General features: G+C 33.0%; 10 protein-coding genes and 1 long non-coding RNA gene across 14 annotated transcripts; 9 read left to right on the plus strand and 2 right to left on the minus strand.

Moving 5' to 3' along the window:
* Positions 1 to 7,523: 7,523 nt before the first annotated feature.
* On the minus strand, positions 7,524 to 11,353 carry LOC132748701 (poly(A) polymerase gamma-like). The gene is made up of 6 exons (XM_060738315.1): positions 11,342 to 11,353; positions 10,898 to 11,082; positions 9,573 to 9,648; positions 8,917 to 9,037; positions 7,907 to 7,997; positions 7,524 to 7,581 (listed from the first exon to the last, which is right to left on the minus strand). The coding sequence occupies exons 1-6, from the start codon at positions 11,351 to 11,353 to the stop codon at positions 7,524 to 7,526; spliced, it is 543 nt and encodes a 180-aa protein (XP_060594298.1).
* A 1,875-nt stretch (positions 11,354 to 13,228) lies between these two features.
* On the plus strand, positions 13,229 to 18,768 carry LOC132748694 (multiple epidermal growth factor-like domains protein 10). 2 transcript variants are annotated; one of them, XM_060738308.1, is made up of 4 exons: positions 13,229 to 15,198; positions 15,319 to 15,421; positions 15,706 to 15,797; positions 18,298 to 18,473. In XM_060738308.1, the coding sequence occupies exons 1-4, from the start codon at positions 14,001 to 14,003 to the stop codon at positions 18,333 to 18,335; spliced, it is 1,431 nt and encodes a 476-aa protein (XP_060594291.1). In that variant the 5' UTR covers positions 13,229 to 14,000; the 3' UTR covers positions 18,336 to 18,473. The 2 variants fall into 2 exon arrangements, with proteins under 2 accessions (XP_060594291.1, XP_060594290.1); XM_060738307.1 differs by having other exon boundaries at positions 13,237 to 15,198; positions 18,330 to 18,768.
* Positions 18,769 to 20,303: 1,535 nt separating this feature from the next.
* LOC132748692 (uncharacterized) lies at positions 20,304 to 21,292 on the plus strand. The gene is made up of 2 exons (XM_060738304.1): positions 20,304 to 20,578; positions 20,773 to 21,292. The coding sequence occupies exons 1-2, from the start codon at positions 20,308 to 20,310 to the stop codon at positions 21,063 to 21,065; spliced, it is 564 nt and encodes a 187-aa protein (XP_060594287.1). The 5' UTR covers positions 20,304 to 20,307; the 3' UTR covers positions 21,066 to 21,292.
* An 8,861-nt stretch (positions 21,293 to 30,153) lies between these two features.
* LOC132748695 (cell death abnormality protein 1-like) lies at positions 30,154 to 38,762 on the minus strand. 2 transcript variants are annotated; one of them, XM_060738310.1, is made up of 5 exons: positions 38,659 to 38,762; positions 33,896 to 35,245; positions 33,527 to 33,632; positions 33,062 to 33,168; positions 30,154 to 31,863 (listed from the first exon to the last, which is right to left on the minus strand). In XM_060738310.1, the coding sequence occupies exons 2-5, from the start codon at positions 35,184 to 35,186 to the stop codon at positions 31,379 to 31,381; spliced, it is 1,989 nt and encodes a 662-aa protein (XP_060594293.1). In that variant the 5' UTR covers positions 35,187 to 35,245; positions 38,659 to 38,762; the 3' UTR covers positions 30,154 to 31,378. The 2 variants fall into 2 exon arrangements, with proteins under 2 accessions (XP_060594293.1, XP_060594292.1); XM_060738309.1 differs by lacking the exon at positions 38,659 to 38,762 and adding an exon at positions 35,582 to 38,635.
* A 3,843-nt stretch (positions 38,763 to 42,605) lies between these two features.
* On the plus strand, positions 42,606 to 47,597 carry LOC132748702 (multiple epidermal growth factor-like domains protein 11). Its single transcript, XM_060738316.1, has 5 exons — positions 42,606 to 42,663; positions 43,365 to 44,702; positions 45,316 to 45,418; positions 46,126 to 46,220; positions 46,386 to 47,597. The coding sequence occupies exons 1-5, from the start codon at positions 42,606 to 42,608 to the stop codon at positions 47,138 to 47,140; spliced, it is 2,349 nt and encodes a 782-aa protein (XP_060594299.1). The 3' UTR covers positions 47,141 to 47,597.
* Positions 47,598 to 55,551: 7,954 nt separating this feature from the next.
* On the plus strand, positions 55,552 to 73,623 carry LOC132748696 (eukaryotic translation initiation factor 2 subunit 1-like). Its single transcript, XM_060738311.1, has 8 exons — positions 55,552 to 55,701; positions 60,353 to 60,621; positions 61,221 to 61,300; positions 65,298 to 65,446; positions 66,014 to 66,120; positions 71,056 to 71,153; positions 71,631 to 71,774; positions 72,240 to 73,623. The coding sequence occupies exons 2-8, from the start codon at positions 60,384 to 60,386 to the stop codon at positions 72,393 to 72,395; spliced, it is 972 nt and encodes a 323-aa protein (XP_060594294.1). The 5' UTR covers positions 55,552 to 55,701; positions 60,353 to 60,383; the 3' UTR covers positions 72,396 to 73,623.
* A 5,707-nt stretch (positions 73,624 to 79,330) lies between these two features.
* LOC132748697 (uncharacterized) lies at positions 79,331 to 102,135 on the plus strand. 2 transcript variants are annotated; one of them, XM_060738312.1, is made up of 11 exons: positions 79,331 to 79,526; positions 88,232 to 88,368; positions 88,650 to 88,803; positions 92,589 to 92,706; positions 93,175 to 93,371; positions 94,645 to 94,799; positions 95,086 to 95,248; positions 95,547 to 95,640; positions 96,073 to 96,133; positions 96,580 to 96,625; positions 99,920 to 102,135. In XM_060738312.1, exons 1-11 carry the CDS (start codon positions 79,448 to 79,450, stop codon positions 101,242 to 101,244), a joined length of 2,529 nt encoding a protein of 842 aa, XP_060594295.1. In that variant the 5' UTR covers positions 79,331 to 79,447; the 3' UTR covers positions 101,245 to 102,135. The 2 variants fall into 2 exon arrangements, with proteins under 2 accessions (XP_060594295.1, XP_060594296.1); XM_060738313.1 differs by lacking the exon at positions 79,331 to 79,526 and adding an exon at positions 85,895 to 85,913.
* Positions 102,136 to 108,388: 6,253 nt separating this feature from the next.
* On the plus strand, positions 108,389 to 129,831 carry LOC132748703 (histone deacetylase 1-like). The gene is given in 16 exon segments (XM_060738318.1): positions 108,389 to 108,502; positions 109,117 to 109,400; positions 119,633 to 119,745; positions 120,093 to 120,210; positions 120,551 to 120,625; positions 121,077 to 121,215; positions 121,713 to 121,854; positions 123,745 to 123,837; positions 124,199 to 124,307; positions 126,978 to 127,052; positions 127,702 to 127,722; positions 127,985 to 128,093; positions 128,506 to 128,564; positions 129,132 to 129,152; positions 129,155 to 129,207; positions 129,712 to 129,831. Coding segments are annotated over 15 exon segments (1,296 nt in total). The 5' UTR covers positions 108,389 to 108,502; positions 109,117 to 109,351.
* Positions 129,832 to 131,089: 1,258 nt separating this feature from the next.
* Positions 131,090 to 134,462, plus strand: LOC132748698 (uncharacterized). The gene is made up of 2 exons (XR_009628307.1): positions 131,090 to 131,263; positions 133,711 to 134,462. It is a non-coding gene; the product is annotated as an uncharacterized LOC132748698 (long non-coding RNA).
* A 5,397-nt stretch (positions 134,463 to 139,859) lies between these two features.
* On the plus strand, positions 139,860 to 176,305 carry LOC132748700 (adenine DNA glycosylase-like). Its single transcript, XM_060738314.1, has 15 exons — positions 139,860 to 140,005; positions 158,667 to 158,825; positions 159,286 to 159,359; positions 159,595 to 159,636; positions 162,146 to 162,217; positions 163,014 to 163,127; positions 164,024 to 164,121; positions 164,904 to 165,048; positions 167,556 to 167,634; positions 168,471 to 168,522; positions 170,274 to 170,404; positions 172,633 to 172,775; positions 173,326 to 173,478; positions 173,971 to 174,012; positions 174,929 to 176,305. The coding sequence occupies exons 1-15, from the start codon at positions 139,969 to 139,971 to the stop codon at positions 175,010 to 175,012; spliced, it is 1,425 nt and encodes a 474-aa protein (XP_060594297.1). The 5' UTR covers positions 139,860 to 139,968; the 3' UTR covers positions 175,013 to 176,305.
* Positions 176,306 to 193,320: 17,015 nt separating this feature from the next.
* On the plus strand, positions 193,321 to 198,458 carry LOC132748693 (acetylcholine receptor subunit beta-type unc-29-like). Its single transcript, XM_060738305.1, has 2 exons — positions 193,321 to 193,953; positions 196,112 to 198,458. The coding sequence occupies exons 1-2, from the start codon at positions 193,606 to 193,608 to the stop codon at positions 197,000 to 197,002; spliced, it is 1,239 nt and encodes a 412-aa protein (XP_060594288.1). The 5' UTR covers positions 193,321 to 193,605; the 3' UTR covers positions 197,003 to 198,458.
* Positions 198,459 to 218,795: the final 20,337 nt, after the last annotated feature.

Below are 218,795 nucleotides of genomic sequence, written 5' to 3' on the forward strand. Positions count from 1 at the left end.
ATTTTCCAATAAATTTTGTGCTAGAGTTGTAAACCTTGTCACATATGATGTGGTTGATGACAAGCAACTTATATTTAAAGTTTGAAGAAAATACCTTAAGAAAATAAAGAACTTATAGTGAAAAAACTTAAAAACTAGAATCAGAAATCTTGAAATTCAGTATATTTGTTGCCATAGCAACCAGAATTTTCAACATAGGAAGATAAGAAAAGGATGTGCATAATTTCCATACTGCCATCTACCCATATGTTAAATTTCAAAAAAAATATTTTCAGTACTTTTTGTGTTATCACTGGATCCAGGTTATGTGTAAAATTTGCCATATTTTCAGTCTATTTGTTGCCATAGCAACCAGAATTTTCAACATAGGAAGAAAAAGAAAAAGACGTGCATAATCTCCATACTGCCATCTATCCATATATCAAGTTTCATAAAAATATTTTCAGTACTTTTTGCGTTATCGCGGGATCCAGGTTATGTGTAAAATTTGCCATATTTTCAGTCTATTTGTTGCCATAGCAACCAGAATTTTCAACATAGGAAGAAAAGAAAAAGACGTGCATAATCTCCATACTGCCATCTATCCATATACCAAGTGTCATTAAAATATTTTAAGTACTTTTTGCGTTATCGCGGGATCCAGTTCTGTGGACGGACGGACTGACAGACGGACAGACAGACGGACGGAGGGTAAACCTAAAGTCCCCTCCGGTAAACCGGTAGGGGACTAATAACCATTTTACCATCTACCTGTTGTCTTATTTGTCTTGCAAGTTCTGGGTCAGACACCATATCGAATTCCAAACATATGTTTTTGATTGTATAACTTGAAGTAGCATCTGTTGATTTAATTACTTTTTCATAATCATTAAAAGTAAGTTCATATTCGAGTCTGTCACCAAGACCAGCTTGGTAGAATGGCATATGAGTTTCTAATAGTTCAAAATCAAGTGGGATGCAGAACCTGTTTTTGTATGCTTTTGCTACAGCCTCATCTTCTTTGTCTGATGAAGCATCTGCAGCACCAATCCTGTGTTTCAACATATTATCTTTACCGATACCTTGATAAGCCATATTTACACGTTCAGGGGGAGACTTCCATAAATCGATATAACAATGGTAGATGTCACTGTCATCAATAGACATAACTTCATTTCCACTTATTCTAATTGTTGTTTTCTTAATTATTGCTCTTCCTATGCTTTGATATACTGTTGCATTTACATCTTTAGAGTTTAGTTCAATTTCAAATGCTAATCTGACTGATCCGGGAACAATAACATCATTACTACTTAGATTAGGAAATCTAACTAATAATTGTTGATTTTGGTCAATAGTTGAAGGATTATTGGTTATAACAACACTTTGACGAATTCCTCTTATACCACGTGGTTCTCTTAATTTTCTGTAGGGGTTTAATTTTTCTCCAAAAGCCGACATTTTTAAAGGGAAATTTTTAAGGATATTTTTTAAGTTATAAAAAATGGCTGAAGGCGGATTTGAATTTGATAATTCTGCGTTTGATAAAGATGACTATGATGAACTGCTTGTAGATGATGATTATGAATTTAATAGAACTATACAAAACCGAAGTGCTCATATTGAGGATATCGGTGATGATGTTGATACAAGAACACAATTAATAGTACAACAGAAACAATATGTAGTTAAAGAATATTACAAGTTGATAAAAGAAAAGTATGGTTTAGACCCAGTATATATTGATTATTCAAACTTTGAACTTGGTCCTGATAATAAAACACTATTTTTAAAGTTAAGTGATAAAGATACTCAAATTACTTCCAAAAAAGGTGATAGTTTTATAAACTTGGGTTCTTTGGCGAGTAAAATTGGTAGTGGTGGAACAAGTGCAATTAGAGACTTATTAAACTTACCTGATTATAGATCTACAACTAAAACATTATCAGCACAAGCGGCTAAAAGTTTGCAAAAGGTGAAAGATGATCTACCTAATGTTGATAATATAGAAATGACTGATTTACCTAATGCAGCTGAAACTGCAGTGAAAGTAATAGAAACATCATTTACTGACGAACAAGAAACACAAACAGATATGACAAAAAGAGAAATGGATGGTGTCCTCAAAGCGATGACTACTGTAAAAGAAGAGATTGCAAATGAATTAGTTAAGCTATCTGGAACAAATAAAGACATAGAAAAAGAAAAACATAAATTAGAACAAGCCAAATCATATAATGATGAATTCCAAATAGAGAGGATAAGTAGTCGAATAAGAGATTTGGAGTCTGAGAAAAGTGCAAGACTGGAAGTAATTAATGTTAATAGAGATAAATTATGTAGTCAGATAAATAGGATAAAGGAAACAATAAATAAAGTATTAAAAGAAGACACTACATTAGCTGAAAGAATAAAAACTTTATTTAGAGAACAAGGAATTACAATTGTTAGTGTTTTAACTGCTTTTGGTATGATTATTGGTGTTATTGTTTTTTATTGTGTTTGTTGACTTTTATTCCTACTACCGGTGGTGGAACTACAACACCTAAGCCTCCTCCAAAAGATGGAAGTGGTGTAAAAGACTGGATAAAAAAACAATTATCAAATCTTGGTAAACTGTTAGCTACTCTAGCTGGTAAAGCTGCGGAAGCATTGCCCGGTATTATCGGTGCTATTGTTTCTTGGTTGCTTTCCTCTGCCAGCAAGGTTGTATCCTGGTTTGGTGAACATTTATGGGGATTAGTTGTTCTTGTTGCCGGAATGTTGTATGCAGCTGCTAATAATTATATTAATAAAAAGTAAAAAAAACTATATAATTTCCAATACACAACTAATTGTTAATCCATTGTTGTTTATTTTCTGACCTTTCTCATCACAAACGCTTATACTTAATTCAGAAATATCACCATGTGTCAATTGTTTGTATTGTGGATTACTAAAATTAATATGAACAATATCACGGAATGGTTTATTTTCAACGGGAACAACACAAAGAATAATTACTAGGAGCACCATCAAAGAAAATTGTAAGAGCTATTTATTTGCTCAAGATGAACATATAGTTGTTTATAAGGTGCAAAATCTATTGTTCTTTCACCGTAGTGCGTTTTCATTAGCAGTAAATCTTTTTCTTATTTTTAAACCCTAATATTTGTTTTAAACCTTTACTTATCTTCAAATCATCGGAAGTAATTAAAGAGGCAATACCATTTGTTTCATTTACAGTTAATGTAATATTATAATTGTCAAATATATCTACTATTTGTTGAAAACTGTAAATAACCATTTGTAATCTTGTTAGGACTATCAAAATCCTTTTGTATATATTCATCAATTAAATTATAACCAACCTATAGTATAAGTAAAACTCTTTAATCCGATTCTCTTATTTCCACATTTGTTATCTATATATAATTGTAGCAAATTTATAGTGTTTTTCAATGTTTGAAATTGTTTGATACATTTTTAATAAATAAAAATGACAGTACATAATTTCAAATACAACGAAGAAGTAGTTTATAATACAGGAGGAATATATCTTAAAAACATATAGATATAATAAAACAATCCGTTATTATTTCATCAGATAAGAAAAGTTTTAATGCGGATTTCCCAAATATATTTGAAAATTACTATTACCAAAAATATCATCAAATGAAATAGTTAATAGATGGAATGCAGAGTGGTTTATCGTTTTGGCAAAATCAATTAAACTTCGCTATATGGTGTGCTACTACAGGTTGTGGTATAGATGTTAACAACCATTTAAAAGCAGGGTTGACCGGTTCACTATTCTTATTTCACGTTTACTACCAAACAAGAAGAATATTATTTTAATTATCTATTGCCCTACCACAAGATGAAAGTTGGAATGCATTTAACAATTTACAGTTATGACCGTGGTGCTTACGAAAGAATATGTAAAGAGTTTAATGTAGACCCTCATTCAGATTGGAGACAAAAAATGTATAAAAGTGGAAATGGTTTAGGATTAGTTCACACAACTAGTCACTCTGCATGGAAACGAACTGATTTTAGACATGATTATTCTTCAAAACATATTTCTAGCAGCATATCATCTGATTTAGATTTATCAAAAATGACATTCGGGGCTGAAGTTCCAGGTGGAAGAAAATGTGGTATTTCATCATGCGAATATCTTACGCCAAAGAAAATTCATATTGATTATATTCAACAAGAAGATGATGTTAAGGATGTTTGGACCACATTTATTCTCGATACTTCAGAAGGTTTTACGAGATCAGGTGTCAACGGATTAACGAATCCATAAGGACTTATTGTTGGGCTATTCTTGGTTCACAATCTCAAACTAGAACGGATATACTTGGAACAGGAACAGCTTTTGATGCGCAAAAACAATTTCTTGCAAACGTTGAGGATGCAATTAATAGTCCCGTAGATTTACCGAGTCAAATTAAAAGATATCAAAATACATTAAAATATGCCAGAAGTAAAGTTGATTATGTTTACGGAATTGGTTTGTACATGTCTCCTAGTAATATGGAATTAAAAATCGGAGAAATACAAAATTATAATAATAAAATTATAGTAGCAACTAATTATCAAAAACTTGGATTGAATAATGATGTTAATATTCAACCAATTCCAACAATTCTACATACAGAAATTAAAGGAACACCAACAAAGAAATCTTTACCAGAACCTAAAGAAATAGCTAAATCTTTAGTTAAATTGTCAGATGGAATAGAAAAAAAAAGAAAAAAATATATCAATAGAACACGAAGATAAAAAAACAGCATTAATCGTCGGTAGTATAGTAATAGGTATTATTACATTTTACTTTTTACGAATATAATTTTTTCGGATGCCTATATATCATTTTTTTCTTTTTTAGGGGTGTGGGTTCGAGTCCCGCCGGGGATAAAATTTTTTTTTTTTTTTTTTTGGGGCGGGTACTATAATTATCATGATTTAAGCATTTCTATACTTTTCAATTTGGGGTATAACGGGATGATATTTTTTTTTTAGGATGAGGGAGAGGAGTAATATAATATATTACTATCAGTTCTTAAGATATTTTTTACACTTTTCCCAAACAACCTTCATTTGTGGACAGATGTCTTTCATATTTAGGGAGAAGATATCTTGCATTGTCTTCCTTTTGATTGAGTTAGAGTTCAGTTGGTCAAGATCAGGAGTGCCATAGATATGGTTTTCAATGTATATTTCATAAAAACACAATAAAATATTGATGTTTTAAAAATATTGATATATGTCCACACATACACACACGCACGCACGCACGCACGACACACGCACGCACGCGCACACACTTACCAGTTAATGTTAATGTCTTACCCTTTTCCTTCCGTAAAAACTATAAAGATCGTTTCGTTAAACACTGCTATACAATTTTTTTTTGATTGTTTAAAGAAGCCTAAAATTATTTCTAACATTGCTTTAAAATAGTTTGTATGCACATGAACAAACTTATTAATGAATACCATCTTAATTAAACAATATGTTGACATAATTATGGTCGACGAAGTCTATTTATAAAATAGATTTTGATAATGCATTTGATGAACACTTTGTTGATAAGTTTAGTGCAGAATTACTCTATCTCAATTGAACATCAATTTCGCATCATACATATTGTACTTTATCTACTGATCTATACACGAAGAAAATGCAACGTGGACTCTAGATTGTATTATGTATAAACATTAAAATGGTAAAGTGGACTTTGTATTGTATTATGTATAAACATCAAACGAGAGTTTCAAGTATCTTATCTATATGTAGTAATATCTACATTTGCTCATTCCGTTGGACAATTGTTTGATGCTATAAAATGGTTTCTTTGTTTTGTAAATTAAAGTATTTAACATGCCTTACTCTTTCCTATACATTTTAATACTCAACTTGTTTTGGAATTTAATAACGAATATTTTCATGGAAGTTTATTTGACATATCGCATGTGCCGGGAAATGATACGATATTTCATTTTTACTAAACAAATAGCATTGCACGTGCTTTTTATTCACTGCTTTGTTTACCAAATATTAAATTTAGAATGTTTGTAGTCTGATAATGAATTCAAAGTGTTTTGTTATGTTTATCAACACCGTCAAATTTTGTAGATACTAGTTCTTTACTATGCGTTTCAAGTTGCGAGGGTCAATGTGTCTTAAATAAAGGTTGTTTATAAGACTGTAGTGTACAGCATGTATTTTTGTTGTGATTAATGCTTCCGATGGATCACTTTGTTTCCAGATTTATTTTTTTGTAACTGAATATAACTACAGTTTGTATTTGTATTGCTTGCAACAATCTTCTGATGAATTACTGATGCCAACATTTGTTATTTTCCGCATCTTTTTGTGTTGGACGGCTGCAGATATAACTATTTTAAACTGCTAAAATTGATAACTCCTGATCAGTACACCAACACTGGAGAACGATAGGATATCGATGTATAATTCATAATCAACAGTTTGCTGTTGACCTGATTGCTTATCTAACATATATTCCAGGAAAACATCCTTCGGAACAAACATTATTCGTTAGTTAAATAAATTTTATATAATAAATGATTAAGGTTGCTATATATGTACCATTGTGAATACCATTCCGTATTTCGAGGGAAATGAATAATACGTTATCAAATGACCAGTTAGTGTTATAGAAACAATATAAATATATAATCAGTTCAATGAAAACAAACGCTTTCTTTAGCTCTCGACGGTTGGTTAGTCATCTTCAGAAGAAATTTACGTTTATAAAATGACAATTGACGCAACGTCCTTTTACCTACACCGCTAAAAGGAACGAAATATAATCGAAAACTTTGTCTAATAAATACAGAATCTTTCATACATAATGCTGCAATATACAATAATTTATACGTAGAATATAAATTGGCACAAGTGAAAAACGAAATTCTAATAATAGAAAATAATAAAAAAATACTTGATAAGATTTTTTTTGTTTGTTTAGGCTTTACATCACATCGACACAGTATAGGTCATAAAAAAGAATGTAAACGTTAAATAGTAGAACAACAAGAGCTGTCGGTAGGACAGCAACGCTCGACTATTCTTAGTGCTTGATAGTAAAAAAAAATGCTTGATACAGTTACCTCCTCCTGTTTACAGGTTGGGGTAATGATGGTGAACAAGTGTGCAAAGTTTCAAAGCCATATGTCAATGAACTTTGAAAATATTTGAGGTATTACAAAAACTTTAACATAAATTATAAGTCGAAAAAGGGGCATAATTCTGTCAAAATGCTTGATAGAGTTACCTCCTCCTGTCTACAAGTTGGGGTCATGATGGTAAACAAGTGTGCAAAGTTTCAAAGCCATATGTCAATGGACTTTGAAAATGTTTGAACTATTACAAAAACTTTAACATAAGTGGTTACGCCGAAGCAGACGCCGACACTGACGCTCGGGTGACTGCAATAGCTCTACTTCTTCTTATCGAATAGTCGAGCTAAAAATGTCTATAAATAAATTAATAATGGACAAAAAGAAGAAGAAAAGAAATGAAATTAAATGTTACCATTCAAGGTAATTGTTTTCCTCTTCTGCAGAGCATGTTAATACTATGTAATGTCTGAAAAAAATATATAAAACATAGATATAAAGTATTACATGAACACATTAAGAACACACAATTCAATACAATGTATATAATTTCATTTAGACATAGAACTCAATTATTTTCACTTTTATATACATATACTTTTAAAATTACACTAATACCCTATTTCAAATCCATTACTTGATTCATTTGTAGAAAGAATGCAATATACTTTATTAATTCTTACAGTTAATTTGAAGGTTCAAAAAATTTGTATTTTTGAAAAGACTTTGATGCCTGTATCAAAAAAGCAAAATTAATGACATACAAATACACACTTTTGGTGAAAATCACTTACTTGTATTTTTGAAAGAAATTTGATGGTTCAAATAATTTACTCCAATCTCCATCTTCACCAGCTTTATATATTTCAGTGGTAATATCCAGCCCTGAAAATAGGAACAACTTTCATTAATACTTTAAACAAGCATTTTATCAACCGTTCAAGAAAAGAACTTCAACTTTGAAAAAAAAGAAAACAAAAAAAACCCCGGATTTCTTTACAACTGTTTCAAGGGAAAGAACTCCAACTTTGAAGAAAAAAAGACTGAAATTTCCTGGATTTCTTTAAAATGTATGTTATCAACTATTTAAAGGGAAAGAACTCAAACAATAAAAAGAACAGCCTTATATTGTCATAGAATACCTTAATACCATTAACATGCATGTTATCAAATATTTAAATAAACAAGTCTCAAATCTAACATTTCCTTATACAAGTCATGCATTTTATAAATTATTTTGAGGAACAAAAGCTTTATTGCTAATTTGATATGACTAAATTTGTCTAAATAAATAATAATACCCTAAAATAAACCTATCAATAAGTTAACATTTATCACCAACTTTTCAAGGTGTTATACTAATATTCCTCTAAATGTAAGATAGAAAACATCCTTTTTGCATTATTTCAGGTATATAATATTGGAATCTATTGAATAAAACACCATATCTTTGTCTTAAAGATCAAAATTTTATAGCAAGCAGGATATAGTCTTAACAATCATTTCAGTTTCTATGTAACAAACAACACTCCAAATCTCTTCACCAGATCTCTCTTCTTTCACAGAAAGTTGTATCTAAATCATTGGCTTTAAAAATGCTTGCAGCTTTAACAACTTGACGATGAAATCAGTATAAAGCCAGACTGCTCACCTAGACAGTATTACCTGTTTCTACACTTTAGGATTCATAATTTCATCATTCCCACAAATAAACTATTCCAAAGTAAAAAGTAAAAGCAGATTAGTTCATTACACAACTGCTACAGGTGAAAACAAAACTGTTTTACTGATTGATTTAACTCACCTTCTTTGAATTCGTCCATCATGATTTGTCTGGTAGATTTAGTGACATTAAATGTGGAGTTCTGACATGGATATGCTGGTGTAATGATTGGCATCAGATGAAACCGATCTGAAGGGTTTATCTACAATCAAACAAATTAAACAATAACAAAATTATTTCATCTCTTCGATTGTGATTTGTATGCCTTTAGCCAGAAAAAATTATAATAGCAAAAAAATGTGTGTATTCTATGCATAAGGAGGGTTCATCTGCACTGAGAATAAAGACCCCGTATTAAAGAAGAAATGTCTCCTAAAATCATTTATAATGGCAGCAAAAAGGTCAATTATCACACAATATTTGGTTGAGTTTTAAGATGAGACTTCCTCATTAGAGAAAGATCAAATTATTTCACAGTTATTTCTGACATACTTGGTACTTTAGCAGGATCTAAGATTTTAAACAAGCTCTGAGAATAGTTATCTCATAGCTACTTAACATGACAGAGGGTACCATTCATAGAGGAATTTGAGTTCATGTAAGTGATGGACAGAGAATGTGTTGACTTCCCAGCAGACCAACTGTCAAAAATTTTGCTACAAATTTCAGTCCCTTTATCTTTAAATCAAGACATATATACTTGATAAATATTTAATAAGGAAGAAAATTTTACATACCCTTGGATCCCAAACTGTTAGATTTAATTTGTTCTCAGCCTGAAACTCCTTTAACAGAACTGGCTGTGGCCAATGCCTGAAATTATATAAGAGTATAAAGCTTTCCTTCATCAATACTAAGCTTATTATCACATAAATATGAAGTGACAAACATTGAGAGCTTCTTCATTGGCTTGAATGTAAATTTCCCTTTTATTGCATACAAGTTTTAACAGTTTTGCATCAAGAACTTAATTTATTCAAAATATGATTGCATTCATATAAAACTGGAATTAAACTTAGCAAAAATGCATACATTTTTTACCTAAGCAGTAGACAGTAGCTTCTATACATAGAATTTAGTATTGCTTTATATACCATTGTACAATCTGAACAAGAAACATGGCAATGCCATGAAACCAGGTTTTCAATTATCACCATTGTAGATAAATATGTTGAAGTTGAAATACAAATACAAGCAACAAACAATGTAACTATGTGCAATGTAAATCATGAATAATGTAGGAGGAATCGCACACAGAAGAATTGTCCACTATATTTTCTGTAAGGGAAAAAAACAAGGGCCATAATTAGGTCAAAAATTATCCAATCACAAATCCCCGACACTATGCGCCAAGGCACTTGATGACAAAGCTTCTGTGAAAGTAAGAACAAAATCCATTGAGAAATGTAGGAGTTGAGCATAGAAGAAATTGTTCATTATATATTCTGTATAAGGAAAAAAAATAAAGGGCCATAATTAGGTCAAATATTATCCAATCACAAAATCCCGACAATATGCGCAAGGGCACTTGATAACAAAGCTTCTGTGAAAGTTTGGTCAAAATATGTTGAGAAATGTAGAAGTTGCGCACAGAAGAAATTGTTCACTATAAATTCTATATAAGGAAAAAAAACAAAGGGCCATAATTAGGTCAAATATTATCCAATCATAAAACCCTGACAATATGCCCCAGGGCACTTGATGACAAAGCTTCTGTGAAAGTTTGGTCAAAATACGTTGAGAATGTAGGAGGAGTTGCGCACAGAAGAAATTATTCACAATAAATTCTATATAAGGAAAAAAAACAAAGGGCCATAATTAGGTCAAATATTATCCAATCATAAAACCCCGACAATATGCGCCAGAGCACTTGATGACAAAGCTTCTGTGAAAGTTTGGTCAAAATCCATTGAGAAATGTAGGAGAAGTTGCGCACAGAAGAAATTGTTTACGCCCGCCCTGGTTAAAAAGTGTGTTTCTTCTTCAATTTTGGAAATTTGATAGGAATAGTCCTGAACTAAATGACTTAACATACCTTAATCATATAATTTGTCTAACTTACCATGTTGAATAAACCATAAAGAATTTTTGTACAAGAGTAGATGGATCAGCATTTGGATATAACTGACAAACACGTGCCACCAACATTGCCCATGATACACCACCAAGGAACCCCAATGAGTTGGAATATATCCCTCGTCCTGAAAATATCAAACTGAGATTTGAAATTGTGATCTTAGTATTCCTCTGTAAACAATATTCAGAAATAAAATTTAACAAGAATTTGTATAGTATGAATTTTTTTAAGAAATTGGTACCAATTTTGGAAAGTTTAACATTTATTTTTTTATTATCATAATTTCATATTGTTATGGATATTAAGTGTTCAATAATTGTATTTGTGGGCTAAAACGTCAAACTTTTGTTGAATTTCTTTTTACTTGCCTAAGAAAAACCTTGAACTCATTCCTGGACACTAGTGGCTAAAATAATATGCCTATCAAACCATTACTGACATAGTCTTACCTCTATATACAAGCAGTCAAACAAGAGCTGTCCGTAAGACAGCGCGCTCGACTTTTTTATTGCTTGCCAATAAAAAAAGTTTTTGCAGTAAAAGGCAATACAAGAATCTCTGTATTTTTAAAGTGAACAATGGCCATGAGCATTAAGATATTTAGTGACGAATTATTTTATTATGACATAATTTATGGTAAAGTGAACAAGTGGATAGGAATGAATTTTTTTAGATTTTTTAAGTTTTTTAGTGCTTGCCTATAATACAAAACATTGACAGTTAAGGGCCATAATTCAAATAAAATCTTTGACAGAATTACCTTCATCCTGGACATGTTTGGGAATCATGATTGTAAACAAGTATTCCAACTTTCAAATTAATATCTCAAACAGTTCAGTCAAAAGTGGACTGGTACTAAAAACTTAACCAAGATTCTAAGTCGATAAAAGGCCTTAATTTTTAAAAACAAATCCTTGACAGAGTTACCTTCTCTTGCGTACAGATGGGGGTAATGATGTGAAATAGCATTAAAAGTTTCAAAGCAATATCTCAAAGGGTTAAGGCAATAAGTGGATTTTACCCATATTCAATGTATTTTCTAAGTCAAAAAGGGGCATAATTCTGTCAAAAACCTTGACAGAGTTATGTCCTCTTGTCTGTTGATGAAGGTCGTGATGGTAAACAAGTATGGTCAGTTTCAAAGCAATACCTCCAATGGTTTTGAAATAAAGTGAGGTGGTACAAAAAACTTAACCAAGCTCAATACACTTTCTAAGTCAAAAAAGGGCCATAATTCTGTCAAAAACCTTGACAGAGTTATGTACTCTTGTCTGTAGATGGAGGTTATGATGGTGAACAAGTATGGTAAGTTTCAAAGCCATACTTGTAATACTTCTGAAATAAAGTGGGGTGGTACGAAAAACTTAACCAAGGTGTGACGCCAACGCCGACGCCGACGCCGGGGCGAGTAGGATAGCTCCCCTTTTCATAGAAAAGTCGAGCTAATAATAATTTATTTTCGTAGCAATAGTAAATACAATAGACCTGTTAAAATAGTCTGTAAAACAGTTATGACACGTTTACATTCTTTTTCCCGATTCTATACTTGAAATAATCATAAATGATGGGCAAAGTAAACTTAATAATGGTGCGTCACGGCAACTGAACAAAATGTATCACAACATTTAATATAGGTAGGTTCTTTTTATGAAGTAGTTTGCTTGTTATGACTTTTGTCAAACTATTACCAGAAAATCAAGTTTAAATATGTTTATAACATGATTACTGTTTTTCAAAACTGGTTAAGAGTATTTTTGAGACAAGTCTAATTTGATTAATCGTATTACTAGTCCTCAGACAGTTTTGAATACCTGCTACAAGGCTCTGGTGCCAAACTAGTCATGTGATAAACGTATGTAATAAATAATATTTTAGTTTTGTTCATTACTATAAGGAAACATTCTTCGCCTTCACGATGAGTCAGTAAATTATTATTACTACAATGATTTGTATGCATGTCAGTGAACGCACAATTGTTTAATTATTGAGTCAATTTTTACATTTCCTTCTTCACTTTCAGCCTTGTAAAGCAAATGATTCAATTATTGTAAGTGCATAAGTACGTGGTCATATGAACTGTTTTATTTCAAATTTCCTTGTTTTAGTCATGTAACGTATTGCAAATGATACATGCATGTGTTGACTATAAAAGGAAAGCTACACCGCATAATTTGCACCGAACGTATTGTAATGATTCAGGCAGAGGAAACAGGTCACTTTATCAATAATGCGCGTGCTATTATTAAAACTATGTTTGTCAATGACTGCCTCCGTGGTCGAGGGGTTAGAGTCGATGACTTCTAATCTAGTTACCTCTCTGGCATGGGTTCGATCCCCGGGAGATGCTTTGGTGGTTTAGCACTGAGGAAGGTAGTCTAGTATTGGTGTAACTCTCCAGGAACGATGGTTAGGAAACTACCCGCCTATATGACTGAAATACTGTTGGGGAAAAGGCGTAAAATCAAACAAACAAAAAACTATGTTTGTCAAAAGATTGAACAATTCTGTTTTAAACTGCAGAAACAGCTGTTTAGTGTTTTGCAATGCCTGTAAAGATAAGAGCGATCGCTATTACAATCTGCCTTGTTTTAGAGGTTACCATTCTATAAATTTTAAATCAAAAATAACATTTTGAAAGCATCCTTATAATGAATAACATCATCATTAAACAATTTGTATATATATGGACGACGGAGTCTATTCATAAAAATATTTTGTCACAATGTCTTTGATGACCACTTCGTTGATGAGCAAAGTGCAAAATCACTATATCTCAACTATACATTTATTTTGCGTCATACATATTATTCTTTATCCACTGATTTTAAGTTCATTTTATACACGAAGAAAAGGCAAAGTAGACTGTATATTGTATTACGTATAATCATTAAATGGGAAGGTTTTAAGTATCTTGTCTTCACATTTACTCGTTCCTTTGGACAATTGTTTGATGTGATAAAACGTTTTCTTTGTTTTGTAAACTCATTCAATTTTAAACATGCCTTTCACTTTAGGACTATTTTAAAACCCGACATGTGTTTTGGAATTTAATAACGAATATTTCATAGAACTTTATTTGATATATCGCATGTGCCGGAAAATGATACGATATTTCATTTTTACTAAACAAATTGCATTGCACGTGCTTTTTATTCACTGGTGTGTTTACCAAATATTAAATTTAGAATGTTTGCAGTGTGATAATGAATTCAAAGTGATTTGTAGACAACCTTGTCCATCTTATTGTAGACAATGTTCATCGGACGATTTATGTCTGACATGTTTATCAACACCGTCAAATTTTGTAGATACTAGTTCTTTTCTATGCGTTTCAAGTTGCGAGGGTCAATGTGTCTTAAATAAAGGTTGTTTAAAAGACTGTAGTGTACTGCGCGTGATCAACACATATCGTCCTGTTCTTTGTGTAACAAATGACACTTGCCTTAACTGCTTGAAATTAACTGGAAAGTGTTTGCAATGTGATGCCGGAAGATATGGCAATCTTTGTCAAAAAAGATGTGGATATTGTCAAAGAGATTTAAAAGGACTCGTTAAATGTAACACAAATACTGGCAACTGCAGGAGTGACTGCGAAAATGGATATTTTGGTGAACGTTGCGATAAACCATGCAAAAATTGTATTTCAGTTACAAAGTCAAAACAATGTGAAAAAATAACTGGAGAATGTATTTCTGGTTGTTTACCAGGCTGGTTTTATAAGACATGTAATGAAACGTGTAGCAGCATGTGTCTTCATAGGACATGTCATCAAATAAGTGGATACTGTGTTGAGGGTTGTATAACTGGTTGGTATGGTAACAAATGTGAAAAGCATTGTAATGATAATTGCAAAAGGAGCTGCGATCAAATAAGCGGAAACTGTTCTGAGGGTTGTATAACTGGTTGGTATGGAAACAAATGTGAAAAGGATTGTAATGATAATTGTAAAAATAGATATTGTGACAATTTAAACGGATATTGTACATATGGTTGTAGTCAAGGATGGTTTGGCGAAACATGTGAAAGCGTATGCTCTGACAAATGTTTGCACAATTCCTGTCACAGTTCAGCGGCATGCAAATACGGTTGTTTGCCAGGGTGGTTTGGCAATACATGCGAAACAAGTTGTAATATTGCTTGCTACAATAGATCATGTGATCAGACAACTGGAGTATGTGAATTCGGTTGTATAAATGGATTCAATGGTCCGAAATGCAGTGAAATTGACCATGTTTTTACTAACGACAGCATTTCACTAGATGGACACAAGAGAGAGGATAAAACAGGTAAGTATTACTTCATTACAATATTTCATCGCTTTGAAAACGTTATTCAGTTAGGATATGCTTTAGTTAATATGACTTTTGCAATATTTCAGAAAAAGGGTGTTTGTTTGTTTCTTACAGTTGATGACTATGACATTAAACCAATAGTATATGGCATTTTCGGGAGTATATCTGGGATGTTTGTCACAGGACTGGGTTGTATAATGATTCTGTTAATAAGAAAGTAAGTTAACTATTCTTAATAAGAAAGTTTATTTATAACATATCTATGAAATAAGGGATTTTTTAGTTAATGTTATTCATTTTATTAATCAATCTAATTTAGAATTCAATTTTACGTAACACTGTCGCCATTGTTAATTAAATATAGTTCATTCACCTATTCTCCAGAATTTCATTTCCATATATGCATGCAAATTATATTAATTTGAACATCATGGCTTTAATCTTACGAGATATACAGCAAATACTGCAACTGATAAAGTTATGATTTATTCTTATTGTCAGAGCCATTACAAGATTCCGATGGTATGACTATCTTAACAACTCTTTACAGGGAAATGTTTCACCAATATATGATGAGATTTTACAAACCAATGGTAAGATTTCGATATAACTGTCATAGAAATAAATAGATAATGATATGTTTACAATTTTTAAGATGTTTATAAATTTTGTGTACTAAGTGTACATGTATACTGTTTTATCCAAAGGGTACACGAATTTTAATAAGTGTGTGCTATAAATAGTATAAAATGAAAGCAATGCGTGATGGAAGCTATCGTGTTTTTGATACAGCTTAAGGTTATAATTTATGCAAAATTCATAAAGTTTCAATGTGTAAAAAGCCATAAGCTTAAAGACATACTATGGAATCAGTTCCTGGAGCATATCAGTTATGAGAAATGGGTGTAAAGTAACAACGGCTTGCTCAATGGACTAGATATTTAAGATTACCAGACCGGCTCATTAACCAATCGGCCATGACGCCTCGTTTATTCCTAGTGGTTGTTACTAGAGTTATGGAAATGACGTATATAATTTTATTCATAGTTGACTTCAGGAAAGTCTCAATACTATACTGATTTTTAAATCAATTTATTAAATAGATATAGCATTAGCGTTCCCTATAAGTAGATATATCGTTATTGCATGTCTTTGGCAATACATCTGCTGTTGCTAGTTTCCTAGTGACACAGAATTCTGTTTTTATTTAATTTCTTTGAAAAAGAGGGGGTATATATTGTTTTGCTAATGTCGACCGGTCCATCCGTCGGTAGACCACATGGTATCCGCTAATTATCTTAAAAACTATCTATCACAAAGTTTTCATATTTTAAACACGGATAAATCATAGCTAGTAGATAACCCCTATTGATTTTAGCTTAAAGGTCAATGTCACAGGGGTCTTAAATGTCAGAATGGTTTCCGCTCATTATCTTGAAAACTATTTATTACAAAGTCGTCATATTTCAAATATTGATATGTCATAACTAGTAGATGATTTTAAGGTCACTAGGTCAAAGACACGGGTACCTTAAATGTCAGAATGGTTTCCGCTTATTATATTAAAAACTTTTAATCAAAAATCTACATATTTCACATATTGGTTGGTCATATGTAGTAGATGACAAATATTGATTTTGGGGTCACTAGCTTAAGGTTTAAGGTCACAGGGGCCCTAAATATCAGAATAGTTTCCTCTGATTTTTTTAAAAACTATTTATAACCAAGTCTTTATATTTCACCCATTGATTGGCCATATGTAGTAGATGATCCCTATTGATTTTGGGATCATTATTTTAAAGGTTAACGTCACATGGGCCTTAAATGTCAGAATTGTCTCTGCTGATTATCTTTAAAAAATCATAAAAGTCTTCATATTTTACATATTGATTATTCATATGAAGTAGATCACCCCTATTAATTTTAGGGTCACTTGTTCAAAGGTCAAGGTCACAGGTGCCTTAAATGTCAGAATTGTTTCCGCTCATTATCTTGAAAACTATTCACGACAAACGCTTCATATTTTACATATTGATTGGTCATATAATGAAGATGATTCCTATTGATTTTAGGGTCACTAGTGCCAATGTCAAGGTCACAGGGGTCTTAAATATCAGAATGGTTTCTGCTCACTATCTTGAAAACTATTTATCAAAATGTCTTCATTTTTCACATATTGATTATAGTCATATGTAGAGGATATTTATAACCCTTATTTATTTTGGGGTCACTAGATTAAAATTCAAGGTCACAGGTGCCGTAAATGTCAGAATGGTTTCCGCTCATAATCTTGGACGCAATCACAAAGTCTTCATATTGCACATAATGATTGATCATAGCTAGTAGATGTCCCCTATAGATATTCAGATCACTTTGTTAAAGGTCAAAATGTCTTCATATTTCACATATTGATTGGTCAAATGTATAGAATGACAATTATATATTTTGGGGTCACTAGATTAAAGTTCAAGGTCACAGGTGCCATAAATGTCATTATGGTTTCCGCTCATTATCTTGGAAGAAATTTATCACAAAGTCTTCCTATTTTACATATTGATTGGTCATAAATAGAAGATATCCCCTATAGACATTCGGATCACTAGGTAAAAAGGTCAAGGTCAAAGGGGCCTTAAATGTCAGAATAGTTTCCGCTCATTTTCTTGAAGACTATTTATCACAAATTCTCCATATTCAAATATTGAATAGTCATTTGTAGTAAATGACCATGATAATGATTTTTGGGTCATTTCAAAGATCACAGCGGCATTAAATGTAAGAATGATTTTTGTTTTACTGTGAAAACTTTTTATCACACTGTTTTTATATTTCACATTTTGATAAGTCATAATGGCGTCACTAGTTCAAAGGTCAAGGTTTTTTTTCACATATTGATTGGTTATAACTAGTAGGTCATTATTTTTCTTTACACTTCCATGTACCCATTTATGGCAAGTTTTTATAACAAAATGTCCAATACTATGAGTCAGGGCGAGAAAGCAGGGGGGGGGGGCATATGACATATTGTGTCGTTTAACATTTCTTGTTAATCATTTCATACTGTTGAACCACTAGTAAAATTATGTTACTATTTAGAATGTAAGTATTTATTTCTACTGGCAATACAGAATTGAATACAAATGACGAGACAACACCAGGTGGGAATATAGAATTTACGGAGTCTCACGAGTTTCACTATACTGGCGGTGAAACATCTATCAATCTTCGAAATAAAGCTAGCGTCTGTGATCAAAGAGCTTTACAGATAAGCCAGGGCGAAGAACTAGAAAGAGAAAGAACGAACAGTTTTGTCGAAACAACGGGTATTTACAGAACACATCTTAGCGATAATTCTGACTATGAACAAATACAGCTGCAACCAGATTTTTGTGAAGAAAGAAATGAAAGCGTTTACTACTTACACCCTATTAATTGAAGGAATTCCTGTGAGGTACAAAAGGCAAAAACGTCAAATTTTCATTCCTTAAATAGATCAGCTTGATAGTCTATGTGCACTAAAACAGAAATATATGCAACAGATAGTTAAAAAATATACCCAGAAATAAATTGACAGATGTATTTTTGTTAGCGGTGTTACGTTTATCCGATTAAGCAGGTTCGATCGGTATTAAGCCTAAAACCGGTTAGAAATTTCAATAACCGGTAACCGAGTTTGCAGAAACCCTTTTTTAGATTGATTTAAACATTACTTTTGTTTTTGTCAAGATATGACATTTTGTTTTAATCTCTGTTTAATCTGTTTATCAATACAAAATAAGTATTTTTTTTAAATAAAGTAATTCTTTCAATACGATAAGTAAAACGTTCAACACGGTTATTAAAGTCACCGTTTAAAAGGTTACCATTTTTTACTAACGGTGACACCCCTAATTTTTGTGCCTTTCTTAGTCTCGGTTTAAAAGCGTTACATTTTAGGTCATTTTTCACAATTAGAATAATTATTCTGGGTAAACAAAATTAGCAAACAATCTGAAATCTCGCACCCCAAATTTTGGTCTTCACCGACATCAAAAGTAACATAAATATCGAAAACTTATTTTAAGCCCGTCATGTCAAAACACATCAGTGAAGTCCCATTAACATTTTCCTTAAAAAATGTCTCCTATTAAATAAACGACTTGAAATTAGTTTATCGGTTGTTTTATTTTTCATTGCGTTGCCGAATGTGATATTGCAGTCTTTATAATACTACAATTTTCTGTCACCTATATAGTACTTGACCGCGGCAAAGTATCTATATATAACTTGTTTAACATGAACCTGTAAGAAGAACTAGTTTGTGCCATACAGACTTTTGAATTTAAGTAAACTTGTATGAAATTTGCTGACCATCTCGGCGAAGAACGTTATAGGAATATAATAACTTATATATTTACAATTAACAATCTTATCATGAATAGATTGAATTATTACATGTTACATATACATGTAATAAAATACATAAGTGTATAGAAATATTTTACATTTAACATACATGTCAATAATGATACAGTGGTCTCCTTTCTTCTTATACAAGTCTTATTTTCCCTTTACCAGATTCATGAAACTACAGATAGTTTTTTTAGACTTTACACTATCAACAGTTTTACAGTTTATCAATTCGTGATGATGTGGAACAAACATCACTATCATTGCGTATTACATGTATATGAATTAATACTATTAGGATAAAAATCAGAACAATTTTCAAAGGAAAGTTAGTCATTATTTAATGCATACAAATATTTGTCGTCAGCTCACTGACAAAGAGCGAAATTCGCTATTTACTGATTGAAAGAAAAAATATAATTAGCTGATTAATAAGTAGAAATATAATATATTGAAATAATATTCTGATCCAATAACTGATTTTGCACATTTAATATTTTAGAATTGCATCAGTTTACGTGCTATCAATCCAAATTTGAATTTGTACTATTTCATTATGAAGATATATTGAATATAAGTTTTGTTTATATGACCTTTTTCTCTTAGGTCGAGCCGATTTCATTGGGAATAATGTGAACTAAACAGATGTCAGACATTTGTATCATTTCAATCCAGGACATCATTATTATTTCAAAACAACGCTTATAGGTATTAGAAATGATACTAAAATATTTGATTTGTATTTATGTATTTTATGGAATAAATGCTGACAATGATATGTTTAAGGATAGGGTAGATATATTAGAACGACAAATGGTCGAAATGAGAGAAAATTCTGAACGTACAGAAGCTGAATTTCGAGCAGAAATAAAGGAATTGCACAAGAAGATTAGGAAAGGACAAGAAAAAATCGATGAAATGGCGGTAACCCACCAGGAAGAACTAGCAACACTTCGACAATCACTCGGAAATTGCTTGGAAATATCAAGTTAGTCATGCTTTAACATATTTGGTAGAATCTAATTATATATCAAACGCGTAAGGACATAACTAACATTTTAGTCAAGTATGTGTAATACTGGATATAGCTATATTATTGAATTTTTCAGTGAGTCAAGGAATATTTTTTCAGTCATAGTAGTAGGGACTTGTTCTTACAGTAATTTTACAATTGCCTGTCAGAAACGTTCAAGAAAAGAAATGGAGAGATTGACCCTTCGGCGACCGAAGTTGCATTCTTTGCAAAATTAGGACAGGAAACCAACCACCTCGGAATCGAGCAAACAATCATCTTTGACGATGATGTTACCAATATTGATTCGACAAATTCACCTACGGCCTACAACAGACATACTGGTGTGTTCACCGCGCCTGTCATCGGTTTATATGTTTTTTCAACAACAGTCCTGTCATCGTACCAGTCCACGAGCCATTTTAGGTTTTATTTAAACCATACACCGTTAACAATTATGTAGGTACATGGCAACAATAGTAGTGGCTGGGATTCTGCCAGTCAGACCATTGTTTTAAATTTGAAACGCGGCGATGTCGTATCTGTGAAGAATACTGAGAACGACACAGGAGTGCTCGGTGGTGGTCATTCCATATTCTCCGGATTTTTGCTGCGTGAACATGATGAAGATGTTATTGTTGGCTGATTACTGTAAATCCAATCTTAAGTCATAAAAAGCTTTCCATTTGACACAGTTAATTTATTTATAAATAAAACTCTGGAAACAAAGTGATCCTCGGAAGCATTAATCACAACAAAATTTCAACAGAATTGCAGAATCGATTTGATTGAGTCTGTACATGAGGGATAATGAATACTTGCAACATCCCTCACGCCCCCTAGCACCGGCTTGAGCGATACTCAATTCTAAAATCTTTTATTTTCCTTAAATTCCTTAAATTCCATGCAATTTAAGTCGTTTGAAATCATTGCACTCATATTATATCGATAAAAACCAGTGCAAAAGTTACATTCTCCTTTAACACGAGTTATATGTATATCCTTTCAATGGCCATAGTAATAAATGTAATCTCTAAGGTGGCACCTTTTGGTTTTTGTAGATTCAATATTTATGTAAACGCCAACATTGAAACATAAACATTACACTATTATCAAAGTCAATGACGATTTTAGGGCACCGTAATGACCGGTTTTAACGTGTTTTCGCGCGAATGCGACAAAATTGAAAATTTACGATTTAACAGCAGGTGCGTGCCACATGTCTGTCCCTGCAACTTGGTCTTCGGAAAGATAAATTTTTGAGACAGGGAAGACAAAATTATGCATATAGGAGACTGCTAAACGAGGTCGCTACTTGCTTTTTTTAACACTTGCTTTTTTGAATGTGAGACGTAAAAGATCACTCCTTGCTTTTTCTTAAAATGCATATCAATATAATTCAATTTTAATGTATGAACATAAGTTAAACCACATGTTTTTTTCTAAATTTTAGAATTTATATGTTACAACTTTTTTGTTTCTATTGGCAATATAGTATAGAATGCCAATATCGGAGCAACGACGTGTCAGCACATAGAATAATCACTAACTTACAAAGTTACATACACGGACGACAATACATATATCAATTTAAGGCAAAAATTTGATATCGATGATTAAAATGGAAAAAAATAAGGCATTGCAGACGAAAAGAGCGAGTAGTAATTCAGACACTACAACTGAGAACAAAGGTGGTAAAAGAGACAATCATGATTTTTAAGAAACAATATAACAACTACATATTTACGTAGATGAAAACAATAAGAGTTTATTACTGACACAGGATCAATAAAGTTTCTGCATACAACCTATTTTTTTTTTCAAAAAGGATACGATGTTATACCAGTTTTGTCTTAGTTTTATTTTTGTTTCGAAACGTTAAAAAGGATTTTTACATTTTACGCATTAGATCCTATTGATAAAAGTGATTCTTGCAATATGAGAATGACTATTAGAAAACATGTAATTAGATAATGACTGTCACTATATATTTTTGGAAATATACAAATGGTCAAAATTCACATTTAGTTGTTTTTTAATTAGTTTGTACGAACAATACCTGATTCTGATAACAATAATAACAATACTTTCTGGACGCCGGTTCTTTGTTGTTGTATATGTTAAATAATATAGGTCGTTTTATGCTTTCCATTTGCATATTTGTTGTATTATTAATACATATTTAAAATATCTGTTCTACATGAATTACGAATTAAAGTTACGTAAACTAAACATTAATTTCCAGTTTGATTGTTGCAGTTCTTCGTATTTGAAGCTTTTACTAAGATATCACATTTCAACTTTTGAGTAAATACACTTTCGGAAATAGAAAGTTCCACAGTAAAACACATGATGATCAATCGATCCAAAATGGGAAGTATAAGAATACAAAACCATCCTGTAATATTTCCTGACAGAGAGGCCCGTTTGACAGAAGACGACTCTCAATTTGAAGTTTTTTTAAACTTTACACCAAGTAATGCGTTTTTGTCCATATCTTAAAGTAAAGATCAATAAGAAAGAGAAGCACAAGTCATTCTAAAGTTTTATTACTACAACCCATAGTTAATATTTATGAACGTATATGGCAATACCTGTAACGGCAAAGCAGACAAATAAGAATTAAGTATTCTTAAAATAATGCAGAGATAATTAACATTCTCCTCCGGTTTGCAGTGTGTATATGTAGGAGATATTACTATTGACATATAAAGTTTTAATAAATCATACAATGTGACACAGCGTTTGCAAAATAATCATTGGCCAACGGAATTACTTTTGTTTTATCCTGTTGTTTTTTCGTTAAGGGCCGCTTTGAATGGAATGACACGAACGTGACCTATTGAAAGTTCCATGATCACCAACGTATCAACACATCATCGGATGTTCAGTTTTCAAATTTTCATCATTTTCCGGTTTAAATGATGAATACTGCTTAAGCCAGTACTAGTGAGCATTTGTGGTAGCTTTCAATTTTCATTTAGAACTGCCCGTGAGCAAGCTCAATAAAGATATGTTGAATAAGTGCTCTCTCGGAAGCAATAGTCACAGTTAAATTGCATGAAATTGCAGACTCGGTTCGATTGAGTCTGTACATGAGGGATAATAAAAAAAACTGCTATATCCCTCATGCTCAATTTTCAACGCTTAAAAGTGCTGGAATCAATGATCGAACTGTGTCTGCGACTTTTTCTTCATTGAATTAAAGCTTCATTAAATAAGTTCATAAAAAAGAAATAGCTACATTTCGTTATATATCGACTCCCGTTCTTATTTTGGTGTCCAGACAACCAAAATGAGTTTTATAAGCCATTGGAAGTACAATTTCTGTTGGCATGAGAAACTCCGCCTTTGAGTCAACCGTATAACAAATATTTTTAAGTAGCACTTCGAATTTAACGGTATATTTCGCATTATCTAACGGATGTTTTCATACAAATTCAATCTTTTAATGAGATGATTACTTTTTTTGTAAACGACAGGGCTAATGCACCGTGAAACTAAAACGGTAAAAGTTTGTTTGCACAAGAATATCTCATATTTGCTGTGATCTACATGGTTACAATTGATTTTACCATTGTGACGTAGCGCATACACGAGCTAATTATACAAGTCTTCATTTGCATGTTAAAATTCGTATACGAACTTAAGTGTTACCGTGATGTTTTCCTTTCAAAATCATAACTAATGAGATTTACAACAATACTGTTAAAATGTTAACGAAACTATAGAATGCTAAGTTTTTAAGCCGACGGAAAAATATGTTTTATTTAATGTATTATTTTTTATTTAATGTAGCTTTAATTTTCTTGTTTTGTATGAATGATTTACAAACTTAACCCCTAATAGTTTTTGAGTAATTTGGAAAAAGCCAACTTTGTTGTGTAACTTTTCATCTTTTTTACAACATCAAGAATTCACAATTCAACAAGTTTAATGAGATAAAGGAATACAAGTTTGCTTCTTTAAAAAGAAGCATGCGAGAGGTATTTTTGCCGCTGTGGTAGATTTGTTTAATTCGAAAATATTTGGGGATATTATATGGCATAAAAGACACAGTGAATGGTTATAAATTACAATTATTAAACAAAATAGAATTTATTATATATATTGCAATAAAAGTTTGTTTTACACTTCATCTTTTTTAATGTTTTAAAAAAATTATATGCCGGAGAAATGGACTTTTTTCTTGGCGCATTAGGGATACTTTTTCTACAAAAAAATGTAAAATAACTTAATGTAAATTAAATGATATTCATCATTTACATTAGTATTTTAAATTCAGTTCCCTTTGTAGAAAAAGTATATATACATATTAAAAGTAGTATCAAAATAAAAGTTTCTTGTAAAGTTCAATAAGCAAATTTTCGGTCACTGTTTTGTTAAATATAAAGAAACATTTCCTCTACATTTTCCAGAACGGGTATAAAGTATGTTAATCAAACAATTTTAAGTCCAGGGTTTACATAAAAAAATGTTAATATCATTTGAGTGTTATATACTGTTATATACTGTTTATTGGATTAAACAGTATATAAAGCTGCATGCCTCCAACCACAATATTAGAAGAAAATAAAACTTGAGGTAAAACTTGTGTGCCATTTGCGCCAAAAAATTTCTCTTTGCGTTATTCAGACATACCGGTTCAATCCACGGTTCACTCGATCATATAATAGTGTTTGTTTGTTTCATTTCACGCCTTTTCCCAACAGTATTTCAGTCATATAGGCGGGTAGTTTCCTATTAAATCATCGTTCCTGGAGAGTTACACCAGTACTAGACAACCTTCCTCCGCGCAAAACTACCAAAGCATCTCCTGGGGATCGAACCCACGCCAGAGAGGTAACTGGATTAAAAGTCATCGACTCTAACCCCTCGACCTGGGAGGCGGTATATATAATGCATGTTGATATTGTAGCTATAATGTTCACTGTTACTATTTATCGGAACATGAAATAGTAAAACGTTATTCAGAAAACAATACGGTAATCGATTTATAAAATTTAAAAGATTAAACGGAATGAAACATCCATGTAGTGCTAAGTAACGTAAATATTTTCCGATTTTTCTATGTACCGATTTTTTCACTTCGATGTTAATTTTTCGTTTAAGTTAAGCCGTATTTTGAAACGGGGCATGCGCAAAACAATTTTTGTAGACTGCTCCTAATGATTTTACGCTTAAAATGAGATTCATTCACTACAATCAGATACGCAAAAGTGGATGCCGCCAGCAATCAGTCTGAACACTATGGAGAGGTCTGATGACCTCTCCAATGAAACAAACGAAAAACTTTCGGATCAATTATATGGATATTTTATCCTGTTGTAGACTACAGATGGCTGCTGCGTATATAGATTTCACTATCAAAACAACCATGAAAAATGTTTTATATCAATTATTTTTATATGTTTCTCTGTTTTATCAATTCGTAAGACACATAACAGAAACTAAATCCACAAATTTAAAGGCCATTCTATTAATTATATGTCACTAGTTTGCATCCATAGTATATAACTTTAGAGTAAACTGCAGTTAACTTCCGTTATCTCTAATTCGTCCCGATTTTCGTAAAGTTGAGATAACGAAATGTTAAGATTTGACAGATTTAGAATTCTTGTTATAATAAGGGTTCTCAATTATTTGATGTTATATCTTTTTCTTAACATATATCTTCTATTATTATTTGCTATAAATATAGTAGTAAAAATATTGTTTTGTTTTTACCTCTTGAGCGTTCAGTCAATTCAGTCGAGAAGTATTGTTTTATTGCAGAAATATGGATTTTATCTGGACAAATCATAAAAGAGGTAAGGTGACACAATCGCTTAACAGAATGATACATGAAATGATTTGGTTTCTTACCAATTAAGCTACGTAAAAGGTGAACTAAACCTAATTTGTTTAATAATCAAAAATAAACTTAAAAAGCAGTCATTGAACTCGTGTCCGTAACATGCAGTTTATTAATAATTCTCGATAGAAATATGCCAGTAACTTACTGCAGCTTACTGCTGGAGCGTTTATTCAATGTCGGAAAAGCTAGTTAATTGTTTGTACGTTCTTATTTAAAACGACAATGATTCAGTGGTTCATTTGTACATGACTTGTAATTAGTAATGATTTAAAAGATCTCTAGACATTATTGTTTCAAGATTGTTTTAAAAGGTTCAATGAAAACTTAGTAATGCTAATAAAGAATGCCCATTAAAAGCAAATTATCACATGATTAAGATTGTCAGTGTAACAGGCAAGTCTGTTTTTATCACATATTTACAAAATATTTGCATTTGGAATATAAAAATAACGCGGTTATATTTCGAATGACAACAAAATGGACGGAACTATACATGTGGAACATTAAATTTAAATTTATATTCTAAAACTACAATATATATGCAAGTTCGTATTTTAGAATAATAAGCGAGAGAAAATGAAAAGTTCATACAAAGACATAGGTATTTGTATTAATTATCTAAATGTGAAATTAATACAGTTATATAATTAACGCGTACTACTGATGTTCTTACACTTGTGAATACAAAATTCACAATTTTACTCTACAGTTAATAACAAAAATGACGAAACTGTTCAATTATATCAAACAATTGTTTCTACACAAGCTTTTTATATACTGTTGTGTTTACCAGATTACGTATTTACAATGTTTTCAATGTGATAAAGAATTTGAAGTAGTTTGTAGTCATGTGTGTCCTTATCATTGTAGAAAATGTTCGACTGACGATATGTGCTTAACATGTTTATCAGCACATTCAAATTTTACGGATTCTGTTTCGTTTATATGTTCATCAATTTGCAAGAATTTGTGCATTTTAAATAGAACTTGTTTGAAAGGATGTGATGTGATGCGCGATATAAATCCACATCGTCCTGTTCTTTGCGCGGTCAAGGAAACATGCTTACAGTGTTTAGAATTGTCAGGGAAGTGTTTGCAATGTAATCCCGGAAGATACGGCAGTCTTTGTGAAAAGAGTTGTGGACATTGTCAAAGAAATTCTGAAGGACCCGTTGAATGTGATAAAATCAGTGGCAAATGCATCAGTGAATGTGAAGATGAATATTTTGGTCGACGATGTAATAAAAAGTGCACGCACTGTGTGTCCGCTTCGCAGCAGCGAAACAGGTGTGAAAAACTAACAGGAAAATGTGTTAACGGCTGTTCGCAAGGCTGGTTTTATGAAACATGTAATGAAACATGTAGTAAGATGTGTCTCCACGGAACATGCAATCATAGAAACGGATATTGTGATGTTGGATGTGTAACTGGTTGGTACGGAAACAAATGCGAAAAAATTTGTAATAAAAACTGTATTCAAGGGTCTTGTGATCAATTTAACGGATATTGTACTAATGGTTGTCTCCCAGGCTGGTTTGGTAACAAATGCGAACTGAGTTGCAGCGATGTTTGCCTCAATAATTCATGTGACCAAAATTCTGGAATATGCAAAGAAGGAGAACTTAGTGATTAATGCTTCCGAGGGATCACTTTGTTTCCAGAATTTAGAACTTTCATGAAAAAAAAAGATTTTTTTTATATAACTTCTCTATTTCTTTATGTATCTACCTCAAACTTCATACATACCTCTATTCGAGTTTTCATGTAATTCAATAAAGTAATTTGGTTTTTAGAGGATATTATCAATTATCTGAGAAAATTGGATCTTTCATTATCTGTTGTATAAACGTAATTTTCTTACTAGGGGAGGCAAACTAAACACATTACTAAGATATAGACAAACTAAAAACTAAAAAGATTTAAGTTCAGTTATGTCATTCATTCATTCAATGGCATAATTCAATGACCAATGGCCCTTCAGAATGTTGATGGGGTTCTAACCGGTAGGGGACTTATGGATTGCTTGCAATGCTATGATATTTGTTTGTTGTACTTGATATTATTTGGACTTTAGTTAAACAGCATATAAGTATTCATATGTAACATTTTCTTTTGCTTCTAAAGATAATGTAGAAGCAAATACCAATAACGGAACAACGACATGTCAGCACATGGAACCAACACTAACTTACAATGTTACAAACACTGGCAATAAGACATCTATCAATTTAAGGCAAGAACTAATCTTGATCAAAGAGAAATACAAATTAGGCACTGCGGTCATATCAAAGAAACAGAGCGAGTGAATTGTACGTCAGACACTTCAACTGACAATCATTATTATGAAGAAATAAAAGAACGGTCATATATTTGTATAGATGATGACAATGAAATAGTATATTATTATTTACACCCTATCAATTAAGTTTTTGCATACAACCTACCTTTTATTAAAGCTCGATACCATGTAATGCAACGTTTGTTATATATTTTTATGTATCAAAATAAGATATTATATTATATAGATTTATATAGTTTTACGTTTGTTTATCTTCTACATATCAGGCTTTATTGATGAAAATGGACTTTTTCATGGTGTGAACGATTACGATTTGTTCGAATAAGGAAACAAGCAAAAGGATACCATCTGTATGGAATAGTCGGAAATACTTTCATCGTGCGTGCGATCAAAATTTACATTCAGCTTTAAAAAAAAAACAGTTTATCCGAAAAATATAAAAACCCTGATCCTGATAAAAATAACAATTGATTACTTTTGAATAATGTCTGGACGCCAGTTGCTGTATTGTACAATAGTAAAATAATAAAGTGTAAAATAGTATTACTGGTCGTTCTCGTATTTTCAATTTATTTTTTTCGAGATATTGTCAATAAATATTTAAAAAAAATATTTAGACTTGTTCTACACGATTGAGCCAACTCAAGTAATGTGAACTTAACATGAATTCAAATTTCCAGTTTGAGTTATGCATTTCTTCAAATCTGAAATGACAAACAATACTTTTACTTTATGATCACACTTCCACATCTGAAATAATACGTTTAGGGAAATGAAGAGTTCCATAAAAATACAAATGACAAGTCGATGTAAGATGGAAATCTGAACTGATGGAAATCTAAACTTTCGGACGCTGAACTTCAAATAGAAATCAAGCAAAATACAGAACAATAGTTTCATGTTTAAAATTTGTCTTACGAAAATGATACGATTCAATTCTGGAACCTTTGAAAACTATAAACCTCGGGGATCAAGTTAACAAACAAATTCGATATTGATTTGAAGTTACAAACATAAAAACACGTCATATATTGACTACAAACGCTTTGCAGGTGTTCATCGCATCTGTAAACGGTTTATATGCCTCTTCGACAACACGCCTGCCATCTTAACATTCCGCAAAATGTAAATATAAAGATTAACGAGGCAGAGCAACACAGACCATTTTATATTTCATTACGACAACACTAAGTACATATTTGGCAATGCTACAAGTCAGAAAAGTATCTCAAGTTTGAAACACTGCTATGCCGTATCTCTACAGAATTATTCAATATTTCCCAAATATTTGCTTTGTGAACAAGTTATTTTTGGCTTTTAAACGGAAATCCAATATTTAGTTTTAATAAAACGTACAATATGATACTGTGTTTTTATCAATAGTGCAGCATATATTCATTTCTTTGTTTGCCATGATAATTAACATATATACGTTATTTATGATTTTAAGATCTTAAAGAGAAAAGAGAAGAATAAACCTTATGGAATCAATAATAAACAAGATTATATAATAAGAAAATACTCGGATGATGAAAGACCAAAAGATAATAAGATATACTAAACAAACCACTGTGGCATAAAAGGCAAGCATTTATCGGGAAAAAAACTCATTCTTGGTTATTTTGGAGTATGTAAAAGTAAGTGACTTTATATGGAGAATTTCTGTAATGAAAGAACAATATGAAATATAATAAACCTGGAAAAGGTGATCCTTCGGGAACATTAATTTCAACAAAATTACATGAAAATTGCAGACTTGGTTTGATTGAGTCTGTACATGACAGATAATGAAAGAATGCAACATCCCTCTTGTCCCCAAGTACCGGCTTTAGCGGTTTTTAATTTTCAAAACTTAAAAGTGCTGGAACCAATAATCTCGTACGTCCAGATAAATATAACAAACTGAAGTGAAGTACGGGACAACCTTTTATAGTTGCCTAGCAATTGAATAAAGTTAGCTAAAATGTAACAATTTGATAAATATACAACTTATTTTTATTGCTCTAAACGTCATCATGTGCGTGTTGTAAAGATAGAACTTATTATTCATGGAGTAAAACATTGCAAAGCTGTTTGATAGTGATAAAAAAGGGAGACAATATATAGAAGTTTAAATCCGAAGCAATCAATGGCTTCCTCCAATGATACTGTTTGTGCTTCTTTTTTTTACATTTTCATTAACGATTGAGGCAAACAAATCATACAGTTAGTTTTCTAACAGCCATGTAAAATCATGAATTAATGCATTTATCCATTGTACACTTAATAATAATAATGATAATAATAATGATTCAATTTATTGACCTAATGGTCAAATTTGCGTTTATTACTTACAAGACAATTTACATATGACACGCAAATGGTGTTGTTTTATCTTCTAGTAACCACTAAATGTATCTCATCGAAAACTCTCCCAATAAGGTTCTTTTAAGGTATGAATTTTTAAAATAATGCATTACTAAAACAGTATATTATTGTCACCAGCACACTTAATATTTATTCATCGATGAAATCATATTACCATTATGCTTTTTGTTGTAAAGTGTTATCATATCATATCTACATGTGGATTGTCACACTTAATGATTAAGCAGGAAAGATAAGCACAATTTACAATTATTTAATTCACTGCGTGTAGATAAAGCACGTCGTCATGATGTTTATTTGTTACTAATTCTTCACTTTGATCGGTTGAAGCGTCTAAAGTAGATTCCATGTGATATTCGTTTTCGCTGTCCTTTGATGATGAATATTTAGATTGTTTTAATGAGTATTGACCTACATTTTCTACATCGTCATCGCTGTTTCCGGCCAATTTATTATCTTCCCCATCCTTTGATCCACATGAAGTGTCAGAGTTTAGGCGTGACGTTGAGACTCTGGTTTCATAAGTTCTCAGGCTAAGATAAGAATTTTCTCTCGCAAGTCCTTGCTTTGTGGTATTGTATTCCGCGTATGCATCACTATATACCGTGACATCAAATGGTAGCATGACTAAACTTTCTTCAGATCTGTCTTTCGCTTGTGTTTCTTCTTGAATTCCTCCTAATAAATGCGAGGAGGGGCCTCCAAATTTTGTAGCACACGTTGGTTGAGAGTCAGTATCTATCATAAAAAATAACACTATAAAATGTGTCAGCTGATCGAACACTGAATTTCCATTACATAATAAACATTATTCCTTAAAGCTACATTACATAAATATGTAAAAATATTTTTGCCATCGGCCTAAAAACCAAGCATTCTACAGTTTCATTAACCTTTTTAACAATATCGTTATAAATTTCATCAAATACTGTTCATAAATTAGGATTTTAAATGGAAAACCCCACGTTAACACTTAAAGTCGTATACGAATTTTAACATGCAAATGAAGACAATAATCAGCTCGTGTATGCGCTACGTCACGGTGTTATAGTTGCTATCCATCGATCCGGAACACAGAAAATATAAGATTTTCTTGTGCAAACACAATTTAACCGTTCAAGTTTCACGGTGCACTAGGCCTAGGGTTCAGTAAAAATAATCATCTTATAAAAAAGATGAAATTTTTATTTAAATATCCGTTACAATGCGGAAATATACCGTTAAATAAGGACTGCTAGTTATAGTCATGTTTGTTGATTTAACATTGATGTACGGATGATCTGAAGGCGGAGTTTCTCATGCAAACAAAATTTTGTACTTCCGAATTCGCCACAATGAGGTTGCACATTTGTATGCTCATAAAACTCATTTTGGTTGTCTGGAAACCAAAATAAGACCTGGAGTCGATATGAAATGTCGCTATTTCTGTTTTTATGAAATTTATTAAATGTAACTTTAAGTTATTAAATAAAAATGATAAAAGTAAAACTCTTGGTATTTTTCCTTCTGATCTGGCTATATTACTTTCATACGTGTAAGTGACTTCTATACACATTAGCACGAATGTATTCTTGTGTTTTACTTAATTTCAAAATCAAGACAGAGCTTCATTTGGCACAGGTAACTTTCAGTTCCATTTTTTGGAACACATAAATGGAGAAATGAGACTACAGATCACAATGTGAAGTAAGACTTAAATTCGGTGCACTTTGAAACAATCATAACGATTGCCGTTATTGTTAAGAATTTTAAAATATAATATTACATTTCGTTAAGCTCTTAACTCTTAGTATAAATCCATTTCTAAATTGCACGGGTGGTGTGTTTTTTCGATTTTCGTACCATTATATATTTCCTTGCTATATTTACACATATATGATAAAAATGAATAAATATTAAGCTTCATCATAAGATAATAAATGTAATAATTCAATACCATTTAAATCTTTAATTTCATCATAAATTGATTCTTCTCTAGTGTTTTTCTTCATTTCCGACAAGACAATCTCCCTACCGATGTTTTCGTTTCTGTACACAACAACCCTACAATTACAATTTATATTTATAAATATACTTCTGCTCTTACAAAAATATCAATTATTATAAAGATAGAAATAGCAGAAAAAAACAAAAATTGTATTGGGCTGTTTTTCAGTGTGTGTGGGGGGAGGGGGGGTTAGAAAAAGTGCCAAAAAAGAAAATCTCAATATTTTATACCTTGCTTTCAATGAAATATTTTATTTCTGGTAAAATAATAGAATATTTATTTGAACCGTAACAATTTTCGAAAATTTCAACAGACAATTTGCCAAAATAATAGCAAATTAACAAAATCAAGTAAAATGATTTCTGCGATTAATTATCGTGGAACAACTTACCTCCAGATTGTGTAATATCTTACCTATGACGGACGATTAGAATACAAAGGAAACATAACAGTATAGAAAACACGCTTAATAGACAAATCACCATAATATTGTCCATAGAAAATATGATCGTTGTGGAAACTAAAAAAAGATAAACAACAGCTTATGTAATGATATGTATATAGGTACAAGTTTCTGTCTTCATTATAATTTTTAATAGCATAAATTATGTCAAGTTTAATGGAAAAAGTATAATAATTCAATAAAGTAAAACCTCGTTCAAATCGTTTGTATTTGTATTTCAATAATTTCACCTTGTGCATTATAAAGTTTGGTCAATTTACTAAGCATGAATAATTAATGTACAATATTAATCAAGGATTGTATATACATGTAATTCTTACTTTCATAACTTTTCGTGACACCGTTTCCAAACCGCGAATCACATGAAAGACAGGCGGTTGTGTAGTTTTCACATGAAGCTTCTAAGCGTGTTTCACTACAGTTCCCCTCGCAGTTTTCACCATAGTACCCTTCAATGCAGCCTCTGTCACAAACTCCAGCCATCTGTTCACAAGATATATTAAAACAAGTTCTACTACATGATGTGTTGCATAACTGGCCAAACCAACCAGCAACGCAGCCGAACAGGCACTTACCACTACTTTGATCACATGTTTTCTTCTCGCATGTGTTACTACATGTTTTATTACAAAATATACCGTATTTACCTGGTACACATCCATTTACACAATGCTGTGTAGTTTGCTCGCACGTGCGATTTAAGCACGTGCTGTTACAAATATTATTACAACTGTTCCCGAACCAGCCATTTAAACATCCATTTTTACAGTGCCCTGATATTTGATGACATGTGTTGCCAATGCAAGTCGTGCTACATACCCTCTTACAATTGTTTCCATACCGACCAGGAATACAACCCTTTAAACAAAGTCCGGTTTTCTGGTCACATGCTTTGTTAGCACACGTTTCACTACATTTGCTTTCACATGTATCTCCATACCAGCCTGGCATGCAGTCATTGCAGGTTCCGGAGCTTTGGTTGCAATAATTATTTAAACATGTTTTGCTGCAGATGCTTTGGCATTTTTCATTATATCTACCAGCTACACATCCAAATATACACTTTCCAGAATGTCTTTCACATTTTCTACTATTTGAATGCGAATTAAAACAATATTGACTACACTTCTTATCGCAACGGTTGCCGTAAAATCCATCTAAACAATCACCTTGACAATGCCCGGTGACAATATTACACGTTACGATTTCATCTTCATTAGGACGGCAATTTCCGCACTTTTTGTCACAGTGAGTTAAGTTACCGTACAAATTATTTGTGCACTTCTCGCATTGGCCTCCCGAAATTTGAACACATTCCGCGCAAACACGAAATGGGGGACAGTAGATACAACAGTTATTGCCCTCTTTGCCTCTGTAACATCCTCTTAAATTTGTTCCATTAGAAATAAACAACATATCACAACCAACTTTACATATTGACCTACACGTGCTATTCGAGAGCTCGTTCTCACATTCTAAGCACGAATAAAGTAAAGAGCATTTTGCACACCGTTCTGGACACAGATGAAAGTCGACCGTTCCAAAATAAATGTCATTACAAATGTAGCATGATACCAATGGTAAACATAAAAGAAGTTTTACACCCGCCATAATCCGAAATAGATTGTAGTTCAAGAATCAACTGTCATACTTCTGATGAAAAAATACCTCTGCAAAATGACGTTTCATATTATTTTCAAAATCAAAAGATATACAAAACATTATACAATGTCGTCGTTGTAAAATCATCGATACTTCTTAGATTAAAATTCTTTTTATTCTTTTATACTGAAAATAAAAGCAGATTTGACTGAAATTTAGAGATCTATGTCCTAAACATAAGATTTTTCATGCAAATTCCTAGTAGAAAAGTACCTGCCAGATTACGTGGTTTGTTAAGATATAAATGTGTCTTACAGATCTCATAAATATAAAATTCAGCATATACATGTGTGATTTCATGGTAAGTGTATATAACGTATTTAATCAAAGAAAAGATTACTAACCTTTTCAAAATAGTTAAAATCTGGAAAAAAGTGTGATCCCTCAGGTACATTAATCACAACAAAATTACATGAAAACTGCTGACTCGGTTTTATTGGGTCTGTCTTTTCAAAACAATAACTCAATAGAATCACTTAAAACATGTTTTTTATGTACATAATAGTACAGTTTTATACTAACGAACAATAAAGGTAAGTATGATGTTGTAGCTTTTCTACAATCAAGATCAAAGTTCAGTATTAAAACTAAATGAATCGTGACATTTGCTATGCTTTACATAGTCTGATATCCCGCATCATACAAATACGGACTTTAAGATGGTGACATTGTTTAATATGAACTGAAAAGAAAACACTCTGAGAGTGACATTTTAAATCAATATATAGACTTACTCTAAAGGATTATATGTCATATCAAATAATGTGCTTTGTGAAGGCATATTTAAGTTTTAACCTTTCGACAGCATTGTTTGGTTGTATATCGTAGTTTCTAGATTCAAAAGATGTACATGTATTTTTTAAAATATTTTACTATGTACATCGTCAACTTTGACGGTTCAATTAACATGTTATGAGAGATATTTTCTGTTACATAATGGCATAAGTTGAATCATTTACAAATCTCAAAAATGTATGTTATCTTTTGTTTTGATTTTCAGTTCTTTATCATCTCAGTCCGAATAGACAGAGACCAGGAACGAGAAACGTGTAATGAAATAATGGACCTTTTCTGTTTAAGCACCCGCTTTAATAGCTAAATCAATTGCTCACAAATAGTGTTACAGTCAATAAGTGAACATTTATAACACAAGTGAGGCAAGTGAATCGCTAATCAGTCAATAAACATAACAATGCATATAAACACTGGAAATGTCCATTCTTTATCATACATGTATTTATATAAGGCGTTTCCATTATTTTATAATCTATTATGAAAGTATGTAATTAATATATATAGTTATACGACAATTCCTCCATCACAGCAAAGCTATTCAAAAAGTGTGTTTTACGTCTGTACGAAGGCAGTAAAAGGACACCTTTTGACATGCAAGATTTGTTTCTAAAAGTCTTGTGTTACCGTTCTTTTACTCACTCGTAAGGAACATTTGGCGCCATTCAACATTGATTTTGTCACATGCTTATCTGAATCCTTGTGAGAATCAGCATATAAAAAACGCGATGATTAAACCTTAAAACTCTGCATGTTTCTTGAAATATTGTTATTTATTTACAATACCTGTGACGAAAGCGACAATTCTTCGAAGGGGAATGTTAAATATCGCTACTTATCTTGCGTTCGACTATTTTCAGTGCTTGGTAGTAAAACTAGGTCCTGGATAATATAGCATTTTTATAACATCGAAAAGGTCCATAGTTTGTCAAAATCCACATTAAAGTGAGGGTCTTGGATAGTGACCTCGTATTATTTTCACAAATAAGAGTGTAAAGTTTCAACCTATTCCCATTACCAACAAAGTAAATACTTAACCCAAGTGTGACCCTTAAACCGCCACGTGGGTGAGTACAATAGTTCTACCATTTTTTCTAACAGTCGAGCTAAAGCTCAATCTTAACAGGCGACATTTTATATGACTCAAACAGGACACCTTAGAAGCGGACGGAAAGTTGTAGCGAACCAGATAGCGCAACTCAGGATTAAATTCAGTTAATCGGTAAAGAATTAAATAAATTGAATGGCCGTTTCCAGGAACGACGTAGCTTATTATTTTAGCATTGATTGGTTTTTGATTTGTTTATTGTTGATGTTGTTTTTGACGACACTAACAGTTGTCCGTTGAAAAATACAGAAACTCTATCTTTTCTTGTTTATTGTCGAACATTCTATCAGAAAAAAACAACAACAAAACAATAACATGACATTCACTGTCCCTTTACTACTACTACTACAACAGCAACAAAATAATAAAAAAATCAATGACCATTGCGTTAAAAATACGAATAAGGAAAATAACCTTATTTCCGTTCCAAAAGTTATCCATATTACATTGACACAATACATGTTAAGTGTCTGTTTCAATGTTGAACGACAAAATATGACTCTCTAGATACTGGAGGCAGCCATTATAACATTGATAATGAATGAAAGTGAATTCTGTCCGATTAAAATAAGTGCACTAGAATTCCATGCAAATACAATTTGTCTACACATTGCACTGCCTAAGCTTATAGGCCATGTAAATATTTTCAATAGTTTTATATTTTCAAATGGACATACTTTATTTTCCAGTAGATAACGTCAGATACACTTACTCCTATTTTCTTTTAAAGCGTCTTCTAACAGACAGTTCGCCAGGATAAACAACAAATTGTCCCAGGCGAAGTCGAGGATAAATTTTTGTTTGTCCTAATGAATTCCTACTGTACTGTACCATTACAAAATTTAACACTTCCAGTTATGGTATATATGCAGTTGAAGACGATAATGTTTACATTATTCAGTCATATCATGATATAATTGGTTGTGCAGGTTATTCAGTTATTATATTATGCATTTTTATTGCAATATAAAATAATCAAACTGTATATGAACATGTCATCCTGAAAAGCGCAATGGTTAATAAGTTCAGATTACGAAGCACTCAGGTGATGATCATGGTTTTTCGAGTTCAAATTTGCAATTGAAAAAAAAAGTTGTTTCTGGTGAGCGATTCAGGGCCATCATGGCCCTCTTGTTGACAATTTCGGCTCATTTGTATACATCTTTTTTCTTTTATTGCTATATATTCGCTAATTATCGACTGTGTTGTCTGCTGAATGCGAATTTGTGTGAAATTCACGAGGAAGTGAAATCCTGTTAATTGAAAAATATCTCAAAACAAACAATTAAAAGGAAATTAAAAAAAACCTTTTCATGATTCGAACCAGTATCTCTACACTTACGGAGCGAATTCTCTACCACTACGCTATTACGCTGAAAGGGTTTAGGTGACGATAAATAGTATGCTTTTATATAAGAATTATCGTCACCTCTTTTGTCAATATTGATGTAAACATATAATGAAAGGAATAGCGAATTCGAGCTGTACTCAAATAAAAAAGAAAAATTGTGAAATATTTACCATATAATTACTAGGTATTTAAAGTACGAGTATATCCTACGCTTATATCATTAAACCTTTTATCCGTTTATTTTGACTTCAGTATATTACGTGATATATTTAACATATAAGTTGTAGTTGCGTAACTTCAGTCACTATGAAGGAGGAAAAAAAAGCGTCTCATGTACAATAAGCCCTGAGACCGCATACATTATAGTACCATAGATAACCATAAAACAATGTTGTAGCAATATACAGTACCCAGCATACTTGAATAATTATTCTCTATCTATATGCGCACGTACATATAAACTGTTATCTACCAAAGAAGAACGGAAATTTTGCAATTTTGAAATCAATTTTATTCTAATTATGTTCTGTTTCAAAGAAAAAAAACTCCAGTAAAATTATGCTTTAGGTGCATTTTAAACAGGTAATTGTGTGGGTCTATTTTTAATATGTAAAAAATTACTAAAACCATGACTTATGTTTTTTCACAAATTAAAAAATACAAATGAGTATTTACCCACATAGTCATTCAAAAATGAGTATTAGTCATTAATGTATTGTGTGACTGAGATCTTAAGTATGAAAGTGGCTTATAACAGCATTGATTTTGGGCTGTTGGTACTGTAGTAATATCCATCGATCATTTCTTGTATTTTTCGTTTTCGTACAAGACTGGTGTTTTATGACAGACTTTAAACCAAAACATCACATATGCTAACAATATTAAAAAGTAAAAGATTATCAGGAAAGACTTTTTTAAGTCTATTTAACTGTAAAGAAAACTGGCATGTTTTGACAGGATCGGAAACAGATCATAATGCAGTTGGTATACCTTAATATCCGATATATGATACATTATTTACAGTTCTTAAATAGAAATGCTTTTGTTTTTGTTTAAGTGTTTTATCTTTACTTATAAAGCAATTACTCTTTACTTAAAGCACTGAAAACAGTTTATATTTTGTTACAAAAGTAGGCACATGTATCCTCGTGCGATGTGAATGTATGTATCTTAAGTAATTCAAAGAACCAGTGTTTTTTTTAGAAATTATTTAAAGAATGGCTTCATAAACTTAAAATAGATAACACAGGTCTCATTTACTTTGTGTGGCTTAAGAATCGAGTTAAAATAAAATCGACTTAAGCCGATCAAATCACATTTTGAATATAATATTTGATTGATTCTTATTTCAACCATGTAACGATATCGTTACCTGTTTTGAACTTCCATATCCGTATGATTGCAACAGTTAAACATGATCAGTGACAATATATAGTTCATGTTTCTACATTTTATTCCAGATATGAATTGTCCTACCAAGCTACATAGTAAACATGGTCTTCATTACTCAAGAGATCTCAACCAAACTTTCAGTGTAATATTTGCAACAGAATTGTGTCCCTTTGTTTTATTCTCACAACTTATACATAGATGCAACTTCTTCCATATTTTTCAAGGTATTTAAACCAAATCTATATAGAACTCCTCACCAAGTGTTCTGGTGCATTTTGTACGGATTTTTTATATTAATATTTTTGACAGAAAATGGACCTTTACCCCTTTGTTGTTGTTTTTCAATACGTACGTGTAATGCAATACTCCTCTGCGTATAAAGTCATCTAAATTTCTGAAGGGAACCAAACTTTTATTCTGTGCTTTGGCATGCTCTGACATTTACTGATGTTATTTTGTGATTTTATTATTTAGACAGAGTTGTGGCAATTTGTCTGTGGTTTTTGTTATCCTTTTTGTCTTAACATTCACTCGTGCATATTGTCATGTTTGTCCTAACATTTACTCGTGCATATTGTCATGACTTCATGATTGAATCAGTTTTACGAAATAATGGCACTTTGTTGACGATTCATTGTGAACGACTTTAATAGACATTTATGTTGGTCAAGAATTCTGTATTGTTGACAGATACGGAAGTGGGTCACTTATGCTGAGGGAAGACATGTGGTAAATAGAGGTACATTGACTGGTCATGCCGGGATATTGAGCGATCAATTCATTTAAATAGGCAATCATGGGCGCGACAACAAGGCTCGGCTGGTCTAGCACTACCTGCAGAGGAAGTGTGCAACCTATCTCATGGGGGCATGAGAAGGCGTATCAAAACATTTGTCTTTAGCAATGAGTCACACACCTGCTTCTGAGACTAACCCTGTGAACAAACCTACATGAAGTTGTCAAAGTAAGTTGTATGTCCAAACATAATGGAAATAGGCGATCTTCCTCTTTTCTCATACATTACTTATGCAAATTAATAAAAAAAGGTTAAATTTGTTATCTCAATCAAATTGATAAAACTTTAAACATTAAAAATTATTTGTCCGACGGTATCTTACTATTGCCGAAAATATTCACACTTAAACATTAGTAAAAATTGAGTAGCATATTAAAAAAGAAGAATCCAATAGCAGCTGTGTTTGCATTGACCACATTAAACCGTTATTAAAAAAATTAAGCTTGGTTAAATCTCATGGTACGATAAAAACATGACATTGATGCAAATAACGTAAATGTTACAAAACGATCATTGCTTTTCCATGCATTTCAAGTTTGCACATTTGAATTTCTTTCTAGTGAATACATTTTCTACGTTCTTTAAATTTAGAACCAATATCACATGAAATCGCTTGTTTGCCGTTTATTTATTACATTTTATCTATTTAACATACGTGTTCTTTAACATCGTCGTACAAAGACTTGCGTAAAACATCAAATCAAGTTATTTTTGATAAATCGCATGGCATTTAATCGTATGATTAAAAGAATCTCACATTTATTGGCATGTCATTTTAATTCATGAAAATGGTATAAAGCTCGTCACAGACTCGATTGTGGAGGCCGTAAAAAGTCGCCGCGTACATTCAATCAGGGATGTTATATTTCCGATCCCTTAAAGATCGTTCAGCACGACACAATTGTTGTGCTTGTGGTATTTTAGTTCTTTCTATTCGGCATCTTTTTTGTTGGGTGGTTCCAGTATTCCTTACTTGAATAATGTTGAATCACCCTTAGGATATGTGGCCTGCTTTTTAAATTTGTCTTTTGACGTCATATCTGTGATATGCAGGCTTCATAACCTTAGATCCCCTTTCAAAATTCCATTTTATTTAGTTCCGCCCATTGTTTTCTCGTTTAGGGCACATGCATGTTTTTACTTGGGGACCATATGCCGCTTTTCATGGAATGACACTAATGTGTCACATTGAAGGTTCCATGATAACCGCCATATGAACACATCTGCGGATGTTTCAAAATTCTAAATTTTATCAGTTCATGATAAATGTTGAATTCTGCTTGAAGCGGTGCTAGGGGCGTGGACGGTAGTTTGCACTTGACAGTACCGTCCATGAACAGGCTCAATCAAACCGAGCCTGCAACATAAATTTTGCCGTGTTGGGCTTTTTTTTTAGGGATTCTTATATCTCTCTATTTTATTCATCACTGACAGGACAATTCATGTTCATTTATATATGTTTAAAATTGTGCGAACATCTAGAAATTCAATATTGTACCAAAGGTTCATGCAAACCTTTGTCTGCATTCCAAGGCTGTATTTAAAGAACACGTGTTGAATCGTTGTCTCATGTTGAAAACTGCAATGCAAAAGATATTGTATTGACCCCAACCCAACCTAACCGCCTAATAAGGAATTGTAGAACTCTCGTTAGGGTTTAGTAATTGGAATATAGGTTAAATATTATATGGAAGTTTATGTAAAGATATAATTATCATAATAGAAAACATTGTGCCTGCCATCTTGCTATTGTTCTCGTGGTGCGGAAGTAAAAGCTTCTGTTAAAAATTGTTTGTTTTTCGCAAGTGTGTGACATTGTGCATGACGCATCACAGGAACTGACAAATATATTGTTTTGTTTAAAGTTCTTTTCCCAGACAGTGTTAATCTTTTATTCAAAGTCATTTAAGTTAAGTTGGATATTAGAATATGGATCTGAGATGGCTTATACTTATCACGTTACAATATGTGAAATTAGACGATGCAGGTAACACAAAATTGAATATCTTTTTCTACTTTGTCATTGACTAGTGCTATGATATAAAATCAGTGAAATATGAAAATGTTGAAGGTTGTCCAATGTGAGTGAAGTGCCTTCAATACATAGACACTAGCATTGTTATTTAACCAAATTTTGGGTTAATCTAATCTTTATAATTGCTGTGCAAATTACAATATATACGTGTATCAACCTCATGTAGTTTATTTTCCTAACACATGGATTTTCTGAGATACATCTACACAATCATCAATCAATACAACTATGTCGATGTAAAATAATAATATGGGTCATTTGTGCACGAATGTGTCTTCACAATAAGCATGTCTTAATGATATTATCATTTTATAATGTACATTTTTTTCTAAACTACTTGTATTGTAAAAAACTGCAAAAATGATTCTTTTCGCTTTGACTGAGCCTGTTCATGTACGGCAGTGTAAATTCAATCTTCCAAGCGTTCCTAGCACCGGTTTAATCAAAATTTAACATTTATTATATTGTGCAGTTACAAGAATTAAAACTAAAACATGTTTTATTCACGATGTAACTCTTTTCCTTTGAATTTTCATTATTACTAAACACTGTCGTTGTGTATTTAAACCAAAACCATTGTCGTTTATTTACAGCTTTTAAACATTTTATTCTAAATGTTAATCCTTAATGGTTGTTGACATTTTAATTAATAGGTGATTGTCCCATTGAGCACTGCAGACACTGTACAACTCCTAAAGAATGCTCTGTATGCACGTTGGGCTGGTTTGGAGAACAATGTGAGCACAAATGCAATTACAATGATTCTACGTGTTCAATATGCAGTGATTCATATCTCAGAAAAAGTTTCAAAAAGTTTGACAAAGATTTTTGCTTTGGATGTTCAAAAACTGAGTATATTTTAAACGGTACCTGTAAACAATGTCCACAAAACTGTGACTCATGTATTGATTTGATTAATTGTACTAAGTGTAAGACAGGATACTTTGGATCGTCATGTCAGAATGAATGCCCTGTTAATTGTGAAAGCTGTAAATCTCCTGATTTGTGTACCTCTTGCAAAAATGAATGGCAGGGTAGTTCTTGTCAATGCAGTCCAAACTGTTTAAAAGAGGGAAATTCGTCTGAATGGTGCAATGAGAATGGGACGTGTACGAAAGGTTGTATCAAAGGGAAAAGAGGAAGCATGTGTAACTTAGATTGTCTAGAGAGTGATTCATGTATTGAATGTGATCAGTATACTTATCGATGCCTAAAGTGTTCAAATGGGTGGTATGGGACAATTTATTGCAATAAAACATGTGGACATTGTTTTCCTGACAGTAAAGGAGATATTGTCTGCAATATTGATGGAGGAACATGCAACAATGGATGTGCTGACGGATATTTTGGTCAAACTTGTAATGATAAGTGCGAAAATTGTCTGGCTCATACGCAAGACGTCGTGGTGAAGTGTAACAGTACAAGTGAAAAATGTAACACATCTTGTTTTAATGGTTTCTTTGGTAAAGACTGTGAAAAAGAATGCAGCCCAAGCTGTTTTGATCCAATAGCAAACACAAGCAAGTGTGACAAAGAGAGTGGCCAATGTATATATGGTTGTATCCCTGGTGTGTATGGTGAGAGATGCGATATGAATTGTAGCGTATATTGGTCTAATACTACTTGCAATCAAAGTACGGGCCAGTGTATGAACGGGTGTATTAAAGGATGGTATGGCTTGAACTGCACACTTGCTTGTAGCGATACTTGTCTCAATCAGTCGTGTAATATATCGTCGGGGTATTGTGATGTCGGGTGTGAATCTGGTTGGTTTGGGGATAGTTGTCAAGACGCGTGCAGCATGAAGTGTGCTAACAGATCGTGCTCAAGAGAATCTGGATTGTGTGATAATGAATGTTTAGATAGTATTAATGGTACAAACTGTTTAAGAAGCTGTATTGGAAAATGCAAAGACAACTCGTGTGACAGACATACATCGTGGTGTATACTCGGTTGCGAGACTGGATACGAGGGGCTCTTTTGTAATGAAAGTAAGATGAAAAATATAAACATATAAATAATACCTCATAAAATATAAATGACAACGCACATTATTCGAAGCATACTTTTTATATTAAAATAGTAAACGTATCCACCCAAAAGGGGTGTCCGTTATTGTTGATAACTTTTAAACACTTGCACCTTACCGCTTTAGATTCCAATCACACTCGGGACTTTGGGTTTGTTCATGTGAGTAAACTGTCCAGATAGCTTATAGAACGTCGTTGGTTCTACTCTGGTGCGCACTCGTGCCGGAAACAATTCACAGAGGGGCACCTGATGTCTTCCTCCATCAGTAAAGCTGAAAATTCGTCATATTACCTACCTCTACAACCCAGCAACAGCAAGAAGTATCCATCCGATATTACCTGGTATCACATGATCAAAAATGTTTATGCCCACAACTTTTTGTTATACATTTTCAACAGTCATTTATATATTAAACAAACGTTATTACACTCATGAAGTTTTTCTTTCCAATTTATCGGCATTGTACCTTTTAAGATACATACACACATATTAAACATAATTATATGCACTCCTATCATTGTTTTTAATAATTTTGACTTTAATTATAAGTTACTACCTTTTTTATAATTTAAGCAATGCAGACCGATTTTGGTTCAATGGTTATAGTTACAAACGCTGGTATCGCTGGGGCTTTAATAGTGTTCTCGATTTTCTTTGTAGTGTCCGTCGCCATACGGTAAGAAAAAGCGCATGATTTATATTCAACCACAATCTAAAATATGTTATTTTCTATTAGATTTTCTGGAATCATTTTCTCTTCTATCGTTAAGGTGAGCTCTTGTTTTAAACTAAACGAGGAAGCGGCGTACAAGGGACTAAATATGTGATTTATGTTTGAAATTAGAACTTTTTGTTATACAGAGGATATTTATGTTTTTTTCTATAAATACAGTGTTTATTTTCATCGAGTGATATGAAAATAAATATTTAATGAGTGGCGGTAGCCACAAGTGAAATATGATAATTTTCATAGCACAAGATGAACATAAATCCTGTATTTATAGGAGAAAACTTGAATTTTCTATCTATTATATACAATTTTCACCTTTGTGACATCACAGTTTGAAAGACTTTCCCTTAAAGTTTGTATATTGGCCGAATTTAGCAGAAAGTAGTCTGACAAGACACCAGTGAAAATACGGAAAATATGTTTCATTACAGTGAAAATACAGAAAATATGCTTCACTGCAGTGAAAAAACGGAAAATGAAGAATACGCATTTTATTTTATCAATATTTCTCAATATTTCACTTATAAGTATATGATAAAAAAAGAATATTGTACATTCACAGAATCGGTAATATGTTCAATTCGTTCTTATAATTACCACCTGCATTTTAACCACCGTACTTTTATACACGTGGCTCTTACTTCTTATTTCAGATATGCGGTGTGTCCACGACGAAGGAGAAATATAAACAATTCCACAAAAGAAAATGTTGAATCAATTTATGACGAAATTTGTGAGAATACAGATGGTACGATAAAAGTTACTTAATGCATTGTATATGTTTGACTGGATGTATTTTGAATTTATAATTCCAATCAAAATTGTTCGAATATCTGTTTCCTCTTTAGACCCAGTTCTATGATTGCATTCTGCATTTCTTATTCTGTGTAATATTTATTTTGTGTCCTTTCAGAGATGGCCATACTTACAAATTGTATGAATGAAGATGTTGATTTGGATATAATGGTTGATTCTCGACTCGATAATGCAAGCTTTTCTAGATGCAATACAAGCAGAGGTGACCATTATGGTAAATTGATTGACACAGGAACTCAGAACAATGAGTATACGGACCTGACATATTTAACAGTCATGAATTCAAGAACTCCCATACCACAACTTCCTCCAAGAACTGCGGTATCAAACGCACCAAATGACGTTATGGATGAAGATGTTAATTTGGATATAATGGTTGATTCTCGACTCGATAATGCAAGCTTTTCTAGATGCAATACAAGCAGAGGTGACCATTATGGTAAATTGATTGACACAGGAACTCAGAACAATGAGTATACGGACCTGACATATTTAACAGTCATGAACTCAAGAACTCCCCTACCACAACTTCCTCCAAGAACTGCGGTATCAAACGCACCAAATGACGTTATGGAAGGTCTCTTAAAAAATTGTGGCAGTATCCGTCCAATGGATTTGAATGATATCCCTCGTGCACTATACGGCTTTAAAAATTCTATCAGTGAACAGATAGATACCCAGGAATGTAATTATATTGACATGAATATGTCTAAAACCGATGGAGATTTTTTGACAAGGTCAATGGAGATGTGTATTGGAAAACAGCAAGATTGGAAGCAAAATCGTCCTGATTTAAAACTTTCATCTAGCAACGAGAGTGACCAAAATGATTATTTACACCCAATCTGCTAGTAGTACTTGCTGTTTTGTATGATTCTGTTTGATATGTAAAATACTTTATATTGTATGATATTGATGAACAAATTGACCTAAAATGTTACATGACAGTTTTGATAGTTATTACGTGTTTTGAAGCACTTTTGTTAAACATATACTATCTCTTGAATTGTTTTGAAATTTCATTTTTTTTCTTCATGTATTATCTTACAGTTTGTATTATATAAATGAAAATAAAAAGCTGACAATTCTACCGGAAATAATGCTTCTCATGAGTGTATGCCACCTCTGGACCAGCAACATTGTTCATCACAAAACAATACAGACGTTGTTTAACAGGAAAATAAATAAGATAGAAAGTATATAATGATTAATTGAGTCATGTTTGACAATTAATTTCCACTGCTCTAATTAGTCAATCTCTTATCATGTACATATCCTATCTTAATGAAACATAAATAATATGTGCTTTTTTGTTTTGTTTTTGTCTTTTGCACCAGTTAGTATATTAATGAAAATTTAACAAATAATTTATTTACTAATTACTTTTAGCTAGATGCCCAAAAATAATTGATTCAAAAATCTCCTAATAGAATAATGAAAATTTCACAAATAAGTTATTTACTAATTTCTAAAGCGTTTTTAAAAGAGTACCAAGAACGATATATATATATACACAAAAGGTTTAAACCTATCACATCAGCAATACAAATCAAATATATATTACAATTTAAAAAAAAACTAACTTCATTAAAGAGACACCTACAGCCCTGCAAATTGGAATAAAGCCTAATCTAATTTCAATATGTATCTAACAGAGGCTCAAGAATTTGGTAGTATCTACGTTTGCTGGCACCAACAGAGATAAGTGTTACGAAATCGTTTACAACAACATGCCATCAATTAAGTATGTGATCTGTCCAATTTTATGAAACGCTTAAACCTGCACTGTTGCATCTGTAACTGTATCTTTATATCTTTTCCTTGTCATATAAAACAACATATGGCTTACCAACCAAACGATGTACAAACGGATTTTTTTTTCACAATACAAAACATTTACGCAAAAACATACAATATATAGAGATATACAAGGAACAAAATATTTCTTTTAAGATTCTACAAACAAGATTATAAAGAAAGTAATTCAATAGTATTATCTTACCAATATTGTAAAACGTTATTACTGTCATACCTATTTTTAATATTACATTAGAAAAAGATTTCTTTTTAGAAGTAATTACATTACAATATTATAAACAAGAGCTGTCCGTAAGACAGCGCGCTCGACTTTTTTAGTGCTTGCCTATAATACAAAACATTGACAGTTAAGGGCCATAATTCAAATAAAATCTTTGACAGAATTACCTTCTCCTGGACATGTTTGGGAATCATGATTGTAAACAAGTATTCCAACTTTCAAACTAATATCTCAAACAGTTCAGTCAAAAAGTGGACTGGTACTAAAAACTTAACCAAGATTCTAAGTCGATAAAAGGCCTTAATTTTTAAAACAAATCCTTGACAGAGTTACCTTCTCTTGCGTACAGATGGGGGTAATGATGTGAAATAGCATTAAAAGTTTCAAAGCAATATCTCAAAGGGTTAAGGCAATAAGTGGATTTTACCCATATTCAATGTATTTTCTAAGTCAAAAAGGGGCATAATTCTGTCAAAAACCTTGACAGAGTTATGTCCTCTTGTCTGTTGATGAAGGTCGTGATGGTAAACAAGTATGGTCAGTTTCAAAGCAATACCTCCAATGGTTTTGAAATAAAGTGAGGTGGTACAAAAAACTTAACCAAGCTCAATACACTTTCTAAGTCAAAAAAGGGCCATAATTCTGTCAAAAACCTTGACAGAGTTATGTACTCTTGTCTGTAGATGGAGGTTATGATGGTGAACAAGTATGGTAAGTTTCAAAGCCATACTTGTAATACTTCTGAAATAAAGTGGGGTGGTACGAAAAACTTAACCAAGGTGTGACGCCAACGCTAACGCCGACGCCGACGCCGACGCCGGGGCGAGTAGGATAGCTCCCCTTTTCATAGAAAAGTCGAGCTAAAAAGGAGAAAAAAAATTGTCATCAACACAAGGGAAACAACTCCTTTTATCTTAATATTAGTGTTCAACTCTGGTCATGAATACTTTATGCAATGATAACATAAGGACTAAATGTCATAAAATGTGTTCAAGAGAAAAAGAAACAAAAAAAGGGAAGTGGGTGAAGTTCCGAGTGGATCAAGTCTAAATAATTGATGTTAAAATATAAGTCTCGATTAGGCAGCAATTAATCATATTTGCCCCATAAAATTGTCAAACTGAAAAATCCTATTTTGTTGTTGTTTTTAAATTATATAATACTGTTCTCAAAAGATGAACGCCATAAAAAGTTGAATTAAATTCAATGTTGCATTATATAAGTGTTCATTGCCAAGACTATATTATCTGTTAAGGTTCACTGTGTGTTCACATTTGTACATTTTAAATTTATCGATGATTTAATATCTTCCCAGAAAGAAGAACTTAACTGGCAATGCCAAAATAAATGTTTTATAGTTTCAGGTTGTTGCAGAAAGAACATGTATTAACATCTTTTATTCTCATTTATTCTCATTTTATGTAAAAGATAATTGGTTATCGGTATCCTTTGGGTAACTGTATACTGAAACCATTATAAATTTGAATTCCTTTGTAATATTAAAAGGGAGTCTATAAATGCATTTCCATTAAAATTATCATTCAAATTCATCATCCCATTTTCTCTCGGCCATAGAGTATGTATTTGCTCTAGGAATATAATCATAAATTTGTCTGCATCACTTTTTTCTTGCTATCGATTTTATAATCATTAAAGGCTGGATAGGCATTTCCTCTTTCTGAGCTAGATGCCTAAAAAAATGTGATTCAAAAATCTCCTAAAAGAACAATGAACAAATGGACTTCGAACACAGCATTTACCTAATGGGCTAGAATGTAATGTCCTCAGATCTATATCCTTAATATCAATTTAATGACTTATTTGAACATTAACGTAAACTCATACAAATTCACTGACCCTTCTCATATCAGACCCATGAGCAATCACAGTTCAACTACAACATCGTACAACATCGCAACAACATCCGGTGCTCATTTTTTTATTCCGAGATTCACGGATGAGCAACACCGTAGAGAATGTAAGCATGGTTTTCTTTATCATTAGAAATGCTTTCTATGCATATATAGTTCCCTACTTGACCCCTCATGTTATTCTGATTATCATATTTATGGATTACAAAAAGAATCTCACCCACAATATATTTGTTTTCAAAAGAGCGCATGTCAATGTTTCTGGTAAAATATATTGTTTATTGGTTATTAAAAAAGTAACGAGTGAGGATTTATCAATTGGGTAGATGGCCTATACATCAGAAACAACGTGACCTGTTGTAATATGTATTGTTCAAATTTGTTGATATGGCCGAGGGGTCGTGTCGCATACTTAAAGTCATTTTACAAAAGCGTTCCTTACCCGGCTTATTTAGTAACACTTGTAGTATATGTTTAGGGGCGCAATAGACGCATTCTCATACAACCAAGTAAAATAGATTCAAACACGAGCTGTCAATAGGACAGCGCGCTCGACTAGTGTCAGTGCTTGATTGGAAACAAGAACCTGGATAATGTAAGAAATAACGAAGTCGAAACAAATGACATAGTTATGAGTCTTGAATATTGACATTTGAATTTTGTATACTTACAAAGAGTCTTATATCAGTAAAATACATACCAGATATGTTGGTATAAGAAAGTGACATTCAATTGCAATTACTTTAATATTGAATGTCTGGCTTCACAAACAACCATAACTGAATCAAAAAAATGTCAGAGTTAGGAACGTTGGTTAGGGATCATGACATGTCAATACCTCCAGAACACAACAGAACAGACATGTTATTACGACTTGTACAAAATACATCATTTACTCTGGTCTATTTACAGAGCGTGCACTTGTAATATATAACAAAGACACTTGTTGCTAGTTCTATCGTTTAATGACCACTGAATGTTACAAGTATACAAGTGGCGAGAAGATAATGGACATGCGCATTACAGTATTAGATATATAGTATTTAGATTAAACATATGTTTGTTTTTTTTTATTGTGTTTTACGTCACACCGACACAGTATAGGTCATTTCTTTACTGGTGGAGTAGAACCACCGACGTCCCGTAAGCTAGCTGGATAGCTTCCTCACGGAAAGAATCCAAAGTCCTTGTCGGGATTCGAACGCACAGCGTTGAGGGGTAAGTGGTTTGAAGTCAACGACCTTAACCACTCGGCCACGGACGCCCCTTAAGCATATGTATACAATATACAATATCTACATTATATTCACATACATTTGTATATAATAAAAAAATTAAACCTGGATATCGCATTATACCTATAAAACATTTTCATGACAATAAACAAACAAACATATAGTTATGAAAAATGTGCATTTACAGTATACTCTGGGACATACGATAAGTATACTTAAGGGTATAGTTTCTTAAGTCAAAGGAAACAGTGGTTAGTTGCGTTTTTAATATTTTAAACTGGATAAATTATATGGAAAACCACAAATTACTAGAGAAAACCACAAACTATAGCTTCAATACCACAAGCTCTATTTGTAATAGGGTCTATAACATGTATATGACCGAGTTGCTCCTTTAATTTCGGAACACCTCGCCGATTATTCGTATTTGGAGCTTATCCGGAGACTGGCGGGAATAGCTAGTAACAAAACTATTTCAGCTGAAAAAAATATTAATCTGAAAATCTTTGAAAAAATATAGACTATAACAATAGATCTACAACAATTTTTTTAAATATACATGTATATATTAATTATATTTATCTACATATGTTGTTGTTTTTAAATGATATAATACTGTTCTCAAAAGATGAACGACATAAAAAGTTGAATTAAATTCAATGTTGCATTATATAAGTGTTCATTGCCAATACTATATTATCTGTTAAGGTTACTGTGTGTTCACATTTGTACATTTTAAATTTATCGATGATTTTATATCTCCCCAGAAAGAAGAACTTAACTGGTAATACCAAAATAAATGTTTTATAGTTTCAGGTTGCTGCAGAAAGAACATGTATTAACATCTTTTATTCTCATTTATTCTCATTTTATGTAAAAGATAATTGGTTATCGGTATCCTTTGGGTAACTGTATACTGAAACCATTATAAATTTGAATTCCTTTGTAATATTAAAAGGGAGTCTATAAATGCATTTCCAGTTAAAAATTATCATTCAAATTCATCTTCCCATTTTCTCTCAGCAGTAGAGAATGTATTTGCGCTCTAAGAATGTAAACATCAATTTGTCTGCATCCCTTTTCTGACTATCGAATTTATAATCATTAAAGGCTGGATAGGCATTTCCTCTTTCTGAGCTAGATGCCTAAATAAATGTGATTCAAAAATCTCCTAATAGAATAATGAACAAATGGACTTCGAACACAGCTTTTTACCTAGTGGGCTAGAATGTAATGTCCTCAGATCTATGTCTATCACTTTAATGACTTATTTGAACATTAACGTAAACAAATTCACTGACCCTTCTCATATCAGACCCATGAGCAATCACAACTCAACTGCAACATCGTACAACATCCGGTGCTCATTTTTTTTATTCCGAGATTCACGGATGAGCAACACCGTAGAGAATGTAAGCATGGTTTTCTTTATCATTAGAAATGCTTTCTATGCATATATAGTTCCCTACTTGGCCCCTCATGTTATTCTGATTATCATATTTATGGATTACAAAAAGAATCTCACCCACAATATATTTGTTTTCAAAAGAGCGCATGTCAATGTTTGTGATTAAATATATTGTTTATTGGTTATTAAAAAAGTAACGAGTGAGGATTTATCAATTGGGTAGATGGCCTATACATCAGAAACAACGTGACCTGTTGTAATATGTATTGTTCAAATTTGTTGATATGGCCGAGGGGTCGTGTCGCATACTTAAAGTCATTTTACAAAAGCGTTCCTTACCCGGCTTATTTAGTAACACTTGTAGTATATGTTTAGGGGCGCAATAGACGCATTCTCATACAACCAAGTAAAATAGATTCAAACACGAGCTGTCAATAGGACAGCGCGCTCGGTTATTGCCAGTGTTTGATTGGAAACAAGAACCTGGATAATGTAAGAATTAACGAAGAGGAAAATTTCATTCGAAACAAATGACATTGTTATGAGTCTTGAATATTGACATTTCAATTTTGTATAAAAGAGACATATGTATCAGTAAAATTCATACCAGATATATTGGTATAAGAAAGTGTAATTACTAAAATATTGTATGTATGGCTTCATAAACAACCATAATTGAATCAAAAAAATGTCAGAGTTAGGAACGTTGGTTAGGGATCATGACATGTCAATACCTCCAGAACACAACAGAACAGACATGTTATTACGACTTGTACAAAATACATCATTTACTCTGGTCTATTTACAGAGCGTGCACTTGTAATATATAACAAAGACACTTGTTGCTAGTTCTATCGTTTAATGACCACTGAATGTTACAAGTATACAAGTGGCGAGAAGATAATGGACATGCGCATTACAGTATTAGATATATAGTATTTAGATTTAAACATATGTTTGTTTTTTTTATTGTGTTTTACGTCACACCGACACAGTATAGGTCATTTCTTTACTGGTGGAGTAGAACCACCGACGTCCCGTAAGCTAGCTGGATAGCTTCCTCACGGAAAGAATCCAAAGTCCTTGTCGGGATTCGAAACGCACAGCGTTGAGGGGTAAGTGGTTTGAAGTCAACGACCTTAACCACTCGGCCACGGACGCCCCTTAAGCATATGTATACAATATACAATATCTACATTATATTCACATACATTTGTATATAATAAAAAAATTAAACCTGGATATCGCATTATACCAATAAAATAGTTTCATGACAATAAACAAACAAACATATAGGCTCCAAGCTATGAAAAATGTGCATTTACAGTATACTCTGGGACATACGATAAGTATACTTAAGGGTATAGTTTCTTAAGTCAAAGGAAACAGTGGTTAGTTGCGTTTTTAATATTTTAAACTGGATAAATTATATGGAAAACCACAAATTACTAGAGAAAACCACAAACTATAGCTTCAATACCACAAGCTCTATTTGTAATAGGGTTCTATAACATACATGTATAATGACGGGAACCGAGTTGCTCCTTTAAAATTTCGGAAAAACCTCTCCCATTATTCGAAAATTTGGAAGTTTCCGGGAACGGCGGGAAATAAACTATTTAAAAAAACTTTTTTTCCCCTTTAAACGAAAAAAATAAAATTAATCTGAAAAACTTTTTAAAAAAATTAATAATAAAAAAGATCTACAACAAAAATTTTTTTAAATATACTGTAATATTATTAATTGGGAAAATTTAAATTAAATATTTAAATATTTTAAAATTTTTCACAAAAAAACGTTAAAACCCAAAATTTTAAATAAAACAAACCTTTTGGGGTTAAATATACATACGTTGCTATCAGAAAACGTTTTTTAGACGTGTTATCTAATTTTCTCCAGAAAGTGTATTGTTGTTTTTTTTTTTTTTCCCAACAAAAAAGTAAATTTATTTAAAGTTTTCTTAATATTCAGGAAAAAGGCCCGGCAAATTTGCCGTTAAAAGAAATTAAAGGGAAATTGGGGTTAAATTAAATAAAAGTTTTTAAATAAAATCTTGAGTTTTTTTGGGTTGTTTTTTTTTTCAAGTAAATAAAAACTAAAAGGGCTTCCCCGGTTTTATTTCTTTAGAATCATCGGGGGGCTTTTTAAAAAAACATTTTCCATTAAATGAAATGAACGGGAAAAATTTGTTTTTAAAAAATCTTTTTATATTTATTAAAGACCTGTTTGTATTTATAAGTAAATTTTGGGAACCCCGGTTTTTAAAAAGAAACTTTTATAAAAATGGGAAAGGAGGTTTGACCCCAAAAATTTTAAAAATTAAAAAGGAAAAAGCTACCATAACACCCGAAAAAAACCATTTCAATCTCAAATTATTACATTTTCTACGTCTCTAACAGGACACCAAAAATCAAAGGCCGCAACAAAAAAGCGCGGGGAAATATGGAAACGAACGACAACTTCGATCATTTCCAGTGTTGCATCAGATTTTTTAGAGACGTGTGCAAAACTGGACGTGTTCGATTTTATTACATTTGGTTCGAATGCACCAACAATTGAATAAACAAAATGCTTCTTACTGAAAATGAAAGTCAAATATTAAAATATTACTTTATTTTATAAACTGCATCCTCGTTTATACTTCTTTGTCAAACATATTAATCTAAAGTATTTGCTTTATCACTATTCATTTCATGAACAATACTTGTTCAATCGAATACTTCTAAATATTTTCTAAAAATACCTCGGAAAATCCCAAACAAGGAACTCCGCTTTTGCACACGGCCACGTAACACACGTGAAATACGGTTGAAATCGGTTTAATATCTTTTACTAATCCTAATTGTGGCCAGATTCTGAAGTAAGTATTACAATGCAACGTAAAAAATTTTTTCCCCAAAATTTTTAAATTTTTTTATATTTTATTCATAAAAGTTTAACTGAATTTTTTCCCGGAGGACAAACTTTTAAAACCGGGCAGCAAATTTTTAACCCTAAAAAATTTTTTCGACCCACCCGGGATTAGTAGTTAAAGAAAATTTGGTAAAAAATTTTTAAAAGGGGGCCCTATTTTTTTTTATTTCGAAAAAAACTCTAAAGGGCTTTTGGGGCAATTATCCCCGTTTATTCACAAAGGGTTGGTGTCAATTTAAATTGACATTTCAAATAATTTTTTTTTTAAAATTTCACTTTTGGGTAAAATTTGGGCCCTGTTTAAAAATTCTTGAAAAAAAATATCACTGCATCTGCAAGGGAGAAAAAAAAAGGGGCTAAACCCGGGTTTAAAATTTTAAAATAATAGCCAATATTTTTCAACTAAAAAAATTTATAGCCAAAAGTTCAGCGGACTATTAACGAATTAGCGATTAACAACATAAGCAGTTGATTAAATAAAACATTACATTTATATAAAACTTTCAGTTTTATAAGGATTCTCAAATAAACTGATACATTTGTGTATATTGATAACTACCTTTTTTAAAATAGAACCACAACTTAAATTGTTATTATAGAACAGAATAAAAATGTTATAATTAGTATAATTACTGTATAACAATAATATTAATTTATTAAAGATTCATTATAACTTTACACAATGCTGACAACTTTTTTTGTTTGTTCTAATCAAATTTTGTCAGGTTTAACCACTGTCAATTTCCACATTTCACACAGAACTGGAGTAGATCTAGGTCATATTAGCCTATAGAAATAACACAAGTTTGCAAACTCATTCACAGAATGCAGCCTTTTTTCTGAATAATTTACTGAAAAATATCATCATCACCAATGTAATACAAATCTTCTGCCATAGTAGTACAGATTTTTAAACAGAACATAACTTATTTCACCTTTAAATAAATATCAAAATTATCGATGTCGCGAAAATATGTGACAATCGGATTTTTCCTGTTTTCTGAAGAAATATTCACAATTTTGGTTGTTGTGCAAATAGTTGTTTGGAAGTCAATTCTTTTTAAATATTTTACCATTGTTTTCCACTGGCGATTTAGTCAAGTAGCTTAAAATAAAAAAAATCAAAATTTGCAATTACTGCAATTCACGGTAAATTATGGGTAAGTCAATATCCAGTTTATCCATTTTAAAAAGATTTTTGTGGCTAATTGACGGATATTTGATGGCTATTATAAATGCTAGACAATATCTTTAAAGTACTTATACAATTATACATCTCGCATGTATTTTATCACCTCGGGCAATATAGTTAGCAGCACGTGACCGGAAAAAAGATGACACTCAATTAAATGCACCCCGCTTGTGTTAATTGGGTCTACTGCATTCATTATCGATTTTTACACCTTATATAAACACTGTTGGAAGTAAAAAATAATCGCCAGATTTTGTAGCCAAAATGCAAAAATAATCGCCAATCTTATAAAATAATCGCAAATGGCGACTATGGCGACCGACAGCGTGAGCCCTGAAAATATGCAACCTGACCAGGATTCGAACCCTGAACCCTCGGAATACTGTTCTGCGGTCTTAACGACTGAGCGGCAATCTCCTGGTTTAGACCCCTTTGTATTTTTCAGGAGTAAAACTTGTATATATTACACTAAGGAAAACGGACTGAACCTTATATATATTCCTGGTTTAGACAACGGGGTCTAATCCAGGATATAGCCGACTGAGCTGTGTGGCCACTTACACATCTTCCCTATAAATAGTGAACTGTGACTAGTGATGTTCCGATTGTCGCAAGTCGCCGATAATCAGTTACTAATATGTAAAGTGACAATAATCGATTCACAAAAAATTGTTACGCGACGTCGTCGAAAATATTTAAAGTATCAAAGGGAATTAATTCTGACGGTAATTTTCTTTTAGGAACACCTCGCCGATCGCAAAAAAAATCATCTCAGAGACAATTTGGATTTGAACAGGATCAATAAGTGATGTAAACAATAGTAATATAATGTGATGTAAATGTTATTATTTGACATCCATTTCAAAATAAATCTACTTCGTAAAATTATGACTATATAAAGTTAAAACTGTGTTGAAAAGTGCTAAATGAAGTTCATGTAACTGAATATAATAAAGTGCATCGGGAAGAAATGTTACTTCCCTATTTCTTTTTAACGCGACTTTATTCGAAAAGTTATCGATTATGTCCCATCCGACTGAACCGATGATCGATTGGGACAAATTCCATCCGATTTCCATCACTAACTGTGACATACTCCCCTGCTATATTGATATTGTCCTCGAATTTCACAGAGTTACATAGTTCTGGCTTCAAAAACTTTATTTGCCACTTTTTAATATTTTTGTTTTTCATCTGATGCGGCATTAAAGTTTTGGATCAGACACAACCTAACCAGAATAACATAAGTTGATTTAACCTTATTTTTCTTCATATTTGTTAGCAAAAGACCACATGTCAATGTTGGCGGTTAAATCTACTGTTATTCAAATAAAAATCTGGGGAGATCTGTAAGTGTATGGCTGCACCGGGAAGACTTTCATCCTAAAAATGTCTCTACTGGTCGGGGACCATCAACCAGACACTTTTTGAACATTTTTCTGTACAGATTTGATAATTTTTAACCTAGAGACCTAAACATTTGACACAGTTCAGCTAGGTTCTTGTCCTAACTAACAAACAAGTTTGTTTATTTCTGATTGCATTGACACTTATATCCGAGACTCGACAAGGAAAGTATCAAAATTACCTAAATTGTCTACACTACAGTACCATGTGTCCGGACAGATATGTACACAACATGATTTAATTCAGATTAAAGCTTGGGTGTATTGATTTTGATTTTTAACATGATAAAACAATATTTCAGCAACAAATGCTGAAGGTTTAGATATTCCATTGTTTACTCTGCAAATGATTATATAGCTGGTATATGAGGTCAGACATTGCTTTCTTGACCCCCAAATTTCAACGTCAACATTTTTGAAATAGACATTAAAATATTACCATTTAACCCATTACTTCATGAGCATTTTGTGAAAAATGGCTGTTTTCATTGAAAAGTCTCCCGTTAAAAGTTCAGATTGCTATAATACTATAAAATCTGCTTCAACACTAATCAAACTTGGCACAAATGTTGACTGGACAATTGCCCTTGCAACAACATGCTCAGGCTTAAATTTTCTGTTACCATGGCAACTAGGGGACATCTCAAAATTGCCAAAAATCACTATTTTGCGTTGATTTTTTCCATGAAAATTGATTTCAAAGTGCTGCAACTTCTCAATGGATTGAGATAGAGTCAAATGTTTTTCAGCGTTGGTTACACGTTACCTTATGATCAATCTGGGGTCATTTACAGCCTCTCACAAGTCCAAAATTTTCTTGGCGATGAGGGGGACTCTGCCCCCCCTTCAAACCCCCCAAACAGAAGGGGTCACATCCCCCTTTTGGCAACCCCCTGATGTATCTTTTGGTTGGGGGGCCGCGCCGAAAAAGAGGTCACTTTTTTTAACTACATTTCTCAAACAAAAACAAGTGTTTGGGGCCTAAATAAGGCATTTTTTCATCATTTTGAGACAACAAAAAGGGGGGGGGGGGTGAAAAAGGCGTTAAAAGGCATGTATATGAAGTAATGGGTTAAGGAGGTTGAAATAAAAATATTAACTTAAATTTAGAATAAACATGCATTTATTGTTGATTAAAAAGTGACTGACAACCACTGAACAAAGAAAATAATAAATTAAGCATTTTAGGGGCCGTCCGTTTGGTGGTTGTCCGGTTTTGGTGGTCCTCAACCAGTAAATAGCAAGTATTATTTAAAAAAAAACCTTAGCTTTTTGGTTAAGAACAAGAAAGACAGAATGTTGAATTAAAGAAAAAAATATCTGAAAATATGACTGTGTATGAAGAAAGAAATGCAGTGTTTGATGTAAGTGGTAGTTTATAGTTTTTTTTTTACCAAGAAAAAGAAAAGAAAAAAAGTTGCCCCATACACTGGAATTCCCCCTGCTGAGTGTAGACACCCTTCTATACGAAATTGGATTGAGGGGCCCGAGAACTGTCACTATTTAGGGTAGATGTTGTAAGCGGCTAGATATGTAAGTCGATAGAGCCACTGAGAGTATTCCAAGGATCCCAGGTTCAAGTCCCAGTCAGGCTGCACATTTTCTCACCCATTGACAGTTTTATGAATTTGTAACTAATATTACATGTTTGTAACTTTATCTCAGATTCTGCTTGTGTGAAATGTCTGTAAAATGAAATGTTACTGATACAGGATTTACTTTGATATTTAAAACTTATATCCTATTTTCTTTTTGCTTTGCAAACATTTCTCAAGACATTGGGAGATAACAAACATTGTGTTGATTGAATTGTCAACAATGTTACTGTCATGTATATGATATTCAGAATCTACTTTATATTTACATTACTAAGAGTAAGATATATATTTAGGGTAGAATTTCTTATAAAAATCTTTATTGCATCAGATAGACGGGCCAAGTTTTTTTCCATTGCATCAGCTCTACTGTTGTTGAATTGTTGATAACAAATTTAATTACAGATATATATACAGTGAGTAAAAAGACGGAAAGATGGTGTTGTCCTGTAGGTTTTACTCGAATCGTTTCCCAGAGGTTGAAGATGTCGTCATGGTTAATGTACGATCTATTGCTGAAATGGGAGCATACGTTCATCTCCTGGAGTACAATAACATAGAGGGCATGATTTTGCTTAGTGAACTGTCAAGAAGACGTATTCGATCAATTAATAAATTGATTCGTGTTGGAAGGAATGAATGTGTAGTTGTTATAAGAGTAGATAAAGATAAAGGTTTGTCTAATTCTCTATATAAAATAATTTTGTTATTTTAGTTTAGTATAACATCATTTTCTGTGAAATTCTAAGTATTTATTTTATGAGTGTTTGACATTTCATAGCAAACCCTCCGACAATTAAAAGATTGAAAACAATATATAGTTTATACATATTTATTTAAGCTCAGTTGTGAAACAAGGTCTTGCAACTTAATATGAATCCCCAATCTGATTAAAATCAGCTCCTTAAAGTTATTAATGATCTGATAGGCACCAAAAGAAGGTCACTGTCTTGTGACCTTTCAAACGGCCAATCGTTGACAAGCTTTCACAATTTTCAGACCTATGCAGTTTCTAATTTTAACTGCTGGTAAACCAGTACTGAGTAGTTATGTCACTTAAAAAGCATGGTTGTGACCAGAGTAGGACTCCAGTCCATGATCCCTGGGTTGAGAGGCAGACACCTTAACCACTAGGCCAATGCTTTGGATGAATGATGTTAGATTTTGGACAAAGAATTCGAGATTGATGTCCTTGACTTATAATTATTTGATTGTCATGGATTATTGTGCCAGTCCTCCGGACTATTTCAACAGGTTTTCCTTTTTTCTACAGGCTACATAGATTTATCTAAGCGCAGAGTTTCACCCGAGGAAGTGGTCAAATGTGAAGAACGATTTGCTAAAGCCAAAGCTGTAAGTTTCAATACACCAGTACTTGTAGATATGTAAGGTATTGTCTATGTCTTGAAATTGAAACATATTAAGGGATATGATTGTGACCTGTTTAAACTTCTCCATAATAAAATCTAAAAAGAAATAAAGACTTGGAAAGGCACTTTACAAAACAAAAAACAGTTTCGAAATTCCTCTGTAAGGTTTTTATGCCCCCACAATGTGGGAGCATATAGCGTTGCACTTGTCCGTTCGTCCGTCAATACGTCTGTCCGTCAGTCCGTCCGTCCGTACGTCCCGAAATCTTGTGAACGCAACTCCTGTTAAACCGGATGGCAGATTTTGCTTAAACTTACAGGGATGAACAACCTTAATGTGTAGATGGTAGTAATGGAAGGAATTATCGCTGCGACCAAATTTAACAGAATTATGGCCCTTTGTTGATTTTTTCACTAGATACTATGTAGAAATTTTGTGAACGCAACTCCTCTTAAACCGGATGGCAGATTTTGCTTAAACTTACAGGGATGAACAACCTTAATTTGTAGATGGTAGTAAAGGAAGGAATTTTTGCTGCGACCAAATTTAACAGAATTATGGCCCTTTGTTAATTTTTTCACTATATACTATGTAGAAATTTTGTGAACGCAACTCCTCTTAAACCGGATGGCAGATTTTGCTTAAATTTACAGGGATGAACAACCTTAATGTGTAGATGGTAGTAAAGGAAGGAATTTTTGCTGCGACCAAATTTAACAGAATTATGGCCCTTTGTTGATTTTTTCACTATATACTATGTAGAAATTTTGTGAACGCAACTCCTCTTAAACAGGATGGCAGATTTTGCTTAAACTTACAGGGATGAACAACCTTAAGGTGTAGATAGTAGTAAAGGAAAGAATTTTTGCTGCAACCAAATTTTACAGAATTATGGCCCTTTGTTGATTTTTTCACTATATACTATGTAGAAATTTTGTGAATGCAACTCCTCTTAAACCGGATGGCAGATTTTGCTTAAACTTCCAGGGATGAACAACCTTAATGTGTAGATGGTAGTAAAGGAAGGAATTTTGGTGCGACCAAATTTAACAGAATTACGGCCCTTTGTTGATTTTTCGTTTTCAACTTGTGGCACATGTTGTCCAAAAAATATTTGACCTTGAGTCATAAGATGATAGAACAGTGGCGTGTGGGGGCATCCGTGTCCTATGGACACATTTCTAGTTTCTATTCCAGTAAAGTCTGCTTATCAAGTAATAATAAAAAGAACTATGATGAATTTTATAGTATAGAAAAAAATCTGATGACTTTTTAGCAGGTGAATATATAATGTGAGTACTGGAAAAAATATTTCAGTGCATATCACATCATATTTTCTAAAGAAAAATTATTTACTTCAAACTTGAAATATTTGTTGACTACAAGGGCATGTAAGTGTGCTTAGCACATTTGCAGAATTATACCCCCTTCTCTTTGTTGATTTTATTATTCCCCACCGAAAATTTTCGGCGGAGGATATAGAAATAGTCTCCGTCCGTCCTTCCGTCCGACATTTTTGTCCGGAGCATATCTCTAAAAGTATTTGAGTTATCAACTTGAAACTTCATAGGTGGATAGACCTCATTGAGGAGGAGTGCAGTGCACAAGAATGATAACTCTACCTTGCATGATTTTTGAGTTATTGCCCTTTGTTATTTTTCAAAATTGATTTTTTGTCCAGAGCATAACTCCAAAAGCCTATGAGATATTAACATGAAACTTCATAGATCATAGATCTCACTCAGGAGGTGTGCAGTGCACAAGAATGATAACTCTACCTTCATAATTTTTGAGTTATTGCCCTTTGTTATTTTCATACCTAATTTTTCACCTGAGTGGAGCATAACTCAAAAAGTGTTTGAGATATCAACATGAAATGTCATAGGTGGATAGATCTTATTGAGGAGGATGTTGTGCGCAAGAATGATAACTCTTCCCTATACAATTTTTGAGTTATTGCCCTTTGTTTTTTTTCATGCTATTTTGTCCAGAGCTTATCTCAAAAAGTATTTGAGGTATCAACTTGAAACTTCAAAGGTGGATGGATCTCATTGAGGAGGAGTGCAGTGCTTAAGAATGATAACCTTACCCTGCATTATTTTTGAGTTATTGCCCTTTGTTATTTTTCAAAATAAATTTTTGTCCAGAGCATAACTCAAAAAGCCTTTGAGATATCAAAATGAAACTTCATAGGTGCATAGATCTCACTCAGGAGGTGTGCACTGCACAAGAATGATAACTCTACCTTTTATAATTTTTGAGTTATTGCCCTTTGATATTTTTAGTCCCCTACCGGTTTACCGGAGGGGACTTTAGGTTTACCCTCCGTCCGTCTGTCCGTCCGTCAATCCGTCCGTCTGTCCGTCCGTCAGTCCGTCCGTCCACAAAACTGGATCCCGCGATAACGCAAAAAGTACTGAAAATATTTTAATGAAACTTGATATATGGATAGATGGCAGTATGGAGATTATGCACGTCTTTTTCTTTTCTTCCTATGTTGAAAAGTCTGGTTGCTATGGCAACAAATAGACTGAAAATATGGCAAATTTTACACATAACCTGGATCCCGCGATAACGCAAAAAGTACTGAAAATATTTTTATGAAACTTGATATATATGGATAGATGGCAGTATGGAGATTATGCACGTCTTTTTCTTTTCTTCCTATGTTGAAAATTCTGGTTGCTATGGCAACAAATAGATTGAAAATATGGCAAATTTTACACATAACCTGGATCCAGTGATAACACAAAAAGTACTGAAAATATGTTTATGAAACTCGACATATGGGTAGATGGCAGTATGGAAATTATGCACATCCTTTTCTTATCTTCCTATGTTGAAAATTCTGGTTGCTATGGCAACAAATAGACTGAATTTCAAGATTTCTGATTCTAGTTTTTAAGTTTTTTCACTATAAGTTCTTTATTTCTTAAGGTATTTTCTTCAAACTTTAAATATAAGTTGCTTGTCATCAACCACATCATATGTGACAAGGTTCACAACTCTAGCACAAAATTTATCAGAATTACCTCCCTTGAACTTAAAATTTTCATGAAAAAAACATTGTTTTTTTTTAATAACTTCTTTTTCTGAATGTATCTACTTCAAACTTCATATAAATGTTTCTTATTATCACTCAACATTTGTGAGTGTTCAATACTCTAGCAAGACTATTTCCAGAATTATGCCCCTTTTGAACTTAGACTTTTTTTTGAGAAATTGGTAATTTTTACTCCAACTTCTTCAATCATGATAGGATTTTAAAAATGTTATATTTTGATAACAGGGATGTTTAAAAAATAAACTTTAGAGTGTCCTTCAGTCTGTCTGTCTGTGCATAAAAACTGTTTCCTGTGATCACTTTTAAAGAACTTTTTCAACAAATTTACTTAAAATAGGAACCTAAGTGAATGGCCAATGGCCCTTCAGAATGTTGTTGGGCTCTTACCGGTAGGGGACTTATGGTATGGATTGCTTGCAATACTATGATAATTGCTTGTTCATACTTAATTTTTCAATTCAATTTTTTTCTCAAAAAGTATTTGAGGTATCAACTTGAAACTTCATAGGTGGATAGATTTTACTGAGGAGGGATGCAGCACACAAGAATGATAACCTACCCTGCATTATTTTTCAGTAATTGCCCTTTGTTATTTTCAGCCATCAGTATTCACATAGGTTTCAAATCTGTAATCACTATAGCCATCAGTTTTCATTACCAAAAGACCTCTTAAAATGGAATTATTCTGCTCTACTACATATACATTCTTCCAATGAGCAAACACATTCGGCGGGGGATGGCCATGTTGACATGGCTCTTGTTGAACTGGCCAGCATGTAGAAAAGAGGAACCTCCTGTCTACTGACAGGTCTTGTTATCAGAAAGTTATGCCATAATCAATCGGGGAAAGGCATTAATAAGCTTACTATAGATTGTTTGATAAAGTCTGTAAGTCATTATTTACTTTGTTTACAGGTGAACAGCATACTGCGTCATGTTGGAGAATTATTGGGATATAAAAATGATTCACAGTTGGATGATCTCTATAAGAAAACAGCTTGGCAATTTGATGAAAAATTCAAGAAACCTACAGCTTGTTATGATATATTTAAACATGCAGTAACGTAAGCTATCTCATATATATAAATTATTTCTGTTGATTGTTTTGCGACTTTTTACTAAATTTATGTTGAATAATATAGGGAAGGCTTTTGAAAATAACCAGTATATCAAAACTTTTTGGCACTGAAAGGAACAGTAGCATTACTCAAGATGGAGAGGCAAAATGCAAATAATTTATTTCATGTTTGTATTCTTGATTATATGCCTTTAAACAAACATACTTTATTCATGCTTACCAGTGAAATATTGGAGTTTTTTCTGTGAAATAAAAATTATATGCTGCATTACTGAACTTTTTGTTGGCAGCAAATAAATTGTATAATTCGGTAAATTTGTAACTTTACATAAAATTTATTGTTGTTTTTAATCTTTGTAGAATTTTTCTTTTTATTCTTGTCCAATAACTTCACTAAAATAGGTAGAAAAGATGAAAAAAGTCCATATACTACTTCAGAATCTGTACATGAAAATAATGACTGTATTCCCAGAGTGTAATCCTAGCTATATCACATAATGATTTGCTATTTGATGATAACAGTCTCTTATATTTTTCTTTGGTATTTTTTCAGGAATCCAGAACTTTTAGATGAATGTGACATTGATGAAAAAACAAAGGAAGTATTGTTAGAAAATATCAAACGTAGATTAACGCCTCAATCTGTGAAAATTAGAGCAGGTAAATTGTTGTTGTTACATTAGAATCTTATATTACAGGCTGTCCAGTATTATTTGTGTTAAAAGTATAATAGATAACCCTGCAAAGCCACTCTTGAAGAATTATGTAAAGGGTAAAGCTTAAAGCAGCACGCTTCCAGATTCATGCTAATTTTCATGAAAAAATTGAAAATGTATTAGAATGTTGAATATTGTGAAATAACCAAAAGGAAGCAATTTACACATAATCAATGTCACTTACAACCCACGTAAATTACCAAAAGGTGGTCAAAATATGCATAAATAGCCCTTACTGCGTTAGTAACGCAGTAGAAATATAGTTGTAAATACTGAAAAATCAGTCATTAATCGCATATAACATGTAAAATATTACTTGAATCCTGAATCATTTAACTTACCCTAAAATCTTAGAACATATTTCTCAAGTTTGATTTTAATGAAATATTTTTACTCATCTGGAGGCATGCAGCTTTAAAGGTAGACAACTCTGCAGGTCATATTACAGAAGTTAACTGTTTCAGCAGATTAAACTCCCTTTGGCTTATTAGTCCACCATTGGTTTCAATAGGTAGGGACTATAGGTTAACAATCTGTCTCTCTCCAGTCATAGTGCAAAAGGAAGTGTTGATGATACTTGGTACATGTATGTCGATAGATGACCATATCCATGGAGATTATAATAAACATTGTTAAATACTATTACCTATGATTTCACTAGGTAAATGTTCAAATTTAGTTGCCCTATACCCATGGTTATGTATGAAAAAAACATGTGAACAGAATTATACTCCCTTCAAAAACTAAAATATATATGCACATAAAAGCCAAAGTCCTACATCTTAACCAACACAAATCTTTTAAAATTATTTTTTATCATATACATGCTTGATGTGACAATTTGATGTCATATAATGTCAGTCATATGTTACATGAAATTAAAAGCCACTGTTCCTTTTACAAGTAAAGTCAAATGGTTATGTGTCGTGTAAACACATGCTAGTGTCTATTCATAAAGTTATATGTTTACTCGGTGAAATATGTCTCTATATAATGTAGAAACAAAGAAATATCCTAGGTAAATATATTATTTGGCTATCTTATCATTAAGTTTATTCAGTATTTTTGATGCTTGCCATGTTAGATCAAATGTTAAGGGGAGGTAACATGTATTATACTGGTTAACTATCAGTTACGGCTTACTTTTCTATGATAAATTTTACATCCTGTTCAACTGTTTTAACAAAAAAAATGGACAATATTTCACCTATAATCACATCATGATCAAGGCAAGTCAACCAGAGGTCACATGTTCAATACCCACTCGTTCACTAACACAGGGTTCCCACGCTGTCCGGGAAAACGGGAAATGTCCGTGAATTTGAAAACACTAGCTCCCGGCCTTGAAAAGTCCGGGAATTAGTGTTGATACAGAAAAAAGTCCGGGAAGGTACGGGAATTAGTCTGGAAAAGGGGAGGTAAATCAAACAACCAAAATGGCGGTCTTAGCACAGTATATTGATTTCCGCATCTTGAATGTTGATGATTTTTCGATATACAAGTGTTTTAAGAGGCAAATTTTGACATTTATGAGATTTAACATTTATTTTCTGGTTACTATGGCGGTTTTGTTTCAAAAATCTTATAAGACAGTCACAAATCGACCTCAAGTGTGCTCAAAGCACATGAAAAAGATGAAAGCTTACAGGTATGGTTGTTTCCTTGGGCAATGTTTTTTATCCTAATTGCTCACAACCATGCTAAAAGCCAAAGGTATATCAATATAAAATTAACAATAGTATTACATTATTATTAATTTACATACATGAACTATTGTAAAGGCAGAGCACAGCCAATTGGCCACACGGGTAGCACGAAATACCTAAGTATAGCCAATATATACTAAAAATAATGTGTTGTACTAATAAAATTGTGTTTTAATCATGAATACTATATACAATTTCACTAAGATGTAATCAAACATACCCAAATATACATTTTTGAACACCGCCCCCCCTCCCGTAGCACTGACTTAAGCAGAATACAACATTTAAACATGAAAGTTGTGAAATGATTAAACCCTTCAGTGTGACATGCTTTTGCCATTCTTTGAAGCCTTTGAATGGACTGAGGTCAAATGTGTGGTAACTTATTTCAGGCTTTCTACTGGTCCCTACTTTTCCTACTTTTCCTACTTTTCCCTACTTTTTTCTTTTGATCCCTACTTTGCCCTACTTTTTTCTGAAATAGCCCTATTATCCCTACTTTTTCATTTTGAAATAAAAAAAAGAAGATATTTAAAGTGGTATTTCAGTTGCATTTTCAGTTGCAATTGATGAGTAGTTCAGGTGTGTGTGTGTGTGTCTCCTTGTGATGTCCATCCTTGAAAGACTCATGGTCAGAGCTGCATTACTGGTACTGGTACTGCAGTATGTACTGCAGCGATTTTGCAAGTACTGGTACTGATACTGAATTTAATACCGTACTCTTACAAAATTTTGCTACTACACAGGTACTGGTACTGCATTGCTGTCTTAAAAAGGTGGTACTGCTACTGCATTACATTAGGCAGTATTTTTGGTTTTGATAAAAATTTCATTATTTTTACTCTTAAAGTAAAGCTGTAAATTCTATGTATTATTTTATTTTTGTGAAACTATAAATAAATTGCTGCAATATTCCTTCAAATGTTAACTTAGTATTTATCATAAAAAAGCACCAAAGACTTAAAGTAAAATTAAAATTGAGATAAACAGAGTCAATATCTCTTTACTGATAAAATATCCTTATTGCAATCTTATTACTTTGTATTTACTAGTAAAAAAAAGAGCAAAATAAACACTTATTAATTACTTCTATTCTAAATAATCCTATTTCAAGTGATATTGTTAGCACCATAAAAAGTTGTTATTTACTTTGGTATAAAATGAACAGAGGTGTGAAGGCAACAAAAAGACTGGTGGGTTTAAAATGTAAGATTATTGCATTATATTACAGTTGACTGGTTACTAAACAATAACATATGACATGAATATATGTTGTAATTATTGTTTGTAAAAAGTATGTTCGTTCATTTAAGTTGTAAAAATGTAATGTCAACTTTAAAGTAAATGATTTTTAATTTCTTTGTTGAATAATGTTTGCAATTATTTAGAATGACACTGTGTATTTATTCAAACTTTGATGAATATATAAAAGTATTAGTAGTCTACTGGTACTTAATTACTTCCCCCAAAAAAGTACTGGTACTGCAGTACCAAGCTAAAATCAAGTACTGGTACTGCAAATCTTGGCAAGTACTGGTACTGGTACTTAAGTACTACACCCTAAATACTGATGCAGCTCTGCTCATGGTGCCTTGGCAAAACATTAAGCAACATTTTGGCTATGAGTTGCCTGTCTTTCAAGCATGGACTGAACTGAAGATACACACAGCCTGATGTGGTCTTGGTGGTGGTATGTTTTGCTAATTCTTAAATAAAACAGTAAGAAATTCCTACTTTATCCCTACTTTTTAACATCAGAAATCCCTACTTTGCCCTACTTTTTGGTAAAAAAATGCCCTACTTTTTCCCTAGTTTTTTTGGTAGAGGCAGTAGAAAGCCTGTTATTTAATAAGTACTATGAATATCTGGTCAAAAAGTGATCCCTTGAAACATTAAAAACAGCAAAATTACATGAAAATGGCACACAACCTGCAAAAACAGTTGCTGTCACAAAGTACATTTCATTATTTATAGACACTGAATGTATTTCTTAGATAGAGTTAGATTTATGTCATGAACTATAAGTATTATATTGGTGTTGCTAAACATTACCATGAACATATTCAAAGGACAAAAAAATCAAATAGCTTGAAATTTTATCTTCTAAAAAGTCCTTAAAAAATCAAAAAGGTCCTTGATAAGTCCTGGAAAAGTCCTTAAATTTTCAAAATATCTAAGAGTGGGAACCCTGCTAACAGGACTCATGGTCTTTTGGATTAGAGACTAAAAACCAAAGTGTATCGACAGCCTGTAAATGATCCAGTCACGTCTTTTTAACAGTTCAACCACTGCATCATACACTACCTGAATATAACAATTAAATCTTCAGGGGTTCACAAAATGAACAATTGTACAGGAATGAAAATAAACTGGATTTTCTAAAACAAAGCAACACATATCAAGTATAGAAGTGATTTAAATTAAAAAAAATTTAATTATCACTTTTTATGTGAAAATAACTCAAAATTTTCAAACAAACTAGGGAATTGACTGGTCTTGTCTTGTCTTTTCTAGATAACGTGAGGTAATAATTTTAACAAGTAATGAATGGTTTCATGACAACAGTCATACAGTTATGTACATACACTCTTTAATAGATTGAATTACTGACACAATATCTTACAGTTAAGTAGGTTTCAACTTACACAAGATGATTTCTCTGAAGAAACAATCTGACCAGAATCCTGGTTTTGATTTTCATTTATTATTTATGACTGGTTTTGTTTCCTTTTCTATTTCTTCCTTATCTTTTATCACATTTTCTTCCCCCTTACACACACTTTTTAAGGCTAGACATAATTGATAGCTTTATAATACTGTATTTTTGTAACATTGATATTCATTGAATAATTGCAATGTTCATAATCATATTATTTATATACATGACTGCTGCAGATGAATTAATTACAGTTGAACTAATATGTCTCAAATGATGATAAATCAATTTTCATGATGTATCAAAGTAAAAACAAAGTCTTGATTTATTTATCTATGACTTTTTATTTATTTATGACTTTATAGGAGAAATAACTTTCTTTGTAAATTTGCAAACACCTAAATAAGTGTTTAATGTAGAAGGGAACCTATTTCTGTTGTAATAAACAAGTGGTGGTTCTATTGAATACAAGTACTAACTTTTAAGTGTTTTTAACCTTTTTGTCCTAATGTTTCAGATATAGAAGTTGCTTGTACAAATTATGAAGGAGTAGATGCAGTGAAAAGAGCCCTAAAGAAAGGTCTTGAACTATCGACAGAGGCAATGCCTATAAAAGTAAAGATATGATATTTCTGTACTATCAATTATTACACGAGACGAACATTCTACTTAACAGTTCTTTATCATTGAAGTTTTTCCATGATTTATAGCTTGTCTTTTCAAAGAATTTTGTCTGATTGTTTACCCTTCTTAAAAGTTGACCAGAAACATACCTAAATATAAATACTGTTATACATCAGTAAAGGAACAAAACTAAGCAGAATGGTGCCTCAACAAATGGAAAAACAAGATTAAAATAGTATCATTTTAAAAGGAGGCAGATAGAAATACTGACATGTTAACTTAACAAAATAAACCCATGGAACTTCAACCTGCCAAATTAGTGTAAGAAAGTTACCAAACCATATAGAAATACTACTAAGTGGTACCAGAGAAATTCTAAACTATTCACCTGTAAGTTAAAGCTGAAGAATTGCCATAAGACCTTTACAAAGTTTGTGTGATAAATAATACTTGAATTATTTATTTCAGATCAATCTCATAGCCCCGCCACAATATGTGGTAACAACACAAACTTTAGAACGTACAGATGGTTTAAACACATTAAATGCAGCATTACAGGCTATTAAAGCCAGTATAGAGGAAGCAGGGGGAATGTTCAATATACAACTACAGGTAAAATATCTGAAATATTACCTCAAAATAATTATTAAAAAGTATTGTGAAAAAGAAAAACAGAGTACATTATGTCATTTGTAGGTATTATTATTGATTACAGACAGTATAAAGTTAAATAATAAAGTATAAATAGTAAAAAAAAAGGAATTGTCATTTGAGTGACTTGACCCTCACTATATCCATGTCCCTGTTGGTGAATGACAGTTTCTGTAAGTTTATTGTCATGAGAGTTTTATGGTGGGAACAATTGCTTTCATTTGATGTAATTGTCTAAAAAATGATCCTCACACAGTGATTATCAGATGCCTGAGATAAAAGAGCAGTTTAAAGCCTTGATATCATGTCAGCATCTGTACTGTTAATCGGCAAACTTGATCTTTTAATTGGTAATAGTTCCAAAAGAGGAAGTTGGATATATTCAGCAGACTAGTGGTTAATCTATTATTTATATTTCTTATTTAGCCTAAAGTTGTTTCTGACATTGACGAGCAAGAGTTGGCCAGTAAACTCCAGCAACTGGAGGATGAGAATAGAGAAGTTAGTGGTGATGATGACGACGACGACGATGATGATGATAAAAGTGATAATAGTGAGCCCGAAGATGACCAAGGGGAATAACTGTGATATGATAAATGAAATATTTATTGTTGAAGACAAGATGGAACTTATTTCTAGATATTCTTTTTTAATTGTGTATACAGTATTTTGGCCCAGGTATTAAAGGAACTCCACTGAGGTGTAATAGCCAAAATAATAAAATTTGTAATTCTTTTTTCTATCAATTGCAGCACTTAAAATAGAAAAACTATGCAATAGGTAATAAGTGATTATACTCATTACTAAATTTATAATCGGCTTTTTTTATGCTGTTTTTGGCGGTTTGAGTGAAAAGCATTGCAACGCTTTCATTTTGGTGTCAATTTGCGCAATAAATTACCTATACCAGGTACACGAATAACAAATGATATGAAATTTTGCACACAAGTTATTGGTTTAGACCTACATATGGTAATACAAAAGTCTTAAAAAACTATTTACAGTCCCTTCATGTCAAAAAACCTCAGTGGAGTCCCTCTAACTTGTTAAACTGCATAGCAGCAAGAGATAAATATGGTTAAATGATAAATTACTGAAATATTCTCTGCAAGGTTAAATGATAAATTACTGAAATATTCTCTGCAAGGTTAAATGATAAATTACTGAAATATTCTCTGCAAGGTTAAATGATAAATTACTGAAATATTCTCTGCAAGGTTAAATGATAAATTACTGAAATATTCTCTGCAAGGTTAAATGATAAATTACTGAAATATTCTCTGCAATCATACTGTTAGAATGGTTTTACTAAACGCAGTGTTATGTGTATACTACAATTTAGTTTTTCTGATCTATGTAAAGAATGTCTAGAAATTAGTTTTTGCCTGTCTTTCATAATTCAGGAAACAATTTCTAGTTATTTAACAAGTGGTGTGGAAGGAATGAAAATAACAGGACTGGAATGATTAATGAAGGCTGCAGATGACAAGTAAAAGACTTATTGTAAAACTTCAATAAGCATATGGTAGTTACGATACTGGTATAATGGCGGTATTGAATAATTTAAATGTATTACTTATTCTGCATAGAAACATTTGGTGCTTCTTTTGAATAGAAAATCTGAGGAATTCCTCATAAAGGAAGGATAACAAATCTTGGTTTGTTTACTTGTTTAAATTTTGTGAGATCATCATTTTGTCTTATTGAGAAGTATGAACAAGATTTAAAAGAGCATTGATGTTGTAAAGAAAATGTAAACATTAAACATTTATTATTAAAATTATCAAACTAAATAAATGTTTACTTGAAATTTACAAATATCTGTCTTTAACAAATACAAAGTGCTCGGAGGTGAACTTTTGTAATGGCAGTATGTCCGTTGTTTGTCATTGTCAAAAGTTCTTAAAACAACATTTCCAAAAGTACAAGATTGATTTTGACCAAATTTACAACGCCCTGTTAGAAATTAAATCTCACCTGAACTACAATGTCCAGAGGTTAGGTTTTTGGTAAGTGCAATGTAGTATGACATTCTGGTTGACAAAAGTTAAGTAACTTATACTCCTGTGGTCAAAATTTACCCTGCCCTCAGAGTCACTAAGTTATATAGATTAGCAAAAAATGACCCGACCCTGAGGGTTACCTTTTAAGACTTGTAGAGTAAATATATCTAAAAAAAATTTTGCTCCAAAACATTAATGTCCACAGGTTAGATATTTGGCATGTAGTATCATAATCACCTTGTGATCCTCAAGTCGTAAAACATCATTCCTGGGTCAAAATTGGCTCCAGCCCGTTACTAGTTTACATAGACTTCAATAGGAGAATAATAAATGTCTACTTTATGAAACTTCTATGCCGAAAGGTTAGATTTTTGTTTCGGCATGTGGCAATGAGTAGTGAGCCTCTAGAAATGTTGTTATACCACTAGTGTCCTAAGTACAAAGGATTGTATTGTAATAACTTAAGAATCTTCTTTGAACTTCAATGCCAACTTGAGGTGAAAAACGACCCTGTCCTGAGGGTCAATTAGTGTAGACTTACAGTAAACATGTCTTACAAATTTTACTATATCAAACTACAATACCCTTTGGGTAAAAGTCTCCCCTTCCCTCCATTTTGGGATAATTAAGATACAGGTAATATGTCTTATAAATATTCACAAGTACAATACCTAGATATGTTGCATTACTATGTGGTCCACTTCAGTAGTTTCCGTGGCCGCTTGGTTAAGGTCGTTTACTTCAAACCACTTGCCCCTCATCGCTGTGGGTTCGAATCCCGACAGGGACTTTGGATTCTTTCATGTGAAGAAGCTATCCAGCTAGCTTACGGAACGTCGGTGGTTCTACTCAGGTGCCCCTTCGTGCCTGAAAAAAATGCACGGAGGGGCACCTGAGGTCTTCCTCCACCAGTAAAGCTGGAACGTCGCCAAATGACATATACTGTGTCGGTGTGACGTAAAATCCAAAGCAAACAAACAATTCAGTTTAAAAACATGCCAGATTAGTCAAAATTGATAGATCCTTACTCTTGTAACAAAAGATTCACAAACATTGACATGTGTTCTTTTGTTATGAAATTTCTATTGTAATCCACTAATCTAACATTTAAATCATGTGGAAAAAGACATTGCAGACCTGTACATATGTTTTATTAATCAGGCCGTTGTGAACAAAAATGATGAACCCAATACGGTCTGATTACTGTTCTAATAATGGATCTCGGGTGAGTGAGTGATCTTGAGCAATTACTGATCTCTTTTAAGTTATCATAGTATAAAGATGAGCTTTTGTGAAAGCATGATGCCCTTCGTGTACTGTTGTCATTATCAATTATTTCTTAACTCATTTTAGCTCACCTGAGCCTGCTCAGGGTGAGCTTTTAGTATTATTAAATGTCCGTCATCCGTCCACATTTGTTCATTAACACTCTAGCGGTCACATTTTTGCCTCAATCATCATCAAACTTTATCAGGATACTTGCCTAGGTAATAGCTCGGATGATTTTGAACACGGTCATCTCGGATGATAAACTAGATCACAGGAGCTAAAGATAGAAAAATCTTGTTAACACTCTTCTGGCTACTGTTTTCATTCAAATATCCTGGAAATTGGTATGAAAGTTTGTTTTGATGATTTCTAGGTCAAGTTCGATTATTGTTCACGTGGGGTCTAGAACTAGGTCACACTTCCAAAATATGGAAAAACCTTGTTAACACTCCAGGGGTCACATTTTTGACTTGATAATCATCAAAAACACTGTCAGGTTGCTTGTCTAGGTAATTGCTCGGATGAGTTCGAACATTAGTCATCTCGGATAAAAAAACTAGGTCACAGGAGCTTAAAAAAAGAAAAATCTTGTTAACACTGGTGGCTACTGTTTTCATCCAAATATCCTTGAAATTGGTATGAAAGTTTGTTTTGATGACTTCTAGGTCAAGTGCCAATATGGGTCACCTGGGGTCAAAAACTAAGGTCACACCGCCCAAATATGGAAAAACGTTGTAAACACTCTAGTGGTCACATTTTTGACTCGACTGTCCTGAAACTTGGTCAGGATGCTTGTCTAGGTAATTGCTCGGATGAGTTTAATGGGTCAGGTGAGCGATCTAGGGCCATCTTGACCCTCTTGTTTATTATACCTCCGGTAAATAAAGTTAAGGGGCTATAATGGAGTCAGCTGGTGGTCTGTGTCCGTTGCAGATTTCTTGTGGGAGACATAAATCAGAATGTACAAAAGATACCAACTTCAAATTTTGTTGGTAGATAGATCTCATTGAGTGAATTTGCAGTGCAAAAGAACCGTTACTCTGCCTTCCCTATTTTTGGAGATATTGCCCTTTATTTATTATACACTTTGAACTTTGTCCAGGACATAACTCTAAAACAACAAGAGGTATACACAAGAAACTTTGTAGGTTGATATATCTCATTGAGTAGGAGTGCAGTGCAAAAGAACCATAACTCTACCTTCCCTAATTTTGGAGTAATTGCCCTTTGTTCATTTTTACACTTAGAACTTTGTCCAGGACATAACAATAAAACTACAAGGGGTATTAACAAGAAACTTTGTGTAGGTAGATGAGATCTCATTGAGTAGAAGTGCAGTGCAACAGAACCATAACTCTACATTCCCTAATTTTGGAGTAATTGCCCTTTGTTCATTTTTACAGTTTGAAATTTGTCCAGGACATAACAATAAAACCACAAGGCTTATTAATAGGAAACTTTGTAAGTATATAGATCTCATTAAGTAGAAGTGCAGTGGAAAAGAACCGTAACTCTGCTTTGCCTAATTTTGGAGTTATTGTCCTTTGTTCATTTTTACACTTTGAACTTTGTCCAGGACATAATTCTTAAACGACAAAGGGGATTAACAAGAAACATTGTAGGTAGATAGGTCTCATTGAGTAGAAGTGCAATGCAAAAGAACCATAACTTTAACTTCCCTAATTTTGGAGTAATTGCCCTTTGTTCCTTTTTACAGTTTGATCTTTGTCCGGGACATAACAATAAAACCACAAGGGATATTAATAAGAAAGTTTGTAGGTAGATAGATCTTATTGAGTAGAAGTGCAGTGCAAAAGAACAGTAACGCTGCTTTGCCTTATTTTGGAATTATTGCACTTTGTTCATTTTTACACTTTGAACTTTGTCCGGGAAATAATTCTGAAACTACAAGAGATATCAACAAGAAACTGTGTAGGTAGATAGATCTCATTGAATAGAAATGAGGTGTAAAAGAACCATAACTCTGTCTTGCCTAATTTTGAAGTTATTGCCCTTTGTTCACTTTTACACTTTCAACTATGTCGGGACATAACTTGAGAACTATAAAAGGTATCAACTTAAATTAATATAAGATCAAGTTTATAGATCCAAACATGTCACAATAACAATCTCGATCAGATGTTTTTACCTGAAACTATTTTACCTTTTATAAAATGATGTGTTGTTTATATAAATAGGAAGGCCGATGAATGACTCTGTATGGTAACACAATATCATCATTAAAGGTAGTGCATGTTTATAATACCAGGAAGTTACTACAGTGTAACAAATGATTTAGGTGTTTTTCTTATTTATATCAATAAGCACTATACTCTACAACCCTCCAACCTCTCTAAAACAATGCAACTGCAGTATTTTTCATTTGGAATATGTTTGATACATGTTTCTAATTCAATTTCCTTCACTCCCCGCAAAAAAGATACATATATATTTAGTAAAGGTATGCAACTCGCCGCTCATTTTTCAGCACTCCATAAGTCCAACATGTTTTCACCACATTTCAAAATCTTGATTCGCCTTAAAGGAAATGCAGGTGTCATTACAATAATTTCAAGTTATTAGAAGATATGTAATCTCGAAGACACGCAAGTGTAAGTCGGCAGAGATTAGACTGATTATGTGATATTTAAAAGTAGTACTATAAGTTATATGTAAAAATATAACAGCATAACATATTTTGACCTCCCCTTCTGTTTTCTACCACGAGCTAATATATTCCGCAAGCTCATATTTAACTAGATTTTAGGTTTAGGTTTCCAGGTGATATATAGATCACGAACAATTTCAGTATTGCCGAAACGGAACCTGATCTGTTGTTGTACAAGGCCGTTTGCATTGCTTTATTGTGGCCTTTGTCTTTATAATAATAACATTGTGCTCATTTTTGTATAAGATATACTCGTATAAACTAATTGAATTGCATAATCTATACTTCTTTTAGAAATCTTAAGAGAGATATGTATTAACGAACAGTCCGTTGCTATGAAAAATTGACCACATTTATTTTCTCACGCGTGCTCAATAAAAAAAAATCATCACCCAATATTGTATGTACATGTTGATAGACAATTATGAGTTAGTTGACGGTAGAAAGTATTAAACAGCTTTTATCAAAAAAGCAAAAGATATCTTTTTAGCTTTGTGGCCAAAATTGCCATAAAAATGGAAAAGATTTTTTAAGAATTTCATTTGCACCACGTCGGACGTGGATGTCCGTAAAATATGGAATTGTATTTTGTTATAAAGAGAAAAACCTATTTCATTCTTCATATAAAGAAACTATAGAGATTGATAAAACATATGAAATCGAAGTTAATAATCGTTCTGAAAACAAAGAGGTCAGAACATGTGATAATTCATGTTAATGAACATATTTTAATTAAATGATATTGCATTTGTATTCGAGTTAAGTCTGACATATTTTCAACTCTTTCTGTTGAAAATGTGTCTACAAATACATGCACAGTGCGTTAACTTACTTACCCGCAATCGCATTTTTTCGGCCCTTTCCGTCAGTCTTCGGATAAGGACTGATATGAATAATAGCCGAGGATGTTCCGATTGTAGTAACCCGCACTCTAGAGCATACCCAATGGTTGGCTCATTTTTTTTCTTCTGGGGTTTACATATTGTGACTAGCGATAGAATATCATATTTAGATGCTCGTTTATTGGTTACCCTTTTCTTGGGTTTCATATTGTGACAGGGAACGTGATGTTATTTTTGCCAATGATACAAAAGAAAGAGAACATCGTTTGAAACATTTGGCAATCTGATATATTCTCGGGGGCTACGCCCATACGTAGAAATCAGATAGCCTCGTGTTTCGATGCTCTTAGCGTACACGATTTCTCAGAATTTAAGTACAACCAAAAGGTATTTTATTGCTATCGTCTTCAATTTAATGATGACTCATTTCTTGCAATTCATTTACATTTTGTACTGAATTTGAAACTACTGTTCGAAATTTAATTTAGAAGATACAGTCTTCTACACTTACTTCTACGGTAAAATTCTTTTAAATTTGATTTCTTTTCTGATTTATCATCATTCCCATTCCCCTTCCTACTCCAGTTTTACATATACAGTGTAATAAACTTATTTACACTGACATTTAATATACAACTAGGTTGTACAATATATTATAGATTCAATCCTATATTTAAGCTACTTTTGTTACATATTCTATAAGATACACGTATATGTCTTTTTTTAGTAGGAATAAGGTTAAACTCAATACAGAATCACACCGTTAAATTATATTTGGTAAACCGCGATCATGCGGATATTATTATATACTAGATCAAATACCAAAACCGAAACTCCACATCATTGTGAATCATGAAAATGTACGGGATGGGATTAAAATTCTGGATATTTGTTTTTTGTTATGGTTTTACTGTTGTTGCTGCAAGGCAGTGTAAGTTTATTATACAATGTATAACTCATTAAAGACTATAAATGAAGATATATTTTATCTTAAATCTTGATATGTTTCATCTTTATATTCTATTTAGTTAGTTTTGTCAATGTGATAGTGTGATTGAAAATGCCGAGCATTTCTTTTTCAAATGTAATCGTTACGTCGAACAACGAATAATACTCTTTCGAGAAACCCGATCTTATCATCCATTAAACATTGACACATTATTGTTTCGTCGTGAAAATTTAGAATACGAAGGTAACGTTGTCATTTTCCAATCAGTTCAAAAATTTATCAAGACGACCCATCGTTTTGATAATATTTGACTTTTAATTTTGTTTTTATTCTAAAATTTGTCATTTATATCGGCTTATTTGTTCTAATCTAACTTACTTAAATAACAAATATTCATTACCAATCTTTCCCCAAAAACCAAACTTCAACTATTTTAAAACTACAATGAGATCGGGATGGCAACCTGTGGATGGATCGCACTTCAAAATCAAAATTGTACATTAAATTTTAATGAATAAATGAACTGTTCAAAAATGAAATACATATTTTAAAGTTTATATGCATGTTAAAAATAATCATTGTTGCCTTAAAGTATTTTCTTTTGTAATATTAATTTCTGGGAAGGGCTTAATCTAATATTGTAAAAACTTATTGCCCAACCCATTTGCATTTTGATATATACTCATTATTTGTATAATATGTTTGTAAACATGTATATAATGCAATAAAATATGTTTAAACTATATAGTTAGATATCTAAGTGTCAGAATTAAATCGTTATGCGATACTTAACCCTATGGAGGCTATTCGTTGCCAAAAGTCCAGCCTTGTTGATCTGAGTTGAACAGTTTGTTAACGGACAAAATACAATAGAATTTCTTTGTATGTAAACTCCAATGTTGCATTCTTGGATTGAGTTTGCCGATTTAACATTGTAAACATGCATTTCAACAAAATACATTTTGTTAAATGACAAAACATTAACTGCTTTGCTGATAGTAGCAATACCAAGTGTTCGAATACTCATTGTTCGTGTAAAACAGAAGTTACATTCTTAGCTTTACATTGTCGAACCATCATGATTCGGATCAGCATAATACAGCTTTACACGTTTTTCAATAGGAGATAAAATAAGCTCCGCCCATTTTCCCGCCCACTATATCATCGTAAATAAACGCATTTATCCGCTCCGATTTCGGTATTTACCGTCGGTGACAAGTCCGTTTACCACATCTTTTAGGTGTTTAGTTACTCACCAAACATAATTCACTTGCATGATTGCCATTCTATGCCTTTATACAATCAACATCAGCGGACTTTAAAGGATTATAGGCATATAAGTTTTATAACTTTGTACTTACCACATTTCCTAGCAAAAGAAACTGAAAAAAAAACAATTAAAAATACTCACCAGGCTACTTACTGCCTGAGGATAAATATTTTTCAAGGAAGTAAAAACTATTAATAAGGCTATATTCAACGATAAATATATTTTACTGATGGTATTCCAATTTTCATAGGAATGAGTAACATTTACAGTTAAGCTGCTACCTTATCACTTTCAAATTTTCAAGTCGACATCTGATAGAGATTTTGATACGACTAATTACTAATACAGACCAAATTCTGGCTGTTGTCTTTCCTAGTAGTAGCATTTACTATTACATTAGTAACCTTAATTCTAGCGTATGACTTGACAAGAAAAAAGTTTTAACAATAGTAAAATTAAAACCAGTTGTATGTACCCTTTCGTACATAACTTTTTATTTGTACCATACTGTATAGATATATTTTCCCATATCTACCATTTTGTTTTTCAAGGATAATATTTAAATGAGTCCAAAGGTATGTATGTTAATTATCAATTTATGTATTTCTTGTTTATTTTATCTCTTAGAAAGCCATCACTTACAAATCTTAATAAATATTCTGTGTAGTATTTCATGTATATAAAAATAGTTCACTGCTTTTGATCAGATAGACAACAGCTATTGACAGCATGTATAAACAGATTTTAGAGTTGCTATTGATTCAGTACAATGCATAAAAAGACCTTAACCTACGTCAGCTTACATATATTTGATATCACATCTTATGACTCATTCTAGTACTAAACTGAACCAAAAAAGGAAACTTTCGCAAAGTATGGTACCACTTAGATGTACACACTTATATACATGTAGTAGCTTGTAAAACTTGTTTTGTTTGCAAAATCGGTCAGCTAATCCCCGTATAAAAGCCCGATATGTTTATTAAAAATCGAGTTTCAAAAGGATTGAAAAACTGTACTTACATACCTACATTCAAACTTGGAGAAAGTTTCTTTTTTGGTTCAGTATATTTGCTGAATGTAAAGGGTATGCATTGTATTACCGTGAATGATATGAACGATACGGTTTGTGAGCCTTCAAACCTTTTCAAAGAGGTGTGTTTCATTATATATGGGAAACATTCACTTATGTTAATTCACCAACTTTAGTTTTTGCATATTATTATGCTCATAATCAGTACAAACGTTGTTACATTGTTACATTATATCTTAACCAATTTTGCATTACTTGAATATCCTGTACTAGAATACGTTTTAACAAAATCAGAGGATGTTCAAAGTCAACTGTAATGCAGAAATTTATAACTTTTTCTATATAATTTGAAATATTTTTGTACCAGCAAGAGTTACCTCTCTTTATATTCTGCTTTCGTGAAAATTGGCTCCGCCTATTAATTTTCGTTCATTTCGTGATAATTCCATATATGGAAGTTGCAAAATCGCTTACAAATGTTAATCGCGTTAGAATGTAAAAGGAAAGTGTGGTGTTGTAAACCTGAGTGTGTCAAGTTGATGCAGTTACATATGCACAGCATTAAATGTATTGTGTACGTTCTATCGTTTACATTTCTACATGTCACAAATTTGAAGTTATACATTTATAGATACAGTTTGCAATTTATCTAAGTTGCATGTTTACAGCTAAACCATTTTATCAAATCGAGATGATCAAAATGCTTAATACCAGTGCAGTATGTAACTCTCGGAGCGACAATTAGATTTTTACTAATCTGTTTAGTAGAACCGAAGTATGCATTGCTGGATTTTTGGCAACGAATAGACTCTATATAACCCTATTTGAGTTTTAAGCGTGTAAAGGCTCGTTATGTCCAAGATATGGTTTTTTTATTTAAGGCATTTTTTTAGTGTACTGTTAAAGTATGGAGCCTCTAGGGTGATATTAAAATTACACAGTGTTTCGCCGAACTTAACTTGTTTTTACGAAAAATTAATTCGCAATTACGAAATATCAATTCGTTTTAACGAAATATTAATTCGTAATTACGAATTAATATATATTTTTTTTTCGAAATAAATTCTGTGATTAAACAGAATTACAATAGACACAATAACCTCTTTCTTGTCCATTCAATAGCTTGCTACCTTTACTGACTTTATATTTTATCTAAAGAGGGGAGAGTTCTGTTTTGTTCTATAAATTAACAAAAATGGGTCAAAGACAGAAAAGGCCTATGCATAACAAATATCATGATGCTGTGATGTTATGAAAAAAAATGTCCACTGACCATTAATGTCGGTAAACAGGAAGTGGATGAGCGACAGACCTAAAATCGAATCCCACAGTATGGGACAACGTGCCAATGCTGTATGTCAAATATCAAGAGGCTGTGATAAGTAGTTGCTGAGAAAACTGTTACGAAAAGTTTTTCCCAGACCGCCCGACCGCCGCCCGACATTCACCATACTATAACCCGGGTTTGCACCAGTGCAACCTGGCCAATAATCGCTTGTTAATTGAGTTTCCGCGACACCATGATGGTACAGGCGCTGGAAATTTTTTGTTAAAATTGGGTCCCAGGGGTTCAAATCGAGACACGGACAAAAAACTCGTTTTGTCGATTTTATTGAGTTTTGTAACAAAATATCATGTTTGCATGATCGCACGGTGCCCATATATAAATTTTATTGAAATATATTTTTCTGTGAAAATCTGGAGGCCAGCCCTGTTTTACTTATTTGTATGAGAAACAAAAAGTATAATTTAGCCTGTAACTTTTTTTGAAGAAACATATCAGAAAAGATTAATTGTCTCAGAAATTATATTAAAACATTTTTTTTTTTGCCAGTTGTTGGGAAAAAGGAGAACAAAGGGATGTTTTGGATTGAGAATGTCTTATCATTCAAAAACCCTTTAAACACAAATATAATAACTTGAGAGCATAAGGCTTATAATCGTTATATTTGGTGGCAAGGTTGATACAGACTTGTAAATTACGCCTGTTGGTTGTGAGGTTAGTAGGTTCTATGTCAAGCTCACAATGATCTTCAATTCAAACTCTATGTCAGGCCAATTACTTAAGTATATGATTTTGCTTGTTGTTCTCATTACTGCATACAATGTATATGTATCGTGATTGTCCATGGTTGTTAGAAGAAAAAAACCTTCCGATACTGAGATCAGTAGGTTGAAGGTTAAAGCCACATTGTACTTAGATCTGGTTAGCACGCTCTCTCTTCATGTTGTAAAGAGGTTGTCGATTGCTTACCCATATATGAAAGGCGGGGGATATGGTTTTTGTCTCTGTCCGTCCGTCCATCCCTCCGTCCGTCAGCCATTCCGTACAACATTTTCGTCCGAGGTTTTACTTGAAAACTACTTAACAGATTGACTTGAAATTTTAAATATGAATAGATGGCAACTAGGAGTCCAGTAATCATAACTCTACATAGTCCTTTTTGAATTATGTCCCTTTATTTAATTTTACAATAATTCTTTGGTCCAGAACATTACACGATAACTATTTAAGGCATTGACTTGAAATAGGAATAGATGGCAACTTAGATGGAAATTAATATTTCGTAATATCGAATTAATATTTCGTAAAAATGATTTACTTTTTCGTAATTACGAATCAATATTTCTGGAGTTCAAATCCCAGTTAATTAAGGCAACTTTTTTTCAAATTGTTTAAGTCAAATAAACATTGAATTGAATATCAGTGTTGCAATTAGACTTATATCCAATTTACTACAGTTAAAACACTGGAAAGCATTGATGGTACTATACAAAAACAAAATTGGTTTATAACCTCACAACCTTCACCTTTCTGACATTCTGAGACCCAAACAAATTCCGCGCCTTCTGTGCTCTGATTATTATTTGTCTATAGTGCAAAATCACGAGGAGTGTTAGAATGTAATATATACACCAAATTAAGTCTACTTTGTTGCCAAATAGCTTTCTTTGTTATAAAACAATAGTAGATCTGCAAAAGATTCGTTATCTATAGGGTAGTTATCTATAGCTACATTTTAAAGGTGTCTTTATAAACGTTTGTAATGTATTTTGCAATTTTATCTATGTAATATTTTTAAATAATTTTGCATATCAAATTACGCTAATAATTCTTTTGAACCAGCTTTAATCATATTCAAAGCCATTATATTTAAAATTTTAAACCTTCTCCTGAGTAGTCCTTGACCAAAACAGTATTTTTTTCTTAACATTTTCTTTCCATATAAAATCATAAAACATATTACTAAGATGATTTGTCATGTCCAGAGGTGGTGGCGGTATCATTTTAACGTTATAAAAAATGTAAAGAAAGAAAAAAATAGTGTATGAGGTATAATGTGCATTAACTGCTATTCATTTATTGGTCATTTTGCACAATAAAAATGATTTGAAATATTTTTCAATTTTTTTTTTGTCCTTTCAATCTTGATAGTGTATGTACAAGTGCTACAACAAGTACATTAAGTTTAAAGAATATACATGTGTGATACTTTTTGAGAAAATGTTATTAACCTTATTAAAAGCGTTAACTGCAAATTAAAGTCTAAGGAAAAATGGGGTAAAACTTTGCTGACCATAATTTTACAATTTTCTGACCTTAATTAACATTTTGATATGAACAAGTGTATGAAGTCTTTGCAGTTCCGTCTGGTTTATTACAGGTTTCAGTGATCTTGTCCTCTGAGCTCTTGACCTGAAAATTGTTGTCACAGATTCAAGTGATCTTGACCTTTGACCTCAATATAAGTATTTCAGATAGAACTCACTAAAGTGCATCTTCATACAAGGTTTGAAGTTCCTAGGTAAATAGGTAAATAAACTTTGATCTAATGGCAAGATTATCTTTTATTATTACAGAGCCCTGTGATCCTTACCTTTGACCTTTTTATCTGTAAAGTAGGTAGATTGTAGAACCTATCAATGTGCATCTATGTACAAATTTTGAAGTTCTTAGGCCAATGCACTTTGCTGCAATGACCAGTTGTATGTTTATATATTACAGGCCCAAGTGACCTTTGACCTTTCGACCTAAATAATGGTGTGATAGGTTGAACTCATCAAGGTGCGTCTGCATATGAAGTTTCAGTGAAAAAACCGTATAAGTATTAATGTTAATGACCATAAATTAAAACTGAAACCGAAATGGTTAACCAACACCGACGTCATCAATGGGTCCTGAGAAAAGCTCTTCGAAAGTTGGGTCTTTTTAACTAAAGGTTAAAGCAGATACTAGAATTAAGCTACTGATAGGACAAGTGTTAATTGTTTACAGAATACGTCCACAAAATTCATCTGCCGGTTTCGTCGGGTATGAGAAGTTTATGGAAAACGGGTATCATGTTATGAAGAGTATTGTGTTTCAGTTATTTGCATTCGTATAAACTGGAATCAATAATGTACTGTTCGTCGTGATTATGATTTTTTGTTATAATGTGCCTATAGTTACATATTTAGAAATCTTATATGTAATAAGTTTATTCATATTTAAACAAGAGATCTTTGTGAAACACTTTTTAGCTCACCTGTCACAAAGTGACAGGGTGAGCTTTTGTGATCGCTTTTCGTCCGTCGTCCGTCCGTCCGTAAACTTTTACTTTAAATGACATCTCCTCATAAACCACTAAGCCAATTTCATCCAAACTTCACAGGAATGTTCCTTTGGTGGTCACCTTTAAAAATTTAATTCCATGCAGAACTCTGGTTGCCATGGCGACCGAAAGAAAAAACTTTAAATATCTTCTTTTAAAAAACCCTAAGAGCTAGAGCTTAGATATTTGGCATGAAGCATCTTCTAGTAAGTGTCTACAAAGTTTGTTCAAATAAAAGCCCTGGGGTCAAAACTGGCCCCGCCCCAGGGGTGTCATTGTTTTTAACTATATGTGTATGTCTCCTATAATTGTAACTTAACAGAAACACTATCACCCATTAAGGCATACGTATCAATAATTAAGATATACTTTCACCCTAATTTGACTAACTTAATACGTTTTTCCAAATCTTGTTACCTATAGCCTATCACCTATAGCGTAATTAGGAACGACATTCACATAATTAGAAGATACTACAGAATATTAGGTAATCATACAGGATATATCTGAAGATAATTGAACATATGACGCACATATAACATAAGATAAGATGAGATATAAAAAAGATAAGATAAGAAAACAAAACAAAAGAAAAGAAAAGAAATTTATTTACTGTAGTGACATGTGTAAAATCAATTATGTGATACATGTGAATTCAGAGTAACTGTATTTACGTCCAGTCCAATAAGTCACCAAGTCACCTTATATTGGCAAATATTAAAGAGTCTTCATTAGTTTATGACAAATAGTTTGCATTATTACTGTGCAAATGGAATGATAGTTATTGTAAATGTAAATTATATTATTCTATACGAGTTAATATCGTGAGCAATAAATTCCGGTCAATATTGGTCTTCTTTTCTCGCGTCACTAGGCCATTTGATAAGTATAACTATGGTATAACATTGACATTATAATGCTTTTAATTTGCGTAATTACGCCTTTTGGTTCGCGTTATAACGCCCTTTGATTCGCGTTATTACGCATTTATTCGCGTTATTACGCCTTTTGATTCGCGTTATAACGCCTTTATTCGCGTTATTACGCCTTTTGATTCGCATTATAACGCCTTTATTCGCGTTATTACGCCATTTGATTCGCGTTATAACGCCTTTATTTGCGTTATTACGCCTTTTGATTCACGTTATAACGCTTTTTTGCGTTATTACGCCTTTTGATTCGCGTTATAACGCCTTTATTCGCGTTACTTCTCCTTTATTTAAGTTGCTACTCATTTTTTCGCGTTGTTACGCTTTTTGATTTGCGTAATTACGCCTTTTGATTCGCGTTATAACGCCTTTTTTCGCGTTATTACGCCTTTTGATTCGCGTAATAACGCCTTTATTCGCGTTATAACGCCTTTGCATTTTTATTTTTTTATTTCATTTGACACTATTAGGCTTTCGTAAGAATTGTACTTGTAATAGCATGTTTTTAAAATGACTTCATTTTTAATTTAACAAGATAAAGGCTAGTTACTGCTGTTGTTTAATATTGATCCTTATTCTAAAATATATCCTTATTTGAATCCAATTATTTTTTGTATTGTTTTATCACCCTTAAATATGCTTGATTCTGAGCATATCAGCATGTTTGTATATTTTGTTTATTGACCATTTAATTCTAGAGAAATACGATCAATTTTAATTTCATTAAACAATGAAAATAAAATCAGGGTCATTTGATCAGGATCCTGATCTTTTTAGTGAGCACGGGACCAGGTCAACAGGTTGACACTAACCTAAAACAAGCACGGAGTATTTAGAGTTACTGGTCTATTATTATTTTACAGGTTTTCAGATATTTCCTAAAGACAATGTAACCGTCGCGACCGGTGAAAGCCTACAAGTGAACTGCTCAGTTAACATGGCACACAACATCAGTGATTGTTTTGATAATGTTGCTATCAATGACGTGTCGGTTTATAAGGTAAGCTTCTTTAATGTACTACTGTTTCGTTGAATTAATCTTTTATATACATGTTTTATATACATGTTAATAAGCTAGCAATTTTTCGGATGTATTAGTTCATCTTGTTATACTGCCAGGATAATTTAAACAAATCTGAATGATAATAAAAGGAAAAGCAATAATATCAACATAAATTGATTAATGCAAGCTAACTATACCACTGTCAGGAACAGTCGAAATAAACAACTGATTGCTGAAATTTCTTTACTTGAACTTACATTTGTTTTTCTTTTGTTAAGGGAAGTAAGCAATTTGGAACGAAAAGTTTAACTCATTTTGAGGAAAATGAATCAGTTGCACTGACGATTCATCAAACAACCTTTGACGACAGCGGACTTTACAGCTGCGTTTATAACAGTACAATATACTCATCTGTGAACATAAGTGTTGGAGGTAAAAAGTTATACATTCTACTTTTGAGCTCACCAGAGCCGAAGGCTCAGGGTGAGCTATTAGTATCAAAGGGGGATGCTCCGGCGCCCGTCGTCATGCGTCAACAATTGTCTTCTTCTCTGAAACTACTGGGCAGATTTACTTCATATTTGGTGTGTAGCATCGTTATGACAGTCACACTTGAATTTGGTCATGTCATCCCAATTGGCCACTTTTAGAGGTCAGCAGAGCTAAAAATAGTAAAAAACCTTTAAACATCTTCTTCTACAGAACTAATTGATGGATGTCACTAAACTTTGTCTGTAGCATTCTTGGGTAGTCTTTTATCAAGTTTGCTCATATTAATTTGATTGGCCCCTTTTAAGGGTCTCTAGGGCTAAAAATAGAAAAACCTTTAAACATCTTCTTCTACAGAACTAATGGATGGATGATCACCAAACTTTGTCTGTAGCATTCTTGGGTAGTCTTTTATCAAGTTTGTTCATATGAATTTGATTGGCCCCTTTTAGGGGCCGCTATAGCTAAAAATAGAAAAACCTATAAATGTCTATTTCTACAGAACAAATTGATGGATGTTCAACAAACTTTGTCTGTAGCATTCTTAGATAGTCTTTTATCAAGTTTGCTTATATAATTTTGATTGGCCCCTTTTAGGGGTCTCTAGGGCTAAAATTAGAAAAACCTTTAAACATCTTCTCCTACATAACTAATTGATGGATGATCACCAAACTTTGTCTGTAGCATTCTTGGGTAGTGTTTTATCAAATTTGCTCATATAAATTTGATTGGCCCCTTTTAGGGGCCGCTAAAGCTAAAAATAGAAAAACCGTTAAATGTCTATTTCTAGAGAACATATTGATGGATGATCACCAAACTTTGTCTGTAGCATTTTTGGGTAGTCTTTATCAAGTTTGCTAATATTATTTTGATTGGTCCCTTTTAGGGGTCTCTAGGGCTAAGAATACAAAAACCTATAAACGTCTATTTCTACAGAACTAATAGATGGATGTTCACCAAACTTTGTCTGTAGCATTCTTAGGTAGTCTTTTATCAAGTTTGCTAATATTATTTTGATTGGCCCCTTTTATGGGTCTCTAATGCTAAAAATAGAAAAACCTTTAAACATCTTCTCCTATAGAACTAATTGATGGATGATCACCAAACTCTGTCTGTAGCATTCTTGGGTAGTGTTTTATCAAGTTTGCTCATATAAATTTGATTGGCCCCTTTTAGGGGTCTCTAGGGCTAAGAATATAAAAACCTATAAACGTCTATTTCTACAGAACTAATAGATGGATGATCACCAAACTTTGTCTGTAGCATTCTTAGGTAGTCTTTTATCAAGTTTGCTAATATTATTTTGATTGGCCCCTTTTATGGGTCTCTAATGCTAAAAATAGAAAAACCTTTAAACATCTTCTCCTATAGAACTAATTGATGGATGATCACCAAACTTTGTCTGTAGCATTCTTGGGTAGTGTTTTATCAAGTTTGCTCATATAAATTTGATTGGCCCCTTTTAGGGGCCGCTAAAGCTAAAAATAGAAAAACCGTTAAATGTCTATTTCAAGAGAACTAATTGATGGATGATCACCAAACTTTGTCTGTAGCATTCTTGGGAAGTCTTTTATCAAGTTTGCTAATATTATTTTGATTGGCCCCTTTTAGGGGTCTCAAGGGCTAAAAATAGAAAAACCTTTAAACAACTTCTCCTACAGAACTAATTGATGGATGACAACCAAACTTTGACTGTAGCATTCTTGGATAGTGTTTTATCAAGTTTGCTCATATTAATTAGATTGGCCCCTTTTAGGGGCCGCTAAAGCTAAAAATAGAAATACCATTAAATGTCTATTGCTACAGAACTAACGGATGGGTGATCACCAAACTTTGTCTGTAGCATTCTTGGGTAGTCTTTTATCAAGTTTGCTCATATTAATTTGATAAGCCCCTTTAAGGGGTCTCTTTAGCTAAAAATAGAAAAACTTTTAGATATCTTCTTCTACAGAACAAATTGATGGCTGATCACAAAACTTTGTCTGTAGCATTCTTTCGTAGTCTTTTATCAAGTTTGCTCATTTGAATTTGATTGGCCCCTTTTAGGGGCCACTTAAGCTAAAAATAGAAATACCTTTAAATGTGTATTTCTACAGAACTAAACCTTCGAACATCATTTCCTATTGAAATAATTGAGAGATGATCACCAAACTTTGTAGCATTCTTAGTGAGTCTTTTATCAAGTTTGCTCATATTGATTTGATTAGCCCCGTTTAAGCTAAAGCTTATATGCCCCAGGTCATGGCATTTCTTCAAATTATTATTTAAACATATTCTATGCTCAAATTTAATATTAGAATATATTGACATTCCAACACTGAAAAGCAGTTGTTTCTGGTGAGCGAGTCAGGGCCATCATGGCCCTCTTGTTTTATTTATTCTACATAAAATTATTGATAATAATAAAGAATCATCTAAATTGGTAGGGTAAAATCATAGTTAACTTTGTGCTTTAAAGTACAATAAGGTAGATTGCTTGCAATCAGATTAATAAAATCAGCTCCTAACTAACGTTACGCTACATGATAGAAAAAAAAACTTTAGTAGATCTGAACTTTAGGCAGATTTGGAGGATGATTTTTATATGGACTCAATGAGAATAATATGTATATTTGTAATTCTATCGTTATTTGTAATTCTATCTGGTAACGATGTGTATCTTCATGTATGTACAATAACACATATAAAACAAGGGTGTGAATTTATATGCTACCAATGTCCCATTAAATGAATATGAACCTAATTGATATTTATGCTTGTACTTTTAAATGTTTAGTCTTTTTTTATGATAAATATATGACGCTATTGTTGATGATAAAGTTTTATTATAAAATCAGCATAGAATAATTTCATGAAATACAAAGTAATGAGCAACTTTGAGGAGAATGTTTTGTTGAGCTTATTTTAAGGTGCAATATGTTATGCTCGTAAGTCTTATTCTGATGTTAATGTTTACGAGATAGCTGCGTCAGATTGTCCAATTTTATTTAAGGTATTGCTGATAGTAGTAGTCTTGTTAGTATAATTGTGATAAAAATTCTTATGTAAACAAGGGTTTCCTGGGTTTGCATATGCCAAATGGTCTGAACGTCATTAGTTCAGTACATGTCAAAACTGTAGTGTAATTCTCAGTATATTATGTTAAGGTATATATCAAATATTTGCTAAATGACATCACTAGACGTTGACAATAACATTATTGTCCCCACATAAACCGTTTTTTAAAAACAAACCGACATTAAAATATCGTATTTTGCTTGGTCGGACGTCGTTTCGCACCTCGACCCCACTCGATTTTTAAAACCATGCCAGTATAGTTACCTAAAAAATCGATAAAGCACATTCAAAGACACAACTAACCGCTGGAATTGATGTTTTAAAATATTCTATAACATCTGTAAACAACTAATTTCTGAATGTCAAAATGCAAGTTTTAATTAGCATCCATTGGCAATCCCTGAACCCGAAGCATAGTTGTCATGGGATGTTTTATGAGTAATCGATTTAGACTGAGTTCTCGAACAAAGCACGCGCCATTTCAGAGAAACATCATTTAGAGTGCAATCTTGTTCTTCAAGTTTTTTTATCATTTTAAATATATATATTTTCGATTATATGTCGATATGGAAGTTGAAGTATAAAACCGAGTTTGTCAAAGACATTGCATAAATGTTTGTAAAGATCCCCAGTTATTGCAAATGGAATGAGAAATAAATTATCCATTTCAGAAAGCCCTAGAGCGCCCACAGATCTATTTTGTATTACCTATAATTTTACTGCGTTGAAATGTTATTTCAAATTGTTTGAAACCAATATCCCTACAGACACGGAAATGAAATTCAAAAGGTAAGTGTATTGTCAGCACTTTTATTTTTAGCTTTCACATTCATTACTTTTGTCATTATAACGAATCTATCAAAAGTTACAAGACATTCTACTTTTACTGATTTTTAATTCAAATTTCTTTATTTATATTTACTTCGCAGACATAGAACACAAGTAAATGATATTGCATTATGGCTTTAATAGTCTCAACATTCCTGGTGTTTTCTACGTTACATATCTAACTGGTATGCCAGTCATATATCATGTCCCATAAGAAACTGTTTTCAAACATTATATTTTGCAGCAATTGATTCAATTAGTATGGCTCAAATAAATAATTTGAAATTTAATGTTTATAAGTCTAATGAGCTTGTGATAAAGAATAAAAGCAAGCTAGCTGTAATAATGCAGTTTTATTCCAGATATATTTATTGTATCATTATCGAATATGAAACTTATGCTAAAAACTGAACGATTTATTTGAAATAGGAACTGGCATAATTGGACGACTTTAAGAAGATCAAACTGTAACATTGCAGAGGGGACGTGCTGGTTAGATAGCGAAAATGATGAACCTTCTGAGTACACTTTTCTACCCAATGTTGAATATGAAATTTGCGTTGAGACACGAAATAAACTGGGCGAGAACTCAAGTTACATAAAGATTGAAAATACTTATAACATAGGTAAACAAGATTAATTTTGATGCAAACTTTAAAAGTCGCCACTCATGATTTTGTTAAGTTTTGAATGAAGGAATAAGATTTCATAATCATTTCTAATAGCATTATGGTCAAAATACTTAAGACAATGTGTAAATTAATGTAATGGTACGATTTCCTCAAGAAGTCACATTCATATATTACTTTCACATTGTCATTTATATGCCTTTGATGCTGTATGTTCAGAATCGTGAAAATTCAAATTATATAATTTATTCATAGTTTGGTTTGAAAATATTTGTTATTTTATTGATATAGTATAGTGCTTTTTATGACATTTATGAATAAATTTCTTCTAGTTGTCTATTCATTTTCTTAAAGTCTGTATTTATTAATATTTCAAGTGACAGAATCACAATCAATTACTTTCTTTTCAAATTGTTTTGGAGTGTTTGATAAGGTCCGTCAAATAGCATATAAAAAGACAAGAAGTGATTAATGTAAATCTTGAATGCTCTGTAACGTATTCTTAGCATTCTGAATCTGAATTTCATTTTAAGTAAATGTCAACAAAATTTACCAATATCTTTAGTTTGGAAGATGAAAATTTGTAATTTTTTAAAAAATAATACTTGCTGGTTCGTCCCCATGGCACAAATTTCTGGAGCGTTCTTATATGTGTTTCCACGCGGCGACAACAGATGGGCTTGAACAAAGTTTATGGCGGAAAATTCCGACCCTAATAGTGAGCATTTTACTTGACTGTTTCAGACTTTGTGCAAAGTCCCTCTGATCTTTTCATATCGCATATCAACCTGTGCACTTGGTTATATAAAAGTTTCAATGTCTGAATGAGATTGAAAATATCAGAGAGACTTTTAACAAAATTGTTTACAGCTGAGGGAAGTATTTTCTATTTGCTCAAAGCAAGATTACGTAAGATTGTTTTGTTAAATATATGGTTCATCGATGACCTATGTTAAGGAACAGGATCAAGTGTAGTCCTTATTTATCATCATCATCATCATTATTATCATCATCATCATCATCTCCATCAACATCATCATTATCATCATCATCAACAACAACAACAACAACAACATAAAATAAACGGCATCACCAATATAGATAAATATTTTATGTCATGCAACCAATCAGTGCAACGGCATTTCAAACAGCAGCCGGACTCGAACCACGGGCCCCAGTATGCTGATCACTAGTTAGCACGAAGAAAACGCAACGCCCGCTATGTTGTAGTTGTTAGCATACTAGAACTAGACTTTTTTCCTACCTTCAGTTAAACCAGCTCCCGTTGGAAGCGTACATTTTACAGAAGTGACTGGAACTAGTGTTGAACTTCACTGGGTGTGCCCAAAAGGACTCAGTTATAAAGATGATGTTCAAATAGACTATAGAATTACAGTAACATCGGACTTGCACCAAGAAGACTATGTAAGTAGATTTCTGTTATAAATAAATAAATAAATAAAAGTTTAAAGCGTATGGAGATATCTATTTGATGGAATGGGTATTCTTAGTATTGTTACAGCATTCTCCGAATATAATTGATCTCTGTTATAATAATAATAATGAAAGGTGTTACGCCAGGAAAGGTTGTGAGAGAGAAGTCTGTTTTGTTGTGCGGGTTTTTTTGTTCATTATTTGTTTTGTAACTAATGTTTCAAACCGTCAAATCAACATTGTATCCTACAAAATGTTGTAACTGAAATTTTTTCAGTATAAACTAAACAGCTCAAGCGTTGACGAGCACATGGTTATAACTGGTCTAAAACCTTCCACCAATTACACTGTTACTGTTCAAGCCAAACCTTCAGCCGCTACTAGAGATATATACTGGAGTAACATCAGTACCATAGTTTCATTTGTCACTAACAGTACAGGTACTTCTTATCTTTTTATGCCTAAATATAATGTGATTAGTTTTACAAGCTGTATCAACTACATTTTTTTTCCAGAAAGTACATGTGATTGATTGAGACATACTAACTTCGTTTAGTTTTAAGTCATGTCTAATTAAGATTGTATCAATATAATTCTAGAAATAAGTGTACTTTCTCACTTGTCATAAATAGTTTATATATTTCATGTTAGTATTGGAACTGAAATCTCAAAACTATTTCAAGTTCCGTCATGTCGAAAAACCTCAATGGAGTCCCCTTAATCTATGTTATATTTTAGGCATCCAAAAATTAGACGTGAAATTTGCAGCTGTTGCTGAGGTTACCGGAGCGACGGTCTCTGTAGTGGTAGTTTGTTGTCTAGTTGTTGTATTGTAAGTTTATTAATGAATTGATTTGCAAAAATTGGGACTGCACTTATTTCTCACCCTGTGACATTTGTCTAATATACCCATATACATATGTGTCTTATACAACAATATATATCAATATAATACAATGTAGTTTAATAACAGTTTTTTAAAAAGTTTTTCCACAAAAGTATAAGTTATCAGACTCTTTTGCAAAATAAAGAGGCTATTTAAAGCAGAGACGGTACCTAATAAGACAAATATATTTAGCATAATTTATAGTCTTATAGCTTTAGAAATATTCTTTTAAAAGCTTTTATTGTTAAGAGAAAAAAGTAAGGGAAACGTGGTTGTAAGTAAGGAAATTTGACTGCCTCGACGTCCTTATATGTCATCTTGTATTATCCAATAAATAACACAAGACAATACAAATATGTTTAATTCATATCATTTAAGAGCATTTTATGGGCGGAGAAAGTATACAGTGTTTAAAGACAGAAACAGGATTGCAACTCCGGTATGGATTTTTAACATATATGTGTAATATTATATATTTTGTAAAGCTACTCTGCTCTTCTGCTAGGCATTTGCCGTGTGTTTCAAACCTTTCCTATTGTTTGAAAACCAAAGTTATCAATGGTAAATATTCATGAATGATTATGTGTTCTAAATATCTAGGAACAAAGCCAGACCACATGGATAGGTATGCCGATATGATAACTTAATTACAGCATTCTATCAAATCAGCTCCAATGTTAACAAGTATTCTAATTATATCTGTTATACTTAAATATAATGTTACCTTATTTGGCCGAGGGATTGATTGAACTTTATGTGCGCGAAATGTTTGCACTGATTAGAAGTAAGGTCCTTTTCTAGAATTTTACATAATGTCTTTCTGCATACAGCATTGTTTTACTTGAATAAAGCTATGATATAGTGTATTGTATTTAACAATTCCAGGATGAACATAATGACGAGATAGGGACTGACATCATTGAACCTGAAGGTATCGGTCTATGTTTTATTCTTCCTCGGATCCTCCATGTGTATTCATCTTAATTCATTTATTGTATTGCGTCACACATTATTTAACACTTTCCGGTTTATCTTACCTCGTTCCTCTTAACGAGTTATAATATCACAGTATATAAACGATTTGTACCCCAACCGGATCTTGTGAGAAGATCTCAACATCAGTTCAGTACAAACAGACGGGGTGACCCATAAAACGTTTTAAGACGGCTTGCATTTAATCTGTGACGGTATGTAAACATCTGAATTATATTAAGAAATATTTTTCTTTGCTTATAGATATATCTATAACCAGCTTCTTTAAATTTATGCGCATAAAACGTTGTGCTCTTCGCTTCGTGTTTTGTTTATGTCAACACACTCCGATTACACAAGCAAATTTATGCCTGAAATTGTTTTATTTCACTATAACTCATATCTGAATCTTAACTTTATTGTCTTTCCTCATCTTACCGCACAGACACTTGTGTGGATATCTTTGAATATAAATAAAAACATAGTACATAATAGAGGCGAACCTTCTGATAACTGTACCCGTCTTGCTAAAACAATTTTAATGATCTGTACCCTACTTGTGTTTTCACTGAACTATAACTTGCGAGTCACTTTTGATGATTTTATTGTTTTTGTCCTATGTTCCAAATTATATCTTGCAGAATATGAAGTTATTGTTTCACAAGAGGATGACACATCTTGTAGTTCTAAATAAGTAACTTATACTTCACATGAATGGACCTTCATCATGTTTTCACTTTCCAAGGAAAGAGCTGGTGATACGAATTAGAAAGAAAATTATTTCTTGACAGGAATTATCAACCAACAAATCTTATCTTCATTTGCCATTCATTTTTCTTTGAAAAGATTTAAAGCTAAGATATAACATAAGTAATATAAACGTTTTTACTATTAAGTTCAACGACATTGTTGTTAGTTTTGACGTGACCGTTATATAACGTCCCATATCAATCCCCTCCTCGAAAGATCATCAAAGGATTTTTTGGCAGCTTACTTACTAGTATTTCAACATGTTGAAAGCTTTACACCTACCGTTGATTTCATTATGCTTTTTGAAACACTGTTTTATATTCTCATAAATGCCTTGAATTTCTATTTCTGACATGCACGACTAGGGTCACTCTTAATAAATCATTTTAAGGAGTTTCCTGCATATTGTTGTTAAATGTCTAAAAGGTAGTTTTCACTCTTGCAAGTTTATTTCTATAGTTTACAGTCTTGCCAGTGTCTCAGACAACCTGTAAGTTTTCTTTTCACACAACTTGAATAGTACTCTGGCTATCATGAGTGATCTTAAAATCCAGTTCCTTTCTATAAATTGCCATATACATGTATTGCATATGGATTTGGATGAATCATTTGTAGTTGAGGGTTGATAGTAGCTTTCGTGTAACAAACACTCCCCTGAAAACATAACTTAAATGTGGGATCTGTGGAATAAGTTGACACCAAGTTTAAACATAAACTCTTCGTCATCTGTACTAAAAACGTTACTTTTGTCGATTTGTGAACATCTTTAACAGGCGTTTTGATTTTTTGACATTTCTTGATTGGAGATTATTTTTAAAGTCCTTAATTCTTGTCTTGAAACTTTTACTATTTTTGTAATATCATTTGCTTTGAAAGTCCTTTTTTTATTTTTTTCAGTTCTTTTTGAACAATTCTAAAGTCTTTGGGGTATGATTTTAATGTTTCTGTTATTGTTGTCAAACTGAGAAATTGTTATTTTAAGCTTTTGTTCTTGTGTCAAAATTGTGAACAATAGTGTTTCCGAATTTTGTTGAAGAGAAAGGGGGCAATGAAGACAACTGAATTCTTCCATTTTGCCTGTCAATAAACAAATAAATACGTTAAATAATAAACGTTCGCTCCATTAAATCTTTAAAAATACTCACAAGTCAGGGTACAGATAAAATTCTTAAGCTCACAAGTAGGGTTCACAATCACCAGCAAGTAACGTTCCGTTTACGGAATTGACCTCCTTGGTTAAACTCTTAATTTAATGTTCAAAATACAGCAATATCTTTTGCAGATGACTAAATTATCGTTTGTTATTGATTATTTTAGTAGTTCGATATCACAATTCAATGTTTAACTAAATAAACCTTGAAATAAGACGGATTTTGTTCGTGTTCAGTGTTGATCACCTGAAAGCAGCTCGTGAGTTTCGATTATTTATAGCTTTAATGCTAACATTTATATTTTGCATAACTTAAACGTTTAACAAAGTTTCTCCTCTACGATATAAATAAAGATTTAATAACCTAACGTCCATAAGTATCAATATAAATACCAATATATCAAATAAGTCAAGCGTCAGAAAATGGCTGACACTGACATCTCCTCACAAGATCCGGTTGGGGTTCAAATCGTTTATATACTGTGAATATCATAGGAACAACTTTGAAACGAGAGGGTCATTTTTTATACTATAGTGTATTAAAGAACGATTAAGACAAAAAATATTGCAGTAAATAACAAAATCCCTCAATAAAGAAAGAGAAGTGTATCTTATATCTCTGAAACAGTGACTTTGAGGGTTCAATTAGCTTAAAGGGAATAAATCTATATCTTATGAAATATTTTAATAAGATTTATCAACAGTAAAATAATATTGGTTCCGTTATTATATAGTTGATTCCCGAAAAAGTTGTAACATAGAATGTCTCTGTTATTTATTAGATACACATGAATAATGTACGTAAACAATATAAAATGTTTCCGGAACAAAATATTATTTTGCTATTTTTTTAAGCATGCGCCATTCGCTTTTAAGGCAATAAATTATCATATTTATTTCATACTGTAAGCATTTTGGAAGTATACTTTTTAAAATTTAAACAATAATTTTTGTACAAGATATATAGTTTTATACACTTTAATTTTATTCAACATAAATTCATATTACTTTTGTTGGTCAATAGTGTGATCGTGTGAATGAATGATGTCGGTGACGAGGAATATTATAATAATCACTACAACTTGAAATATATTGTACACAAGGATTTATGATTAAGTGTATGCATGAAAAAGAAATCATTCAAAATTGCGATCAATTACATATAAGATAGATAGTGTTACATAACATGTAAATATAATAGACCATTTATTGATGATAGAAACGAGTATGTTTAATTGCTGGCAATAACATTAGTTGAAGATGTCTTAAGTTAAAAAAATAGCAAAATGATTACCTTTACTGACACGTGTATTAGAACTTTACGACCAATACTGTATTTTTATCATACCACAGATGACCAGGAGAACATAAGTGACAGTGGGTATTTCTTGTCTTTTGCCGGAAAAAGAAGTACATCATCTGATAGTACTGAAAAACTCTTGAAGAAAAATGTTAACAACAATCACTCAAATAATACAACAATCAACAGCAACTGTATTCTATCAAAGAAGGTAGGTCACCAGTTAACCAAAAATGAAAATGATTGCATAAAAGCGTGTGACGATAAAATATGCAATGATAATGTCCACCTTGTGACAAGAGAAAGAAATAGCGTTTTGATACCGGGGCTAAATATAGAAAATAATGTCTCCGCTTTGCCAGAAGAAGAGAAAAAGGATTTGATACCGGGGATAAATGTACAAGAATTCGTCTCCGTTTTGCCCGGAGAAGAAAATAACGTTTTGAGAACAGAACAAAACATACAAGATTACGTCTTCACTATGCCTGGAGAGGAAAACAATGTTTTGATTCTGGGAAATGATGTCCATGATTACGTCTCCACTATGCCTGGAGAGGAAAACAATGTTTTGATTCCAGGAAATGGTGTCCATGATTACGTCACCGCTATGCCTGGTGAGGAAAACAATGTTCCGATTCTGGGAAATGATGTCCATGATTACGTCTCCACTATGCCTGGAGAGGAAAACAATGTTTCGATACCGGGAAATGATGTTCAAGATTACGTCTCCGCTTTACCAGAACAAGAGGATGATGTTTTGATGCCAGGACATAATGTGCAAGATTACGTCTTCGACATTCCAGAGGAAAATAACGTTTTGATTCCGGGAAACTATGTACATGATTACGTCTCTGCCATGCCAGGGGAAGAAAATGATGTTTTGATTCCGGGAAATAATGTGCAAGATGAATATGTCTCTACTATGTCTGTCATCGAAAATAATATTTCTACACCGAAAACCTATGTACAAGATTATCTGTGCAATTTACAAGAAGGAGAAAATAGTTCGTTTATGCCGGGACATGATATACAAGATTATCTTTTGGCTGTGCCAGAAGAAGAAAAGAAATCGAAACATAATGTACATAATTACGTGTCCGCAGTGTCAGAAGAAGAAAATAATTTGTTGACACCTGGACATAATGTACACGATTATGAATTTGCTTTACCAGAAGAAGAAAATGTTCTGATACCGGGACATAATAAACATGAATACGTCTCCGCAATGTCAGAAGAGGAAAATGATATTCTGATACCGGAAAATAATGTACACGATTACGTTACTGCAATGACAAAAGAAGAAAATAATCTTTTGCTCCCGGAACATATGGTAAATGATTATGTTTCAGCTATACCAGAAGAAAGTTATTTAATGTGATACCTTGCGCACAAGGACGCGCTTGAATTAAGTGTAATAAGCTTATTGATGATAGCACAACGGAAAATTTAATATCCAGCAAAAACTATATGAAGGCTTGACGGAACAGCCGCAGAAGAATTAGCAACAGATATTATATGTTTTGATACCAAGACTTATACCAATTGAAACAAACTTATAAAATTACGGCTGTAGCAGCAACTTAAGTTACACGTTTAATATATAACATGAACGTTATACGTTAAACATTGATATATCTGTGTTCAAATAGTGAACTGATCAAAAGTTATTTACTAGTATAAAATACAATTGTACGGATGGTAGAAGGAACAGACAATTGTTTTTATGGTAAAAGGGAAATCCCTCGAAAAACATCAAACTTATATGAAAATTGCAGATTCGGTTTGATGGAGATTGTGCACGAGGGACGCACGCAAGTTTAAAAGATTACACATATTACACACGTGTTTGGTCTGGCAGGATTTGGATTCGTTAGCGGATTCGAAGTTTTAACAACTCAACATTAGAGGGCCACGTGTAGTTAACATGTTTATTGAACAAAATATGAAAGTTCTAATTGCGTATAATGGAAGGGAAAAAATTGGGCTTATGCGATATTGTTTTAAGTAATAGAAACAACCATTCTAGCAGTCATTTAAAACAATAAGTAAATATTACAATCTCTGTATTATTTCATTTTATTGTATATTATCTTATGTTATCATATGTATACGTAATGTTTATTTTGCTTCTGAATTGTTTTTACTATTAATTAAAGAATTTACAAACCGATATAAATATCATTATCATTCACAATATATGCATGTTTATATAATTATATTTACATGTAATGTGTCAATAAAGGCAATAAACTGTGTTCAAATAATGTTCTACGAGAGTCAATCAATATGTTTTGGCACTGGGTTCAAATTTTGTAACTGTTACGTTTTAAATGTTTTAAATGTTTTCTATTTGAAACCTTCAAAGTATTCCTCCTCTTCCGAAATGCATAATTTTATCTCTATCCCTGGAATAAAAGAAACCACAGGGACTTCAGTCAGGACAATACGGCGTATGGTTTACAACTTTAACAATTTCAGACGCCAAGAAAGACTAAACAATCTTGTTTTTGTGTTATGTTTAAGATGGACTCCTGGCCATCCATTTCATGGACCTTTCTTTTTGTAAAAGCTTACACTTCTTTCAATACAAAATTCTTGTAGAATTGTCCAATGATTGTGTGACTAGATGAACAAAGCGTTCACTGGCATAAAGTAAACTCGTATACAACGTCTTCATTGTACTGATGGTCCTAGTGGCAATGTATAATCGTTTTTAATCGTTTCTTAGAACCAAAACGCTTGATCAGAATTAAATACATACTGCCTTCTGATATTCCAGTGCAACTAGCCATTTCCTTCACTGACATGCTTGCATCCTGCTTTACTATAACCTTTACAGCGGCAATGTTTGTTATAGTAACCGAGGTTGTAAGGTCTTCGTTTAGATAAACGGTAGTCATCTTTGATAGACAATATTTCCCATCTTTAAAAGCTTTGACCAATCTAAAGGTTATGACTTGATATTTAGGTCCGTATACTATATACCGCACAATTCATTGTAGATCCATTGCAGCTATAACAATCCTAATGCGACATTTTATGTACGTAGCCTTAATTCCTGTTCATTGTACAATATGGTCAGTAAATTGGTCATTTTTTGTGTACACAAAAGTTTACAATCTTTGTCTAAATATGTAAAACAGCTTTTTAAGAAGTGAATATAATACAAAATAAGAAGTAGAATTTGAAACGTCTTGATGGCAAAGTTGGCAAAGTCGTTAAACTTAAAGTTTATCACGAGTTCGAGTCTCACAAGTTGTTTTTCCCCCTTTTTTCATTTTTTTGATAGATGCAAATGAATCGGAATATCAAGGTAGTTTTGTTATAAAATCTTATATTTTAAGTATACCGGGATTAATATTTGTATCCTGTGTTTTGTGTAGTATGTAGTAGTCACAATACTTGTGCAGTACACGAGTATTTCGTGCCAACTGAACTTTAATTGAAAAATGCAGTATAAGGTTGCCTACATTGAAACAAACGAAAAAAAGTGAAATGAGAAGTAAATAAAAACTAACACAACACTCGTAATCCTTACAAGTAAAAAACACATATTATTCATACAGGAATATTTTTTGCGAACCGAACCTGTCTTGCATATTCAACTGGGATTTTGTTTTGTTTGTTTGTTTTGGGTTTTACGTCACATCGACACAGTATAGGTCATATCGCGACGTTCCAGCTTTACTGGTGGAGGAAGACCTCAGGTGCCCTTCCGTGCATTATTTCAGGCACGAACTGGGAATTTAACTGACAGCCTTACTTATTGTGTTACATGGACAGTTGATAAATTTGTTGATATTTTAATGTAGATCGTAAAAAGATGATAAATACAATATGATAACTGTTTTACACCGTAATCACTGGTAATAGTGGACTTTACCGCCGCGTCACTAAATAATTATCCTAAACGTACTGCATTGTATTTCGAATTGAAATGTGCGAAACTGTCAATAAACAAACCGTTATGGATAGCTATTGAAAACCTCATTCGAGTGCAATGGAGCGTTTTAAAATACTATAAGACACCTTTTAGTTACATAACTTATTGAATGATCCTCTTTATGTAAATTGTACATGTTAGACTAAGTGTAAGACATACAATTTGACATTTAAATACATGCAGTCATTGACCACTGTAGTAAAAATGGTTGGTAGAAGAGACGACAAAAAAAGATGAAATACGGGCTTACATCAAAGCTCGCTCAAAACTGGGTTGCTCTTTGAAGCAGTTGATGACTGACCTCTTGAGTCTGGTGTAGAGTGCATCAAAAATGCACCAAAATCAGGTAGACCAAAATCTGCATCTCGTAACGAAATCGTTTCCAAAATAAAGGATATCATTGAAGGAGATGCCAGATTTTACAGTTCGTGATATTGCACGAAAGGTGGGCATATCACTATCAACGGTTCACTTTATTTTGAAGAAGCATTTCAAAGTCAGAAAGATTTCTGCTAGATGGGTGCCACATCTGTTGACCGATGAGCAAAAGAGGCAACGGGTTAAGGTGGGCAAAAAGCTGCTTCAAATGTTTTCAAAATATGACAAAAAACAGTTTGCCAATGTCGTTACAGGTGATGAAACTTGGGTCCATTATTTTCAGCCCGTCAGAAAAGTTAACAACAAAATCTGGGCCACTAAACACAACAAACGCCCAATAATTGCCATACGGTCTTTGAGTGCTCATCGGTCAACAGAATGATGTTGCACGTATTTATTATCCCTCAACCGAGTCTGCAATTCTCTTGTAATTTTGTTCTGATTAATGCTTCCGAGGGATCACTTTGTCTCCAGATTTTTATACTTCACAACAGCAGGTGTCAAGTGCTGTGTGGCAGCTGTACTGTAAAAAGTTGCCCCGTACTTCACTTCAGTGTTGTTATATTTTTCTGGTTCTTCGGGATCATTGATGCCAGCACTATTAAGTGTTGAGAATTGAGTACCGCTCAAGCCGGTGCTAGGGGACGTGAGGGATGCTGCACGTATTTATTATCCCTCGTGTACAGACTCAATCAAACCGAGTCTGCAATTCTCTTGTAATTTTGTTGTGATTAATGCTTCCGAGGGATCACTTTGTCTCCAGATTTTTGTATGCAATTTTCTTCTGTGGTGAAGGAGTCGCAATAAAAGTGCCGGTGAAAAAGGGCAAAAGTATCACTGGGAAGTACTACAAAGACGTAGTACTTAAAAAACTGAAAAAGTATTATAAGAAACGACGCCCTGTCACTGGTTTTAAGCATATCCGTCTTCTACATGACAATGCCCCCGCTCATACCTCCGCAATAGTTTCGGCGTTTTTCAAAAAAGAAAAAGTAACTGTTTTGCCTCACTCCCGTATTCTCCAGACCTTGTCCCATGTGATTTCTTTTTGTTTCCGAAATTGAAATCCTTCCTTGCTGGGCGGAAATACAATTCCCGACAGGCACTTGGATCTGTCATTCATCAGTACCTTATTACTGTGCCCAAATCAGCGTACCGTGACGCCTTCAAGAAGTGGATACATCGGCTAAAACTTTGCAATTCTAGCCACGGCCGGGGAGTACTTCGAGGGCATGAAATGAACACTTTTGAGCTAACTTAAAATGTGAAGTCTCCAGATAGAAATAAGCAATACATTTCATATATGATAAATAATCGTTGATACCACTCTTGGTGAAATCTTTTTCTACAGGCAACAATCAAAGAGCTGCCAGTACTAAAGCATTCAACCTGAGATTTTTGTGTTATTGATGTGGCAGGTGGTCAATAGGCAATCATGACATGATGGCTCGAGCAATACATAAAGTTAACATCATCCAGACAATCCATTCAAATGTGTATATTCCATTCATTGAAAAAAAAACATTTCGCTCATTTTCGGCCTAAATTTCTTTTATGAGTGGTCATCGTAAGCTGGTAATCAGCAGTGCGAATACAGGTAAAATTGCCAACAACTATAGTCCCCATATTCTAATTTATGTATCTGTGTCACTGGTATACATTCGATTGTTATTATACTTAAGGACAATGAAAACGCACGGTCGGGATAATTGCATTTTAACAAGGAAAATATATTTCTTTTAAATATTTTTTCACTGTTTCATAAAACCGAATGCATTCCGGTCATTTAGATGCCAAAGTTATGAAAAATGATTGCATTTTAAAGAAGTTATTGCATAATAAAGACAGTACCCAAAAAAATCAAAAGTAACACTTTCGGCTAATTGTGATAAGATTACAACAGAAAACGGATTGAACCGATTCATGGTTACTTTATGAAATGATTTTTTAACTGTTGATTATTTACTTGTTTTTCACGCCTTTCTAGAAATGTTAGACACAAATGAGCAATTAAAATCTTTATGAAAATGAATAGTAAACTATGCCAATGGTCAGTTTTAGAAATCGTAAAAGCTCACATTAGAAATTACCATATATATGTACACACTTTTCCTCTATAAAAGTTGCTAAATTTCAAAACACGTATACTGGAAGACTTGCTAGCAAATTGTATGCAATGGTTCTAACAAAAGAAATAACCGCTGGGTAGATTTAGCACAGATTCAGACTGGTCTATCTTACAAACAAAGCGCCAACCTTTTTGGTGTCCATCGGTCTACAATTTATCGGCTTCACCAGCGTTTTCGCACTACACTACCGGCCGAATGGCGTCAGATTCCACAGGCGACTATCCGCACCGTAAGGTCTATGAGGCAACGATGTACATCTGTAAGAGGCGCTGATGGAGGACATTGTCTAAGGATTCCGACGGTGACAGTACGAAAAGACATTTATGAGTGACGTTTTGGATTTTCATTGTGGTTTTTGCCTTTGTTAAGTTTGCATTACTGTGATGAAAAAGTGTGATTTTGAGATTTTCACCTTAGGTTCTTCGATTTACTGGTGTACATTTGATTTTAAACATTTTGAATTATTTTCAATTGTTAATTTTGCGTTTTGTATTAAAGTTATGATATATATCTAATGGAGTTGCTAATGTTTTGTTTTCATGTAATATAATGCATATAGAGCGAGCGTGCGTTTTCATTGTCCTTAAGTATATATTGTTCACTTATAGTGTTCTTAAAATAGTTACATAAACAGTAGTGTTATATGCGCGATAGCTTTATTGGTTTACCAATTACATATTTAAAGAAAGCAAGTACATTTGCATATATAAGCTTCAATTATAGAAAATCTGCGAGGACATAGCCCAATAACCATCGGTATAATTATTACTTAGTATCACTTAATCATATATTAATTTAGAGAGACATAGATGCTCATTTCATGACTTTCATTTTAGTTTTTTTTAAAGATATTTTATAATTATTTATTAGTTTTACTTCCGCTTGATTAGTTTTAAACCGTTCATGATTGATATCTAAGTTCTGGCTTCAATAACTTTACATGTCTCTTTTATTTTGGTGTTGTGCGACAGTCTAGCAGTACTATAAAACCTGTTCGCTGAAGTCTCTTTAGCTAACTCCTGAGCGATGCTTTTAGAATCGTATCTTCCCGGTCCTTTCCGTGAAACTTCGGATATGAAAGTAAGTTACAGCACACTTTTTATATTTATTATTATGGTTGTAAACCAAAAGAACACAATGTCTACCTATTGAAATTTGTAACAACGTTGATAGAACGTCTTAATATTCATAATGAGCATTACAATATGCAAAAACTATAGGTGGAGAATTAACAAAGAGGAAAGTATCCCATATATAAGGGCACAAACCGGTAGATTTTCACCGACAGGGTTTGGTGTTTGTGTGCCTTAAAACGTTTCACATTTTTCCGGATTTGCATGATTACAATTGAACATCAGCATTGATTATGATTGTAAGACATAATTATATTCAATCATAATTTTACCGAAATAGACTTTATTTTCCTTCAGATGTCAATTAAAATACATTCGTTACATTGTCAAAAATTACACCTTTTGTTTTTGTTTACATTTAAGACCACGTAGTAGAACTACTTTCAATCCATATAAAGTCCAAGGTTCAGTCTGATTAAAATCAGCTACGGATTAGGATCTGACGATCACCAATAGGTTGTCACCTTCTCGTGACCTTTCAAACAGCCAATCATCGGCGAGCTTTACAATTTTGAAAGCGATGCGCTTTCTAATTTTAACTGCTGGAAAAATCAGTACTGATCGAGTAGGTAATTTTCAAGACAGCATTGTCCATCTACCTGTCATGTAAATTGACAAAACAATCTAAGGGTCTATTATTTCCGGTTTGTTTGTTTCAAATTACTTCAAACATTTTGCTTTCTAATTTGTTTTACTTCCACGGACAACGATATTTTGATACTTCGTCTAATGATTATGTGTAAAGGATGTTTGATTGCATGGTTAAAAATAGCTTTCTCGGGAAATTCGGTTGCAATCAGATCTAATAATAGCCGCTTGTGATTCATATACAAGTTATTTATAGTATAAATTAAAGGATAGTCCTAAGCAACTATAAAAAACTTTGATTGGTTGTAATTTTGCTGACCAATCAAATCAGCTACTACATATGCAGCGCCACCTATGGTTTGACTAGTGCTGCCCCTGTCATCTTGGGGAAATTTTGCGGCACCCAGTCATTCTGCTGCTGCCGTTCAAGGAGTCAACATCTGGGAAAACTTTTAAAATATCAAGGTATTTATTTAGGGAATTTTGCACCTATATCTTATAATACTTCAATATTCGCTACTAAAGTATTTTATCATAGTCACATCTTTTTATCATATTGAGTTCAGAAACATTAAGCTATCAATAATTCACCACAAAAGTCTAATATCAAATATATATTTATTTTATATTTTATTTACATCAATAATTCACCACAAAAGTCTAATATTCCAATATATATTTATTCTATATTTTATTTACATGTGACTATATAAGGGAATTGAACTATGTTGTTTAAGCCGATAGGTCAACAATTGGAACATTTACTGAAGTATTTAAAAAATTGATAAAACAATAGAAATGGATCATATTCTTTAAAATTTGCTTGAAAAAAAAAAGTTTTAAGTGATTTAGAATGAACAATTATATGATGAATTATAAGTTTTTGTATTTTATTATATGAGCACTATATATAGCCCATATCGCAATATCGGATCATGTCCATCTCACACATGCCAACAACTTCCATGCATAATTCTTTCGTGGCTTATTGAACATTATATGTCTATTAACGTATTTATTCGTTGTATCTTCCATAATAGACCAGTTCACTTTAATCACTCAAATTTACATTTAAATAGGGTGTCAACTTTCTCCATTATCCGAAGATTGGCGGAAAGGGTCGAAAAGTTGCGATTGCTGATTACTACGTATCATCCGGAGTTTGACGGAAAGGACCGAAAAGTTCAAACTCCGCAGCCAATCAAATCACTGTGAAGAGTTTGCTAGAGTTCTCTTTCCTAAGTAGGCCTAGGCTTGGGAAAATCCCCATAGACGGCGCTTATTAATACGTCACAGTTCACAACTTTGGAAAGGATGGCATCACAACCGCACAGCAAAAAGCGAATTTGCTATTACTATGATGGTATGTTATGCTTTATTTTAAATTAAGTGTGTAAAATTTCGATAATTTTTAAGAAACACTGTTCGATCCGGCGTAATTTCCAAAAATAATTACAATGTCATATCGCGCATTTTCACGGCGGGATTTCCTGTTAGTCTGCCCACTGCCAGGTTTAAATTATTTCATTAAGTATCATATAAGCTATAAGAAATGCACAGTAGGCTTAAGTACATACTTTCTATTTACATATAGAAATAATGGTGACAAGCTTTTAATGTCATCGTTTCGTGATATTGCTCTTTTATTGAGGAAATCACACTGACCTACTTTTTGAAACGCATGCAAACAATGAACTACGGAATACCATAAACCCGAATTTTATGTACGACAGTACCTTGTAACATGGTTTCAGAAATAAATGTTTCACGGTGTCATTAATGAAGGATGCCATACTGGAATAATAACCTTAGTCAGTTTTATAACAATCTGTTAACATTTTAAATAAGAAAATTTGCATTTATATCCATTTTGAATAATTAAATGGTCGAACCACGGCTCCATATAGTTGGCTAAAGAAGGAAAAGTATGGAAGACTGAAATACGAAATATGTGTACCATGTTAACAAAGATAATAGTTGTCCTGCTACATTGTAACAATTTGAATGAAATTAAAACACACATTTTGTATGTGATAAGGCTGTTGAATTATTATAAATATAAATGTTATTCTAATAATGTTTACTAGATACAAACCAAAATTTTGCGAAATTTTGGTCAATAAATAATTATCACTAGAATGATTTTCTTATTTGTATGTGTGCGCATGCGTGTGTGTGAAAATCAAATACAGTAGATCTATCATAAATCTGTTATTGTTTGAGTAACTATTAAAACAGTGCCATTTAGATTAGAGGTGTAACGTTTCATCGATGCATCGATACAATTTGCGATCTACCCTGTCCTCAATGTATGCATCGTAATGAATTTATAAATTCCAATATATCAGGATGCAATACATATTTCACCACCCGATGCATCGATATAGCGGGAAAGTATCGCAATACACTAATAGTTATGGTATAATGAAAAATACTTTTAATCCTTAAGTAAGAAGTAAAAATCCTTAAGTAATAAGTAATGTAAATTGTTGAAAGATCAAAACTTGCAAATAAGTTATAATAACAAGTTGAAGAGTTTATTGTTTTGTTATTGTAATAGTTTTATATTACATTCGTAATTATGCTGTGAACAAATGACCAAGTTTTTTATATAGATAAAGTCTGAAAGTCAGTATTGTGATACGTATTCACTGATTCTCATAAGAATTGTGAAATTGACAGATCAAAAGTCGAAAAAATGGATCTTCTTAATAGGACCTAATTTCAAAGATTTCGAAAAGTAAAACCTTTAAATGAGACAATTGTGAAATTTTTTGAACATCAACCAAATACTTTGCGAGTACTACTCTCTGAAAGAAGCAACCCTAGTTGTAAAATTTATCCTATTGTAATGTACGTTATTACCAGTTTATTAGTCCCCTACCGGTTTAACCGGAGGGGACTTTAGGTTTACCCTCCGTCTGTCTGTCCGTCTGTCCGTCCGTCTGTCTGTCTGTCTGTCTGTCAGTCCGTCAGTCCGTCCGTCCACAAAACTGGATCCCGCGATAACGCAAAAAGTACTGAAAATATTTTTATGAAACTTGATATATGGATAGATGGCAGTATGGAGATTATGCACGTCTTTTTTTTTTTTCCTATGTTGAAAATTCTGGTTGCTATGGCAACAAATAGTCTGAAAATATGGCAAATTTAACACATAAACTGGATCCAGTGATAACTCAAAAAGTACTGAAAATATTTTTATGAAACTTGAAATATGGGTAGATGGCAGTCTGGAGATTATGCACATCTTTTTATTTTCTTCCTATGTTGAAAATTCTGGTTGCTATGGCAACAAATAGCCTGAATTTCAAGATTTCTGATTTAAATTTTTCAGCTTTTTTCACTATATGTTCTTTATTTCTTAAGGTGTTTACTTCAAACTTTAAATATAAGTTCCTGGTCATCAACCACATCATATGTGACAAGGTTTATAACTCTAGCACAAAAAATATTAATATTACCTCCCTTGAACTTAGATTTTTTAGGGGAAAAAATGTTGTCTTTTTTAAATAACTTCTTTATTTCCTAATGTATCTACTTCAAACTTCATATATATGTTTCTTATTATCACTCGACATTTTTGAGAAGGTTAAATACTCTAGCAAGACTATTTCCAGAATTATGTCCCCCTTGAACTTAGATTTTTTTCGAGAAACTGGTATTTTCACTCCAACTTCTTCATTCCTTATAGGATTTACTTTAAAATCCCACATCGTAATAATATGACAAGGTTGTATAAACATAATTTCCTTACTAAGCATGGAAACTTAACACATTACTGTGATATAAACAAACTTATTTTATTATGTTTTGTGGTCGATATTTTCAAATACAGACTTCATCCTCAAATTCATTATAAATGGCAATACACAGGAGTGTATGACAATTAAAGAACTTTTTGAGGGACCGGTAGGGGACTACTGTATTGCCCGCAATACTATCAAATGCTTGTTAATTAAAACATTCCGAATTTCACAAGAAATATTAAACATATCCACTTCAGAGAACTTTATTTTTGCCAATTGTATTCATTACATTTATAAAATAACAAAATATTTGACTATGAAACAATTGAAATATTTTTTTCTTGAGCTTGCAAAGTTATCGCAATAAAACGCAATTCTACAAAAGTACGTTTATTTAAAATGCGGAATTTTTGATGATTGATTTCAATTGTATGATTCCATTTATTTGTTCTTATGTTTTGTTTAAACCTTACTTCAATAATGATAACGTGACGAAAAAAAACTTTGCAAACAAAATACATGACTAAAATTTTGTGGTAGAGTCTTTTTGACAGAACATCAATTGTCTCGGACATTACGTAATCCAGTAAAAATATTCGTTGTGGGTAATAGTAATGGTTATTATTATTGTCATTTTATTATACAATCATTTTTATACGCCCGTTTGAAAAACGGGACGTATTATGGGAACGCCCCTGGCGGGCGGGCGGCGTCCAATTTTGTCCGGAGCATATCTCCTACATGTATGGAGGGATTTTAATGAAACTTCATAGAAATGTTCACCACTATGAGGAGCAGTGTCGCGCACATGAACCAGGTCTCTAGGTCAAAGGTCAAGGTCACACTTAGAGCTCATTGAAAAATGCTTGTCCGGAGCAAAACTTCCACATGTATAGAGGGATTTCAATATTACTTGGCACAAATGTTCACCATTGTGAGGCGGAGTGTCGCGCGCAAGTTTCAGGCTCTTACGGTCAAGGTCAAGGTCACACATAGAGGTCAAAGTTCAGATAAAAATATGAAGATGTGTATATGGACCATTTAGTCATCATTTACTGAGGGATTGTAACACAAATGGTCATTATCAAGACTATGGCTGTGATACATATAATTTAGGTCAATATATACAAGGTCAAGGTCACTAAAGATGATGAAATATCCAGATTTTGTCTGGAGCATATCTCCTACATACATGGAGGGATTTTAATGAAATTTCATAGAAATGTTCACCATTATGAGAAGCCATGTCATGCACATGAACTAGGTCTCTAGGTCAAAGGTCAAGGTCACACTTAGAGCAAAATTCAGGTCCCTGCAACCAAGGTCAAGGTCACACATAGAGGTCAAAGTTTAGATAAAAATATGAAGATGTGTATAGGGACCATTTAATCATCATTTATTGAGGGATTGTAACACAAATGGTCATTATCATGACTACGGCTGTGACACATGTACTTTAGGTCAATATATGCAAGGTCAAGGTCACTAAAGATGGTGAAATATCCAGATTTTGTCTGGAGCATATCTCCTACATGTATGGAAGAATTTTTATAATACTTTATGGAAATGTTCACCAACATGATATGTATTGCTCCATGCATGATCCAGGTCTCCAGGTCAAAGGTCAAGGTCACACTTAGAGCTCATTGAAAAACGCTTGTCCGGAGCAAAACTTCTACATTCATAGGGGGATTTCAATATAACTTCAGAGCTCCAGATAATTTTTTTGGCCAAGGGGTTTTTACCCCTCAAAATTTAGAGCGAGGGGTAAAATGCAAATTCTGAAAAACTTAAGGGGTAAAATCTGTCAAAAAAGCATTTTGCATTTTTTATAAACAAATTATAAACTTATTGTATTGTTTGTTTGTTTGTTTATTTTCTTTTTTTAGAAAAACCTTTACAGATTAAATACTGATTTAATGTGAAACAATACAAAACATGCCATGTTAAGTCAGACTTCCAGAGTATACTGGAACTCAAGTTTAGGATACAATATTTTTTTTCTTTAAGGCCATCCTTAAAGAAATGTTTGTTTGCAGTAACCCGACCCAGAATTTTCAAGGTGGGTAGGTAGGTCAATTTTTTTTTTTTTTTTTTTTTTTATAGAACTGTACTCCAAATAAACATGGAATTTCAAAATGCTGGACAATATATGCTTTGATAATCTGGTAACAATTAATAAATTGATTACTGAATTCTAATTTAATAGGACCTACATTTTATTTCTTCTATTAACCTTTAAAAGAACGAAAACAAAGCACAAGGCATAATTTTCTGATTAAAAAAAAAAAATTTATCCAGACCATGAAAAAAAATTTTGAGTAGGGGCAAATTTTGTGAGTTGGTCGCGTTACTGCAAACCAACATTTTTTTAAGGATGGCCTAATTCTGTTGGCATGTACCTTATCATGTACTCCAGTTTGAACAATTATAGTTGATATTAGAATTAAAGAAACATAAACAAGATTTTTTTTATCTTTCTTTATTGGTCTGAGAGAAAATTGTCCGTAACTGTAGACTGGGTACGAAAATATTGAGTACAAAACTGCAGGTGAAAAACATGTTATTTTGTTCCAACAACAAAAGTTAAAGAAATTAAAATATATTTTTGTTTATATTGAAGCATAAGCATGTCAATAGATGCCTAAACAAACTTAATACTGTGTTAACTCCTACGATGATTATCTGGCACAAATTGCATCAATAATTTCACAGGTTGATCTACGGGAGTTACCTCCCTTCTGTATTTCCTGCTACTTTCGTTTTTAACATGCATTGTTGACAACAGAATTTTTAATTTTCAATGCAATAAACTGGAAATATATTGTATTTTTATGCTCAAAACATTTTCTTTTTACATATCAAATGCTTACACTTCTATTCTTTCACAGTCACTGGAGATGATTAAATATCCAGATGTTGTCCGGAGCATATTTTCTACATGCATGGAGGAATTTTAATGTTACTTTATAGAATTGTTCACCACCATGAGACGTAGTGCCCTGCACATGAACCAAGTCTCTAGGTCAAAGGTCAAAGGTGAAGGTCACAGTTAGAGCTCATAGAAAAATGCTTGTCTGGAGCAAAACTTCTACATGCATAGAGGGATTTCAATATAATTTGGCACTGTGCTGAGTGCCGTGCATAAAATTCAGGTCCCTGCGACCAAGGTCAAGGTCACATATCCTGTGCATATCTTCCCTACTGATTTGTTTTAAGGTTCATTTAACAACACAGTGCCAAGAATAAAAACTTGCTTGCTAGATAACACTTATCCATAATGCCCCCATCTCCATCTAAAGCTTTCGTAAACGGGCGTATTTTGTGACTATGGCACCCTTGTTTAAGTTTAAACTTAATATTATTAAGTGTGTTCATATAAGCTTGAGTTAATAGCATGGGTAAATAATATATACATATACAAACAAATTAAATTACGAGTATAACTATGTACCCGACGTACAAAAGAAGTTATATACCTGTCCTTATATTAATATCAATGTCATAAAACATATTTACTGAGATCGTGGGCATATATGCACCGTACAGAATAACAATACATATATTACAATTCATGCCTTTGATATTATTAAGGCTACATCAAATTTAAGATTTGAACAAAACATTTCAAAAAGGGCATCTTACTAGCCAATATTGAGATAAAATGTATTTTAATTGTTAATTATTATGTGCTTCCTACGTAGTTTAAAATAGTTCAATTACAAAGAGCCAACATTGTCTTTTCCTCTTCTACACTTGTAAGTGCAATTGCTACTTATTTCAAATTCACAATACATTACATGACTGTAGAGATGAAGAAAATTTTCAAGATCTGCGTGTAATGTTCGATACTAATATTGTAATGTTTGATACATCGTTGTTATATGTTGTAGATGCTATCATGTGTATAATATTGTAGATGATATATTTTAAACATGTCAGCAACTATGTTAATAGTATCTGATAATATTTTCAGTTATTATATGTATGTTTATAATAGTAGTTTTTTTACTACAAGTGAAACGTTATTGGGGTTTGAAACTGATTTAGATGATAATCAACAATATTGCCTCATATATATTTACGCATTTAAATTACAAACACCTATTTGCTTTATTTAAACAATATATAATTATGGAATATTTTCTCAAAACAAAAGCAAAATCGCTGAAAACCTTAACAAATGTAAAGATTGCCATCAGAATAATTCAGTTATGTCCGATACAAAATGTAGTGAACATTACAATACCTATTATGAAAGGTATATCACTTATAATCTATATCTAAACAATTTCAGTAAGAAAACCTTGCATACAGATTCTTGCTTTAGAAGAAAATAATTATTAAACGTATTACATCTTTGTTTTTGTAGTTACTAGAATCTGATATTCAGTTACTAGATTCTATAGCCTTACTTATACAAAATTAAGAAAATTTGATTATAACTGTAAAAATACAAAGGATGTATACATTTATGCTGCATCTATGATTAAGTTTAACACAAAAATGACTAGTTTAAGTCCTGGTTTATTGAAAATTAAGTATACTAAAGCCATGTTACATTTTTATTGTATTGAACATTGCAGTCGCGTACATTACAGACATATGTGAATATAGATATATTAAAAGATTCATGGGTACAATTCTTTCAGATTTGGTTATTATATATCCCTCCAAATGTAAATCATTTATTAACTAGAAATGTGTCATCATGCCACGGATGCCCCCGCATGCAGCCAAAATTTCAGATGTTATAATATTTAGATCTAGTTCCAAATTTGTTTGCACAAATTATTTTTTTATTTTAAGTTCAAAGACCTTAAAACTTTTCAATGTTAACACAAACCATTTTCATACAATGTTCAAGGCACTGAAATTATTCAGTCTTAACCTTTTGAAAATAGTATATTTCATATTTGTAGCCAAAATAATGGCTACATACATTTCCACAAAAGTATGAGTGCTGAAACTGAAAGTTCAAAATTTTTCCAACATTCAAGAAAGATAAATTTGTCCAAAATCATTGAACCACGACCAAATTCAAACTTAAAACTGCTTATTCCTAAGATGTATCTATATTATTATCAAAGTGAAAGGGACATAACTCTGCCAAAAAAATCATCGAACCATGACCAATTTCCAACTTTACTTGCCCATTCCTTTGACATATCCATATGTCAAATTTGAGTTGAATGTGTAACACTGTTGGGTAGATAATGAACAGAAACTGTAAAATTCATATTATTTTCAAAGTGAAAGGGGCATTACTCTGCCAAAAATCATTGAACCATGATCAAATTCGAACTTGGCCTGGGTATTCCAAAAACATATCCATAAAATTATGTCAAATTTGAGTTGAATGTCTTGTACCGTTGGGGAGATAATAAACAGAACTGAAAATTTCATATTATTTTCAAAGTGAAAGGGGCGTAACTCTGCCAAAAATCATTGAACCATGACCAAATTTGATCTTGACCTGCGCATTCCTTTGAGTTATCCACATGTCAAGTTTGAGTTGAATGTGTTGTACCGTTGGGGAGATAATGAACGGAAATTGAAAATTTTATATTATTTTCAAAGTGAAAGGGGCATAACTGTGCCAAAAATCATCGAACCATGACCAAATTCGAACTTGACCTGTATTTTCTCATGACATATTCATATGTCAAATTTGAGTTGAATGTGTTGTACCGTTGGGGAGATAATGAACGGAAACTGAAAATTTCATATCATTTTCAAAGTAAAAGGGGCATAACTCTGCCAAAAATCATCGAACCATGACCAAATTCGAACTTGACCTGTATTTTCTCATGACATATCCATATGTCAAATTTGAGTTGAATGTGTGCAACCGTTACTAAGATAATGAACGGAAACTGATGATGACGGAATGACGGAAGGACGGAACAGGGTAACACTATATGCCCCGGCCATTACATGGCGGGGGCATAAAAATTCCTTAATTGGGAAATAGTGCACAGAACGTACTAATTTTTAAGTAGCGAACACTACATGCTTAAGTCATCATCTGGCACAGGCTGTCAAAGTAATAGAATCTCGGTTAATTCTTAGAATTTATCATAAGAAAGATAAGTCTGGCTATAGTAGCATAAGTATTTAATTGTAAATAAACATATAAACGACTTAGATTACTTAGTTATTTTCAGTTATGTTCGGCACTTAATTTACAAGTCGCGTACATTACCGATGCCAGTAAATTTTTGCGACAGTTCTAAAACATTCTACATATGACAAAGATCAGTCTTTTCAAGTGGGTCAAGCTTCGAAAACAGATAAGAAGACATACATACTCCTGCACAAATTAATTTTTTGCCGAAATTGTATAGGTTTTTGGGGTTACACTAGCTCAAACACGAATAATCCAAAATGGCGACAGTCTCGAACATTACATTTCCAATAGCTTCCCTCATAAAATTTTGGTATCGAATGTGTTATCAATGAAGTCTATGGATCAAAAAATTCCCTTATATACTTTTTGCACGTTAGCTATCAAATAGCAAGTTTTTCTGAATCGATTATGTTCAGAGTGTGCAGCGACATCAATTTCACAATTCGCGTGAGAATAAGTGATTGCATCGAAACATAAGAATCGCAATATGCATCACATTTTATCAAAGTATGCAATACATATCGTGAATCGCATCGTTTGGAAATGCAAGTATCCTGATATGTATCGTGACAGAAAAAAATGGCAATGCACAGCCCTAATTTAGATAAACATTTAGTAGTAGTATCTTTATTTACATCTCTTCATTGCATACATAGTGTCTACTCTAGGATTTGATAAATAGGGGGATTTTTATCTAAAAGTGAGAATTTATTACATTTGTTCTTTTTCTTCCTTCTTTCTCTAAGTAAAATTTTCCCCCTGACTCTGAAAAAAAAATGGGGAAGGATTCTCACAAAATAGGGGTGAATCCCCCATCCCCATCCTAGAATAGACACTGCATCATACACATGATAAAAACATACATATATCTTTTAAAACAAAATAAATAGATGCAATGCCATTCCATATGGAAAGTATGTTTACATTTTTAGCTCTTGAGACTTTATAAAGTTTACTGGTTGGAGAGATAAACCAGACATTTGATAGATATTTTTGTTTTTCAAGAAACAAGAACATGGCCACCTAGTAATGTGCAGGACAGAATGTGTTACTAAATTTAAATTTGGTAAACTTTTAATGTGTTTCAAATAACAATAAGTTATTGTATACAAAAACTGTCCCTTAATGTTCTTTTTACTAAACTACCATCGGTACCCCCAGCTAGTTCATTGACCACTGCAGTGTAAGAAATTAGGATTTGAATCGATTAAGCTGGTTGGGCTTGTTACTGTGAAAAGTTTGTACCCCGAGGAGAAAGGGGCTATTGGACTACTGCTAATTTCGAACACTGCCACTGACTCAAGAAACAGTTTTGAAAATACAGTCAAAGTGTCGGCAAAATATAGATCAAACATATGAAATGAAAAAGTAAATGAATGCTGCTAATTTTCCTGCTATTTAATTTTTACATAAAAATTACAGTGTTGACTTTAATCTTCCGTAGTGGGGAAAAAAGACCATGTTTTGGATACCCCAATCTGGACCTTGAGACGTACCAGATTCTATATCCATAAATTATTCTTGTAGTGTAATGTAAAGTCTTTGAACAGAAACTTTGTTTTTGTAGGTAAATATTTTAAATGTACAAAACGTTAATTGAATTATTGCAAAAAAATATGTGATTTAGTATCAGAGTTATCTCCCCAACCAGTATAAGTAAATTTATTTTAAGTTAGATCTACTTTATTTATTTTGAGTTCTTCTCTTCTCTTACAGGTGACATTGGCAACTATTATTATGGACAGGGACATCCCATGAAACCACACCGTATACGCATGACACATAATCTTATTCTTAATTATGGTCTCTACAGAAAGATGGAAATATATGTAAGATTTGAGTCCATGATTTTAAAATACATGTATAATTGCATGCACAAAACATGTTTGCATTTTTATACACCCATTTTGATATACCCCCTAAAATCTGTCTCTCTGAAAAATCAGTCAATGGGTTATCTTAACAGTAAACAAAACAAACTTGTGCCATTTAAAGAAATGTACATTCCTATAATATTTGTAAAGTTTGGAGATCTTTTAAAATATATTTTGTTCCCTCATTAGAAATTCAGGGATACTGTATATGAGAGGAACACACTTGTTAAAGTAGAGCATGTAATAGTATCAGGGAATGATATAGATACATGTATACAAATGTATTATAATATATGTTTCAGCGGCCACACAAGGCCACCCAGGAGGAAATGACCAAGTTCCATAGTGATGATTATATCAAGTTTTTACGAAGTATACGACCAGATAATATGTCCGAATATAATAAACAGATGCAGAGATGTAAGGATGATACTTCACTGAGAATATTGTTTTCTTTTCTTTCTTATTTCAATTTGATATAGTAACTGTTCAGTTTATTTATATAACAAAACTAGACACGTCTTTTTAATCTAACATGAAAAAATTGGGGCGAATAAAAACCTTGTTTACAACGCAAAGTACATGTATATATTTGAATTTTCGTCTGCTGCCACATTTCTAAAAAAAAAATATAGCAGATTCTGTAAGACTTGCATTGCTTTTCAGTACAGTAGTACAGTAATAATCAACCCATGCTGCACTGTACATTTTGCCTTGTACAAACCATGGGTAATATAAACTATAAGTCTGTATATTACAGTCAATGTCGGTGAAGATTGCCCAGTATTTGACGGCATGTATGAATTCTGTCAGCTGTCAACAGGAGGATCTGTTGGTAAGAAGTGACCTTTGTAAAGTTTGTTAACAGTCATTGATGTATGAATACTTTGAAACAAATCCTTGGAACTAATTTTTGTAATCCAGTGTTCCAAGTGAGGAATTAGATCAGCATTTTTCAAGTTCAATTTCAATCAGAAACATTGATTTATAGCAAATTAAGATTATTTAAAACTGTTAGTTATAAGTTTTATAGTTAAAAAAAAACTGTATACCCAATTATGGGGCCATTGTATATAGTTATGCTGTATACATGTATCATACTTAATTGACATCATGTTTCAATTTTTGTCTCCAAGGATATAATTTTTTGTTACTTTCAATTACTTTTAAAAGTAATATTTCATTAGCAAACATTTATAGTCAGTTATATTAAACTGTTACTAGTATAAGTAATAAGTTATGTACTGAATGTCGCAGTAATTATTTTTATTGTGTTTTATTTTAAGCTGGGGCAGTAAAGTTGAACAAACAGGCAGCAGATATTGCTATAAACTGGGCCGGTGGTCTTCATCATGCTAAGAAATCAGAGGCATCAGGATTCTGTTATGTTAATGATATTGTACTTGCCATTCTGGAGTTACTCAAGTAAGGAGTTTATGTAGTTATTCTTTACTGTTTATTGAAATTTCAGTTAAATGAGATTTTGTGTTAGAAGGTAAAGTTGATGTAAATGTCAGTAGGAAAAATGTAAAGTTAACAAGCCATTGAATTGTAATGTGACATAACCTTTCTTGTATATGTAAGTAAAATATGTGTAAAAAATAGTCTTGCTCATCAAACAAATAAAGTTATTTATATGCTTTATAGAGCCCGAGTCCACTAATTGCCTTTTGTGAAATTTCTGTTAGTGGTTTGTTGTTTTACTGTTTGTCTTAATAATCTCTTAGCTCAGAAGCAAAGTTGCATGTTTCTAATTTTTCTTGATAATACAAGTATCTATATCTGATGATGGCTATAAGTAATGTAAGTTAGATTCAGTAAATAACGACAGTAAATTTTGTCATACATAAAAAAAAACAAGAAAAATGAAAGTTTGGTGTATATATTATTGTGAAATTATATAAAGATGATTGTTATTATAGATACCATCAGAGAGTGTTATATATAGATATTGACATTCACCATGGAGACGGTGTAGAAGAAGCATTTTATACAACAGATCGTGTGATGACTGTCTCATTCCATAAATATGGAGAATATTTTCCTGGTACAGGAGATCTTAGGGTAAGATTGACCTTCATTATGATTGTAGATTAAAGTTATTGATTCAGTAGACATTGTTTAATTAATAACTATGCTCTACATGATCAAGTTGATGTCTACTTTTACCTTGTAAGGGTCATTCCTTATTAGCTTTATAAGGTGTTAACTTGAGACAAACATGCACCTTTGTGGTCATGATAATTGTATGTTACTGTCTTAAACTTGTAACATTGGAGTGAAGTTTTACTGAATTATACCCGTTAATAATGGTTTTGTTGCAAATCATCTCTCCCAATAACTTTGAAGGCATTAATTTGAATATTCACATGTGTGAACCAAGCCTTATTAACATTAGTTTGGGAGTTATTCCCCTTTGTGAACATTAAACATTCGTGTATCTTGTTTTATTATCAAACTGAGAATTGTTTAAAAGTTAGTGTCATATGACAGCTTTTGCTGGGTAGTATCTAAGTGTTTATTACTTATATTTAAATGATAATACCTAAATTGTAACTTTGAGTTTTGGATTGAAGATTGATAACTTTTATAAATTATAATTATTAGATATATATCTGATTAAACTACAGATTATGTATTACTGTGAAATCATTATTATTCGTGGGGCACGAAGTTTCATGGTTTTCGTGGGTAGGTCAATCCACGAATTTAAGATCCGACAAACTTTTATCCCAACAAATACTTCTTACCCAGTCTCTGTTCTATATATATTACAAACATGCGTCGGCTCTTTTCCGGCCGATATTTCGTGAAATGGATGTAAATACAGGCAGATAATCAGGTTAGTGACATATTAAATCCGTTTGCAATATTTAAGAAACTTGAAAGAAAACTCGATTATATATCCTCAATTTACTGTCACAAATGTCGCATATACATACTTGATCATTGTAGTCTACTAGGACTTGATTGTGTTAGCAAGAATACTTATCATAATCGAGTAAATATGGGAACTCAGGCAGTGCTATAATTATCGCTAATGAAAATTGTCAGTTTGCTTTTAAAAAAAAGTCTTTGATATTAATGTCGTAAGTACACAAAACATTAAAAAAAATACGACCGCTAAAACAGATTTATTGTACATTCTTTTGTCGTTTTTAAATGATCAAGTTTATATGAATTTTAATCTGTATTTGTGCGAATGCTATTCCGTAAACATCAAAGACGCCACCGACTTTTACAAGATTCACATATACTCGTAATATTTACCGAGATTATTTTATATGCATGTAAATTAACACAGTCGCTGTGACGTTGCGTGTAGTTACTGTCAAATATGTTGACCAATTCAGGGTGTAAACTTTTAAACTCGCTGGTTAAAACATATCAGGTGTCGTATAAATTATGCGATGTTTACATCGGCGAATTACAGGGTCAGTGTGTCCAATGGAAGTGCATATCATGTCACATAAATGTGTTAATTGCAGTCAATTTTCGGCAGTAACTGTGCTGTATAAGAGTTATGCCCAGAGGCAAGGATTTAATTTATTGACAAGCGCTGTGTGACAAGTAAAGATATGTACACGTTGTAAGTAAAAATGTTCGGCGGTTAAGATTACTTTGCATTAGGTTACTGAATTTTTTTTTAACAAGAAAACGAAAATCCACGAATTTAAGAACCCACGAAAATGCCCGTTTTGATAAAACCACGAAATTTCATGCCCACGAATATAAGTGAATTCGCAGTACCATATAGAATATAGTTATGTAAATATTGTAATGATTGACGACATGTATAAGTGATGATGTATATTTTTTAGCTCGACTATTCGATTCGATAAGAATAAGTAGAGCTATTGTAGTCACCCGAGCGTCGGTGTTGGCGTAACCATTATGTTAAAGTTTTTATAATACCTTGTGATGTATATTGAGATAGAGTTTGTTTGTGTACAGGATATAGGTGCAGGAAAAGGGAAATATTATGCTGTCAACTTTCCTCTAAGAGATGGTATTGATGATGAAGCATATGAAACTATCTTTAAACCAGTGAGTTGTAAAATTTAACTTTAAAATCTAGGATTCCCTAAAATTTAGTTAGTTTTGAAATTTATTTATTTGCTTTATGCCACAATTTCACAATTTAAATTTATTTTTAGGTATATTAACATTGAGTTATGTTTGTACATATATACCATTTTTACACATTATGTGATTCCTGAAATTTGTCTTGTTGGAGTGGTAAAGTTAAGTGCATACAGAGTAATTTTCATATTCAGCCGGTAATGTACATTGGGACTTCCTCAAGTCCTACATTATACCCGTTTATGAAGGCTAAAGAGATTGGTTAAACAGGGCCCTATAAGAACTGTAATGGTCAGTTAGATAATGTTGTTGTTGTTGTTATTAGGTGATGACCAAGGTTATGGAGATGTACCAGCCTAGTGTTATAGTGCTACAATGTGGGGCTGACTCACTATCAGGAGACAGACTGGGTTGTTTTAATCTTACTCTTAAAGGTCAGTTCTAATTACTTGTAACATTACTACTATCATAATGTTAGCGTTCCATGTATTTTCATTAGGAGATTTTTTATTATACCCCCACCACAAAATGTGGGGGGGGCTATAATGGATTCGCTTTGTCGCGTCGGTCGGTCGGTCCGTCCGTCCGTCCGTCCGTCTCCATTTTCGTGTCCGCTCTATAACTCCTATACCACTTGAAGGATTTTCTTCAAACTTGGCTCAAATGTTCACCTCAGCAAGGGGATGTGCAGAACCCATGTTGCCCATGTGTCAGCTCAAGGTCAAGGTCACAATTGAAGGTCAAATATCAAACACAATCATATATTAGACAGTATGTCGTGTCCGCTCTGTAAGTCCTACAATAATTGAAAGATTTTCTTCAAACTTGGTTCAAATGTTCACCTCAACAAGGGGATGTGCAGAACTTATGTTGCCCATGTGTCATCTTAAGGTCAAGGTCACAATTGAAGGTCAAATCAAACAATCAAATATTACACAATATGTCGTGTCCGCTCTGTAAGTCCTACACTTATTGAAAGATTTTCTTCAAACTTGGTTCAAATGTTCACTTCATCAAGGGGATGTGCAGAACCCATGTTGCCCATGTGTCATCTTGAGGTCAAGGTCACAATTGAAGGTCAAATATCAAACAATCAAATATTACGCAGTATGTTGTGTCCGCTCTGTAAGTCTTACACTTATTGAGAGATTGTCTTCAAACTTGGCTCAAATGTTCACCTCAACAAGGGGATGTGCAGAACCCATGTCACCCTTTTGCCGGCTTAAGGTCAAGGTCACAATTGAAGGTCAAATATCAAACAATCAAATATTACGCAGTATGTCGCGTCCGCTCTGTAAGTCCTACACTAATTGAGAGATTTTCTTCAAACTTGGCTCAAATGTTCACCTCAACAAGGGGATGTGCAGAACCCATGTCACCCTTTTGCTGGCTTAAGGTCAAGGTCACACTTGAAGGTCAAAATTTGACTTAGAAAATGTTCTTAAATTTTAACATATATCTGAATATTTCTGAATCTAGGAAAGGTATTGGTTGAAACTTAAAATATATATGAAATGTCACAATTAAGATATGCTGGTCAAGTTTCATAACTCTGTATTGCATTTAAACAAAGTTATGCCCCTTTTTAATCTTCAAATTTACATACAATCACATATTAGACAATATGTCGTGTCCGCTCTATAAATCCTATACTAATGGAAGAATTTTATTCAAACTTTACTCAATGTTCACCTAAACAAGGTTATGTGCAGAATCCATGTCACCTTTGTGCAGTCTAAAGGTCAAGGTCAAAAATTGACTTAGAAAATGTTCTTAGATTTTAACATGTTCTTGAATATTTCTGAAACTAGCACAGGTATTTGCTTGAAACTTAAAAGATATATGAGGTGTCACAATTACGATATGCAGGTCAAGTTTCATAACTCAGTATTGCATTTTGACAAAGTTATGCCCCTTTTTAAGTCTTTAAATTTACATACAATCAATACTAGAATATATGTTGTGTCCACTCTATAAATTCTATACTAATGGAAGGATTTTCTTAAAACTTTACTCAAATGTACACCCCAATTTGGGCGATGTGCAGAACCCATCTTACCCTTGTGCCAGCTTAAGGTCAAGGCCACACTTGAAGGTCAAAAATTGACTTACCAAAAGTTTAGTATATTGGGAAAATGAAAGGTTATTTGTAACTGTTTCGAACATGATTTGATAATAGATATTTATACTATTACCTGTACAATAAGTCTTTTTTTCAACAGAGATAATTTCTTTTTATGTATTTGTACGACTTGTTATTTCCTTAACCACCTTTCCAAGTCGTCTTCTGTCAAGGACATTGGTGGGGGTATGAATCGCATTCAGCGATAGTTCTAGTTTTGTATAGAATATAACGACTGAGTGTGTGCTTTTTAATCAAGTTTGAATATAATTTTCATAACATTTACTCAAATAAAGTTGTTGTGCAGTCTCCCAAGAACAAAGTTAGGGAAGTCTATTTTCAGTTAAGACCCAAACAGAGTCTTGTTATTCATTCTTACAGAAATGCTTAAGGGTGTTTCCGAGAGTTTTCATAATTATAGACATAGGCAAAATCGTACCTGTTCAATAGAATTTCTTTAAATTTGGCATGTTATTAGAATAGAATAATAGAAACATTTAAGTGGAAAAAAAATTGGGCTACCGTTCTCAGTTTTAATTTTGTCTATATGTCTGTATGAAAACTGCCGAAGAAGTCTTGAAGTAGGCTTTTATTTAGCCTTTAATCTGCTGAATTTGTGTAAAGGGTTTTCTCTGCTTTGAATTTGGAACAGTCGACCTAAACTTTGAAAGTATTTCAGTATAAAAATAAAAAAATTGACCCAACAGCAGTCTCTAGTGTGTATAGATTGAACATTTGGTTCTATACTTGTGGGAATGGCTAATCTTTTTCAGTTCCAGCTTGAAGAGTTAATTTATCAGTTAATTATGAGAAAATGATTTTATATACTTAAGTAATAAAGTTAAAAAGGTAAAAGATTTCTCAATAAACCAACTTGTTGTCATTCAGTTCAATAAGACTTGTTGATGTATTCTTATCTCACAGTAAACCTGTGTTATTATTCAGTTCATTACATTTAAGACTTGTTGATGTATATTTACAGGTCATGGTAAAGCTGTAGAGTTCATGAAGAAATGGAATCTTCCATTGATGTTACTGGGTGGAGGATTTTTCCTTTAAAAAAAGTAGCTAGTTGCTGGCCCAACATGAAACATCAAATAGCTTTTTTCAAGTAGAATTTTGAAAATTTGGAAATTTAAAACTGTACACCCAATCCCATCTTTTTTTTTAAAGGGGGAAAGATTTTCGAATTTTTTTTAAATTAATTGGGTTTTTAAAATTTTAATTTTAGCCCAAAGGAATTTTTGTTTTTTAAAAATTTGGAAAGGATGTCATGTTTTTATATAATTTACAATGAATAGAGGATATTGAATGAGTGTAAGTTCAATACTGAATTTATTGCACGAGTTGAAAAAAGAGGCTCACATAATATTATTTTATCCAAAGAGTTCAATAAATTCAGTAATGAACTTGCACGAATTTAATATTCTATTTATCACATACCCAAAATAAAGACCGTTTAAAGTTAAATAAGAGTCATTTTTCTTTGACGCGCCTATAGTATAACGCTAACATTTAGAGCGTCTTTACACTATGTTTGTATAACGCTAATGACGTCACGTCAAAATACATGCACGGCCATGCAATACCCATTTTTACGGAGTCGCAAAATCGGCACGGGTGTTAAAATTATGTATATTATTAATGTTGTGTTTTATTTTGAAATTGCCTGTTTATTTGATCTTATGTCTTGTATTCTGATGAAGCTTCTGTATTTAGGGAAACAAGTAAATAAATGTCAGACATAAAATATGTGTTATTGTTGGATGTTTTATGTTTGGTAAAGAAAAGTATAGAAATACTAACAAATTTCTTTAGTCTGAAAAAAAAAATATTATGCAGATGAGATAATAATGGAAAATAAATCTGGAAATTTTACAGTTTCTGTTATTCCTATGTTTAGATGGCAGTAAGTTGGAAGTAGTTTGTTAATATTGACAAATATATGTATGTGTGTGATTAAATGTTTCTTTTTATCTGTCCTTACAGAATTACCATACAATGATTACTTTGAGTATTATGGACCAGACTTCAAGTTAAACATTAGTCCCTCAAATATGGCCAACCAGAATACAGGAGAATATCTGGAAAAAATCAAGTAAGTATTTACATATCAGAGACATGAATTACATGTGTACTTGATATTCATCTACATGAACGTTTCACCTGATGTATTTCTTAATGGAATTGTTTAGTTTCCATTGTGTGTATATCAAGATGAAAATTTAAATGAGTCTATTGGCAGAATTAAGCCTGGTCAGACTGTATTGATGTGCAGGCTTCTGCCCAGATACTCAGGCTTACCTGTATATACCAGTGGCAAGGTGATAGGTGACACTCGGTTCCAGCACAATATCTAGCATACATTTTTTTTTTCAAATGGCTTTCAATAAATGATTCCAATGCTGTTATATTTTGTCAGTTTGAGTATTTTTGGTTTGTCTCTTGTTTTATCTGACATTGTTAACTAAAACTCACTATTTTACTGATACAGTATTAATTTATTATAGGACAAGGTTGTTTGAGAACTTGAGAATGTTGCCTCATGCACCAGGTGTTCAAATGCAAGGTATTACTATACTTCTTAACTTCTTATCCTAGATGTATAGAATTATTAATATTGTAGTTAAAACTAACCACTAAACAGTTACATGTACTGGACATTTTTGATGAAATATTTAAGGCCTATAATGCAAAATCTGGAAATTTCAGAAAATATATTTACAATTAAAAGTTAAACCAAATATTACTGAACTTATAATTTTATCATATTTGAAGTTTAAAAAATAGAGTTAAATCTTCACTGTTTAGGTATATTTCATATTCAATTGTCTGAAAGATTTCGTGTATCTTGACTGGTTTTGTCATATGCTGTCTTTTACATCGCAATGTTTATACCAATTTATTGAATATCCATACAAATGTAGATATTTGCTATGTTTTAGCGAGTTGTATGCCAATGTGTATACTGAAAGATTTTATTGTTCAACCTTGCCTTCTCATGTCATACCTACATGTTATTGTAACTATGTCTATGGGTTGAAGACAAGATTTTGCAATAAAGTTGAATTTGTTATAGACAGGTATCCTGTAGCCATGTATGGTAAATAACTGTGCTATTGTATAACTATTTCAGCTATACCAGAAGATGCCCTCAATATGAGAGTGTGATAATGAGACCTAAAGAAAACCCGAACAAGCAGAAATCTCTAGTAGTCCCTTTAACATTTACGATATGATACTGATTCTTGTTCTCTTATTTTAAAGCCTGTCATTTTCCTCGGTTTTTGTACTTTTCAGTTTCGGCTTCTTAATAGGATTTTTTTAAATTGTTCTTAAATTTATAACATCTTCAATGCATTCTTTTAATTTTTTTGGTCCTGTATTTAAATTAAATTCTTAGAAACTTTTTAGATTTTTAGAAATTGAAATGTTTACCAATGCCTGGGTCAAAAATTGGCATTGCACCATTCACCAAATACCCCTTTCTGGATCAGACTTTTTACAGAACATTTCAAGTTTTTTTATCGCTAAATATCGCTAAGATAAGAAACATTCAAACTCATGAATTATAATCATGATGTTTATGATTTGAAAGAGATTGTTCATCATTCAATTGTTCATCTATTTATGTTGAATGTACTAGAAAGAGTTCCATTGTTTATGTTATATTTATAAGATTACAGTATTTCTGACAAATAAAATGATATTTTCAGTACGTGCCAGTGATAAACGTATCCACTGTGATGAAGAGTTTTTCAGACTCGGAAGACGAGATGTCAGGACCAAACGTGAGGCTGGACGGTCGACGAGACAGCAACATCACACAAACCTAAACATAAACGACCTAAAAACAGACGATGAGAAAAAAGCTGAGGGTGCTAAATGTAAATTATCTTTATTTTATCATTTAGAAGATAATAGAAAATTAAAAAAACAATCACAATAGATACATTGTATTCAATAATTTCAATTAAAAAGTATGTAAGGCAGTTATCATGTTATCAATTGTGTTAATATTAATAGAAATTTATAGTTTATGTTACAAAACTTATCTTACTTTACATATTCTTCTAGTAATCACTGATCAATATTACCAAAAAATATAGCAACTGGAATTTTATAACAAAAAAACCTGGTTTTCTATTTCATTGTTTTAGACCCTTGAAAAATTATATTTTTTTACAGGCAGACAACAAGGACGGGTTGGAGGGAAAAAGGGGGAAGGGGAAAAAATCTGGGCACCAAAATTTAAAATGCTAAAATAAAGATCAAAAAATTTTAAGAATGTGAAATTAAAAGTTTCCCCCTGCTTTTTTTAAATAAAAATGTACATAGATTAGTTTTTTTCTTAAAGGGTTTGGTTTTTACTGGGGAACTTTAAAAGGGAAAAGTTTTGAAAGAAAAAAAAATTCCTTTTTGCTTTAAAATTCATAAATTGGCCGAATATCAAAAAAATTTTTTTACTAATGATTTTGATTGATTTTTTCCAAATTACTGTATGTTTACCATCCCCCTTCAAATGTTGTTTCCAAAATTATAACAAATCCTTTTTTCTGCCATGACACACTGATTAATGTTTTAGAATCATCTGATCCTTAAATGCTGTGTGATTTTAGTCTCCCTACGGAACTCTGTATCCTTCTTTATAATACTGCACGTTTTTAACGTCAAGCTTTTCATTGGATAATCATGACATTTATATAGTTTTATATAAACGGCTGCTGTCGATTCATGAAGAAATCTTACATTTTTCTCTAAAAAATGATGCTTGCTGTATTATAAATTCGTTATAAAGATTGTCGACAGGTTATATGGCTGTATATATATGGCTGTTTGCAATATAACCCTTGCCTAGCGGCTCTGGTTATATTTACAAATAGCCATTTATATAGGGCCATATAACCTGTCAACATTCTTAATAACTAATAATACATTTTGTATAAGGGAGCTGTCCAGCTATTTTATGCTTGTTGTACCAAGTGTATATTGAAACCCAATCTCAAAAAATAAGACTGAGCTTACATTTTTTGCAGGAAATCACCATTAAATGCTCCTACATAAGGGCTGCTTTTACTCATGTTTGATAGTTGATCTATTTTCTTAATAATTATGCTTTAATAATGCAAATGAATATCTTGTTTTTAACTCACTGTAGCATGTAAATTAGACTTGTATCTTATATATGTTTTATACATATATCTCTTTATGTTTTTTCCAGGGAAGAGAAAGATAAACCAGCTGCCCCTGAACAACCTGAGAAGAAAGGTTAGTATATCAGAAATTATGTTCATGAAAAAACAATATGTTTCTGTAGCCAAGTGGTTAAGGTCTTTGACTTCTTCAAACACTTTCCCCTCACGGCTATGAGTTCATCCCAACAGGGACTTTGGATGCTTTCATGTGTGGAAAACCATCCATCTAGCTTATGGAACATTGGTGGTTCTACTCAGGTGCCTGTTTGTGCCTGAAGTAATGCACGGAAAAGCACCTGAGGTCTTCCTCCACCAGTAAAGCTGGAAACTCGACATATGACATACACTTTTGGTGCAACAAACCCAACAAGAAAAAGAAAAAAATAACTAAAAACAAGTGTTGTTTATTATTTAGCACAATTATGTCTGCCAGGCATTTGCGGCATTTTGTTCTTGGACAAGAGGACACATAGTTTGATACCTGTTTTTGCGTATGTCATTCACTATATCTGTTTATTTAAAAAAACAAATGATATAACCATAATGCTACTTAAATAGCTTGTATCTTTGTTAAGGCAATTAAGAATAGACATGATCTTCTCAAAATAAATGATTTAATGTGAAACAGTATTCTGACTAAATAGCAAGCAATTTAGATATCTTGAAGTTATAATTAAATATGAAAATGGAATAAATATCTTAATAATTCGGATCTGGTTGAAGTTATACTGATACCTGTTACTTAAATATGAAAATGGAATAGATATCTTAATAGTTTGGATGTAAATCAATGAGTTTGATAAAATATTTCACAAATATTCCTTTATGGTAATACAATATTTACAGTCATCATCTCCAAATAGAAAGGTAAATGTCTGGTGTGTACACATGCTTCATCATCATAATAATGCTGTAATCCAGAATGGAATCATTGTTGCTTAATCCCTTAACATGCTGTATTTTTGTGCCCCCATGTTGGTGGCGGGCATTTAGATTTACCCTTGTCCGTCCGTCCTTCCGTTCACTTTTGTGTCGCACGTAACTCAAAAAGTATTTGACCTAGAGTCATGAAACTTTACAGGAATGTTGATCAGCATGTGTAGTTGTGCACCTGGGTATTTTCGTCTGGATATTTTTAGTATTTTCAGAGTTATTGCCCTTGACTTAGTAAAATTTTGCAATTTTCAACTTGTGTCGCACGTAACTCAAAAAGTATTTGACCTAGAGTCATGTAACTTTACAGGAATGTTGATCAGCATGTGTAGTTGTGCACCTGGGTATTTTCGTCTGGATATTTTTAGTATTTTCAGAGTTATTGCTCTTGACTTAGTAAAATTTTGCAATTTTCAACTTGTGTCGCATGTTACTCAAACAGGATTTGACATAGTCATTAAACCTTATGGGCAGGTTGCTCAGCATATTTAGATTTGCACCTGGAGTTTCACTTGTGGATTTATCCAGTATTTGTAGAGTTATTTCCCTTGACTTAGTCAAAAGATTGACAGAACAGTGTCGCGGTGGGGGCACCCGTGTCCTATGGACACATTTCTAGTTATAACAGATTTGATTGGTACAATTCATTTAAATATTCAGGGATTTTTATATAGAGAAATAGAGCCACTAACAGTATAGAGCCTGACAAGACTTCACAGATGTGCAGGATGGCCTGGCTCTATACTGGTGGTGAAGGTTATTACTTTTCAGTTCCAGTGGGTTAAGTTGCTAATCAATTTTCATTGTAATAGTTGGTAATTTAGCTAACAATTTGAATTAATAACAGAAAATCTTGGACATATAACTGGACTTTATTGTTTTGTTTAGCTGGTTTAGCTGCTGTTTGATTGTTGTGGTATAAAATGAGCTGCGTCACGACAAAACCAACATAATGGGTTTTGCGACCAGCATGGATCCAGACCAGCCTGCGCATCCGCGCAGTCTGATCAGGATCCATGCTGTTAGCTATCAGTTTTCTCTACTTTAAAAGAGTTGGTAAACAAACAGCATGGATTCTGATCAGACTGTGCGGATGCGCAGGCTGGTCTGGATCCATGTTGGTCGCAAATGCATTACGTTGGTTTTGTCGTGACGCGGCTCAAATATTGTTATGACAAGTATGGTGACACTTCAGTTTCTGTGTAGACAGCAGCTTCGTTTGTTTTTACAACGTTTAGTGACTTTATATTACTTGTACTCTAGTTTGTACTAAAGTTTCACTGTGTTGAAATAAGATACTTGATTTCCTATTCAATTTCTACTATCTCTGTGACATGAATGTGTTACAGGTAGAGAGTTACTAATGCTACTCATTGGACAGACATGTCTTTGTTATATCAAGATAAAGAAAAAAAGAAGATATTTGCTTATGAGTTACATTTTACTAAAGGATGGTCAAGTATCTATATTTGAAGGCATTAATGTGTAGTTAACTTATAACTAGTAATGATGTAAATATATATAGAAGACTTAATCAATAAACTGGTGATGAAATGAGTGTTAAAGTTATATATTTTATACTTCCAGCAACTGACTCAACTAAACCCGATGCCCCAGCTGATGAAAATAAAGACACTGCAAAAACAGAAGAAAAACCAGCATCATAATCTATGTCAGTGTACACTCAAGTCGATAGACGGTTGTGTTCATTAAATACTACGACAAACAATAGAATTTTATGTTGTGAAGAGTATTGTACATCTAGCTGTAATATCATATAATAATGAAATCTACAATCAGTAGTTGAAATGTGGCCATTGGAATATAAAATATCTGCAAAAATTGTGTTTGACTGATATATGGATCAGCATTTAGCAATATATAATCGTGAACAAAAAGTGTATTATAAAACAGTATGATTTAAGATTCATTGTACAATTTTTTTTACAATAGACAAGAGCTTTATCAATTTAAGAAAGAAAGTCTTCGTTGATGAAACATCAAAATGCATTACATGTTGTGTAATTTGATGTTTGCTGCAAATAAATTAATCTAGATTTTAATGAAATAGAAAAAGAATGTTCTACTTTGAAATTGGTGTATTTTCTCAACACATTTGTAATAAAGATAAAAAATATTATATTAGGAAACATAAAGTAAATGTTTTTTAAACAATGTTAAAAGATGAAAAAGCAACGTTGTTTTATTTCTTAATGATTTGTTTCATTTATATACATGCATGACATACATTTTCATTGTCAGCCATCATTCCATTAAACTTGTTTACAGCAGTATCAAATAAAACAAAGTCCTGAGAAAAAAATAAAATTTTGTAGAAATTTTATTGTGTTTTTACTTGTAAAAATTTACCAGAGCATGTCATTCACCACTTGTGAAGAATGTCCATTTATCCATTCATGTCACCTCATAAACCTCTTTGTCAATAAAACTTCTCAAATTGTTCTAGAAATTATTTCAAAATGAAACATTCCTCTATTATTTGAAAAAGAGGAACACCATTTATAATACTCCCAGATAATGTTTGGATTTTGAAATAACTTGAGCTAATATTTCATTGTGGAATTCAGAATTTTAGAATTATGATAATTTTTGCAAAAACAAAAGCATGGCTTTTTCAGTTTCCAACACATCCTCATTGGCCACATTCCTAGCCATTGTATTTTGACAATAATTAGAGCCTTGATAATGGCCATGTTGTCACTCTGGTATTTTTAGCTCACCTGAGCATATGCTCAGGGTGAGCTATTAGGATCACTCTTCGTCCGTCGTACGTCGACCGTCGTACGTTGTCCGTTCACACTTTTCAAATGACATCTCCTCTGAAACCATAAGGCAGATCATAATGAAACTTCACAGGGATGTTCCTTGTGTGAAGCTTTAACAAAGTTGTTCAAAGAATTCCATTCCATGCAGAACTCTGGTTGCCATGGCAACCAAAAGAAAAAACTTTAAACATCTTCTTCTAAAAAACCCAAAGAGCTAGAGCTTAGATATTTGGCATGAAACATCTTCTAGTGAGTGTCTACCAAGATTGTTCAAATAAAATCCCTGGGGTCAAAATTGGCCCCGCCCCAGGGGGTCATTGATTTTCCCTAAATGCATATAGTAAAAACTTAAAAAAATCTTCTTTTAAAGTACCCAAAGAGCTAGAGCTAAGATATTAAGCATGAATCCTCTTCTAATGAGTGTCTACCAAGATTGTTCAAATAAAGCCTTGGGGTCAAAATTGGCCCGCCCCAGGGGGTCATTGATTTTCCCTATATGCATATAGTAAAAACTTAAAAATCTTCTTCTAAAAAACCCAAAGAGCTAGAGCTTAGATATTTGGCATGAAACATGTTCTAATGGATGTCTACCAAGTTTGTTCAAATAAAAGCCCTGGGGTCAAAATTGGCCCCGCCCCTGGGGGGTCATTGATTTTCCCTATATGCATATAGTAAAAACTTACAAAAAAAATTTCTTTTAAAGAACCCAAAAAGCTAGAGCTAAGATATTTAGCATGAAACATCTTCTAATCGGTGTCTACCAAGTTTGTTCAAATAAAAGCCCTAGGGTCAAAATTGGCCCCGCCCCAGGGGGTCACTGATTTTCCCTATATGCATATAGTAAAAACTTAAAAAAATTTTCTTTTAAAGAACCCAAACAGCTAGAGCTAAGATATTTAGTGTGAAACATCTTCTAATGGGTGTCTACTAAGTTTGTTCAAATAAAAGCCCTAGGGTCAAAATTGGCCCCGCCCCAGGGGGTCACTGATTTTCCCTATATGCATATAGTAAAAAACTTAAAAAAATTCTTTTAAAGAACCCAAAGAGCAAGAGCTAAGATATTTGGCATGAAACATCTTCTAATAAGTGTCTACCAAGATTGTTCAAATAAAAGCCCTGGGTCAAAAATTGGCCCGCCCCAGGGGGTCATTGATTTTCCCTATATGCATATAGTAAAAACTTAAAAAAATCTTCTTCTAAAAAAACCCAAAGAGCTAGAGCTTAGATTTTTGGCATGAAACATGTTCTAATGAATGTCGACCGAGTTTGTTCAAATAAAAGCCCTGGGGTCAAAATTGGCCCCGCCCCAGGGGGTTATTGATTTTCCCTATATGCATATAGTAAAAAATTTAAAAATTTTCTTTTAAAGAACCCAAAGAGCTAGAGCTAAGATATTTGGCATGAAACATCTTCTAATGGGTGTCTACCAAGTTTGTTCAAATAAAAGCCCTGGGGTCAAAATTGGCCCCGCCCCAGGGGGTCATTGATTTTTCCTATATGCATATAGTAAAAACTTAAAAAAAATTCTTTTAAAGAACCCAAAGAGCTAGAGCTAAGATATTTAGCATGAAACATCTTCTAATGAGTGTCTACCAAGTTTGTTCAAATAAAAGCCCTAGGGTCAAAATTGGCCCCGCCCCAGGGGGTCACTGATTTTTATCTATATGCATATAGTAAAAACTTAAAAAAATTTCTTTTAAAGAACCCAAACAGCAAGAGCTAAGATATTTAGCGTGAAACAATCTTCTAATGGGTGTCTACTAAGTTTGTTCAAATAAAAGCCCTAGGGTCAAAATTGGCCCCGCCCCGGGGGGTCACTGATTTTCCCTATATGCATATAGTAAAAACTTAAAAAAATTTCTTTTAAAGAACCCAAAGAGCAAGAGCTAAGATATTTGGCATGAAACATCTTCTAATAAGTGTCTACAAGATTGTTCAAATAAAAGCCCTGGGGTCAAAATTGGGCCCGCCCCAGGGGGTCACTGATTTTCCCTATATATGCATATAGTAAAAACTTTTAAAAAATCTTCTTTCTAAAAAACCCAAAGAGCTAGAGCTTAGATTTTTGGCATGAAACATGTGTTCTAATGAATGTCGACCAAGTTTTTGTTCAAATAAAAGCCCTGGGGTCAAAATTGGCCCTGCCCCAGGGGGTTATTGATTTTTCCCTATATGCATATAGTAAAAAATTAAAAAATTTTCTTTTAAAGAACCCCAAGAGCTAGAGCTAAGATATTTGGCATGAAACATCTTCTAATGGGTGTCTACCAAGTTTGTTCAAATAAAAGCCCTGGGTCAAAATTGGCCCCGCCCCAGGGGGTCATTGATTTTTCCTATATGCATATAGTAAAAACTTAAAAAAATTCTTTTAAAGAACCCAAAGAGCTAGAGCTAAGATATTTAGCATGAAACATCTTCTAATGAGTGTCTACCAAGTTTGTTTCAAATAAAAGCCCTGGGGTCAAAATTAGCCCCACCCCAGGGGGTCATTGATTTTCCCTATATGCATATAGTAAAAACTTAAAGAAATCTTCTTTTAAAGAACCCAAAGAGCTAGAGCTAAGATATTAAGTATGAAACATCTTCTAATGAGTGTCTACCAAGATTGTTCAAATAAAAGCCCTGGGGTGTCATTGTATTTAACTATATGTGTATAGTAAAAACTTAAAAAAATGTTCTTTTAAAAAACCCAATGAGCTAGAGCTTAGATGTTCAGCATGAAACATCTTATGGGTGTCTACCAAGTTTGTTCAAATAAAAGCCTTTGGATTAAAATTGGCCCTGCCAGGGGTTGGGGGGTGGGAAGGTCATTGTTTTTCATTATATGCATATAATGAAAAACTTAACATCATGAAACATCTTCTAATGGGTGTCTTCCAAGTTTGTTCAAATAAAAGCCCTGGGGTTTTAACTGGCCCCGCTCCAGGGGCCTATATACAGGTGAGCGACCTCAGGGCCATCATGGCCCTCTTGTTTATGTACACTTATTGTAGTGATTTAGTATGGAAGTCGGCTTAACATACCTTCCAAATCTTGTAGGATATTTTGACCAAACTTCACTAGAATGATCCTGCACCTGGACATCGCCATATAATTGATCAAGTCTTATTTCTAGTCTTACTGTCTCCTATGTTATTTTGGATTGGGATATTTTACGTTTTCTGGCGCAAAGCCTTGTCTATGTCTTTGGTTTCAAACGGAAAACTATATGTATCACCAAAATGGTCAAAGAAACTCAGTTTAGCATCTTGTCATTAACAGCTGTTCCGGGCTGAACTACTACATGAACTATTATCTTAGAATTTGCCAGTACAGAGAGATAGATTGATGTTGTCTAGGAATTTTGTATAAGATCTATGATGTGCAAGAAGATCAACCTAGACTTTAAAACCCCCCCAAAAAATTGCCTACCATTGGTCACATTTTTGTGAGCTAGATCTGCTGCAGTAAGTCTCCACTGAAGGTATTGATGTGACTGGGTTCAAACCCTATCAGAGGCAATATGTTGGTGTCCTTCAGCAAGAAAAGATCTGTATACATTTATTGCTTAGTACTGGTTGGTTCTAGGAACTTATTCGAGAATTTATAATCAAACTAAAATAAATTAGTAAACAATGATCACTATAAGTAATTTTAAGTTTTCATTTAAAAGAAAACACAATTGATAGAATATAATTAGGTTAACTCCGATCACATGTTTCACTTTCATATAAACACATTCTTTTCTCAAATACAAATAAGACAATTTGTCTCATCAACAAACACAACCAAAACGGTTTTACCTAAAGTAGAATCTCCGCATGTGATGTACTTGTCAGCCAAATACAGAAAACTAAAACAAGACAAAAATGGTTGCTGCCAAACATATAAGCGACCAATAGAAAGTGTCCTATTGCCTATGTAACCCATAAACTAAAATACACATATGGAAAAGAGTTAACTTCATTCAACCTTACAATTAAGTTATTTTTTAGTTCAAAATAATAAATAACTTTAAACTTCGCACATGTTTTGGCATCATAATTGGAGGTCACTTTCCAAGGCCTATAACTTTGGCGGGGATTTTCACCAAATTATAGACCTTAATGAACAGTAAAAATTTTCTTTTAGTATAAAGTGAAGTATTAAAGGGAATACACCTCAACACGAAACAAAATGTATTACTGTTTTTATGGTAGTATACTTTGCTCCTCTTAGTTCACGGTACTTAACACTTTGAAACCAGAAAGAAAACAACAAATGAAACTTATGGTACAAAAATTGCCATAAGCTATAATATTTAGGTATTTTCTGCTTTATTGCACAAGGAAACAACAATATATTCAGTCAAAATCAATTTTAATGGACCAAATTTAACGTAGACCATATGTCGCCCATTTTGAAAACAATGTGTCATCATTTAAATCGCGGTATTGGTGTTATACTTCAGTTTTATATGTTTCAGTTAAAATTTCTCATGTTATTTTGCGTGATTTTAAATATTAAAATCATCCTTACTTTGTAACTCAAATTTTTTTTTTCAACAAACAAGAACATTTAGAAAATGATGATTGTTTCAGACGTACAAATTAAATGGACTATGTTTTTTTTTGCAGAATTTTGTAAAATGTTGTTCTGTTTTACGTAAAAATCTAGAGATTTAAAGTATTTTGCACAAAAACTTTGTTGTTAAGGTGTATGAATAAAATATGTCAATTCAGACCATTTTAACACTGGTCACAAGAAAATATGACATTACCGTGAAATATAAGTGATGACGCGGAATTAGTGATGTTGAGTGTAGTACTTGACAACCTGAACTGAAGTTGCTTAACATACCAACTGATCCCTTATTAAAATGTTTTTCTTTTAAGAAAATAAAACATTAAATAATTGTCAAAAATCAAAATATGCTGCTCAAGCATGTACGCTTAAATTCTCTGAGTTCTACAATATATAAAATTATTAGAACAATAATTAATTAATAACTGGTCCCATTTCCCGCGAAACGCGAGTGGTCAACAAAACAGGGTTTCGCTTAAGATTTCTGGTTTTACAGCAACCTTCTTTGACTTTCATCATGGTAAAAAGAAAATGTCAGTCTTCAACACTCAAAGGTATGATTTTCCTTGTCTAACAATTAAACACGTTTCTAATACTGTTACATTATGACAATTAATGACGTAGTAGTCGGATGTTTTTTATCCCAAATTTTATCTGTTTTATCGGAAACAAGACAACTCACTCCCCAGACGATTCACCCCCAAAAAACCAAGACAACTCACCCCTCAAGACAGGTCACCCCCCAAAATAGATAAGACAATTCACCCCTCATAAATGATAATCATGTTTATGGTTAAAAAAAAGTCAAAAAGTCAGTATATTTATTTATTTATTTATTATGTCATATTTATTCACAAAATATAACTGTATAACAGCACATACAGTATACATGATGTATACAACAAAAAATATAATTTTATTCAATGAAATCAAATAGCACATAGTTTATATTGAGGGAAATGCCCATAATATATACACTTTTCATAAACATATTATCTATCATTTATTTAATAGTCTTGATATTTTTATTGTATATATAATGCAAACATGTACAACTGTCTGCAGGAATAATTTAATTATCCATTATCTTAAAGTGCTGAAAAACCTATTGTTTATTCTACATCCACTCTTTCATCAGAAGCACTTAACACCTTATCATTGCTTGATTGTCACTTCAACAAAATATTCAAAATGAAAGGGATTAAAGAGCAAATGATTATCACATGTTAATATCTTTGATATGTCATCTTATAATAACATCAATAGCACTAATACAAATTAAGACAAATTTATGGTAAATTTGTATTTTTTACTGTTTGTATGTAAATAATATGTAAAAATATTAACGCATAGTAACAAATATTATTTTTAAGTAATAAATTATAATAATTAATTTGAATATGACTAAATATTTTATAAATATCAATTAAGTAAAAAACACAACAAATTTGTTTATTGCATCTTCTGATTTTAAGATAAATTTCATCAAAATTAAATTTAAGAAAATGGGGGGTGAATTGTCTGTGTCATTTTTCCAATAATGCGGGGTGAACTGTCTGATGGGTGAATTGTCTGGAAAAAATGGCTGAGGGTGAATTGTCTGGGGGGTGAGTTGTCTGTAAGCCGTTTTATCACGGACTTTAATGACATAAAAGTCCGTATGACAGACTATTATCCCCCTTACAAGTTCTTACCCCAGACGTTTCTTCACCAAACAGTTGTCTATTTGAAATATGTCCCCCCCCACCCGCCGAATTAATTATTTATTCATTTATTTGTGTAACAAGATCTTATCATTGTAGATTTCTTAATGAACTGATGAATATTGATATTTCAATGAATTTTATTGATATTAAGCAGTTTACGACATTTCGTCAAAAGACATCTCGTCAAATACTAGTTTGTCAAATATGACAATACACCTGTTGTATTTCCTTAAATCATAGCCTAAAGAAGGGAAAACAGGCCGGGAGCTTACCAAAGCTTGTTCTTGATGTTCACACTTTGCCAGCCAACGCAGAACTCAATTCACTCAATCCTAGAACTATCCGGGTACTTTTTCAGTCCCGCGAAAACCGTCGCGCATGCGCATGCAGTCCGGTAGGTCTAGGACCACTTAATCATTTCCTGCATTCACAACACTCCCCCCAACTTTATGAATGAAGGCTTCGGTCTTGGGATTAATGCTGTGAATGCATCAGTAAAGAACTAGAAGCTCGTTTACTTCCTTAATTGTGAATTAGTATCACATCGCGGCTTTAACTTACCCTAAATAAGTAGGCTGTAGAGGAAGGACTAGAAGTCCTTTTGTACACTGGCGTTGCTGTAAAGCTTCTCAAAGGCTAGAAGCCACCTGGAACTTCATTTTTCACAACCACCAGTCCGGATTCAGCATGGTCTAGAAAACCGATGCTATCCGTACTCGTTTCAGTATGATCTAGAAGATCTGTACTGTTCTCTTCATCATAGCACTGCCTTTTTACTGAAGTTATTTATTTGAAATTCTGGGCATCTCTTGTTCTGGATGATGTACTCAAGTCAGATTCATCATGAACCTGGATCCTAATACTTGCTACATCTTCAAGACTTGACCCGCACAGTTCTGCAGTTGCCCCCATATGAACGTTCACTGAATTGGATGTCGTTATACCCTGCTGAGCCAATCTTACTGAGTCGTCGACATCATCAATAAATTTGGCCCATTGCTCGTCAGCCCTAATGCAGTAAGGACATCCACCACATGGCAAATCTGCAAGCTTAATGCCAGCTATATACGATTTACACGGTGTCAAAGTTTCCGGAATTCTTGACAGCGCGTCCGCATTGCCGTGTTTCGATCCAGCTCGATGTTTAACAATCATGTTGTACTGAGACAGTTCCTCTATCCATCGAGCCAGCTGACCCTGTGGTTCCTTAAATCTTAATAACCAGGTCAAACTGGAGTGATCGGTTCTCACAGTGAAGACTTTTCCTAAAAGGTAATGCCTAAACTGCCTCGTGAATCTCACAATGCCCAAAAGTTCTTTTCTGGTGGTGCAATAGTTCTTTTGTTCTGGAGTCAATGAAAAGCTGCTATAAGCAATGACTTTCTCTTCTCCATCTTGAACCTGAAGTAATTCTGCACCTAAAGCCGAATCCGAAGCATCCGAATCTAATATAAAAGAATCTTCTTGATTTGGTAAAGCTAAAACTGGTGGTGATGTTAAAGCTACCTTTGATGTATTAAATGCTTCTTGTTCTTTATCGCCCCAATGAAATTCATTCTTTCCCGTTAGTTTGTATAACGGCAGTGCTATCTCCGCAAAGTTCTTGACAAATGTACGATGGTAATTTGCTAAGCCTAAAAACCTTTCGACATCTTTGGATGACTTTGGACATGGCCAGTTGGCTACTGTTTCTATATCTCGAGAAGTCATGGCCATTTTATTCCCACTAACTGTTCTTCCAAGGAATTCTACTTCTTTTTGGAAGAAAACACATTTTCTTGGCTTTAGCTTCAAACCATGTGTGCGGAATCTTTCTAGGGCTTCGGCTATATTTCCCAGATGGTCCTCAAAATTCCTTCCCAGCACCAATATATCGTCTAAGAATGCCAGTACCGTTTTCCAAGTTAATCCACGCAATATCAGATTCATCACTCTGGAAAATGTGGCTGGTGCATTGGTCAGACCAAACCCCATTCTAACGTTCTCAAACAAACCGTATTTTGTTAGAAACGCTGTTTTCTTTCGGTCTTCTTCACTTATCTTGACTTGCCAATACGCTGAGTTTGCATCTAATTTAGAAAACCAGATGCTTCCTGACAATGTATCTAAGCAATCTTCGACCAATGGTAATGGGAAAGTATCTTTAACCGTGACATCATTAAGGGCTCTGTAATCTATACACCATCTTACAGATCCGTCACGCTTTTTGATCAGAACTGGAGAGGACGCCCATTCTGATACAGACTCCTGTATGACACCGGCATCCACCATTTTCTTCAGATGCTCTTCTTCCTCCCCAACAAAACAAGCTGGTGTGCGCCTCATGCGTTGTTTTATGGGTTTTGCAAATCCGGTGTCTATGGTATGCTCTATTGTAGTAAAGCTTCCCAAATCGAAATCACTCTTAGCGAAAACATCTTCATAATCGCTAAGGAGTTTAGCTAACTTCTTACTTTGCCCTTGATTAAGATGTTCAGTAGAAGCTTGATACAACTTTAGCAGATGATCTGGAACCACTTCTGTTGGAGTCTCTAATGATTCACACAACTGTTCGGCGACTGTTCTAACTCTTAATCTCGTAGAACTAGAAATCCTTCGAGATTTAGACGATGTAGTTTTAGAATGACTAGAAGTCACTTCATTTTCTTTAGGCAGAGATGTAGCTACTTCGCTTTGCTCATCTAGGATATGTTCTACTTCATATGCATTTGCAATCACTTTACCCTTCTTGAATGTCTTGTAAGAGTCAGTTGGATTGACTAAACAAACAATTGGCTCCGTATCTGAAGACATCAATGTCCTTGGCATCAATATACCAACTGTATTCAACTTTTCATCTGGTTCTATAAAATAGTCACTCAGATGTGTGTTGAGACTGCATGACATCCGAACAACTGAATTTGGCGGAACCACAGTACGTTTTGCCACTGTAACTCTTGCAATAGTCAGCTTTCCCTCTCTAAAGCTTGTATTCATGGGAATCTGCTCACCATTCACAATTAAAGTGTCTGAATGCATATCCATCATAACTCCTAAATGATGCATTATATCATGTCCAAGCAGCATTTCATCACTAATAGGTGCAACATAAACTCTTTCATGAAATACTTGAGATCCAAGTTGCAATCTTAATGGTTTAGTGATAAAGCCTTTTAGTACTGCTTCTTGATCTGCCATTTGCATAACTACATCTTTTACTTTTGCAGGCTTTTTGCTCAAGGTAGCGAAGACTTTTGAAGAGAGTATGGTAATTTCAGCACCAGAGTCAATTCTTGCTTTGACTTCTTGATCACCAACTGTCAGTAACACAAAAGAAGAACCAGCTCGCACTTGATGAACGCTGACAATTCCGTCATTCTGTGTTTCTTGGATACCTAAATTTAATTTGACTGTATTACCCTCTTTCAAAACATCTTTGCTTTCATTAACATGACTAGAAGTCATGCCATCTGTATGATCTTTTTCATCAGATTTAATTGTTGCAGTAACTCCAGGGTGTTAAGATGATCTTTGATGACCTTGACTAGAAGTCTTGTCACCTTTATGAAGGCTAATAACATCTTCGTGATCTGTAACTGGTTGTTCTTCACAGATGACATCAGTTTCCGGACTAGAAGTCGCAGAATCTTTACCATTTTGAGCAGTTACTTCTTCGGGCTTGAACGGTTGGCCATTCCATTCAGCCCTTTCTTGTTTAAATCACGATTTGCTGGATTTTCGTTGTTGCTCCGTAGTGTTAGATAGCCCTTTTTTCTTCAACCATTCTTTAAATCCTGGACAGTCTTTCTTAATGTGGCCCCTTTGTTTGCAAAAGAAACATGATAGCCCTCTTCCTGTCCTAGATTCAGTTTCTTTATTGGTTGTAGTCAATTGCTGAATTTTACTGCTAAGCTGTTCCATAGCTTTGTTCAGCAATTGTTCCACCCTGGCTTCAGCTGATGTATTTACTGCATTAATTGACACATCATCTTTAGATCTTCTAGAATGCTTTTTGCCATCCACTGCCTCAGAGATATACTGGTGATGCTTCACAGCGTTAAGTGCAGCCTGTATACTCCTAGGATGTTCGAAACATGCATGCTTTCCTGCTTCTCTATCAATACATCCTTGGCAGAACTTCGAAATTGCCTCTCGCATTCTGTATTCTTCGGGTAGATCCTTAAATGCATATGTCGAAAGTGTCAGCACTCGATCTGCCCAATCATCTAAAGATTTATCTGATGCTTGTCTAGCCTGCTGGAACTTAACACGTGACGTCTCGGTAAGTTCCTGGTCGCCGAATCTGGTCTCTAATTTCTTCATCATTTGCTTATATGAATAGCAATGCCCTGCTTTATTTGTTATTGTGAAGAAATCTAACGTTTTACCTTGAAGACTCCAAGTAAGGTAATCTTTACTTTCACTGTCAGTCCAGTTCGAAACAGCTCGATAACTTTCAAATTGTTCTTTGAAAGATAACCAGCTTGTCTTCCCATCATACCGCAAAATATTTGGAAGTTCCTTCGGGTTACCTCTCTTTTCTGACTTGCTTCGATCAGAATAACTCGAAGAGCGACTTCTGTCATGTCGTCTAGATGGCTTGCAATACTTATCATGGGACCCGTACTTATGACGTCTTGACCCTGAATGACCATAGCCTCTTGATCGAGATCTCGTGCTACTGCTGCTGCTTGAAGATTTATTCCTATATCTGTATGATCTTGACCTTGAAAAGCTCGGACTTCTGGATTTTGATCTTTGGTGTCTAGAAGACGACCGTGATCTACGGCTGTACTTGTCATCTCTCGACAAACGGTTTCTAGAAGAAGACCGATTGTTGTAACCACTCTTGTCCCGATTCTTTCTACCATCGCTACTGTATCTGGACTGAACATCTCTTCTACCGATTGATCTGCTTCTACTATTATCGCTACTTTCACTTGACTTTTCTGATCTGGTATGGTAACTTCGTTGGTCTCTTCTTGAACTGTTCTTATGGCATTCATATCTATCTAAATGTCTAGAAGACCCTTTAGTTGACCTCGACTGTTGTTGTGTATCTCCATATACATAAGTAGCAGATGTATATTCTTTCTTAGGAGATATACATTTAGGGTTGCCATACCCTGTGTCCAATTTAGTGTTGTATGACCTGGATGCACTGTTACTGAAATATTTAGGCTTGACATCATCTACCGTACTTGTAAACCTTGTTCTAGAAGAACCAAGTATACCTGTATTGCAAGGATCCATTTGATAGTGCATATAACCTGTACTATAAGTACAAGGTGTATCTATTGCAGTAGAATCTTCATCCGTATCACTTGCATTTGCTTCTGGTAATGCAGATATCAAGTCTATTAAATCTCTTTTAGTCATACCCTGACTTAAGGTAAGAAGTTGAGTCAAAACATCTTCAATGTGTGGCGTACCTTGTGGTGCCTCCATCTCTGGTATTGTTAAAGATGTAGGGGCTGACATAATTGGTGTTGCACCGGTTGCACTCACTGTAGTGTATGTGCTACTAGCTGCAACCCTCACAGCAGTTGTTATTTTGGTAACCGGAACTGTAATTACCTTGGTTTTCACGCTGCTGGTTGTAGTTGATGTAGTCATTACCTTCGAAACTGCTTTTGTAACTGGCGTTCGCAAGGTAAATCCAGCTGCAAGTCTAGATCCTTTAGTTACAGTAGGCGTAGTTGTACTACTTACTGTAACTGTTGTTGTTGCACTGCTACCAACATGAATGGGCTTGCAAACTACAGCAACAGGCGTGGTACTTGTGGCAAATGTCACAGCAACACTTCCCCCCCCCCACTTGAAGATATTGTACTCGGAGTTGACACAGGTGTTGAAAAATCAATGTATTTCAACATATCTGGGTTAAGATGACCTGCCATTATGGTGATGAAATCATCTTTCGTCAACTTGCCATGCATTTGTCGAAACTGGACTATATTTGTTGCCCTTTTCGCACCAATAGCTGGCAATTTCATCAACTCCTCTTTAGTCATTGTGTTTACATTAAATGTTGACATGATGGTAACTTAAGTCAGTCAATGTATTGCGGACACAATGTAATCACAAATTTTCAATGTATAGAATACAATTGAAAATTGATCCAAGCTTATTTATTCGAGTATAGAATACACCGAATATATATGTAAAAGTAGCTTTAAAAAATAAATTCCACTTATTTACTTATTCGTGTATAGAATACACAGAATATTAATTAAAAAATAGCTTTAAAAAATTTAATCGACTTATATGAGACAGGTTCTTTAAATCAAATGTATTTACTGAATACTTGAGACAGCTCCTTTAAATAATATAGACTTTACTTTGACACAGCTGCTTTAATTTATTTTACTTCACATTCAAGAATTAAATCAAAAATTTATGTGAAATTCTGTAAAATATTTCTGAAGAAATGTACAATAAATTAATTATCCGCAATTATTTCTGATATAGAATACACGGAAATAATTTATTTGGTGATCCTGGTACACTTGTAAACAACTGAAATAAGATATTCAAGATAAGATAACTTGTATACCTTTCACAATGTCTGTATGCTGTCACTGTCTCTTAAATCTTCAAAGTCGTTTCTGAAAAGGGCTAAAGTAAATAAAAAGACAATACTGGGCGTGCTTTACTATGAATTTAGAGTGGAATTATTTATTTATGAAAAGCATACCATTCTGCAGTTTCCCAAACTTTATGTTGACCAAGTATTTTTTAAATAAAAGCTAGAAGCCACAAAATCAAAAAAAAACTAGTACATCAACCCTTTTGGGCTATCGTCGATTGGTTATTTCACAATGCCAACTGAATGTCAAAGTCAATTTTCCAATTTATGCAACGGTCCAGAATGTCGCGAAAATTGACTACAAATGAACGACGTTTATGACATGCAAAAGTCACTGCCCTGCTATCCAGTTTTAATCCTCGTCGCCAATGTTGTATTTCCTTAAATCATAGCCTAAAGAAGGGAAAACAGGCCGGGAGCTTACCAAAGCTTGTTCTTGATGTTCACACTTCGCCAGCCAACGCAGAACTCAATTCACTCAATCCTAGAACTATCCGGGTACTTTTTCAGTCCCGTGAAAACCGTCGCGCATGCGCATGCAGTCCGGTAGGTCTAGGACCACTAAATCATTTCCTGCATTCACAACACACCGATAAACACTTTCCCCAACTAGCAGACAACATGCTATTCTTATCAGTAGGTTTTCGAGTAAAGATAACCAGTTGTGTATCTCAGGCCAAAATTAAAAATAGCTTTGTTTGCTGTCTCCCGACCGACCCTAAAAAAAACCGCTGCGCTCCGAAAATGTTTATTTGCTCTCGCTGACCATTTTTTTTTTTTTTTTTGTGCCGCATATTTTTACCGATATCCGTTCAATAACGGCGTGTAGTATTCTGGTACCCGCATATTATTCATCACGTGTATCGAAAATCAAGTACCGCCGGGTAAATGTCGATTGTGTACACTTCCGTTACAATTTTGCGATAGCATGCGATAGCAAAACGAAAGTTAGAAGAAGACGAGTATTTTATCATCTCGTCAACAGTTATTATTACGTATGATACTGGCTCTGGTTCAACTTTGTTGAAAAATAACCTCCACGAGTACGGATTGGTCTGGGCATGGGCCGATCTGTTGAATGATGCAGAGGATTTTTACCCGAAAAAATTGGACGTTCTTACTGTATGCTAAAATACTGGTTTGGCATTGAAATTATTGGTTAAAAACTTATTGAATACTCATGTAATCGACTTAAAATAAAATTTTGTAAAAAAAGTTTCTTGTATGTACTCATTCATTTATCAGTATTTATTTAATAATCATTTTCTTCAACCATCAAATGCATCTTATTGTTTTCAGTACCACCTGTCTTAGTATAGCTACTGGAACCATTTCAGCACTCATTTCAATATTAAAGATATCACATTTTCTCATTATTGCAGGGCTTTAAGAATAGTCTTCTAGTGGCTCAAAATGCAAGGCTATTTGTTCCATGCACTCAAAGCGATAAACCAAGGTGTATTTACTCCAAGAATAAATTGACAGTCAGGGAAACATGATCTCTAAAACACAATCTTGAGAAGTTTGATTACAGCTGTGTTTCAGTCATTACAGTGATGGTTAGTATTAATATTGCACATTTTGTGCTTATATTCTTGAAATAGTGATGTCATAATGTTTTTACATAATCAACTGAAAGTAGAAACCTGACTTTATTCTTTCTTACATATTTCCCATGGTGTTTGTATAATTAAAAATGTTAAAATAATTGCATTTTTGGCAAAATCTTTATTGCATAAAGTCTAATTAGCCTTCTGTCTGTTTTCATAGGAGATGCTCTGCAAGGGAGAGTGTTTGTATGACTGCAGATGTCATGCCAATCTCACGTGGAGTTCCCTTACTGTACCTCCAACATTGGACGACCAGGTATTTGTGCCCATTGTGCTGAGCTAGAAGCACAGAGAAATCCGAAACTGTTAACAAAGTATAGGATTGTACTTCCAGTTTGTGAGAAATGCATCACTGTCCACAAGAAAAACATTCCCCATAGATGTCCTATAAAAAATGAATAATGTGAACCTAAATTTTGTTGGTATTTCCACAATTAGGACTGTGGCTTAACTGTTTACTTGTCTGAAGTTGCATAGTGTTTGAAGTTTTTTTTTTTCTGGTTGTGTTACTTACTAGTCATTAAGTGAAGATAAAATGTAAGAAGACTTTAAACTGTTGATGTATAATGATGCCTTTTGTTGTTCAGTAGTTATTTTGCATAATATATTTGAGTATATTTGAGTGTTCTGTTATCCACGTATATTTGTGTGTTTTAGTCATCCGCACACATGTAGGGTAAATGTTCGAAATTTGCTTTTGTTACATGTGTTTTAATTAAAATGAACTATACTTTTTGTATTGACTAATTGAAAGATATACAAACTGAAATAAAAAGTATGATATATCAATTTTAAAATGTTTATTCGCATTTTATTAAATTGTTTTTTCCAACAGACAGAATCAAACCAAAAACATTTATGTATTTCCAAAAAAAAAAAAAAAAAAATCCCTACCTACCTACCCAACTCTAAAAAGTAGGGTCGGGAGACAGCAAACACAGACTTTTTTAAATGTGGCCTCACTGTATAAATCGTATGTAAAATGGGCTTTTAATTTAAAATTTAAATTTTAATTTAAGTACTTTGGTGTGGAAAGATATGTAATATTATATACTGTGACAAAGCTAAGATCCCAAGCTTTCCATTGATGTAATTATTTCTAAAATCGGACATTTAATCACAACAAACTATAGCGGTTTAAAAATGGCTTGATTTGTATTGTTTTAGCGTAAGAGATGCCAATTTTACTCGAAGATAAGGAAAACAACTCGTATTTTTTTCACTAGATATACCTCGGTTATTTACGTAGTTCTTATGAAAAGTGCTTACGGGTGTATTGGTCGAATACGTCAGTTTGTACTGTTGTAGGCACTTAGACTGACAACTAATTTGTAACACTATGACAATTGATGTTAAATAAATTTTAATCCTACAACACTTGAAATCGCCCCCACCATGTGTACAAATTCTGAGACACACTTGATGGTATGTACAGTGAGGGGTTTGACATTAAGTTAACGGAAGATAGAAGATAGACAATGGTCAGCTTGGTCAAAACTACCATTAACTATAAAACAAATCAAATCAAAATTATTTATTGTTGGTACTGGGTTGGGACATAAACTCAGCCGAAAATCGGTGTTAATAAACTTCAGCTCTTCGATATTCCGGTATCACCATAAAAGTTATATTTAGAAACAAAACGGGTAATTTTGAGAGGCCCTGGAAGAGGTATGTAAAAAGGGCATTTTTAACATGCGCTAGTAGATAATTCCGGCTCTTTGTTTTTCTTCTTCAATTATTTTTAATGAGTAAATTAAATCGTAGAATAACATGTTTAGACATTTAATTATTCCTTTGCTATATATATATGTAAAATAGAAAATATTTTTTATCAGAAATTTTGAGAATTACGTTATTATAATGAATACATGCATCTATGATTACATGATATTAAATATGCAACGTGCTATATAACATATAAATCATTTTAACGTAAATACGTTTTTTGTTTTTTTGTATGTCACAGGGTGGGCAAAATGTGCAGCCTGACCGGAACTTGAACCCGGGACCCTCGGGATACCTTACTGCGGCTCTACTGACTGAGCTATTCGGCCGCTTAATTAGTGATTCAAATGCATTTTGGCTTGGGTTACTTCGAAATTAAACAGAGTGAAGAGTAAACAATCAGATTTTTTTCTGAGTTAGCAAGACAAAATTGAGTGTAAAATCATCTACATGTGAACATCGTCTGCTTCACCGGTAGTCGGTCAATATATAAAAGTAACCCTGTACTGGCCTCAAAATGAGCATCTACTGCGCTTGCCGCTGCGTACAGCAATCAGATTTCCCGTACTATTTATAGGCATGTTTTGTAAACAAACGGTAAATAGTCTGCAATTTTTTTAATATCCTACCAAACTTGAAAAAATTTCCAGATATTGTCGAATTCCTGCGTTGGTACGAGATGTTGAGCTTGATTACATTAAAAAAGCCGATAACTCGATTAAATTATAAAAAGCCGAGTTTATCAACCAGCCGAAGTTATCTCCCCAACCAGTTTAACATATAAACATAGCACAAAAACATAAGCTATGTATAGCTTTTGACCGACCATATATTGGATAAAAAATAAAATAGTTTGAACTGTTTCACAAGAAAATATCTTACTCCATAATTTATAAAACTATTTGGTCACATTTTAGTTTGAAGTTAGCTATACTCAGTAATGGACATTAAACCAGTTTTTTTCTAGAGTTCACATGGTGGTTGAAAATTAAGTTTTGAAGGTTATACGTACAAAGACCAATGAGAAGATTATTAACTTCATATTGTAAGGGATTTTGATAACAGAGATTCCATGGATTTCCTTCAAACAATTGTGTAAATAAAGAATGACATATGTTTGACCTGTATCACTTTTGTGATCGCTTTTCGTCCGGCGTCCGTCCGTAAACTTTTACTTTAAATGACATCTCCTCATAAACCACATAGCCAATTTTATCCAAACTTCACAGGAATGTTCCTTTGGTGGTCACCTTTAAAAATTGTTCAAAGAATTTAATTCCATGCAGAACTCTGGTTACCATGGCAACCGAAAGAAAAACTTTGAATATCTTCTTTTAAAAAACCCAAAGAGCTAGAGCTTAGATATTTGGCATGAAACATCTTCTAGTGAGTGTCTACCAGAGTTGTTCAAATAAAATCCCTGGGGTCAAAATTGGCCCCGCCCCAGGGGGTCATTGATTTTCCCTATATGCATATAGTAAATACTTAAAAAATCTTCTTTTAAAGAACCCAAAGAGCTAGAGCTAAGATATTTAGCATGAAACATCTTCTAATGAGTGTCTACCAAGTTTGTTCAAATAAAAGCCCTGGGGTCAAAATCGGCCCCGCCCCAGGGGTCATTGATTTTCCCTATATGCATATAGTAAAAACTTAAAAAATCTTCTTTAAAAGAACTCAAAGAGCAAGAGCTAAGAACTGATATTCAGCATGAAACATCTTCTAATGGGTGTCTACCAAGTTTGTTCAAATATAAGCCCTTGGGTCAAAATTGGCCCCGCCCCGGGGGGTCATTGATAATCCTTATATGTGTATAGCAAAAACTTAAATAATCTTCTTTGAAAAAAACCAAATAGCTAGAGTTTAGATATTAAGCATGAAACATCTTCTAGTGAGTGTCTACAAAGTTTGTTCAAATAATAGCCCTGTTCCTTATCATCAACCACATCTTATGTGATAAGGTTCATAACTCTAGCACCAATATTTTCAGATTTATCTCCCCTTGAACTTAGAAATTTCCTTAAAAAATACTATTTTTTTACTGATACTTCTTTATTTCTTAAGGGATCAACCTCATACTTCAAATATATGTACCTTATCATCATCCCCATCTTATGTGACAAGGTTCATAACTCTAGCACCAATATTTTCAGATTTATCTCCCCTTGAACTTAGAATTTTCCTCAAAAAATACTATTTCTTACTGTTTCTTCTTTGTTTCTTAAGGGATCGACCTCATACTTCAAATATATTTACGTTATCATCATCCCCATCTTATTTGACAAGGTTCATAGCTCTAGCACCAATATTTTCAGATTTATCTCCCTTTGAACTTAGAATTTTCCATAAAAAATATTATTTTTTACTCTAACTTATTTATTTCTAAAGGGATCAACTTCATACTTCAAATATATTTACGTAATCATCATTCACATCTAATATGACAAGGTTCATAACTCTAGCACCAATATTGCAAGAATTATCTCCCCATAAACTTAGATTTATTTACTAGAAAAATGTTATTTTTTATTTTAACTTTTTTATTTTTAAAGGTATCTACCTCAAACTTCAAATACTTATACCTTATCATTAATTACATTTTATGTGACAATGTTCATAACTCTTGAAGCAATATTTACAGATTTATCTCTCTTTGAACTTAGGATTTTCTTTAAGAAATATAATAACTTCTTTACTTTTTAAGGTATCTACTTCAAACTTCAAATATATATTTCTTATCATTACACAAATGTTGTGTGGCAAGATCCATAACTCTAGCATGACTATTTCTATAATTATTCCCCTTGATCTTGGAATTTATGTTAACAAATGTTTTTTTTTACTATAACTTAATACTTAATTATACATAATTGATTTTTCTTTCATAGTTTTGTCCTCCTTACTGCGTCCAGTATTTTATTAGTCGAGCTTCGCTGTCTCCTGTGACAGCTCTTGTTGAATTACCACCCTTTGTTTATTTTACACTTTGAAATTTGTCCGGGACATAACTCTAAAAGTATAAGAGGTATCAACATGAAACTTTGTAGTTAGATAGATCTCATTGAGTAGGTGTGCAGTGCAAAAGAACCGTAACTCTGCCTTGCCTAATTTTTGAATTATTCCCCTTTGTTTATTTTACACTTTGAACTTTGTCAGGGACACAACTCTAAAAGTATAAGAGGTATCAACATGAAACTTTGTAGGTAGATAGATCTCATTGAGTAGGTGTGCAGTGCACAAGAACCGTAACTCTGCCTTGCCCAATTTTTGAATTATCCCCATTTGTTTATTTTACACTTTGAAATTTGTCCTGGACATAACTCTAAAAGTATAAGAGGTATCAACATGAAACTTTGTAGGTAGATAGATCTCATTGAGTAGGTGTGCAGTGCACAAGAACCGTAACTCTGCCTTGCCTAATTTTTGAATTATTCCCCTTTGTTTATTTTACACTTTGAACTTTGTCCGGGACATAACTCTAAAAGTATAAGAGGTATCAACATGAAACTTTGTAGTTAGATAGATCTCATTGAGTAGGTGTGCAGTGCACAAAAACCGTAACTCTGCCTTGTCTAATTTTTGAATTATCCCCCTTTGTTTATTTTACACTTTGAACTTTGTCCGGGACATAACTCTTAATGTATAAGAGATATCAACATGAAACTTTGTAGTTAGATAGATCTCATTGAGTAAGTTTGAAGTGCACAAGAACTGTAACACTGTCTTGCCTACTTTTGGAGTTATTGCCCTTTGTTCATTTTGACACTTTGAACTTTGTCTGGGACATTACTCTAAAATTATAAGAGATATCAACCTGAAACTTTGTAGATAGATAGGTCTCATTAGGTGGAAGTGCAGTGCTTAAGAATCATTACTCTGCCTTGCCTTATTTTGAAGAAATTGCCCTTTGTTTATTTTTACTTTTTGACTTTTGTCCTGGACATTACTTTAAAACTATTAGTGATATCAACATGAAACTTTGTAGGTAGCTAGATATAATTGGATAGAACTGCAATGCTTAAAGAACCTAAACAAAGCCTGGTCTAATTTTGGAGTTATTGCCCTTTGTTCATTTTTACACTTTGACTTTTACCCGGGACATAACTCTGATATCATCAGGAAACTTTATAGATAGATAGATCTCATTGAATAGAAGTGCAGTGCAAAAAAACGTAACTCCGCTTTGCCTAATTTTGGAGTTTTTGCCCTTTGTTCATTTTTTTAATACTTTCCTGTGTCCAGAAACTTCTCGGGGGAGCATCACCCGGTTCAACCGGTTCTTGTCTTTCATAGTTTTGTCCTCCTTACTGCGTCCAGTATCTTATTAGTCGAGCTTGGCTGTCTCCTGTGACAGCTCTTGTTTTTGAATTATCCCCCTTTGTTTATTTTACACTTTGAACTTTGTCCAGGACATAACTCTAAAACTATAATAGGTATCAACATGAAACTTTGTAGGTAAATAGATCTCATTAAGTAGGTGTGCAGTGAACAAGAACCGTAACTCTGCCTTGCCTAATTTTTGAATTATCCCCCTTTGTTTATTTTTACACTTTGACCTTTGTCCGGGACATAACTCTAAATGTATAAGAGGTATCAACATGAAACTTTGTAGGTAGATTGATCCCATTGAGTAGGTGTGCAGGCACAAAAACCGTAACTCTACCTTGCCTAATTTTTGAATTATTCCCCTTTGTTTATTGTCCCCCGCCTTTTCGAAGAAAAAAGGGGGATATAGTAATAGGATCCATCCGTCTGTCCGTCCGTCACACTTTCATGTCCGGTCCATAACTTTGTCATTTATCAAAGGAATCTGAAATAACTTGGCACAAATGTTTGTTATAAGAAGTCAATATGTCATGCCCAACAACCAGACCCCTAACTCCAAGGTCAAGGTCGCAATTGCTCATTCAAGGTCAACATTGTCTATTTGATGGTATATGTCGTGTCCGGTCCATAACTTTCTTATCTTTGAAGGGATTTTGTAAATACTTGCCACAATTGGTCACAATAATGAGACGATGTGTCATGTGCAACAACCCGTCACCTACCTCCAAGGTCAAGGTCACACTTGGAGGTCAAATGTTAACATAGTCTATACCCTCTTACAGGGTATATTTTGTGTCCGGTCCATTTTTCATTTATCAAAGGAATCTGAAATAACTTGGCACAAATGTTTGTTATAAGAAGTCAATGTGTCATGCCCAACAACCAGACCCCTACCTCCAGCGTCAAGGTCGCACTTGCTCATTCAAGGTCAACATTGTCTATTTTGTGTCCGGTCCATAACTTTCTTATCTTTGAAGGGATTTTGTAAATACTTGCCACAATTGTTCACAATAATGAGACGATGTGTCATGTGCAAAAACCCGTCACCTACCTCCAAGGTCAAGGTCACACTTGGAGGTCAAAGATTAACATAGTCTATTACAGGGTATATTTTGTGTCCGGTCCATAACTTTTTCATTTATCAAAGGAATCTGAAATAACTTGGCACAAATGTTTGTTATAATAAGTTGATGTGTCATGCCCAACAACCAGACCCCTACCTCCAGGGTCAAGGTCACACTTGCTCATTCAAGGTCAACATTGTCTATTTGATGGTATATGTTGTGTCCTGTCCATAACTTTCTTATCTTTGAAGGGATTTTGTAAATACTTGCTACAATTGTTCACAACAATAAGATGTGTCATGTGCAACAACCGTCACCTACCTCCAAGGTCAAGGTCACACTTGGAGGTCAAAGATTAACATAGTCTATTACAGGGTATATTTTGTGTCCAGTCCATTACTTTTTTATAGATCAAAGGATTTTGTAAATACGTGCCACAGTCACTATAATAAGACAATGTGTCATGCGCAACATCTGCATCCCTACCTCCCAAGTTCAAGGTCACACTTAGAGGTCAAAATATAACATATTCTGTTTTAGGGTATATTTTGTACTTCTTCAGTATTTTGAAATAACTAGGCACAAATAGTCACAATAATAAGACAATATGTCAGGTACAACACCTGCACCCCTACCTCCAAGGTCAAGGTCACACTTAGAGGTCAAAGGTTAACAGAGTCTGTTATATGGTTTATTTTGACTCCCGTCTATAACTTCTTTATAGATCAAGGGATTTTGAAAATACTTGGCACAAATAGTCACAATGATAAGATGATATGTCATGCATAACACATGTGTCCCTACCTCCAAGGTCAAGGTCACACGTAGAGGTCAAACATTTACATACTCTGTAATAGGGTATATTTTGTGTCCAGTCCATGACCTGGGATTTTAAAAATACTTTGCACAAATAATCACAATAATAAGATGATATGTCAGACGCAAAACATGGGTCCCTACCTCCAAGGTCACACTTAGAGGTCAAAGATTGACATAGTCTGTTATAGGGTATATTTTGTGTCCGATCTATAACTTCTACATAGTTCAAGGGATTTTGAAAATACTTGGCACAAATAGTAATATTAATTAGATGATATGTCATGCACAACACCTGCACCCCTACCTCCAAGGTCAAGGTCACACTAAGAGGTCAAAGGTTAACATGATAGAATTTTACATTCCGTGTTTCATTTTACTAGTATTTCTTTAATAAATTCATTGTTGCATTTGTAGATCTAGCATTGATTATAATTTTGGAATGAAAGTCCTGACATCCATACCTCAATCTTTTGAAATAGCACAATTTTATGCTTCATATAAAACTTCCCCGAGGCGGGGGACGTTGGTAACTCTGTTACAAATTCTTGTTTTACACTTTGAACTTTGTCCAGGACATAACTATAAGTGGTATCAACATGAAACTTTGTAAGTAGAAAGATCTCATTGAGTAGATTTTCAGTGCACAAGTACCGTAACTCTGCCTTGCCTAATTTTTGAATTATTCCCCTTTGTTTATTTTTACACTTTGAACTTTGTCCAGGACATAACTGTAAAACTATAAGAGGTATTGCTCGGATGAGTTCGAAATCGCATGTGAAACTAGGTCACCGGAGCTAAAAATAGAAAAATCTTGTTAACACTCTAGTTGCTACTGTTTTGATCCAAGTGTCCTGGAAATTGGTCTGAAAGTTTGTTTTGATGATTTCTAGGTCAAGTTTGAATATGGGTCACCTGGGTAAAAAACTAGGTCACACTGCTCAAATATGGATAATCCTTGTTAACACTGTAGTGGTCACATTTTTGACTCACCTGTCATGAGACGTGGTCAGAATGCTTGTCTAGGTAATTGTTTGGATGAGTTTGATGGGTCAGGTGAGCGATCTAGGGCCATCATGGCCCTCTTGTTTTTATACTTTCCTGTGTCCAGAACCTTCTCGGGGAGCATCAACCGGTTCTTGTTTTTTCTTAAAATAAGTTTTTTTCCACAAATTAAAGAAATCTCCCTCTTTTTGATGTAAGAACTTTCTTCTTTGTTTTTCCAAATTCTAAAATGTCCCTCTTTTTGAAGAAAAATCTCCCACTGGATCATTGAAAAAATTTCACATGCATGCATTCCAGTAAAGAAAAGAATCCAAAATAGTTGATCAAGTTTTCTTTAAAATTAAAAACAAATTACTTTATCTTTATATCTGTTCATTATTTTTGTTTTCATAAAGAAAATAATGGCTGTACAGTACCAGTATTTCATAACTTCACAGACGAGGACGTTAAGGATGTGCGGGCCAGTCTTGTGACATGGTATGAGAAAAACAAGAGGGATTTGCCATGGCGGAGAAATGCGACTAAATCAGATTTAAATGAACGAGCTTATGCTGGTAAAATATTGATCTAGTACAAAAAAGCAAACCCTTCACTTTTCCCTCACTAGGATATTATGCATTATGCAATCAATATTTCAAATGACCGCCCCCATGGTCGAGGGGTTAAAGCCGATGACTTCTAATCTAATGGTAGTTTAGCACGGAGGAAGGTCACAAGTCTAGTACTGGTGTAACTCTCCAGGAACGATGGTTAGGAAACTACCTGCCTATATGACTGAAATACTGTTGGGGAAAAGGCGAGATTTTCACATATGTTTCACTAAACATGTTTAACTAAATTAAAATTTAAAAGTATGTTGTCAGTCAATCTACTCTCACATCTGAACACATCAGTGGTTAATTTTAATTCACAATTTCACAAGAAGTGAAATGGTGTTAAAAAGTGTAATTTCAGCTAAGAAAATGTAATCTATTTCTTTAGCTCTAAAACCCACTAGGTAATGTATTGTTTCAGTATGGGTGTCAGAGATTATGTTGCAGCAGACACAGGTTGCCACGGTGATTGATTACTATAATAAATGGATGAAGGTAAGGCACTTGACTATCTATTGCTTAAATTTTATATTCTACATAGACATCTGTATTTTTTGCTTTACAGTACAAATGTATATTATTATAATATTAAATATTTTTTGAAAGTTGAAATTAAAGATCTTTCATTATAATAAAACTCAAGGTTTTTAGTTCTTTTATTTTCAGTCATAAGTTAAATTCCATTTATACCAGTATTAAAAGAATAATAAAATAGTTGTAAATATTTCAGAAATGGCCTACACTGCAACAACTAGCTGGTGCCACACTTGAGGTGAGATTTTATGTAAATTATGTTATAAAACTTTTAAGGTGATATCACCGACATTCATATGGAAATAAAAATGATCTCATTGGAGGGGAAATAAAAGTGATAGCATAGATTATGACTGACTTATTTGTGAAAGGTTTTGCATGCATTATCTATATAAACACCCACTGACAGTATTCACTTCACTGACTTTAAACTTTATACAAGTTATTGAGATTATATTAATAGTTCACAGACCTGGACTAATGGCTCTGGCATGGGCTTTGCTGAATATTTTCTATTTTGTGCATTATTCAGGTTTTTCTTGGGTTTGCTATCTAGCTTTGGGAATTGAGATTACAAAGTCAATAACTCTGCATAATGTATTTTAAGAATTATCCATCATTTCAAATTAGAATTAAATTTGAAAATATGACTAAATTTGAAAATATGACTAACTTATATATTTCTAATTTATATAATATATTTAACTTTGATATTTCTAGTTGTATTTTATTTTATTAAAATGCAATATTTGGAAGAAACATTTCCTGGAATGAATGAAATGATATAATAATGTGTATATTAAATCTTAATGATGCAATGTCATTTACACTATCAAAAATAAAAATGGTCAAGAGTTTCCAAAGATTTTCTGTCTTTAAATTTTCTTCTTGATATCCCGAGACTGATAATAGACAGTTACAAGAATAGAAGCTGGACAAGTTCATTAAGTAATTATGCTCCCCGAAAAATTTCGGGGGAGCATATAGTCGTCGGGTTGTCAGTCCGTCCGTCCGTACGTACGTACGTACGTCCTGAATTCATGTCCGGCCCATAACTTTGTTATTTGAAGTCTGATTTTAAAACTATTTCACAGAAATGATCACCATATTGAGACGACGTGTCGCGCGCAACATTTGGGTCGCTACCTTGAAGGTCAAGGTCACAGCATGACCTTGCAGCAAAATCGTGTCCGGTCCATAACTTCATTATTTGAAGTCCGATTTTAAAAATATTTCACCGAAATGATCACCATATTGAGACGATGTGTAGCGCGCAACATCTGGGTGGCTTCCTTGAAGGTCAAGGTCACAGCATGACCTTGCAGCAAAATCGTGTCCAGTCCATAACTTCATTATTTGAAGTCGATTTAAAAAATATTTCACAGAAATGATCACCATATTGAGACGATGTGTCGCGCGCAACGTTTGGGTCGCTACCCTGAAGGTCAAGTTCACAGCATGACCTTGCAGCAAAATCGTGTCCGTTCCATAACTTTGTTATTTGAAGTCGGATTTTTAAAATATTTCACTGAAATGATCACCATATTGAGACGATGTGTTGCGCGCAACATTTGGGTCGCTACCTTGAAGGTCAAGGTCACAGCATGACCTTGCACCAAAATCGTGTCCGGCCCATTACTTTGTTATTTGAAGTCTGATTTTAAAACTTTTTCACAGAAATGATCACCATATTGAGACGTGTAGCGTGCAACATTTGGGTTGCTACTTTGAAGGTCAAGGTCACAGCATGACCTTGCAACAAAATCGTGTCCGGTCCATAACTTTGTTTATTTGAAGTCGTATTTTAAAAATATTTCACAGAAATGATCACCATATTGAGACGATGTGTCGCGTGCAACATCTGGGTCGCTTCCTTGAAGGTCAAGGTCACAGCATGACCTTGCAGCAAAATTGGTCCGGCCCATAACTTCGCTATTTGAAGTTTGATTCAAAAAGTATTTCACAGAAATGATCATCATATTAAGATGATGGTCGGGCACAACATTTGGGTCGCTGCCTTGAAGGTCACAGCATGACCTTGCAGCAAAATCGTGTACGGCCCATAACTTATTTGAAGTCAGATTTTTAAACTATTTCACAGAAATGATCACCATATTAAAATGGCGTGTTGCGCGCAACATTTGGGTCGCTACCTTGAAGGTCAAGGTCACAGCATGACCTTGCAAGGTCAAGGTCACAGCATGACCTTGCAGCAAAATCGTGTCCGGTCCATAACTTCATTATTTGAAGTCTGATTTTACAACTATTTCACAGAAATGATCACCACAATGAGACATTGTGTCGCGCGCAACATTTGGGTCGCTACCTTGAAGGTCAAGGTCACGGCATGACCTTGCAGCAAAATCTTGTCCGGCCCATTACTTTGTAACTGGAAGTCGGGTTTAACAACTATTTCACAGAGATGATCACCATATTGAATGGACGTGCGGCATGCAACATTTGGGTCCCTACCTTGAAGGTCAAGGTCACAGCATGACCTTGCAGCAAAATCATGCAGCACTTCGTTATTTAAAGTCGGATTTTACAACTATTTCACAAAAATGATCACCATATTGAGACAATGTGTTGTGCACAATATTTTGGTTGTTTTTACACTTTGAACTTTGTCTGTGGCATAACTCTGACACAACAAGAGGTAAACCTTCCTGTGTCCAAAACCTATTCGGGGAGCATCACCCGGTTCAACCAGCTCTTGTTTTAGGAGGTTATGGATTGATATGTTTCAGGAAGTGAATGAGATGTGGTCAGGACTAGGTTATTATTCTAGGGGTAGACGTTTACTTGAAGGAGCTAAAAAGGTGAGATATTTTGGGCGGTGGACTGGAAAACAAAACCTGTTTTTCGGACAGTCAAGTATAAGTGTTATTGTTGCATATAATAGATTTATTGTAATATTTTGGCATTATTGTTTGAATGTGAAAATGTACTTACAAGTAGACTGAATAAAATTATCACAGACTTAATTATGCTATGGGTCTCTTAGGCTATGTTCCATGACAGAATTCATCAGTTCTATTGGTTTAAAATGTGCTGACAACATTGAATTTTCAATGTCATGAAAGGGAAGTAAGTGGTTTATATTGGTACTTGCATATAGACAAGAGGACACCAACTGAAAGTAGGGAGTCATTATTTGACAAAGTCAGCTAGTTACAATATTTGTCTACCTACATCATTGGATGTTTTTAATTATTCTGACAGGAATTTGAAAATTTTTGTGTGCATAATGAAAAATAAGTATTAAATGAAGGATGCAAGAAGTCAAGAAAACACCAGAAATTTGTGCTGGATTGTAAGGGGCGTCTGTTGCAAAGTGGTTAAAGCTTGATGATTTCAAACCACTTGCCTCTCACTTATGTAGGTTTGAATCATCGTCAGATTCTACATATGAGAAAGCTATCCAGCTAGCTTACAAAACATTGAAGGTTCTACTGAGGCGCCCGTCTTTACTGGAAATAATGTACAGAGGGCCAGTGGCACCTGAGGTCTTCCTCAACCAGCAAGGCTGGAAAGTCACCATGTGTTGGTGCAGCGTAAAACTCAAACAATAAAATATTTTAAAAGATACAAACATAAGAAACTGTTTATTTTTAGGTTGTTGATGAGTTTGATGGTGAAATGCCGAAAGATGCAGATGGTTTGTTGAAACATTTACCAGGTGTTGGTAGATATACAGCTGGAGCTATTGCTTCTATAGCTTACAATCAGGTAATATATGAAACTATAATCTGGTATAATTAAATCTACAAAGTAACAATCTAGTACAATTAGATCTGGTTTAAAACTGTACAAAATTCATACTAAAGTGTAGAAAAATATAAGGAATATAGAGGATATTTGTTTGTTTGCATGTAAGATTGAAATATAATTTCACAGAATGAACACCAGATGCAATATTTTTATGAGTGGCGTAGCCACGAGTGAAAATAGAATATCTAGTGTTCACCAATGAAATATATTTCAATCTTACATGCAAAACAAATAAATTTTCTTTTTATTTCATGCTTTTTAAGTGATTTTAAGTATTTTTTACTAATTTTGCCGCGTAATGACGTGCATCTCTCTTTTGTGACGTCATCACATCATGACGTAACATCATTAATTTTGAAATATAGTTCTGTTAAACTTTCTCTAATTTTATTACATTTTTAACATGATGTACGATGACATGACTTTCTTTTCCTGAAGAAGCAAAATTTACGTAATGCAGCATCTATTTCTGCCTTTTATTCCATTTAGTTATGATTTTCTTTTCATCCGCATTTAGATATAGTCCGGCTGCAGTGAAAATTATATTTTATAAATTTCACTAGTGGTTTATCAGAATATAATCATCTGATATATTACAGTAAAACACTGGAAAGCATGAAATAAAAAACAATATGAAGAATTGGGTAGATTACCAGAGAAAGTTAAGTGAAAGTCAATTATTCTTGAGTTTGGGGTAAAATTTTTAAAATCATCGGATAACCATATTATATATAAATGATGTACAATATGCTCCAAAATGACACTGATAACCATTTTTTTCTGTAATTGAAATAATTGGGTATTATATATATATAACATTGCTTAACATATAAATTTCTCAACAATTATTTCAGGCAACAGGTCTGGTGGATGGTAATGTAATTCGTGTTTTATGTAGACTACGAATGATAGGTGCTGAAAGTAACAATCAAGTTGTCACGGATACGTTATGGTGAGACATGATATATTCTCACAACTTGTACAAACATCTTACATTTACACTAAAATCTAAGGTATATTAGTAATGATGTTTTAGGAGATTGTTGAGACTTAGCATTGGTAATTTAGTTTTTACAAATTTATTTTAGTTTGATTGTGTTGGAAGCTGTAAGCATATTGAAGCACTCTCGAATCTGTTCCCAGAACCAACCAGTTCTAAGCAAAGTTTAAAGTTTCTTGCTTAAGGAAACAAGGGCTTAGCCCTGACAGGGTTTGAACCCACACAGTCAGCAATCCTTAGATTACTAGTCTGACATGTTAGCCACTAGGCCATGCAGCCATTAAATGCCAGATTATAATGATTTATAGTATGTTTGGCACTCTTTTGTAATGTAGTTTTATTTTCCAATTAAAGCATTTCTTAATTGGGTATCAGTTATTTTTAGAAAAGCTGTACTTTGCTGTGATTGATGATTTCAATTTCATTTACTGCATGTCATGGATAGAGTTAAAAATGCCAGTGTACATACAAATAGCTAAGTTTGTTCTTTTATAAAGAATTTTGATACATGTATAGATATTTATAGAATAGCCCCTTGAATTGGAAGATTTCTATATATATATGTTTTTCAATGACCCAATTTTTTCTCTCCATATATTTCTACCTCAAGGTTAGATGATTTCTAGAATGCTTTGATCTCAATTTGGTATTAATATCATTAATATCAATTAATGTATATACATGTATTGTATGTGTTATAATCCAATTGATTTTTGTCCTTTGTTTAATTATAGGTCATTGGCAAACAGTGTTGTTGATCCAGATAAACCAGGAGATTTTAATCAAGGTTTGATGGAGCTTGGAGCAACAGTATGCACACCAAAATCACCAGAATGCTCCACCTGTCCACTGAAAAATAATTGCAGGGCATTTAAGCAGGTGAAGGTTATAATACTTGGTTGTGTTCTTGTATAAGTTTTATTCCTGTATTAGTTGTACATCTGTATTTTTAGCTCACCTGTCACAAAGTGACAGGGTGAGCTTTTGTGATCGCTTTTCTTCCGGCGTCCGTCCGTCCGTCCGTCGTCCGTCCGTAAACTTTTGCTTTAAATGACATCTCCTCATAAACCACTGAGCCAATTTCATCCAAACTTCACAGGAATGTTCCTTTGGTGGTCACCTTTAAAAATTGTTCAAAGAATTTAATTCCATGCAGAACTCTGGTTGCCATGGCAACCGAAAGAAAAATCTTTAAATATCTTCTTTTAAACAACCCTAAGAGCTAGAGCTTAGATATTTGGCATGAAACATCTTCTAATGAGTGTCTACCAAGTTTGTTCAAATAAAAGCCCTGGGGTCAAAATTGGCCCCGCCCCAGGGGGTCATTGATTTTCCCTATATGCATATAGTAAAAACTTAAAAAATCTTCTTTTAAAGAACTGTAAGAGCTAGAGCTAAGATATTTGGCATGGAACATCTTCTAGTGAGTGTCTACCAAGTTTGTTCAAATAAAAGCCCTGGGTCAAAATTGGCCCCGCCCCGGGGGGTCATTGATTTTTCCCTATATGCATATAGTAAAAACTTAAAAAATCTTCTTTTAAAGAACCGTAAGAGCTAGAGCTTAGATATTTGGCATAAAACATCTTCTAGTAAATGTCTACCAAGTTTGTTCAAATAAAAGCCCTGGGGTCAAAATTGGCCCCGCCCCAGGGGGTCATTGATTTTCCCTATATGCATATATAGTAAAAACTTAAAAAATCTTCTTTTAAAGAACTGTAAGAGCTAGAGCTTAGATATTTGGCATGAAACATCTTCTAGAGAATGTCTACCAAGTTTGTTCAAATAAAAGCCCTGGGGTCCAAATTGGCCCCGCCCCAGGGGGTCATTGATTTTCCCTATATGCATAAAGTAAAAACTTAAAAAATCTTCTTTTAAACAACCCAAAGAGCTAGAGCTAAGATATTTGGCATGAAACATCTTCTAGTGAATGTCTACCAAGTTTGTTCAAATAAAAGCCCTGGGGTCAAAATTGGCCCCGCCCCGGGGGTCATTGATTTTCCCTATATGCATATAGTAAAAACTTAAAAAATCTTCTTTTAAAGAATCGTAAGAGCTAGAGCTTAGATATTTGGCATGAAACATCTTCTAGTGAATGTCTACCAAGTTTGTTCAAATAAAAGCCCTGGGGTCAAAATTGGCCCCGCCCCAGGGGGTCATTGATTTTCCTTATATGCATAAAGTAAAAACTTAAAAAATCTTCTTTTAAAGAACCCAAAGAGCTAGAGCTAAGATATTTAGCATGAGACATGTTCTAATGGGTGTCTACCAAGTATGTTCAAATAAAAGCCCTGAGGTCAAAACTGGCCCCGCCCCAGGGGTCATTGATTTTCCTTATATACATAGCAAAAACTTAAAAATCTTCTTTGAAAAAACCCAAATAAATAGAGTTTAGATATTAAGCATGAAACATCTTTAAGTTAATATCTACAAAGTTTGTTCAAATAAAAGCCCAGGGGTCAAAACTGGCCCTGCCCGATGGGTGTCATTGTTTTTAACTATATGTGTATAGTAAAAACTTAAAAAATCTTCTTTTAAAAAACCCAATGAGCTAGAACTTAGATGTTCTGCATGAAACATCTTCTTATGGGTGTCTACCAAAGTCTGTTCAAATAAACAAATAAAAGCCCTTGGGTGAAAATTGGGCGGGGGTGGGGGGGGGGGGGCTATATACAGGTGAGCGACCTCAGGGCCATCATGGCCCTCTTGTTGTTGTATTGCTGTACTTTCTTTTATTGCTGGTTGTATTCCTGTAATGTTGGTTATATTCCTATATTAGTTGTTGTATTCCTATATTAGTTGTATATTTCCTGTATGGGTTATATTCGTTAATTGCTGGTTGTATTCCTGTATTGCTAATTGTATTCCCGTATTTCTGATTATACCCTGTATTTGTTGTTGTATTCCTGTATTTGTTGTATTCCTGTATGGGTTATATTCCTAGATTGCTGGTTATATTCCTACTGGTTGTTATCATGCATTGGTTGATTTGCAGGACCCATGCTGTGACTGTGCCGGCTCAAAGTCAAATGTCAGACAATTCTATGTCCACTGTATGAGTTTTATACTCCTCAAAACTTAGTCAAATACTCACCTTCAAAAATATAAATGGACCTACATTACAGCATGTTTCATAAAGATGGTGGGGATATTCATCACTTCTGTGCCAACTCCAGTTTTCATGTTTTGTTATTCCAACAGAGTTAATGGCTTTAAGAAGATGCTGCAGTTAGCACCTAGTCCCTATAGTCTCATGGTTTGTTATGACAATACTATGCGGAATCTCATAAATATTTCTTATATAATTGTCTTTGATACCTTGTGTAAAAGGGGTTTGTTTTTAAACTAGCTAGTAACTAACGATGATATTATTTGTTTGGAATATTTAGGTTGAAAAAGATAAATTGGAAGCAGCAGACAAACTTGGTACAAGAAAAGCAGAAACAGAAATAGCCGACATAGAATGTTGTAAGTATGAGCTACTTGCCAAATCTAAGGTTTGAGTGACAGCATGGCTCAGTGCTTAACAAGGGAAATATTGCTGGTTGCGTGGGTCCAAACCCCATCAGGGGCAAGCCATTGTTTTCAATGAGCAAGAAACTTAACATTCATTGCTGAGTACTGGTTGGAAGAAATTTGAGAGTGCTTCAATAAGCTTATAGTTTCCTACACAGTCAAAATAAAACAAATTTGTACAAATTAAACAAAAGTTTTGTACAGTTAATCAGAAAAATAAAAAAAACAATCATTATGAAGTTATATTCTCATGCATGTTCACCATTCTTGCATATTTTGTTTAATGAGGGAACAGCAAATTCATTGTGTCTGGATAAATGGTTAAAAATGACTGATTTACATTAGTTTAAATGTTGTAGATTGGCTCTGACCTTATTAAAGCTCTTGTATTTTAGGTTTGGGCCTCCCAACAGGGACTTTGGATTCTTTATTGTGAGGAAGCTATCCAGCTAGCTTATGGAACATAGGTGGTTCTACTCAGGTGTTGGTTCATGCCAGAAATATTGCACTGAAGGACACCTGAGGTGTCCTCTAATAGTAAAGCTTGAATGTTGCCATATAACCTATACTCTGTTGGTGCAACGTAAAACCCACACAAAAATTCAAATTAATCTAAAGCCTTGGAAAAAGTGAGAAAAATGTAAAAGATGCATTAAACTTCCATTTATTAAGCCAAAGTTTAATTTTAGTTTAAAGGTACCTTAAACATTGTTTTCATTATGTATTTTCTGAAATAATTTGTTATATATTACATTAATGTTTTTAGTAACAATTTTTATATGTTTCAGTGACAACTGGTTGTCAACTTTGTTTACCTGCTACAGAAGTTTATGATTCCAGGTAAAGTTGTGTACATAACTTTTGTCAATTTATTGCAAATCACAAATAGACAAGTTTATACACATATAAACTGTTCTAGATGTGAAACTTTTTGTGTCGCCTTTACAAAGTAGTGGCAACATTTAGGGATCACCTCTCTATCGTCTGTCTGTCACAAAACTTGTCTGGACTAGTCCTTAAAAACTACTTGAGCAATTTCATCCAAACTTTGAAGGAATGTTTTTTGCCCTGTTTAAGACTTTGTGTCTCCTGCTACACAGTAGCTACAACATGTAGGCAACACATGTGATCACTGATGGCTCTTGTTTATCTGTAGAAAGTTTTGATAGACTTTGATAAAAAACATTTCTAAGTGTTGTTTCCTTATTTTTATATGGTTTGTAATACAACTGACTATTTGTTTTACTTGCATCTTGATTCTACAAATATTAAAAGATTAGGAAAACGGACTAACCTGGTTTTAAGTCACCCCAGCAGTGTGTTAATGTTATATAAGTTAACAGCTTGACTGGTAGAAGAAGAACCATATACCTGGAGAGTTACACCAGTACAAGACTTCCTTCCTCTGTGCTAAACTACCAAAGCATTTCTCAGGGATCGAACCCACACCAGAAAGGTAACTGGATTAGAAGTCATCGACTCTAACCCCTCGACCACAGATCTGATGACTTCATCTGACTGTATATTTGACAATTTACATATAGAGTAGATTTTATATGTAAAAAACTTAAACTATGCATATACATGTACTTTATCAAAAAAATAAACGAAAGTTGTATTTGAAGTTATGATGTATATGTATAAAAGGCTTTTGTCTGCTTTGTCATTTTTGAACAGGAGGGCTTTTGTCTGTTTCTCGATAAGTAAAGTGTCTTTAAAGAAGCTAATTAAATATTTCGCTCTGTTGCAATGATTTTGTTGAACTATTACATTTGAAAGGTGTGAAAAATTAAGTCTAGGTTTTTATGCTTTATAATGTACTGAAAATGATAGTGATAATTTGAAAAAGAAAAATCAGTTTAAATGTATTGTTTTTGCATGGAAACATTTTGTGTTTTTTTTCCACTTTTTTCCAAAAACTAAAGTCTTAAATAGAAAAATATATCAGACATTCCAGGTTCCACACACTGAAAGGGAAAAAATTCAAGTCATTATCTGCAGTCCGGAATCTTGTCTTAACCGGAAATTTCAGCTGTGTAGGGAGTTTTGATTGTACTATTGTCTTTTAGGATTGGTGTCAATTTTAAACTATCCCTGGATATTTTACTGTATTTTAGTATTGCTGTTATGAACTATTGTACTACTGTGTTTTAGTTTTGGTGTTATGAACTATCTCCGGATATTTTATTGTAATTAAGTATTGGTGTTATGAACAATCCCCTATACTATTGTAATTCAGTATTGGTGTTATGAACTATCCCCTGTACTATTGTATTTTAGTATTGCTGTTATGAAATATCCCCTGTAGTGACAGTACTATATCCCCTGTACTATTGTATTTTAGGATTGGTGTTATGAACTATCCCAGTACTATTGTATTTTAGTATTGGTGTTATGAACTATCCCCTGGACTATTGTATTTCAGTATTGGTGTTATGAACTATCCCAGTACTATTGTATTTTAGTATTGGTGTTATGAACTATCCCCTGTACTATTGTATTTTAGTATTGGTGTTATGAACTATCCCCTGGACTATTGTATTTTAGTATTGGTGTAATGAACTATTCCTGGATGTTTTATTGTATTTTAGTATTGGTGTTATGAATTATCCCCGGAAAGGCAAGAAGAAAGCTGCGAGGGAAGAGTCTACTCTAGTTTGTATCACCTGTAAAAATACTAACACAGAAGATGAATACCTTGTAACACAAAGACCTGAAAAAGGTATGTATTTAATCTATTCATATTATTGCATTTTTTTTTTTAGGATCGATGATTGTCCGTCATCCGTCCGTCCGTCAACCGTCGTCAATTCACATTTAGTTGTTAACACTCTAGCGGTCGCATTTTTGCCTCAATCATCATCAAACTTGGTCAGGATGCTTATCTAGTTGATAGCTCGGATGAGTTCGAACATGGGTCATCTCGGATGAGAAACTAGGTCACAAGAGCTAAAAATAGAAAAACCTTGTTATCACTCTAGAGGTCACATTTTTGCCTCAATCATCATCAAACTTGGTCAGGATGTTTGTCTAGGTGATAGCTCGGATGAGTTCGAACATGGGTCATCTCGGATGAAAAAGAAGGTCACCGGAGCTAAAAATAGAAAAACCTTGTTAACACTCTAGCGGTCACATTTTTGCATCAATCATCATCAAACTTGGTCAGGATGCTTATCTAGTTGATAGCTCGGATGAGTGCGAACATGGGTCATTTCGGATGAAAAAGTAGGTCACCAGAGCTAAAAATAGAAAAACCTTGTTAACACTCTAGCGGTCACATTTTTGCATCAATCATCATCAAACTTGGTCAGGATGCTTGTCTAGGTGATAGCTCGGATGAGTTCAAACATGGGTCAACTCGGATGAAAATGTAGGTCACTGGAGCTAAAAATAGAAAAACCTTGTTAACACTCTAGCGGTCACATTTTTGCATCAATCATCATCAAACTTGGTCAAGGTGCTTGTCTAGGTGATAGCTCGGATGAGTTCGAACATGGGTCATCTCGGATGAAAAAGTAGGTAACCGTAGCTAAAAATAGAAAAACCTTGTTAACACTCCAGTGGTCACATTTTTGCATCAGTCATCATCAAACTTGGTCAAGGTGCTTGTCTAGGTGAAAGCTTGGATGAGATCGAAAATGGGTCATCTCGGATGAAAAACTAGGTCACCGGAGCTAAAAATAGAAAAACCTTGTTAACACTCTAGCGGTCACATTTTTGCATCAATCATCATCAAACTTGATCAAGATGCTTGTCTAGGTGATAGCTCGGATGAGTTGGAACATGGGTCATCTCGGATGAAAAACTAGGTCACAGGAGCTAAAAATAGAAAAACCTTGTTAACACTCTAGTGGTCACAATTTTAACTCAATTGTCATCAAACTTGGTCAGGAAACTTGTCTAGGTCATTGCTGGGAATAAATCGAACATGGGACATCTCGGATGAAAAACTAGGTCACAGGAGCTAAAAATAGAAAAATCTTGTTAACACTCTAGTGGCTACTGTTGTGATCCAAATATTCTGTTAATTGGTCTGAAAGTTTGTTTTGATGATTTCTAAGTCAAGATCAAACATGGGTCATCTTGGATGAAAAACTAGGTCACACCGCCCTAATATGGAAAAACATTCTAGTGGTCACATTTTCGACTCAATTATCATCAAACTTGGTCAGGATGCTTGTCTAGGTGAAACTAGGTCACCGGAGCTAAAAATAGAAAAATCTTGTTAACACTCTAGTTGCTACTGTTTTGATCCAAGTATCCTGGAAATTGGTCTGAAAGTTTGTTTTGATGATTTCTAGGTCAAGTTTGAATATGTGTCACCTGGGTAAAAAACTAGGTGGCACTGCTCAAATATGGATAATCCTTGTTAACACTGTAGTGGTCACATTTTTGACTCACCTGTTATGAGATTTGGTCAGAATGCCCGTCTTGGTAATTGTTTGGATGAGTTTGATAAGTCAGGTGAGCGATTTAGGGCCATCATGGCCCTCTTGTTTATACAAGGAGATGATTGGCCTAATATTTATTTTGATAGTTATACATGTAGTTCTCTCAGACATTGTTGATGTTATAAATCTATATGTCAGGGAAATATTTTTCTGATTTTAGGTAGTATAGTATTTTAAGCTGGAGAACAAAGAGAGTTATTCTACTCACCCTGTGGTGTCGTAGTCACACTAGGTTAAGTTTTTGCGTGTAAGTTGGTATCTCCAAAACTGGTAATTGTCCAAGGCCACTAGACAGAGTTCTGGCCCTTTTTGAACTTGGGAAATTCTACATTATTTCCTCTCCAGCACTTTCAAGCACTGAAAATAGTTGAGCCGACTTTCTACTAACAGCTCTTGTTATATATTATTAAGTGAAACAAAGTGCACATTGCCCTAATGATGGCTGTTGTTAAAATTTATTCAATAAAACATAAAGTGCACAATGTATGTTCCACTTTAGGGTTATTAGCAGGATTGTGGGAGTTTCCTAGTTTACAGTGTAATACCACACAAGCAGGGGAAACCGAGGCATCTTGTGACAATATCTTACAACAGAATGGTGTTATAGTTAAAGGACAGCAAACATTCAAAAACTGCGGTGAGGTGAGATATTGATATTGAGATATTGATATAAGTGTTAGAGTAGTCTGGTGTTAAATTTATGCAGCTTTAAATAAGCCCATTTTAGATAAAAAAAGGTAAATCTTTAAAATCACTATCTGTACAGCTGATGTATGCAATCAGACTTGATTACAGGAATTAAGTGATGCTGGAGAGCATGTTGTTTGAATATCTTACAGAAATAGTTTGAGCGAAAAAAAATTGGGTGTCACTGATCCCACTTTTAAGTTACCTGCCCTTGATCAGAATGATTTGTTTATTTAAGGTCATTTTAAGGGCATACATCTATAAAATCTTGTTTTTGCTTCTGGTTTATTTTTTATCTTTTAATTATTGATCACAACATGCATTTCTAATGAAGATGAGGTTAAATTGTTTCACATGGAAACAAAAATATAATAATAATAATGAATTATTTCATTTTTGATGAGGGTTATGCCCATATTGTTTGCAAAATGATGGTACTGTGAATGGGATGATTTTACTGTCTTGTAGTCAGAAAAAATGTTAAACATGTAATGTTATATTGCAGGTTGTTCATATATTTTCTCACATTCATCAAACATACATGGTAAAATGTCTGACTGTGAATGAGTCTAACATCACACTAGAGGACAAGTCTAAATGTAAATGGGTTACCAGGCAACAGTTTATGGAAGCTGCAATTTCTACAGCTATGAAAAAGGTTTGTTGTTTTATTATGTTTTTATGAACTTTCAAATACATTCAAACTTGTCAACAAAGGCCTCCAAGGGTGTGGTGGGGGGGGGTGTAAAAGTGGCCTTTGATCACAGTGGCCTTTATGTGGGGGAACAATATTATTATGTTGAAGGAGCATTATTTTCAATGGAAAACTGCGGAATGAATAATACATCACTGACTTAGAGTCATAACTCTGGCAAAGATAATCCCATATGTGTGCGAAATGAACCTGCATCATCAACAGTGTTATTTCAAGAACTGGTCATACTATAGTCTGCATCATGACTGACAGTTGTTTCATTGTAACAAGAAATTTTATTGAAAAATAATTTCTGACAAACATAATTTTATAACAATCAAGAGCTGATTTCGGTGTAAGGATTCTACATCTGTATCACAACACTGCTGTATTTATTCTATATTACCTAAAGGGCTTCAAGACATTATTTAACATCTGAAATTATGTTAATTTCAGGTTTTTAAAGCATATGAAGGGGCTGTAAATGAAAACAAGAAAGTAAGTGATATTTCATCTACTTGTAGATTTATACTGTTGTTAATAAACATTGTAGTATGTCAATATGTCCAGTATTTTTTAAACATATAATGTTTTCTTAGCTGAAGATTGATCCTGCCTTAAGTTTTAAAATTTATGCTATATAAATCAAACAAGAATTATGTGGGGTTATTATCATATAACTAATATAATTGAAATTGGTTTTACTAACATAACACATGTGTTTTAGCTATTGTGGTAGTTTTATAAATTGGGTAATAGTCCCCTTGTATATTCTCATGAATTAATTGACTGATTTATAAAAGTTTAACTATACCAGTTGATTCTTTATATGATATAAAAAGTAAACTTGCAAGAATCTTGCTCCTTGTGACTAAGGGGGGTTGCCTATAATGGTTAAGGCATAAGAATTGCAGCCACCATTTATCCCTATGATTGTAAGAGCCAACTTAATGGGATTGAATAACTGGAGTCTATGCATCTCTTAGCACCAGTAGGTGAGGTAGTTTTGACCCCTGGTGTTGCTTTGAAATTTGTAGCATCCAAGGTAAGCCAAAATCATATTTCGTGTTTCAGTGCCATATGACCTATACTATGTTGTTGGTCCATAAAACCAAACATACAGTAGAATACATTATCATAAATATCCTAAAAATTATTTCAGTTATTATAAGGTTACCTGAACCTTTTGAATAATTTAGATGCTTTGATTCATATAAAATTGAACAAAAGAGGGGATTTAATTATTTCAAGAGGGTATCAAGAGAAATCTGGCAGTAAAATGTTGTGAATGAAATATTAAAGTTTGCTATGCATTGCCTTTGATCTAGAAAATAAGTAATTCTTATATGTTGAAAAACTGAATATACTTAAATTGCATAAACTGAATTCTATTACACTACAATATTAATTACAGAAAAGTTCAGTGACAAAGTTGAAGGGGAAAGAAGACAAGAACCAGAAATCTATCCAGGCTTTCTTTAAACCAAAGGTTTCCTGACAGAAATATTTGCTAGAATATACACTCTAAGTTTCTCTGGAAGAAACTCAAAAACTTTCATATAATATGTATAAACTGGTTTTTATTTTTTACCCCTGAAGACCTTCGGAACGTATTATGGTATGCTATCTTTGACGGATTTCAATAATAGTGTTTATATATGGCATGTAATTATGTTTTATTGGAATAAGGTAATGTTCGATTTTGCCTGCAGTCAACTCATTAATAGAGTTATGCCCCTTCTTATAAACAATCTGAAGTGAAAATATTGGTTTCCTCAAATTAACTTATGAGGGATATCAGAGATTGTGTTTATATTTGGCATTTAAGTATGTTATATCAAACATGTTTTTGGCTGCAATCAACTCGTTAATAGAGTTGTGCAATTTTTTAAGTGAAATTGGTTTCTGCATAATAGCTTTTGAAGGATTTTGGTGATTGTGTTTATACACATGTATTTGGCATGCAATTATGTTATATCAAAACAGGTCAAGTTTGATTTTGGCTGCAATCTATCACTGCATTTATAGAGTTATGCTCTTTTTAAAGCAATTTGTGAGTTAAATAATGGTTTCAGCAGCAAAAAAAACCTTTGGAAGGATTTCAATGATTCTATGTTCGGGTATGTATGTTATCAAAACAAAGTTATGTTCGATTTTCATTGCAATCAAAATTATTGGTAGAGTCGTTGCACTTTTTCTGCCTATAAAACTCTGAAATTACTGATTTGTAAAATAATTTCAATACACTTGTTTGGATTTGGCATGCAAATATTTATATCAAAACACGTGTCCGGTTATATTTTTTCTGGAATCAGTTAATTTGCAACCTTGATTTAATTGATTTCATTTAATGAAATTGTTCAATTAACTACAATTACTTATCATTAGGTTAGGTTGTTACCTAGACAAAAAAATTAGACTGTTTTAATTTTTGATAGAAAAGTCATAATGTCTTTTCTTGAGGCACATTTTATATATGATACCTTCTTGTAAATTATCGTCAGGTATATATTGCCCCACCTCAACAGAGCTCAATCTTGTTAATGAATTCTGGTAAACTATTTGTTTATAAGATATGTTATATTGTACATCAGGATTTTATTAAAAAAAGAAGTATTTAAGTTTTTGTTCTGTTCTGTTCTGTCAATGAAATAAAACTCATGGTAAACTTTTTGCTTGTAAGCTGGTATCTCCCTAACTACTGAAGGGAATGGAATGAAACTTATCATACATTTTCACTGTGATTTTTAACATGATTGGCACAGGTCCAATAACTCCGATTTACTTATTTACATACTTATGCCCGTTTTTATACTCGATGAAACATCCTTGTGACAACTCTTTCGAATAGTAGAGCATTGATGTCCTCCAAAAGCTCTTGTTTGCCATGCAGTCAAACCGGCTTTTTCAAACAAAAGAAGTATCAAAGTGATTTTTGTTAGAAAAAAAATGAAGTAGTTTTTAACAAATTTTCTTGAAATAATAGTCAATTTTTTATGGGCTTTGATTGTTTTGCCAGTTCACCTGTCAGCTATATGGACACCGTTATGTTTGTTCTCGAAATCTATGCATCTACACATGTCAGATAATTCAATTTTAAATATTGTATGAATTTTAAGAAAAATAAAACAATGTAATGCACTAAATCTAAAATCTAACTTAAAAATTATTTATATATTTATTTATTCCAGTCTCATCTATACACAACAAAAATTATTTATATATTTATTTATTCCAGTCTCATCTGTACACAACATTGGCAATATATACATGTACAATACATGTACATGTATATAGCCATTCTATAAGTATTAAGAGACTTAACAACACAAATAATAAAAACCAGTATTAAGATTAAACGTAACCATCGTTCAACAAGATTATACACCACGTACATGTACACAACTATTAAAATATTAAGGACACATCTGTTTGAGTGACTGATGAAAAGTGATAGCATACTTACAATCGCATTCAATGTCAAACACTGGAAATTTTTCATCTGTATATTTTTAATATTATCTTAAAATGTCCATGATAATAAAATTGTTGCAATTACTTAAAATAATTACTAACAGCATTAAAATCTTAATTTCTAAGTGTTAATATATCACAGTAGGATTTTGCGAGGATTTTTACCTTGTCTGGATGAAAGAACATGAACTAAGAGACATAATTATCATAAAAACCATCATCTACAGATTGAGCTTTCTTGTAAATGATGTCACATATTTGATTTTATAGAGGACTTTGCAATAAAACAGGCATTTCTGTCTTTCCTGTCTCTAATTCTTGTTCACTAAAATTTGTTCTTGTCAGTTGAAGTGAAGTAGGATATTAAAATTCTTGTGAAAAATGTGAAAGTGAATAATGTATACACGAATATACTATGTAGTATAGAAACTAAAGTTTAGTTAGGCCTTGTGTAAAAATATTAGTCCTGTTTCAAGGCTATTGACTGGTTTGAAAATCAGTATACAAGCTGCAATGTAAAGTTATTTTAGAACAAAATCATGTCTACTCTATGAAAAAAATAGCATATTAAGTTGGAAAAATATTCACACGTACAATGTTGATATTCTAAAAAATTATTTCTGTATTACCATACATACCATAACGTGGAAGTTGGTGAAATAAAATGTCACATCGAACACGGTTTTAATATTTTATACTCGGTTATTGACAGAAAGTTTTCGTGATCGTGTTTCCATGGTATTATGGTTCAATAAATGAAATATTACTGAATTATAAATGTCAATAACAGGTTCAATTAAATAGAAAGCTAATTATGGAAATTTAACATTACTCGAAATATCGATGTGATTTTTATGTCTCCATTTCCTATGGTGTAATATTTTATCAGTCATTGCACGGACTTCATCGTATGAGACATACCTGCTTTGTATAGGGTTTTCACATATAAACTCTAGGGGAAAAGCAAATTATTAAATTTAAATCACTTTCAAATATAGAATGCTATAAACCTTTTTACGACGCTGTCCGTTACTATGAAAAATCGGCTGGAATTAGAATTTTCTCGCGCATGCGCAATCTGCGTAGGGCAAAAAAATGCATCGCTCTACATAGAAATATAGTAGAAGTTCATAGACAATTCCGAGTTAGTTCAAGGTAAACGGTAGAAAATTACATAAAGTAGCTTTTAACAAATATAGAAAAGATGACGTGATAGCTTTGTGGCGAAGAATGCCATATAAAAGCATGGAAAAGATACTTGTTTAAGAATTTACGATCACGGACCTGACACTTAGATCATTTTTAAAGAAGATGTGGAAATATATCTATTAGAAAATGAAAAGTCAACTTATTTGCTGTTGAAATAGTTCATATAAAAACAAAAGAAATTTTATAACATGTAATCGAGATTAATTATCATTTTGAAAAAAATATCAGAACAGGTGATAATGCATTTTTAGTGTTCGATATACCTGATTATATTCTTTATCTGATTTGCCTGTGATGCAAACAGAAAAATTTAAGTCACATAAATAGATTTTAAATAATTAATAACTTTTCAAAATCTTGAGAAGTTAAGATGGGTTGTTTGGAAGAGATATAACACACATTTTATCCGCTTCTTCGTATTACATGTCATTTTTAATAATGCACGTCACACAATTTTCTTTTCTCAAAATCCATAAACATTGATCGGTATATTTAAGTTACATAAATTACCATTTTAATAAGTGTAACTGATTAACTATATCATGGTCCCGGTTGAATGATCAACCGTTCACGTTCCAATCTGTTTGACACTTGCCGCCTGACCAATCCAGTTATTCAAAGGAAGTGTACAATACAAATTGTGTAATATTATGTAATACAGGGGTAATAACATTTTATCTTAAACACCCTGCTGTTTCAATTTAAATTACTGGTGGAAAAGTCGTCTAATGATACATTAAACAAACGACATGTGTGTATTGAATTATTAGTCCCGCACATTTTCGTAGATCTGTTAAAAAATAAATTCACGTTTTCAGTACTTACAGCCTTAAGTCATCCCAAAATTAATATTTTTTGGGTGACATGACATGAAATCGCATCTTTTAATGCGCGAAATGCAACATTCGTTGCTAAGGAAAATCGTATTTAAAAAGGTCTATAAAGGTCTATATACCTTTGAATCTTAATATTGTTTGAAAACATAGAAACAAAGGTGCTTTGTAATATTCGCTGTTCTAACTGTAGGTTTGGCAAAAGTATCAGTAAATTGTTTCTTGGAATATATATTTTTGATGATTTTTAGAAGTATATTAAGATTATTGTTTTGCATTTTTTTGTTGGTTATTTTCCAATCACAGAGAAAAATTAGGGGAGGTAATCAAGTCAATATAAGATACATGTCGTCACAGTACTAACATGCTTTCCTTTATGTAAATAAGAGTAAACTTAGAATAGCACATTCATTTACAACAATAAAAAACAAAGCTAAGTAAGTATAAAAATACCTCGGATTAGTCTATAACGCACATCAGTATCATTAATACAAACAAGACAGATACATAATATAATAATAATATAGTTTACAACGGAACACTACCAGGTCAGAAACGCCCGGTAATGCAATATGAAAACATAATCAGTTTTTTAACATTACTTCGTAATATTGCGTTTTTTGTAGCTATTTTTCAGAAGTGATTTCATCACAACTAATTAGAGTTTCTTTTCGAAAATGTTTCATCATAACTACTATTGAAGATATAATGTTTTTGTCTATTGATGGTACTTAGGGTTAAAACCCCGAACGGAAAAGGGGGAATGTCCCTGTATAAAAAAAAACTAATTTAAAATTTTCACGTGACCTATCAAAGACTTACCAAAGTGACAAAAATTTAAAAGGGTATGCTAAAAATTTGGTCAAAAATATTTTTACAATGAAATATACATACAAAGTAAAGACACTTTGCACATCAAATAAGTACAAAACTTGATAAAATTTTTTATTTGCAACTGATAAACATAACCTTTATTAGACTTTAATTGTCAATGTACATTTCTTTTTGTAATTTGTTAACATTGAATGTTTAACAAGCTTTAGGGAGATCAATTTACAAACGTTCTGTTCTAATCGTAACTTCATGTTCTGTATAATCCTTTCTGCTAGACACTCGATCCCTGTTATAATTTTCTATCGTACCATATTTTAGCAGGCACTATCTAAAAGACGAGTTACTGTTTAATTGAAAAGGAAAATAATAATAATAATAATAAAATCTTCATTTATAGAAGGTAACATACAAAGTTTACACAGTAAGAAGCAGTATACTTATTTTCAGTGTGGCCTTTTGATTTAACTATAACAAAAATATATATAAAATAAAAAATCTTTTTGTACAAAAAAAATTAAATCTACTCTTGAATGTTAAGGTTAGATATTTTCATTCATTCATCCGACTGACACTCATACTCATATTAATTGTAGCAATTATATCATTTAATAAATAAATTATCAACGTTTAAACGATGTTGCCTTTTTCTAAAGAATTATCTAAAGTAAACTTAAAATGACACCATACTGATAAGTGTTTTACAGGCTGTTCAATAAACAATACCGATTATTTTTTAATTAAATAAAATATAGATAGATAGATAGATACTTTATTAACTTAAACTTTTACAAGTTTTTCGTTATAACAAATAATATATGATACAAATTTACAATCACATGACAATGGCATACATAGGAACATTGAAATTAGTGCATAACATAGTGGGAGAAAGTAAAACACACACACATACACACGCCCCACGCACACACGTACACCAACACACACACGCACGCCACGGTAAAAAATAATATTTATCACATAGAGAAGGAGGTTGGGTTGCAATTTCAGTTTATGAATACAAAAAATATACACAACCTAGATTTAGTAAAGTTCAATATGCAAATAACATTTACTAGTAGATGGTATAAATGATATGAAAACTTAACAATTTGACTCGCTCTAACAGAAAAAGCTTTATACATAAAATTTACCGAGATTCTTTACTATTTTAAAATCCTAGATTGCATCAATTCTACAAATTTGTACACACTTGGATGTCTGTAATAATAAGATTTTATAAAAGTCTTTCTTAATTCATCGTAAAACGGGCAAATGATTACAAAATGATATTCATCTTCTATATCGTTTTTGTTACACAAAGTAAGCTTTTTCTCTTTGATTGCGGTCTATTCTATTTGGCGCATATCGGCCTGTTTCAATTCTCAGTTTATGTGATGATAAACGCAGTCTGGATGTAGCAATTCTAAACTTTTTTAGGTAAAATGTCTATATAAGATTCAAATTCAAAACTATTTTTAATATATCCATACGATACTTCACTGGTAGATAACTTACGTTCCCATTTTGTTTAAAAACAATCAGTTACTCTTCCTTTAAAACAAAATATGAAATTTTTTCAAGTCAACTAAAACCTGGATTGTACCATACATAGGAAAATCCGTATTCATCTGAAAAGAGATTTAACATTATAAACCCAATTATTTTTATTATTCTTAATTTCAAGTAGACAATCATATAGTTTACTGATCAAGATATTATCCGTCGATACAGTTTTGCACCAAAATTTAATAATTCTAACATATCTATTTATATACATTGGAAATCGATCCTAACTCTCCATAAATACTATTTGTACATGTTGACATTTTAACATTTAATAATTGTTTACAAAATTTTAAATGAACACGTTCTATTTCTTTCGATTTTCCAAAGCCCCATATTTCGCATCCGTAATTCAAGGTGGCGGCAACAAAAGCATCAAACAGTTGGCACATAACAGAGGGTTTAACGGCATAATGTTTTGTTTTATGTATTAAAACATTCAAAGCTTTTAATCCTTTACCTACTAATGTCGTCTGATTTAAAGTATAAGAGCCCGTGTAATTAAAAACAGTGCCTAGATAATTAGTTGTTTACAGTTTCTATTAAGCTACCTTTGTATGTCCATTTTTCGTTTGCATTTAACGGGCCTCGCTTTCTGAATACAACAATTTTTGTTTTATCAGTGTTGACTTCAAGCCCCCACTTATCACAATATTCATTTAGCAAATCAAGACTATGCTGTAATTCCACAGGACTTTTACCAAGTAAAACCATATCATCAGCAAATAATAAAAGAATAAAGGTGATATCGTCAAGAGTTAAACCACACAACTTGTAAGAACAGTTCTAGGTCCTCTATAAAAAGAGAAAATATAGTAGAGGCGACATTATCTCCCCTTGTTTCAAGCCCACAGCGCATGCAAAAAAGTCTGAGTAAGAGTTACAAGCCTTTACACATGTTTTAACATGTGAATACATACTTCTTAAAATTCGCAAAGCTTTGCCACCTACACCTAGCTTATATAATTTACAAAAAAAAAAAAACCATTTAAATATACACTGTCAAAGGCACGCTTTAAATCAATAAAGCAACAATAAAGACGATTTTTATCATTTAAGATTTTTTGAACAATAGCATTAAGCACAAAAATTGCATCGGTAGTTGACCGACCTTGACGAAATCCGAATTGCGCATCACTCAATCTACTGTTATTTTCGACCCAGCATGAAATTCGTTTATTCAAAATACCTGTAAAAATTTTTGATAAACAACTTACTAATGTAATCCCTCTATAATTACGAGCATAACAGGGATCGTTTTTCTTAAAAATAGGTATAATTATGCCCTCTGACCATTTATCTGGAAAGTGACCAGTATTAAAAAATAATGTTGAAAAGATCTACTAAATGAGATGACAATATATCGATACATGATATAAAGTATTCGTTTAAAAAGCATATCATTTCCCAAAAGCTTTATTCCTTTTCAAATTTTTTAACAACAGACAATAATTCTTCTACAGTTATTGTACTATCTAGTTCATCAAAACATCCCTCCTGGCCAAAATCATGATTATTTAAAAAATTCTCTGCTTCCTCAGTTTCAAATTGTGATATTTCACTTTGAAGAGACGAAAAATAGTTGAAAAAATCCCTATTTGTTAATTGCCACTGATATTACTTTTGATTTACAATTGAATAATCTCCAAAAAATCTCTTGGCTTTGAGTGTCTAAGATTTTGTAATTGGGTAATTTTATTTACTTCATACTGTCTACGTTTTCTTTTTATCAAACTTTTATAAACAGCCTTATTATTTAACATATGTATTCTATTTTCCTCCGTTTTTTATATATTATACATATTTACAGCATTTAAATAAACATATTTAGCATTATGACAGTCATGATCGAACCAGTCAGCCTTTTTAAAAATTGTATTGTGCCCTTTGCGCGTGACTCGCGAGACACGTTTACAAAACAGTGGTTCAGCTACTTTATTAATAATATCAGTGAAAGACGAGCATTTACGGAAGAGCATTAGTGCCAGGTGTATGTTTTTTATTAACTCGAAATTTCGAGTTACTAACTCGAAATTTCGAGTTACTAACTCGAAATTCCGACTTACTTATCCCGAAATTTCGAGTTACTCACTCGAAATTTCGACTTACTAACTCGAAATTCGAGTTACTTATCTCGAAATTTCGAGTTACTAACTCGAAATTTCGACTTACTAACTCGAAATTTCGACTTACTAACTCGAAATTTCGAGTTACTTATCTCGAAATTTCGAGTTACTAACTCGAAATTTCGACTTAGTAACTCGAAATTTCGACATACTAACTCGCAATTTCGACAATGTAACTCGAAATTTCGACTTAGTAACTCGAAATTTCGACTTACATTGCACGACTTTCATTGGTTGCCGGTGAAAGCAAGGATTGAATTCAAGATACTTTCTTTCGTGTGTAGCTGTTGCACATTGACAGAGCACCTTTAACATTTATTTTGTCATGTTAATAAGTCGAAATTTCGAGTTACTAAGTCGAAATTTCGAGATAAGTAACTCGAAATTTCGAGTTACTAAGTCGAAATTTCGAGTTACTAAGTCGAAATTCGGGTTAGTAAGTCGAAATTTCGAGTTACTAACTCGAAATTTCGAGATAAGTAACTCGAGATTTCGAGTCGAAATTTCGAGTTAGTAAGTCGAAATTTCGAGTTAATAACTCGAAATTCGGGTTAGTAAGTCGAAATTTCGAGTTACTAACTCGAAATTTCGAGATAAGTAACTCGAGATTTCGAGTTAGTAACTCGAAATTTCGAGTTACTAAGTCGAAATTTCGAGTTAGTAAGTCGAAATTTCGAGTTAGTAACTCGAAATTTCGAGATAAGTAACTCGAAATTTCGAGTAAGTAAGTCGAAATTTCGAAATAAGTAACTCGAAATTTCGAGTAAGTTACTCGAAATTTCGAGTTAGTAACTCGAAATTTCGAGATAAGTAACTCGAAAATTCGAGTTAATAAGTCGAAATTTCAAGTTAGTAACTCGAAATTTCGAGATAAGTAAGTCGAAATTTCGAGTTAGTTACTCGAAATTTCGAGTTAATAAAAAACATACACCTGGCACTAATGCTCTTCTGTAGAACACAACTATTTACGTCATCAGCGCTTGAAATGTCAGAATTTAAAAATAAATCGTTTAATTCATTTAACTGGCCAATAATACCGCGTCTAAAGTCGGATTTTAAATCATCATTCCATTGTACCCTGACTGATTCATTTTCATCAGTATGATCAGGAGATATATGATTACATATTATTGTGAAGGATAACGGGCAATGGTCCGACCATTCATTAAAAGGCTGAACGGTAAAATCATCAATACATTCAAAATTATTTTCATTCAATAATAGATAGTCAATCGTACTTGACCCGAGACTGTTTGCATATGTAAAACCCCAGTCACACTAGAGCTTACGATTACTTGCGACCACCGACGACTTGTAAAACTGACGATCATCAGCGATTGTCTGCGACCAAAACCATTTTTGCACAGATAAATTTACTTTTGCTAGTATCGTAAGACAAGTCATCATTGACAATCGCACGACAGGTCATAGGTAAACGTACGATGGTCTCAAGATTGCCTGGGATTACTTACGACTACCCGTGACATAACATGCGATCACCTACAACTTGTCGTACGACCATCACACGATATCTAAAGACTACTTAAGATTATCAGTGACTAGTGGCAATTTGTAAAGACTGTCGTAAGATTGTCGCACTTCCGAACGACCATCGTGCGACAGCCTTAAGACCTTATAAGATCACAAGCGACCTGTTTGATCGCAAGGAGGTTTTTGTGCAAGCTCAAAAACCTCTCTACGACTGAAATTGGTCGTGGGACCTAAATAAGATAACCTGCGACTGTCAAAGATTTCCGATGACCGTCGTAAGACGTTTTAAAGATTGTCCGCGACCAGAGGTCACTGGTGATCGTGAACTAGTCTTTACTGGTCGTAAGCTCTAATGTGACTGGGGCTTAAATGAACCGTTTGCGTCATTTCCTAACCTTCCATTGGCTAAACGTAAATTACACATCAAACACAGATCGATAAGTTTTAAACCCATTGCATTAATTGTATTATCAATATAATTACGTGGACAAGAAAAATCTGGTGAATAATCGACGTCATCTATGAAATCTACAAAACGGTCATTTTCTATAAAATCTTTCTTCGAGCCTACTCGTGCATTCCAGTCTCCGGCCAAGAACAGTTTACCAAATGATTGATACATATATATATCATTTTGTGATAAATCAAACAAATTTACATTGACAACATTATATGCAGGGGAATTCTAAACCCATATATATACACCTGCAATAAATACATCAGTATCAAAGTTGAAAAAGTGTTTATCTAATTTAAACCATAAAATAGTGTCATGATGGTTCTGTATTAATTTTACACCTTTACAAATTGAGTCTTTAATATAAACAACCGTGCCTCCGCTGCATCTTTTCGCGCGACGTTGCTGGAACTTCCTATAAAAATTGAAACATTTATATCCTGGGATATTTAAAGAGGAATATTCATAAGTCCAGCTTTCAAATAAAAATATAATGTCAAATTCATAAATCTTATCAGTAAAGTCCGGGTCTTCGAGTTTGGCACGGGTTAAACCGTTAATATTCCAGGATAAAATTTTTACCCAAGCCTCCGCAGATTGCTAATGACCACTATCATCATCACGAACAAGTCTGTCGTTTATATATAATTTATCACAGGTGATCCATGCCATCTTGCCTTCACGGATGGCTGCTTTCATTTTTGGTACAAGCCTTCTGCGGCGATCGCCTATTTCCTTTGGGTACTGTTCGTTTATGAAATGGCCAGTTTGTTTTAATTTGAATCTCGACCTGCGGACCTCCTCTCGATCTTTAAATAAAGAAAACTTAGCCACTATATCTCTGGTACCGCCCGGCCGAGCTTGACCCATTCGATGAACTCGCTCAAATTTAATTTCGTTTACAATACTCTGGGCGATTTGACACTTTTCTACCAAAAAACTGCGTAACAATCTTTCGCTTTCCTCGGGTTTTTCATTGATGGATTCCGTTATATTGGTAAAGATCAAATTGTTTCGCATAGATTGTGATTGGATATATAATAGATTGTCCTCCATTTTGACCCGTTCATCACTCAAACTGTTTATTTTTGTTTATAATAAAGAGCTGTTATTGTGTAGTAATTGTGTTGATCTCCAATGGTTAAAAGATATTGCCATGCTGGGCCTACATATGTTCGCTTTACTTGTCATTTTAATGTTTATTAGTCGAGCGAATATTTTATGAGCTATAAAAGGTACATTGGTAAACCATTTTCATTTTTTAAAATATGAAAAAGTTAAAAATGCCAATATCCTAAAAAATTACCCTACTTCTATACAGAAAATATAATTGCCAAGAAAAAAAACCTCGTCTCCAGTACCTCTAGATATAACTATCTCTCTCGCAATCACTCTCTGTCACTAGAGAGTTAAATTTTTCGATGAATATTTATTAATATTAAGTACCTTTAATTGAAACATAAAAGTATTTTTAAACACAAGTTAATAATTCACCATATATCCAGAATGTGACATAGCTTGATTTAACAGTCACCTCTATTGGGTGTCTCCCAAAGTCGGGATACAACATGTCTTAGTGCGTTTTTCTGACGTTTACGTTTTACCGAGTGAAATAATGATGCATATCCGAACAACAAACAGTGATTTTATCATGCAATAAAACCACCGATTTTGATATATTATTTCGATTCTAACAGGACATCAACACATAAATGCTGTCGTACCTGATATTTTAAAAGCTAAAATGCGCCTTATTTATGTCCGTTATTATTTTAAGCGCATACATGTATATTTTCTACAATATTCTGTAATTACCATATAAATAATTTATTTCTTGATTGCAGACATGCATTCTTGCATAAAAATTGCACACGCAGATATACATTAACGGAGACATGCATTAACAGATGAAATCACATGAGCACATGTTGTGTCATGGGCGCAATGTAAAAATATCTTACTGAACCAGCGGTACCGTTAATTTCATTACATGAAATAGAACAAGAGAAGTGATTCAGAGCATAAAGATAAAAAAAACAAAAACGATTACATGGGAGACAACACATACGAGCTTATTTTGATTTGTGATGAAATCGATCCATATGGTAAAATATATTAAATGACATTGGTCGACATTATTTATACTCGTATTATAAATCACTCTTGTTATTTTTTAAAATTATCAAAAAGTAATGAAAACTAAATTTCAGGTCTGTTTGCACATGGTGATATGTCTCATGTCCTGTTGCAAACTAATATAATAAAATCAATTGTCTCGTAAATATACAAAACTCATAACAACTGTCACACCGAAACTAAACTAATTGTTGATTTATTTATTATTATGTTTTGTCCGTCGGATATAGTTCTTCTTTAAACTTAAACAGGAAAAATATTACATACATTCGTATGTAATATAGGTACGATTGCATACTCCTTTTTGTGAAGACTTTATGTTTGCTGAATTAAAGGTGTAATGTAAAATGAACAAACATGTCATGAGAGAATGTAATTAATGTATCACCATATTAAAGTTGCATGCTTTCAGATGAGAAAAATGATTTCAAGGAAATCAAAATATGAAAAGAAAATTCACGGTCAATTGACTGCTTTGAAGCATAATCACAAAATAAAATTACAGGAAATTAAAAACCTTTTTAATACACTTAAGGTAGAATTTCATTGTAAATCATAGTCAAAGATTTGAGATATGATTATGTAATAGTTACCGTACGAGGAATAGGTCTGCATAGTATTTACAGACCCGGGTGGCGATTTGAAGACCGAGAGAGCGTAGCGATCGAGGTTTTTAAAAGGCCACCGGGTCTGTAAATACTATGCAGACCTATTCCGAGTGCGGTAACTATCTTACCTACATGCTCTTTTGTTTTTCTATCCATACATCAGTTTTTAGCTCAGTATTTATTAATATTACTCACAAGAAACATATTACTTATGTACTTTATCATGTTTAAAAAAGCATTCCAAAGCCAAGCAAAGATACCATCCGCTACGCTCTTGTAATTCATTCGTTCACAAATCAGGTGTTATTTGAATATTCTCGTGATTTTCGTGGGGTTTCATTAGGTAATGTACTTGTTGAGTTGAGTCACAGAAAATGAAAACAGAACTTGTCGAGTAGGGAAAGGTAAGATCATTATTTTGATATATGAATACATAACATATTAATAATATAAACAAATACTGAGGAAGATAAAAATGTTTTCTAATCATAAAAACAAAAAACGGAACACTTTATCTTTATATATAATAATTTTCATGGTAAATAGATGATCAGGCTATTTCTTATATAATTAAAATATAAGTTTTTTAAAGGAAAGTAAAAGACGGGGTTCTATGAATAAATATTAGTAATACATGTAGTAACACCGTTATGTAAGTTGGGTTTTGTTGTTGTTGTTTTTTATGATGGCTGATTTTAAATGTTCTTAGAATTTCATCCATGCATGTTTGGAAGAATTTTCTTAATTAGCATTATCCGTTGTAAGACCGCATGTAAGCACGCGGTCTAGAATGGAAGCGCAAGTCGTATTCTTGTCTTGGTACTGGTATACAAAATCCAAATTGTAATGTAAAAATAACTGGGAAAAAATGAGAAAAACGGTCTTATACTCAAGATGAACTATACTCTCACTGAAAGTAATATTTTGGGAAAGAAAGATGCAGAAGTTGACTTTGATTCGATATGCACCAATAATATAATCGTCGTATTTATCCTATAATGCAGAATTGTTAAAATAATGCAGGATTGTGCAAATTCAGACATAGTTGTGGAAATAAATACCGAAAACTAGTATCTTATGAAGCTATATAGTTCGGCAAATGTGTTAGGTATACCGAAAAGCAAACTTTAAAGAAAGGCTTAATGTGCGTTGTTATACTCATTAATATCGGCGAAACACAAAACTTCAACGCCAGAACAGTAGCCAGTTCGTTTTTCTCACAAATAATCTGGAATATAAGTTATGAGGGTCCTTACAGCCGTATGCGCTAATTTATTTCGATTAATCTTTAAAATATATATCGACCCTTTTTCCTATTCAAAGTGGTCATTATCCCCCCCCCCCACAATTCAGCGTTATTTTACGGTGAATATTGTGTACTGTAATGCACGAGTTTCTCGACTTCACATATTTTCTATTGTATAGAGAACAATAGAACAATAACCGGTCGGTATCTATTTGCAGACCTGTTAACCGGTCGGTAAGTGATTTACTAGACCGCTTTTAACAAAGGAGCCGGTAGGTAATTATTCATATGAACCTCTTTATTGGTTATATATTGATAAAAAAAACCGAAAGACACAGTTTGTAAATATTTATGACAATAAAATATGAAAAAGGTATACGCGCCGAAGTAAGCTATAATTAAAATTCCCGCGCTAAGTCGCGGTGGTGCTTGGGATAATCACTTGATACTGTAAATGGCAGCCATTTTACAATACGAATCCTCGAAAAGTTTATTCTGCCGAAAAGATATGAAAAAATACTTGCAATTCAAAGTTTGCTGGCTAAATAAAGATTATCGATTTACTCTTTGCACACTTCTTCTCTGCCTGAGTAAAATAATATTGACGTGTTTTCATTGGCTTAAACCACATGTAGGTGTGAACTAATTTCGTGTTCATTAAAATTATTCCGTTAATAGACAATCTTATTTACAAATGAATTGATAAAACAACAATCCCAGAAGCATTTAAGATAATAACAATCATTGGAAAAAAATAAATGCATATAAATTGTAAATTTGTGTATGACAACTCAACCCCCTAAACAAAACATATTAGACTCAACCAAAACAAACGCCTGCTTCTTCACCTAACTATGTAGTTGCATGACCATGATTAGCAATTTAGCGAACCAAATCTAAGAGATAAACCTATTGTAAAAATAATACTATGACCACAGCAGATTTCGTACAGAAAAAAGATGACTATGAAAAGTTTGTTTTAGACTAAAAATAACATTTTATGAACCCCTCTCCGACTTGTTTTTATATACACAAAAAATATCATATAAAGATATCTGGAATCAAAATTTGGCATTCGTAACATTATGTCAATCCATTTATTCTATCTAGATGAGAATATTTGTCACAGACTATTTATATGTAAGAACCATATCACGACTTTGCTTTTTTGTAATTTATAATAATCTATATAGTATATGTTTTTTTTTTATTGTAAACGATGTAAAATGTTTCCTGTAATAAATATGGAAATAAGAATTGGAAATTGAAAGAGCATGACTTGTTTGTTATGTTCATCACTTAAGTATACACGTGAATCTTAGTAAATGATTTTTCTTGTGTTCCTTTGCCATTTTATCATTTCAAAGGAGACACGTCTTTTAAGAGTTACACACAATTTATTCATTTTTACTTGAAATGCTTCGCATGGCGTATTTTATATGTAATCTATGATAAGCCTAACACACATATGTTTGCTTCATTTAATTTGTTTGAGACAATCTAATTATTACGCATTTTACGGTTGCTGAGACATACTTTAAACCTCATCAAATATATTTCCATGAAAATGTTTATTTTTCAAGATCATTCGTGAAAACGACGACCTGACTAGCGTATTGAAGGCGATAATTAGTTACGTTAATATCTTTAAATACAATAACGTACATATTATTTTATGATTTTTATATGCGGTGACTCTGAGACATTTTCCAATCTACTCGTGTTATATTACACTTAATTAAGCGGATAAAACCTAATTGAGACCATTTTTTGGAGGTAACGCCGAATTCGTGAATGAAGCACTGAAGCAACGGCGGTTATCTCATTAAAATTATCTAAATCTTATTTTACCAGCTTCCTTCTATTGTTTTACGACAATTGTAGTTTGACAATTGTCTTAAGTATACAGAATATGAAAAAAAATCTTAAAAAATGTGTTAAATGTACATATTTATTTGACGGAACACAAAAGTCACCTTCAAAACGGTAATATCAGGTTGACTTTCTCACGAATGATCTAAATAAATAAACATATTCCTGAAAACAATTGTAATGCTGGTTTAGCAACATATGCGCTAATTTCTTTCTTTAAATTTGATTTAGAATAAAATATTTGGTTCGTTTACTTTCTGTGTTATTCGCTTTGGCAATAGCGTTGCACAGATTCGGCGTTACTTTTAGGTTAATTGCACATTCCTGCGTTACTTGATATGCACGATGGAAACGCAAATTAATATTACGGAGTAATGTCAAATAAAGTTTCCTTTTGAAAGGAAAGGCTTGCACAGTTGTGCCTTCATCCCAACATATTTAATTGTTTTTATTTTTGTAAAAACGAATATTTTTGTCAAAACGATTTGAAATCTATTCTCTATTGAATAAAACTAATAAAGAAAATAATCAATCGTAAATATACTAACGTGGAGATCTATCTATCATACTGAAAGGAAACAAGTGTGCACATTTCATTTCCACTTCGTTACGTGGTACCAATTAATAAGCATGTTCACAGATACGATGCGCTATCTATAGATCATCACGTGGTAAGGTTAATGATATGCATGGACTATTTTTAGATTACCTCACCAAGTTCAGTAGATCTCATGCACTAATATTCTGTGTGATTTGGACCACCCTTTGAAGACGGAATACTACTACAGTCAACATCCTCTATTGTATAAAACTAATACAGACAAAAAACAATTATAAAAGAAACTAACTTTTGCGTCTTGAAAAAGAATTGAAACGGAACAATTTCGTTTATAATTTATTACGGTTTAAATCAATAAATCAAGTAAAAATACGAATCCTATTTATATAAACAAACTGGGATTACCGAAGTAACTAAAATAGCTTAGATTTCCGTAACATTACTTCGTCTGATTCCGCAGCATTCGGAACTGCCTCGGCTATTATCTATAATATTAACCTTATCCGAAGACTGACGGAAAGGGCCGAGTAGTTGCGATTGATTCTGCAGTATGACGGAATCGCCCGAATTGTCACGATTGCAATCGGAACTACATCGGCTATTATCATTAATCCGAAGAGTGACGAAAAAGGCCGAAAAGTTGCGATTGGCACGATTGCAGCTGGTTTCCCGTTCAATCATGCACTTACAAATGTAAGCCGAAAAACACCTAACTGGAACAAGTTTTCCATATGAAATGGCTGAATATGCTTTCATATTGCATTACCGGACGCTTCCGACCTGGTAGTGTTCCGAATTTAGAAATCCTGTAAACTAAATGATATAATATTGTATGTCAGTCTTGTGTGTATGGATGATACTGGTGTGCATTATAGACTAATCCGAGATATTTTTTATACATACTTAGCTTTGTTGTTATTGTTGAAAGTGAATGTGCTATTTAAAGTTAAGTCCTTTTTCCATATCGGAAAGCATGTTAGTACATAAACGCTCTTTTTTGCGGTTAGAACAGCGAAAATTACAAAGCCCCTTTCTATGTTTTCAAGCGATATTTAGATTCAAAGGTATACAACATTCTATATTTAAAAGTGATTTAGAAAACCATTTACAAAACATATATGTCTAATGCGGTGAAGTCCGTGCAATGACTGATAAAATATTACACCATAGTCAATAGAGACAATCACGTTAATATTTCGAGTAATGTTAAAATTTCATTATTAAATTATTATCTGACTGAACTTGCCGTTAACATTAATAATTCAGTAATATTTCAACTATTGAACCTTAATACCATGGATAGACGATCACGAAATGTTTCTGTCAACAATTGATTATTTGATAGCACGCATATGATTAAAACCATGTTCCAGGTGACATTTTACTTCACCAACTTCCACGTTATGGTATGTATTGTAACACTTAATTCCATCATTTTCAGGTAAAACTTAAGTTTATTTTTTAAAATTAAAAAAATGCAATATGACATATCGGTTTTTATTCTTCCACTTGTTCTAAGTGAATTAAAAATTTAGGTTATTTTAAACGGATTTCTGGCAGAAAAAAATGAAAGAGATTGGAAATCTCTCATAATTATCATCAGAAAGAACCTCTCTTTGATTAATTACGATTTATTGGTCAGCATATTTAATGGTATCATTTTGAAACGGTTCTTACTTATATATGCATTTTATTTTGGTTATTTCAGAAATCATGGAAAAGATACTAACATATTTAGGGCTAGCGTTGTCTTTGATTTTTACACCAACATATGCAACGTTAAGTAATTCGACACGGAATTTACATGATGTTCTGTTAGATGATTACTATAGAGATATAAGACCGTGTTTAGACTGTCTGTCACCGTTAAATATCAGTGTATCTTACCACCTCACTGCACTCATCAAGTTAGATGAACTCGAAGGAGAATTACACTCGGTTGGCTACCTTAAAGTTGAGTGGATAGATGAACGATTAATGTGGAACCCATTGATGAATGGTGTTGGAAGTATATTATTCTCTCCTCATAAAGTAAGTGCAGAATAATTCAAACCTTTCAGTTTTTAAATGAAGTAAAAAATGTCTAGCCATATATGCTTCCTGGTACAATCAGTTTCCTCTACATTAAAGATATTTTATGCTCAAATTTGATATAAAAAGAAATTTATAATAACTACACAGTCTCTTTGGAAATATAAGATTAACATGTTAACATATTTTGACTTCACACAAAGTAGATATGAGCCGTGTCATGACAAAACCAACATAGTGGGTTTCAGGATCCATGCTGTTCGCTTACAAACCCTATTACAAGTAGAGAAACTGATTGCGAACAGCATGGATCCTGATCAGACTAGCGAACTTGATAGTGTAACTAATGAGTAAATTCAGTTCATCGAGAAAAACATCAAATAAATTGGATGGCCATTTCCAGGAACATAGTTACTGTTGATTTTAGCATTGACAAAACTAACAGTTTTTCGTTGGATGATGCTAAAACTCTGTTTTGTATATTGTTTGACATTCTATAAATAAAACAACATCAAAAAGACATTTACTGTCCCAGCCCCCATATACAAAAAAAAAAAAAAATCATCGGCCATATACTGCTGAGTTAAGCTAAGCACGTGAATAAGGAAACTTACTAAATTTGATGTCCAAAACGTTATCCATATAACATTGACGCAGAACATGTTCAGAGACGGTTTCACTGTTGATCTCTCCATTTAAACATTGTTTATCATGAATGAAAGCAAATTATGTCCGATTGAAAATTCCGTGCGAATATGCGAATACAATTTAGCTACACTTTTCATTGCCCAAAGCTTTAAGGCCATGCAAATATTTTCTATATTTTTTTATTTTCAACGTGAACATACGTTTAATTTCAATTAGATTTAATTTTAATTAAATGTGTTTATTTATTTATCTGTTCTTTACACTTAAACGTCGTATAAGTCAGATACAGTTACTCCTATTTTCTATAAAAGTATCTCCTTGCAGACGTAAAGAAGACAGTTCGCTAGGACAAACAACAATTTATCATCGGCTTCGCCTCTGACAATTTGTTGTTCATCCTAGCAAACTGCCTTCTTCTTCTCTGTAAGAAGACACCTTTGAAGAAAAACTCGTACTGTATCCATTACATATATAGTGTCATTAAAAACTGGCATTTAAAAAAAAAATACAAACTTTACTAGATCTTTTATAAGGAACGCAGCTTCCAATTCATAGTTTAATCATTCTTTTATTCAAATTAGACATTTTTAGTAAGAATTTTATAGATTTCAATAAAATTTGGATATTAATATATATTACTCAAGAATGAGCATAGTATATCTTTAAATAAGCATTTTTATTACATTTGTTATACTTAAGATAAATCAAGTATGAATCCATATGCAATAAGATATAATAGTAATCATAAATATTAGTGTTAATCAAGTATGAATCCATATGCAATAAGATATAATAGTATTCATAAATATTAGTGTATCATGATTTTCGTATAAATATTGTTGAAACAGCGGCATCAAAGTTGATATTAAAATGTATAACAAAACATCTACATTTTTTTATGGCGATTTGGTTTGCTATCTTACAGTCTATTCCAACTAATTCAAGACAATGGTATTTGTTATTCTGTTCTGTTCTGTTCTGTTCTGTTATATTGTACTTGGTCAGTTAGGTTGCGTTTTGTTTATTTCAAATGACTTAAACGACTGTGCATTAAGTTTAGAACAATCCGATATATATAGAATATTAAATGAGTGTATAGGTTCAATACTGAATTTATTGAACGAGTTGAATAAAAATTATATTAAGCAAGCCTCTGGCGAGCAAAATTTTATTTTATTCAACGAGTTCAATAAATTTTGTATTGAACCTGCACGAATATAATATTTTATTTATCACATACCCAAAATAAAGACTTTGTCATTGATGCGTCTATAGTGTAAAGCAAACATTTAGCGGTCTATGCCCGGTCATACAATACTATTTACACGGAGTTGCAAAATCGGCACGGGTATGTATAAACAGAAAAAAAATCTGCACTTGTCGAAATGCCAGCATGCCATCCATCATCTTGACAATATGAAATTAGTTTCGTCAAGTTCCGACAATTTATCGTGTGTTATTACACAACTTAAATAATTGTTAGTGACCTATCCTATATGTTTTTTTTCAGATTTGGGTACCATCTTTAACTGTAGGAAATCCGTCGAGAGAAATAAGCGATCTCAATGCAGAAAAAACTCTCGTGCGAGTTATGTACAACGGTACAGTTATTTGGCACCCAGGAGACGTTTTTAAAACCACGTGTTCCTTCGATATTTACAGATACCCGTTTGACAAGCAAATTTGTTACGTTATATTTACTCCTTGGTCATACCGTGCAAACGAGGTTAGGTTACATGCAGCAGACGATAGCATCGATACGTCATTTTATCAGGAGAATGGACAATGGGAGTTGCTATCATTGTCTTCAGAAGAGTACATACAAAACGACGTGTCCTTTGTACAGTTTAACATCCGGTTTCATAGAAGATCGACATATTTCGCCGTGAACATCATCTTGCCGATCTTTATGTTGGCATTTCTGAATTGCTTAGCATTTGTGATTCCAGTGGAAAGTGGCGAGCGAATATCGTATACGGTTACATTGTTGTTGTCATTTGCCGTGTTTATGACACTTGTTAGTGATAATGTACCAAAAACCTCATCTCCAATGTCCCTCCTGTGTTATTTTCTCGCTGCATTATTTACAGGTAGCGTTTCCATTATGATCGTGATAATGTTAAACATGAGGCTCTTCTACAGAAACTCTTCAATTAAAATGTCACCAGTATATGTTTGCATTTACAAATTGTGTTGCCGTCCTAAAAAAAGAAGGCAGACGCGTGTCAATAAGATCAAGCCTGATGGAAGTGTATGTACAAGTGTAAAGACTAATTCTGAAGACAGTGAGGCTATAAATGAAATTTCTTGGCAAGAGTTGGCAGAAGCTTTAGATATTGTCGGGTTTATACTATCATTGTTATATTATATATCAATATCCATCGCGGTAAACTTGATGTAATGAGCACGTAGTACAACATACTATATATTGTTGTACAATTTGATTAATATCTGCTCCTAAATAACGTTACGCATTAAGATGTGACGTTCAGCAATAGTTTGTCACCTTCTCGTGATTTGTCAAACACAGGGGGTCGAACGTATAGCGGTGCGATACTCCTTTAAGCGAGGTGATTTCATGCGATACGCCCTAATGGCGGATTTACCCGTGTAAACACACGTCAGAGTGAGTGTTTTTTATTAAGTTTTTCATAAATCTTCGATTACAATTGCATATTTTGTATTGAGGATGTGAAGATAGGACCGACACACATTTCATCAAAATTACAGAGGCCTAAATTCATAATTAAAAAAGTTATTGAAGGTAAACTGACGGCAACTAATTTTGGGTCGGTGAATAAAATCGCTTAATGCAAGCTTATATTAATATAGTTAATTTGTTTTTCTTCTTTATTCTATAAGAGTAATCATAATTGAGTTGTATAGCAAGTACCTTTGTGCTCCGATATACATAGACGCTTACTGGTCAAAATATTTAAGTGTACGCTGGGTTTTGGTGCGATAAAATAACTGTACGCTGTTAAAGGTTCGATATTTTTCATTATCACATCTGTTGTACATGTTTTCCTATGATTATACTCAGATATCGACTATATATGTGCCCTTTTCCGGAATTCTGAAATTTTCTTCTTTCCTTAAAGATTTACTTGAAATAAAAGTTTTGTATAACCATCTATATAAGTATTTGAACTTAATTTGAATAATAAATAATATTTATCCTTTAATAATTAGGAGTTGGATAAAAGTAACCTTTACTCTAAGATCTTAGATAAAAAGTAGGAATTTGACCAAAATATGTAAGAATGAATTTAAGAAACCAATTAAGAAATCTTGTATAAATTAACTCACTTTCAAAGCAGAACATTTCAGAAAAATAGCAGTTAATATGTGATATAAGGGGTGTGTTACTTCATGAGGTTCTAAGATCTTTTGTACATGCTGCTGTCAAACTGATATTTTTTCATATTATAAATAGAATTGAACATTTCAGACAACCTATAAAATACAGTGAAAGTACATTTCGCTGCTGTTCTAGAGCTAGAGACTGAAAACCAGATGGTAAAAATCTTTAGGTGGTAAAATTCTTTTCTAAAATGTTGCTTAGAACAGGCTATTTTTGTAGTGCACATACTTGTGGCCTGTCTGTCAGGAAAAAAGCACAAAACTTCAATTTCAAACTTCAGTCAGTCATTGGACACCAAACAGCTCAGTGTCTTTCTTAGGAACAGCTGATGCTTACATGTGCAAATACACAGTTGTAGATGTTGCAGAGCAATTAAAACATTACAACTTGATTAACAAACAAAACTACTGCCAGATAGGTAATGTACCACAAGTACAAATGCTGACAGGATGTGCAAATAAACAAAAAGCTATTGAGTATATATTATTAGATTGAGTCACACTGTTTATGGAGTAGTATATAAATAAAATATGGGTTATGGGTTACCGTTAAAATATCATCATATTTGGAAAAAACATGCTCATACCCACTTTCGTTTTTGCTCCCGTCCGCCATTAGGGCGTATCGCATGAATTCACCTCGCTTAAAGGAGTATCGCACCGCTATACGTTCGACCCCCTGAAACAGTCAATCACTGGCGAGCTTTCACAATTTTGAAAGTTTTATTAAGCTAGTACGGTACTATCACCCAATTACCGTCATTTAATCAGTAATTATCTAATATTGAACCAACAAAAACATGTGTAAACAATATTGTTTCAGGTTTTAGTAATATCATAAGAGAGGTTGCTGATAATTACTATTTAAAAACATTAAATACATCGCATAATACAAGTTTTAATGATTTACCTGTAATCAATAGCGCAGACTGGTTTGATAGCGAATGTGCTATTGCTAGGAATAGGTATCTTGAAGCTTTACGGGATTTTAATAATTTTCGAACAGATGTCAGTCGATTGCATTTTTGGGAAATGCAAATTGTTATACAAAAGAATTATCCAAAGAAAAAGAAACGCTTATAAAAAATCTAAAGATACAAGGGATTGAAAGGCTTAGACACTGTCAGCCAAAAGCTTTCTGGAAGTATTTTAAAATAACGCATCCACGAAAACTTCGATTTCTTTGATTATTTCTTTCAATATTTTTCTAATCTTGAGAATGATACTTTTACATGTTATAATGCTGAATGTGAAAATTTCTGTGAAACTCATAATTTTGACAGTGGCTCTGTACATGAAGAATTTGACCGACCGACAAGTCCCAAGGAGATATTGAAAGCAGTTAAAAATTGGAAATGTAATAAAGCATACGGAATGGATTGTATGCTAAAATAATACTTTATAGAAACTATAGATATTTTATTACCATTTGTTTGTGATACTTTTAATGTTCTTTTAGATTCTGGTGTATTTCCCGAGCAGTAGAAGGAAGCAATAATTGTACCTATACAAAAAAGGGAGATAAAAATAATGTAAACAATTACAGCGATGTAACTTTATTGAGTTTTTTTTTAAAGATTTTCACGTCATTGTTGAATAACAGAATATAATTGTAAATTTTCGCAATAAGAATCAGGGTATATCTGATTCACAATTTGGATTTAAAAAAGGTAGTTCAACAATAGATGCTACTTTTGCTTTAAATACTTTAGTTGAGCACTATATTAACCATAATAAGCGTTTATATGTAGGTTTCATAGATTAAAAAATGTTTTGATTCCATTTACAGGAATGCATTATGGTTTAAACTTTATAGATCATGTGTACAAGGGAAAGTTCTTAGAATTATTAAAAACATGTATGACGTGGTATAGTCCTGTGTTGAACATTGTAATTCTTTTTCTGACTTTTTCTAATATGCGATAGGTCTAAGACAAAGGGAAATAATGTCACCAGTTTTGGTATCTTTGTTTTTAGAAGATATTTGTTCTTACAAGACAATATAAATACATGTAGTGGACTACTTAATGGCTCATTAGTCAATAATTGTTTTATTATATGAATAGGCTAAGAAATAAAAAAAATATAAAAATTACAACCTTACAGGGCTGGGAATCAAAACTGCGTCGTATCCTACAAAATGTAAACAAACGCCGCCATCTTGGAACGAAAAACGTATGTTTTTGTTTATAACTCTTTTTGTTGGAAATGACTGAAAACAAGATATATGTATTAACGCAGTTGTATTTTCATTGCAGGCTGAATATTGGTTAAACTATTTAAATTATGTGCTAGGTATGGTAATAACGTCCAACAACATTTCTTGTTTACAACTTAAGTCAAAAGCAGAGGTCACTCATTGGTTTCATTAAAATGGAAATGTAATACAATTCTATTAAGGCTGCTTTTTTGGTCGCATTTTAGTACTTATCATAAGCATCTACAGATTCCGAAAAGCTGTATCAAATGCAATATACATTGAAACACGTGATCGCACACCCATATGACAACGTGTTCTAGTGTTGCCTTAGCATGCTTATAAACTTGTTCCCGTGAGTTCGAAATGGAAGTGATTACTATTTTTGATACAAAATTCAATATTCCAGTGTAACCTTTTCTGGACCCTGTATTAATCAGGAATGGCCTTTTTTAAAAAAAAAAAAGAGAAAGAATTACAAATTTTGAAAAGGTCTCTCGCTATCGGGAATGCGCAAATTGCATGCCTACCTTTGTTACTTGAAATTAGCAATAATTTCCGTCAATTCCTTTATTACTTAATATGTCTTTTACGTGCCGATTTTATTTGTATTCATTTTCTTTATAATCGGTAAGAACAGATGAGCTTTATTATTTGAAACTGAACATTAAATTTTTTTAAATTATATTATAAATGGTTAAGCTGCAATATATTTTTGCAAGTAGGTTATGCGTTTCCGTTTTAGTCATTTTATGTTCAGCGCCGCGGAACTTTACCCCTGATTTTGTCGTATTGCGTTTCTTTATCGCCGATGAGGAAAGGTCTACGGAATGTATTTTCTATATTTGCACTTAAGTATCATACTTCTCCATCAAAAAAATAAATTTTCAAAAATCGAGTTACGTATGATACAACAACAAATTATTTTGTAAAAAGTGTCCGTTTTGCAAAGGTATTTTACGCTATGCACCGATAAATTTGATACAGATATATAATAGGCAGACATGATCTTTCAACAGTATTGAAGAATTATTAAGTTTTCACAATATTGAACAGAAAATTTAGGTCAGATTATCGTATCGAATTTCAACAGACTAGAGACATGACATCTTAACATACCTTCATTACTAAAGTGTGATTTTTATTTGATAATGAATTGCCTGAAAACTTAAACAAAAGTTTTCAGAAAATGACTTCACAGTGGATTACCCCTTGTTTACATTGAAAATTTCTCTGCTAGTCATACCGAAATAAGAAATTTAAATTTTATTCTCTTTAATAAATAATTTAAATATTTATAATCTTAAAACTTCAGGCCAGAAGTTAATAAAAAAGCTGCTTATTTGTACAGCTGACGTTAACAAATTTTTTTTGAAAAAAAAAACAAACAAATCAGACAGTGTGTCCGACCGAGGCCGAGCTGTTTATGTTTACTGAATTCAAATCACTTGAACTGAACTGCTATGCATTCGAAAACCACCAGGGACTTTTTATTCTTTCGTGTGGAAAACCTATCAAGCTAATTTTAAAAAGTCGTGTTTTTGGGTTTTAAAATTTGTTAAAAAACGGACGGGGCCCCCTTAAAAAAGGGGATGGGGTGAGTGGTTTGAAAAAAACCCCAAAAAAACATCTTAAAAAAAAAAGGAAAAAATTAATTTAAAGGTTGTGAATTAAGAAATTTTTACATTTTTTTTTTTCGAAAAAATGGGGAATATTTAAAAACCAAAAAAAAAGACTTATTTAATAAAAATGATAAGGAAAAACATGTTTTTGTTTTAAATAAAGTGCTTCCGAATGTAAAATTTAAAATTAAAAGTTTTATTGGGGAAAGAACTTTTAAATTTAAAAATAAAAGAAAAGAAAGCATAACCCCAAAAGTTGGGGGTTTTTTTTAGGCTGATTATCTAAAAAGAAATATATTTAAAATTTCCCCGGAAAGATGCCAAAATAAAAAGCCCTCGTATCATTTTTTATTTTTCAAACTGCGTCGTATCATTTCGTAAAAATCATTATTTTCTTAGAAAATAAACATCTCTTTTAATGAAATTTTAGTAAATGATGCAAAATTATGTTTTGAAGTTTATGGTGAACTCTGAAAACGAGTATATAATTGATTAGAAGGAAAAAACGATAGATAAAGCAATATGAACTGCGTCGTATCCACACATTTTCATAAAAATTCTGCCCCGCTTCGAGTTGCAAGTTCGCTATAACTTTTGTTTTACAAAATAGTTGTGCAAGCAACATATATAACGAACGAAGCGGAAAATAGTGTAGCGTGTTTAATACATATATTCTGTTTTCAGTCATTTTCCAAACAAAAAGAGTTATAAAACAAAAACATACATTTTTTCGCTCCAAGATGGCGGCGTTTGTTTACATTTTTGTAGGATACGCGCCAGTTTTGATTCCCAGCCCTGACCTTATAACATGTACAAATTTTCCTCGTTAAACCGGGGAAAAAGACGCCTGTTAGGCTCAACACAAGAACCCCGGGATACAAAATATTCAAATTTTTTATCTAATTGTGGTTTTGGATTAATAATAGTTAATTATTTTAATGAAAATTCATAAAAAAACAACAAAAGATTTTTTTTTAAAAGCGTAAAAACGCACGGTGTTTCATTGAAAAGATTTTAAAATTTTAAGGGAAAAACCAAAATTAGCCTGTATGATCTCCCATAAATATTTTTTAAAATTCTTGCTATGTTTGGGCCAATGAGATTAGCTTTTTTTTATTAAAATTAAAACAAAATTTCTATCCAACCTTTCTTTAATTCTATAAATTTTTAAAAGCAAAAAGGATTCTTTAATTGGTTTTTTCCTAAAAGCTTTAAACTTAGAAGGGTATTTTATTGATTAAGGGGATATTTTTCATTTTAGTTTAAAATTTACTCTCCCCAAATATTTTGAATATTTAAAAATTTTTATATTTAAAAAAAATCCTTAATATTGTATTTTTCTGTAAAATTTGGTTTTAGAAATTGCTATTATGTTAAAAAAAGAAGTTTTTCTTTTTTAAAGGTTGGGGTTTTTAAATTTTCCGCGCGGGTTAGATTAATGGGCCTGTGTAATACGTTTAAAACAGGGTTTCCTGGGCATTGTGCAATAATAGCTTTTCAGAATGAGGGGATAAGGGGGCCCTGCATACTCAGCGTTTTAAACCCGAATGTCCCTTTGAAATTAATACGTTTGGCACATGAGGGTTAAATCACTTTTAAAAAAACTGTAGGTTAAAAAGGTATAAAGTCCTTTTATAGTCAAATGTTACCGTATTATGTTCCCAAAACTATTGTCTCTCGGCAAAAATCCTTTGAGCAATTGCTTAGGGCTATGAGGTTCATGTCTCTGTCAAAATCCCAAACCAGATTACGGAACTTTAAATAAGCTTAGGGTTTTTTGAATTCAATTCTCTTGGAAAAAAGTTTTTGGACATGAAACTATTTCATTTTGACAATATCGTGTAGGTACGTTTTAGATCAATGTTTCTTCATGGAATAGTCAAATGTAACCAGGATTATTCATTGCCAATAATGACTTTGGCAATGAGGTTTTTATGTCGCCGGGTGTAAAAGGATCTTGTTTCTTGTACAAACGTTACAAAAAATATTTGTAAAATTAAACAAAGATTTTAAAATTTTAAATTTTTACAGAAATAGGGCAGGGTTTTTAAAATAAAAAAGAGATATTAGGGAGAATCAAAATGAAGATTCTTCATGAAGACGTCTTTTCCAAAAAAGAGTATTAAAAAACCCCTTAACGGCCTGAACTTATTAATTTTATAAATTTATGGGCTCTTGGTCTCCGTGTAAAGCACTGATTCTCATTTAGATTAAAAAATCTGGAAACAAAGACTTAAATCACCCTCTAATATAAATTTTACTTTGTGACATATATGTAATATTTACCATGTGTCTTTTTATTTTTTGTTTCTCTCAACATTATTGCACATGTAAAATCTTGGGATTGTTAATGAATTGTTTTCATTATTTTTGTGCACAAGGAAATATGCTTAAGTTTAAAAAAAATCTATTGTTCTGTTTATAATACTGTGTTGTGCGCCGTAAAACCAAACCAAACTTGAGTAATATAAATCAAGCATAACATTTCTTTACGTGCATCAATGCAATCGCTAGACAAATGATAAAACAAACCAATTATGCCCAGATCGTTACTAAATGGTCATTGTTATCACTCTTTCTTGTTCCTTGTTCAAGTGGTTTTATCTTAAATCTTGGACAAAAAGAAAACAAACTACAAATGCTGCTGTACTAGGAAAACCCGGGAGATTCCCGTTATCTATTATAGGTATTGAACGTTCCTTAAGTGTTGAATTTTTTTTGTTTCCCGAGAAAGTAATTAAAAAAAATTTTTGTAATAATTTTTCAAAAAAATTTTTTTTATTTTTATTCCGGTTTTTTTTACTTTGTTTAGGAACCTTAGTTTTTATGTGGGGTGGGGTTTATAGAAAATTCCTTCTTGCTTTGTTTTTTATTTAAATGAATTTCTTTTTTTGTTTCTTTTTTTTTAAAATTTTTTAATGAGGATTATCAAAAAACTTTTTTTTATTTTAAAACTAAAATGAAATTTTCTCCATTAACGAAAAACAAGGGGGTGAAAAGACAAAAGGGTGACCCTAACGTTTTTATCCAAAAAAGAAGGGGCCCTTTGTCCAAATAAAAAAAATGAGCAAAGTTTGGGAAGTTTTCATAAAAAGCATTGGTTTGTGGGAGGGGTCTGCTTTTTTGGATTTTATTCAAATTACTGGGGTTTTACCCCCTCATTGTCACTGGTTAGTGCCAGGAAGTGGACTCCAAAATGATAAATAGTTATATAACCTGTGTCACAATTGATCTTAAAAATAATATTCTTAAGCTTATACATTTATTTAAAAATCACTTTCCATTGAATGTGATATAACGAAGAGTTCACTAGAGATAAAAGTGATGCAAATGAAAACTATTTGTAAAGTGCGAACATTTTGTTTTAGGGTTGTTATTCTATTGTAGTGAACAAAACGACAAATTTAAAATATAACTAAGCTTCACCTGGTTTGCATAAAAGGGCAATCATGAAATGTCACTGGACCCAATTGTGATGTTGCCATGTGAGTGATGTGGCAGAAATGGATAATTACACAATGACCTAGTAAATAAATCACTTGAGGTAACAAAAAGCTACATTTCAATGTCATTGTTTTGTAGATGATAGTCACTACTACATGTACCTTATTGTTGAACTAATCTTTCTTGTTACATAAAGGTGACAATTCTATTTATGTTTCAGGGTATGCTACTGCTTTGATGGCACATTCCAAAGAGCTTAGACTAAGAGACTCTTCTTACAGAATAGCGTGTGAAAGGAAGGAAATGAAAGCAAGACCATTGCTATTGGCACAAAGCACACCAAAAAGACTAAGTGTTTCTAAGAAGTTACTTGTGAAAAACCATGTAAGCCGGTTCAACCGATAATTGAAGTGTTATTTAAGAGTGGCTACGGAATCATTACCAAATATATCAAAAACAGCATAACATTTGTTCCGGAAGATTTGGTTCTCAATAAATGTACGAAATAATATTCATGTGTGTTAAATTTTAGAGAACTTGAGAATCAACCCAAGATTATGAAAATAACATAATTCACAATTTATAAAAAATATTTTACCAGTGACAATTGTATATACTTAAACATCAATTAAATTTAATGGTTATGTATTACACCATTACATATATGTATATGTGCATACCACAAATCTGGGATCTATGAAATCTATGTCTTGCAAATAGTTTGTGTTTATAGCATTTTTTGTGTTTATTTATTGAAAACTGTGTGTGACCATGGTAAGCCTTACAAGTCGGATGGGGGTTGCGTTCGTTGAACGCCGCCTTTCCTTGTTGATCTTGTTTATCATATTTTACACCTGGTCTAAAAATAGACATTTACACTCCCTCAGTAAGCGTTATTTATAGACATTCATATGGTAAGAAACTTATCTTTGATACCTTATTAGGGGTCACTGGTGCTGAAAAAAGTTTATTTTTTCCTTTTAGCTCATGTAGACTTTGTTAATTTACTAGTCTTTGATATATAATTTGGTGATTTTGTTTTATCTTGGGAACTTCACTTTATTGTCATTTGATTTAAGGTATTGTATTTAATATTTGTTTAGCTTTTCTCTGCAAGCAGTAGAAATTATAGCAATGGCATGCCGAGCTAAATTATTTCCTAACTCTAACAAAAGCTCATGACTGTCAACTTTATATGACTGTAATTTGTTCCTATGCACATCCCCTTTTATGATCTCGGGTGCATGAGTTAAACTTTTGTTTGCAAATTGTTAAAGGCCCGTTATGCCTAAGAATATTTACCAATTTGATTTCCCAAAAAACATTCTTTCGGTATTTTTCAGTTTTTCAAAGTCAAACGTGTATTAAGCGACCGGGCAAGGGAAACACCCAAAACGGTCGCTTAATGAAACGGTCTCTTAAGACAGTCAGCATGATATAAAAGTCAAAATTTATAAATGACATCTTTTTTATTCGGTGGGATTGTTTTTCAACTTCATTTTTATATAAATGTTGAAAAAAGTACGCTCCGATAATCTAAATGGATGCAAATGTAAAAAATAACTTTCTGATATTTATTGACAAAACAGTTTCAAGATCCATTACGTACATGTTTGACATTTTTCCAGAATATTTTAACTTCTCCGTTGTTTTTCCTTGTCTCCAACACGAAAACTCTATTAGTGAAGATGTTTTCTGTTGTGCATTTTTCATTTGAAATAAACAAACTACATCTATATGTTACGATTAATTAAATGGCTGATCAAGTTCAAGGTCAATTCAATGCAGTCTAAATGTCAACAAGCGAAGCGTATACACCATCTCGGTATGGGCGGAGCGTTGCATTGTTTATCCGATATTATTGGATAATACACGTCACGCGTATACTTAACTTCATTTGCATACGCTAAAAAGGTATGGGAAATAGCTTTTCACACATTTATTGTTGTGTTTTGATTGTTGACACTTGTGACATAACGAGGTGGCGTTCTCTAAAAACACAATTACTTGACAGGTAAAAGTGGTCGTTTAATGAAAAGATTGATGTCAATTAGGTGTCTAATTAGCGGTCGCTGGTCGCGTTGAGCAAAAGTCGCTTAATACATTAAAGATATAGAGAGAAAATGATCGGGGGGAATTTAAAGTGGTCGTTTAAGACAAAAGTCGCTTAATACACGTGGTCGCATGGGCAAGTTAGACTGTAATGTTCATTTGCCATTTGCATTGACTATATTTTGCACAATTTAACACACGTTTGACATATCTAAAGAATAAAAAACAAGAACGTGTTTGTTAAACACAAATGCCCCCGGCTCAGATTCTTGTCAGTAGCAATACTTCAAAAAAATGTTTACCCATTCACTCAGTTATGGACAGAAAAATCGCCAAAAAATTGTAAACACAAGTTTTATAGCTTGACAAAGTCATGGCATTTTGTAATTGTGAAAAATATAAGTTGCAAAGTCATTGCTCTGACTTGTGAAGTTGAAAAATATTCAACTTCATGCAACTTATCTTTCTACCGAATATGAAATACATCTGTCATTAAATAAAGGCTGTATGGGCAAAAGTGTATAAATCTATTTTGAGCACTGGTGACCTTGACCAAACCGACCCCTAACTCTATCAAAAAGAAGAATACCATGTAAGTTATCTTCCTACCAAATATGAAATACATCTGTCAATAAATAAAGGTTGTATGGGCAAAAGTGTAACAATCTATTTTTAGCACTTGTGACCTTGACCCAACTGACCCCTTACTCCATCCAAAGGAAGAATACCATGCAAGTTATCTTCCTACCAAATATGAAATACAACTGTCAATAAATAAAAGCTGTATGGGCAAAAGTGTAAAAATCTATTTTTAGCACAATTGACCTTGACCCACTGATCTCTACCCCAATCAAAAGGAAGAATACCATGCAAGTTATCTTCCTACCAAATATAAAATATATCTGTCACTTAATAAAGGCTGTATGAGCAAATGTGTAAAAATCTATTTTTAGCACTGGTGACCTTGACCCAACTGACCACTAACTCCATCAAAGTTTATGTTTCTATCAATTATAAATAACATCTGTCTATAGAATAAGGTCAATACACCTGTAAAAATGTAAAAATCTATTTCTAACATTGGTGACCTTGACATTGGTAACATTGACCTTGACCCAAATGACCCCATACTACACCCAAAGAAGGAGGTGTTTGTATTAAACTAAGACATCAACTAAAAAATAAAGGCCGTATGAGCAAAAAGGTTTATATTTATTTTTTAAACCAGTGACCTGGACCTTGACCCTAGAGACCGCTTACTCCAAAAAAAAAATTAGAGGACCATCAAAGGTATCCACCTACTAAATATGAAAGATATCAGTAAAGAAATTAAGCAATTAGGAGAAATTTAAGATAAATCCAACTTGCCGAAATAGGTTTACCAGACAAGGCCCTATTTTCAAAGTAAAAAAAGGGAAATAACTGGGAAATATGGATGACACAGTTATATAACTTGGCAATATCACGTGCTTTGAACTTAAGATATTTCCAACTTGCCGTTTTAGGTTAACCATTATTCATTTTCTAAGTGCTGAAAAGGGCAATAACTTGGTAAATATGAAAGCCAGAGTTATGAAACTTGCCCAGATCATGAACTTTGTATTGATTAGTAAGTGTGTAAACTTAGAAGCCATTGGTACAGGTAGAACTTAAGAAAAATCCAACTTGCCGTTCTAGGTTAACCTCGAACGGACAGACGGACGGACGGACGGTTCAATTACTATATGCCCGGGGGCATAAAAATATTGATTTCTGAAGCATTATGTGCCTTTAAAGTTACATTAAATAAATATGTAAAAATATTTTGCCGTCGACCTAAAAATCAAGCATTTTACAGTATCATTAACCAGTTTAACAGTATTGTTGTAAATATCATCAAATATTGTTCATAAATTAGGATTTTAAACGGAAAACCCCACGGTAACACTAAAGTTCGTATACGAATTTTAACATGCAAATGAAGATTATAATCAGCTTGTGTATGCGCTACGTCACAGTGTTATAGCAGCTCAAATGTGAGATTTTCTTGTGCAAACACATTTTAACCGTTTAACTTCACGGTGCATTAGGCCCGAGGTTCAGTAAAATGTAATCATCTCATAAAACAGATTGAATTTGTATGAAAACATCCGTTACAATGCGGAAATATACCGTTAAATTAGAACTGCTACATATAGTCATGTTTGTTGATTTAATATTGATGTACGGATGATCTGAAGGCGGAGTTTCTCATGCAAACAGATATTGAACTTCCGAATTCGCCACAATGAGGTTGTCCATTTTTATGCTTATAAAACTCATTTTGGTTGTCTGGACACCAAAAATAAGATCTGGAGTCGATATGAAACCCAGTTTATTAATGAAATGTCGCTATTTCTGTTTTTTTGAATTTTATTAAATGTAACTTTAACTGAACAGACCCTGGCACAAATAGGATTTTCTTGTATTGTACAGTGAACTGAATATATAAATGTAAATTGTGCAGCTGGTGAATTTCATTGATAAATGTATATATACTAATCAAAAGTTCTAACGCTCGTCTAAAAATGGACTTTACTTCAAAACGAAGAAATGTACACATATGAAATATTCACCACACGTATATTATCAAATGTAGTTATTGTCTACATGCACGTTTTGATAATAGCTTCATGCTTGAGAGCACACAAGCTTGGTCAGTGAAAATCGCTTTTCTCGTGCATAATCGCTTCACGTGAATTTTCAATCAATAAATTTCGAACAAAACACTTCTTAGCGTATACACACATGTAGTCATAACAGCCATTTTATTGAATGATTCCGTAATTATGCCAAGATTAAGCATTGAAAAAAGAGGGCGTGCGATTGGGATGTTACAAGCCGGAGCGCGCGTAAGCAATGTAGCGAGGCAAATAAGATGTGCTGAGAGTACAATACGGAGAAAGAAAGTTTCAAGCTACAGGTACTTTCTTTTATTTTTTATTTATCCTTTTTATTTTTGTGGTTTTGTCAGTATTAATGTAATTTTATCACAGAAACAACACGCTAACTATCGAAACAATTGATGGAAACCCTACTGGGTATCTAAAGTTACTTTCTCTATTCTTATTGCAGGTTCTGTTGCCGATTGCGGAAGAGCACCAAGACGGCGAGTAACTACACTTGCACAAGATAATAGACTAGAAACATTCCAGATGCGGAATCGCACAAGACCTGCAGAGCGCATCGCTGCCGTTACCATCGGAATACATGGGAGACCGATATCTGGTCAGACTGTGAGAAACCGTTTACGTGAACGTGGTATTAGGGCAAGACGTCAGTACGTTGGCTGCGTCTTGACACCACGTCATCGAGCTGCAAGGCTGAACTGGTGCACACTTCATCGTCGGTGGACCAGACAACAGTGGGCAAACGTTCTTTTCAGTGATGAATCGAGGTTTACGTTACATAGCAAAGATGGTCGTACTAGGGTTTACAGACGCCATGGGGAACGTTATTCGGATGCATGTGTTAATCCGGTCAACCATTTTCAGGCAAGCGTAATGGTGTGGGGTGGGATAACGTCTACGAGTAAATTGGATCTCGTTTTCATTCGTGGGAACATGAATGCTAAAAGTTACATAAACAATGTCTTAAATCCCGTTGTCATACCATTTATAAATCAACACAATGGCGTCATTTTCCAACAAGATAACGCAAGACCCAACACGGCACGAATCACAACGCAACATTTGCATCAAAACAATATAAACGTGTTACCGTGGCCTGCATGTTCTCCGGATCTTTCACCCATAGAGCATTTATGGGATGAACTCGGACGTCGTGTACGTCAACGTCTAGTTGCACCTATAACACTCCAAGACCTTGAGAACGCGTTGCTTCATGAATGGCAGAACATCCCTGTTCCGACAATAACACGTTACATAAACTCCATGCGCCGTAGATGTATTGCAACAGTTGTTGCTAGAGGCGGATATACACGTTATTGACTTTGTTACTTTTGAAACTGACCCTTGTGATACGGAAGTGTCGATTTCCGTTTATTTGTTGGGTTTGCTTTGTTTTGCTTTGTTTTGCTTTTGCATTTTGTTTTTGGGATAGAATGAATTTATTTCAATAAAAATTTTGGAATCGAATATTTTACCGTTTTTCTTAAAGTAGTCCCAAATTATAATGAGCGTTAGAACTTTTGAATAGTATAGAAATAAATATTACAGTTGAATACCACCATTTGTGTTTGTTTTCAAGACTACCATAATTATTAATAAACTTATGTTTCTACATATAATATATGATAAACAAGATCAACAAGGAAAGGCGGCGTTCAATGAACGCAATCCCCATACGACCCAGCAACAAGAACCAAGCATGTCTGCCTAATGTTATAAAATCGGAAGAGAATAATTGTGTTTTTTTTAGATACCAATTTGCATACTGAAACCTTACCAAAGTATGCACATAGGCGAATACTATAGCACCGTATTCTTCAAATAGTTAAACTAAAAACTACATTTTATGACACCATTAAGTGATCTTTGGAAGTCTGTAGCTTCTTGGGCCATAAGTGTGCTCAATTAAAAATAAACCATTTTTGTGCCTCAAAGCATTTATAGACCAGAATAAGACTAAAATCATAACTGTGGATATAACCTGCGTGATTAAAATTCAAACAAATACAAAAATACTAAGAATGATTTATTTATGATAATATACAGAACATTTGAATCCCAACACAACTACTGGGGGTAACGGAAGCCACTGTACTCCTCTTAAGGAAACTGTTCCCTAATGGCGTTGACTGCACATGCAGGAATGACACGTCCACACTTTCATGGCAGTAACCCATACACCCATCTTGTAAATCGCCTGTAGGCCAGGTATCTATATAACCTGAAAACAAAATAATGATCAATTATTATTCCGGCAAAAGTGCTTCAAACAGATGGTCTGTTGTATTTCAATAAGTTTTACCTCATCATTACATTTTAAATATCTATCTGTCTTCCATTAATGGCAAACCCCTTCAGGGGGACGTAGACATGACTAGACTTCAGAGACAGCTATGAGATACAAGTATATCCCGGAATCAGTCCCCAGCTTTTATTGAATAATCCCTTTGGATTTTTCATATGCCCTGTGTATAGCACTGATACATGCGAGGATTACCTGGATTTCTTACAAACACCTCTCGGTAGGTGGGAAACACTGAAAGTGTCTCTGAAAAATCCGAAGGGTGTTACCCAGGATCAAACCCGGGGGTCGGACAATTTCGTGCTTTAACGGATAGATATATGTGAATCGCAAAAATCAAACTATTCAACAGAGCTGGTAAGATTAAAATTAATCAAAGAAGCATCAGAACTGTCTTACTTTGGTCCTCCTGGCTTACAGCTCTTGGCTCATACATATAAGGTCTTATTTTCATTGACCTCTTCATCATAAATCTCAGAGTCGTCAGAAAAATCTATGATATTGTTTTTTATTCGGTATAAGTTATCTGAGAAAGTTCAATATATAGGGGGCAGGGGACATATTCGAATGATGGCCCCGGTCAAATTTTTAAATAACTCAGACATGGTGTTTTGAAGGTACTGATAACTTCTGATATTTCTCTGTCATTGTCATTCTTTCTTGTTTGTGTGTAGGAAATGAGAAGTATTTTTGGGTTTTTACCCGAAACTAAGCATTTTGGTAGCTTTGTATGTATTTCTGACTCTCCGAATGGAGGTGAAAAAGTTAAAAATCAAGCTTTGACAGTTGGCGCCAAACAAGTAAGAAATTTCAGATAAATTTTGTGAAAAATCTAAACTTATGACAGACACTTTATTTGTCATTTCTGAAAATGCCATAGCTTGCACTGCGTGTTACTGATATTTTTAAAGGAATCGGGCGGATTCTGGAGTATGCTGCACCTTCATGAAGATTGCCCATATTGGTATATTTTAGGTGTGATTTTGGCTGGGTGGGGGTAAATATAAATTGCTGTCAGTCATTTTTTGAAGAAGCAATGCATGCAAACTATTATTTTCTTCAATGTATGTCATATATCATTGAATAATGCTGTGCAACTGGTTATCTGCCTGTGAAACAGATTTTGAAATATTTGGAATTGTGTTTCTGGTCACACTGAAATACAAAATTTTTCATTTTTAGGTCCCCTGCCCCCATATAGCGTTTCAATATGGCGGCGTTTCGAAGGTACATCTCTGACGTCACAAGCAAAGGGAAGTAATCGAAACAAGTTTTAACTAAACGGTGCGTTATGCAAACATTTACCTGGTGATATATGACATAGAGCAGAGGGTTATAACTTTGCAAATTATTTTAATCTTCTTTTTATAATACATACTTTCATATTTTCAAATAAAACAAGCAATTATCATAGTATTGCCAGCAATCCATAAGTCCCCTACCGGTTAGAACGTTATAGAAGTTGGAGTGAAAAATACCAATTTCTCGAAAAAAATCTAAGTTCAAGGGGGAGATAATTCTGGAAATAGTCTTGCTAGAGTATTTAACCTTCTCAAAAATGTTGAGTGATAATAAGAAACATATATATGAAGTTTGAAGTGGAAACATTAGGAAATAAAGAAGTTATTTAAAAAAGACAAATTTTTTTTTCATAAAGTTCAAGGGAGGTAATACTGATAATTTTTGTGTTAGAGTTGTAAATCTTGTCACATATGATGTGGTTGATGACTAGAAACTTATATTTAAAGTAAACACCTTAAGAAATGAAGAACTTATAGTGAAAAAGCTGAAAAATTTAAATCAGAAATCTTGAAATTCAGGCTATTTGTTGCCATAGCAACCAGAATTTTCAACATAGGAAGAAAAAAAAAGATGTGCATAATCTCCAGACTGCCATCTACCCATATTTCAAGTTTCATAAAAATATTTTTAGTACTTTTTGAGTTATCACTGGATCCAGTTTATGTATTAAATTTGCCATATTTTCAGACTTTTTGTTGCCATAGCAACCAGAATTTTCAACATTGGAAGAAAAAAAAAAAGACGTGCATAATCTCCATACTGCCATCTATCAATATATCAAGTTTCATAAAAAATATTTTCAGTACCTCTTGCGTTATCGCGGGATCCAGTTTTGTGGACGGACGGACTGACAGACAGACGGACAGACAGACGGACGGACAGAGGGTTAACCTAAAGTCCCCTCCGGTTAAACCGGTAGGGGACTAACAAAGCGTAAAATTTGACCTCGTTAAATTTGATCTTTAAGTACAATAATAATAATTCTATTTTGTGTGACATTTTTCTACATCAATGTACACGTTCACAGTTAAATGTTAATAATTGGGTGTTAATTAAATAATCTTAAACCTGAAATGAATTATTTTCCTATAATATTAAGACGATTGCGTGACCAATATGTAAGAATGGAATACTTAGCGCAAATTAGAATATCATGCAAAATGTAAAAATGTGTTAGAATTTGACCATTATCTAAATAATAGTGTTAAATAATGATATTTCTTAAACGAAGTTGACTAGCCATTTGTCTTCTAAAAATCTAGCAATTTTAATAATATAGAGAGAAATGAAAGATTGTGTTTATTTTGAGATCAGAAACAGATTGAATCTGAATATCTTTGTTATTGATTTGTCCAAGATATAATAATACCAGAAAAGAATTATTTCCAAAATAGTATACATCTTAGCCTTCACTTAATAAATTTGTTACAGTGGTAAATAATTAAAACAAAACTATTTAACCTTTAACCCCATGAGCATTTTGTGAAAATGGCCGTTTTCATTGAAAAACCTCCTGTACAATTTCCAACTGCTATTAAACTATGAAAAATGCTTCAATACCGATGAAATTTGACTGAACCATAACCTCTGTAACAACATGCTCAATCTTAAATTTCCTGTTACTATGGCAACGGGGGACGTCTCAAAATTGCGAAAAATCACTATTTAGCATTGTTTTTTCCCCATCAAAACTGATTTCAAAGTGCTACAATTTCTCAATGCAATGAGATATAGTAAAATGGCTTTTCAGCGTTGGTTACACGTCACCTTAAGATCGAACGGAGGCCATTTTTAGCCTGTCACATGCCCAAAATTTTCTTGGCGATTTTCTACCGCCCCTAAACAGAAGGGGGCACATCCCCCTTCTGGCAACCCTCTGATGTATCATTTTGATTGGGGGCGAAAAATTGGTCACTTTTTTAACAACATTTCTCAAACGAAATAACAGTGTTTGGGGCCTAAATAGGGCATTTTTTCACTGTTTGAGGGCTCAAAAAGGAGGAGGGGAGGGGGCAAAAAACCTTCAAAACACGTCTATATGAGGGAAAAGTTTAATGCAATTAAAGTAAGAACACTAGCTATTGAACGAAATGAATTGGTACAGACAAACAATGCTTTTTTGTTGATTTATTTACTTTGTATTTTTATGTTTATGCGTTACGTTGACCTATTTGAATTATTAATGTCCATTGATGTGTTATTTTGGCCATGTTTTGTAATTATTTATTTGTGAATGGCCAAACGCATATTTATGCCGATTGCTTAATAAAACTTGATTCATTGATTGCTTTTTTCTCAACAGTAGAATGTTACAGCACACGGTCATATGTTGTTAAATTTTAAATTGTTGATTGTTGAGTTTAACGGCACGTGGACGCATTACTTGCCATATCGGTTCGAACATTATGATTGTTAACAAAATAGAGAAATAAGAATTTCGACAGAAAACCCAACACGGCAAACTTGAAAATGTTGCAGGCTCGGTATGATTGAGCCTGTTCATAAACGGAACTGTCAGTTAACGCCCCCTAGCACCGGCTTAAACAGTATTCAACATTTACACATGAATTGGTAAGATTTTGAATTTAGAAACATTCGCAGATGTGTTTATACGGCGGTTATCATGGAACCTTCAATGTGACACGTTAGTGCCATCCGTGAAAAGCGGGATATTGTCCCCAATTAAAAAATGCGTGTGTGTTAAACGAGAAAACAATGGACAATTATCACACCTATAATTAGGTTAGTACAAGGTTATGAGTTAGTTAAATCTTAAAATACAGGTTTATTTCTATGAAATGTTAAAGTATAGACATGAGGGATCATCGATAAGTGCAAAATCCCATAAGCCCCAGCACCAGTTTCGTCGATACCTAATTTTAAAAGGATTGCGTTTTTCTATATCTTGTTTTCGTTATTGTATTGATGTGTGATATAATTATAGTTCGTTACATTGAAATGAGAGTTTCCATATATCATAATCTACTTTGACATTGCATGAATTGACAATGTATAACATTCCTTTGTTGAAAGCTGGCACCAATATATTATAATTTGGAACATTAAAATGATAACAAGAGGGCCAAGATGGCCCTAGATCGCTCACCTGACCCATCAAACTCCTCCAAGCAATTAACTAGACAAGCGCTCTGACCAAGTTTTAATTCAATTGAGTAAAAAATGTGACTATAAGAGTGTTAACAAAGTTTTTCAATATTTGGGGGGAGTGACCTAGTTTTCGATCCCAGGTGACCCATATTCGTACTCTACTTAGAAATCATCAAAACAAACTTAGAGACCAATTTCCAAGATATTTTTACCAAAACAGAAGGCACTAGAGTGTTATCAAGATTTTTCTATTTTTTGCTCCTGTGACCTAGAAGAAGAGTCTTTTTGACGGTGGGATATGCTTTGTTAGAAAAGATAACACGGTTCATTGTTAAAAGAGATGTCAAAATATCATCACAGAGTACGTTTGTCTGTGTATTTATCTGATATAAAACATACTTCTGTATAAAATCTTCCGGGGAACATTTTCATTCTTCCAATCATAGAAACTCGAGAACGGGACCGCAGATTGCGGCGTATATTTTCGATCGTATTACGGTTTTTTAAAACGTTTCTGCTACATCTAAATATCTTTTAGTATTATGCGAGTGTATAGACTCAAAAAATATATCATCAATTGAACCCAATCTGTCTCTTTTAAAACTGGTCAAATTTTACGGTATTATAAAAAAAGACAAGGAGTGACATCCGCCATTTGCCGCAACGTTTTCGGCATGAGTTTTTCCCCTTTGGCTACAATTGATTACTATTTTTTCAGAATTTTGTTCCCGTTATTTTTGTCAACTATCAGGTATCGTCCGGATATAACGTTAACGGTTTATTGTTTACACGTGCTGACATGTATAGGTGGCATTATAACGGGCGTATTCGTGTATTGATTTGTTAAAATGGAGAAAACAGACACTTTAGTAATATGGTCCGACTGATTTTGCCTAACTGAAAAAAGGAATATTAAAACATGATCCATAGATAAATATTTTAGGCACTCATCTGGTATTCATTACTAGAAAAATTAAAACAAAAATCAAGCATATCAAGGGGGATAACTTACGCCGAACGTTGCGGTAAATGGCGGATGTCACTCCTTTTCATTTTTCAATATACCGTAAATTTGACTGATTATTAAATTAGCAGATTATATTAAATTGAGATTAGATAATTAAAGACCACCTGCTCGCATAATATGAAAAGATATTCAAAGGTCGGACAAACAATATGTAAAGCTGGTACGGATTCGGATTTATGCGCCGCAATATGCGGTCCTGTTCCAGAGTTCCTATGCTTCCAATTCCTTAAAGAAACAAGCGAATAATTGAATACAATATAAAAATACGGACACAAAATGAAATGTAACTGTACACAGCTTGCGAAGTCAACAAGAGCTGTCAGTAGACAGCGTGCTCGACTATTCTCAGTATTTGACACTATAAAAAAATATTTATCCTGGAAGATTATTGTTAGAGTAGTTAATAACAGGAACTTGTAAATAGTAAAATGTGTAAGTTTAAAAGGCATGTTGAATGATCAAAAGACATTATAATAAAACAATTAAAACTTAAAGTGTAAAATTATTAGAAAAACATGTACAAGCATACATAAAAGAGTAATATAACAGGGCTTTGTAGGAAAAAACACCTGTAATGAAAATGTAAATAAAAATAATTAGTATTCATGGACAAATGGGGTTATGTTTAGAATGTAATGGGTGTAAACTATCCAACACCTGGGAAATGCAAAAGGAGTTTGAAACAGTGGATTTTTTAACAATCAATACGAACATGCTAACAATGAGTTAAATATTTGAAGTAAGTCTGCATCTGTTGATGTGCATCTAGAAAAAAACTAGAAGTAAACAAATTAGTGACAATTCAAATCCATCACCTGTAAAACAATTGACTTACATCAATCAGTCAAAGAGCATCTGAAATTTATTAAATTTCACATTATACATATCATCATATTAATAATTGTATGATATTGTAAGAAAGATCAGATATTTTACACATAATTTACATTTAACAAGTCAACACATATATGTTTCAAAGTAAATGATTGATCAATGCAGGAAGAATAAATCAGACAGGGGCAACTGAATGTAACAATGAACATGTAAAATGGTTTACTACATCAGTGTTAAAGCAAAAAAAAAGAATCCATATATAATATACCATACGAAGGGTGATCACAGATGATGA

This window comes from Ruditapes philippinarum, unplaced genomic scaffold (genome assembly GCF_026571515.1).
Source record: "Ruditapes philippinarum isolate M1 unplaced genomic scaffold, ASM2657151v2 ctg7215_1_1_1_1, whole genome shotgun sequence".
Lineage (NCBI taxonomy): Eukaryota > Metazoa > Mollusca > Bivalvia > Venerida > Veneridae > Ruditapes > Ruditapes philippinarum.

Bases quoted from the DNA above. Each gene is read 5' to 3' on its own strand.
- LOC132748701 (XM_060738315.1), bottom strand. The intron at 9,649-10,897 runs GTAAGTTAGACA...ATATAATTTCAG, and splicing joins TTTATGGTTTATTCAACATG to GCATTGGCCACAGCCAGTTC. The intron at 9,038-9,572 runs GTATGTAAAATT...GTTTGATTGTAG, and splicing joins TAACAGTTTGGGATCCAAGG to ATAAACCCTTCAGATCGGTT.
- LOC132748694 (XM_060738307.1), top strand. From the start codon at position 14,001: ATGTGCCGGAAAATGATACGATATTTCATTTTTACTAAACAAATTGCA. The intron at 15,199-15,318 runs GTAAGTATTACT...TGTTTCTTACAG, and splicing joins CAAGAGAGAGGATAAAACAG to TTGATGACTATGACATTAAA. The intron at 15,422-15,705 runs GTAAGTTAACTA...TCTTATTGTCAG, and splicing joins ATGATTCTGTTAATAAGAAA to AGCCATTACAAGATTCCGAT.
- LOC132748692 (XM_060738304.1), top strand. From the start codon at position 20,308: ATGATACTAAAATATTTGATTTGTATTTATGTATTTTATGGAATAAAT. The intron at 20,579-20,772 runs GTTAGTCATGCT...ATTGCCTGTCAG, and splicing joins AAATTGCTTGGAAATATCAA to AAACGTTCAAGAAAAGAAAT.
- LOC132748695 (XM_060738310.1), bottom strand. From the start codon at position 35,186: ATGGCGGGTGTAAAACTTCTTTTATGTTTACCATTGGTATCATGCTAC. The intron at 33,633-33,895 runs GTAAGAATTACA...ATCTTTTTTTAG, and splicing joins TGTCACGAAAAGTTATGAAA to TTTCCACAACGATCATATTT. The intron at 31,864-33,061 runs GTATTGAATTAT...TTTTTATGATAG, and splicing joins TGAAATTAAAGATTTAAATG to ATACTGACTCTCAACCAACG.
- LOC132748702 (XM_060738316.1), top strand. From the start codon at position 42,606: ATGGATCTGAGATGGCTTATACTTATCACGTTACAATATGTGAAATTA. The intron at 44,703-45,315 runs GTAAGATGAAAA...TTATAATTTAAG, and splicing joins GGGGCTCTTTTGTAATGAAA to CAATGCAGACCGATTTTGGT. The intron at 46,221-46,385 runs GTACGATAAAAG...GTGTCCTTTCAG, and splicing joins AATTTGTGAGAATACAGATG to AGATGGCCATACTTACAAAT.
- LOC132748696 (XM_060738311.1), top strand. From the start codon at position 60,384: ATGGTGTTGTCCTGTAGGTTTTACTCGAATCGTTTCCCAGAGGTTGAA. The intron at 60,622-61,220 runs GTTTGTCTAATT...TTTTTTCTACAG, and splicing joins AAGAGTAGATAAAGATAAAG to GCTACATAGATTTATCTAAG. The intron at 66,121-71,055 runs GTAAATTGTTGT...CTAATGTTTCAG, and splicing joins ATCTGTGAAAATTAGAGCAG to ATATAGAAGTTGCTTGTACA.
- LOC132748697 (XM_060738312.1), top strand. From the start codon at position 79,448: ATGAAAATGTACGGGATGGGATTAAAATTCTGGATATTTGTTTTTTGT. The intron at 88,369-88,649 runs GTAAGCTTCTTT...TCTTTTGTTAAG, and splicing joins ATGACGTGTCGGTTTATAAG to GGAAGTAAGCAATTTGGAAC. The intron at 88,804-92,588 runs GTAAAAAGTTAT...TATCCATTTCAG, and splicing joins TGTGAACATAAGTGTTGGAG to AAAGCCCTAGAGCGCCCACA.
- LOC132748700 (XM_060738314.1), top strand. From the start codon at position 139,969: ATGGTAAAAAGAAAATGTCAGTCTTCAACACTCAAAG. The intron at 159,360-159,594 runs GTAAGGCACTTG...TAAATATTTCAG, and splicing joins ACTATAATAAATGGATGAAG to AAATGGCCTACACTGCAACA. The intron at 163,128-164,023 runs GTAATATATGAA...CAATTATTTCAG, and splicing joins CTTCTATAGCTTACAATCAG to GCAACAGGTCTGGTGGATGG.
- LOC132748693 (XM_060738305.1), top strand. From the start codon at position 193,606: ATGCATTTTATTTTGGTTATTTCAGAAATCATGGAAAAGATACTAACA. The intron at 193,954-196,111 runs GTAAGTGCAGAA...GTTTTTTTTCAG, and splicing joins TATTATTCTCTCCTCATAAA to ATTTGGGTACCATCTTTAAC.